Consider the following 282,047-nt stretch of genomic DNA (forward strand, 5'->3'; position numbering starts at 1 on the left):
CGGTGCGTTCCCCCGACTGAGCGCTGCGACGTCGCACAAAATTAGTAAGCGAGAGCGGTGCGGTGCGCGATGCTTGCGCGAATAATAGCGCCGCTAGCTCCAGGGACTCTCCACTCTTCTAGATTAGGACTCACAATTAATACAACACATACATGAGAGTGAGAGCGAGAGAGAGAGGCCTGCTGAACACGATCCTATAGGAACATCTCAGACACTGAATGTTTATGAATGAGGCTGCTTCTGTTGGTCTCCTTTGTGATGAGCTTAAGTTTTTTCTTCTTCTTGGAGCACATAAAATGCTCTATTTGTTTCCTGGTACTCATTGTTTTTTGCGTTCGTCGTGTAGGAAGCGGTTGGAACAAAGGCCAAACTTCATATTCATGTGTATGTCTGGGTCATACAAGATTCGGGATTGGAGAACAGGCCGCCTTTGAATTTCTGTGTGGTTTTTAATTGATTTGGCCACATAGAAAATTGGAAAATTAATTGAAACGACGGGGTATACATATTTATGGAATAATACAAACAGAAATCAGATATTTGTTTTTCAGATGTATGTAAAATGAATTAATAAATAGTACATACATACAGTTGAAGTCAGAATTATTAGCCCCCCTTTGATTTTTTTTTCTTTTTTAAATATTTAAACAGAGCAAGGAAATTTTCACGGTATGTCTGATAATATTTTTTCTTTTGGAGAAAGTTTTATTTGTTTTATTTAGGCTAGAATAAAAACCTTTTTAAGGTCAAAATTATTAGCCCCTCTTAGCTATATTTATTTTCGATAGTCTACAGAACAAACCACTGTTATACAATAACTTGCCTAATTACCCTAACCTGCCTAGTTAACCTAATTAACCTAGTTAAGCTTTTAAATGTCACTTTAAGCTGTATAGAAGTGTCTTGAAAAATATCTAGTCAAATATTATTTACTGCCATCATGGCAAAGACAAAAAAAATCAGTTATTAGAGATGAGTTATTAAAACTAGTATGTTTAGAAACGCGTTCAAAAAAATCTTCTCTCCGTTAAACAGAAATTGGGAAAAAAATAAACAGTGGGCTAATAATTTAGGGGGGCTAATAATTCTGACTTCAACTGTATCTTTTAAGGTGCAATTCACTCTATTTGCAAACGGTAAATAAGACTTTTAGCTTTTTGGCTAACTTTATAAGTGTTAATAAACAAGCAATATCCTAATAATAGCTAGAGAATAATGCTGCGGTCACACTAGAGTTTGTGCGTGTGAAATTCTGTAGTACGGCACTGCGAAAAGGGACGGAATTAAACAAGGTGATTAGACATTTAAAAAAGCAAGCGATAGGTCCATGTTTTAAATTTCTGTCCAGAGAGGTCATGTTTTGATCCTCGATTTGTCTCAAGCAGTCACATGATGTGATGAGCTTGAACTTTCCAACGTAGTGAATTGCCAAACTATTTGCACAAGCTTGCACTTACGGTCTGACGCATTCGCATGCGCATGAATTAAAGTCTATGGGGAGAAAAGTCTCGTGTGACCGCAGCTTTGGTCAGTAGTTAATAGTGGGAATTTTTACTTAAACTAAAGTGTTACCAATTTAGATTTTATAATTTCATATTTCATACACATATATTGCTTTTAATTTATATTATTTATTTATTCAATTATTCATTCATTTTCTTTTCATCTTAATCCCTTTATTAATCCGGGGTCACCACAGTGGAATTAACTTTACGCAGTGGATGCCCTTCCAGCTACAACCCATCTCTGGGAAACATCCATACACACTCATTCACGCTCACACACTACGAACAATTTAACCTATTTAATTCACCTGTACCGCATGTCTTTGGACTGTGGGGGAAACCGGAGCACCTGGAGGAAACCCACTCGAACGCGGAGAAAACATGCAAACTCCACACAGAAATGGCAACTGGCCCTGCCGAGGCTCGAACCAGCGCCCTTTTTGCTGTAAGCCGACAGCACTACATATCGCCATTATTTATTTATTTACTAATTAATTCATTTATTTATATATTTTTTTACTAAATTAAAGGGATGGGGGACATGGTGGCTCAGTAGTTAGCACTGTTGCCTCATAGCAAGGTGATTGGTTCGAGTCCCTGCTGGGTATGTTGGCATTTCTGTGTTTGCTTGTTCTCCCCATGTGTGTGAAAGAGTGTGTATGGATGTTTCCTAGTACTGGGTTGCAGCTGGAAGGGCATCAGCTGTGTAAAACATATGCTGGTTGCAACCCTGGCTCATTGTGGAAACGTAGCCCCGCGGACATTTCTGTGGACCGCAAAATACGTCCCGCGAGGTACGTATTTGAGCAGTTTTTTTTTTCTGCTGATCCGCAAGAGGTCGCTGTGCGCGCTTTTTCACATCTCGAGCGCCTCTCGGGAGCGCGCACCGATCACGCCCACGCTGTTCTCGCGCGAAAAGCCGCCGGAGGCCGCTGTGGATCGACCGTCCGTCCAACTGGCTGGCTGAACGACCGAACGATCGACCGAGCGGCCGGCCAATCGGCCGACCCGGCCGCCCTCCTCTTCCTCCTCCTCCTCCTTTCCTAAACCTAAGCGACGGTTTACAAAAGCCGTCAAAAAAAAAAAAAAAAAAAAGCAAAAGCCCTCGTCTTTGATTTCGACGGCGTTTTCGGATCCCGCCGCGTTCTCGCCCTTATTTTTCGGATTCTGTTTTTCATCTTACCTGATTTCTGGAACCGCTCTTCCCCGGACCCGATCCCGGTCGTCCCCGCGGCCGGCTCCTCCTCCTCCGGGCCTCCGCAACGCTGCGAGCTAAGCGGACAAACTGGTAGCAGCGGGAAAACCCTCCACTCGGAGGCGAGCCGTCAGCCGGCGAGCATGAAGAGGAGGAGCGGAGCGGCGCCACACCGCCCCGCAGTGTTTCCTCGAGAAAAACTAAACGCGGCCATACGTACCTCCGGCCACGTAAATCGCAGTCTCCAGAAACGTCCGCGGGGCTAAGTTTCCAGAATGAGCTTGGGTTGGCTGGATAAGTTGGCAGTTCATTCCACTGTGACGACCACAGATTAATAAAGGGAAGCCGAAAGGAAAATGAATGAATGAAATTAAATGGGGCCTATTATACAAAATGTACTTTTATATGGTGTTTGAATACTGATGTGTCCACAATGTGGGCAAAAATGATGATGATGATGATGATGATGATAATAATAGTAATAATAATAATAATAATAATAATAATAATAATAATTTGACTTCAATATCTGAGAGAGGCTGTAAAGGCTCTGCCTTCCATTGGAAAGGGGACAATAAGCATAATTTCATTCACAATTAAAATACATTAGAAAACAATGTATTATTGCTTCCTCTTGCATATGGTATAACAAATGATCTGTGTGGTTATTGGAGATGAAACTTCACACATTTTGTAATACATCTTTTAATCATGCATATGTACCCTCTGATACTTCTGTTTGGCTTTTAAAACTTTACCATAATATATTTACAGTTATATATATAATTTAATGTGACCTCACTACTTTCAAATTGCAATTCTGCACAATTTTTAAATGGAAATCTAAATATTTCATATAATTTTAAACAACAGAAATCTTTATGTATTTCTCAAATGGACCACAAACCCGATGCATATCTGTGTGTGAGAATGAGCGTGTGCGTTTGGCCTATTTAAGCAGCCCTGCAAAATAAAAAGCATGATTCATTCTCCAATCGTCCTGATGAACAAAAAATGACCTCATGTCTTCCTGTTGTCAAACAAAAGATTCTTTTTAAAAAAGGCACGAAAGGGGGGGGAGCGGACACGAAGCGAAGAATTTAAAAACAACGTAACCCAAATCTCATCAGAGGGAAATGTGAGGCGCACACATTTAAGAGAAACAGACAATGACAACTTTTACCAGCAGCCCTGGCTCGACCTTGTTAGTGGGGCACTCTGGTAATCTGCGCTTAATGATTTTTCTCTTTTCTCCCTCGCCCTCCCTTCACCTCTCCCTCATTCTTCCTCCTTTCTCTCTTTTACATTAGACCACAGCTTGAGCCTGAACCGCAGAGTGTCACAGTCATTTAAGACGCAGCCCTAACGTTTTTTTCCTCCTCACATTCCGACGCCATTATGTTACATTGTTGCAGAATAAAGAGCCGTATTATGTTCCAGCAGTAAAGGGCACAAGTGGACTGAGTTTTTATCTGCTGAACGAATCAATCAGGATTATGTCAGTTGAAAAGAATCACAGACAGCAGTCGCCAGTGACCGAGGCATGCGTGCGTGTGTGTGTGTGTGTGTGTGTGTGTGTGTGCGCGCGTTTGGAAGACATACGTAAATATACGTACGGAAAAATGCGTATTTGTTAATGACTGCTATCGGCTGTTGAGTGAAGTGTCATTTCTGCGACAAGAGCTCTGTTTTATTTTACACTGTTCTCTCACAGTCGGAGGATTGTGAGGACACTAATTATCATTTCAGCAGAAATGATTAGGAGATCAAATGGAGATCGAATGCCATTTCCTTCCATTAATGCGGGGGGTTTAGTGCGGCTGTCATGCCGTGGCCATCGCCGGGCCTGTGGGAAAAAGACAGAGGGAAGAAGGGGGAGAGGCTTAGACCAGGGCTGCGCGAATATTCATAACAACAGAAACACTGAGATGACCTCTGGAGAGATTGAAAGCTCGTCCGGAGTCCGGATGAAACATTAACATGTGCTCGAATGCAGGAGGAAAAATCTGTATCTGTTCACAAAACAGATCTTTTCATTCACGCAGTGCGCTCAACGCTTCACGTGTCAGGGTGGAGGTTGTGGCCTGAGGCTCGCCCTCTCACAACCTGCTATAGTCAATGAGAACACAAGCCAACAGGCATGAAAAGACCACGCTTGATTGTCAGTCTACAGTCGGACAAATTGCTCCACTGCGCCGCATCGAACGAGCAAAATGATTTGCACTGCAGCATAGCGGTAACATTTTAGATATTGTTTAAATACCCTCTCCTCGCTTTGCTCGGAATGGATGATGGAAAATTTCAAAGTGCTGCATAGCCATTTGTATTGTATTTATGTATTGCAAAAAAAGGTAATAGATCAAGCACATTCCATTATCCCCTTATAAGATCATTAGCAAATATAATTAGATATGAAAAGAAAGTAATTTGGGTTAGAGAGGGAGAAAAGCGCTATCAGGCACAGAAGACAGATTGCAACATCAGTGTTTGGCTTTAAATTGCTCAGTGGAGGTAGTATCAGTGCGAGAATCTCTGCCCCAGAAATAGACTGAGTCAGAGAGCAAGACACATCCACATCCACATGTTTTTTTTTTCTTCTTCTCCGCATTTCAGAGTCTGCTTTGCGGCTGGATGTTTCTCTTATTCGGCTTAATGTGTGCTAGACAAACAGTTTTTGTGTCGTTCTCTGTCATCTGAGGCAGGTTTACTTGCTGCCTAGTCATCCGGCGGAGTAACAAACACACTGTTTGTTTTACCTTCGCAGAGTTTGCCACATGCGCCAGGTCGCCTGCTTCTTTGAGCTCTGCTTATCTAAAGGCAATCTGAACCCGCACAAGCACCAAACGCACAATTCTGCCGTTTCCTCCAGAAACATTGGGTTTCTTTTACGCTTTGAGGGGAGAGGAGAGGGGGTGGTGTGCGAGGATTCTTCTAGTCTTTGTAAATCACTACAAATGGTATTCATAAACATCCTGTATTCATTAAAACCTTCTAAAAATATGATTTGGGTGCACTTCCTCGCGTTCGGCCTGTTATATGTGTGTTTGCGTATGTGTGTGTCTGTGTGTATTCGCACGCTGACTTGTATTTACATATTTATAAATACTGGGCTGTACAATGAGGTCTACCTTTGCCAAAAACAACTCTTTTCCAGCAGCACCGGATGCCTGAGAGAGAACAAAGCCACCCTCCGTGGCAGAATGTGCAGTGTGTGTTGTGCTTGCGTTCAGCAGGAGATGATGGCGAACCACATCACTTACATCTAGACTTCATTCATAAGCGAAAAACTGAGACTTTCAGACTAGCAGAAACAGCTGAACTAAAGTTTTTCCTTTAAACTGAGGATATTACTGGTGAATTAAGCACTTGGTAGCAATGTAATGTGGTAAAAGATATCAGTCGGGGGCCATGTGCAAAATAAATGTTCTCTTTTCCTTTTCCATAATACATATTTTGCCTCATCCAATTATATAAAGGCATAATTCACTCAAAAACACAAATGTATTCATCATTTACTGACCCTCAGGTCCCACATCTGTACAAGTTTTATTTTTCTGTTAACAAAAAATAAGACAATATAAAAAGATAATTTGAAGATATTTTGAAAAATGTTTGAAACATTTCACCACTGACTTAAGGAATAATAAATACTATGGAAGTAAAAGGTTACACTTTTCACATAACTTATGTTGTGTTCAACAGAAAAAAGTAAGTCAGAGAGGTTTTGAACAACTATGCAGGATATTACTGACGAACTAAGCACTTGGTAGCAATGTAATGTGATAAAAATATCAGTCAGGGGCCATGAGCAAAATAAATGTTCTCTTTTGCTTTTCCAAAATACATGTTTTGCACAATCTTATTACTTAAAAGGGATAATTCACCCCCAAACAAAAATGTAGTCACCATTTACTGACCCCTCAGGCCTTTTTAAGTTTCATTTTTATGTTGTTAAAAAAAACGAAAATTATACGAGGAGATAATTTGAAGATGTTGTTAAACATGTTTCAAACCTACTTAAGGAATGATAAACACTATAGAATGGTTACAAGTTTTCACATAGCTTATTTTGTGTTCAACAGAAACAAGAAAGTCAAAGAGGTTTTGAACAACTAAACAGAATATTACTGACAAACTAAGCACTTGGTAGCAATATTGATGTTGTAAAAATATCAGATGGAGACCAAAGCAAACTAAATGTTCTCTTGTCCTTTTCCATAATACATGTTTTGCCTCATCCAGTTATTTAAAAGGGATAATTCATCCAGAAACAAAACAAAATTGTACTCACTATTTACAGACCCCTCAGGTCTTTTTAGGTTTTATTTTTCTGTTGAAAGAAAATAATTAAGAAGTAATACAAGAAGATAATTTGAAGATATTTTGAAAAATGTTTGAAACATTTCACCACTGACTTAAGGAATAATAAACACTATAGAAGTAAATGGTTACAAGCTTTCCCGTAACTTATTTTGTGTTCAACAGAAACAAGTCAAAGAGGTTTTGAACAACTATCCAAGATATTACTGATGAACTAAGCATTTGGTAGTGATGTAAAGTGGTGGTAGTGACAAAATAAATGTTCTCATTTCCTCTTCTATAACACGTGTTTTGCCCTATCTAATTAGTTAAAAAGGATAATTCACCCCAAAACAAAAATGTACTCACCATTTACTGCCCCTTAGGTCTCAGATCTTCATAAGTTTGAAAAAAATAATGAAAATAATACAAGAAGATAATTCGAAGATATTGTTAAAAAATGTGATAAAGCTTTAACCACTGTCTTAAGAAATAGCAAATACAATTTATTACTATTCTTTATTTTTAAAGTAACTTATTTTGTGTTCAACAGAAAAAAATAATTCAAAGTGGTTTTAAACAGTTAAGCAGGATATTACTGATGAACTAAAGCACTTAAAAGCAATATTAATGTGGTAAGAACATCAGAGACCATGAGCAAAAGTTCTCTATTTTTTATAATACATGTTTTGCATCCAATTGCTTAAAGAGATTATTCACCTAAAATTAACAAAATACAAATACTCAGCATTTACTGACCCTCAGGTCCCAGATCTTTTTAGGTTTCATTTTTCTGTTGAAAAAAAATAAATAAATGCAAGAAGATAACTTGAAGATATTTTGAAAAATGTTAGAAACTTTAACTTAATGATTATTAAGTACTATGGAAGTAAATGGTTACAAGTTTTCACTATTCTTCAAAAAATTACTTACTTAAAAAAAATTAAGCCAAAGAGGTTTTGAACAACTAAGCAGGATATTACTGATGAACTAAGCACTTAATGTGATATAAAATTTCAGTCGGAGACCATGAGCAAAATAAATGTTCCCTCTTTCTTTTTTTCATTATTCATGTTTTGTATGTCTAAGTGCTTAAAGGAATAGTTCACCTAAAAACCAAAATGTACTCAGCATTAATTGACCCCTCGGGTGGTCCCACATCTTTTTGAGTTTCATTGTACTGTTAAATGCAAGATGATACAATATTTTGAAGATATTTTGAAAAATGTTAGAAACCACTGACTTCCGTAGTAAGATAAACCATTCTATAAAAGTCAAGTCGAGCTTTATTTTCATTCCGCTACATGTGTGGACATACGTACAGAGGAATGACATGTAGTGTCTCGCAGGACAGTGGTGCTACATACTGTAAATTAATCATAAACACAAACAAAACACTAGACATAAGAGCTATTTTGTAAATAAAAAAACTATGCATAACTAACATACTTTGAGATACTTAACTATACACATAAGACAGGCTGTGCAAGTACTTTTACATGAGACTGAATAATTTTGTGCAGGACATTGCGGTATTAAAGGTGAATATTGTGCAAAAGAGATATTTACGGTTTAATGTTGTGCAAAGGAGTTATGTAAGGTGACACTTTCTTCAAAAAAGTTAATGATTACAAGTTTACACTATTTTTCAAAATAACTATAGTAGTATAGTCCAAGAATTTGTTTGAACAAATGGGGGGATGCCAGAATGTTAATCTAATCATAAAACTATCCCTTTAAACATGCATTTCAAACGTTTGTAAATTCATATCCTCAACATTTTCCTCCAATTAAACAGCGCCTGTTCTCAGGAAACCTAAAACGACCGGGTCTTTGAAACACAAATATACACTAAGTAGATTTCATGGTAAAAATAGAATACCTGAGGGAGGTCGGAGTATAAAGCGGCTCAGTGTTTTAGATGGGAGCGCGCTTCGCCTTAACTCTGTGGTCCGGGAATAATAAGAAGCAGTTAGGAAATGTCAGGACTTTGACTCCACACAGCCTCGCTCTTCCCCAAGTGTGCTGGCCCTTGTTAACTGAGCTCGCTTCCAGCCTTGTGCTGTGCTATTGTTCTGTCTGCCTTTTCATTTAGCCATTCTGTTAAGCATGACACTTGTATTAACATAAGATGGATCCTGGAGCTATGTGTCCTCTTACCATATGTCTTGTATTACTTTCCAGGGCCCTCTCTTGTCTCGCACTGAGAGTGTATTATCGTGCTTGAGCAGTAGAGGGCGTCGTGTTCTCCTCTATTTATTTCGTTTTAGATGGATGGATGGATAGATGGATGAAATATAATGTTTTTATTATTGATTTTCCTTTAAATGGATAGTTTCACCCAAAAATGAACGTTCACTCACTGTTTACTCACCCTCTAGTGGTTTCAAAACTCTTCATTCTGTTAAACACTAGAGAAGATAATTTGAAGAAAGCAAAAAACATGTAACCATTGACTTCCATTGAAGAAAAACAAGTACTATGGAATGTCAATGGTTACAGGTTTTCAGCTTTCTTCAACATGTCTTCTTTTATATTTAACAGTAGAGACAGTCAAATTTTAAACAAGTGAAGGGAGAATTTTCATTTTTGAGTGAACGATCCCTTTAAGATCTAAGGTGATGTAGCCTAATTAAAATCTTGATCGTTCACAAAAAAAAAAAAAATTTAGGGCTGTGATTATGGCAAGGAAAACTGATGTTTGGTTAACAAAGACACATTATTCAAATGATGAGAAAATGCACCGATAACATAATTTGACAGGCCAGACTATGATGAAGATTTCTACGCTGGCGAAATAATTAAGCAATCGCTCCACATGTGGACCGGGAGACTTCAAAATTGATCAGAACAGGAGGAGGAAAAAGTTGTGAGGATCATAAAGTCGGCGCGCTAGTCTCCAGATCGCAGTGGCAGTTGTTTGGGGAAAAGAAATGGCGTCCTTAAATAATAACATTCCAGGTGGCTTAGTTAATGAAGAGTGAAAATCAAATATGGGGCGGAATCTGTAACTCATTACCAGAACTTTCTTTAAGAGGAAGTCACGAAGAGCACTGGCCCCTGGGAGACCAGGCGTTTTTAAAACTCGAGAACATAATTTATTATCATTATGGTTATGATTATCTTCATTTCCTCACGGACACGCACAAAAAATGCTAACAGGCTGCTGTAGAGCCGTGACCGCTGTATAGTCTTTAAAAACACTGCCAATCACTTCAGATTTGATAAATAACTACCACTTTATCTGTAGATTAATGTGAAATATCAGCAGGTTAAAGGAAAATGACATTGAGTAACAAGATCTTATTTCCAGCATGCAGTTGGTGGGATGGCTAATTCAGAGGCTTATACTGCCATCTCCTGGACAAACTGTGTACTATACGCTTAATGTTCAATGCTTATTAGAAATGTGTGGCTGTGCTTTGATTCTACTGCATGTCTATTATAATTATAAAGTTGTGCCAATATAAAGTGCTCAGCATAATTGAGTACACCCCATTTATGAAAACTAATATTTGTATCCATTTCTCAGTGAGTATAGGCAATGTATTCCTGTGCATTTAAACAAAACAGATTTATTAAATATATTTCTTTATTAAATTAATATTTTAGTCACCAAACATATTTCAAAATTGAAAGATAATACAATTAAATTGAAAAAAAATTACAAAATACAAAATTTCAACAATTTATTTATTTATTTATTTTTGCTTCTCTTGACTATTCCTCTTTTTAAATGTGTATTTAATCTTTTTTCCATAACAAAAATTTGGCTGTACTATTTTTTGGACCGTTATTGTAAGTTATTTTGTTAGATAAGCTCTAAATTTGGCTTCAGTACTGACTAATCTAATGTATAGTCGTATGTATATAGGATGACTTAAAATTATCAGCCTTCTTTTTAATTATTTTAAATATGATAGTTTCAATAGCTAATTTCTACTAACTAATTTCTGCTTCCTTTTCCACGATGACAATAAATAATGTTTTGCAATATCTTAGTATTCAGCTTAAAGTGCAACTAAAAGACTTAAACAAGTTATTTATTTAGTAAACTAAGTTACTGGAAAACAGTATTTTTTTCCCCAGTATTACTCTTTTAATTTTGTTTTATTAGAAACGCTTTTTTTATTACAAAAAGTGCATTTATTTTATGGTATTTGTAACGAACAGTACTTGGTATCAGTCTAAATATAAGATGACCAAAGCAGCAATTACAGTTGAAGTCAGAATTATTAGCCCCCCTGAATTAATTGACCCTGTGTTTATTTTTTTTTACTGATGTCTAATAACTGATTTATTTTATCTATACCATGATACCAGTAAATAATATTTTACTAAATATTTATCAAGACACTTCTAAACAGCCTAAAGTGACATTTAAAGGCTTAACTAGGTTAACTAGGCAGGTTAGGGTAATTAGGAAAATTATTGTATAACAAAATTTTTTCTTTAGACTATCAAAAAAAAAAAAATTACCTTAAAGAGGCAAATATTTTTTTTACTTAAAATGGTGTTTAAGAAATTAAAAACTGCTTTTATTCTAGCTGAAATAAAACAAATAAGACTTTTTCCAGAAGAACAAATTTTATCTGACCTTTGAAAATGTCCTTGCTCTGTAAAACATCATTTAGGAAATATTTTTAAAAAAATATAAAAAAAAATCAAAGGGGGGCGAATAATTCTGAATTCAACTGTATATACGCAAATACAACATCTACATAATGGGTAAAACACAGTATGACTAACTATTAAAAAAGTATTATATTATATATCATGAAATATTATTAAACTAGCTTAAAATGCATTGTTAATTTATTAATCAGATGTCAAATAAATGAATAAAATTAAATACATAAAGCATAATAAAAACAAACACACATACACAAATATTTAATAATATTATTTAGCGATTTCTGAATATCCGAGCAGTGCCCGTTTTGTTTATTTATGCAAGAATATTGTGTGACATGACACAAAAGAGGTCGCTTTGTTTTCTTAATCTCTATCATCAATTTGAGAGGCGTCTGACATCTGAGTGGAAAGTGTGTCTGTTAAAGAAGATCACATCTGAGTTGTGCGCATAATGCAAAGCGAGTGGGCGTCAGCGTTATTGCTCTTTGGCAAATCTAAATGACGATGTTTTATTCCATTATTAGCAGGGAACTGACTCCTCGTTTCATTTCCATAACATTTCTTGCGAGAGCACACTCAAATAAATGCATGTTTTAATTTCATTTTGTCATTTTCATAGAGGCACTTTAAAAGAACACGACTCGGAAATGCACTCTGTAGATTTTATTGCCAAATAATTTTCTTAGGGGTTGTAGAGGGAATTAAACAACATTTATATTATTTAGTTCAAACGGCGATAGCACATAAATAGGAAGAGAGAGGGGGGAAAAAAAAGCAGTAAGCATTTTCACCGGATTCAAACTTCAGCAGTAATTGCACAAGTGCAATGTTCAGAGAGTTATTGTCTTTATATTAGAAGACTTTATATATTTATATCCTCATATTAGAGCTGGAAGAAGTCTGAAAGTATTCAAATTACCCTGCTCGCATATCTAATGTTTTTTCTAATAATTCTCAAGATGTGTTTTCCTTAGTGCCATTAGAGGTTATCAGTACAGCTGAATGGAAAGAATAATAGCCAACATTTAAACGCATACAGTACACACACATATTTCCCTCCAAATGCACCCAAAAACGATATACCCCCCTCATAATAACTGCTTTGAAAATTATAATTAAGTGACCGAAAGCAAAATGTTTAATCGTAATTGTTCAAAACCCTTTGTTGTTCAAAGGCATCAAAGAATTTACATTTTGCTAATACTTAAGTGGACCTGAAGTCCTGTTTTTATGTCATCAGAATCATTATCACAGGCTAATAATGTTCTTTGAATTCAACGTCCTTGAAGTGTTAGCAAAAATCTGAGATGATAATTCAAAATAAATGACATCAGACGTAATAATATGTTTTTTTTTCTGATAATAATGGTCTGTCACAAGTTGTATGCATTTGTGTGAAAGAAAGAGAGAGAGAAAGGAAGGACACAGGCCGTGGTGTTAATCTGCGTTTGTTCTCTCAACCATAGTTCATCTGTGGGCGGAAGAAGAGGCGTCCCGAAGGTTCGGTCCTGCTCTTACCCCTGAACATAGCCTAACTGACACAGAGATGCAGGACTAATCAGAAACTAACATCACCTCCCCCTACTGGACTGAGCGGCCAAGAGCAGGCGACACCCAAAACCAGGACCAGGACTATGAAGGACAGTATCTTATCAAAAGCATTATTTAACATAAGAGACGTATAAATGGGACGGCTCCGATGGTTTCCTACACAGGCGTTCTCGCTGGATGAAGGGAAGAAGATTTGTTTAGCGAGCTGGAAACAAGGAAAGAAAAAACAAACTTTTTTTTTTGGCTTCCTGTGTTTTACGTGTCTTGAATCCTCCCTTGTGTAGCTGATAAATACTTTCTGTGTTTTTAAATGCTTTTTTTTTGACTTAGTGAGGAAACTTTGAAGTGCTTGTCCCAACACATTCCTTGAACCAAGATGGCGACCAGTTGCCAGTTTCAGAATGAGAGAGCGAGTAACTCGCGCTCTCTTTCTCTCTCTCTTTCTGTCGGTGTTTCTCACTGCCCACTGAAACTTCACCAGTGTTATTTGTCTGAGGCTTCCTAAAAAAAAATGTTCCTCTGGACTTTTGGACCAAGCACACACACATGCTCTCGTTGAAACCTCCGCACACTCTCTCAGCAGCCAGTGCCTGGACGTCAAAGCGGACGAATGACAATCCAGTACTTTCAGGAAACGTCAACACTGCGTTTAAAAAACGAAAAGAAAAAAGGGAAGCTGCGCCTTTTACACACAATTTGTTCTCCTGATGTGTCTGTGAGACGTTCCAAAAACAAACAAACAAAGAGGACGCTGTAGCATTCGAGACGGAAAACCAGCCGAGGTGACAGAAGAACTAGTTTACACCGAGCGTGTCGGATGAAACGGCACGAGCCACGGAGACTGTGAATGTGCAGGAAATCAAACAGAAACGCGGCCCTTAACCCTTACATGCTTTGATCTCAGTCTTGCTCACTTCAAGTACTCTGGTTATGAGATTGTGTTTGTAATATACTGCCACCAATCAGTGTTGCAAAAGTGTTACTGACTACTGAAATGGTTTGATGTATTCAATAATTAAAGAAAAAAAAAAAGAAAGAAAAAAAGCAAACAAGAAGCAAGTATTGTCTAGCCATAGATACAGTCATGCGTTGTTGCATTTACAAAGCTAGCTGTTTTAGAGTGTATGTATTAGATTGGAGTTTTCTTCTCTAGTACTGTATTTTTTGTTTTGTTTTGCCTTTCACCTTTGTAAAATACCAATAACATTAAAAGAAAAGGAAAAAAAGAGAGAAAGATTGACAATCTTCTTCTGTTGCTGCAAGCATATAAATCCATACGATATATATAAATATATACCTGCGCCTCATGCAAGCAAATACAAAACTGAGGTTCCCCCCCACCCCCAAGTATTTTGCACTGTGATAGTAAATGAAAAACCAGTCTATACAGTACGCAGATCGCTAATGGAAAATGAAGGTGCGTGTGTGCGTGCGTGTTTGTGCGTCCCTTGACGTTGTGAACTGATATTCTCTCTATTCTTTTTCTTCTTTTCTTTTCTTTTTGTGAACTCTGCTGATTTGGTCTGTGTAGTTCAAACTATCTCATCTTTATGATGGTCATCTTTGAGAATCAATCCTCCCCTCGTTGTGTGTAGACTCCAAAACGCTCATTTTCTTTAGTTGTCTTCCTTGCAAAAAAAAAAAAAAAAAAAGCGCAACTCTGAAAATTGAATTCATTTGAATAGTTTTCATGCAAGGATAAATCCTCTTGTAAATGCTACAATTTAAAAAGAAAAGTAAAAAAAAAAAAAAAAAAAAAAACAATGTCTCAAAGTGAAGCTGTTTTGTGAACTAGTTTGGGTGAACTAGTACAGGCTACGTTAAGGTAAAGGCCAGGGATAGGATTGATGTCTTGACTGATCCCTATATACACTGGTTCTAGATGAGCACAGCACAGCTCTGGCTCCCTCCTCTGTGTAGTATAATCTCTCTTTCAGTCGTTCTGGACTAATATATGAGCATTCCACACCTCTGAGCTGTCTTGTGGACTGTATGAGTTTCATTTGGTTGCTGTATCCTCATGGCAGATGCTTTGTTTTGTAACTACTGAACTGTACTTATAATGAGAAATAAAATGTATTCAAACTATGAATGATCGGCGTCAACAACTGAGCATTTTTTTGTGGTACTTTTTTTATCATATTTGCTATTTTTGCATTAATTTTATGAAGTTTTGTGTGGAAAGGGCGCAAGAAGTGAGAATGAAATTATTATATTATGTTTTATTATATTATATTATATTTTTAAATTGTAAATATATACAAACAGTACAAGAGTATACATCTCACAACAATTATCAACAAAATAAAATAATCAAAAAATGAGAAAAATTATCTTAGTTGTACAATCAAAGTATAAAGAGATGCCATGAGTAAAATAAATAAATATGTAAGATATTATTAATAATATAAAATATAAAATAATAATAATAATAATAAGCATTCATTAAATTAAATTAAATTTACATAATGCTTCATTAATTTTTGTATTTTTTTTTTTAGCTTTTCTGTTCCTAATGCTACATAGTAGAGCAGTGGTTCTCAAACTGTGGTACACAAGCTTCCTTCTAGTGGTACGCGGAGGAATTAAATATGTCATGTACATGCTACACACATTTAAAAATTTATCAAAAACTATGTAAATAATATGCCATATATGACATATAGCGGTATAGAGGTAGCGATATAGAGGTAATCTCCCATGTTTTTTTTTAACTGTGCAGAGATGTAGCTGCTTTACTGAGCCTTCTACGCTATTGTACTGTATTTCAATACTGCTCATTTTGGTGGTACTTGGAGAGACAATTTTTTTCTGAGGTGGTACTTGATAAAAAAAAAAGTTTGAGAACCAATGTAGCAGAGGTTTTTGGAGTCGACTTCGATTCTCGACTCCTAATTTTGAAGTCGGTACAATCGACTCCAGAATCGACTCCGGAATTTACTCTCAAGCAAGGATTAAACATGATGTATCATATCGCACTTTATACATGCAGTTCTCCTCTGGTCAGACAAAATCAGCAGTTTAAATAATCTGCAGCCAATAAATAAATAAATAAATAAATAGAAATAAAAAATATTATAAAACTGCAATCTTGGAGACAGAAAGTAAAAAAAAATCAATTTATTATCAAAATATTTAATGTCAAGATGTGCAGCAGTTAATTAACAAAGAAAAATACCCCAATTGAGTCCAAACAATGTTTAAATAAAAGTATAAATATCTTCTTAATATACATGTTTGATACTTGATCACAGAGTTTTGAGTGAACAAAATAATCTGGAGTAGCGGACAGTCTGCGGTTGTTAATTTCTGTATTTTTTTTTAAAGGCAAAAACAGATGCTCATAAATGTGATTTTTTTAAGTGCACTTTTACTGTTACCTTGTTTTTAAATATCACAGTTTGTTTTGTGCAATTTGTTCATTGTAATTAAATAAATGTGTTAATGGGACAACATTAGCCGGTAGAAAAGGAGTCACGTTCCTGTTTTTGAACAGCCTTGGCTATTTAAAAATCTTTTTTGAATCAAGTTTTGTTTGATATAAATTGCATCTTAATTTTAATGTATGTAATTTGTAGTTATCTACAAAATAAACAAGAACAATAGCCTAAAGTTGAAATTAAGTGTGTCAAAAAAACAGGATGACATGTATTGTCAGATTCTGTCAATAAATAAATCTTGGCTACTGTTGTCATTATGATTAGTGTTTTTTAATTAATTATTTATTTATTTATTTATTGTTTTTTGTAAATTAGGAACAGGGTAATTTTTTTTTTTTTTTTTTTTTTTACTAGAGCATATAGCAGCAACCAATAACATAACATTGTAATTTTAGCTGCAGTGCTAATGTACAGTAAGGCGTCAATCTGCTCCAAATTTACACACATGCTATATTTCATTTATAACACGGCAAACTTGACATCGCAGGCAGATCATCTTTAAAACCAAAATGCAAAAAGGTGTGCTTTATATGAATTTGAAAGTGAAAGCAAACTTTGTCCCGCAGCACTATAGTAGCCTAGAGTGTTCATGGTTTCAAAATGCAAAAGCATAAAACATGTGAAAGAATTCCGTGTGAGCGCCTTCAATGTTCATTGTGCTTGACAATGAGCATTATATCTGTAGCATGTATACTGCTTCATTCAGAAGGGTTTGTAAAAACAAACTCGACTCTGCGAGTCAATTCTGGTACTAGGTCCATTGAGAGTCAAGGAATCGACTTTTTTGGAGTCGACTCCACATCACTTTTACATAGTGTAGTACCATATTTTTTAATCTTCTTTATAAAATGTTAACAATTTGGCATAGCTTTGACCCATTTCTTGACATGTATATGGTATTTTTCAAGTAATATTATTTGTATAAGAAAATAAGTTTTACTTTTTGAATCCATTCCATCTTGTACTGAAGTAAACATGACATCATAAAATCTAATTTGTATTAGTGTACCAAATGTCCTTGAAATTAAGTTAGAAACATCAATCCAGAATAATCTTGAGTATACTCATTAAAAAAAAAACAACAACAACAGAAGAGTAACAGATTCTTTAACAGTACCACAAAAGTCACAAGAGTTTTCATTATCCATTTCAAACCATTCAAATAATTATGTTGCAGGATAAATTATAAGTACATTTTTTTAAAGAGACCTGTCTTACTTTATTACTTACAAAGAATGTATTTGTTAGTAACCATACTTTCTTCCACTAAAGTTACCAAATTTAGATGACCAGAAGACTGTTGAAGATGATATATGATTCTTTTAAAATACATTTCTAATATATCTATTACTTATCTTTAACAATGTCAATATCACCAATAAATATAACATCATCACTTGTCTTTGGCTGTTGGTCCACATAGAATTATGCAACAGTGGTACAACTTTGCTTGATATTGCATCAAAAAATAGCGTAGTCTTTTGGTTTTACAGGAACTTTAAATGTAAACATTAATTTGATCAAATGAGACCACTGTTCAAAAGAAATTGATTTTCCATCACTGTGCCATACATTTTAACATGTTCATAATTAATAAATTGTAATAATTATTTGATTTGTAGTCAAATAAGCAGTAAAACTTTTTTTTTGTTTTTGTTTAAGTCAGTCATGCTATTAACTACTGTTTTTTAGTTACTAAAGTTGTTCATTACAGTCCATTAACTAAAGTAAACAAGCATGAATTTGAATAATGCATTAGTAAATGCAGAACCAGTTCATCTCTCCAAACTAAATTTCTGTATCAATGAACAAGTCAGTGCCATCAGAATTACGAGTCCTTGTGTCATTGTGTATAAATAAGACAGTCAAATTACTTCATTTTACTTTTACTATCATGTTGTCAATACTACAGTGTACTCTGGAGGGGTCTTCTGGTGTAAACGATGGCAATTTTTGGTACTGTCATTTGGTGACAGATGATGTCATTGTGATACAGAAAGGAAAAGACAGCACTGCATAGCACAAAAAAGTAAATAAAATAAATAAATAGAAATGTGAACATAGGACAACCTCCTTTTTTTAGACCTTTATTAGAATATTCAATATTTACCTGGGAGAAATTTTGTTGAGAAATTTAGAAAAAAGTTCAATAGAAATGCATAGAATAATGCATTATGACAAAATATTATGACAACTTGTTCAGCCATTTATCATGTAAAGATTTACGCCATGAACAAACCATTAAATGTTGTGGTGGGTGAGACTATTCATTCATTCATTCATTATTTTCTTGTCGGCTTAGTCCCTTTATTAATCCGGGGTCGCCACAATGGGATGAACCGCCAACTTATCCATATTTTTTACGCAGCCGGTGCCCTTCCAGCCGCAACCCATCTCTGGGAAACTGAGACTATTCAACATGAGCAAAATAATACATTTAGTTAACATGACGTAAGCAATTAATAATATAGGAAACATCAGAGAATTGCACATAATCATTTGCATGGATGCATAAAAGCATCTACAACTTGTTTAAATGAATGAGAAACCTTCTTTTTTGATGCGCACAAGTGACACAATGATCTGAAGACTGAAAGGGTAATTTTGAAAATTTCAATTCTGATCCGAGAAATGGACCAAAGTAACTGAGAAAAGCTTTAATTATATTAACTAACTATATTAACCTTATTACAAAGAGTGACAGATGCTTTTAAAAAGACAATAATACATTACAGATATTTACTTATTTGGTCACATTTTAATGTACATTTCACCCTATTAACCAACCATTTAGACTTTTAGCTCATTAAAGTACCAATTAGCTTAGCTTCTTATCAATAGTTAGTAAAGTAGTAAGTAGACATTGGGTAGGATTAGGGATGTAAAAAAGGATATTACAAGTGCTAATAAACAGTTAATATCTAATAGTAGGTAGGTAATAAGCCATTAGTAGTTAGTTAGTTAGTTAGTTAGTTAGTTAGTTAGTTAGTTAGTTAGTTAGTTAGTTAGTTAGTTAGTTAGTTAGTTAGTTAGTTAGTTAGTTTTAGGTAGGCCCACACAGAATCTGCGCTCACAGAAATCCACAGATTTTTAGCCCGTCATTGAGTCTACAGTATTTATTTATTTGTGTAAATGTATGTTTAATCAGTTCAAATATTTATATTTCTAGATATTATAAATATAATAAATTAATTCCAGTAATATTATTGACTATGACAATGTTCATATTATTTATTTACAATACAGTTTGTGGAGTAATACATTCTGTTTTTCAGTGGATCTATTAAATCAAAGACTTGCTTTGTTTACCCAATAAGTTGATCTAATTGGATGTGCATTGTAAACATTAAATAAAAGTTTTACTTATAAAACATTTTTTTTCCACATATTTAGTTTTTACTTTTACAAAATGCTCAGCAGAAACAGCAAAATCTGTCAGCAGATTCTGTCTAGCCCTAGTTATTGGTTAGAGTTAGTTATAAGTTATTTTATGCTGGTTTCTCCTAAAACTACAAAAATCCAAGGGAAAATATAATCAAAGCCAGTGATGCTTTTGTAATGTTGCTTTGTGAGTAAATCTCTTTTTAAAAATATTGACATTTTGCAGGAAACAATATTTCAGGACGAATGCAGTGAATAATTACAAAGCTGAAACAGAAGCGCAAAGAGACAGACACTGGTGTGCGCTGAGGACTGCTATAGACAGCATAAATGAAAAATTTCTCTGTCCTCCTGTTTCTCTCCACCCTTGACTCCCGTGTTAAGTGTAGTACATGGTGTTGCTGCGGGGCTATAGGACTGTGTGTGTCTGCATGTGTGTGTGTGATTCGGGAGCAGTGTGGATTATGACAGCTCGTGTTACCGGCTATGTTCCTGCTAACTGTGGCTCATACCCTTGGGCAACAGCCGTGTTAATTCCCCAAACCTGTGAGAGCTGAAGACTACAGTAGTGTGCCTGTTGATGCTCATGTGTTTTTTTTTGTTTGTTTTTTTTTTTTTTTTTAATGTTCGCTCTGCCTTTTTAGAAGATGATAGATATTTTGTTGTCCATGCAAAGAACAACCATGACTTGAAAATTGAGATTTTTCTTTAATACTGCATGAAAGGTAATTTTTAAAAGCGATAAAACTGGCACTTTAATAATTTCAGTTCTTGCCAATTGCTTTACTGTATGTTATTATGACATACTTTGCCAAAAAATACTTTAAAATTCAAGACAAACAGGCCTGTCACAAAAATTGCTATATCCACTTATCATACAGCATATGCCTCTGTCATTTCTGGTGATGTAATATATACAGTATCATCCATACATAAAAAAACAATTTTAGCAGCATTTTAGCTGATTGCACAACATCTACCATCTCTATTGGAGGTGTCATTATGGTCAGTATGGCTAAAAAACACTATAGTATTTACTATGAAGTGACTGAGAACTTAAAATAGGTCTGGTATCCGATAACACAGCTTCTGTTATTTTTTACCTTGCACTTTTTTATTAACATTTATTAGGACATGACTGTAATTAAATTACATATAATTAAATAATATATGTTGTTTAAAAGAGTGTTCTTGTTAGTTGTGGTGATATTATATTGTCATTCTGGCATTGCATAATAAGTGTCATAAAGTGGTTTTCAAATGACAATAATATAATTTATTACAATTTATTTTGGTGCAATATATCGTATAACAAAAAATAGAGATTGTGACAGGCATAAAGACAATATATAATCAGATAAAATCTAGTAGATGCAAAGAACAATCATGTCTTGAAAATTATGTTTTTTATTCTTCTTACATTCCATTGGATAATTCGAGTTCTAGGAAATTAATATATATATATATATATATATATATATATATATATATATATATATATATATATATATATATATATATATATATATATATAATTTTTTATAAAATATTTTAAACAAATTAATAATTGTATGTGAATGTATGTACAATGTGTTAAAAAACCCTCATTTTACATTCAGTTTTGAATTACATGATTCATAGAAAAAAATTAATTCAGTATTCTCAATTCAAATCAGTGTAATTTTATACACTAAATACTCTAAATTAAGTAGTTCACTGTTGTAATAGCCATTTTATTGAAATTACCTCTGTGAAAAATAGATTTAAATGAAATAAAATATTTATGAAATACATTTTTTATAATAATATTGACATTAATATTAATATTAAAGTGTACTTATTACGCATTATAAAAGGTCACAGTTTGGTTTTGGTGGTCTCCAACAACAGGCTGTCACTGTATGCATGCGAGGTCAAAAACATTTTTTTCGACATAATGTGTTTATTTTTGCCTAATTATCCCAGCGACTCCCATCTGATTTGTTTAGTGATTCATTATTTCAAACCCCTCCTTTGCATGACGCTAATCTGTGTTGATTGATCCAATGACCCAGAATATTGTGATTGGTTGATTGTGTTTAGCGCGTTCTGGAAAGAAAACACGCTTAACGGCTTATCAAGAGCAACAGCAGCCTGGGTGCAGAGTTTATGTGTGAAAAATAACAAAGTTAAGAGTTTTTCAGTTTTTCAGATCTTGTCTGCAACAAGTTGGAGGGAAATTTTATTCACACTTTACAACAAAACAGCTCAAGATCTATTTGAAAGACAATTAATATTAACGACTTTAAGTTGACTTTTTCTTTTTGAGAGTCAATAACTCTAAACATGGTGCACTTTCAGGTTTAAATCTCAGCAGGAGGTTTTCATTATCTTAGAGCTGTTACACACGGCATGAAAGCTAATTTTCAAAAAGCCATAATGTGGGTACTTTAATTGTTTAGGTACTTACCACTTCTTATAGTACCTCACACTTTCATCCACCATTAAAAACTTATTTTTCCTTGGAATTCATATTTGGTATTTTGGTATTTGATTTAATTGGCCAGTTTATTTACAGTAAATATATGTTCCGGTCCTACTTTACATTAATGACCTCAACTAATGTGTACTTAAATAAATAAATAAATAAATAAATAAATAAATAAATAAATAAATAAATAAATAAAAATAAAAAAATTAAAAAATAAATAAATGAATGAATGAATGATAATAAAAATACTGTGTTACAGAACACACCCTATAGATAAAAAATATATAAACACAATGCTATATAGGTGTGAAGCGGGTAAGGTTAGGAGGTATATGCAGGTTTACAAACAGAGTAAGCTACAATGGGTCAATGTGTAATTATGAATGTATATACATCTAGCTATGTTTACATAGGTACAAGTAGTGTTAACTGTAAACACAATACAAAAGAAATGTGTGTACAATATGAGAACACAATAAGTGTACTGTACCAAATGATTTATATGCAAGTACATATACTGTAATATAAAGTGGGACCTATTTTCATTTGGCGAAAGATCTTTGCATTTTGGATGCCATTGCACACCCTGCTGTTGACAATGTGCCAGTGCACCAGGCACATCTCACATTATTGGGTTAATGATTCATCAATTGATTGATTAATAATTAAAACAAGAATAGTAGAACTCACATTCCAAGCACAAATGTAAACATGAGTGTGCCTCAATGACCCTATTTTTTTGACTTTCTACAGTCATGTGATCCAGATACAATAAGCAGATACAGTTGAAGTCAAAATGATTAAATCTCCTGAATTATTACTCACTCTGTTTATTTTTCCCCCAATTTCTGTTTAGCGGAAAGAAGATTTTTTTCAACACATTTGTAAACGTAATATTTTTATAGCTCATTTCTATCTTTGCCATAATGACAGTAAATAATATTTTACTATGTTTGTTCTGTTAATAAAAAAAGTTATCAAAAATATATAGCTGAAATATATAAGCTATATAAAAATATATCAAAAATATATAGCTTTAAGGGGCTAATAGTTTTGACCTTAAAATGGTTTATAAAAATTAAAAACTACTTTTATTCAAGCTGAAATAAAACAAATAAGACTTTCTCCAGAAGAAAAAATATTATCAGACATACTGTGAAAATTTCCTTGCCCTGTTAAACATCATTTGGGAAATATACATTTTTTAGGGGGGGTGTAATAATTCTGACTTCAACTGTACATGCAGGTTCTGTCATTATATTATTATATAATCTTAGACGAGCACATATAAGCAGAAAACAGGCTCCTCAAGGACGTTTCTCTCTTTTAGAGGGATTTGTCCCGTCACACACTCTCATCTCAGGCCAATGACAAGTGATAACTGACACCCTTTTGTGGGCCTGTTGTGTCAATACCTCAGAGAGATAAGACCACATGAAAACCACCCTCACACACACACACACATGCACAGCAGACCGAGAGAACATTTTCCCATTATAGGTCTGTATTTCATGTTTTTCTTAACCTTTTCCTGTGAGTTAGCGGGGTCTCGGCGGAGGGAAACCCGATCTGCTTTAGTCTGATGGGATCCATATTTGTGTTAACCTGCCGTCAGGACCCCAGTGAGGGGAGGTGTCTGAGGTCAATGCCTGACTAATTTTTAAACGGATCAGCTACACTAGACCAGATGGAGAAAGGCCTGGACCTAATAAAACTCACATCCTGAGAAAGTAACCGTTTCATTTTCCTGCCTCCCCCTTCTTCTTCTGTCTGCGAGCCGCAGAGGCCCGTGAAGCATTGAAGAAATTTGTTTTATTTGTGGCATATTTGTTAATTATTAGACATGTTATGGTATAACTGATATAAAAGTCAGTTTAAAGTACTGTAAGTTGAAATTACTTAATTTCATTTCAGTTAATTTGATTAAGCATTTGAAAAATTGAAAAGATACTTCCAGAATTAAAAATTGATGGTTTTGACATAATTTCTCAATCATATAATAATAATAATAATAATAATAATAATAATAATAATAATAAAAATGTACAATTTTGCAATCTGGACACAAAATATCTCCTAGAGGAAAATGCTATTGAATTGCAAAAATTATTGATATTAAGTGGAAAGCTACATTGCCCTTTAAATTTCGCCTCTTAAATAAAGTTAAAGAGGTGCATTTTAAAATACTTTACAAAATTTTCTCTTGGCTTTACCTAAATTCACGGATGTTGACAATACTTGCACATTTTGTAATATACACGAGCAAGACTTATCTCATCTTTTCTATAACTGTGAAGTCTCTCTTAAATTTTGGTATGATGTTAGTGACATGTTATTTGGGCAAAGAAATGTTAATTACAGGCAAAAAAAAACGAAAAACATTTGAGTATGTTGTTTAAGTATATTGTAATGAAAGGTAATTTTTACATCTTCATATACAGACGTTTGCGAACTATACACTCAAATATATATACTAGTTCAAACTACTTATTTAAAATAAGCTGAAACAACAAAATTCTTGAGATTTAATTGGGAAAACTTTCTTGTTATGTTCAATCCACAAAAATTTGTTAAAAGTGTTAACTTAATAACTTATTGTGTGGACTGTGGAACCCTGCATTTTTTACAGTGTATCAAAATACTATTTATTTTTATTAGAAATGGAAACATTAAAAATTCTCTAATGTAAATTAATATCAAAAGAAATGACGATGTCAGATTTCATGGAGGATTTTTGTCTGGTACTGATCCCTCACTGTAGTCAATGATTGCGTTCCATTTTTTTAATTTATTTTTTTTTAGTCCTGTTATATTTTATTTTATTTTAATTATTGTCACTTTAATTTTAATGTTATTGTTTTATTATTATGAATGGGGTTTTTGCACTTATTGTAATGGTCTTGGTTATAGTTTGTGTCTGAATTTTTATCATACTTCATGTAGTGTATAAATACTTATAATAATTAAAAAAAATGGGAAAAAATATTAAACATTTAAATCAGCAACTTCTTAAAAACCGTTTCAAACCACAAAAAAAGCCTAGCTTACGCTGTTTTATTTATTCATTTATTTATTTTAAGTAATTTCAATTGTTGTTCTATATTTTTATGTATCGACCATTTTTTCTTTGGAATATATATATATATATATATGATATATAATATGAGTATGCTAACTCCAGTCACTACACAAAAGTTTCAAGATAGATATACACTAAGAATAGGAATAAGGATATATATGATATATATAAGCAAATTTCAGTCTTACTGTAAAAAAAAGTATTCACAGTTTGCATCTCTCCGTCTCATCGTATTCCACTGGTGTTATATTGTGTAAGAGTGTGTATGAAGCTGCTGTGTTTCAGAAGGCAGTGCTGCTGGGTTACTGTGTGCCAGCACTTGTAGCCAGGCAGATGGTGACCTGCGCTTGAACCTCTCTTCTCTCTCATTTGTTCAGCTGGCTTTCATTTGTCCTGCATGCAGGCTGCACACTATAGCGCATGCAATTCTTCATTGACGCCACCAGATGGCGCTACACCCCAACTTATAACAGTGGAGGCCTTTTACTGTTCTGTGATCTCTTAACACTAGCAGATTCAAGATTACAATACCTTTAAAAAATGGATAAATCTTCACTGAAATGGTGTGCAGGCTTGTGGCGCACATTTTAATACTCAAACCTTTATATTTTTGTTCTGCCATTGAGCTAGTCACACAGACTACAGCCTTTTAGCACTAGCACATGTCGTCGTTAGGGCCAACTAAATGATTTTTTAAAGCGAAAGACGTCGTCTGCGCAGAGAATTGCACTCTATTTCCATTTTCAATCTGCAGTCAATCCGTAATCAATCTTATCAGACGTTCTTTGACAGCCTTTTCACGTTTTTACACATTTTTGCGCACTCTTCCTCTCTCATTTACACGCACGCAGACAACAGTCATCTGTCACCATTGGAGTGCTCTCTGTGCGTCTGGATACACACCGTGTCATAATGCTCATCATCGGCGAGCACATACGCTCTCATGCAACTTAACAAGAGCGTGTGTGTGTGTGTGTGTGTGTGTGTGTGTGTGTGTGTGTTTGCTCAGCTCTCAGGCAGGGTCTTATGAATCGATGATCATGTGGTATAAGAGAGATAGATGGCTCGGAGCTCCGTCTTGTCTCCTCTAATTGTAAAATATTAGTTACATTAGAGTGTGTTGGGTGATTAATGGAACTTATTTGGAGGTGGCCCTTCCTGGCCCTCAAACCCCTCACCCCCCCTGCCAAACCCTTCTCCACTGACTCCTCAGAACAGAGGGATTTCTCTTACACCAGACAAATAGGTCCTGGGGACAAAATTAAAAGGAAAGGAAGATGGAGGCGGAGAGGAGAAATTGAAGAGAACGAATTGTTTGTTCGAGTTGTAACCAGAGAGCGAGAGATTCTATTCGATTTTAAGTCTACTTCCAGGTATAGCGTGCATGCAAACAATCACATAATATGTCTGCATTGAGCTGTCCTTTATTGATATTTCTGTGTCTGCATGGGAATAGTATCAGTATCGGTTTATGTATGTAAAAGCTGACTGGAAATGTCATTGATAGCTGAGCACTTAGTCCTGTTGGAGGTCTGGTAGTGCCGTTTGGTCCTGCTCCTTATAGCCAGCCATTAAAAAGACATGGATCATGTTGTAGCCAACAGAAGAACACCTTAAGATACAGTGTTGGATGGAGATCCATATGTATATATATATATATATATATATATATATATATATATATATATATATATATATATATATATATATATATATATATATATATATAGTGCTCAGCTTAAGTACACCTCTTTTTGAAAATATGTTTATTCATTTCCCAGTGAATATGGGCCATGTATTTTAGTAAAGATAATACAATTAAATTCAAGCTAAATATTGCAAAAATAAATGACAACCTACAAAATGTCAATTAAATTTTTCCTTTTTTTTTTTTTTTTTACTTCTCTTGATTTGTCATCCTTTTTAAATTTGTATTTAATATTTTTCTATAACATATAAATTTAGGTGTTTTTGGACCATTATCGTAAGTTATTTTACTAGATAACCTCCAGATTTGGGTTCAGTATGGACTAATCTAATGTATAGGCTCAGATATAATATTGTATAGCTTCCAATTAAAAATATTAATGTAAAAGATGTAGGTGTACTCATATATGCTGAGCACTGTAAATGTATATATGACCACAAAAATAGTCAAGACTCGTGTGTTGTTGTTTTTTTATTTTTTTATTAAATTAAAAGTTATACATCACCTAAAAGCTCATCCAAATAGATCATTTTGACCCATTTTGTGTACTGTTGTTTTTATCAAAACTTTACCTGTGCAACATAGGCTTTTCTTTTTTTTTGGTCCAGGTTCACAGCCCACACAGAAACACATACACACACCCACACCACATTCTCCACCATCAACATATCCACACAACTTTTGTTGACTAATGTATTTTATATTATATATATATATAATAAATTAATCCTAACTTAAAGTTAATCATGTTATAACTTAACTTTTTAAGTTACACAAGTCAGTTTAACATAATATAAGAGTGTAATGGACAGACTTTTGCTATTTCTGCAAAGATGTTTTTAACAAAAATCTGTGGATTTATGCAGAATGATTTTGGGGTATATTTTGACAAAAAAAAATAAAAATAATAAATTTTTAACTAATATTTAATGTTTACAATGCAAATCCAATAAGATCCACTTATTTGGTATAAAAAAGCAAGTCTCTTAAATATCTACTAAAAGACAGAAAATATTACTTTACGGACTGTATTGTAAATAAAACAAATGGATATTTTTATATTTGTCAATATTATTACTGAAATTAATATAAATACTGAATAAGTATACATTTACACACATTTACAGAAGTAAATAAATAGTCTCAGTGTTGGGCTAAAAATCTGCGGGTTTCTGCCTGTGCAGATTTTGTGTGGGCCTACTCATAAGTTTAATTTGATTCAGCTTTAAAATTTAAGGCAACCAGGATTTTCTTATACAGTGCAATATCTGGAAACATTCTATTATTTATTGATTCATTTATTCATAAAGCCATGCTGGTGATGATACCATAGTACACGACGATGAAAATACCATAATCATGCAGTTGTGTTTGTGGTAGAGAAGATTAATGTGTTCACTTTAAGATATTTTAGCTGATTTTTTTAAGTTGGCCTAAAACATTGACATTTTCTAATATGTTTACCAAATAAACATTAATTTACATGAAACAGATACTATTAAATTAGAATTGCACTACATGCAGTTTCACTATAACAGTGCAGTGACGAATGGAACAAATGAAAATGCTTCACAATAATCATATTCGATGTGTTAGAAAACACATGCTCAGACACTAGCCGTGTGTGTGTGTGTGTGTGTGTGTGTGTGTTTTCTTATTTAATTATAGAATTGCCACAAATTGACTTGTAAACACAAAGCACACAAACTAATCAAACCCTAATTTATACTGTTATAAGATCATGTATGCCAAATATGTAGCGTACATTTCTGTTTTCTTCATGAGAAACAGCTATTATTTTCACAGTTAGACCATTTCTTTCTTTCTTTCTTTCTTTCTGTCTTTCTTTCTTTCTTTCTTTCTTTCTTTTTTTCTTTCTTTCTTTCTTTCTTTCTTTCTTTCTTTCTTTCTTTCTTTCTTTCTTTCTTTCTTTCTGATGCAGTCATACATTTTTCAGCTTAAATATATCAACAGCTTTCTATATATTGAGTGTTGCGATTATCCCGGCTCTCTGTTGCGTAGTAATGTGCTGATACCATCACTCAGCTGCGCTAGTACTTTTTGTAATGGCCGTTTTACTTCAATATGACCACTTTAAGATAGAAACTAGTCAGGTACGGGATGGTCTCTTTTTTCCCTTCTTCACAAAAGCACACACACACACTCTCGCACACACTCATAGACATTTATTATGTGTCTGGCGTGACAGCTCAGCACTAGAATGTGCAGCAATATGCTCTATAGGGAGAAAGGGAAGGAGAGAAGTGAGCAGTACTGCAGATGAGTACTCATGAACTCTTCCTCCCCTGGCCACACAGATACCCACACACAGACCGCCTGACACATCGCTCTCATCACATGATGTATATACTGCCTTTTACCCATGAGCCTTTCTAACTCTTGACCAATCGGCACGCTCCGTTCGGGCCCTCGCCAGCACCTCTCATGCACTGTCAGTGAAGGAAGCGGTATATTATCCCAAAAATCCTTCAGTGAAACTTTCTGCACACTGTTACTCAGACATGTCCGTGTGGAAAAACAAAACCAAACGCTCTGGAACACTTCAAAGAATTCCATTTGTTCAGAAAAGAGAGGGAGATGAAGCCAAGGAAGGAAGATTGAAAAGAGATATAGTGGCAGGCAGACTGGGATATGTATAGGCGAAAAAACAGAGCGTATTAAGAGGTACAACTGCTGCAGAAGTTTGTAATCTAGTTCAGTGTTTAACATGGGAGCTGCTTCCCCTGTGGAGCTTTTAGAGTTTGCTTTTGAAACACACACACAGAGCGCCAAATCCAAGTTTTTCCATGTTTTTATATATTTATTTTTTAAATCCCAGAGAGCCAGACTACAACATCATGCAGTTCTCCAAAATATGTCCTGATTTCCATTTAGTGCTCTTCATTTCAGTCTAGGAAATATCCGTTCGGTTGACTAGAGGCTCGTTAGCAATCCAAACAGTTGCTTTTTATTTCTGTATGCAAATCTCTTGATATTCATACGAATGCATTTAAACTTTATAATGAAAGAGCCTGACTGTGATGGATTATTATTGAGAACAGTGCAGGTGTAAAGATGTACTGCTCGCCTGGTGTCTTTGTGTTTACCATATCAGAGCGAGTGGATCTGAAGGTGTGTGATGTGGGTTTTAGTGTGGAATCTTCCTCAGCAGGGTTTTTTGGGAGCAGGTGGGGAGAGATAGTGCGTGGCGCACTAACGTTGCGGAGGGATTTGGGTGTTTGGAAGCTCTCTTTGCTGAGTAATCTCCCAGCCTTTACAACACGCAGGTTATTACTGGCCGACAGATGGTACATCACTTTTTACTGCTCACACCTTCTGTGGCTTGCGTTCTCCCCAGACACACACTCCCTCTGTTTTTCTTTATCTTTTCTTTCTCTTCCATATAGGTGACACTCAAGCAGGCAGACACCAAAAGTTTCCGCTCAGATATTAGACATGAATATGCAACAAATGCTGCACGTAAATGAAAAAAGGGGCTCAGAATCATTCACATGCATGGCTTTATGTAATCCCTATAGATACAGCTTCATTATAGATGTTCTTTGAAATATAGTGAGTCTGTATGTATGTAATATATGTAGTATTTTCTACCCAGACTTAGTTTTGCTTACAGAAACATATTACGGGCATGTTGTTCAAATAAGTTCTGAAATCAATATGGCATTCAGGCTGAATATAGAGTGTGAGTCAGACCAAGGTGAACTTTAGGCCAGTTGACTCCCCACAGTTATGCGTTTAACACTTAGAAAACTCAAATGGTTGAGTCCAGCAACACTGTGGGTCTTTTGTTGCTGATTTTAGTCAGGTAGTCATAGTAACTCCATCTGGAGGTTTTATCATTACGCCAGTAGATGGCAACAAGTGAGGGAATCATCAGGTGTGTTTGATGCAGATGCAAATTAGAAGTGAATGTTGGATGGGGGTTAGATAGTGTGTTTAAATTCTGTAGACTTTTGTCACTAAAATTAATTAATTCTCATTTCCATGATTGACCAATAATCATGTGTTTCATGTTTATGTTTCGTCTTAGCTTTATGTTTTTTTTATCAGTAAAAATCTTATCATGTAACGATAGTCAGGCTATGGTGTCATGTAGTTCTGACAATTAATTTAAGACAATTTTCATGCACATTTTGTAAATCAAATGCTACAATGCACAATATAATAGCATAATTATAAATGCATGTTTCTTCTCAATTCTACTCTACTCATCAAACTCACTTCATAATTTCAATAAGTTGCAAACAATTTATTTGTGTTGAATTTAAACAAACAAATTAAATTGAATAATGTTCAACTTAATTTGTTAGTTTAAATTCAACACAATTAAATTGTTTAAAACCACCCATATTTTTTTCAGTATATATATATATATATATATATATATATATATATATATATATATATATATATATATATATATATATATATATATATATATATATATATATATATATATATATTGGTCAACTAATATACAATACTATCTTTTTTGTTCAATTAAATTACTTTTACTAAAGATAGATTGTATTCATTTAACATTCAACTTTTTTAACATTTTAAGAGTGGCACAAGTTAAGATAATAATAATAAGGTAATTTTTTAACGGTAAATTTTATTAGACACATAATATAACATACATTTATTAATTTTCTTTTCAGCTTAGTCCCTTTATTAATCTGGGGTCACTACAGTGAAATGGACCCTCAACTTATCCAGCATTTGTTTTTTTTTATGCAGCGGATGCCCTTTCAGCTGCAACCCATCTCTGGGAAACATCCACACACTCATTCACACACATACACTTTAGACAATTTTGCTTACCCAATTCACCTGTACTGCATGTATTTGGACTTGTGGGGGAAACTGGAGCACCCCGAGAAAACCCATGCGAATGTGGGAAGAACATGCAAACTCAAGACAGAAATGCCAACTGACCCAGCCGAGGCTCGAACTAGTGACCTTCTTGCCATGAGGCGACGGCACTACCTACTGCGCCACCATAATATAACATTTATTTAATAAATGTACAAAAATAAAGTCAGTACAATTGCTATATCTGTATATAATGATAAATTGTGCTGCACTAGAAAAAAATATTGACTTACTAATGCAGTCCCTTCCATCGTTCAAGAAATTTTAACCAAAACTATAGCCACATATTTTGTGCCAACACTTGAACATAGTGTAAACCAGTTTCTTTACTCACTTTTTTCTTTTACATATTAGATGAAGCTGTGATATTTTGTGCAGATAATATTTATTTTTGTAAGTATTTAATGATTTGTTTTGTGAAGAATTTTGCTCTGAGAAAAAAATTAATAAAAAATAAAATAAAAAATAAATAAAAAAAAATGTCTCAGTGACTCTTAGTTGGCATTTCTGTGTAGAGTTTGCATATTCGGGTGGCTTTTCTCCAGATGTTCCAGTTTCCCCCACAGTCAAAAGACATGCGCTATGGGTGAACTGAATAAACTAAATTGGCCATAGTGTATGTGAATGAGTGTGTATAGATGTTTCCCAGTGCTGGGTTGCAGCTAAAAGGATATCTACTGTGTAAAACATATGCTTGATACGTAGGCGGTTGATTACGCTGTGGTGACCCCTTATGTATAAAGGAACTAAAGCGAAGAAAAATAAATGAATGAATTTAAAAGACATGGAAGTCATTTCCTCCACGTAATTAATATATTATCGGTATCTGCATTTTCTTTTACAGCGATAAGCCAATAGCTTTAAATTCATCCAATATTGGCTAATAAACATCAGAGGCTAATACACAAATCCCTAATATTTACAGTAGACACACTTTATTGATATGTAAATGGTACAGTCCAATGTTGAACTTTATTCCTGTGAACATTGCATTTATTTGTATCTGTTGCTTCATGAAAAGATCTGAAGATGCTGTGCATCTGACAAATAAAGCATCTAATCTACTGCGTCTGTGATAAAGTATGCAAACATTGTGTCACTACAGGAAGCAGAAATTGGTAGATATCATGTATCTGTTTATAACTCCTCTCCACTTGGAAGAGGGGAATCTCTCCGATCTGGTATATCAAGCCGCAGGTGAATTTTTTCAAAAACATTGAATTATTGAGAAACAAAAATACAAAAAAGGAATGACTGCAATCAAATATGCATACTTTGCTATCGGGCTGGGATCAGTCACTAGATGCATACATGCATACTGTATAAAGACAATTTGAATCGTTGACAATTTTGGTTTTGACAACTTCCAGTCAACTTATAAATGCAACTAGAACATGTTTTCAAGTTAAGAAAAATTTAGGCGACAATATCCCCTACCTTAAGCTAGGGCCAGATCAAATCTGTGGACATTTTATGCTATTTCTGTGCAGAATGTTGTAAAAAAAACATCTGCAAATTTATGCAGGATGATTTTGGGAGTATAGCATATAAAAGCTTAATATATGAAATAAAAATGTATATCTTTTTAAGTTTTATTTAATGTTTGTAATGCAAACCCACTTTGATCCATTTATTTGGTAAACAAAGTTAAACACTCATATCTACAAAAAGACAGAAAATATTACTTTGCAAACTGTATTGTAAATAAATCAAATGAGCATTAAGTCAATAATATTATTGAAATTCATTTAAAAACTGATTAAATATAAATGTACACACATTTACACAAGTAAAAATATAGACTCAATAATGGGTTTAAAATCAGCAGATTTCTGCATGCACAGATTCCGTGTGGACCTACGTATATCTTACAGTATAATGCAAATGCAAATGCAAAAAAAAAAAACCTGAAAAAAACAACAAATATAATTTAGGAACAAAAAAGGGACTTTTAGTGAGATCCAATTGTCCAAAAAGTTCCAAAACACAATTATTGTTACAGTTTTTTTTAATCTGTTTTCATTCCTGACTTAAAAACAAAAAAATATTGTATCTAAAACAAAAGTCGCTCTGTATTAGCTTCTCGTTTGTTCTGAAAACCATAACATACTCTTTCACATGTGATACTGACACCAAACGGAAGTGTTTAACTCAGGTGACCTCATTCATATTTGCAGTGCGAGTTGAAAGGATATGAGCATTTATACCCTTAATCACCCACAGAGCGGAAGTCTCTCTCTCTCTCTCTCCTTCAATACTCCAATCTTACTTGTTCTCAAGCTGGAGTTACTCACGGTGAGCATCTGAAAGTCATTAGAGTCTCTGCAGTCTGTCAGGTGCCAGCCTATACACACACACACACACACACACACACACACACACGCACACACACACACAAAAAACACACACACACAGAACAAAACACACACAGTGCACATGCAGTATTTCCCCCACACAAAGCCACACACACACACACACATGCAGAAACAGGCATTCATGACATGCTCATGAGCTATTATTTTTCAAAGACATGCCACACATACACAGGGACACATGCTTGAGTGTGTAAACACACACACAGTAAAAGTGCTGAAGCCCTGCAGGTTCTTTCTGCTGCGTGGGGCAAGGGATTCGTCATGTGCTGATGAGCTGTTATAATAATATATGAGCAAATCACAAGCATTCTGCAAATTAATCATTTTTCCTCCTCAACACCCTTCTCCCGCTCTTTCTCTGTCACACACACACACATACGCACAGTCTTTGTTGCTGAGCGTTGGAGAGGGCGACTTCTCACAGACAGACAGAGGTGAGAGGCAGCACTCTTTCACAGATGGTGGCTCTGGCATCAGATGGAATTTATATAAGACTGATTTTGATTACATGCCAAGGCACCTCCATGTCTGCATATGCGTATGTGCATGAGAGAGAGAGGATGTGTTTGCATGCTTTCCACAATCGTATACTGTTCAAACGCATCGTGTTTGATATCTTTTAGACTGTATGCGTGTGAATGGTGAGATAAGAAAAGCAGAATGAAATAGAGAATTTAAGAGGAGGCGCCACAAGAGGGAGCATTAGACATGTCTTCAGAAAGGCTAGATAAAGGAAAATGGATACAGACTAAACTGAAATAATTGTTGTTTTTTTTCAACCCAATTTTGGGTCAAATATGGACTAAAAATGGACTATTGTATTTAATATTCAATAGATTTTTTAACCCAGAAAGTGTAATTTGACTTAATATGACTGTAGTCACAAAACAAGTCACAAATGTAAATTTTTGGGAAATCGTGATTTATGAATCATCTAAATGATAAATAAATAAGCTTTCCATTGATTTGTACAATACAACATTTGAAAATCTGCAATCTGGAGGTTAGAAAAATCTAAATACTGAGAAAATAGCCAATGAAGTTGTCTAAATGAAGTATTTAGCATTGCACATTACTAATATTTATATGAGGTATGTGTTGGCTTGAGGCCACAGGCCTAATGCTTTAGTGCCCCCCACCAGTGCTGATATACAGCCATATCGCACTGCTACGAGTGTGTTTTTGCATTTATACAACAGTTTGACAGCATAATTGTGTGTATGAAAAAGAAAATCAAACATGGAGTCTCAAAAACTCTTTTGTATGCGGAACTACTTTCTTCCGCCATTCATTCACATCTGCAGCTCATGTCAGAACAGCAGAAACTGTTGCTACTTCACAAACATCATTTTAGAGCTAGTTCTTAAATAATTCTCTAGCTTAATGCCTAAAGTGATGATAAAAACAGGTGATTTTTGCTCATATTTTAAGATTATAAGACTGAACGAGATGAAATGCCAGAGATTTGCCAGTGTTTTTATGTTGCAATCAGGATATCACAATTAACCCTGAACAAGCAAAAGTAAAACAAACACTAAAGAGAGATACAGCATACTAAAAAGAGAGATCGACTTAGAATGTCACTTACCTGTTTTATTATGATTTGTTCTGCTGTAGTTTGAAACTCGCGCTGAGAAAACGCTGACTTTTTCCCTCCCCTCAGGACTTATTATTATGTCTCTGTCGCCATCTTGTGGCGGAACGTCAACCGTCACTTTCTTTGGTCTGCACAGACAGGCTGATGGCGGCTGGTGCACTGAATCTCTGGAATTATAAGTATTTTAATATAAGGACTATCTTTATATATATATATATATATATATATATATATATATATATATATATATATATATATATATATATATATATATATATATATATATATATATATATATAAACTGCATAGTTCCAAACTAAACAGCTACATTCTCGACTAAAGAAGCCTCAAAATACATTATGTTGCAGAAGCAATATGTGTAAAACTGTAGAGTGTCCTGGGCAGAGTAATACACAAGGGTGAAGGGTGAAGAGGCTGGACTTGTGCTGTTATTTGCAGAATATCACACAGCTATCAGCCAATCAGATTCAAGAATCTGACAGAACTATACAGAATTTTATACAGAAATATCGTCATGGAACATCATGCATCTTTACTTGATATTCTTGTTATTTTTGATTACATATTTTTGATGATTATTTTTTATTAGTTTTTTTTTTTTTTTTGCCATAAAATAAAAATAGATAATTTGATCCAATCTGTTTTTGGCTATTGCAAAAAAAAAAAAAAAAAAAAAAAAAAAATCCACACACAGCCTAGCATTTTTATATTGAAACTATGATGGTAAAGATAGTTTATACTGTAAGATTCAATGTACTGTATGAGTGAACAGAATAAATAAATGGGATCGTTTTGTTTTAATTATGGCATGATGGACTGTGGGAAGGACAATGATGGAGTGATATTGGGGAATTTTCAGGAAGTGGGTGTTGTCGTCTCTTCTCCCTCCTCCTCCTTCGCCCTCTGATCTTCACATATGAGGCCTTCAGGGGTTAATTAGGCAGGCGTGATAATGGCACACTGATGAAAATAATAGAACTCTTCTTGCTCTCTTTTTCTCTCTCTATTTTGAGACAATGTTAGAAAATGATGGAAAGAGCGAGAAAATGGGTGAAAATGATAAAAAAAGAACTACTTGTCAGTTCCATATGTTGTCTTGCAAAGCTTTGTACAGTACTGTATGTATAGAGCTGAAAATGTCCTCTTGTGTGGTTTTTGGCCGCAAAGCATTCCCAAGATTTATTGGCCATTGGTAACAACTACATTGGAATTTTTACTCACACAGGACTCAGTTTCAGGAAAGAGAGTGAAGAAATGTGGGAAGGATTGACACATAGCGAAGAGAAAGAGAGGGAGAATGGAGAAATAAAATTCTTCATACTAGTTGATGTCACCTCAGCTGCAGTAGATGTGAATCACCAGAGAGCTTTGAAGAGAGGAATGATTGAAAGAGGGAACAAGAAAGAAAAAGAAAGAGACGCCTGTACTGCTGAGACGCATAATGATTATGCAACACACACATATAGACTTTTATTTGAGATATTTTGTCAGATTTATCGAATATATAAAAAGAAAACGTTAAACACAAGCAGGTCAAATAGAAATGACAATGATTTTAGTGTCTGCGTAAAATTAAATTAGCAAATTTAATATATAATAAACATATTAAGGTGAAGAAAGCATTACATTGTTGCTTTGAAGTTTCAGATGAAAATAAAACATAAAAATATAGGAGAAACAATGTCCTGTTAGTCAGCCTAATAATATATGTATATATGTATATATGTATATACATATATACATATATACACACAATATAATTATTCTAACCTATACCAATTCAAATATATTAATGTTTAAGTGAACATACACTGTAAAACCCAACAATCAGTCTTATCAAAAGACTAGTTAACTCAAAATTGACTGAAAGTTAATTCTACTCATATGAAAAGAGTTTTGAACTCAGTGTTGAAGGCAATAAGTTAATTAAATACTTCATTACTTCAACTTAAATGGAGCAAATTCACAGTACTCGATTTTTTTAACTCAAATGGTTTGTTGCAATCTGTTTCCTCAGACGGTTTGAGTTGCCTTAACTTATAGGGTTTTACAGTACTCAGTTGGTTTGAGTTCTCTTCATTTATTGGGTTTTACTGTGCTCAAATTGCTTCATTTACTCAAATGGATTAAGTTTACAGTACTCATTAGGATTAGTTTTTGAACGTAAATGGTTTGTTGCAATTGGTTTACTCAAATAGTTGGAGTTTCCTTAACCTGAGTGTTAAGGAAAATGAGGTTTTACAGTGTATTAAATGTTATATTTTTATTGATTAAGAACTTAAAAATGTATTGCAGACAAATGGGTAAACCTAGAAGTTTGACAGATAACAGCAAAGTATAAGGGAATTACAATCAAACTATAAGTCTAATTTAAAGTAATAAATACAAAGTATAGTTTAAAATAATAACATAATATAAAAAATTATATAATTAATAAAAAAAGTTGTACTGTTATTACACGGTTACATTTAGTGGGTGTGTTATGTAAATACTGTTAAAAAATGTATGATTGTATTTTTTTATTTACAAAAATATTATTATTATTATAAAAAAACACAGTATTATTATAAAAAAGCTATATTGTTTTAATGTTTGAAAAATAAGCTTATATTTGCTATATTCATATATACTATATGCCGCAACCCATCTCTGGGAAACACACACACAACGGGCAATTTAGCCTACCCAATTCACCTGCACAGCATGTCTTTGGACTGTAGGGGAAACCGGAGCACCCGGAGGACACCCACACGAGCACAGAGAGAACATGCAAACTCCACACAGAAACGCCAACTAAGCCGAGGTTCGAACCAGCAACCCAACGACCTTCTTGCTGTTCTTGCATTACCTACTGCGCCACTGGGCCGTCCCATACTTACTATATATCATTAACTTAAAAAAAAAAAAAATTATATTACATTTTTTTATTTTAATGCTATTTTACACAATATTCATGATATATCCTCTATATATATATAAGGGCTGCACAGTATATCGTTTCAGCATCGTTATGGCATATATATGTATGATGATTTATAGAATATAATGAATTAGTATTTAATATTAGCTATTCAATTTACAGAAATGTTAAAATTGTGTTACATTTTAACAGATGGAATGTGACAAAACGAGAGAGCTGAATTTGAGGAACACACACCTGCTTTGACAAACCATGACACACTGTTATCTTTGTACACACAATCCCAAGCTCTGTCTCTTCTTCCCTTGTCATTTAGCAACTAGTAGCAACAAGCCAAAATTGCCCCAATTAGTTTCGAAAGTAATCGGGCATCTATTACGAGAAACATTTGGAGAGCGGGCTCAATGTGTGTGCTCTTTTTTGATATGAGAAAAATGTGCCTTGCCACAGAACACCTCTCCAAATATGATTCATTGTTGCCAATTATTTTGACCACCAAATAGGCACCCTGAAGGGGCAGTATTATCTCACTTTGAAATGGGAAACTGGAGGAAGCTTTTGGGATGAATACGTAGAGCTGTGACGGAGGTTACATGTCAATAGGCTTTCTTCTTTTGTGTTTCTCTCCGAGCCCTGTTAATCATTTACCTGCGGTCCTGTCATGGCCACAGTGAGCACGGTGTTCTCCTCTCCATATTCCTCCTCCTTTTTATCCCACGCACACGATATGTAGATTTCCTCTTTGCATGAGATTGAAAAATGCCTCATTTCCTAGCCAGTTGGACCAGTCGTTGACAACTTCCAACTCCTTCTGCGTTTGCCTGCTTCAGGAAAAGAGAGACGAGATAGAGAGAAAAATAGCGGAGAAGAAAAAGGAAAGAAAGCTGACTTACATTTGGTGACACTAGTTCATTCTAAGTATAAAGTGGCATGAGAATATGCTGCCTCTCAGACTTAGCACAATGTAAGGGAGTGTGAAATTAAAATGCGTATGAATGAAACGGCCAGGATTGCGCTTCGCCGGCTCCTTATCAGACAACTGGAACATCGAAAGCTCTAAAACTTGTAGCAATCCCCTTTGTAGCGAGGCCTCAGCAGACATTGTAGTACTGGAAAGCCGCTGAGACTCCAAAACCAAACACAAAGTGCGTATAAATCCTTCTTTTTGTGTGTGCCACACATGCATACGCAAGCAGGCGACGGTACTTTGAGGATGCGTGCATTTTTCACGTTATGTCGCGGCTACACCTTTAATGCACCCGCTTTACATTCTCCACACCAACGCGGCTGCTATTTTAAACCGCCATGTTAATTTGATTTAGTGCTTTTCAAATTGAATTGAGAAAAATGGAGAGCAAATGTACTGTTATTAATGTTCTAAAGTAGCGCGTAGCTGAAAGTGCCTGGCTTTGCTCTAAGTGGATGGGCCTGATAAGAGGGCCAGATATGATAGGCACGTAATCTGCATTCCTCAAACAGACTTGTGTGGGCTATTAAGGGCCATTGTGTACAATGCACCGATGATCAGATCCAATCTCTTAAACAGTTGTACTTGCTCTATGCTGAAAAGAGCACTTTCAAAGTTCTGTAGGATTGAGCACAAAGAAAATGTCTTCATCTGAACAGCGGAGATTGTCCACGGTCAGATGGAGCAAATGCTTTTGATTCATACTGATGAATCCCACCATTAACACTAGAATTACAGAGGTGGTCATTTTGACCGTTTATTTTTTATTTTTTGCTCTAAATGTGTGTGTGTTTCATTTTTCATTCATTCATTTTCTTTTCGGCTTAGTCCCTTTAATAATCTGGGGTTGCCACAGCGGAATGCACCGCCAACTTATCCAGCATATGTTTTACACAGTGGATGCCCTTCCAGCCACAACCTATCTCTGGGAAACATCCACACACACTTATTCACACATACATTACGGACAATTTAGCCAACCCAATTCACCTGTACCGCATGTCTTTGGACTGTGGTGGAAACGGGAGCACCCAGAGGAAACCCACTCGAACGCAGGTGGAACATGCAAACTCCACACAGAAACACCAACTGACCAAGCCTAGGCTCGAACCAGCAACCTTCTTGCTGTGAGGCGACAGCACTACCTACTGCACCACCGTGTCACCCCATGTTTAATTTTTGATTCATTAAAATTGCACAACACATATGCATGACTCTGTTGCCTAGCAACTTTCTGCTAATATAAACATTGTGGCAGAAAAAAAAAAAAAAACAACTTAAGAGGCCGATCAAACTGAGCACGCTTTTTGCGTTGAGACGCACCTTTTTTGAATGATTTACTAACAGGCGTGGACGTTTTGCACCCTGTGCACTTAGAGGTCAATCACACCAAATGCGATTTTTGTGTTGAGAAGCACCTTTTGTTGAATGTTTTACTGCTTATGCACCCTGCTCACCTCGCATTTTTACCGCCTGCTGCACCTCATGTGTTTGTCCTTGCGTGTTGTGCGTTTACAATTGAAAAAAAGTCAAATCTTGAATATCAATATATTATTAAATATTAAAATATACCAATATCCACAGCTACACTCGCGTACAATATACTGTTAATTAAGTCATTGCCTAGCAAGATAAAAAGCTTTTACCTAATTGTGGTGCGCCTCACGATTTTAGAATGGAGAAGCGCGTTCGGTGTGGTGAGCCCCTTATGCCTTGCTTTTTTGCCGTTCCACGCAGTGCGCTCGCAGTTTAAAAACTTACATCAGTCGTGTCTGTTTCATTCTCCAATCAAATAAAAGCAGATGCGGGGTTTCCGTTGAGGTGACTGCAGTGTTTGTGTTTTCAAGACAACTACGGAGATTTTTGATGAGAGGAGAGATTTGTGGTTGCTGTTTTAAGTTATCCGGTGTTGCATAACTCACAAATCTTGAATACTACAATATTATGAAATATTAAATTTATAACAATATCAACAGCAGCACTCTAATTCAGCTGATTCAGTCCTTGCCTAGTGACATAAAAAGTGAACCATGCTTTTTTCTTGTCAATTAAAAAAAAAAAGGCAGTGTGGTGCTTCTCACATTTTTGGAATGTAAAAGTGCGTTCGGTGTGATCGGCCCCTTATGTTGCATGAGAAAAATGAGAGAGCTCAGCATAAAACACACAAAGCAAATAAAACGTGAAACGTCGGTGGACACGCAGGCTTACTTCAGTCTCTTACAAACTTTTATAAACAACATCTTCTCTGCTGTGAAAAAACTTCTCTCCTACAAGCTGTACAAATTAAAGTACGCACATTTGAGGTGGTCTACTAACTTGTATATAATTATAGGATTAAATAATATGCATTCAAAGCTAAAATCTCAATTGAAGCCTTGAATGTAAATATGATGTGACAAAAATTCAATTCTGCACAGTTTTATTTGAACTATGGCTATGGCCTTTCTAGTCGTTTCTGGCAGACCCGGTGTTAAACCTCCATCTTGGGTTGACTGTAAACAAATGCAACATGCAATGTTGAATTATTTTGATAACAACAAGATTGTATTGCTGTTGGTTTAATTTCCAGGTCACGGAGGTCAGAGGCCATTCCAGTGTCGCTACTGCCCCTACAGCGCCTCTCAGAAAGGAAACCTGAAGACCCATGTGCTGTGCGTTCACCGCATGCCCTTTGACAACAGCCAGTATCCCGACCGGCGCTTCAAGCGCTCCCGCATAGACTCTGACATCTCCGGGAACTCAGAGGAAGGGAATCATCATCCCTCTGCAGGTCAGTCTAGCACAGCAGAATGTGTTTCTGGTGATACTCCTCGCTCTGTTGAGTGAAGGAAAATGTGATCCAGGGATTTTTAGGACCTTCAAGTGACCACATTGTGAAAGCCTTCCCAGTGCATCACTCTAAAAGACACATGAAGCTAGTCAAAATAATTCCTCTTTCCCCAAAAAGAATCATGCATTCCATAAGTTAGGGGTTCACAAACTCCCATAATCAAAGCCCTTCAGCTTCAGTAATGTTCTGTGAAGCACAGGATAAAGATGATGAAGTAGAGAAACCTGAACCCTATTTCTGATGAGTCTGAAACTAAATATGCAGCTCTTATAGGAGTTGCCTGGACTGAGCGTTGAAGAGACATTACTGAAGAGGAAAAATGACAACGTTTAAAAAAAAGACTGTCATTAAATTCCTCCGAGTGACTTTTGTCCCAAAAATAATGCTTTTATCAGAAAAACGATCCGCGCCAACGATTTCGCGACAGTTGGAAGGGAAAGAAAGATTGAGGGAAGCTGTTGAGCGCACCCTTCAAGAACATGACACCACCAGTGGCCATTTGCCCAGCGCCACTGACGCGCAGGGATGGAGCGAGCGGACGGAGGGATGTGGATGGTGAAGTGGGGGGGGTTGGGGCGTTTGGTGCCAGCCTGACTGGAGCTGTCATCACAGAGGAAATCAATTCAACCCCCTCCCACGCTGCTTCTATTCACCCCCACTCTTCCCATTCCACCTCTCCTCACTCTTTCAGAACACGTCAAGAGAAACCTTAGTCGCCTGTTCAGCCGGGCCGCAGAAGGGTCAGCTTCAGACCTGCCTGACGACTAGTAGCACTTCCCATCAGCCTCCCTCATTCCCTCCTGTCCTCATCTTTCTCCTGTGAAAAATAAAATATGGAAAAAAAAGGTAACATTGTATAATAATCCATGGATTTTTATTTTTATTGTTGTGCAGATTTTAGAATGTATATCACTTAAAGTGATATGGCAGACACATGAAATGTGTTTTCTTTGCATTAAGCACTTCTTAATCATAAACAAGTATGTCGTTGTCATTGAAGAAGGTCCACTTCCCTTCTAACTGGTGGACTTTGAGTAAATACTGACCACATGTAACCAAGAGGATGAATGTGTTATTTGTGAAGTGTGAATAATACAAAGGAAGCGTAGCACTTCTGTTGGGTTTATTGACCGCAGTGGGACTTCCTTTTATACGGTAGAGCTCTTGAGAAAGCCACTGTAGATATGAAGTATATAGATAATCAGTTCTATGTTTCCTGTGTTTAATCGAAACTTCAGGCTGGCATTCGTGATGTTTGTTTTGTTCGCTCATTCCCCCCCTCCTAAAAAACCAAACTGTGCAATTCTGACCGTTTTTCATTCCTTTTTTTCTACTAAGTTTGAATCACTCATCACCATGACCCATTTTTGTATGCATCTGTTGTCCTGAATGTTACTCTACTAGAAGAGATTAACAACACAGGCAGTTTGAATCCCATGAAACCAAGCCTCTTAAAGAACAAAATAAAGTGTATCAACTTTCATTGTACTTCCTTTTATTGAAGGCTAGCAGGGGTTAGAAGGTAAATAAGTATGGGTAGGGGGTTAGAGATGCATGGGTGGTGGTGGTGAGGGGGGGAGGGTGGATATTAATGTTTTGTGATAAACAGAAATGATCCAGACTTTAAGAAAGTCAATATCTTCCCGCTCAGCACAGGGAAGCTCAGCACTTAAACCCCGGGGCCTTACGGCTGCTCTATTCACGACGGGAGGAGTTTAGAGGACTCACAAATACCCGCCACACTCCTCTCTAAGCAGTAAATAAAAACATAAACCCTTATCAGAGGCCTAAGACCACAACATCTCAAGAAAAAAAAGGAGAAGAGATAAAGTGGAGTTGGAAAAAAATGATAGAAGTGGTCTAGAAGTGGCGCATGGAGATTTTACAGGTTCACAGAAAATGTAGAGGTTCCAAGCAACTGATCTTTAATTCACTATAACACTTTTTTTTGTGGTCTGTTCTTTGTTGCTGAGCTTTTTCCATATTCTTTTTATTTTGATAGTTCTCACTGCCTTAAATCGAGTTGATACAATTAAATTTAATACAACTATTTGTATTAGCTCTACTAAAATGTGTGTGTGTGTGTGTGTGTGTGTGTAGGGCAGGGGGGGCATATAAAATTAAAGACATACTTTGTGACTGCATTGAGCTTTAGAGGTTTTAACGCACTTCTGTGTTTTCTGGTGACTGTCAATCGCTTGCTATCCTTGTGTGAATGTGAATGTGCACACTCCAACTGAAATATATTAGAATAAATAAAGTTATTAAAAAATATAGATAAATAAACAAATAAAAATACAATTCATCCACTCCACTTTTTATTTAATTTTTCTAGTAAATTTGTCATGTTGGATCATATTTGAAGCTTTGAGCAGGCAATAATTCTTTTAGTGACACTGGAAGACTTGTTTTATTTTACTTCTTGAATTTTTTTCTGTATAGTGATCCACCATTCCATAATTTCAGGTGCTAATGTGTTCATGTTATCTTCCATACTATTAAAAATATAAATACATACACTATTGTGATAAAAAACAAACAAACTTTATTTCTCCATAGGAGTCTGTAACTGTCTTTTTTTTCTAGTACAGTCACTTGCAAATTTTAGATGTCTATAATATTGTGCTTTTAGGGATGTGAAAAAGACTTTTTCTTTCTTTTCTCTATAATATTCTATAGTATGTGATCATGAACATTATACTGTCCAACATTCCTGAATGAAGAATATTTCTATATCAGAGGAGGTTTGGAGAAGGGTAGAAGGTTAAATTGCTACTTATAATATGCTTTTAACAAGTAGATGACTTGTTATTGTATTTAAGGAATTTTGGTCATTATTTATTGTCATACATCTGTCTGACAAAAAAAAAAAAAGTGTTCTGATGAACTATCAAGAAGTCGTTTTTTTTTTTTCGATCTGCTTTTTAGAAGTTCTAATGTCTTTAAAGCAGTACAGTTTCACCCAATGTTTTACGCAATAAAACCTCTACCTCTTAAAACCACGACTTTGTCTCGATTATTTGTGTCTGTTTTATTTTCTTTAAAGCAGTGTTGAAAGCTGTGGTCATTAGGAATGCTTTCAGGGTGTAAGCATTCTTGTTTCTGTAAGTGTTTTATATTTAACTGATTTAATGCATGTGGTTTGAATATGTGCGTTTGTTGAATGTACACTTCCCTTTTTGAATGTTGAGAAGAATGTTCACACTTCTGAATTAATTTAGGCAAAGAACTCTGCATAAAATAAAATGCATAGCCCCCTAACACAAACAAACAAAGAAAGAAAAATAAATAAACAACATTATTTTTAAAAATAATTTTTATGTGTATTCTTATAACATACAGTGGCCGAGAGAGCTTAACATGCAGCAATTTAAAGAGCCCCTATTATGCATTAAAAAGGAACATATTTTGGTTTTGGTGGTCTCCAACAAGAGACCGATATGCATGCAAGGTCAAAAAACACTTTCATTTTCTTATAATAAGCATTTATTTTTACCTAATTATCCCAATGACGCCCACATGATTCGATTAGCACAATGCTAATCTGCACTGATTTGTCTGATGAGCCAGTCTGTTGTGCTTGGTCAACTGCATTCAGCGCAAGACAGAAATAAATGCCCACCATGGCTTATCAACAACTTTGAAGTAGTCAGAGTGCACAGAGCCCAATGCAGAAGTGCATTAAAGCAATGCAGGTTAACACCATCATGTTGCTTTATTTTTAACCATGACACACATTCAGTATTAATCCACACAATGGCAAAAGCTGAACTATTTTGAAATTTGACCACTTCACATGTAGGAACAGCTGACGGTGGCCATAGCACTGACAAACGGCAGTAGAGCGCGAGCTCAAAAACGTGTTTAAATCCGTTAACAATGAGGCTTGCGTCACGTATTTAACGTGGCTTTAGACGTGACATGAGAATATAAAGAGTTAAAAAAGATACAGTACAAGCAGTTACAAGTAACAAACCACAATTAAAATACATAATACATAATACAACCATTTTAATCACACTTACACTTGTGAAATGAAGGAAGAAACTGATCAATGAACTGTGTACTGTAAAGTTCCTGTCAACTCTGAACAAATCCCAATCATCCATAGTCTTTTCTGATCCTACTTTCAACAAACAGCCGACGAATCCCCCATTGTAATCGTGTAGATTGCTATAGCACTTGTCAGAAAAATGGACAGGAACACAGTACAAGGCTGGGGCTATAATGCTAAGGTACTTTTGCAAAAACAAACTACCACTGACTGTTCACTGCCTCATTTTTGGGTAGGGAAAATAACACTAACTTTCCCTCACACTTCAGAGCACAGCATTTTCATGACTTGATTTAACCTGGATCTGCTACAGTGTTTGTCCTCCTCTTTTTCTTTCTACCATGTTTGTGGGTAGGTCAGAGGGTTTCAATTTTCCCGGGTCTGCACGCGCAACAACTGGGCGGGGCTTGACTTCTGTATCAACGTCACGGTAACACTTCTAAAGACTTGTTACAGCAACAATTCATTCAAACCACTATGAGTCAACTCTTTTATAGATGAATCAATTGTTTTAAACATGGCACACTTTAAGATTTAAGCCTTAGCTAGATATATTTCACTTAGAGCTGTTACACACTGCGTAGGAGGTCACTTTCAAAAACACATAATAGGGGCTCTTAAAGAAAACACGTGCAACTACAAAAAATGCCAGAAAATGTAAAAAAAATTCTTCATTTGTTTGACAGCACACATGCTGCAAATCATCACACCGCAAACACATAAAAAAATAATAAAAACCACGCTGTATTTTCTCACAATGCAAATAATTTACGAAAACATGCAGAATTTTCTCACAACACTTCAAATAGCACTGAACACATTAGAAATGTTTAAAGGGGATCCTAAAACATGACGAACCTGGCTATTTAGGTTATGGTTCTTTAGGCTAATAAAATACAAAGGACAAAGGAATCACGATGTTAAAATAAACAAACAAAAATCTTACCTTTTAATGATCACCTACAACTTCACTGAGCAATAGTCATGGCACAGCAGCATCTGTCACTTTCTTTTTAATAGTTTTGTGAGAAAATGCAGCATATTTTATACATTTGTGTGCGGTGTGTGAAAATGCAGCATGTTTTTTAATGTGTATGCGAGGTAAGGATTTTCCGCACGTGTGCTGTCAAACAGATGAAGATCTTTTCTTAATTTGTTGGTGTTTTTTGTAATTGCTCGTGTTTTCTTAAATCACAGCAGATTAAGCTCTCTTTGCCACCATTATATCTTACAGACAGCGAAACTAAAAAATAATGTAGGGATAAAAAATAAACAAATAAAACGATGTGTGGCAGACAGAGAGCCATGAATAATACTAAATGAAATCAAATGGCTTTCATAAACTGTAGTGAGCACCACCTGCAACCCTAAGACGTGTAAAATCATTAACACAGGCCACATGCAAACATGCCATCATTTCATTTTAACACTGACAATACATTCAAATATTAAGATCTGCCATAGATTTACAACTTTGTGTTTGTTACGGGGACTTCATGATTATTTGCCACATTAAATGAAGAGTATTTGTACTCCTCTATTCCACCTATATGTAAATGCAAGTTAATTTGCAATATAGATAAAACGCACACAGGCACACGCACAAACACACGTCCTACATTTCCAAAAAAAAAAAAAAAAAACGTCTAATAACCCAGCATTGAAAAGGATGGAAAAACAGAAAAGACAATTCAACATGCATCCCCTGAATTTAAAACGTCCCCAATGCATGCTCATTTTACTGTTAATGGAGAAATACAGTGTGTGGCATGTTTAATAGGCTTTATTTTTATTATACAACACTGAATAATTAACTCTGAGGCAGAGTGTCACATAGATTTATCTTTTAATTAAAATTGCGTGGTTCACGCATATTTGAGTGGTAGTCCAAATAAACGCAATATCCAAATTTATGTTTTGTTTATCCTCCTGTTAATTATCGAGAGATTGTTCGCTCTATAACCCTTCATATTTTCCCTCTCCTCGCACAAAGTTGGGAGGTCTGCATCACAACTAATAAAACCTTCTAGTCATATTTTATTAATTTATAGGTCATTCTGAAAAGCAAGGAGGGGATAAGGTGAATATTATGAATCCAGCTCTTTCCAATATACCAAAATTTCACAGTGAGTAAAATCTAAATATATTTAAATAACACAGGAATTATTGGGTTTTGAATGAAATTAAAAAAGTGCATTATTAGAGTATTAGTAGACTGTTAGGTTAAGGTTTAGTATACATATTCAGTGGAGAACACTGATCAAAATTTAAGAACATTCTCATATACCTCCCATTTATTGGAGATAACATTATGAATTATTTAACAAACTTTAAAGCAGCTTACCTTTACGTTTTCACAGACTTTGCAAGATGGTGACCCATTCAAAGCCATACAATATATAGCAATTTTGTTGCTAAGTTATTAACTTACTAAAGTCCTGAAAGCCCACTCTCAATTCTGAAAGCCAGTGACTAAAACTTTTATCAACAGAAAGAGTTAAAATTTTAGACTAATCTTTGCTGAAGATCATGTTGTGCACACAGAGAACTGGTCCAAAGTGTACTATACTATGAATGCAAGTTTAAAAGCTAAACCTTGAAGTGTTATAGGAACCAAATATGCTACTATGAGATCAATCGTCATGTGATGTCTACACTGTGAATTCGGTTATCAGGAAGCCACATAAATTATATATGTATCTCTAATTGTCATAAAAGTGTACCATAACTCATGTAATGAAATTAGCACTTCTTGTGTGTATTGCCTTTTCTTTTTGAATTGCTGATTGCCTCCTCCATTGTAAGTTGCTTTGAACATAAGAGTCTGCTAAATGTAAATGTAACTCCTTTCTTTCATTTCATGTCCCTTTATTGTGCCATTTTTAGCACTGTGTATGAGAAGGATTAGGTGCCTCTATTGGTCAGTGTCACCCATGTAATGGAACTCGTGGACAAAGGGAGGAAAAAAAAAATGCTAGACTTTCTGCAATGATGTTGCGAAGCATCGCAGACAGGGCATTGCTGTCATTTACTATAGCAAACTACACAAGAATCTCACATCCCGATGCCCATTCATTGTATACAAATCCAAATGACATCCTACATAAAGCAAATCTTATCAAAATTGGGAAAACTTTTCTAAGCCAAACGAGAAACGTTTATGCATGTAAAGAAATTAATATGGTTTTAGGGATGTTTTCTGGAGCAGGATGTTGGGCTCTTATGAAGCTGAATTGTAGATTGAATGCAAATGTTATCAAAAGCAACATGCGGTTTCTTCCCTAAATTCATCACCTTATCATTCATCACCTTATATAATGCAGCGCAATGGAATAGAAAAATAGAAAAGCAGGTAAAGCAGTTTCCTAAAGCTGAAAACATTGAAATATTGAAACGGCCAGCACAGAGTCCTGAACTAAACCTTGTTAAAAATCTCTAGAAAATCCTTGGTGACAAAGTTTAACAATTAGTAATCAGTCAAAGAGACTCGAGAACAGCTGATGTAGATCAAACCATAGCAGAATGCGAATTAATGGTGCCCTGTGAGTGGCTATTGATGTCCCTTTGTTGCAGATGGTTCGAAGTCTTACCCATTATATGCACTATTCGGTGCGTTTAAATCTTAATATGACCCCATGTACCTCTATTGGACCGATCTCTGTAAGTCGAAACAGGTAACCTGTGGTGTTAGTGTTGGTGCAAGGGTAGGTCTCTCTTTGCTCTAATCCTCCACTGCTGTTCAGAGTTCAGCCCCTGCAGGCCCCTCCTGAGGCTGCAAGCTCTTAATTATGCCTGTTTTGTCAGGAGTTGGCAAAGGCCATCATTTGAGCCTGCGGTCGCCCAATTATATTCTTTTTTACGAATTGCAGGCAAAGACGGCCATTTTCCATATCCCCGCTCCCCTGTCATTATTGAAACTCCCTCAGCAGGAGAGGGTTGTGTTACCAGCCTGTTTAATTACCACTCATGTTCATTAAGGCGCCTTCGTCTTATAGGTAGACTTTCATCAGCTTGCCATAATTAGTGGCAGTAGACCCCCCCATCATTCATTTGGCAGACATCACATAATATTGTGCCGGGTGTGGTTGTAAAGATAATGTCAGAGAATCAGAGACCTAGAGGTGTTAGTACGATAGCCATCACATGATTCAGGAGTGGTTTTGTGTCTAATTATTGTACAATTCCTATAATTTCTAACAACAAGCTATTCTGTGTCCATTAACACAGATGGTTTTGAGACTAAATGCAGTGCGTATGTGCCTCTGTTTATCTTTGTAGATCTTTTTTAGCCCTGTAAAGATTTTTTTGGTGAATATGTCTTGAAAAATTTGTTTTAAAAAAGTTCCATCTGAGCATGCTCAGATTAGACGAAGAGTACTACTTTAAAGCACTCAAAAATAAAAAGAAGAATAAATCAGACGACTGTCTGAGTGTGCATCAAATCTGTCCCATGAGGCCACAGGAGGGGATTTGTGATTGGCAGTAAGGTGACATGATAATGGCAACATTGTAAATAAAGTACATGCAGATTGCATTAATACTACACACATTCATCCTATACAGAACATATTTTAAAATTTTACAATATACACTCACTTGCCAATCATACCTTTAACGCAAATATACACTCACCTGCCAATCCTATCTTTAATGAAAATTTCTAATCAGCCAATAACAAGGTAGCAACTCAATGCATTTAGGCATGTAGATATGACCAAGACGATCTGCTAATACTCAGACAGGCCAGTCTGAGTATTTCAGAAACTGCTAATCTACTGGGATTTTCATGCACAACTATCTATAAGGTTTACAGAGAATGGTCTGAAAAAGAGAAAATATTCAGAGAGAAAAGGAGCAAATGCCTTGTTGATGCCAGAGGTCAGAGGAGAATGGCCAGTCTGGTTTGAGCTGATAGAAAGGCAACAGTAACTCAAATAACTACTGGTTACAACCAAGGTATGCAGAAGAGCATCTCTGAATGCACAACACGTCCAAAACTTGAGGCAGATGGACTACAGCAGAAGACCACACCGGGGGCCACTCCTGTCAGCTAAGAACAGGAAACTGAGGCTAGAATTCGCACAGACTCACCAAAATTGGACAATAGAGGATTGGAAAAACGTTGACTGGTCTGATGAGTCTCCATTTCTCCTGCAACGTTTGAATGGTAGGGTCAGAATTTGGCATCAACAACATGAAAGCATAAATCCATCCTGTCTTGTATCAACGGTTCGTGCTGTTGGTGGTGGTGTAATAGTGTGGCCGATATTTTCTTGGTACACTCTGGGCCCAATAGTACCAACTGATCATTGTGTTAACGCTACAGCTTACCTGAGAATTGTTGCTGACCATGTCCATCCCTTTATCACCACAGTGTACCCATTCACTTTTAGCAGAATAACGCACCATGTCATAAAATGTGAATAATCTCAGACTAGTTTCATGAACATGACAATGGCCTCCACAATCACGAGATCTCAATCCAATAGAACACCATTGTGATGTGGTGGAACGGGAGATTCACATCATAGATGTGCAGCCGACAAATTTGCAGCAACTTACGTGATGCTATCATGTCACTATTTACATTTACATGGACAAAATCTCTGAGGAATATTTCCAGTTCCATGTTGAATCTATGCCATGAGGAACTAAGGCAGTTCTGAAGCCAAAAGAGGTACTAGTAAGGTGTACCTAATAAAGTGGCCGGTAAGTGTACATTTAAAAAAAAAAAAAAAAATCTTTTTGTATAAATACCTACTCAATAGAGTTGTGATTTTAGATGCAGTCCTAAAATCCTGCTAACTCACCCATACTAAGCTAATGAATAGAAAGACACAATAGACAGGCCGTTTGTCTGACACCATTTTAAAATATATATCGTCACCTTAGAAATATAAGGTTCTATCTGACATTTTTGTCAGAATTGAGTTATTGACATATTCTTACTAATTAACAACTTATTTACATTATAGGATGTTTTTTTTTATCTATTTGTCTATTTTTATTTTGAGACTTTTTATTTTTTAAAAAAATTGTTACACACATACTGTTTGCTGTAGGAATGCAAAAACTTTGAAGCTCAATGTCTCAAAATCAGAACACAGATAGAACCTTATAATTCCAAGGTGACAATATTTATTTTTAATCTATTTTGATGGATAGCTATACACCTTTTTAGTGCCTTGAAATGCAAACCTTTCTCTTTTTTTCTTTTTTTTTTAATTTAGTGAAGCAGATTTGATTTTGATCTTTAACATCGGTTTTTAAATCAGAGTGCTCATTTGTAATACTATTTTACTTAATATATTTGATTGTATAACTTCTTTTAGTACTAAAAGTTTCTATTGACCTGACATGCATACAGTAATACAACCTTTTCAGAGATCTGTATGAATGGCGATTGCACTGGCATTAAAACACTATAAGTGAAACTTTACAAAATACAGAAGAACCTTCTCTTTGTTGTGTAAATGTCCTCCAAACACATAAATTATGGTTCTGTGCACCCATATGGCTGTAGTTAGAAAATATGAAATAGTATTTTGCATGCATACTGAGTATTTCAGAATATTATATGAACGTACAATGCATAAGCAGGCAAATTAAGTTTAAGTTTAAATCCAGACATTTATCGTAACGCTTCATAAATAATTTAAAATAATGATCTGCATTTCTTGTTGTTTTCAGATCCCCAAAATGTCGCCCCCAATGGAGCATGTGCTCTGGACCCTATAAAACAAAGCCACAATTAAAGCGATCTCCTCTCATTCCCTTTCCCCAGCCTTTTCATACACAAGCGAGTAGCTAGCATGTGAAGAGTTAACTCCGCAAGATAAAACATAAGATCTGTTTGGCCTGCAGATATCCATTAAAGGACAGAATGCTCTTTTCTATCACAGCACAGACGCCAGATGTTCTCCTCCATTTCTAATCATTGCAGATGTAATGGGGTAGAATGCTGCAGTTTGTGGCTTCACTGGCATGCAGTCTGTATGCTGCACAGGGGAACAGCAGTCTGAGATTTATAATTACACCCCATTAATACGCTAGCATTCTACGCTAGCAGTAAAAAAACAACAACAAAGCTTAATAAACAGATCCGTCGAATGCTTTGCGGTTTCGGGAGAGTCTGTAACACAGGCGAGCGGAAAATGAAATGCATCGGTGTTGTTAGTGGAGTGTTACGAGAGTGTCTTTAAAGGTGCAGTTGAGTTGTGACTGTATAGATGTGTTTACTCTGCTCCTTTTTTTTCCACATCGACCAGCTTGTGTGAAATTGCGCAGGTGTCCATCATTAAGGCTCTGTTCGGGGTGTGTGGACGCTGCTGAAGGGCTCCGATCACTTAAAGAGTCAACAGACAATTCCACCTGTCATCTGTCTGATGGGTTATTGACCAGAAAGAGGAAGAGGAGCGAGAGAGCAAGAAAAGGTGTAAAGATCAATAATTCCCTTACATGTCACCGTTTTGTTTTTTGTTAAGTGTTTATTGCATGTTAAATACTCATTTGTCACACAAATAAAAGGCGACACGCTTAAGTTCACGTAAATCTGTGATTTGTGGCCATTAAAACGGAGTTGGGATTTCATACAAACTCAAGAGCATTCCTATACGACTTGTGTTCTAAGTGGTCAGGAACAATCAAAATCATAATTATGGCTACGGAATGGCTCAGGGACTTGAAAAATGTGTCCGGGGTGAGCTACGTTCATCTATTCATCCATTTTTATTGAGGTCTGAGTATGAGCAGTCACCAAAATTGATTTATACCCTGTGCTTTTAAAAGTGCAGGACCCAGACTTCTCCAAATGAGGCCCGACACTGTTACGAATTTAAAATGTGCTTTTAATACATCCTCCTTTTATTGACGATTTGGTGCAAATCTGTCGGTTTTATTTCTGCCATTTTGCTGGCGTTCACAGATGTTTGTTTGAGGGTGTCAGTGCTTGTGTACGTGTTTGGAGATTTCGAGCATTTATTTTCTCTATCGGATGTCGAGAAGCCAGTAAATGGGAGCGGTAATGGTAATCATTTTCTTTTCTTTTTTTCTATTTTTGGTGATTTGGGTCTGATGTCAGTGCGTTGAGGAGGGTTAGACTGATCTGAGCCCTGGGTAAGATATGTTAGATATCATGTTCTGCCCTCTACTCGGGTGCCTGTCTTATTATGATTAATGACCTGAACATGTGATTGCTTTGAAAATGAAGAGAAAGGAAAGGAAATGATGGCATATGTGCATGTGAATCTAGGATTCTATAATTAATGAGAAACCTAAGTTGGAAGATTATTGTAAGATAATATACATCAAATCATCTTATTTATTTGTTTAACCCTTCGCATCATTCACTACCATCCCTCTCAATCAGTTAGGGTTAGTAATACTTAGTCTATTGAATTTAAACAAGATAACAATAAGTTAAAAATGGCTGCACGGTGGTGCAGGTCGCCTCACGGTCAGAAGGCGTAAAACATATACTGGATAAGTTGGCGGTTAATTCTGCTGTGGCGACTCCAGATTAATAAAGGGACTAAGCTGAAAAGAAAATGAATGAATGAATAAAAATAAAAATGTAATTTGGGGCAGCACGGTGGCTCAGTGGTTAGCACTGTCGCCTCACAGCTAGAAGGTCGCTGGTTCAAGCGCCGGCTAGGTCAGTTAGCATTTCTGTGTGGATAGTGTCCCGTATTCACGTGGGTTTGCTTCAGGTGCTCCTTTTTCCCCACAATCCAAAGACATGTGCTATAGGTGTTTTTTCCTCATTATTACCAAATGCATGAATTACAAATACTGGATATGGCCAGCAAAACATATACAGCACATGACTCTTTCACTCGATGATGTATCTGGTGAATAAATTGTCAGTAAACAGAATATTGATTCTGAAAAAAAAAAAGATTTAAAGTTGTAGTTATTTTTTTATTTACTCACCACTCTTGTTCCAAACCATTTTTTCTTCTCTTTTTTTTCTGTTAAACACAACAATAAAACATTGATCATACTTTGAACAATTGACTTATATGATATTGTTTATTTTAAATCTACAATAGAGGTCAGTGATTACCAAGCTTCCTAAATATATCTTTTTAATGGTCCGTTTCCACTGAGTGGTAAGCTGTGTTCACACCAGATGCGGAACGGAGCGATCTACATGTTAAGTCAATAATAGACACGAATAGACATCCTGCGACACGATACGCGCAAATTGCGCAAATGGCGCGAAACATGAGAATGGCGCGGCGCAAATTAAGCGTTTCGCGTGAATCACTCTAGTTTGAAAATCTGAACTTCAGCAGACATTCGCGCCGCGTTAACCAATCAGGAGCTTGCTCTTGTGAGGGTGTAATTGTGACGTATCGCCTGTTCATCAAACTGGGCTTGGCTCAGTCAGAAGCACTGCTGAAACCCTCTGTCATCCAGGTTCAGTTTCTTGAGGAGTTTATGAGCTCACAGAGCTGGATGCTCCTCTGAAAGTATGTAGTGGACTCAGACACGACCCTAAAAATATCGACGCTGTTTTTCAACCTTCATAAAGCACATAATCACTGTTATTTTCTTCATAAAATCCATGTTAGCAATTTAGCAAGGAAACTAGAGTCATCGGGCAGACAGAAGCCCTGCCATTCACCTGAATCCACGTCTGTTCTGAAGTGAATTTGACGCACAAATGAAGCAGATTTGACGCGCGAATGAAGCGAGTAAACTCAAATGTTCATGTGACTATATACACACGAATAGCGTGATTTATCCGTGCGTTCCACGTCTGGTGTGAACGCAGCATAGTTCATAATAGTCCAAAAGGTGATGATAATAGTTAAACGGCAGTTTGTTCATGTTGTAGGTTGCTGTAAGAATAATTAGCTCCTTACATTTTCTGGCTTCTTCTCTGTTTTTTTGTGCATTAATCTCACGTTTGTCCGTTTCTGAAAGGATCTGATATCAGAGGCCTGTCAATAATCATGCACACGTTATTATTATTAGCTCAAGAAGTTTTTTTCAAATATAGATGCGCGGCGAACGTACACGAGAGTACAGTGGGGGCACTATGGGGCAAAAGATAGTTCTACTCTTTTTTCTGGCTTTGCCATCAAGATGACAGCAAGGTTTTTTTAAGCTCAGGTCGACAATGGGTTGTTATTATATGTATACAGTATGTATTATGGTGTAAAGTCATGGTTGTGTATTTAGAAATGGTGTTTACTTTGTTTTCATTCTCCTGGCTTTTGCACAAGCTCTCTGTAAACCAATAGCTTTCAGCTGCGTGTTAGCTCTGCCTATTGGTACCCTTTTGTTGTGCTAGATACCCTTTGGAAAAGGTACCCAAAAAGTGATACAGTAATTTGCTTTTTGATACCCTTTGACTTACCAAACCGTACCGTACCATACTACTCGATAGAAACGGGCCATTAGTGTCTGGTTTGTAACAAGTCAAAAATGAGTAAATGAGGATTTACTGAATATACTGGAGAAGTATGCTCTGACAAGTACAGTGGTGACAAAAATCATCTGATCAGATTTAATTCTTCAATAAAAGTGCTCATGCTTTATGTTATTATTTTGTGATATTGATATATTAAAGTATTACGAGAGTTGTATACTTTTTTAGCAAAAAGAAATCCACCCTGGTTAGATATACTGAATAGGGCAGGGTCACTAAAAAAACATAACAACAAAATAATGACTAGCAAAACATCCATGTAAGAGTTCAATTAAATTTATTTGAGAAATTGTCATTTTGTTTTGGGCCACTGTGAATGTACGTAAGTGTTTGAAATACTCTGAATATTCTCTCCCTTTCTAATATAAACAAAGAGTCTGTAAGCAGACACGAGATGGAGAATGTGTCACCTCTAAGCAGCTGTCTGAATATGAAGCGAGTGTGACTGTGTGTGTGTGGAGGGCTTGGTGTCATTCTTCTGAGCTGTGGATTTTAGGAACTGTGTGTAGGGCCAAAGTAGCATCACCTGACAGCACAGCCTGCTAATTGACATTTTCATTAACACTGAATTTATATACCTATTTCTGTCTGTGATAATGACCATTTCATGGAAAGGCAGGAAGTCTGTTGACGGGCATGAGATTGGGGAGAAACTCATATAATTACAGTGAAGCCCTTTGTTGGCCCAAGACCCGCTGCAGTATCTTGCACGACTCTTAATGGCAGAGTCTTGTAGCAGGGAGTTCTGTATGCTTCTTTAAGTAAATTAATTTGCAGTGGGATTCTAGGTGTCTCGCTAATCAGGAGAAAACTCTCAGTAGACAGGAAGAGACTCCCATTTGCATACAGTGCAAGAAAAATCTGCTATCATATGATTAGCCTAGGTAATTAAAACAGATGTAACTTAAACACGTGCTTAAGTACCGCTAATTAATATGTAATTATGCACTCATTTAGACACAAGTTAACACATTTAACAGAGGCAGACATCTCAAGCTCCACTCATTGTCATTATCAAAAAAAAAGCTGTTCAATTGAGAGATAAAAACAAAGATTGTGTCTAATGACGAACGATACAGATGCTTGATTGTTTTTGCTTGAGTGATTTTTTAATGTGTGCACATCTCAGTCCCATATATGTGATGGGCGTTTTGCTCTTTTCATGTCCCTGGAAAGGTCAAAGGTCAAACGTGTGGCATTCCATGTTTTTATCTTTAAATATTTAGATGTGCCTATAAATTGTACAAACTGAATACACTGTAAATATCCATTGTGCTGATTTTCTATTGTTATAAGTTAGTAAAGCATCTTTTTTGATTAAATCAGACCCGGATGAGTAAATGTTTCACCTTTAAACAGAAGTGGTTACATTGAAACATTTTGGAATTAGATTCAAACCTAACTGTTTTCAACTATTGTCATATGAAGTTGTCACATTAGAATGACACATTTTATCTGACATTTATGTATTGTATTTTTAGATATGTGCACTGAATGAAATATCCGTAAATTAGCAGTTTTTTATTGTGATTCATTTTTTATTTCCCCCCATTTTGTATGTTTTTGGATTGTATTATGGGACCTTGATCTTCTTTCCAACAATTTCTAAGATTGAAAAGTTTGAAAAAGTGTTTTTATTAACATTTTAAAAGTTTAAAGTGGTATATTGTCTGTATTGGTTTTATTTCGATACAAAATCCTTGTATTAAACTGCAAACTGAACATCTTTTGACTTATCTGACTTATCTGACTTCATTCATTCATTGTCTTTTCGGCTTAGTCCCTTTATTAAACTGGGGTTGCCACAGTGGGATGAACCACCAACTTATCCAGCATATGTTTTATGCAGCTGCCCTTCCGCCTGCAACCCATCAATGGGAAACAGAAACACACACACATGCTCTCATTTACACACATACACTACGGACAGGTCAGCTTACCCAATTCACCTATAGTGCATGGACTTTTGGGGGAAACTGGAGCACCTGGAGGAAACCCACACGAACACAGGAAGAACATGCAAACTCCACACACCCGGTCTAGAAGCATTTCAGGGGATCCGAGATCAGGAAGGTCTTGATCACCCCCCTTTTAGAAGGGGAAAAAAAGGAGGAGATGGGGTGGAAGCGGGGGATTCTTCCAAAAAGAAGATAGAGCAATACGGAGAAAGTGATCCATTTATATTAAGCTAGGATCATTCTGATTGGATTATTACTGATTACGGATGAGTGGCCAGCAGTGCACATCATATCACGTGCTCCTCTCGATATTAGTTTGTAAAACTTCACCTCTTATACGTTATATTATTTCAGAATACTAAAATGTCAATAAAATTATTGAAATTATTATCATTTTTTTAAGTGTAGAGATTAATTTTCAACATCAAAAGTCGACAGAGCAGAAATCAACATCTCATAATGCCATTCACAACCGTGAATAAATGGAAAACACTTGTAAATCACACAAAAAAAAAAACTGTTAATTAAAAGATTTATTTATTTTTTACAATGTACAATTTGGATTTTGATGTTCATATAATTTTTGCAGTATGGAATGCAAAAAACTTTAAAGCTCAATACATCCTACCAGGGGTGCATTTCCAAAAACCATCGTTTGCCAACTAAGGTCACAAGTTGTGTCTTTGCAAACATAGTTTGTTTGTTTGGTGTTTCCCAAATACGTCGTTCCAACGAACAATCGCAAACTGCATCGCAAACTTCTATTGTCTAGAGCTGAGTTAGAAACATAGTTCCTGGCTGTGTTTTATTCCCAGTTATCCCCCTATGCCCAATTCGTTTAGAACATTCTAACATTTAAACTTGGAATGATTTTTTAAAAATAATGCATTAAAGTCATCACTCTTAGGTGTATTTTGCTTTCAAAGAATTTTTACAGTTCAGTTTAGGGATATATATATATATATATATATATATATATATATATATATATATATATATATATATATATATATTGATTGTATTTCTTGAAAAGTAATGCTTCAGTGAATTATCTGGCAGGGCGGAAAATGACTTTTCATAATGAAAAGGTTCTATCTGCATTTACCGTGTTTTTTTTGTTTTTTTTTTTACTCTAATTTGCAAATGTAAGAGAACTTTGATAGTTTACATTTAGAGAACCCTTAGGGTCTCTGTCATGTTAATGTATAAAAGAAAACTGTTACACACATACTGTCTGCTATATGGATTGCAAAAACTTCGAAGTTCAATATCATTCAGAACTGAGATAGAACCTTATAATTCTAAAGTGATGAATTAGCTAGTATATCAAGGAGACCTGTTTGATCATAATAATCATGCTAGCAGTTCCATTTCCTACCACTAGTAGAACTAGTATGACACACTTCACCTTTACCGTCCCCTTTCTGCTTTTAGAGAGTACAGTATACCTAACCTGAATAAACTGATAATGTCTACTTCATTTCTCATCATGTACCTGTGTTATGAGACAGCGAGAGTCATTCTGTCCTCATGAAGGAGAGATAGACTTTCTCTTTTCTTAGATATGAATGGCAGTGTTAGACTGGAACCCTGTGGTGAGGTGGGGATACACAGCGGGCGTCTGTCGCTCGTAAAAGAAGAGATCACCTTGGGCAGCCGCGCCGGGCCGCTCCTCCATCGTTAACAGCAACGTGCAGCTGATCAGCAGCATTCCTGACAACTCCATTCAGCCGCCACCTGCTGGCTGTCAATCACCGGGAAGGGAGGGGGAGAGCTGGGCATCCTAGGGCTATTGACAAAGCTGTCGGCACAGAAATGAGACGTGCCTATCAAAGCGCCGACTCTACCTTTCTCTCTCACTATCTCTTCTCTCATTCTACCATCTGTGGCATCACCTCCATAGACCAACAGTGAAGATACAAATGCATTTGGACAACTTATATAGCACTCCGTGGCACCAGCACGATATTAGGATTTCCGTTCTGTCTGCCTCCACCGTCGAGTTGAGGTATTTATATTAACCCCCCTGATAACATAATAACATTGACTTTTTGACCCTGACTTGTCAATCACGATGAAAGTGCTGCTCGCGGATGCTTTTAACACTGATGACCTTGTTGGCATGGTAACACATCTGTAGCAATAGAGTTTAAGTCGGTGAAACAAATGCTGTTGCAATCCCTATGTTGTGGTGTATTGTAAACATAAATTTGGACATTTGCGAGGACTCAATCCACATGAAAGAGACACTGATGACTCAATTACATGTTAGCGCAATTGGAAGTGTTTTTCTGTCCAAATCTGTTGTATATGTTAAAATTTTTTAAAATATGCCTTGTCTTTAATTAGATTATCATTACAAATGCAGGGCCGCTGCTGGCCAAAAGGGTGCCCTATGCGAAATTTGACTGTGCTGCCCCCACAGAGGAACAAAATCACACAAACATATATTTAAACATGTATTTATTTATATACATAGATTTGCATTTAAACACTCAAATTTAAACTTAAACATTCAAATGTTTACATTACAATAGTTCACCTTAAAAACACTGACGTGTTCGGCAGAAACATTCCTAATTTCAAACATTTACAAGAGGTAAGAAATAAAACTCTCTCTGTAAGGACTGTCCTCAGTGCTGCATCTTGTGTCATGCCTGTGCAGCTCTCTGGAGCAGTGCTGGTCATGCCACCTCATCTTCTTTTGTGACCAATTTCCGCATTAAACCTCCATGTACAACACAGAAGAAACTAGTCATTTAAAGAAAAACTTGACCTACTATTAAAACAATGGGTTAGTCAAGACTAATGTGTCTAAACTACAACCCAAATGTAGATTTAACTTGCACTATAATCTATGGTGACAAAAGTTCGTTATAAAATGATTTTTTAAAATGTATTTAACAACATATTATCAATATTTGTTTTATTTACACTCAGTTTATGTTGATATTAGTAAATAAATATATATATATATATTTTTTTTTTTTGAGTAGCCGAGATGGTGCCCACCTCTGGAGTTAAGGCCCTACGCAACCTGCATACTCTGGGTATAGGGAGCGGCGGTACTGCATATAAGTGTTTTTGTGTATTCGATCACAAGTGCATAACATAATACAACTGTATATGGGACTTGGGAAATTTTAACTTCACATCTGCTTTTACATGTTTCCTTGTCAAGAATAGCCTATTTTTTGCCTAATATTTCTATTACAAGCAAAATTATATTTAAGTTATAATAAAGGAATTTTATAGGTGCCACAGAAAAAAAAAATTGGAGGTTGAATGATGAGAGTTCAGGAGCCTACATGGAAATGGCATAGACCTACTTTGATCCTCAAACACCTTATTTTAATTTCCTCATTCTGATATAAATCTACATTATACATATGCAGTTCCAGTGAAAAACAGGCAACGTGTAACAAAACACAGACTGTGACAATCCACACAGGATAGTCAATATGCATGCCCTTAGCAGCGTTTGATTAGGGACATGAATTCCCAGTGAGATTATAACAATTATCTTGTCCCCCTTTTCTAAATAAAACACAGTTTCCCTATGTACAGTATGTGGAATTCATATTATGAAAACTGGACAGACCTTAAGGAACAATAGGAAGCAGACGGCCATGCATGGCCACAAAATAAGTTATTTTTATGCTTAAGAAGAATCAAAAACATACATACAGCACCTTTAAGCTACAATTCTAACTACATTTCTGTCAGTTTATTTATTTATTTTTTTATGGAATAACTATATCCTATATTTTATTCACAACACATAACTCAGGAGGAACAGACATAGTTGCCTACAGATAGCTTACTCGCGCTTAACATGAATTCTACACTTAAGTTAAAAAAATTCTTATTTGATTCAATGTTTGTTGAAATATTATGACAACACAAGTATGATTAATTTGCATGTGTATTTCACATACCTGACAAAATTGGGATATAAAAATAAGGGGTATGCCACCATAATAAGGTCCCCAACCCCCTATTTCCACTCCTTTAAAAATATCCCCAAATTACTAAATCTCTTCTTCCGGAGCTGTTTCATTGTAAATAAGCTGTTAAACGGTCAGTAATGCATTTTATTATTATTATTATTTACAAAAAAATAATAATAATAATACTATTGTATACATTAGCAGTAAATATATTAGCATACAGTTCAGCTTATTAAAATTAACAGCTATTATAAAGAAATAGAATCAAGTTATCAAATCTTTTCTTCACTGAATAACTTACACATTTTGATTAAAGAGCAACGAGTTAATCAAATTTTTTTGGGATTTTTCCTTTGATTACATTAAATAATGCACACATGTAAAGTTACAATGAAAGCATTCGATTGCATTCCTAATTGTTTATGCTTATTTAGAACAAAATTAGTTGTGTTTCTGTGCGATCCTGGGTTCCACTGAGATCGACATCTTTAGATTTTATTATTAATAATTATGTGTATATGTCGGTTCAAACACACACCCAAAACCCAGACTTTCACTCCACTTTAAATCGCATGTACTGATTAATCCGTTTGGGAAACAGTGTCTATTTATCACTATGAAGCATGTCAGCTGACAGTCACGCACAGCTATATGACAGTTTTGAGAAGTGCATATGAGGGTTAATGGCACCTGTAATGAAAAAGAGAGGAATCCTACTCTTTTTATATTTATTTCAAAGTGTTTTCACGCCTAAATAAAATGAAAGAACAAAACAAACTTGCATTTAAGAACAAGGGTCGGCCCCTGGTGGTTCAGCGATATGGGTTGCATATAAGGAGGATCGACTCTTTAATGTTTATTGCCACCCTTCAGAGAAAGATAAAAAAATTGAAGAAATAAGGGAAAATACCTTTACGGTGACATATGGGAGAATCCCGGGAAAAAGGGGAGGGTTGACAGGTATAGTATTTCAGAGTACATCACATGGTGTGAGCATCAGAGACATAAGCTCACAACCCTTCCAAATAAGGTAAAAGCATAGCTTTTCTTTTAAGGCCTAGATCTAGGAATTTGTAAGTTTCTGTAGGTTTATTTTTTGAACATAATGTACTCCGTGACACCTTTTATAAAATGTAATATCCAATTTATTGACAAACATAAAGAATTATTGTTTTTGTCATACATGCTAATGCATGTCATTAATATTTACAGTGTATCTGAAATTGCAGGCTGTCTTAATAGGAACTGCATTTAAATTTAAACAATTAAAATGTACTTTATTTTAGAAAAAAAAATGGGTAGAATAAATTAAATTTAGAAATGCCAACACAAGTAATCAAATAAGATGTATTTGCACATCAGGGGGAAACAGTAATGTGTCTGTTGACCACTTGTGAAAACACAATGATATCATGAAGAAACTGGAAGAAATGAAAGAACAATTCCATTAAGTGAATACTGTGTGAGCAGCCAGTTTCTACTGGTCGTTTGTATATTGTCTAAATAACAGAGTCAAACAGTAATTTATTCAACATCACAGTCTTACTAACACAATCGATATTTCAAAGCTTCATACAGCGTCTCTGCTAGTCTACCAAATAGCACAGAGACAAAAGGAAAGCAACAATAAATAAGAAAGAAAAACACAACAAGCTGTCACTTTTACCACCTTTATTTGACATTAGCACGAAGATGTGAGCACCTTAATCACCCGCTGCTTTAATATGCTTTAAATAATGCACAGGCTCAAAACAGAACACCTGTTGCTCAGATGTGCTGATGCAAATATCAAGGGGATTAATTAAAAGTCAATTATATTAATTTGGCTTTTGAAGGGTGATCGTGCAAGATAAAGTGTGATTCTATGAGCACAGATACTCCAGCTCCTGATTTTTAATGCGGTTTTATCAGAGTCCATTAAAAGAGCTTGTGCACGAGTGCCATGTTGTTTAGATGCCATTCTATGTAAATTTAATGAGCATTTGAGTTTCATCTTTTAATGCGCATATATCTGTCTTATGCATAATTGAAAAAATGCTAATAACTAAAATGTTTGTTTCCCTGGCCTTGTTTTTTTGTTGTGCTGTGAATCTTGTTTGCCTGATACACAATGGTGTGGTATATGTTATATAAGTGGGTTGGGGAATAAAATAAAATAAAATAATAAAATGGGAAGCTTATGAACGAAAGAAGACCCTCAGCAGTCTGGATATACTGGATGACTGTATTTAAGTATAACTTTGCCCTTTAATACACTCTCAGTCGAGCATATTTGAAGAGAATTTTGTGTTAAACCTCACTCTGGTGTACAGGGAGGAGCAGTTTGCCAACTCAATCCTCTGTGGTCCCGGACCACATCTTATCCCTCGTCTCCATCTTCTGCTCTTTCTCCACCCACACACTGACCTATCCTTTTTCCCAGTGGAAACTCCAAAGGCTTTTTTTTTTTTTTTGCTTGAGCACAAGATCTGCATATTTAAAATCAATTACTGCCACACACATTTTGAAATTAATATACTTTAGACATATTTGAAATACATAGAAAGTTGATAAATATCTTATTTTTAAACAATTCTCATATTACGTATTGGAACTAATAAAAAACAAACAAATAAATATTGATTAAAAAATGAATTATCGTCTCCTTTAATCTCTTTGCGCAGCACAACTATTTTCAAAATTGACAATAAGTATTTTGGGCAGCAAATTGGTATAATTTCTAGTGGGTCATGTCATGTGACACTTCAATAATGGCCGCTAAACTCATTAAATTAATAATCTTTACATGTTGAAATAGATAATGGTTATTTTAAAGCCCCAAATACTGCTGTTTGCATGATTTGATAAATCATCACCTTGGATTTATAAAGTACTATCTGCGTTCTGAATGATTTTGAGATATTGAGCTTCAAAGTTTTTGCATTCCATAGCAAACAGTATGTGTGTAACATTTGTTTTTTAAATAAAGTCTTAAAAGTAAACAACTTTAAAAAATCCAATAATGCAAATAACTTGTCATTTAATAAGAATATGTCAATAACTCAATTTTGACAAAAATGTCAGATAGAACCATATAAGTCTAAAGTGACGAAACATTATTGTATCCAATTACTTAAAATAAATAATATTTCAAAACTCCTCTGTTGTTTATTGTTTTTAGAAAATATCTAAAAAATTTTTTTCATTTGTAAAATGAAGGTTCAAAATGGCCTAAAATGTGTTAATTTTATTATATTACTGTATATACCTAAATTGTTATAGTTTTTGTTTGTTTTATATGGGTTTATTTATTAAATGCATTTATTATATCCAATATTTGTAATTCGTTAGGTGATATCAATATAGCTTAGGCTATTTTATCTGACACTATTGTGTTGAGCCTACAAAAGTAGACACATAATTTGTAAAGTTTCTTTCTGTTGTATTCATATTTGAATACAAATATGTATTCATTATCTCAAAAATGTATGATGCAATTTACTTTCTATGTGCGATTTGATTGGACAGGAATCACAGGACTGATTTTTCTACTTCAGCCAATCACCATAGACAAGAAAGAAATAAAGTTGTGACTGCCGGTAGAAAGAAAACAATGGAGTAAAAGTACCAATACAGCACTAAAAATGGACTCAAGGGAAAGTAAAAGTACACATTTTTAAATCTACTTAGTGATTTACAATTACTGAGAAAAACTACTCAATCACAGTGATTTGAGTGTTTGTAATTTGTTACTTTACACCACTCCTAACCAACCTCCAATATTTGAACGACAGTGAGCAAATTTATTTATTTATTTACTTTTATACATTTTCCTATTTTACGCTTATTTTTTTGATCTTCCTTTGTTGTATTTCTTTGTTCCATGTAAATATATGCATTTATCTCCACTGTGAAGCACTTTGTAAACTCTGCTAAAAAAGTTGCAATATTAATAAACTTACAAAGCTTTCCTGCCAAAGGCCAAACCACCGCTCACCTCTTAGATAACACACTGACACAGGTTACATTTTACAAGAATCAGATTCTTTTCATCCTTCACATTGAACCGCAGTTCACGATTCCCATTTCTGCTTATATAAAACAAAATACAGCATACATGTTCTTCAAAACCAACACTCTGCATCGCACATTCAAACTCCACCTTGACCTGTTGCAAATGCACTCTTCCAAACATTAATGTTACCCACGGCTGGAGTGCTGGTCTCCCCTGCAGGCTGCTTGGCGGTACTGGTGGGTGGGATAATGGCCCGCGAGGACCGTGATTATGAGAGGGGAGGGGCCAAGAGAACACTTCCTCTCGCCGCAACATCACTTTTATTATCCGCTGCCCATCAGAGGTCCTTGAGAAACATGTACTTTCAGCCTGGGTAATCATTCATCTGGGGTCCTGCTCTGAGAGACATAGAGGCAGAGGGAGATAGAGAGAGAGAAAGAGAGAGGGGGGGGGGGTTCAGGGGAATATCGACTGATACCCTTCAGCCGTACAGAAAGAAGAGAAGAGCGGGACGCAAGACAGTGAGGGACAGAGACTAACAGACACACAGAGATAAAGAAGTGCTGACCAGCTGCGAGGGTGATTACAGAACGCCTGCCCTTCTATGTTAAACTGATATCAGCAGCCAATCATAATTAGAGCACTCTGTAGCAGCAGCCAATCACATGTCAGCTAATTGTTTCACTTTGATTAAGTAATCAAACCACACATCTCTGTCAGAAGGTTATACACAGTGTAAATGCATGTTGTGTTTCATAAATAATTAAATAAAAAATAGAAAATAAATAAACAAATAAATACAAATAGTAAATAAATTTGTAAATTAGTAAATAAATACATAAACAAATGAATAAAATTGTAAATAAATAATTAAATAAAATTAGTAAATTATTGAACAATACATAAATAAAACATAGTAAACAAATAAATGAAAACAGTGCAAATGAAAACGGTTTCCCCCACAAGTCGAAAGAAATGCGGTACAGGTGAATTTATTTAGCTAAATTGTACATAGTGTATGAGTGTGTATGGATGTTTCCCAGTGATGGGTTGCAGCTGGAAGGGCATCATTTGTGTACAACAAATGTTGGATAAGTAGGTGGTTCATTACGCTGTGCCGATCCCAGATTAATAAAGGGACTAAGCCGAAAATAAAATAAATGAATGAATAAATAAATTAATAGAGTAAATAAATAAATGAATTAATTAATTAATAAATCAAAGAAAATGATAAATTAATAAATAAATAAAATAATAAATACATAAAATAGTAAATAAAAATGAAATAAAAACAATGGTAAATACATAAATAAATGAATAAAATAAATAAATAAATAAATAAATAAAACTAATAAATAAATAAAATTAGTAAATAAATAAATAAATAAATAAATAAATAAATAAATAAATAAATAAATAAATAAATAAATACAACATTTAAAAATATCATTTCAGGAAGAAGGAATCCTACTTCTGTTTATATATATATATATATATATATATATATATATATATATATATATATATATATATATATATATATATATATATATATATATATATATATATATATATATATATATTGGATCCAACCTTTGCAATAATTTCAGACAAGAGCAATGACTTCATTTGATATCACCTTTGGTGGACATTTAGAACTTTTAAATATTAAACGTTCTCCAAGCATTTCGAATTCAATTTGACACATCATAATTGATGTGTCTGTTTACATTATGTTAGCTATAACCACATAGCGTACATTATATTAGAGCAATGTTTTGGTGCCATATGGACATTACTTTGACAGATATCTCTGGCAGATAACAGAATGCATTCTAAACTGTAAAACCAGGCTCAGACTACAGGTGTTTGAAATCCTGTGACTGGTTATGTATTTTAGTTGCATCCTACATCTGTGGAGGATCATCACATATTTCTCCCATCAAATTTCAAACTTTACCACACAACACCATATTAAAATTGTGGCACTGGTTGTTTTGAAAATATAACAGGTTTATTACAGATTACAAGTTATACTATATTAAATCTAATAAGTTGCATAGGTATTTCTACTTTTTACATTTACTACATTTCTAACAAATGTTTTCAGCTGTTATTAATTTTTTAAGCAGACATACTAGAAATGACTGGAAGTCTTTAGCACCTCTTTCCACTTTGAGATCTGGGTTACATTCATTTATTCATTCTTTTTCTTTTCGGCTTAGTCCCTTCATCCATGAGGGGTTGCCACAGCGGAATGAACCACCAACTTGTCCAGCATATATTTTATGCAGTTAATGCCCTATCAGCTACAACCCATCTCTGGGAAACACCCATACACTCTTGCATTCACACCCTCTCATACACTACGGCCAATTGAATAGCTTAATCAATTTACTTACCACATATCTTTGGTCTATGGGGAAAACCCTTGCACCCGGAGGAAACCCACATGAACAAAGGGAGAACATACAAGCTCCACACAGAAATGCCAACTGACTCAGCCGGGGCTCGAACCAGTGACCTTCTTGCTGTGTCGCCTCATTTTGGGTTATTAGAAAATTTTTTAAAGATGTTTTCATTTGCTAAATAAGGCAATAGCTGCTTGATTGAGTACTTTATTGCAGTAGTTCTCTTTGGATTTAAGATTGTGAAACAGCTTCCAAGACACGATATTAAGTTGTTGTTAAACTTCCATAAGCAGTTTTGCCCAACTTCTTTGTCCAACGGACTTGTACAGCAGCTTGTTTGCGATGAAGGATTAGCTAATGTGAAAATACTTACACAAGATTTGTCATAATCATCACAACTTAAAGGTGCAGTATATACGTTTAACACCCAGTGGTTGAACTAGGTATTGCACCTCTGGTTCAAAACACATGCAAGAACATATTGCCTGATTGACAACGCCAACAAAGGTTGATTTAAAGGCACAATAGAAGGCATATTTTCAATGTTAAAAAGGAGTTTTTATCCTAACCAACACCTAAAATTTATATTTTAGAAATGGCTTTTATTTTTTGCAGCTAAACAACAAAAAACTGACAATGATCACCTTAGGTACATCTCATGTGCTTTATTCAGTGTTAAATGCTAACATTGTGAGTTTGAATACGCTTTTACATGACATTTATTTCTATATACTAAAAAGTAACAGCAGACAGTTCACCTCAGATTTAATAAACCACTTGAAATTGAACTTTATAACTGTGACTCTGTGCCAACCAATAAATATAAGTGATTCAGCATGTACATTTAATCATTTTAAAGATGTTTATTATGTATTGATTACATTATAAACCTTAACATTTCGCTGGAGTGCAGTGAGTGCACTATTTTGTGCTTATGAATGGATGTATTTTAATTTCTATAATTTTTTGTCTGGTACAAACAGCTAAATTGCTTATCACTGTAAATCTCATCACATAGCATGTTGTTAGGACACAGGGTTACAATCTAACCTGCTCACCTAAAGTTATATTTGTAATGTTTATCTCATTTGCTAATTAATGACTAACTTATGTGCAACTCTGAATCTGCAACTCATTTCGGAGTCTGTTAACTGTCCACCAGAGGTCAAAATTTGGTCACGGATGCATACTTTAAGAGCCTTCCTGACTGAATAAATCAAATACACGATTTTCCACCAAGACAACCCAGGGTGTTGAAATATAATTGGCTTAACTGGCATAGTGCTGGTAAAATAACCAAAACACAGACAGATAATCGGGCACATAACACACATTTTCAAAGCAGATTATCTGACTTCAGCACTGTTTTACAGATAAACAAGAATGTTCAATTAGCAGGTTTCTAAAATATCTGTAAACATTTTATGGTATTTTTATGCTTTCGAAGAGTCAAAAACGTACAGCACCTTCTGGAATAGATAAACCGGGAATGAATCAGCCTAAAACTGCTGCTTTGTGAAGTTGGCTTAACAATTAAAATTTTTTGTAGATCTGCTTTTAAAGGACACATAAACTTGGATTCCAATTAATATTTATTAGAAATATGATCATCAAGGACAAAATCTGATCCCTAGAAAGGATTCTGATAGGGTTGATACATGATCTTCAGATGGGTTGTGACTACAAGACCATCTGACACAAAATCTTTAACTCTTGGTTTGAGCACTTTGCTGATTAACAGAGCTCAGGCCGTCCTCTGATCATCAGCTCGACTGCTGCTCATCACAGCGCTCTGCATATGATTGGACAGCAGCTGAGTTATGGCATTATCATGTTACCACTGATGATTAGCCAATGTGAGAGACATGTAAAAAGATGAAAGATAAAAAGTGAGTGAAAGTGAAAGGGTAAGGGTGAGAGGGACAGAATAATGGAAGTGGAACCACCATCTTCAAACTAATGGCGTGGTCACATTACACTATGGCTATAATCTGAAATTGCCCCCAATAACCTCATTTACTATCGCTCCTCTAATGTAGTTCAGTGCATGAGTGAATGAAAACTAGTGAAAAAAAATTCTGTGTGTGCTGTGTATTTCATTTTCTGGCGAAGACATGGGGATTCATTAATGTGTAAAAAATAAGGTGGCTAGCGGCTAGCCGAGGAGTGTACATTTGTTTCGGTATTAAGACTTTTCAATTATGGAATTGAATGATTTTGCTCGCTAATGTCCACTGTGGTTTCCAACACCATTACTAATGGCTGTTCCCTTGGAGAGGAGGTCACTGTTGCTTCGACATACTGTGTACATGTTCATTCATACAAATGTAAACACAGAGGAACATATTCATAGACGTCAGCAGTTGATACCAGTGCAAACAGACACATTTAAAATGACATTTTATATATCGTCACCTCAGAATTATACGATTCTATCTGACATTTTTGTCAAAATTGAGTTGTTGACATTCTTATTAAATGACAACTTAGTTAAATTATGGGATGTTTATTTCAGAAGTTTACATTTTAAGACTTTATTTAAAAAAACAAATGTTACACACATACTGTTTGCTATGGAATGCAAAAACTTTGAAGCTCAAAATCTTAAAATCATTTAGAACATAGATACAGTCTTAGAATTCCAAGGTGATTATATGTTGTTGCTTCATTTATTTGTTTGTTGTTCTGGGCCACATGCAAATCCTTTTGGAAAGTTCATATTTATGATTCAGAAAGTTGCATTTATGACATCAGGTCTGTTCGGTCTAATCAAGATGATTATATGCCCTTTCTGCATAAAGTAGAGCAAGCAGAAAAGACTATCTAGATTGGCTGTGTTTTGTTTGAGTCACGTCACAGTCTGGCATTTAGTGTTTTTAATAGTGTACATTACTATGGTTAACTTGCTCCAGCTTTCATTCCAGATAAGAGACTAAAAACCAAAACCTAACTTAGCTGTAGGCAGGGGTACATATTTATACTAAAGCTACTCTGTCAAAGAGGTTTTTATGGGCTTTTCAAGTGCACAATGTTGCTGTTTGAGTGTGAGTTCACTCTAAACACTGTTATTCTGTAGATGAATAACACTATTTCTCCCTTGAATGCCTCAATTGCAGTCCTGTGTTTACTTCCCGTACCATACATGTACAACTCGGTTTTCAGATGTGTTCCACCTTCTACAACTTGTACCCGGTTCACGGTCATTTAAAAAATGGTAGAGACTTGGCTGTTTGGAACTTCTATGACTTTTGCTGCACAAACAGTTTGAACTTGTAACATGCAATAAATAATCTATAAGAATAATTGGTGTATCAGCGAGTGGACATGTTTTCACCCATTTTCTTTGGTAAATACCCAGCAGGCACACAACATCATAAGACATTAATATTAGGTTAGATTTAGGTTATGACGTCAGGTGACCACAATTGAATGTCTAGCCAGTGTTTAAAGACAACATTACTTTGACATCCATTAACGACGTCAAATTACGTTGAAATTTGGTTGATTTTTGGTTGTGTTGGAAAGTGACCAAAATCCAACGTCTGATAGATGTCATAGTGTTAACATCCGCACAACGTCAAGGTGTATGATCAGACAATGATATCTGGTTGATTTTAGGTTGATTTTAGGTTGGACTTTGACGTCGACCTGATGTTGGGTTCTGACGGAAACCCGATTTTCATTTCGAAACAAAATCCAACATCCCCACAATGCTGGGGTACAACGTCAATATGACGTCATGTTGATATCCTGTGCCTGCAGAGTAAGTTCTAGAGCAGGGATGTGAAACTCAGTCCTGGACATTTTAGTTCCAAACCTGCTCCAACACACTTACCTGTAGGGTTCAAACAAGCCTGAATCTCTCAATTTGTTTGATCACATATATTATGGTAAAAGTTAAACCGTGCAGAACTTTGACCTTCTACTGAATTTCACACTAGTGGTCTAGAGGCAATTGTGTAATTATTGTCTACATTTTTCTACAGAAAAGTTGACTCAACTTAAAATTGTAAGGCAACTTGCAGCAGAGCTTTTTTGAGTTGACTTGGAAAGTTCAGTTACAAAACTCAAGAATGCAAGAACAAAGAACGTGTGAAAGTTCCCAGGTTTGTGTTCTTGATCTCGAGGATGCGTGGATGCAGACTTGGGAGCAAAATTCGGTCGAGAAGTCCTAGAAGTGGTTGATTCTGAATAAAAGAGTAGGGAAGCACAACATTTTATACCTGTTTATTTTTTTAAGTTCAGAGATAAAACCTATTTATCTCAGAAGCTTCCCCAAACGAGATGGTGAATGTAAACAGTAACATAAAAGTTTTAATAAAGGCATAAACACATTAAGGATGTTTATTTTTTGAAATTTGTATTAAAATCAGTTTTATTTGTATTGTGCAAAGTATATTTGTAAGGGTTTTGTGCATGGTATATATTGAAAGGGGAAAAACAATAAATCATTGCATCAATGCTATAATGTTTAAATAATTTTCTGCTTAAAACATGTGAATGTCACATGAACATCAGGAAGAACGCAGCATCTCGTTTCTCACAGGAAGCGTTCTGTGTTCTCACGGTCTCCTAAGTTAGTTTTTTCAAGGTAACTTGGCAAGTCCGTTCTTCACAAGAATGCAAGAAAGTCCACTCTCTGCACTCTTGGAATTGAGAAACGCGCAAAGCTGGTGGTCCTCCAGGAACATGGTTGAGAAACACTGCCTTAATATGAAAAAGTGAAATATGAATTGAAAATAAAGTGAATATGGAAAGCTTGGATCGAAAAACCTACAGATACCATGTAAAATTTATTCTAAAAAGAAGACATCATGTTCAGACCAACACAAAGAAAACACACTTTAAATTTTATTTGACTTAGGCCCAATTCTACCCCTTAGCCATTCCCCTTGGCGTGAACATGCAAAATGAGGGGTAGGGGTGTCCCAATTCTGTTTAGCTTGAAAGTGTAGGGCTAAGGGGAAGGGGTGAATAGCCCTTCAAACAAAGATTTTTTCAGGACCACACTCGAAACCAAGGGGTAAGAAAATGTCCTAGAATACATCAGCTACAGCGGAGAGATCCACAAATTTGTATTTTTTGTAATTTTTAAAAAAATTTTTACGGCAAACAAGCACATGTTTTAATACAATTATAACCGCGCTCGAGTTATACCATCATGCTTAAAAAAAAAAAAAAAAAAAACATAAAATTTTGTTTCCTGTATAGCAGTCCCACAACATTCAGACACTTGATGACACTGGAATACCCTGTCAGAAAAGTCTAGTTGTGGGGAATGAGCTTTTTACAGTGTCTGCTATAATGTTAATGTTGTATTTGATGTGTTTATATAAATAAATATGGCCACGGTGTAAATGCACAGTGTATTTACGATCTTATTGCCACATTAGATCATTATGATAACATAATTTATGCCTTCAGTGATTTCCTGAAGACAAATACTAAAAAATAACACAACTGGAACAACTACAGCAGTCACGATTGTCAGATCTCATATGTAGCAAAAGATTGCGATGACATATGATGACGTGTGCAAGTGCTGTAGTGCTGTCCTAATTCTTAAGGGTAAATTTTGAAGCCCTTCCCCTTAACCCTCGGTGGTAAGGGCTAAGGGGAAGGGGTAGGGCTACAAAAATAGTATTGGGATTGGGCCTTAGTAGTAGAAAAAGGACACAATGCATCTTAACATTTCATTAATTAATTTATTCATTCATTCATTCATTCATTCATTTTTTTCGGCTTAGTTCCTTATTAATCAGGGTTGCCACAGCGAAATGAACCACCATCTTAATATTTTACTAATTGCAATTTGTTAATAATGGAATCCCCATAGCATGGTTTTACATGCTGTTGCAATGTCTAAAATAATTTTGTGTTTTAAGGCCTACTATTAGCATCTCTTCTTAAACCTGAATCTCTTTCATTATTATTCTTTATATAAAAAGTTCATTAAAGCGGTGACAGAACGCGTACTGTAAATAGCAGCTGTAATTAATATGAAAACAACCCAGCGTGAAAGAGCATCTGTGTTTCTGGAGCCCGATTCAGTGCAGCGCAGGGCCATCTAATGATGTAAACTCTCAGTGTGTGGAGTTTAAATGTGTCCTGTTTCACTTGCAGCCTGGCTGGAGGTCAGTGTGATCGTTAATCTGATCCTGATCCTAGACCTGCCTGTCTCTTTCACACCAGACAGCTTATTGTCATGATGATGGCCATGACAACCCTTAACCTCCCTCCCAGTCTCTCTCTCTCTCTCTCCTTGTGCGTCTTCGCTCTCTCCCGATTGTCTCATCACTCTGAAGGGAGACTCGTCTCTCACGCAGATACCTGATGGCCGACAGGCCTCAGCTTCCTGTGGGTCTGATAATCAACGTGCTGTCAAGACTGTCAATATCCAGCAGACAGAAAGGGGACCGGGCCCGACACACATATACATACAGATGCACACACACACACACACAATATGCACATGTGCATGCGGATACCTGCTCAAGGACTCTCAATCACAAGCTAAAGAGCCCATATAGTGACATATCCTCGTATATATCTGCTGTCATTACACTATATTGCACACGTACATGTATGCGCGCACACACACCTGGCGTAAATCAGATGTGGCTGTCAGGCCGTGCTTTTAGTAAAGGATAGATTAAACTCTGTGCCTGGATCTCTCTTGATGATCGCTGCGGGCTTTATTAATTAGGCTTAATCGTGATGAATGCTGGGCCTGTCATCTCCTCACACTGACAGTAGACAGGGTTCACGTGGCCTGCTGAAGCTCGGTGACAGGGAGAGACGGTACAGTTTAAAACAGAAAGCTGACCCACGTCACCAGAGCCTTCACCCACTCACACTGGGAAATCATCAGAATATATCACTCATTATCTCATGTCACCGGCGATAAGAAGATAGATTTCAGCCCATGTGCAAGCGGAAATGGGAGGTATGGTTATTAAGTGCAACACAACATTTTAAATTCATTTGTAAAGCTGATAATCGGTGTCAAAGCTCTTATAAAATTTTCTATAAATTCACACTTGCAAAGACAATAGTGTCACTTGACTACTGCATCCGTGAAGGTATTAAGAGCTGCACAGCCATTGTATAAAGTGGTTTACAGAGATTTCAGAAGAGCGAAATCGTGTTGTGTCTAAAACCACTGTAAATCACAGTTTGAAGCAGGTTATTATGATATTTAAAGGTTTTATTTAGCATCTGAGATACAAGTATAATATTTTCAAGTCCAGGCTTCCACTTTCTTTTTAAAAAAGCATTTGGTTTATGGAACATGTGATATTTCATTTTATTTGGTTTTGTTTTTTCTTCTGTTTTTGATTTGTTGATAGAAACCAGACCTTGGTCATTAATTAGAAATTGATTGTGCTAAATAAATAAAACTGCCATTGTCACTTAACCCTCTAACTTCCATAATCACTGACCTCTATAGATTTTAACAATCTATTGTAGTTATATTATTTAACAGAGGTGATTTTTTTAGAATTTGTAAGTGCATGTCAAAGAAAACATGTGTGTTTGATATTTATATATATATATATATATATATATATATATATATATATATATATATATATATATATATATATATATATAGTCTAAAATCCTTTTAAATGAGGATCTACTTTCTTTTGTCATTCATTCACATCTGCAGCTGACGTCAAAACAGCAGAAACCATTGCTACTTCACCAACATCACTTTAGAGCTAGTAGTTGAATGATTCTCTTGCGTAATGTCTAAAGTGATGATAAAACAGGTGATTTTGAGGACATGTAAAGATTACAAGCCTGAACGGCATGAAATGTCATAAGTCTTCAGAGATTTTTTTGTATTTCTCTGTTGCAATCAGGAGATCACAATAATTAACCCCGAAAAAGCCAAAGCAACGCAAACACTACCATATTACTGTTGTGTTTGCAATACAGAACGCTAAACACATGTGGGCATTTCTTCTTTCTTTCTTTTTACTAAACTAGTCTACAGTAACAAAAATAGGAGATGCATTAAAAACAAACCGATGGCCTACCAAAAAGTAACTCAGGGTTATACAAAGAGTGGCCGATACAAAATACATACAGTACATTCCTGATATGTGAGTCATCCCACACTCAATACACTACATTTATTATGGTATAAATACAGCAGCACAACATAAAAAGAGAGATCGACTTAGAATGTTACTTACCTATTTAATAATGATTTGATCAGCTGTAGTTAGGAATTACGTTTTTCTCCTCTACAGGCTTATTATGCCGTCTCTTTTGCTATCTTGTGGCGGAACGTCAACCATCTTTGCTCTGCTCAGTATGACAGGCTGATGGATGCCGACGCACTGTATCTCAGAAATTATAATTATTTAAAATAGGCGCTATTCCTATAAATAAACTGCATAGTTTCAGTCTAAACAACTACATTCTCATCTGAAAAAGTCTCAAAAGTACATTACGTTGTCCAACAGCTGCAATGTTTGTCAAACTGTGGTGAGTTTATTGATCTGCTGTCACTATGTAAGCAGAATGAGGGAGAGGAGGCGGTACGAGTGCTGTTATTACAGGAATATCACACATTTATCAGCCAATCAGATTAAAAAATCAGACATAACTGTTGCAAAATATGCTATTTAAAATGAGTAACACTTTAATTGATAGTCCATTTAAGTATTAGTAGACTGTCTGCTTAATATCAGTTGATACTGCTCCTTCAACAGACATTTAACTTACTAAAAGAAACTTTGCAGGCACATGTCAACTTACATTAACCCTAACCCCAACCCCAACCTAACAGTCTACTTATAATCTAATGAGATTAAGTTGGCATGTAGATGCAATGTAATTTAAATTCAACTAACAAAATCATGTGTAAAAGACTAATTAGATTTAATTAGATTATAACTTAACAAAAAAGAAAACACATAATTTTGGTTTAATTTCATACAATTTAGTATTTCTAGACTCCTTTCAAAAGATCCTCTTTGAATTTTTGAAATGCCTGAAAGAGATGCAGCGATGTGAATCAGCTTCCTCTTTTCCATAACTTAAATGACTTGTTTGAGTCAAGTCCACCTGCAAAAACCATTATCTAATCCATCCTGTCTCTTTTTTTTTTTTTCCTAAAGATTATATGCACTAAATGTGTCCCATTGTGTGTGTGCGCGCGTGTTTGTTTGAAGGCCGGCTAGTTCAATCATTGACCCCTGAATCAGTTAAGGAAACAGTCTGACATCGACTGTAATGAGAATAAATGAAATGATTGTACCTCATCAAGCAACACACATACACACACACACACACATCTCTCTTAATCATCGCCCTTTGTTTTCATAACAGCAACAATGAAAAATTAGACCTAATTAGTTGCACAGTACCCTTTGTTGAGGACTTTATGTGAAACACTATCCTGCAAGAATTACATATTTATGTAAATTCCCCTACAAATAACAGCAGAACTAATGGGCTATCAGGCAGATTTTACAACGCCAGCAGGATGTCTGACACGTGACAGGTGACCTGCGCTCTCCATGATATAATGAGGGTTTTCATCACTCTTTCTCTCTCTTTTTCTGGTGTTTCGAGCGGTCGTGTTAGCAGAGAGAAAGCTCACATCAGTCGAGGACGTCCTCCCTTTAACAACTGCTTCCTGCGAGGTAAGTGCTGTGCTGGGTCACACCTCCTGATCACATCAGCACAGACAACATGTCAAACACAGGACTGACACGTCTCAGATTAACTGAGCTACATTAAACCACCAGGCCAGAATCATAGTGCATTCTAGTACATTAGACAGTAGGCTGTCCATAATTTAACATTGTAAGAATTCATGATTGGGCGACACGGTTAGCACTGCCGTCTCACAGTAAGAAGGTTGCTGGGCCCAGTCCCGGCTGGGTCAGATGGCTTTTCTGTGTGGAGTTTGTATGTTCCTCCGGTTATGCAATATAGGTGAATTAAATAATTAAAATTGGCCGTAGTGTATGTATGTGCATGTGAGAGTGTATTGGTTCCCAGAGATGGGTTGCAGCTGGAAGGGCATCCACTGTATAAAACATATGCTGGATAAGTTGTCAGTTCATTCCTCTGTGGTGACCCCTGATGAATAAAGAGACTAAGGTGAAGGAAAATGAATGAAGACTACGTGATAGAAGTTAATGGAATATAATTACTGTCAACACCGTGCCTTCTACTAATATAGGTACCATTGATAAAATTGAGCAAAGAACTAATTAAATAACTAATTAAAAATAATATATATTTTTTTCATAACATAAAATAAAAAAAAAGTTGCTTGAGTTTGTTTATTTGGATAATAGTAGTGGCATAATTATTGAAACCCTTTCCGACTATCTGAGGTGATGTCGGTGTTGCTTGAAATGGTCTGACCCCAAAACCAAACTATATTCTGCAGGTCTCCAGCTGTGATTATTGGAGTTTTTTTGAGCAAACTGTGCTCCTAACAGCATTTGAACAAGATGGACTATTGCCTTTTTCCAGGCTGATTCATTACACTTCCATAGCTTTGATGGTAAATTTTTGTAATATGTTCATATAGCTACTTACTATTTTGTTTAGTTCAACAACCCCTTGCATGCAGTCACATTCATCCTATAGTCTTACACATTGCGATAATTAAATAAGTAGGTTTGACCTACAATATGTATAAAGTCCCCATGAACTAGATGCTGCAACCTTTTTTTTTAATTTTTTTATTGTGATGCAGGTCCTAGAGAAACAAAATATTAAATGACAAAACAATGGGGGTGGCTTGTTTTTCTATTGCGAGCTGATTGTATGTAGTAAGCAGGACTTGCCATTAAAGAAACACCAAAACACACTTTTTGAGATGTTGGCAGTCATATATTTATACAATGATCACATGTCCCACGTTTCTAAAACACTATTAGGACACATATATTTCACAAAAAAGTGAAAATTGTTTGTTTTGCGGTTTGACAAGAAATTTTAAAGCTACGTCACGGCCATGCAATCACTGTGTGCATTCCAGCGTGGAGACTGGATGTCTGTACTGGCTGGTACAAAGTGATGTCTTTGTGTTTCATTATTAATTCATGGGAAAGACTTGGTTAAATTTGAACCAATCAACGTGCTTTATTGTAAAAGATGCAACTTCATTAATATGCATGATATATCTTTGCTTTTTACCTGTTGCAGAGTTCAGAGAGATGTCACGTTGTGTTGCTAGCTGTAAGGAACATTTTTTACCCAAGAGCTTTTTTAATCTGGAAATGGTGAAATCTGAATTTGCCACTTGTCTTTTTATTTTTTTTTAAAAGACACAGTTCCAGTTTATGGTGATTTTCCTGTCTACAGTTTTGGTAAGTGTGTGCTCAATGTTCTTTGTTTATGTTTATTCAAATGGCAAAGTTTGTATCATCAGCAGTACTCTTTCAGTTTTTTTTTAAAACAGTACGTTAAAATCACTGCAATATTATGGACTGAAGATCCGCTGTAAATGCTGCTCTCCAAATGTAAACATGTAAACAGCTTAATTAAACTATTATCATTGTGTAGGATTATTGCCGCATATGATTTTCGCTGCATTTTGTGACAGGATAGTCTAAACACACACAGCTGTTTGACCATATTCTCTGCATCTACAGAGTCTTCGCATCTACAACGAAATGCTGTTTTTTTTTTTTTCTCCCATACTGCGTATGATGTCAAACTCCATTAACACAACACTCTTCCAGCAGAGTCCAATATCTCGTTTGTCATGGGGGGCATACATGAAATGTTCTTGAATAAAAGTAAAAGTGCCAAATTGCAGTTAAAGTCAACAAATTAAAAATGAAACTAAAATGAAAATGAAACTAAATAATAGTACATGAAACTCCAGAGGAAATGTGGATAGCATGGTGATGCAATGACGTTAATCGAATGATGTGCTATAACATGAAAAACCCACCAAATGTGGGTAGGTTTCAGCTGTGGTGAGTTAGACAGCCACTCCCACTAGCCTCTTTGGCTGGTTGAAGGTCATTTTTAAATTGTAGTTTTCTTAAAAGCAGATTTCAACAATGAGGATTTCCCAATGAGGGGCCAGCGTAAGAGATGACAATAATAACTGTGTTTGCGTGAGCAAAAGAAAGCAGGTGAATACCGAATGAGAGGAAGATCATGGGCTCGGTGAGACAGAGGCGATGCTGACGCACTGACAGGTGATGAGATGCATGCGAGTGATTAAATTTTTTTAAAAAAGGATCCTTGCGTGAAGCATCTATGCCTGAAAATGTAACTGATGCGATTGGTTCTCTTTTAAATAGACTAGACAAAAAGCGATGCTCTTGGACCCACAGTCCTGCTGCTTTCAAGAGCTCTAGATTGCTTTTACTATTTACATGATCATCCTTTCATTATCACACATGGTATCACATATGTTTTTCACCTGCTTTTTTGTTTACAGTTATATTGGGCTAAGAATTATTTGATTATTTATTTATTTATGGTGTGGTTAGAGAAAAATCTTAATCCTTAATTTTGAGTCCTGAAAATTCAAATTGCAATGCGACACTGAAACCAAAATAGATTTGCTCTTGCTCATTGAGCAAAGTCATATTCAACACAAACTAAGTGAAATGAATGAGGAGGCATGTGGAAATAATCAAGTAATTTTAGCATGCTAAAGTCAAATTTATGCATATAAAATATATTTTTCCAACAACAAAAATGTGGCTAGTGAACATGGCGAGTGGCTAGTGATGTTGGAAAACTACAAGCCACATTGGCTGGTAATTAAAAAAAAGTGAATGTCAAGCCGTGGTAAAGTAGGCATTTCATTCAGAAAGATTGGGAAAAGGCTTTGGGGAAAGTTGTTAAAACCTAAGACACCTCCTGCTCATCATTTCTGTTTGTGGTCAAAACCGACAGTTGGAGCAGCGTGAATATATGTTAGCCATGCCTAATTCCTAAGATATACAATATATGTCATATTATCTAAAAACAAACAAGAAGTGCATTATCAGATTTCATTTAAAGATTAGAAGGGATTTTTTTTTCCCTTCTAATTGACATACACAGATGAATTGTTCACCACAAAACTAACAATGCGAGCTAACGAAATCATATGGTTAGTTTTGATTTCATGTGGACTAGGTGAACTTATGTGTACTAAAATGTAAAATATCAACGTGAATATACTTGAATTTTACTTTTAAAAAATAAATTTTAATTACTGGGAAACAAATCATGTAAAGCAATTTTCTGTTGGAAATTTCATTTTATTTTCATCAACAATCTGATAAAAGCTATGCATTGATTTTAAATGTCATAAATATATAATCCCCTATTACTTCATTCACAGAAAAAGTTTCTTAAGTTAAATCACCACATCATGTTTTAAATATAGAATTTAAGTAAGTGTTGAGGGGCAACACAGTGGCCGAGTGGTTAGCACTGTCACCTCATAGCAAAAAGGTCGTTGGTTCGAGTGCCGGCTGGGTCAGTTGACATTTTTGTGGCGAGTTTGCATACTCTCCCGTGTTGCTGTGGGTTTCCTCCGGGTGCTCCGGTTTCCCTCACAGCCCAAAGACATGCGCTATAGGTGAATTGAATAAACTAAATGGGGTGTATGCAAACAGACTTTTCAATTCAGTCAGCCAGCCCCAGGGCTTCCAGTTAATTGTCATCCCTTACAAAATTGTCGCGTTTAAGTTCTGATTTCTTTGAAAACAGCGATCTTCACTGCCTGGCTGAGATGATATAAAGTGGGTCTCAGACTGGATAAAAAGTATGCATGGAAATCGCCTGCAGCTAGTGATGGCATCTGCATTTAAACAGTCTTCCATCTTTTTTTTTTACGCTGTAACAACTAAATGAATGCTTACATCTATTTAACTGAATGTAATGTAATTACATTACAACATCCATGCTGTAAAAGGAACCTTATGAAAGTGAAAACAGTTTCATACCGGAAGTCTATCATTGGCTAAAAAACACTACCTCTGCATATAGCCTATTGGCCGTAGTGTATTTGTGAATGAGTGTGTACTGGGGTTGCAGCTGGAATCCGCTGTGTAAAACAAATGCTGGATAAGTTGGCAGTTCATTATGCTGTGGTGACCCCTGATAACTAAAGGGACTAAGCCAAAGGAAAATGAATGAATGAATGAATGAATGAATGAATGAATGAATAAGTGTTGACTGACCAAATGAGAAGACATGAGCAATAATAGTACATGCAAACAGGACACTACCAAAACAAATCAGCCAAATTAAACACACTCATACTAGCAAACTGTGCCGAAACAAAGCACACAATGGAAGATTATTTGCGCCTTTTCCTTTCTTTACTGGTCCTCTCTCTCGCACACTTTGTTGTGTGCTCTGGGCATTCTTCAAAGCACTTCCCCACTTAACAAACCCTGCTGACGGTTTGTTTTTACTTTCTCTCCCCCATATCTCGTGCTCTTTTCGTTCTCTCTTAGTGTTAATTAAAGCAGGAGCACGCGTGTGACTCCACTTCAGACTGGGCTAATTAACCTCGCCTGTCCCTCCGCGCAACTTAGCCCCACAACCACCATTATGGCTTTAATATGCCAAATTAGAAACTGATTTTGAACTGCATCTGCCCCAAAGAGAAATATTGATCCCTGTTCTCCCTCTTTTTCTCTCGCTTCTTTTTTTCCATCCTCCTGCCCACTGGCCATTTTGGTCTTGCGGTTCAGTTCTATTGCCTAAATTAGTTATCCGATTGGTCCCTTTGATTAATGGCGGGTCCGCTTGCTTCATTACACATGACAACGCTGAATAATCAGAGCACAGAACACGCACTCGCAAACTACTTCAGTTTTGTCAACCTCGCCCTGAAGTACATTTATAGAATTATTTAGCATATAGTTGGCCATAATTTATTTGTATGACACATTTCTCGATCAGGAGCCATTGTAGAGTGTCATATATGGATAGGAAAACAAGGTAAACTAGATGTGCAAATCAATGAGCGAAACCCCGGGGAATATCAGCCGCATAATCAGGATGCAGGACTTGACCCTGCCTGCATTGCAACCTGTCAATGTACGCCAGCGGAAAAGTGATATTGTGTTTTTAGCCGGAGAATTACTTCAGCGTACTCGCTCATATGCGCTCACATGCTGCCCTTTTCACTGTGGTGCTTTTCTCTTTTTCTCTCTCCCCCTCTTTTTTTTCTATCCTCAAAGTGTTTGACTGCATCACTCAGTACAGATCTCTTCTTGTTTATTCTTTTATGATATGTCTCTCTGTGTATACGGCCTTCTGGCCTTATGGGAAATGCTGCAGGACTTTGTTGTTGGAATGAATGATTAATTCACTTATTTATGTTGATTTTGTGTGTGCGTGTGTTGATAAAATGATCAATGTGATCCAAAACAAAAAACAGAGCAAAAAGTAGTGATGCAGGTTGAATGACCGTTACAGTTAATTAAGTAGAAGTTAATTTAATCTGCTCTTATTGATTATTGGGATGCCCATTACTGCACTGGGGTCGAGGAACAAATACATAGTGCTTTTGTAGAGAAAGAACTCTGAAACATAACACTCATTTATAATTAAAATGCATAGCAGCCCAGTTTCCTAAAAGCACACAGGACTATGTGCTATACATACACACTGTATTTGTGCGAATGTGTGTGTGTGATATTGATTTGAATGCACTTTACTTGCATGTAATATAAATTCAATGCATTTAAAATCCCTTTTGTACATTTAATTTACTCTGGACACTAAAATTGGACTCCTTGCCTTTGACTCATGTACAGTGGGCATACATACATACCGGCCACTTTATTAGGTACACTTGTGAACCTGGTCGTTAACGCCATTTTCTAATTAGCCAATCACATGGCAAATCTCAATGCATTTAGTCATGGTCTGAATATTTCAAAAATTGCTGATCTACTGGGGTTTTAACACACAAGTAGATCACAGGTTTATAGAGAATGGTCCGAAAGAGAGGAAATATCCAGCGAGCAGCAATTCTGTGGGCGCAAATGTCTTGTTAATGCCAGAGGTCAGAGGAGAATGGCCAGACTGGTTCCAGCTGATAGAAAGGCAACAGTAATTCAAATAACTACAGTACTTGTTACCACCGAGGCATGCAAAAGAGTATCTTTGAATGCACAACATGTCCAACCTTGAGGCGGATAGGCTACAGCAGCAGAAGACCACACCGGGGTCAGCTAAAAACAGGAAACTGAGGCTACAATTCGTACAGGCTCACCAATTATTGGACAATAGAGGATTGGAAAAAATAGAGGATTGCCTGGTCTGATGAGTCTGATTTCTGCTACGACATTAAGATGGTGGTGTCAGAATTTGCCATTAACAACATGAAAGCATGGATCCATCCTGCCTTGTATCAACGGTTCAGGCTGGTGGTCGTGGTGTAATGGTGTGGGGGATAATTTCTTGGCATACTTTGGGCCTATTAGAACCAATTGAGCATCTTGTCAACGCCACAGATACCTGAGTATTGTTGCTGAACATGTCCATCATTTTATCACCACAGTGTACCCATCTTCGGATGGCTACTTTCAGCAAGATAGCGCGCCATGTCATAGCGTGAATCATCTCAGACACTGTACTCAAATGGCCTCTACAGTCACCAGAACTCAATCCAATAGACCACCTTTGGGATGTGGTGGAAGGGGAGATTCACATCATGGATGTGCAGCCAACAAATCTGCAGCAACTGCGTGATGCTATCATGTCAATATGGACCAAAATCTCTGAGGAATATTTCCAGTATCTTGTAGAATCTAGGCCATAAAGAATTAAGGCAGTTAAGCGGTTAATCGTAAGGTGTACCTAATAAAGTAGCCGGTGAGTGTACATACACTAAAAAATGCTGGTTTGTTGTTTACTCTGCAGTTTATTGTAGTTCACAATTGTGACACTGTTGTACAGAATTATGCTTAAACAATATGAACGTTATATAATGAAATGTTGGGTCAAATATGAACAAACCCAACCGATTAAATAAAAACCATAAAATATTAAAACCATAAAATCTTTGGATTATGACAATCCAGCATTTTTAAAGTGCAGTCATATTTATATTGACACGTAACAGTTATATGCCAATATGCATATCACCCTACAATTATTATTAGCTATTTCCCATACAACAGTTACAATATATCATTTCAGCAAGATATGTACAGTTTGACATTTAAACAGTGTGAGCTTCTTCTAGAAGAAAGAAAGACATTGTAAGGAATTACAGTTATACAAAAACAGGCAGCTTTGTTCAAACACATATAATAAAATAAATATTAATAAAAATGGCATTTGCTTATCTGAGAGCCTGCATAATAAACTTTAAAGAGTTAACGAGCACTGTCTCTGATGCAACTGAGCCTCAGGAAGCATTAAGTTATTATTTTCAATAATGTTTACAAGTATATCCAGGCCTTTGGGAGGAAATGAAAAATGGCAGCCTTGGCCGTATGGAGCAGAGCTGCTGTTCACCTGTGACGCTCGGCTCATCCAGCCTCTGAAAGCTATCATTAGTTCTGCTCTTTTTTTTCTTTAAACCTCCAGTGTCCGTTCTCAGCGTGAGTATGTCTATGTGTGTTAGACAGTGTTTTTCACGGTGAAGTCTGTTTATACACTTATTACCTACTGTATAGTTTCTTAGCTCTTAATGTAACTCTGAAGGTTGTAGTGCGGTTGTATTTTATTGCATTCACTTCTGAATCACATTTACCACACACAGAATCATTTAAAGCACATTTTCTGTATTATGGCATTTCTTTTACAGCGTCAAATGCAAGAAACAAATGTGCAGTGTGTTTACCCAAGGCAATTTTTCACTAGCATTTCAGACAAGCAAATCCAATAAGACAGCATCCTACTCTCAGCCTAAATGAAACTACTTTTAGTAGAACATTGTGAAAATGATATACCAAAGCAGACATACTTTGTGATAAGGGGATTGTGGGAAATCTACAGGAGACAAGGGAATCATAAAACAAACAAGAATTTCAGGAAAGAAAGGAAAAAACAATGAAGAAGGTTAAGCGTAAATCTCAAGGCCCTGAAGGGCAGGATGCTGGAGACACGGTGTCTGCACCCTAAAGACGGGTTAATAAAGTAGAAAATGCTTAACCGATGTGAGCTCTCCCACAGAGTCCAGGTGCGGCATGTTCATGTTCTCCTTGTTATTTTCAACGTCTCCAAACATTAAAGCTTATTTATAAACCTGCTAGCTTAATAAATCTACTTCAGGAAACGTACACACACGTACCAAAAAAAGTCAAGGAATATGACAGTGAGAAAGGGAGCCAAGGAAACAGGACTAAAGATGGACAGAGTTTGGCTCGCGCTCTCTTTTCAGTGCAAGCCAGAGTTATGAGGGACCCAAATCAGACGAGGACCACCGTGGCTGCGTTCAGATGCTTCCTGAATGCTGACGTACCTGGCAGAAAAATCCGGAAAGCGTTTTTGTGCCAGGAGTCTCTAAGCACCTCTCACTCTTGCCCAGCTTTCATGTTGACAGGTGGCTTTGTTTAGCGTACAGTCTCTCAATTCACGAAGAATGTACATTCCCTTCGCAACTTATGAATTAACCCTCCACTAAAAATAGAATTGCAGTTGATATGATGTGTGTGTGTGTTTTTTCTGACAATGTAGGACACAAATGTGTATAATGACATGAGTATGACACAAGTATTACAAGAAAATGTTGAATTACAGTATGAGGACATTGCTGATGTCTCCATTTTTCAAAAGGCTTAAAAATAATATAGTTATTATTTTTTTTTTTAAGCAAACTGGCATACAGTTTCCTGTAAGATGAAAAGGTGTAGTGAGGGGGTAGGACAATGTTTGTACAGTATAAAACCTATGGAAAGTCCACAGAATTCACAAAAACAAACATGTTTGTGTGTGTGTGTATGCACATGAGTGTGTTTGACTGCTTCAAGGCATTTGGGCAACCTTCAGAACAGGAAAGAATGGCGGCCAACAAAGCATGTCTGAAAGCAATAGCAGCATATCCTGATTATCTATTCAATCATTTGTAACCTATTTCCTGGGAACACTGGAAATGTCACCATTCAGGTCTAAATCATCCGCTTCTCTAATCAACGCCAGCGTTCTAGTGCCCTTCTTCTGCTCTGCTTTCTGTCTTCACATATGTCTCGCTGTTTCTTCATCTCTGTCTCTCTGTTTCTTCCTCAAGTTTGATTGGAGAGACAGTTGATTCCATAGCTGGATGAGCCAGATGTTGTTACAAGCAGATTTATAGTCACTCTCTAACGGTTGTAATTAAAGTCAACTGCTTAACTGAAAGGAAGAGGCCAGAATACAGTAACCCCAATCCTTAGGTAAACTAATAATAAGTGAAAGCATAGATAGATAGATAGATAGATAGATAGATAGATAGATAGATAGATAGATAGATAGATAGATAGATAGATAGATAGATAGATAGATAGATAGATAGATAGATAGATAGATAGATAGATAGATAGATAGATAGATAGGTAGGGTATGGTCCTCTGTATCGATTTTCTTTGCTGATGTTTTGTTTTTTTCTGAATGCTAAAATAGGTAAATCTCCCTAATTCAGAGGCGGAAGCCAGCTGACATGCAACAACTTTAATCATAAGGTAAACACAAAACAAAAGTTTCCATTTGGAGCTCCTTCCCGGGGCTTGACACCTGTAAACACTCGCTCCATTGAGCGCTACCAACTCATTACCGCTACCAAGCCGACCAATCACAGAGCTTGCGCTACCCATCCTTGTGACATGTAGTTACATTTTTTAAGAGGTGAGTGTCAGCGTCAGCCACGCCGAACCATACAGCTCCGCTTGATGCAGAAGTATAAATCTGCCTTTGCTTATCAAAGCAGTTTTAATGTGTTTGTTAGAAACACTTTGAAAACAGAAGTATTATTTCTATTTAAAATAATTATGTTTTGCTTAACGCTTCAGGAATATTATAAACAAAAATATGCAGCTTATTTTGTAGTTAATAATAATAATAATAATAATAATAATAATAATAACAACAACAATAACTTTATAAAGAATTATAATAGCATTAAGTTTGATGGAAATATGATGGATTTACTTATTTGATACATAGTATGTTTAAAACAATGTGCAGCATTTACATTTAAATGAAAGTACCATCAACTTTGTTTATGTTAATGGATTGTTTAAATTACTTAATTGCATTGTAACACACACTGAAAATGTTATAAATAAATAAATTAATAATTCAATTATTAGTTTCAATAGAGTTGTCTTTTAGAAAGTATGTTGCATGTGCACTATTAATGTTTATAAGAAAGGAAGAAAGAAAAGAAAGAAAAATAATGTTAGTGATGTTTAATTCTCAGATATTAAACAAATATGACATCATTCACATAGTAGTCAAAATTTGCCATAAACAACATAAAAGCATAGATCCAACTCAGTCTCATTCTGAAAACGTAAACTATATACATTGCTGGAGAGCGGCAAATATATCCCAGGAGGTCTGTATTTTGCAGTCTTTGTTTTCATGAATTCACCAGAAGCCCATGTGTATGCTTTTTCAGATTTCAAATTTCTCTTTGAGTGAAGTGCCATTCACTCCTGTTGTTCTTGTGTCAATCCACAAGAGGCTGCTGTTGACAGACTGACTAACTAACCGATCAACTGACCCAACCTTCTCCTTCCCTAAACCCAACCAATAGTGTTTTTCACAGCACCGACTAACCCGCCCACCCATTATCCTAAACCCAACCTACAATTTTAAAAAGCAATCCAGAAAAATAAAACTCTTTGCCTGATTTTTACCATGTTTTCAGATTTTACCACATTCTCACACCGTTATTTACTTGTTTATTTTTTATTTTTTGGCTTCTGGCGAGCTAACTGGACAAACAGGTAACAGCAGGAAAGCCGCCCATACAGAGGTAAGCGGTCAGCTGGTAAGTCCACCCCATAGCATTTGTTTTAAAGATAAAATGCAGCCATACGTACTTCTGGCTACATAATTTAGCGATCTCCTGAAATGTATATAAGGCTACATTTTCAGAATTAGCCTATGTTGCATAGATCCTACCAGCATTTGTTCAGACTGGTGATGGTGATGCGCCCCTTACTATCAATAATAAAAGTAAACAAATAAATAAATAGCATAAATAAACACCACTAAACTGGACTTACAAAGGATTCTTCTGCCCTTACTGTAAGTTCTAGGTTGCTATTATACCTCATATATTAACTCTCCAGCGCCCTCCTACAAAATCTGTCTCCCTGACCCGTCCTCTCCGTCTGCTGGCCTCCTCCATCTTTGTCCTGCTGTAGTGTGTTATTGTGTGAGGGTGTAGTCTGGACGTCTGCTTCACTGCAGATGCTAGCGGCGGGTGAGACGCTAACACGCTAACACCTGTCTGTTGGCCCTCCTGCCAGAACACACTGACAGCTCTGTCTGCTTTGACTAATGATGTGATTGATGGACAAAATAAGAGAGCGCACATGCACACAGTCCAACACACACACACACACTGCGGCCCGCGCCTGATGCGGGATTTGGTGTCAGTGAGCCCTCATCATGTGGCAGCTGAAGGTGTATTCTTCTGCACGCCTCATTATTCAGTAATGGTAGAGCACACCCCCCACAAACACACACACACACACACACGCACAGTCTTAAATATGAAGCGGGTGGGTGAAGATGGGCCTGATTCATGATGGAACGCCACTTTATGGACTCAGAGCTGTTAGTATTGGCCTATCACTGGACAAGCTCCACTAGCTTCCTGTTCACCTCTGACCAGAAGACCAGTGGTCTCCTAGATGAAGTTAAGAAGAACACACACACACACACACACACACACACACACACACACACACACATATATATATATATATATATATATATATATATATATATATATATATATATATATATATATATATATATATATATATATATGTACTACATGTTCAACAAATAGATTTGCTTCTAATCATCTAAATTGCAGCGTCAGCACATTCAGAAATAACAGTTGGTTGGCAAAAGCTGATATATCCCGAGAACCAATCAGAAGCCGCGAATCAAATCATAGCCTATGTTTTCAATGTAACAGCGCGGTAATACAGGAGACTGTTTTATTCAGCTTCCGATTTTGGTTTTAAAAGAGTTAGATGAACTGGACGAGCCTGTCCGACTGTCAGTGATTGGCAAATGAAAATGTCCCTTACCTCAAAGCTTTGTGCAATATAAGAAAAATAAAATACACTGTACAGTCAGAAGTGTAGCCTGCATTTATAATGTTTTTGTTTTTGTTTTTTTTTGCGCAGCGACGCTACTTTGAATGAGTCAGTTTTACTATACATTAAACAGCAACTGCGTTTCGCGAAAGACAGAGTTAAGATGCCATCCTTTTATCCCACATGGATGCTATGAGGATAAACACAGGACCAAGACCTTAAGTATGGTGAGAATAAATGAATGACAGCATCTAAAATTGTCTTAGAAACATCCCCTTTTTGCCCAGTAGGCCTACATTGTGTTTTATTTGCTCATTTAAGCCATTTTCTAAAAGATAAATATAATATAAAACTATAAATATAATACAATCATATTAACTTTAGGTCTGATTAGCTTTTTATTTTAATGGATAATGCACAGATGTTGATGTTTCACAATGTTTTTCCACCGCATTATTTGAATATACCAAACTTAGCTTACAATGTTTACATTGGTTTACTTACATTACATCTAATCCTAAACATCAGAAATCACAACAGATTGTTAAAATTTATTTTATGTCAGTTTTAATGTTATCGAATAATGCTCTTACTTGACAGATTTCATTCCCTCATTTTCCTTCTGCTTTTTTCCTGGTTTATCACAGCGGAATGAACAACCGCTTACTTTACAGGTTTATATATATTTTAAATTTTAGGTGGTTTGAGGAATGTGTTTTATGTTTGTTAAAATAATTTCTAATTGCACGTTTAGTGATTTTCAACTAATTACACTGTCTTACCCCAACAGGGGGATTTAGAAGTTTTTGCAAAAAAAGCAGAGGTGGATTTAGCTGGTTTTAATGCAAAAGAAAATCTATCTTGTTAAAAATCAAAGAATTTTCTAAAGCAGGGATCACCAAACTTGTTCCTGGAGGTCCGGTGTCCAGCTGATTTTTAGCTCCAACCCTAATCGAACACACCTGAATAAGCTAATCAAGGTCTTACTAGGTATACTTGAAACACTTAGGCAGGTGTGTTAAGGCAAGTAGGAGCTAAACCCTGCAGGGCACCAGGCCTCCAGGAACGAGATTGGTGACCCCTGGTCTAAATGACATTAATGAAAAAAAAGTATTTTATTTACTAGCTATTAACCTTATCATTACATACAAAATAAAACTTCTAAACCTAATCAGAGGAGCCTGATAGAAAATGCTAATTTACAAAAAAATTAAAAAAGTGTTCCGATGGACAGAGGGTTTTGCAACTGAATTGTGCGCGAACTGCATATATGCATGAATACAACCCCAATTCACCAATAGCACATGTCTTTGGACAGTGGAGGAAACCCACACGAACACGGGTAGAACATGCAAACTCCATACATAAATGCCAACTGACCAGCCAGCGCTCAAACCAGCGACCTTCTTACTGTGAGGTGATTGTGCTACCCACTGAGCCACCATGTTGCCAATGCAAAAGCATACATATGGAAAACTACTAAATTAGAGTAATATAATTAGAAGCTTTTACAGAATAAAACACATTATGCCTATGGAGGGTCTCAATTATGTACTGTATGTGTGTGTGTGTGTGTGTGTGTGTGTGTGTGTGTGTGTGTGATGGTCAGGTTTAGGGGTAGGGTTGGGGTAAGAGAATATACAGTCTGTACAGTAGAAACATCATTACGTCTATGGGAAGTCTCATAAAGATAGCTTTACAGTATGTGTGTGTATAAGCGTGTGTGTGTGTGTGTGTGCATGCATAATGTTTATATTTCAATATAAAACATGTCAAATAAAACAGACTCATACGTGTGGCATGTGTTTGGTAGGTGATGTTGTCATCCATCCCATACATTTATCGAAAATTAAAAAAAGAAAACTTGTTACAATTTAACCATGTAGGATATTCATTAGCGTGTATTCATATTCATGCAGTGAGATCAGTGACAACGCTCAAACTTTCTTTTCAGAGGAGCGCATGAATCTCCGATGACCTCAGCCATTTTATCAGGCTGAGGCTTGCGATAGACAGACTAGTAATTATATGAAGGAAGACATAATGAGAGCTGGATCCAGAGTGTGATCCAGATGCATGCTAAATGGAGACGTGCACGGGCCGCTGATGCGAGGAGGAGAGTCCCAGTCGTCCAGTCCTCAGCGGAGCAGTGCGGGGAGACCAGTTCCCCTGTGGAGAGGGACAGAAACGAGGCTCAAATGCATCTAAAACCAAAACATTCATCCATCTGTCCAACTCTTACTTTCTCTGTTTTCCTCCACTCCACCCTTTTCCCTTTGTTCTGGTTTTTGTCTGCAGTACGCTAGCAGCTCACATTTAAAATAGCTTCTCGTGACATCTTTATAGATAGACTGTGACAGGTCTCTTTGAGGATTTTTTTTTTTTTTTTTTTTGCGATTGTGTTTTCTGATATCTCAGTCTGTTTGTTTTGTGGCAGAGGCGGGGACGTTCTCTCCTGAGAGGAATAGGAGATGGAGAGTGTTGACAGCGGTGCAGGCCGGAGGGTGGAAGGGTTGACAGTGGAGTGCGTGCCTGACCAGACTCTCCTAGACCAGACTCTGGGGGAGAAGGAGTGAGAACCAGGCCAGGCTGTCAGAGCTGGATCAGTAGGCTGGTCGGCCACGTCACAGTTAGTTTATCCCCTAAACCTCCGCTGGGGGAGAGGCGGCGCTCCTCTGGTGCTGTAGAGATTCTCACCACTGAGCTCCAGAGTATTTAAATGCAGACATAAACACACAGTATAAACCACATACACACAACGACCGCAGACAAACGCAAACAATCTGTGCGTCCTGCTCCCCTTTTGGCAGATGTAATGTATACAAATCTTGACTGCATCACACAAACTAGCACTCAAAGTCACACGAAGACAAACAATGATTCATACATTCCACACATTTTCAAGCGCTTTTTCTTTCTCTATATCCCAAATCCTGTTTCTGTTTACAAGGAGTTATTTGATTGGGTTTTAGTGATTTAATATTATATATGTATATAACATTATGTTTTATGATTTAGTATATATATATATATATATATATATATATATATATATATATACACACACACACACACACACACACACACACACACACACACACACACACACACACACACACTACCTGACAAAAGTATTGTTGTTGATCCCAGTTGTGAGAGCAACAATTAATAACGTGACATCTACAGTTGTTGATCATTTGGAAAATTGTCAGAAGGTAGATTTTTTGAACTGCATCCCAGTCATCACAAATACTGCAGAAGTCTTATTAAAACCCGCATGGACCCAAGATTCTCACAGAAATCAGTCATGTTTGGTGAGGGAAAAATTATGGTTTGGGGTTGCATTCAGTATTGGTGAGTGTGAGAGATCTGCATAGTGGATGGCAACATGAACCTGAGGTATGAAGACATTTGTGCTGCCCATATTACATAGGAGAGGGCAAATTCTTCAGTGCGCCTTCTCATACTTCAGCCTTCAAATCAAAATTCCTGAAAGCAAAGAAGGTCAAGGTGTTCCAGGGTTGGCCAGCCCAGCCACCAAAAACAAACATTATTGAGCATGTCCGGTGTAAGACGAAGGAGGAGGCACTAAAGATGAATCCAGAGAATCTTGATGAACTCTAGGAGTCCTGCAAGAACACTTCTTTTGCCATTCCAGATGACTTTATTAATGTTATTTGCAGAGACAAGCTCATGGGAGTCATACACAATATTAATTCTTTATCCACTGCACCATGACTTTATATTCTATACTCTACATTAATTCTGTTAAGTGCCAAGAGTTTTGTCTAAGCAAAGTCAGACCTTACTGTCTTAATGAAATAATTAAGATCAAGGCATGATCATATTTTATTTTGGTAAAATAAGCGTATCTTGAAGCCTTTGCCTCAGCCACTTCTGATACCAAATGATCAACTGGAAGTCAAGTTATTATTTGTTGTTTGTAAAACTTGGATAGGCGATAAGACTTTTGTCAGGTATACATTTAAAGTCAGAATTATTAGCCACCCTTTTTTCTTTTTTTTTATATTTCCCAAATGATGTTTCACAGAGCAAAGACATTTTCACAGTATGTCTGTTAATATTTTTTCTTCTGAAAGTCTTATTTGTTTTATTTCAGCTATAAAAGCAGTTTTTAATTTTTAAAATTTTAAAACATTTTAAGGTCAATATCATTAGCCCCTATAAGCTTTATTTTTTCGATAGTCTAAAGAACAAACCATCGTTATACAATAACTTGCCTAATTACTCTAACCTGCCTAGTTAACCTAATTAACTTCGTTAAGCCTTTAAATGTCACTTTAAGCTGTATAGAAGTGTCATGAAAAATATCTAGTAAAATATTATTTACTGTCATCATGGCAAAGAATGAGAAATGAGTTATTAAAACTGTTTAGAAAGACATTGAAAAAATCTTTTCCCCATTAAACAGAAATTGGGGGAAAATGAAGGCTAATAATTCTGGTTTTAAGTGAATATAATAAATTAATAAATAATTGTATTTTTTTATTTCGGAAATTGTGTTAATCAAATGAAAGCAAAAGTATACTTTTTATGTTTATACAGGGCACGAAATTGCAACCATTTTGATCGCATATGCGCCCGAAATTTTATCTATGCGACCTTGAAATATATTTAGGAGCATTTCTGCGAGTGCTTAAAATTGTAGTGTGCGACCAATTTTTACTGCAAAATGTTCAGCACATGCGCGGATTCGGGAGACATTCACGCAGAATGCATCTCTAAGCTCTTTGTCTGCACTTGAAACACGAAACGCAGCGCTCGGGAATGGTTTAAAACAGTTGTCATGTCAACTTGCTGCAGTAAACAAATCCAAGGCTGTAATGCTTGCCCCGCCTTCGCGCTCTTCTTATTGGCCCACTGCTCTAGCACTGAACGCGAATGATTGGTTAATATCAGCTGTCAATCACTCAGCGCCTTCTGGCTTCGGATGACAGAGAGAGCTACTACAGCGAAACATTGTAAAGCGCTGAAGATGAGAATGAAGATAACATAACACTTGACAGATTTTGTTTTAGAAACCATGGCATCTACAGTTACAAATAATGACACATCTTACTAGTTATACTGTTAACACGTTAATTCAAGCAGTGCGTGCAGGGCCGTGTATGCTTTGGTCACTCAGTTATGTTATAAAAATCTATTTTCTTGTGATAACGGGATTTTGTTGAGACATATTTTCCTATTGCTTGCATATAACGTTATATATGATTTTTTTTGCTTGTTAGTTTGATTAGTGTTGATTTCAAATACAACCAATATGTTTGTATAAAACTTGTAGTAACGGTGCTCATAATTGGTGGGTGCGACTAAATTTTGGCTGATGCGCCTAAATTTTTAAAGTTAGGAGCACCGGTGCTAATTTCCAGCCCTGTTATATAATTTATTTATGTACTTTTTGCTCATTTATTCTCTATAAGATACCCCAAAAATCAAAAGGTACATATTGACCTTATTTGGATCAATTATGATAATGAACTGTACTCTGAAGACTCTCAAAGAAAACTAGTTTTAACAAACAAAGTAGCCGCCTTTTTAATGGTAGAAGTTTTTATTTTATTTGGAGGGAGTACTCCAGGCATCAGAGTAACTTAAACTTTTTGTTTGTTTTTCCTGAGATTTGTTGTGGATTATGAATTTTGACAAAAGAGACTGATAGAAATGTACTGTGATGTATGTTTAAGCTATAACTACAAAGAAAACAGCCAGGAATTAAGCTTAACCTCTGCATGAACAGGTGATGTTTAATAAAGTGTATTTCTTTTAATCAAGAAAAAAAAAATGACAATTGAGCTCAGTGATATTACATGATTCTGCAGTCTACATGTGTTTGTTGAAATGTACATACAAATGCTGAGGGTGGACCCCGTAAGTCAGTCTGTTTTGTGTTCTGATTGGCCTTTTGTCCACCAAGGCTTTACACGCATGGAATTTACGTGAGATGGAGGAAACATTGGTGTCTGAGGCTTAAAGCAAGCCTATTTCAATATACTGCACATATCCCTAATTATTTAACCATGCATATGCCCATATTTCCTATATAAGGCATATTTAATTCCTTTCATAAAAATAACTAATAAATAAATAAAATAAACAATTATGAATCCAGCATATGCCAGAGAAGTTTGCGGTTCATTCCGCTGTGGCGAACCACACTAAGGCAAAAGAAAATGAATGAATTATGAATCCATTATTACAAAACAAAAAAATCAATAATGGAAATATAGACACATAATTTACTCTGGAAAAAAATATTGATATAACGGATTATCATCTGTTGTTTTTTCATAGTTCAGTAGTCAAATTTTAATTTTTGCCAAATTCCACAACCTTGTTATGCAGTGCAGACTGGATGCTTTAATTCTGTCTGTTCCCCACATCACAGGGGGGAAAATCACAAAGCGTTGCATATACAGATATACAACAGTTTGTCAATTGACAATCACATTTGCATAACATTACTTTCAAGCATGTAGTTGTAAGTTAAAGTAAAACCAAACAGCATGCATCTCTGGTTAACACACTTACAGCAAAGTGAATCCCAATTACTAAGAGATAAGAATTATGCACCACTTTCCCAACAGTAACTTACCACATTTTTGTTCTGTCACAATAAATGATGATCTTTTAGGAATATGGGGTTGTTTTGAGGAGAATGTTTCTGTTAAATCATGTATTAACACGTGGCAGACATATTCTTCATCTCACTGGAAGGAAACAGCACTGAGGCCTTTGCAAAAAAAGAGCAATTACAGCTATTAAGAAAGCTAAGCATGCCAATGTGCCATAATTCAACTTCCACTTCTACATTTTTCAAGAACATAAATCTCAAGCTTAAATGAAAAACATCTCATTTTCGCTCAGTGCCAAAGACTCTTGAGAGACAACTCCTTAATCAAAATATTGCTCTTCCTTTCTTCTTTCATTTGTGTAGCCCTCTCCTCCTCTGGGCATCTCTTCATGTTGATGCTGTTGGTCTTTACCTCTCTTTCATTCTCTGATCACTTCTCATGCTTATTTGATATTCCAAAAATCGAGAGCTCACAACATCAATCTTTTTTCATATTAATGTAAAAAAAAAAAAGAGCAGGCCTGGTTGGACACAAATGCACTTCAGAAAAGACTTGGTATAGACTGACACAGCAAAATGATTTCACACAAAGAGGGCACTGCACAAATGACCCAATCACCTCTTTCAACAGTAGTAATATTCAGTAGTGCATTCAAGACATTTCTGAAACTAAAATGCTAAACATTCAGTTTTAAAATATGTGTGTTTAAGTTAAACCAACCCAGGCTCATTCTAATTATGTACCCCTATAAACATTTCTGGAGAGAGCATAATACATCCCAGGAGGTATGTTTTTTTTAAGTTTTTGTTTTGGTGATTCCGCCAGAGGCCGCTTTGTATGCTTTTTAGGATCTCAAACTTCTCTTGCAAGTACCAATCATGCTTTTTGTTTTCGTGTAAATCCACCAGAGGCCACTGTCGACTGACTGACTGACTGAATGACCAACAGGTCGATCCCCTCACCCTCCCCCTTCCACAAACCCAACCAATAGTGTTTTAAAAAGCATCGATTGACACGCCCAGTCCCTTCTCTAAACCCAACCGATAGTTTTAAAAAGCAATCCAGCAAAAGAAAAGCCCTGACAGCAGCTTAACTTTTACCACATTTTCAGATTTTACCACATTCTTACCCTGTTTTTTGTCTTTTCCATATTCTGGAACCATTCTTCGCTTGGCTCGAACCCTGTTGGTTGGTTCCCCTCTGCATCTCAAGTCTGCTGACGTACGAGCTACCGGAAAACCTGTTAACAGCGGAAAAGAAGTGCATACAGAGGTAAGCGGTCAGCTGGTAGGCACGAAAAGGAACAGCATCATACCGCTCTGGATACATAATTTGCAATCTCCAGAAACGTATATAGGGCTACGTTTTCAGATTGAGCATATGTTGCGTAAAACAGATTCAAAATATCATTTCATTACACCACGTCATCACAATTAACCTAAAACAACGCCAAATATATCAACCCAAACAAACAAACAAAAAACACATTTGAAATGCTCACATTAAATACATATTTTATGTTTTAAATATTTTATAATACATCTGAACTGATCAAATTATTTTATTATCAATAAAATTAAATAAATTAAATTAAAATATATACAGTGTTTATTGTCAATAAACAAATAAATAAATGTATATAATTTGATTTATACATAGAAACACTTTACAAAATGTCTGTACATTTTTTAGTTTTCTATATTTCGTGATACATTTTTTTTTTCTTCATTTATTCAATCATTAAAAATATATATGCATTTTATTCGAATTGTATTTTGGGGCCTTGATCTTTGTCTAACATTTTTTTGAAAAGTTTTAATGATTTTTTTTGTTTGTTTGTTTGTTTTGAAGAAGTTTTTGTGGTACATAATTGTACAAAAATAAGCTTTTTATGTCGTTTTACAGACCTAATTTCTATTATTATTTCTTAAACAATAAACTATTAAAATATCAATAAAAATCATTTTTTTAAACTGCACAGTTGAACTTTTATCCTAAAAGTCGACAGAGCAGAATTCTGATAAAAGGTCTCATTATGCAATTCATAACTGTAAATGAAAAAATAAATCTATATATATATTCAAAAAAAAAAATCATGCATCATGAAATAAAGAACCTGTTAATAAATGGGTTTTTAAAACAGTATACAATAAATAAATTAATAAATTAACAAATAAATAAACAAACACATATATAACAATGTTTTAATAAATACATATATACATGGATAAATGCATACAACATGGATGCATGCATACATAAACATGTTTTATAATAATTTAACAAGCACACACTCATGCACACACACATACTTTTTTGACTTCATATGCTCTAATTTGCTCTCTGTACTTCTTTACGTCTCACTGATAAAGCAAGATAGCAAGTGTGCTTTCACATGTGAATCCTGCTAAATTACAGTAAAACCAGCAGACTGACTTTACCAGTAAATACAGCAATGTGTTTTCACACAAGCAACAGTTTTCCATCTTTTTTTTTTTATGACACCTTTCATATAAAGTATCAGCACGAAAATGCCAGTACGCTCTGTCATGTCAATCCATAAGGAAATTGAATTTAAAAGCTGTGCAGTTTTCTTTATCCAGTCAGAAGCACTTCGGTTTTACTTTCTGTCAAACCTGATAACATTTTTTTTGGAAAACTTCTGAGTGACAGGCATAAGGAGAAGATCACACAGGACATGTTTTCACTGTTAAAGATGCAAGTCACATAAAGCAATGGTATGCAATAGTAGTACAAAATAGAAAGTGCAAAGCTGCATCACTGGTGAATGGGAAAGAAGAAAGAGTATTTATTGTTAGAAAGAGTCAGATTTTTGTCTAGAGTAGGGGTGCCTAAACTTATATAGTAACACTTTACAATAAGCTTCATTAGGTAATGCCTTTACTAACATGAACTAATGATGAACAACACTTGTACAGCATTTAATAGTCATAATCGAACATTTACATTAGTTAATGCACTATGAGACAACATAAACTAAGAATGAACAACTGTATTATATATATATATATATATATATATATATATATATATATATATATATATATATATATATATATATATATATAGAGAGAGAGAGAGAGAGAGAGAGAGAGAGAGAGAGAGAGAGAGAGAGAGAGAGAGAGAGATGTATAAAGGGCCAAAAACCAAACTGATTAAAGGCTGTGGGTTGAAGTTAAACATACCATATCTTACTACATTAAATTTGCCATGAGTAATTTCCTAATGTACTTTTGTTTTATATAAAAATAACATTGCTTTAAAACATATTAAATAATAATGCAGAAGAATTTTTAACATTTTGTAATGAACTTATTATTGTAAAAACATAAACCATCCCACTTTTAACACAATGAAGATCAATCCTGAATACACTCGTCGAGCTGCTTTGCCTTGATTTGCTCGCTGATGTCTTGTGCATTGTCCTCTATTTGTCAAGTAACATTATTTACATTTTAAAAGTCTGATTCATGTACAACATTTGTATGAAATATTTAATGTTAGTTGGCTTTTTTTGTAGCTCAATTAAACTTAGAAACAAAAGCTAACATTAAATTTGAAATGATGATCTCTCAGGCATTTGCATCAACCAACTCCCCATCATTCTCCCTTTCTTTTCAGATGGGATGGTGGGCCAAACCAAAGGTTACCATGGTCTAACTTTGGCCCATGGGCTCTACTTTGGTAACCTCTGGTCTAGAGCATGTTTAAGAGGGAAACAAATATAATAAAATAAACAGAATATAATAAATTAAATAATAGCAGTAGATTAAACTGATTTAACAGTGCTTTTTTAAAGGTCTAGTTCAACAATGTTTTTTTTATTTATCAATAAAGACTGCATGTGTGAAACACAATGAATTGTTGGTACAGTTGTCATATCGTGTGAATATTCTCTTTAGATGACTACAAGTGGCCGATGGTAAATATAGTTGCCTTGGGAAATGTCCTAATTTATTTAATAATATTTTAAAATAACTAGAAAACATTGCTTTATATGGACTAGGACAGCATGGTTTATTTTACATTACCAATGAACTTATAAGAGTAACAACAATCTCATTTATGACACAACAGAGTTACACTAATTTTTGCCTTGATTTGCTCACCGATGTCTTCTGCATTGTCCTCTATCTGTCGAGTGTCATTATTTATATTTTTAAAAATCTGATTCATTTACAACAATAAATTGAAACATTTTATTTCAGTTCCTTTTTTTGTAGCTCAGCAATAAAACAAACAATCAAACCAAAAAGGTAACATAAAATTAGGAATGACAATCTCTTTTAAAGGCATTCGCCCCAACCCTCTCAATCCCTCTTACTCTCTTCTCAGATGGGATGGTGGGCCAAATCAAAGGTTACAATGAGCCAACTTTGGCCCGTAGGCCCTACTTTGGGCATCTCTGCCTTACTGGATTGTGTTAAGATAAATAAATACATGTATGCATGTGTAACTGAAAGAGTTTTTCCAAGTGGAGTGAATCCAAATGCAGATTCATTCAACAGAATGGTCAGGCAGGCAACGGTCAACACAGGAGCATTCGGGTTCATACAGATAATCCAGAAGTCATCGTGGATGAAGGGACAAATGGTCAAAACCGGAGAACAGTAAGATAAACAAGAAACAAGGCTAGGAATAGATTACATTAAACATGACAAGAATCGAAGAACATGGCTAGACATAAATTAAATGTAAAGTTCATTTGACAAACAAAACAAACAAATATCACTCAGCAATGTGTGTAAGCAAATGGGGTGTAATAGTCTGTGTAATGAGTCCTTAAGCAGCTTCAGCTTTGTTTGCAATCAAATGGGATCAGGAACTGGCGTGTATTTGCGGTGCATGCTGTGATTTGTAGTTCATTTGGTGTCAGAGTTGTAGAGTAGTTCTCCAGCGATATGCAGTAGCTAGAAGGCTGGTGACTGTAACAGCATTGCTGTATGATATGGTATGATATGAGCTATTATTTGATTTATGACATTATATGATATGATGTGACATGATATGATGTGACATGATGATATTACAAAAACTCCATTTGCGCCCCTCAATCTGAATGACTTCTAATTCACATGAACATTTAAATATCTTTTCTTGAGCAAACAATGATGGAAATCATCTGCCTAGACTTGATTTGTTACTGAATTGATGTTTTAGTGATGCAAGAAAAAAACTAGAGTGACATTTCCTTGTGAGAATGTTGCTTTATTAATTTCCAAAACCTTGTACTTGTACTGTGATAAACCTTTGACTTCATGTGTGTGACCTTCAAAAGTCAATGTTGCCGAATACTACCCTGTAGCCATTATCTATAATTTAAAGGCATCAAAATCCCTTAAAGCATTTTTTTATCAAAAAAAAAAAAAAAAAAAAGACAGACAGCTATCGTTCCGGGTGTTACTAAAACAAGTGTTGAGATCGCTCTTTCACAGGCCCCTCCAAGAGTGCTTTGCGTCAGCACTTAAACCGAGATGTCTTTGTGATCAGCAGTAATTCTGATAGCGAAGGAACCTTGCTGGCTGTATTTCAATATGCAAAGTCCTTGTCAAACAAGCCAGGATTGAGAGGCGACCAATTACAGCGACAGCACGAGAGAGATGTTTATCAGCTCACAGACTTAGTTCATCTCCATGGCCATGGAAGTGCTTTATTGATTGGCTATTGGGTAGCTAATAACATAGGTTATCTACATGCAGCAAGAGACAAGCACTGCTCTCTCTGAAGCAGCTGGATGAGGATTTGATATGGTCCTCTGTCCACCTTGGCGAAAAGAGGAAGGTTGCTGTGCTCAGGGGGATGGGGAAGGATTGGGTGTGCACAACCAACATAATCATTGACTGCATCTGGCTCGGAATTTTTATTCCTGTGGAAATTAGGTTTTGTTGGGCAATGCCTTCTACTGTTGTGAAAATGCTGTAACGAAAGTGCGAAGTGCATTTTGAGCAAAATTCGCTTGTGTTGTAGGCTTATTCCAGGATACGTTCCAATTGTTTTCTCTAAATCAATCAATTGGATGTTGGAGCACAGCTCAGCGGCTGTTCTGCTGCATGTATGTTAGCATGTTTATGTGGAGTGTCACTCACAGGTCATGCATGCTCACTTGGGCTGAACACGGTCATGAACATGTCAAACCCGCATGTGCCAGTTTGTGAGACTTGTCTGTGGACTGTGTGTGTGTGTATATGTGTGTGTCCACGCATTAATCACAGTGACAGAACTACCCACGTCCTCTACCGGGCTATAGTCTCTTGAGAAATTTCTGTGACCTCTAGTACACACACACATACACACACACACACACACACACTTGTCCTCTTGAAACAACACACATTTCTTTATTAACTAGCTCAATCTGCTTTTCCGTTTCTGTGTTTTCTAATGTACTATAAAAGAAGAGGAAAAATAATCAGATTAATGATCAGAATTGAGCATCACTTCCTTAGTTGGTTGCTTTTTACAGGCAAAATTGAAGTAGGTTCAAAAACGGGGGATTACTGAACCGAAGTCCAAGGTTTCTGCAATACTCTTGGGAAGAACCACGTCTCAGCACAAGATTACATTTCAGTCCAGGCTCACGTCAAACCATGCCAGGCGGGACAGGAAATTGTGTCCCTGTCACTGGGACGCTGGAGAAAAATGTAAATACCCTTCCCCGGAAAGGACACCTCATATGCACCCTGGGGTCCCATCCATAGCCCCCCACCTCAGGGTGTCCATCTTGTGTCAAAGCTGCCTTTTTAATACCACACTTATATTGTCTTCTTTTTTTTCTCTTCCACCAGCAGGCGTCCTATTCAGTTAACTGAAGGAATCTACTTTTGCTTATGTGGTTTGGAAAGGCACAGTTAAAAAAAAGAAGAGGAAAAAGCTGAAACTGAGAGAGAGAGAGAGAGAGAGAGAGAGAGAGAGAGAGAGAGAGAGAGAGAGAGAGGGAAAGATGGAGCTGTGACTGAAAGGCTGAGAGTATGAAGGCATGTGTTTAAATCCCCCGGAGAGTAAATACACATAGCAATTACCATGTAAAAACAATGAAAACGGGAGCTGCCTGTAAAAGCGGGCCTTGCGGAGGAAATGTCACTTTCTTAAAGCACACCTCTCTGTCAGTTGCATTTATATGCACAGGTGAAGCTAAAATAAACAGCTGTCCTGAAAAGAGAAAACTCCCCTTATCATGGAATTTCCTCCAAGTGCCCTGGTGCTTGCTCTAGAAGCTTTAAATGTCTCCTTACACCTCCGAGAAATAGTGTGAAAGAGAAAATAAACACCTGTACAAGAGGATCATCCAGCATCAACTTCACCTTCATTTGGCCACTGTGCAATTACTGGCATGTCTGGAGGTCTATATGCACTTTAAACTGTCCTCTACAGTGTAAAAACAGTGATTTACTTTACTGTAGGATGTGTGAATTTTATATTTTTTCCCCTATATACTAAAAAAAATGAATGCAACAAAAATACCACTTATATTCCTTTATAACGTTTTCTGCATTGATAATAAATTACTTTTCTATGATATGATATGATATGATATGATATATGATATATGACATGATAAACACCTGTACAAGAGGATCATTCTGCATCAACTTGACCTTCATTTGGCCACTGTGCAGTAACTGACTTGTCAGTGGGTCTATGTGTACTGTAAACTGTCATCTGCAGTGTAAAAACAGTGATTTACTGTACTGTAGGTCTTGTGATTCATTTGGCCATGATGGAAACTGAGAATTTTTTTTTCCTATATACTAAAACAGGAACACAATAAAAATGCTTCTTAAATTCCATTATAACATTTCCTGCGCTGCTATTACTTTTTTCTATTTCTCCTTTAAATACTGAAACTACCAGAATTTTGTTTTGTTAACTACCAGAATTACTAATGACAATTCATTTGACCATTCATAAAAGACTACCAATTTTTTTCATGTCATATTTACATGTGAAGCTTATTTTAATATTTTAGAATTAATAATTGAATGTCTGTCATCGTATTTTATAAAGTCTTTATTATAGTTCTGTAATAGGTTAATACAGTATACCACAAACAAACAGTGTTCTGTCAATTTGTCCTACCTTATCAGATTGTCTTAACTCCCATTCAAAAAGTAGGTAGCACATTTTGATGCTGAATATGGTACCCATCAGATTTTGCTACCAGTGTAAGTTTTAATGTGGAGTAGTGTGATATGAAGCTGTAATATCGACCTACCTAATCCCTAACCCAGACCTCAGAACCATTCAAATACAGTGTAGGTAGCAAAATCTGATGGGTAGGATAAAATATCAGGACACCGGCAAGAGAAGAACAATGTTGTAGTTGCTTTTTTTTTTTTTTTTATTCGAACAAAGTTTTATTATAAAATACAATTTAGTAACAGTCAAAATGACTGCCTGCTTAGTTAAAACAGTAACATTAAAACACTAATGAAACCATTAACAAAGCAAATTCATTATTAGGAAAATAATTTCCTAAATTTTCATCCATTTCCATTCTCATTTTAACAATTTTTTAGAAAATGGTCCAAGATATACTCTTTATCATGTATTGTTTTATGGTAGAATAGGTCAGGGGTTCTCAATGTCTACCTCAAAAGGTCCAAATGTGAATTTTTTTATTAAGGACAAAGGTCCGGAACAATCAATATAACTTAACTTGTTTTTAATCAACATCCATAACATCCTCCACAAGTCAACGCTATTTTTTTTCTTTAATAAAATGGCATTTACATTCAAAACACATTAAATACAATGAAAATGATATTTTCACTGATATAAGTGTTTGTTTGTACAAAACACAACAAAAGGTAGGCCAAAAAAAAAAAAAAAAAAGTTTCTGGATGCAGCCGTTATGATGCAAGCTGAGACTGCATATCTCAGAAATGCAATGTCAGACACAATGCACTCATTAAAAGTAGTGATGGCACTGTGAAGGATAGAGCTAGGAGTGGGCATTAAAAAGCATTACATGCAGCTCAGATTACAACTGCACCAGGTCTGCATCTTCTCTCCAAAAAAGGTAAAAAAAATACAAAAGGTGTCAAATGAAAACTTTAGGTGTTTTGAGTTCCCTATATCTGTATTTTGTGGATACTGGCATTCAAAATGTCTGTGTTTCCTTTCATAGTGGCGTTTCACATGTCCACTCTTTGCAATTTCAATTGTCTCATTACAAATCAAGCAGTCTATTCTCTTCCTCAAGTTTTCTTTTCTGTCAGACCATGGTATAGGTGATGGGTTTAATCTGCAGTGGGATATCAGAATTTCCAACACCACATGTAGTTTATTTGGAAGTAAACTAGTCGTCCCCAGGTAAACACTCCCCCACAGGTGTAATCGGAGCCCACTTTTGACTGAGATGCTTCCATGGCTGGACGGGGGGACCATTTATCAATGCAAACGTAATAACATCTATTTGAATCTAACTAAAAATCAATATTTCATTACCAAATTGTTAGTGAGAATGAAGAGGGATGGCGGAAGTCAGGGTAGGCGCATAAGGAGGGAGGCGTCAGAAGGTTCGATGGGAAGACGAGATGATTCATGGGACCATCATAGGAGCAGAGGAAAGGGGAGGGGTGATGGAGGACGAGTGGAGGGGGGAAAACTTTGAGAGGGCCTACTCCCCTATGACCTTGGCGGAGAGGGAAAAATATATAGAAGAAAATGAAAGCAACTGTCAACTCCCCACTGGCCAGGATCAGCCCATAAATCATAGCCAGAAAGATGAGGAGCGGGGTGGAGATGGGTGGGAGTGGGAGGGAACGGGGCAAATCTCACACCTACACAGTTCTCAATATGCATACCACCGGAAGAGCTTTTGAGGATCTGTTGGAGTACTTGTGCATGTGATATACTGTGTACTGGGTTTGTTTTGCGTAGCTGGAAGGGTGAGAATGAGCTCGGATGGTTCTGTCCGTGCGCTAGAGGCATCTTTAACCCTCTGCTCCGTTGATTGAGAGTGACAGGACTGAGGGCTGCGCATTACACAGGCAGCGAGATCTGATGCAACCGTGTACTGCTTAATCAATGGATCATTGAGGGGATTGATTCCAGCCAACAGATGTACTCAAAGTTGTATATGGACTGTGTTGCTACATCTTGCATCACATTTTTGTCCAGCCCCCTAAGAGCTGGAGATTTATCATTTGAAGTCTAAGCTGTTGTGTCCAGTCTAGTCTATTTGCATTGCGCACTACTGCATTAGCGTTTTTAGAGGAAGCTAAGGGTTGTGGTGGATTTCAGACAAGGCTAAAGTACACACATCCTTTACTACAGTAGAAGTACAGATAGTTTAAAACGACTCTGGTAAAAGTTGAAGTACTGATTACACTTTTGTACTCGAGTAAAAGTAATGAAGTATGGCCTCAAAAATGTACTTACTTTAAGTAAAAAGTATCCATTACTACTTTCTGTTTTAGTTTCATGCTGGCAACTAGATCTCACATCATATCATTGCATTTATACAAAATAACATCCATTTCTGGTTTTGATGTAAAAATTGATGCTAATTTTTAACAGGAAAGTAGCCAAGCAACATCACATTCTGCTATATTGCAAAACAACACTGCTCAAAAATCTGCGTAGTAGATCAAGAACAACAACTGCCATTAACGTCCATTCATACACTCTAAAAAAAGAGAGGCCTATATCTTTACAAATAATAAACATCTTCAGTTAACACTTAATTTTTTTTCCCCAAAACATTTTTTTAATGTAGTAATGTAATAATATATTTTCTATTTTGGCCATTTAGCTAAAACTGCTTCATTATCTTCAAAACTAAAATCGAAGTGTGCCATGATTTCAGTGTTTCTTTGTTTTTTTAGAGTACTGTGGATATTATCTTTCATGGACATAGTCATTAATGCTGTTAATACATTTATTCTATGCAAAACTAATAATAATAATAATAAACAATAATAATAATAACATAAAGAGGCGCATAACATACAGCTTCCAAAACTTTTTGCATTAACTTTTTTTTTTACGTGATAAATTCCTGAAGCTTTTCATTATATTTTATTCATTAATCACCCAGTGTGAATGATTTTGATGTTTGAATATTTGTTAAACTAATAATTCAGGGGGGCTAATAATTCTGAACTCAACTGTATATATATTTTTGTGCCTTGCACGGTGTTAGTCATCTTTGCCAATTCACAAAAGGTCTTCAGAAACTACCCTGCATACGTGCGTGATCAACATGGGTTGAAAAAGCGGCACATTTGCACACAGGAGCGCAATGAAAAAAAAAAAGATTAACTGAATCATAAGGCATTCAATTTGTGCAATGACAAAAATAATATAGATTGCGGTGCCAAACACATGAAAATTAAAATAACAAGCCACGTTTAAAAATGTAAGGAGTAGAAAGTAAAAAGTTGTCAGAAAAATAAGTAGTGGAGTAAAATACTGATACCAGAAAAATCTACTTAAGTACAGTAACGAAGTATTTGTACTTTGTTACTTCCCCTTCTCTAGTAGATTTGTGGTGTATTTAGAAGGAAAAGTTAATTTTGTATCTGTTTGCTGTGGTTGGATAAAGTTATATTATGTATGTTTATTTATATGTATACACTTAAAGTCAGAATTATTAGCCCCCCCTAAATTATTAACTCCCCTGTTTGTTTATTTTTCCCCCAATTTCTGTTTTGCAGAGAGAAGATTTTCTCAACACATTTCTAAACATAATAGTTTTAATAACTCATTTCTAAAAACTGAATCTTTTAAATCTTTTAAGTTTCTGAAACTTTATCTTTGCCATGAAAACAGTAAATAATATTTGACTAGATATTTTTCAAGACACTTCTATACAGCTTAAAGTGACATTTAAAGGCCTAACTAGGTTAATTAGATTAACTAGGCAGGTTATGGTAATTAAGCAAGTTATTTTATAATGATGGTTATTTCTGAAGACTATTGAAAAAATAAACAGTAATAATAATAAGCTAATAATTTTGTTCTGAAAATGGTGTTTAAAAAAATTTAAATTGCTTTTTTTCTAGCCGAAATAAAACAAATAAGACTTTTTCCAGAAGAAAAAATATTATCAGACATACTGTGAAAATTTCCTTGCTCTGTTAAACATCATTTGGGAAATATTTAAAAAAGAAAAAAAAAAACTGAAAGTGGTATATCTTAGGCATTCAGATTCGAAACTACTTACTATAAACATCTACACACACAACTGTAAAAATCTGTATGCTAACCAGTCTGCCTGTAGGATATTTACCTTATAAAATATCTGTTTAGACTTTTCTGTTTAATATCTGCATGGACGAAATTAGGACTGACAGTGATAAATGAATTGCGTATGCCTCTCAAAATGAAACATAATTGTCAATTTTACCATAATAGCGATGCTTATTTGTTACGCAGGACAGCAGTATGGTGATTTTTATCAAGTGTTCCACATTAAAGGATCTTGGCATGCTTAATCCTTTTGGCAAGGAAATGAAATGTGAAAAGAAGAGCGTAGAAAGGTATCTCAGGAAAACAATTTACTTGCTATTTTTACAGCAGCATTGTTTGATATTATATATGTGATACACAGAATTTATTCCAAGAAACGGGTATAGACAAAAAAAAAAATACATTGGTCATTAACAATACTTTTATCTGTGATATATTTTTTATAAAAGTAATACATAATTTCCAAAGAACATAAACATTTTGATTAATTAACTAGATTTACTGATTGTTTTAGGTGAAAGCTAGCTTTTTTATAGAACATGTAAGTCCTCGTAAGAGTTTTTTTCTACAACAGCTCTCCATACCCCTCCCTTTCACAGATGGGTGGGGTATGAGCTGTTTTTTTGACAGGGCTCCAGATTGTAAGCGCATCAGGTGACAATTAAGATGTAACAAAATAAATTGTTTGCTGTCACTTTCACTTACCCCTGCCGTCTCGCCATTCTCCCAATGCCCCACAACAAAGCAGTGGTGTCAAATCTGCCTCCCTTATGTACCCCCAAGGTACCGGAAATGCTTTGTACACACATGCTAACATGTGTGCATATGAGCACACAAACACAAACCCACATGAGCACAAACCTGAGATATGCATTTATAGGTGGGTGCCATCTGTAAAACTTGGCTTACTTGTTTTCTCTCTTTCCAAAAGAGACCATGACTTTCTTCACCCTACTTATCATTCCACATTTCAAACAATCCAAAAATGGCATCCGCACACTAAATAATTCATCAGCTGCTAACATTAAACAACTGTTAACACGCTCAAATAATTAGTTATGCTTGCTTGACATGTTTGCATCTTTAATAATTGATGCATTTGTCTTAATTACCAACAACAGTATTTTGGCCTTGTTATTCCTTTTCCGGCGAAAAAAGGAAAGAGGCAATTATTCCATAAATATTAATTAGACACCCTTATTAAAACCAAGACAAAGGGACAGGGAGAGTTACAACAGAGTATGTTCTTTGAGTTTAAACAGAGTTATAAATTTCTCTCTCTCTCTGCTTGGACAGGTATCATCACGGAGAGACATTTTTATTGAGGGCTCTGAATAAAATATCATCACGTTTTAATTCGTGCTTGGTGTGTGATCACATTCGGAGAAACATTAATGCTGTCAATGGGTCGGGATGATTAATGCAATTATTATGATAATGATATTAAGCAGAATTATAAATGCATTCACATTAATCAAAGATCTTCCTCTGCGTGCCGCTGACTGTGTTCACATTAGGACTTGAGAAGGAATTCACAGACAAAGCAAAGCAAAAGAAATCCTTCAGACAAAGCCAAAGTGGGGATCTCTGTTATCTAGTGCATTTGAGATAGATTTAAAGTCACCTCTTTGACAGTTGTGTTGTGTTAAAAAGTTAGCAACAAACTTATTGCAGCATGGCGGCCATTTTGTTCATCTGCCAGGCCTCTGTAAATGGTGAAATATTTAAAATGAGCCACAGTGACAATGTTTGGAGAAGTGCCAGTGACGCCTCGTGTCATGTTTAAACTTTCATGTGTGGCACCTCTATATGTAGTGAATGGCAAAGGCACACGCATGCTTGCTCAATCTCAGACACCCAAAATACAGCTGTCAGAGTAAAAGTGTCTGACTTTGCGAGGACTTTGACGCTCTGAAAGACTGCGAGTGAAGTTCTTTTTCTTTTTTGTTTGCTGGTAGATTAAAAAGGCAAATGAATGACACTGCTCAACACCCCAAATCAGCCCCCGCTATTAATATTTCACACTGATGGCAGCTGTTTATCACAACAGAGCGGCATTAAAGAGGTGAAGATGCAAGCGAGAGGGAGGGAAAGGAAGGGGGAGGGGAAGGAAGAAGGAAGAACCAGGATGTGACATGGCCTCAAGTCTTCATTTAAAATGCTTCACAAACAACCAAATTTTCTACTACTTAAGCTTTAATCAAAGTTTTGCTCTCACTTGGAGTGTAGCGTCAAAACGCCTGTTAGATCTGGAGACCTGAACCTGTTCCGTCCTATTTAAAAGCTGTAGTGTCCGTGTCATAAACATTTAACCAAACGCGCCTACCTCCACTTTCCGATGAATGTGATTTTCATTACTGTAAATTATGCATGTATGTGAGCACCAACAAGAATATCAGAATCATAATACAGATCAGAGGCAAATGAAAAACGATTTGGAGATGAAACGAGTGAATCTTAAGGTCAGGAATTAACCTCATCCTTCTTATCTGGGTATTGTGTGGGATAATAGCCATGAAACATGCAGGCTATCAGTGACACTCTCAATTGGAAATGTCCATATTAGGCAATATGCAAATGCAGTTGATGGGGTATAAATTCCAGGACAAGACAGTGAGCCCGCATGGGGCAATGATTAAAACGGGGATGTTAAAGATGGAGAGGGGGTGAGACGGAAAAGGAACGAATGCAGTTAAACTGATATTATAATGAGCGACTATAGAAAGCGATGACCATCGACTGAACCAAACCCAGTCAATGGGAAAAACAAGTGCATCCTTTCTCAAGACATAGTTACGGCATGGTGCAGTACTCCAGATGAGCCAACCTCATCGATAGCTGTCAGTCTAAAACGACTCCCAGCATTAGTATTTGCTCACCACAGCACATTGGGCAACTGGAACGCATTGACTTTTCAATCTCTGAATCGTCCTCATCACCGCACGTCTGGCATTATCATAATATGGTGTGATTTTTGGCCATTTCCACTTACTGGAAGGTCACGTTCTTTTCTGTGCCTACGAGATGGGCCAAACCAGATGAGCAAATAGTGATAAATAAACAAATACATAAAACATGCGAAACATTCAAGGGTGGCGAACTGTTTTTGGCGTGTCAGGTTTGCAAATGTCACAAAAGCAGATTTATGGGCTGCTTTCGAAGGACATTATTTGATCTTGACAGTCTTAATCATTCACGCTTTCCCCTCCACATCCCTTCTCTTTCTCTGCTGCCCGTCATGGATTATTGAAATAGAAAAATAACAAGTGAGAAAAGGGCCCAGGAGCTGAATCAAAATGTCAGGTTTGTACTTACAGCCGTATGCGGTGAGACAGGGTCAAGGGTTTCAATTATTTGTATACGGTGCGGCCGGGCTCTACACGAAAGGTTATGTCACCCCTTAGCTATTTACCCCCCGATTTGAATGGGGTTGATATTCAACCGCAGGCCCAGTGCCACTGATATGGAACAGATCTAGCATTTGAGTGGAATGGAGATTGTGGTCGAGATTGACAAGGAGGCTTGGGGGGGAAAGGGGGAAGTATTGCCAGACTCCATGTCATTGTACTCGTATGTGAACAAGATGATTGCCTAGTAATGTGTGGCTGATCCGTGCAAGATTGCTCCATGTTTCAGATCCTCAGGGATGCTGGCGTGACAGTGTAGCCTGAGAGGCCTGTCATTTAAGAAACAATGGAATAATGTGCCGTTAGTTATTATGATCAAGCTTACTGATTGCTTTTGCAGCTCAGCATATTTGACAAAGTTTACAGTTAAGCTATAGGTGCATGTCAGCTATAGGTGAACGTCATATTTTGTGTTTTTAGATCAAGATATAGTTCACCCAAAGGTGGGAATTCTAACACTATTTCCCCATCACATCATCAATTAAGAAACAACACGTCACCACCATTGATGAGTTGTTTTTTTTTTTAGGCAAATCAATGTTTTAGGTGTATTACAGTCAGTGTTCCCAGATTGGGTTCCCTGCCAGACTGGACGGTTTTGAATTTGAGTGTGCGGGTCAAAAATTGTATTGAAGGGTTGACAAAATTTAGGCGGTTTTAAAACTTACATTTTATATGCAACTTATTTAACAAAACATAACTGTGTGCTCCCACTCCATTCAGTTAATAGTGATCAGTGCTTAGTGCAAACCCTGAGGGCACACCCGCAAGAGGAGGTAAAGGAAAGTTGTATCAAAATCTGACTCCTGGACAAATATGACTCCCCTTTGCATACACGCGCATCATGCGGTGCCTGCAGTTAAACTCACATCGGTTTATCATAACACTTGTCGATCATTTTTTTCCCGCAATTGACAGCAAGAACAAACATAGAAGCATTGTTTGATTGACAAGCAGCACTTAATTATGTTCAAAAAAATTAAAAATGCCAAATGGGACAAATTTATACCCCATTTAGAAAGTAAAACACTCTTATATGTAGTGTAATCTACACTACAATAAGTGCAGTGTGTGAGTGAGAGGGGGCAGTGTTTCTATGTGATACGGTTATTTTGTGATTCTGTGACTGTTGGTGTTAGTTAAAACATTATGACAGTTGAAGTAACTTGGTTAATTTTAAATTGAATAAATTAATAATTAAATTTAAATACATTTAAATTAATTAAAATATTATTCTGAAATTGTGTGTGTGTGTGTGTGTGTGTGTGTGTGTGTGTGTGTGTGTGTGTGTGTGTGTGTGTGTGTGTGTGTGTGTGTGTTTGGAGCGGGTTTTGGACAGCTTTTGGGCAGGGAAAAGTCAGCTATATCTGGCAACACTGATTACAGTATGAGAAGTGCTAGCACAGGTCCTGAATGAGTTACAGGACTTATGGGTCTCCTGGGTACAAAATACAAAGACAATCAGTGTAGATCAGATTGCATATAAAAAAGAAAATCATCAGATTACATTTTAAAATGAAGAGGTTTACAGCTAAATAGACTAGAGGTGTATTTTTGATATAGCCTATCTGCATTCAAGTGGTGATAAAACAAGTAAATAAAGATATATTTATTTTTGTTAATATTTTGTTTGTTTGTTTAAAGGTAGAGGCTTGATTCTTTATTTTAATATTTAATACACTCATAATTTCTTACAGAAAATATTCTGAGGGCCATCAAATTTAAGTAAAATACACAAAAAAATGCTGGTGGTGGCTTGTAACTTAAGTTAAGCACTCTCATGTTGCCAGTAAAGCTGTATGACTTTATTCGGTGGAAAACAAAGGAAGATATTCTGAAGAATGTTACTTTGGTCCATATTAACATGTCAATGAGATCCAAACCCTTCAAGCTAAACCAGATCCATAACCAAACTACGTACATTCTAATATTTTATAATACTATCAAATATCAGCTAAATAATAAATCAGGTGCCAAAACGTGGTCCTGATGGGACAGTGCTCTGCAGAGTGTAGCTTCAGCCCCAACACACTTGAGTCAGCTAATCAAGCTCATATAGGCCTACTAGACACTACCAAGCAGGTGTGCTAAGGCAAATTTGAGCTGAAATCTGCAGGACATTAGCCCTCCAGAACTGAGTTTTAGCACCTATACTAGTCCTATTTGATGTAATGCTAAATTTTATTACATTTTGAACTGAACAAAAGTGAAAGTGTATGTGGTGGAGAGCGTGGCTGAACATCTAGAAAGTTGCGAGAGCGAGTGGAGACACCGGCGGCTGGTCAGTAGCCCAATCAGAAACAATTAATAACACCTGTTTTCTCTAGTGATTGGGCTGGGGAGACACCGGCTGTGTCAGAAACTGCATACTTCCATACTATATAGTATGCTGAAATCAGTATGTGAGCCGAGTAGTATCAAAGAGCTTAGAACGACCAAAAGGCGACACTCTGATGTAATTTAGGAAACAGCCATTAGAGGGCACGGCGGCCATTTTGGAATGAAAACTCCAATAGAACAACATGCATATTATAAGTCTGTAAAATAAACTATTAAAAGTGCTGATGTTCGTGATAATACGTGTTTTATTGTCGTCTTTCAGGCTGTATCTCAACTTTAATGCACTTTTTGAATAAATAAATAAAAAACAAAGCAGCTGCTTGCCATCGCGACAGTAATAAGATCCAATGGACAGCCGATCACTTTCACTCCAAAATGGCGGAATTCGGGGCTATTGCTGAGCGCTGCTGTTGCAATGGAACGTTCTATTGAGTGTCGCCTCTTGATCATTCTAAGCTCTTTCGTAGTATGTCCGAATTCATAGAATTTGAAAATCAGTATGCGAGAAGTACCCAGATGACTTACTACTTCCGGCGAGATTCTGGAGTGCGCATCCCATGCACGCTGCGCTATCCCACAATGCCCCGTGAGAAAATTCATGAATGGAAGTGAAGCGACACAACTGACGCAGGTAGGTAACGTGACCATAACAAAATGGCGGATGTAGTACGTCCGAATTTCATTCATACTTTTCACGTTTATACTGTATAGAACTTACTTTTCTAACGGCAGAGCAGAATGTTTAAATTCAAATGCAGTACCTACTTAGTAGTAGGCGGTTTCAGACGTAGCCAACTTCTTAAGGGAGCGAGAGAGACCATCGGGAGAGAGAGCTAAGGGACAACCTGCACTTAAAGCGCTGTTGCAGAGACACTAGTAAGAATAAATAAAATTATCACTTACCTTAACGCCGACCCGGTCTTCTTCCTACAACAAAGTACCGTTCTACAGCGTACATTTCAGTTTGTCCATTATTGTTTCAGAAGATGTGGAATACACTTTGAGTCAATAATTTATATGTTTTGAAAATAATTATTGGTAAGTATTTTGGAGCTTAAAATTGTATCAGTTACATAAAACTACACAAGCATCACTAACCAAACACAGATAAAGCACATGCTTTTGGAATATTTTAATGTGTAAAATAAAAATCGCACAATTTTTCACATGAACAATGTGTTTCATGCGTTTTACATAATTTTAGTAGGTGTTTGCACGCATAAAGCTCATGTTATTTTTTTTCTGTAAAGGGTTTTTAGAGTGAAATACATTTTTATCTGCTTTTGAATCTCACTGAAGAAAGGTTGTTTTCTGCAATTAAGCCATGAAGGCTTTTGTCTCCTGACAAGCTTCACAAGGATGGGGTTATATTGTTCCAACATCATCATATGCATCAACCTCTCACAAAATCAGTGAAAAGACCTGCTCATTTGGGAGTTAGAATCTAATAAAAACATAACTAAGGAGCCGTTTTTGGGGGCTGATACTTTCAAACCAGACCTTTTATACAGATTTTGTCAAACTTTATCACCTTTCAAAGACATTTGTCTTGCCTACAGCCCCTTGAACAGAAAGGGCTGGGCATTGATGTGATGAGGGCTATATCATCCCAAAAGACAATCATGGTGATCAATTAGATTTAATGCTGACCCAGGTCTGAAATGATTGCAGGTGGAGCGAGTGACATTAATGACTTGCCACGAACCCTATCTTACCTCATGAAAGTTGCTCCATGTAAAAGCCCAGCCCTACCCCATCCGCTTCTCCCTGTAAAAATCTCAGGGTTATTGAGAGTGATATGAAATTTCTAAATGTCATTAATTGACACCTTTTCCCCCCTGAGCTGTCAGCTGGGAGACAGAAAGGTCACAGCTCGTGGGTGAAATATTTATATATATATATATTTCCCACTCCTGTGAATTATGGCTGTCATTAACAAGAGGGAATGGATGGCGAGGCCCACTGAAAGCCTCCATCGATCGAATCTACGAACAGGGACAGCAGCCGCCTGAGATGGGACGGGGTCACCAAAGTATCCCGACTAAGGTGAAAGGTCGCTGGTGAGGGCTGGGCTGTGTGTGAGGTAAGCTTTCATTTTGTTGAACAGCTCCATTAAACACAAACTTGCAAAATCATTCTGTTAATCATCATCACAAACTAGCATCATCATCAAGTTCAATGCACTCATAAAGGGACATTTTTGTACCGTATATGATTTAACCCTAAAAGGTTCCCCTCTGTCAAATTTGTGCTTGTGTTCTAGCCCTGCAGGCATAGGACGTCAACATGATGTCATTTTGATGTTGTACCCCAACGTCGTGGGGATGTTGGATTTGTTTGTAAATGAAAATCGAGTTGACGTCAGAACCCAATGTTAGGCCGACGTCAATGTCCAACCGAAAATCAACCGAAAGTTAACCAAATATCAATGTCCAATCATTTTACACCTTGACGTTGTGTTGACGTTACTACTACTACTGTGACATCTATTAGACATTGTATTTTGGTCACTTTCCAACACAATCTAAAACCAAACAAAAATCAACGCAATATAACGTTGCTATTGGACGTCGAAATAACGTTGTCCTTAGACGCTGGCAAGACATTGAATTTTGGTCACCAGACTTCATGGCCTAAATCTAACCTAGTATTAACGTCTTATGATGTTGTGTGCCTGCTGGAAGGAAACACGGTAGTCCACTTCTGTAAAAACAGGCCAGGCATTGAGTGGTGGTTAAACATATTATGGTAGACAGTGATTTGAATAGTAACAATGGTGTCAGTTTTGCCATTTAAGTTTGAGTATGAGCCTCATCCTTTTTGAAGTGCATTCAAAGATTCGCTTACACAGCACAGAAAACAGCATCTTCTCAATGTGACAACTGAACCACACATTCAGACCTCTGCTACAGCTGCAGTGTTAGAGATCGAGTGAAAATAGATGTGTTTTTGGACAGACGAAGTAGCTCATAAGCATATTGCAAATTTGTTGCAAGCCTACGTATGTTGGATGTAAGACTGTAATTACTGACAACTCATATCAGAAGGTTCTTTCTTTTAAGAAACAAATCTTTTACATCAACAAACAGCATAAAATGAAATATAATATCTTTAAAAAGCATGATAGGAATACTTTTAGATTAGATTACACGTTCTCAGAAGAACCTGATTTTACCAAGTACAATGGTTCCCAATCAACATCTTTTAATCTAGCAAATTATAGGGACAAGTTTACAGTTTATGTTTAGAGTTATGGTTAGAAGCTACACCATTGCTATTTGCATATTATTCTCCTTAAATTTTATCCATCCAAAGTGGTGGAAAAGGGTACTGAAAAATAATACTCAAGTAAAAATATAATTATAAAAAATTATAAAAATTATAATTATAAAAAATAAAAATATAATTACTTAAATATAATTACTTGTCCAAAAATGTAGTGCAAGTAGAGTAAAAGCATCTGTTGTAATTATTACTCAAAGTATGAGTAAAAAGTAGCTCTTTTAAACGTACTCAAAAGTAGCGAGTACTGAGGATTATGCTGTGGAAGCCTGATGCGTTTGCATGCAATTTGTACAGGGATGTGCTTCTTCGACACTTTTAATACAATCAAGCAGTTTGCTGCATTTATAAAGCACCCATGAGTTGAGGTAGTTCAGCATGATTCAATTTAGTTTCAATGTGTGATTTATTTGAACCGGTAACACAGGAATGATTTTTCTAATTCTCATAGACAAGAAAAAAAAAATGAAAGGAAAATACTGGAGTAAAAGTAAAGATATTGCACTAAAAATGTACTGAAGAGAAAGTACACATTTTTACAACGACTTTGTAAATTACAATTCCTAAACTCGATTACAGTAATTTGAGTATTTGTAATTTGTTACTTTACGCCCCTGAATTTTAGGAACGCCTTATTGGTATAATTAGGTTTGGATTAAATTTGCAGGCTAACATGATATTCCAAGATCAACAAAATATCCTGAGTCTTAACTCTGCAAAACTACTACTCAAAAATATACTTTTAGTGAGGGAGAAAAAAAGATGGGTAATGTACAAAGATGTCCTTTGAATGATACTGCCCCGGGGGCAAGCTGTTTTACCTTTAACTTATTTTTTTTCTGAAGGCGATAAATAAAATATGTGTTTAAACCAGGTGTGACCATACTTTTTCTTATGAAGGGCCAAAAACCAAACTTGATTGAGGCTAGTGGACAGAATGTAAATATAGATGCCATGGGTAATTTCCAAAACTATGTAATCATTTTTAAAAAAATGACTAGAAAACATTGCTTTATATTGACTTATACAGTATTTTTTAAATTTTATAATGAACTTAGTGCAGTAAAAACAAAACAATCTAATTTATAACAGAATTATAGTGGTGTTTGCCTTGATTTGCTCGCCGATGTCTAGTGCATAGTCCTCTATCCATCGAGTGACAGTATTTATATTTTAAAAATCTGATTCATTTACAACATTTAATTAAAGCCTTTTATTTCAATCAGTTTTTTGTAGCTCAGCAATAAAACAAAAGAGGTTACGTACAAAAAAAAGTTTACGTCAAATTAGAAATGATGATTCTTGTGTTAAAGACATTCGCCCCAACCCTTTCCCTTGGATGTTTTTACTGGCTAGTAAAAATTGACGTCTTTGAGTTTTTTAGCATTAATTCATGAGAAAGATTTGGTTCGAACCAATCAGCCCATTCTATTGTGTATGAGTTGCAACTTCATTAATATGCATGATAGCTTCAAAGACTGTTTTTACCTGTTACAGTTTTCAGACGGCAGAGAGACACCATGTTGTGTTGCCAACCGTAAATAAAACAAGTGGAAGAAGAAGAATTGTTTGGAAACATGGGTCGTCAGTGTTGCGTTTAAAAATGTGCTGCAATGTAGATTTTGTTGTCAATTCCACCTCTATGAGAGCACAGCTGGACTCACATGTGAATTACAATACTCTGCTAACACGCGACAAAAATACGTTTGTAAGGAACATTTTTTTACCAGAGAGCTTTTCGCATCCGGGAATGGTAAAATCCGGATTTGCCACTTATCTTCTTGTTAAAAAAGATGTGGTTCCAGTTGGTGTTGATTGTCCTGTCTCTACAGATTTGGTAAGTGCCTGATCAATGCTCTTAGTTTATGTTTATTCAGAGGCAAAGTTAGTATCGCCAGCAGTACTCTTTCGGTTTTTAAAGACATACCATAGTCAAAATGATTAGTTACTAAGTTTACAGTATGTTAATATCACTACAATAGTATTGGCTGAAAATGCTGCTCTCCTAATGTAAACACCTTTATTAGACATTTACCATCATGAAGAATTTCCCTGCATTTTGTTACAGGATTGTATATACACACACAGCTTTCTGACACTACCTACCAAGTGCATCTAAGTTTTCAAGAAATGCAGGGTTTTTTTTTTTCTCCCATTCGGCAAGCGATATCAAACATTCCATTAAAAATGCACACTTCCAGCAGTTCCTCGCATCCAATATCTCGTTTGTCAAAGGGGGCATGCATGAAATGTTCCTGAATGAAAGTGAAAGTGCCAAACTGAAGTTAAATTTTACCAATGAATAATTTGGCAATTATTCAAATAATTGATTAATATGATTACTGATGTCCATGTAAACATAGTCACTGTCACTGTCCTTCTCTTCTGCGTCTGTGTGTTGTTTTGCCTCTGTGAAAATCAGCACGTGCTCAAACCGAAAACTCCCATTTTTATGCAAAGCCTTCCCCCTTTTACCACTCGACACTCCCACCTAAACAGAGCTGGACTCACACCAGGGGTGTGAAAACACCTTGCTGAGACAGACTTTAAACAATTGTAGAGAACATAAAAGCAGTGTCCACCACTAAAGTATGCACTGACAGCTAATTCTGGAAAAAAACTGACATAAGAGTAAAAGATTGATCAATGATCAGCTTTTATTTTTACATGATTTATGTTGGCCCTATCAATGTAAAAAGACATCACAAAGTAATAAGCAATTCTGTTAATATTTTCTGAAACCCTACTTTGCCTAGGGCACCATGATGCCTAGGGTGCTTTTAAACTTTTGGAGGCTACCGAATTAGCAAGTCTGCTACTCAAAACAAAGTCATGACATAAATGAAATAACTGAGACTTCTTAGCGGCCAAAGAATATTAAATTAGACATGAAACCAGCTGAACATGGTGATCCTGCAGCGATCATAACGCCACAGGCACGCACCCAGCTAAACACTGTGCGGGATGGAATGAGTCATAAAACGAACGTCCAGCATCTAAGCGATGTTGTGGCTACGCTGGGTGAACCCCAGCCTCTTATGGTCCCTTTGTTGTGTGACAGCTTTCAGGGCGAGAGGCGTTTAATTTCGGAGTGAATACCACACTACATAACCACATGGCATTTAACTTGAGAAATGGCTTTCTGCTTCAGCTGTCTGTGTTTTCATCATCAGGGCGGGCTGGTGGGGTGGAGGACGGGAGGGAGAGGAAATGGCTTTTTTTTCAGCTTCCTCATGCCATTAGACATCGGCGCTCAGCGGGCGCATGCGTCTTTTTTGGTATGCATGTAGTGTGGAGTGTTGCAAAGCATGTTACAACTGCAGAAACACACTGGGGGAGGGGGAGGTGGTAGCCGAGATAGCTGAGATCTTTATCTGTGGAGAGGGGGAAAAAAATGTATAAATAGGCAGCGGGGAGACGGGGAGGGGGCTCTGTTAAAGGTCTGCTTTAAGACAAACCCAGCCCTGATTCAAATTCAGTTCAAATCGAGCCCGAGAGAGGACAGTCCCGCTGAGGATGCACTCCATTATCAGTCTGAGCCGCGATCTGAGAGGCCATGTTATACATCAATGCTGAACCGCAAATACACGAGCCTGCCGTAATTTATCTGTCATAAACTGTTTAGAAAGTGCATGACAACTGATGTTCTAAAGCATGAATGCCAGTTCACATGATACAGATATATTTCAGGCATATTTCTGGAACCAAGTAATGACCCATATGCGGTTCGGAATAAACAAGATGATTTTTGTTAGTAATTTATGTTATTTCGTAAAAGTGACAATTATGATTTAAGGGCCTTGGTCTGAAACAACAGTAAAGTACGCAGAGCTCTGCTGATGTCCCGTAGGCAGATATCTAATGAGTTCATGATGTGGAGCAATAACTAATTACAGGCTTAGATTAGACATACAGAGGGGAGGTTGCCGACAGAGTCAGTCATTTCATTTTTTTTCCTTTCAAAGGCCTTGCCAAATGGAGAGAAACCAATCTAAACAACATTTTATGTAAAACCCTAAATCTCATTAGAGACATGCAGAAGGAGGGGGGAAATGTTTGACAGGGGAAAATGTTGAATCACTTCCTGTACAGTAACACAGTAACTTTCATGTGGTGCACAGACTAATTAAGGGGAACGTTTTGGAGGGGCTTACGAACCGTAAGTCACAAGACTGAACCTGAAGCGCTCCCAACAGTCTACCTAATGCTGGGTCACCGGCGGAATGCGGCCAACATCATTCTACCTTCTACATGACAGAAATACGGGCAAGGAATATGTACCCCATCAAGGAGATTTAGGGCACTTGTTCGGTGGTGGCAGCCTTTGAGCCTCTTCCAATCAAGCTCACGTCGAGTGAGTTTTCAAATATCTGTTCTGTCACAGTCAAACAACTCACTCTGTCATTTGAAGTTAAATAAAATGATTTAGAGACGCGCTAATGATGTATTGTGACACAGCTGCATGCACCGCTCCTTAGTGCTCCATCATTTTTGTTTAGATAAAAAAAGGGCATTAAAATTGCACAAAAATCTTGTCTAAATACTAGCAACCATGACCTCATCAGGGGAAATCAAGGCCAGACTGAAAGCAGATCTTCCAGCTGTCATGTAATGTTCGGGCATTCCACCGTAGAGACTTGTCTCTAACTAACCTTGTGCATATGGGAGTGCATTTGTATTTATTCATTTGGCAGATGCTTTATCCGAAGCGACTTACATTGCATTCAATATATTTTATCAGCATGTGTTCCCTGGAAATCAAACTCAAGACTTTGAAGTTGCTAGCGCCATCCGCTACCATTTGAAGACGCTGGATGAATGCTGAGACCTGCCAATTGAAGCAATGCTTAAAAAGGGGCAAAAGAAGAAGAACGTTTTACATTAGTAAAACTAGTGCACTGAAAATGCATGCAAATATGTTCATTTATTCATTTTCTTTACGGCTTAGTTCCTTTGTCACCACAGCAGAATGAACCGCCAACTTATCCAGCATATATTTTACACAGAAGATACCCTTCTAGCTGCAACATATCACTAGTAAACACTAATACATTCTTATTTACACACATACACTACAGGCAATTTAGCTTACCCAATTCACCTATAATGCATGTCTTTGAACTTGTGGGGGAAACCGAAGCACCCGGTGGAAATCCACGCCAACATGGGGAGAACATACAAAACTCTACATAGAAATGCCAACTGACCTAGTTGAAGCTCGAACCTCAAATCTGTTAAACATCATACAGCATTGACTTATTGTGTCATATAACTGAGCAGTACATCCAGCATAATTGTTTTTGTCAGAGACTAAACAATAGCAAGTACATGGAAACCGTATACACATGTGGCTTCTGGCCTGCAATTTCTTTTGTAGCTTAAACAAATGTTAGTAAACAAACAGAAGATAACACAGATTTATTTGTAGCAGTTGTTCTTGATTAATATGAGCACAAACAGAACATAACTCAACACACACAACTTGAGATAATCTTCAATGGTATTGCGCACAGCTATCCACTTCTTCCCAAAGGTGCCTACAGTCATTGTGTTTTTAATTATATGTTCCACTTCTTGTTTGGAAAACGTCCACACTGTAAAAAATTATTTTCTTACTTAGATTTTTTTTGTCTTGTTTCTAGTCTAAATATGTAAAAATTCTTGAATCAAGAAGAATATTCTAGACAAGCAAAACATACCGTCTTGTTTTCAGAAATAATATGCCAAATTGAAGTTAGTTTTCCATGAAACAAGCTGAACATAAAATAATCTTGTTTTTCCTTTTGCCATACGATTATTTTGCTTACCCCATTGGCAGATTATCTTGCTTGTTTTGCGGAAAAACTCATTTTATATTGGCAATATTAATTCTCAAAACAAGACATTATGTTTTGCCTGCCTAGAAAATGCTTCTTGATATATGAATATGTCGATATTTGGACTAGAAACAAGATAAAATAATCTAAGTAAGAAAAGCCTTTTTTGCAGAGCATCTACAAGAACCGAATCAAGTCATTTCAAAAAACAAGGTTGGGCTAAAATTTTCCATATCTAATGACACTGCATTTCCCTTTGCTTTATTTTTATCCATCTTTAAAACTATGATGAGGTTGGTATTTTAATGTGACATCAGTATTACAATGATCTATGGCAAGACACAAGCTCTTTTGGGTGAACTGTGTTCTGCTTCAACATATTAATATCTTTTTGTATTTCATATGGTAATAATTAAAAAGATAGTTTAAGTTTCTTTTTAATATCAGAATAATATTACAGTGGTTGAACTGAATCGGAAGTTCTAAAACAATCGCAAAAACAGTCGATTTTTGCAAGCAAACTAAAGATGATTTAGCAACTATGCTATAATCAATTTATAGACTTTCTATCATTGATCTTGGTGCATCTAACCTTTGATCACAGGCAAGCATGGGTCTACTCCTGATTAAAAAAAAAAAAAAAAAAAAAAGTTTTCCCAGCAAGTAACTTGCAGTTTCATCTTTCACCACATGGTGATGTACACCCCAGAATTCTCTAGTAACTCAGTACATTCTGTCAGTTACAAGCAGTCATTCACTAATACCGGTTTACAATTGCAAAATGATGAGAGGTAAAGTGGAATCAATGTCAGTGAGAAGAAATTTATTGGCACCTGTGCTGCTCAGTGATTGTGTCATGAAAATGCAGTTATGCTGATGATATGTAGCAGAGCTTGGGTAAAAGTATAAATCATGTGTTTCTGCTATATTTGGTGAGGAGCAGCATTAGTAAAAACTTCACTTCTTTCGGGCAATGCCCCAGTGACAATTTGTAGGTTTCGGTCAGGAGTCTTAAACAAATTAAAAAAACTGAAAAGTATGACATAATTTACACACCCTTTCTAATGTTTCTAAGTTTCTTTCTTCTGTTAAATACAAAGGAAGATATTTTAAAGAAAGCTGTAAACCTGTAACTAATCACCCCTTTCACAAATTTTCCGGAAAGGTCTGTATGTGTGAACAGGCCCTTTTTGAAAATACTGGTAAAGTTGCTCTGGCAGAGTTCTAACATTAGTGGTAATTTGCCGGAATGCTGGGTTGTTGCTAGATCAGATATGGTTGCAGTCGGAGGTTTAAAAAAAAGTATTTATATTATTTATTAAATTTTCTATTAATTGTATTTTATTAACGTCTACCCCCACCCTAACCCTAAACCCAACAATCACAGTGTCATAAAAACAGTAATTGTGCCGAGTATTATTTATGTCATTTATTAAATCACCCAATAAATTGTATTTTTTTAACGTCTAGCCCAGGCATGTCCAAACTCGGTCCTGGAGGGCTGGTGTCCAGCAAAGTTTAGTTCCAACCCCAATCAGACACACCTGGTTTGCTAATCAAGCTCTTCCTAGGCTTTCCAGAAACATCATTGGAGGTGTGTTGAGGCAAGTTCGAGCTACTGTAAAATCTGCAGGACACCAGCCCTCCAGGACCGAGTTTGGACACCCCTGGTCTAGCCCTACCCTAACCCTCAACCCAACCCTCACAGTACTGTAAAAATATAAATTATTTTTATAAAGTGTCATAAAAAAATGCTGCAATATTGATTAACATATTGCACCTCCAGCCGGCCAGTGTATCCTATCTAAACTTTACCCGAATGCTGCTCTGTGTGAACGTAGGAGAGAAATTACAGGAAAGAGTGCGTTTGTGCTTAGAGCGTGCTGACGTGAGACTTCTAGTCCAGCCAATCAGAACACTTCAGACGCATTCACATCCACACTGCTTATGAAAATAAAAGCCATTGAGTTTTTCCAGACACATTTAGCTGCTAGATGTTAGTAGAATAGCGTTTCTATGTTCCTTCTTAATGTCAACTGTGTAAAAAATTATCGATAAAATGCTTAAGATAAACTGCTGTTCGTTTACCTTCAAGCTCTGCTTCAGTTGATTGATGCGTGTGCACGTGAAGGAGTGCTCCGGTGAGCACCAGCACACACACACACATCTCAAAATGTGAAAGTATTCCTTCATATGTTTTCATTGAAGTTGTTCACAATACTTATCCATCCACAGAATTTGGATGTCAGCCGTTAAGAGGTCATTTACTGGTATTTTAGAATGGAATCGTTGTGTGAAATGGGCTATTGACTTCTATAGTATTTGTTTTTTCTACAATTGAAGTCAATGGTTGCAGGCTTTCAGATTTTTTATAAATCTATTTTATTTGTGTTTAACAGAAAATTAGAAATACATAAAGATTTGGATCCACTTGAGGGTAAGTAAATAATAAGTGACTTTTAATTTTTGGGTGAACTATCCCTTTAATTCAATGCCAGCTCTCACGTACAATGTTGATTGGACTTAGTGAAAAAAACCTCACAGAGAATTAGCAGAGTAATTCCTGCAGTGGGACCTGCCTATGAGTGCGCTAATCAATGCAGGTGCCCTTGTTACGCAGGAAGATTTGAGCCGCTTGACCGCTGATGAGGAAAAGGGTTTACTGAGGCTGGTGGTTGAGGTGATGTGGACGGTGCCGAGCTAGTGGAGGAAGACAGGTTTTCACCGACTGACAGTTTTAACTCTTTTCAAAGGTACAGAGTGATTAATGAGGGCTTTTTATGGTGAGCGGGAGCAGAGGTTTGGGTGAGTCACGGGCCTGAGAGTATTGACATCTCCATTATTTACTGAGTGATTGGGGCAGCCGAAGGGCCCCTGATTAGAAAACAATAAATGCTGTTATTGGTGATCTGGGCCTAAGCAGGACACTTCAAATGCATGTCTGAGGTTTTCTAATTACTGTGGCCAACTGCACGCTGGACCGTGATAAACCAAAAGCAATAGAGTGGTCCCTGGGGGGAATGGGCAGGGGCTGTGGTCTCTGAAGTGTGTGCGTGTGTGTGTGTGTTTGTAAATGTATTGAACATTAGAATGTGCATTAGAATACAATGGATGGTTCTGAAATATACTAAAATCCCCAGGCAACATATTCAGTGTATAGTTTATTTTATATGCAGCCTTTTTTGTTCAACAACTCTAAATTGTATTTTGACAGGCACTTACTATTAATTCTGTGCCTGTATCAATAAAGAACCACCAGAAGCTTGTTCACATTATATTATATTATATTATATTATATTATATTATATTATATTATATTATGTTATGTTGTATTGTATTATATTACATTATATTATATTATATTATATTATATTATATTTATTATATTATATCAACTGGCTCATGCCATATTCTGCAAATAACAGCACTGGTCCAGCCTATTAACTCTTTACCCTTGTGTATTACTCCGCCCACATACAGCGACAAGCAGAGGACACTCTACAGTTTGAAAAATATTGCTGCTGTTTGGCAACATAATGTACTTTTGAGGCTTTTTTTAGTTGAGATTGTAGTTGTTTAGATCGCAACTATACAGTTTATTTATATGGATAGTGCCTATTTTAAAATATTTAGAATTTTGGAGCATCAGATTCAGTGCATCAGCCGCCATCAGCTTATCTGAGCAGACCAAAGAAAGTAACGGTTGACGTTCTGCCACAAGATGGCACCAGAGACTGCATAATAAGTGTTTAGAAGGAGAAAAACAGCATTTTCTCAGTGTAAATAACTACAGCTGATCAGATCAGTATGAATCACATAAGTGACATTCTGAGTCGATCTCTTTTGTATTGCTGTATTTATAACACAAAACTGGTAGTGTTTGCACTGCTTTGGCTTTTTCAGGGTTAATTATTGTAAAATCCTGACTGCAACAGAGAAACATTGGGGAATCTCTGTAGATTGATGGCATTTCACGCTGTTCAAACTTATTCTTAAAATGTGAGTTTTGTCATCACTTTAGACATCAAATACTAGCTCTAAAGTGACATTTGTGAAGTAGTAACGGTTTCTGCTGTTCTGACGTCAGCTGCAGAGGTGAATGAGTGGCGGAAGAAAGTAGTTCCTTGAACAAAAGGGTTTTTGACACTCTCCGGGTTAGATTTTCTTTTTTATACACACATTTATGTCATCGAACTGTTGTGTAAATGCAATATCGCGCTTGTAGCATTGCGATGTGGCTGTATATCGTCACTGGGGGCACAAAGGTACTCAGCCACATGCCTCCCACCAGTGCTGATATACAGCTACATCGCATTGCTACTCGAGTGATATTGCTCATATATTATATTATATTATATTATATTATATTATATTATATTATATTATATTATATTATATTATATTATATTATATTATTGCATATTATTTATTTATTTATTTATTTCAAGGAGTAGTGGCGTGAATGACATGTTGCAATTCTTTGATCGCAAACTTTTTCATTCAAAAGGTAACATTGGGTAGATGGATATACTGCATAAAGGAAGCATGTCACTGAAGGCAGTGGTAATACGATTTGTTGTTTAAAAGCTTGTTTGATTAAATCAAAGCCAATTTGAGTATGTTTAATGTTATGTCATTTAAACAACTTAAAGATGAAGAGTCTCATTTTCGCACCAGAAGTGACACCAACACAAACCGCAAATAAATAATTAAATAAATAAAAATAATAATAATAATGATAATAAATTTGGTCAAGCATTTTATGATGAATGCATATTGCATTTATACAGTACATTGTATGCAACAGACATGCATTTCTGCTATTAGGAACTAATAATAATAATAATAATAAGTTCATATACATTTTAATATCTAAATCATTAAGCTAATGTGCCAAATTTATGATCGGTGGACGGCTTCTGCACAGAGGTGGAAGAATTCAGCAAACAGAAGCATCCTTCACACATTCCTTCTGATGACATTTAGGCTTTGAGAAAAAGCCCACATCTTTAATAAGAACCAACCTTCTGATGCGATGAAATATTAAAGTCTAATTTTAAACATTACGATGGCTGACTTTCCGTCTGATTACAATGAAACGTTTAAATTGTCACAAGAGGTAATTTTTTCCATATTACAGCTAAGCGGGTAACAATATTTACAAACTTTTGAAATGAAACTTTAAATAGAAGTCAGGTTTAATTTATTGTTTCTCAGAAGTCTTTTTTTTTTTTTTGCCTTGTGTTATTTTCATTCCTATGTGCTATAATTTGTGGAGGCATTTTGTATAATTCTGTCTCAGACTTAATTATTTTGCAACAATGGTTTCATTCACAACAGCTTGATTAACATCTGCATATTAACTATAAGCAACGGCTGAAGCTTTGGCTCCATTTTTGATTTGTATGAGCTAATTGAATTATTCATTTTGTGTTACATCACTGATTTTGCCTTATATTATTTTTTATTAAATGAATATGCCTTTGAGGTATATGCTAGAAGTAGCATTGGCAGAATGTTGGAAACAATACGCCACAAGTAACTATGTTACAGTTGTTTTATGGTAGGTAAGTGGTGTTTCCTTGCCATATATATCTCTATAAGCTATTTTTAGATGAACACACAAACTAAAACCTTTAACATACAGCTAAAACTTCAACACTTAGTGGTGCTGGCAAGACTGCATAGTAATTTGTATTGATTGAATTATTGATTGATTTAAAAACATATCATGAACAATCACATGCCATATTTCCATTTCATAGGCTTCATCCAGTGTATGGAGCTTATATTCCTTTTCAAAGGCAAACTCCTACAAAAGAAAATTCTTATGTCACTACATTTTAGTCTATTTTAGCAGTTGTTACTTTATGAATTGCATCTCTTATCCTTACTAGTTGAGACAGAAAGTAATGATTCAGCCAGCTGTGTTGAAGTGATGCTTGATAACACCAGAATATCACCGCATATCACAAGTGACATCACAGATGGCAAGATGCATGGCATCTCATCATCAGTTGTTGACACAGTTGCCCAAAATGACGAGGAAAGTCACAATTCTCCCAAACCCTAAATTAGCTATTTATTAATTCAAACACAAACCCCAACCAGCAAGCTTTTTTTTCCTTCTGTAAAAATAAATCTGATAAAATCCGCTGCGAAGAACATATGCTAGATAAGTTGGCGGTTCATTCTGCTGTGGCAACCCGAGATTAATAAAGGGACTAAGCCAAAAAGAAAATGAATGAATGAAAAATAGATGTCTAACTGATGTTTAAACATAGACGGTTTTGCTGAAAAAATCTATCCAAAACTAGACTAATGATTGAATACACAGTAATGAAAGACTAGTCAAGTTTTTAGCTAAGCATAGCTGTCTATTAGATTTTCATTGACAGCTCAAATTTAGCTTTGTTTTAGATAAGCCATCTAAGTTTAGATGCAGAAATGGGCAGTAAAAAATACGTTGAAATATATATTAAAATACATATCAAATACCTGAATTTTATGTGAACCAAGATAAACTACAAAAACAGCAGTCACAACAGGTATCAAAATAAAATACAGTATATTGTATTTTAAAATACTTTTATAAAGGAGCATGACCTTTCTTTGCAAATCTCAGACCTATTTGATCAATCCCTTCCCCATTAAACTGACTTAGTTAAGTAAACAATGTCTGATAGCAAATGTGGCCAGTAAAATTGCCATACACAGGTGAAAAGAAAATGTACTTAAATTGTAATTTTTTTTGTTATTATCATATTTTATTTGTACTATACTAAGTGGATATTAAATGTGTTATTTTGGAACAACTTCAAGCATATTAATTGTTAATTAATTTACATTTAATATTAACTAGCTAATTAATTAGCTATATGAAATCTAACATACTTAGTTGTGTAAAAATGGACATACTTTAACCACAATTAAAGTGTTCTTTTAAAACTGAATTTATTAAAAATACGTTTAAATGATATATTTAAAATACATTTAAAGTATATTTTTAACACAGTTGAAGTATATTTCAAGTTTAGATAAAGTATATAGCCCAGCTGCAGTGCATTTTAAAACCAATTAAAGTATATTATAGGCCCAGTTAAAGTTTAATTTATGTTTAAAAACTTGTTAAAGTATATTTTAAGCCCAGTTGAAAAATATTCTAAGTGTCACATTAATGTGTTATTACCATACTTACTATACATTTGCAGAGTACTGCAAGACCTACTTTATTTCAACAATACTTATTAAAATCATTCAGAAGAATGTATTTTAATTATAAGAAAAAAATAGTCTGTACAAGTACAATAAAAACACAAATAACTGCACGGTTTTTGAATGCTTGAAAACTGTAATTTTCAGCTTTTTCAATTGACAATTAACATTGTATAACAGTGAAGTAAAATATTTTTAAAAAACAGACTAAAGCAATTACTCATTTGCAGTATTTAAAATATGTTTCATTTTGTCTAAAACAATTACAAAAAAACATGCATATGCTTCAAAAACACTCTAATTGGCACAGCTTTACAATTTTCTTATACAAAGTACACACAAAACATATTTTAAGAAAGAACAGAATTAGTGTGTTTTCTGTAAATACATTAAAGTGCATAAATAGTATGCTTGAGTTCTAGCATATTTTTTAAAAGTGCAATTACGCATATTTTTTACCAATGCACTTGTAGTATACTTTATAATAAATACATTAAAATGCAAACGAATTCAAGTAGAATGCACTTTAAGTAAGTATGCTATTTGTGCTAATTGTGCTTTAAACATACAATCTAAATTTCGGGTACATTTGTTATATATTTAAGAGCACTTCTTTTTCACCTGGGTAATCTCTGATTATTCAACCTCTTTATATTTTAAAAGAGTGTTAAATAAAGACTTAGTTTAAGTTTTGTTCACAAAACTTGTCAGCAATTTATTTATTTATTTTTGCTATTGTTTTTATATTTTTTGCTTTAATACTCAATGTTAAAATCGTTTGAGTTTTTGATGATTAAATATATGTTTCATATGTTGTGACATCTAAAGGCTTACATCTTTCATCTCTTCATTAACTATACAGTGGACCTACTGTACTGATCAACTACTGGCATTTGAAACATGACATAGAAATCGCCACTATAGAACTTAGTTTTAACAACAAACATTTGGCATAGGCAATCCATCCAAAACTACAATTATTTGTACAGTATACTCTTTCTCCTAATATGTTTTCAATTCTTCTTGAAATAAAGAGTCAATAACATCCAAAGCACCAGTCAGATGGTGCATTTATATGATGTCAATGTAGACTCCTTTTTGATTTTCCTAGTTTTGATACAAAATATTAAGCCATTGTCATCAGCCCAATCAAACACACATTACAAAATACTATTTTGAATTTTAAAATACACATTTAGAATACATGTATCATAAAAACTAATCCCTGTTTAGATGTATGTTTAGATGTATATTAGACATCTATCAACAGGGAAATTTTCAAAAAATATTAATACAAAAAAATGCAGAGAAGAAAACAAAGGTCCTACACTTTCAAACCAATTACACACACAGCCCACTTTGATAGTTACACCTTACTAGTAGTAGGTTTGATGATCTGGCCTTCCTACATAAATTCTTTATGGCATACGTTCAACAATTTGCAGGAAACACACCTCAGAATTGTTCCATAATGACAAGCAAACATGCAATTGCCTCATATTTGTTGACAACTATGATGCAAAGCTCCTGATCCAGCATATCCCAAAGGTGCTCTTTTAGAATTAGATCTACTTTGTGACATTGCACATTATCCTGCTGGAAGTAGTCATTACAATATGAGTACACTGTGGTCATAAAGGGATAGACATGGTCAGAAACAAGGTAGTTTGTGGCTCTTAAATAAAGCTCAATTGGTATTAAGGGGCAGAATGTGTGCCAAGAATATATCGCAAACAGCTCTACAACCCCAGTCTGAACTAGTTAAACAAGGCATGATGGATCCTTGTTTCCAGTTATGTATATGCAAAAATCAGACCACACCATTCAAATGTCAAAGAAACATCATCATCCGACCTGTCAACTTGTGTAAAGTCTTCTAGTGCCCAATTTCATTTAGTTTTATGAATTGTGGTCTCAGTTTGCTGTTCTTAAAGGAGTGACACCTAGTGAGGCCGTCTGCTGCTGCAGGTAATCTGCTCAAAGTTGATATGTGCTGTGCAATCAGAAAGGCAGTTCTATGCAGTTATACTTAAGTTTCAAGTTCAAGTTATTTTATTTTGTCATTCAAAACATCAAAGAAGATGCAACACTCAGCAGTGGTAGGCATGTTACTATATTCAGTCATTCATTTTCCTTTGGCTTGGTCCCTTAAATCATCAGGGGTCGCCACAGCGGAATGAACCACCAACTTATCCAGCATATTTTTTACACAGCAGATGGCCTTCCAGCTGCAACCTAGTACTGGGAAAGATCCATACACACTCATTCACACACATACACTACGACCAATTTTGTTTATTCAATTCACCTATACTGCATACTACGCCAACATGGGGAGAACTTGCAAATTCCACACAAAAATACCAACTGACCCAGCCGGGACTGGAACTAGCAACCTTCTTGCTGTGAGGTGACAGTGCTAACCACTGAGCCACTATACCGATCTAGGTTACTTAAAAAAAAGTAATTAGTTAAAGTTACTTATCACATATAGGCTAGTAATGGAATTACTAGAGTTGGGGTCGAGTCCACCTTTGTCGAGTCCAAGTCGAGACCAAGTCCTTAACCAGTCGAGTACAAGTCCGAGTCCGAGTCTAAAAGGGGTCGAGTCGGACTTAAGTCCGAGTCCTTAACATCCGAGTCCGAGTCGAGTCCGGCCGAGTCTAGACAGTCTTAAAACTCATTTATTATTTTTTCTTTTGGCTTAGTCCCTTATTTATCAGGGGTTGCCACAGCGGAACGAACTGCCAACTAGTCCAGCATATTTTTTACGCAGCGGATGCCCTTCCAGCCACAACCCATTCACTCTCATTCACACTCACACACCCCGGCCATTTTAGTAAATTAAATTCCCCTATAGCGCATGTGTTTGGACTGTGAGGGAAACCAAAGCACCCGAAGGAAACCCACATCAACACACGGACAACATGCAAACTCCACACAGAAACACTCCTGGCCCAGTCGAGACTCGAACCAGTGACCTTCTTGCTGTGCGACAACAGTGCTAAGCATTGAGCCATGGTACCACGTATGTAAAATAACAATAATAATAAATCAAATATATTTTTCTATTAACAATTAAACTGTTAAATGAAGAATTTAAACTTTTTGTACATTTTTACAAAATAACTTGTATTTTTTGTTAGCTTGCTTCAAATTAAAATAAAAATAGGAGGATATATGTTGAATTTTTATTATTTTTTTAGATTTTTATTATTTTATTATTTTTATTATTTTTTATTATTCTAATGCCACTTTTTCACATTTCTTGTTTAAATTAAGCTTGCATTACCAAGGCAACAATGCATTTTTATTAACATTAAACATCAAATGTTCGAAAACCAAGTTCGAGTACCCCAACACTAGGAATTACTTTATTATAAAATAAATAAATTATCAGGGAAAGTAACTACTGTGTTACGTGTATGTACTAAAGCAGCATTTTATTTTCAGTAATGGTATTATTAATCGAGGAAACAGTCATTTGTTTGATTACTCGATACTGAGAAAAGTAACTCCCTTAGCAGTGACATATTTTATAATGCCATTATTCCCATCCCTGTTACTCAGTAACAAGTGGCTGTTTGAGTGAATGTTGCCCTCTTATAAGTTCAAACCTGTCAGGTCCTTCTTTTCTAACCTAAATTAAAAGTTGTTATGACTTTGGCTGATTAAATATTTAGGCTAACAAGCAGCTGGACAGTCTGACCTAATAAAATATCAGTATGTATTACATTTTAGTCTAAAGATGAAGAGGTTGCAGAAAGGTTCCAACACAAATAATGTATATTAATTAAACAACATTTGATAGACATTTATTTATGTATTTAATCGGTTCAGTTCAAAAATCTTGTATGGAAATGTCTTTGTTTTTATTAGCTTGCTTTATGTATGTTTATTTATTTTATTTTAAAGACAATGAAAATATGTTCTTTGCTATAAAAGGGAAATTGCTGAACCTATATACATGAGCATGAGAAAAATGCTCATTTAAAAAAAAAAAAAAAAAAACTTTTAAATGCCACTAAGAGGCTTTTGCATCTGAACTCTTCATTTCTTAAATCAAGGTAATCCAACCCAAGAACAAAGGAAGTGCAGTGCACAAAACCAATAATATATTCAATTCAGTTCATTTCATGTTTTTTTCTATAGCGCTTTTACAATGTAGACTGTGTCAAAGCAGCTTAACATAGAAGTTCTAGTTAATTGAACCTGTCCAGTTTTCAGAGTTTAAGCTCAGTTCAGTGTTGTTTAAATTTTACTGCTGAAAGTTCAAACCCTGTAGAGCAAATCCATTGATGCACAGCACAACAAACCAAGCAAGCCAGTGATGACAGTGGCAAGGGACAAATTTCACCAATTGTCAAAAGTAAAGGAAAAACAACCTTGAGAAATACCAGGCTCAGTAGGGCATGACCATATTTCCTCTGGCCAAACTTCCAGCTGCAGTCTAGGCGCCAGAGGCTGGAGAACTTTGAACGTCCATCGTGGAGAACGGCAGGTGTGAATAGTCACCAGTGGGTGATCAGACTGGCCTATGGGAAGACTTGAAGACAGCGAGGATTTGTCTGTTGCTGAGGTCTTTCAGGAATCTCATACTCTCCGCTTCTCCATGGCATAATTTCTTCACAGGTCTTGGATCGCATCAATGGTGTTGCATAAACTCTAGAGGCCTTGGGATGAGAACCTTTAGGTGTCCCCCGATATAGAGGGATACATGTTGAAGGAATCACTGAGGATCAAGCTACAGATGAGAGCCTTCAGAGAATATCCAGAATGATGGTGACAGCCAATGGAAGTGGGGAGGATGTAGCCATAGTGGAGCCTTGGTGGGGATGCCAAGCACAAACAGGGAATCGACCTACCTAGGTAGGGCAGGTGAAGGTGGATACAAGCGATTATAGCGAACAAGTGATCCTGGAGACAGAGCTAAATGTGGAGGGAATGAGTCTGGAAGAGGCAAAACGGTTAGTTGGATAAGCAACCATAAGTGTACAGCAAAGGTGAAGCGCCAACTGGTTAATTTAAGGCCAGAGGGATGAGGAATTCTGCTGAAATCGGAAAGATAATGGTCCATTGTGGAACTGAAGGAGACAAACCAAAGCTGGGGCTTGGATTACAGTGTCAAAGGCTTCCCAGTCAATGCTGTTCATCAGTAGCCAGTTCCAGATCCATTTCTTAGCCAGAATATTCCCCCGGAACAAATGTTAGGATGGGCTCTAACAACAAGTCAGGCTCATTGTTTTTAGCTACACCTTGCTAGTAAAAGTTAATACCCCTTTATAGCCATAATAACTGCCTTGATTCTTCATGGCATACATTCAACTAATTGCTGGAAGCCTCCCTTAGATCACTGGTGTCCAAACTCGGTCCTGGAGGGCCGGTCACCTGGAGAGTTTAGCTCCAACCCTAATCAAACACACCTGAACCAGCAAATCAAGCTCTTACTAGGTATACTAGAATTTTCCGGGCAGGTGTGTTGAAGCAAGTTCTCAGCAGGACACCGGCCTTGCAGGACCGAGCTCTCTGCCTTAGATGTTTTGGTGACATGATATGCAAACATGCGATTGCTGCAGATTTGTGGATGTACATATATGTTACAAAGCTCCAGTTCCAGAATATCCCAAAGGTGCTCTGTTAGAATTAGATCTACTTTGTGACATTTCATATTGTCCTGCTGGAACTTTTCATTACACTATGAACACAGCGTTGTCATTGAACAAGGTAGTTTGTGGTTCTTAATCAAAGCTCAATTGGTATTAAGGGGCATAATGTGTGCCAAGATTTTATATACCACATACTCACTGTTGAAAATGAGACTCTAGTTCTGGCAGTGTTTGTAGTGCAGGCTCTGGTTTCATGTTCATGAAAGGGGTGGTGAAGAGTTTTGTTCTAGAGGAAAGTTGATGTATTCTTCTGAGGTCCAGCAGGTATCCCCCTTTTGACATTGTGAAACAGATTTTATTGTACGACCTGCATCTGAATCCCTGAGCGACAAGTTTGACGCTGTCACAGGTGGCATGGTGGAACATTTCGTTGAGGAATCCAGCGGAAATATTTTCAACACTGACATTTGTATTATTACTTATTGGTGACAAATTAAAACCTTGGTAAAGATTACTTCTTTAAGAAACATGTAAAAAAAAACTATACTCCAAACTTTAAATTTTATGTATATTAGCCGTACAAATGCAAGTCTGCTGTGAAGTGCATGCATTCACAGGTTGGCCTTTTTTTTTTTTTTTTTTTGAAACAGGCATCAGAAGGGATCTGTATGTTTGACGGGTAGGAAGGCAGGAGATGGAAGCTTTTCCACACTGGATTTATGTCAAGCCCAAGCCCTCCGAAATAGCTGTTCTCCACCCTCCCAGGATTTACGTGTCACTTAATGGGCAGAGACAGGCCCGTCCTTGACAAGTACACCTGTCAGCCAGCCGTGAATGACAGGGCCAAGTCACATCGTATCCTCGAATTCCCCTTGTCAAAACAGAATAAAATAAATAAATAACATCGAAATCAAACCTGCAAGCAGGTACTAATCAACTCCCGCATGTCTCACACAGAGACAACAGTGAGTGTGTTTATATGAAGGAGAAGTGCGAGTGTGTGGGTGTGTGCCGCCCACTGCGTAATAAAAGACTGTTTTGCCAGTGTATCATGCCAATATTTGTAGGGGAGGTGCTGATAATAAAATGAAGGTGCTTTAAAATGATATTGATGCTTAACAAATAACAAAATATAAAATGTAGTACAGGTACCTAAAATAGGTTTTTGGGTGAAATTTTTTAGGTTTAAAAAAAAAAAGGATTTTCAAGAAGAATGCCGTGCAGGTGTACAGATGTAATTACTATTATTACGGGTCATACTTTACTTTGATGATCTGTTTGTTGAATTTAAGTTACACAGCATCTACAGTACCTGCCAACTAATTCTCTTTAGATTATAAGTAAGCTGTAGGGTTAAGGTTATAGTTAGAGTTAGTGTAAGTTGACATGTACTTGCAAAGTTTCATATAGTCAGTTAAATGTCTGTTGAAGGAGCAGTATCAGCAGATACTAAGCAGACAGTCTACTAATACTCAAATGGGCCATCAAAATAAAGTGTTACCTTTTCATGAAAACTAGACTTATTATATGATCATGGATTTCTTTATGCATATCATATATATATATATATATATATATATATATATATATATATATATATATATATATATATATATATATATATATATATATATATATACACATATAACATTGCATCATATACATTATAAAAAATCCCAAACCCCTCAAAAAATAAATAAATAAATAAAAATACAGTTCTTCAAGGTGTGCAATCTTTGATGATTTTAAAATTGTGCAAACCCAAATGATTCCACATCTTTAAAAACAAGCCTAACTAATTTTTCATCCAAATAATTTGCTTAAGAATGGCAAGTGGCAAGAAATGCTTAGATTTCCAAATACTCTGCTGCATCGAAAAGTCTGTAGATCTAATTAAAAGCTATTTCCTATGCCAAAGAACATTTTTAGAATTCTAAAAACAAATGTGTGCATGCATGGATTATAACTAAATTATAACTTATTGCAGGAAAGCTCTCTCTGATATCATTTTTTTTTTCTTTTTTGTTTTACACCGACTAAGAAACTTATTGACTTAGGCCCAATCCCAATTCTATTTTTGTACCCCCACCCCTTCCCTCTTGGCCCATGAAACAGAGTGTGAAGGTGAAAAACTTTCAAATGTACCCCCAAGAAATGGGACAGCACTACAATACCTGTACATGTCATCATATGTTTTGGTGATCAATTTCTTCATATGAGATTGAAGATGGTGACTGCTGTAGTTATTCCATTTGCATTATTTTTTGGTATTATTATGCTATCATAATGATATATTGTGGCAATAAGATCGTAACTGTACTGTGCATTTGCATTGTGGCCATATTCATCTGTATAAACACACAAAAACAACATTAACACTATACCAAACACTGTAAAAAGGTCATCTCCAGCCACTAAACCTTTCTGACAGAATATGTGAGTGTCATCGAATGACAGAATGTTGTGGGACTGCTTTACAGGATTTATTATTAGGGATTAGAGCGAAAATAAAATATTTAGTGTTTTTTTTTATTTTTGTGTTTTTTTTAAGGCATGATGGTAAAACATGAAAGCCGTTATGAATGTATTAAAACGTGTGCTTGTTTGTTGTAAAAATTCAAAATATGAACAAAAAAATAATAGTATGTGCCTCTCCTTACTTCTGTGTGCAGCCATTCTGTCGTTGTATATGGTGTATTCTGAGAAATACCCCTTGGTTTCAAGTGTGGTCCTCAAAAATCTTTGTTTTGAAGGCTATCTAGCCCTTCCCCTCAGCCATACTGCTTTAAGCTATAGATAATTTGGACATTTGGTACGGAGAAGGGCTAAGGGGTAGAATTGGGATTGGGCCTTACTCTGCTTACTTTTTTTCTAACCAATCAACCTTAGACTGATCATCATTAAAACGTTATGTGACTTCCAAACAATTTGAAATTGCCAACATATAATACATATAGGCCTAGAGACACTTAGTGCTGAGTGACTGAAGGCGTCCTTTCTATACAATACTAATTTCTCTTTTATGCTTTTACTCTGCACGCTTCTTCATAACGACTTCAATTTGTGAGACCATTTACACAACAGTATCTCTGAATTGTATTTTTAAAGTATTTCTGAATTTAAAGAACTGACTGCCACATCGTTGACCCTCATGATGGAGTAATTTGTAGAGGACCAGCACTCCTCTCTAAACCGAGCCAAGACTCAGTAGCAGAGAGAAGAGTAAATAGCCCAATCCTTCCTTTAAAGAGCGCCTCAGTGTCAGCCGATTTAAGAGAGCTCTGCAAAGTTATCACATCATGACAGCAACAGCCAGGAGTGTCTCCTCTCTTTCCACTCTTTAAACAAAATATTGCTGCGCAGTAAAATTGATGACGCCGTTGAGTTGTGTTCACTTTCTTCTAATATCTTCAAAGGAGCCCTGCTTCAGAGCGCGAAAGAGGAAAGAGATTTCGACTCTGTTGGCTGTTTGCGTGTGTGTGTTTATGTGAATGCATATGTACACTTGAGGGAAAAAAAAAAAACATACAGCTGGTTGCTTTCAGAAAGATGATTAACTAAAGATATAAATCATACACTGTGAAGCTGAAGAACCTGCGCGGGCCCGACTCGGACTGATTGTAAAAGGCTTGTAGACTAAAGGCTGTCAGAGAGCAGTATCTCGTATTGTCAGGATTAATGAAATTCAGGCAGAGATCAGAGGGAAGAGGAGTTACCCTCAACCTCTGATTTGGGATCAGATCCCCCCACCCCCCCTTCCTCCTCGGAAAGAGTGTCTTTAGTCGTTATCTGCTGTAAAGCCATTACGGTGACATGCTCATCGATGCTCGGCTCCTATCAGCTCCCTCCAATGTCCTAGATGTCAACAAGACGCATCTTCGTGACCTGCCCATTAGAATGATGCCTTCAATATAAAGAGAATGTGCTACTCGCAGGGCATTCGAAATACAGTTAGAGAGACAAAGCGTGAGGTAGTCTCTCTCTCTCTCTCTGTATGTGTGTGTGTGAATCTAAAGAAGTGTACGGGTGACACATCCTTGGCATCGCGCAGCTCACAACCTCCTCACAGAACGGCACACCAATTCTGCGGAGGGACAGGATTGACTGTGACACCCGGCAGCCCAGCCCTGCGCTATAAAAAGCCTGCATATGCTCTGCTCTTGGGTGGAGGAAAAAAAAACAGCAATGAAAGAGAGTGAATGAGTTAGAGAGATACAGACGCAAGTGAGTGAGAGGCCATGTATGTGCGGACCCCTCGGCTCCATATGGGAAGGCGGACCCTCGCGCCGCTGATGGACAGGCGGGCTGAGATGGCCCATCTGCGCCTTTTGCAGGTGTTTCCAATGATTATATTATTAGCTCTATCCGCTCATCTTTGAGTTTTATGGGCTTTTTAGTGTCCCCGGCCTCAGTGTGAGGGGGAGAAGAGAGGTAAAATATATCCAGCAACACCACCATCTGTCTCCGGCAAGACGCACATGCCGTCTTCAAGGAAACGGGGGGCTTTATTCCACTTTTACGAGGGCATAGCTTTTGATTTCATTTTTCATTGCTGTGATTTCGCGTGCACGTGTGGGTGGGAGTGTGCATGTCGCCATATGTTGAGCGGGGATAAGCTGGGGAAATGTTTTGACTACGCAGTGAAATCATTAGTATGTTAATGCTAAAAATAATGGCAAATTAATTAATATCGTCCTCTGTTGCTCTTTATAAAACAGGCATCAGAAGACACAATGCAAGGATCAACAAGCACACCTCAAACAGGTTTTTGAGGCTTGTGGTACTGCAAAAAACGTAGCTCCTGGGACGTATTTGATGCTCTCAGGAATGTATGTATTGGTACATTTTTGGTCTGTTTTTGCTTTTTGTTTACTCCAGTAACCAAAGAATCTAAGATATTGGTGCACTTTCTATGAATCCATCAATCGATCAGTGTAAGCTTGTTTTATGACTCAACCATAAATAAATCAAAATCAATCAAATAATTCATTAATTATAATAGAAACTGCTTACAATTAAATGACATTAAAATCACTAACATAAAAATCAATAATTATTCATTGAAAGAAAAGTTAAATATGTTATTTAATCATATTTCATGTATTACCTAATGTTAATAATATATTAGTTACATTAAATATCAAGCATTGCTAATATATTGGTACACACACAAAAAATAATAATAATAAAACTTAAAAACAAATGTATATCACTTTTACATATTAGTTTAGGTTGATAAAATAATAGTACCTTTCTTTATTTTGTAATGTAATGGTCTATTGTCAACATTATTAGTATGACTTTATTTTGATGACTCTTTTAACACATTTTGTTGAATTTAAGTTACATTGCATTTACATGGCAACTAATTCCCATTAGATTATAACTAAGTAGACTGTTAGGTCATAGGATTAGTGTAAGTTGACATGTACTTGCAAAGTGTCTAGTCACTTAAATTTCTTTTAGTAGCTGTATCAACAGATATTAAGCAGACCAGTCTACTAGTACTCAAATGAGATTTAGTTGGCATGTAGTTTCAATGGAACTTTTAGTCAACAAAATGTGCAATAGGGACAATCAAAATAAAGTCTTACATTAAATTATTATTAAATTAGATCATTAAATGTATTAAAAGTAGCTTTTTTTATTCATTGTTAGCTCAGTTAATCTATTTCAGTTGATTTAAAATTTAGAGAATTAAACCTAAAATCTAAATACAATTAATCATAATTTTTTTTTTTGTAAAATACAATTAATGCAGTTTGTTAATGTTACCATTAATTAGATATTAGATACTAGTTATTAATTATGTGAATTTCTGTTTTATTAACTTAAAGTTAACCCAAAGATGAAAATGTACTATTTACCTCAACCTAAAGTGGTTCCATACCTTTATGAGTTAATTTTTTTTCTTTTTCTTTTGTTAAACACAATAAAAGTTTTATGAAAAATGTTAGAAACCTGTAACCACTCATCTCCATTGTAGGAAACACAAATACTGTGTAAGTCAATGGTTACAGGTTTCCAAAAAATTTCTAGATAAATTGCTCTGTATTTCATGGAAATAAATAAAAAAACTCAAGCATGTTTTTGACAAATGAATGATGACAGAATATTTAAAGTGAATATTTAGTGATCACTTTTAAGCCAAATTCTGCCAATTACTGACCAGTAATAACTGTTTTTACCACTTGAATTTACCACTGAATTTACCACTTACTACTGACGTTATTCTGTGATTATTTTTTGTGATTGTTTTAGAACTTCTGATTCAGTTGCCAATGGGAGAAATTACTATCAATAATAAAGGTAAAAAAAAACGTCAACTTGCTCTGCAAACAAGTATGTTTATGACTATACATAAAAAGAATATGTATATAATAAGAAAATATCAGTTTGCAACATCAAGCATAACGAGCCGTTTAAAAGTCTATAAATCAATGTCAGTGAACGAGACAAGAAGTGTTGAGCCAAAAAGATCAACATAGGCTCATTCTGAAAAGGTACCCATATATACACTTTTGGGGATTGTGAATTATGTAGCCAGACGTACGTATGGCTGTAAAAATGTTTTTAAAATGAATGCTACTTTTTGTCTTTAAAATGAACGCTACTGGGCGGTAACTAGCTGACCACTTACCTTCGTATGGATGACTTTCCCGCTGTTACCAGTTTGCTCAGTTAGCCTGTCATGTACAGTATGTCGAAGGACTTGAGACATCTGGTGAAGAACGATTCCAGAAAGCGGGTATGACAAAAACAGAAACCAAAGAATAAGCAAGTGAATAACAGGGTGAAAATGTGGTAAAATCTAAAAACATGATAAAAATCAGGCGAGGGATTTTCTTTTTCTGGATTGCTTTTTAAAACTGTCGGTTGGGATTAGGGAAGTAGGTGGGTGGGTCAGTCTGTGTTTTAAAAAAAAAAATCGGTGGAGGAGGAGGGACGGTCAGTCAGTCGACAGGAGCCTCTGGTGGATTTACGCAAGAACAGCAGACAAGAATGGCACTCGCAAGAGAAATTTGATATCTGAAAAAGCGTACACAGCTGCCTCTAGTGCTCTGGTACTGCCAAAAACGTAGCTCCTGGGACGTATTTGATGCTCTCCGGAATGTATGTATTGGTACGTTTTCAGAATGAGCCAGGGTTGAACAAGATTTCACTGGCTGCATCCGTTTGTATCTGAAGAATAAGGTCAATAGAACAGAAACCCACAACTGGAGCAATCACCCACCACAATTTAATTACTTTTTCTTTCATGTATTGTAGTGATTATTGTCATGCAAGATTCTATGTCTCATTTATGGACTAGGATCACCCTGGCCCTACTGTATATGTAGCCTTACCGCTATCACTAAGAGAACCACAATCCACCCAGATTACTAAAAACAGTTAACAGCCTGTTTTCCAGGCTGAAAGTATCAACACAATCAGATGGCTTTCACAGTGTGCAAAACACACCTCACATTCTAAAGAGATGACAGCAGCAACAAAAAGCTCTTTATAGCAGAAAGCTAGCGACACAGTGCAGAACGCTTATAATCTGCTGCTAATCTCAGCGGATTACGGCAGAAAAGAGCGTCTCCCTCCGCAAATTAGAGCGAAAGCATGTTTTTGTTCTTTTGTTGCAGCACTTCATCGCCCTCTCTCTACCTCTTCTTTATCATATTCAGCAGCCGTTGATTTTGTATTCCTCTTTGTCACGCTTGCTGCTTCATGCTGCAGTGGCGGATGTTTGGTAATGGCCATTTAGACTAATCAATCGGTCCCTTTGAAGTCAGAAGATGAAAGAAGTGTTTGACAGCTAATGTGTGTCTGTCCCATGACGTGAACTGCATGCCAATGTCAGTGCTTTGAAGGCAAAAGGACGGGCACATCACGTTGAATTTATCCTCCTCAGAAAAGATACACCTCAGCCGAGCATTGCCGCAATAACAAGTGTCAGCCCTCTCTTTTTTCTTCTTCCTCCCTTTCTCTCTCTCTCTCTCTCTGTCTTTTTTCTACACTTCTGTGTTATATATCTGTCACCTACCTATACCTCCTATGCCGCTCGTGCCATCTTCTATTGCACGCTTTCTCTTCGAAATGTGTTCAAGTAAACATTTCACGCTTGCTTATGCTAAGGAGAAGTGGCAGCTTCAGGTAAGTGACAGGCTGAGATCTAACAGAGGTTTTAGACCGATATTGATGAAGAGAGTTCGCTTTCTTCCTCTTCCACGGTTCCTCTCAAAGCATCCAGAGCTCATCCACAATGATGATAAGCTCATTTATTTCATTTAACTTCAGTAAACAAGGGAGAAAAAAAAAAACACAAAAAGAAAACAGCTCAATGTATATGTGTGTATAATATGATAGTGTACACTAAAAAAACTTGATTTTGGGTGAAACATGAAAAAGGCCAACCATTGGGTTAACTTTTTGTTACCCCAGCTGTCGAATTTATCTATAGTTTGGACAAAATGTGTAATAATAATAATAACAAGAATGATATTAATGAGAGCATTTTTAGAGTGTAAAAAAAATAACACAATAGCTTAATTTAACTCCAACTTGCCTCAACATACCTGTCTGGGTGTTGCAAGTATACCTAGTAGGACCTTGATTAGCTTGTTCAGGTGTTTTTGATTAGGGTTGGAGCTAAAATCCGCAGTACACCAGCCCTCCAAGTTTGGTGACCCCTGGCTTATAGGGTCTCATTCAAAAAGGAATTTTGAATTGAATAATTTACAGATGGTTTATCCTAATAGTCATCTGAAAGGATTTAGGCCACTGCATCTATGAGTAAAAGTATATACATAAATGTGGTAAAAATCATCTTCATAATAAGACAACAAATATTTGTGTCAGCATTTTTGTCAACTCGATCAAACATATGCACTCCAATTTGCAGGAAACAAGTTGTGTCAGTAAAAGAAGAATTAACATAAGATTTGGTTCCAATTAATTATTATACATAATTTTATAATATGTATATTTATTATGAATTTGTTTGTGATTTCTAGGACAACACATGCAATTAATTAACATATACATTACTTGACAAAAGTCTTGTCACCTATTCAAGTTTTAGGAACAACAAATAATAATTTGACTTCTAGTTGATCACTTGGTATCGGAAGTGGCTTTTAGGATAGACAAAGGCCTCTAGATACACTTATTTTACCAAAATAAAATATGATCATGCCTTGATTTTTAATTATTGAATTAGGACAGTGGTGGTTCATTCCGATGTGGCCACCCCAGATAAATAAAGGGACTAAGCTGAAAAGAAAATGAATGAATGAATGAATATATGAATGAATGAATGAATGAATGAATGAATGAATGAATGAATAATTAGGACAGTAAGATCTGACTTTGCTTAGACAAAAGTCTTGTCACTTGACAGAAATATTGTACAGTATAAAATATAAAGTCATGGTGCAGTGGAAAAAGAATTAATATTGTGTATGACTCCCATGAGCTTGGAGGACTGCATCCATTCATCTCTGTCTACAATGACTCAAATCACTTAATAAAGGCATTGCAGGACTTCTTTAAGATTATTTGGATTCATCTCAATGTCGTCTCCTTCATCTTACCCCAGACAAGCTCAATTATGTTCATATCTGGTGACTGGGCTGGCCAATCCTGGAGCACCTTGACCTTCTTTGCTTTCAGGAACTTTGATGTGGAGGCTAAAGTATGAGAAGAAGCGCTATCCTGCTGTAGAATTTGCACTCTCCTAGGTTTGTTATGTGATGGGCAGCACAAATGTCTTGATACCTCAGGCTGTTGATGTTGCCATCCACTCTGCAGATTTCTTGCATGTCCCAAACTGAATGTAACCCCAAACCATGATTTTTCCTTCTCCAAACTTGACTGATTTCTGTGAGAATCTTTGGTCCATGCGAGTTCCAATAGTTCTTCTGCAGTATTTGTGATGATGGGGATGCAGTTCAACAGATGATTCATCTAAAAAAATCTACCTTCTGCCACTTTTCCAAATGCTCAACTAGAAGTCAAGTTATTATTTCTTGCTCTTACAACCATGACAAGGTATATATCAGGTAGTGTACACTTCGTTAAACATGTAAACATCACATTTATGCAATAAAACTGCAGGTTTACTGTTTATTTATAATAACTTATAACTTAATTTGATAGTAATGCAATAATAAGCACCTTTTGTAAAGCTGCTTTGAAAAAAATAATTATTGTAAAAAGTGCTATACAAAAATAATGTAATTGATTGATTGATTGATTGATTGATTGATTCAAATTAAATTAATGAAAACATAATAGGACAAATGCATATGTCAACAATTAACATGTAAAAAATGCCCTTGCAAAAAACAAACAAAAAAAAAAACATTTGAACATTGATTATACATTTAATGAATGTTACCCTGCCTGCCTGTCCATGCATTTATTGCTTTGTTTGTCTAATTATGTTCATTTTACTAGGTTTAAACTGAATAGCATCCAATTGTGACGTTACATTTTTACATTTTTGAATGTTTAATACACTAGCCAAATTAAAATAAGGTGAAACAGACATTTGACAGACATAAGGTGTGCACATGTGGTGTTAATATTGATAGTTTATTCATGCTAAATACATATAAGTTTTATTTAAACAAAATCAAAATCAGTCAGAAAGTCGATAACACAGTATCTGTGTGTCTAATGTAAAATGGTTGTAATAAAATGGACACTACAGTAGAGTACAGCTGTTGAGCATTACCATATGAGACAGTTAGAGGACGCAGTGCACAACACACACCCTGCTCTCTCTCAGAAACACATTATTAGCCGTAACTATGCGCAGACCGCACACACACCACGGTGGTCCCTGAACCCCGAGCAGGAATTCTGGGAAAGCGAAGGCCTCCTCCTGCAGAGAAACATGAGTGCTGAAGTATGTAAAAGGAAGTGATCTGTGGCTCTCTTACATGGTCGCTCAGCTGGGTGCCTGTAAGGTTTTTATGACTTTCTGCAGAGAGAGGCCTGGGTGCTGCTGTAGCACTACTGCTTCTACGGTTTTCCTTTTTTCAATCTCTTTTTCTCTGTCTATCTTTCATTGACTCCTTTACTGGTCCTACAGTAACGGTAATGTCTCCACACTGCAGTACAACACGCTTGCATAACCGAAAACACATGTAGATCAGAGAGAGAGAGAGAGAGAGACAGTGTGTTCATACAGTATTTGAGATAGAGAAAGGAAAGAAAGCTAGACCGAGAAAAGAAAGCAAGTACAAGGTAGACGGCGGGACGGGGATCTTAGGGTTTTCATTTCAAGTGTATTTGTTTATAGAAATGCCAGATAAACATTATGTCACTGCATCTATGCTTGTCTTGGAATGATTTCTGTGGATTTCTTTAAATATATCATTCATCCAGCAGGTTTTGCTATGTAGCGTTGGTAAAATAATCAAGGAGATGAAAAGAGTTTGCCTGTTGTTTATTATGAAGTGTGAGATCTTGATGACTGATTTACATAAAAAAAAAGTTACATAGCCCATATTCTGTAGGGATCTTAAACATCAAAATAATTAGGTTGTACTTTGATTAGTGTGCTTTGCTACTGGTATCTTGACTGAAAAAGAGATCTGTTGACTTTTTTTTAAAGTGAGCAAACAAGTTGCTTTTAAAGCAATTAGTTTTATTTAGTTAAAGTGAGAAACCTGTTGCCTTAAAAATATTAAGTAAATGAACTGTGTGCATAACTGTAAAAAAAAAGTCACCTTAACAGTTCCAAGTTTCAACATCATTATTATTATTTTTCACTTGAAGTCAACTAATTGCTTTTTACAGTGTGGTTTAGGCCTGTCTTAATTAAAGTCAGTGGCTGCATCCAAAATCCCCTACTAGTCAAGTAGGTACTACCTTTGAATTTGAATTTACTACTCAACCATTAAACAAGTACAGTATATACAGTATAAATGTGAGTAGTATGAATGGAACTCTGAGTACTATGTCCGTCATAGTCATGATCATGTGACCTACCCGAGTCAGTTGCATTGTTTCACTCCCATTCATGAATACTCTCACGTGACATCATGGGATAGTGTAGTGTCAATAACGCGCACACTTCAGAATTACGGCAGAAGTAGTAGCTCATCCGGGTACTTCTTGCCCACTGTTTTTCGAATACGATGAATTCGGACATATGGGACATTTTACCAGAAACATACATTTTCATTTATAAAAAAACGTGACAGGGCCTGACTTAGGCTTGTTGTCCGCAAAAAAATGTAAATCATACAATTCAATGATAGAACTCATCCTTGATCACTGTTAGCTCCTCCATCAAATGATGTCACTTTTGAGTCATAGCCTTAAACGTGTATTGCATGTATTTTATATTAAACTTAATGCGAATGTGACAGGACTGACAGAAATATGAGGACAATTGCAATTTTATTTGTTTTATATGTTTGTCTTATTTATTTGTAGGATGTATTTATAAATTACAACTTAAACTTTGCTATTTTTGATGTTTGTTCTTCTAAATAACAGTTTATAGCATGACAAAATTATTAAAGCTGTAAGTTCAATTGGCCTGAGGACAAGGACAATGACAGAGTTTGAAGAGTGTAAAGTGTTTTTAACAAAGAACAAAAATCAGAGAACTAAATGAATGACATATTCCTAACAGATCAACTCACAGAAATCAACCATCAGTCCATTTCAGATTTAATACTTTTAATTCACTCTATTTATGTTCTTATTTCAAGAACAGATTATGTACATTTCTGGTAGAATGTCCCATATACTGTACTACTTGAGTACCTGTCAGGGACGTTCTTAGTTTTTTTGTTACATTAGTGGTCATAGCCCTAAACGTGTATTGCATGTATTTTAATTTAAATTTAATGCAAATGTGACAGGACTACAAATGACAACATTGTGCTTTGGTATTGGGATGGTAACGAAATTACCCCCATATGGCATTGTGGTTACGTTGTCTGTTGGTAAGTGACAAAATGAGCAAAAATTACCAATATGTTTTGTGACTATTATGTCGTGTGTTAGCTGGGCAGCTTGGTATACTGTTTATAACATACTATATAGTATAGAAATATATGATTTTAGGTGCAGTCGCTGTCTTAATGAGTGATTCACTGAATAATTTATAAATCATAGACTCTTTGTTTGTAATTATTTCAGTGCTCATTAATATGCAGAGATCATCTTTACCTCTGACACTTCTTTTGAAATTTTCTGCTAAAGTTAATGTCTCTCTAGTGGTTACTCATTAAGTGTTTTTTTATTTTGAATATACCTAATAGTCTTTAACAACATAAGCTCATTCTGAAAACCTAACCCTATATACATTTCTGGAGATTGCAAATTATGTAGCCAGAAGTACGTATGGCTGCATTTTGTCTTTAAAGTAAATGATACGGCTTGGTATGACACCATTCCTTTCCTGCTGTTACCAGTTTGTCCAGTTAGCTCAATATGTACGTTGGCGGACTTGAGATACAGGAGAGGGGTTGACCATGATGACAGATCTCGAGTCTGGTGAAGAACGGTTCCAGAAAGTAAGACAAAAACAGAAGCCAAAAAAATAAAATAAACAAATAAATAACAGGGTGAGAATGTGGTAAAATCTGAAAACATGGTAAAAATCAGGCGAGGGCTTTTCTTTTTTAAGATTGCTCTGTAAACTGTCGATTGGGTTTAGAAAAGTGGGTGGGAGAATCAATCAGTGCTTTTCAAAACACTATTGACTCACCTCTGGTGGATTTACGTGAGAACAGCAGGCGTGAATGACATTCGAGAGAAATTTGAGATCTAAAAAAGCATACAAAACGGCCTTTGGTGGATTCGTGAAAACAAAAACTGCAACAAAACAAATCTCCTGGGTTGTATTTGGCGTGCTCCAGAAATATATATGGCAGTACGCTTTCAGAATGAGCCTGGGTTGGTCTTTATTTTCAGTATATAATTAAAGAACACAAAACACCCTTTCACACGTTTATCTATGAAACATGGATATGTATGATGATACTGTAAATCAATCTGTGTGCAGAAATAGACTCGTATCCCGTGGCTACTCATGTGATTGCATGAGCTCTAACTCTAATGAATGCTTTTGAACTTTTTTTTTTTACACAGTTGATCATGTCAGCTCATACATCATTAAAACAACAATTACAATATTATGAAGGAAATAGCCCACACCCCTAGCTCATGGATATAAAAACAAATTGAACATGGTTACAGATCAAGCAATATCTGGCCTTTTTGTCCTACCACAAACTTCCTTCAGTGTCATGAACGTGCAGTTTCTCATAGTTTAAAATAGTATCACAGTATGTATTAAAATTCAAAGTAAAAAACTTTTACGAGACCTAAAGAAATCTCTGATAAGTACAATACTCACCTCAAAATGTTTCCTCAAATGTTAATCCATGAAAATTGCTAATAGCCTTATAAAACAAGCTCGGCTACAGAGAAAGTGCTAACAGTATATGCTGTATTTATTTATATATATATTTTAACAATTTCTTCACAAAATCTAAGTATGTAACACAAAAGAGCTGTGAGTGGGGTGAGGACGTGATCGTCTGCTCTTTTTTTCCCTAAGCACCGACTCGTCCATGCAACATTTCATCCCTTTTCTTTTACCCTCTTCCATAAGCCCTTCTGAAAATATCCCAGCGCTAGTAACATCACAAAGGCTTACTTATCTCGGTATTACCTATTAAAGGTTTAGATTCCAGCGTCTTTGATAAACACTCTCAATAAGGGTTTATCTCCACAGCCTTATCAAGCTCTTGACGGTTCCTCTACCCTCACTAGAGTAATTTGCTTAATTAAAGTGTCATTTCAGAGAGGAAATATGGGGCTCGTCATTCAAAGAGCGATACAAAGAACTTTACACGTTTGATATTTCCACTATATTATTATTTTCTGCCTTGGATTAGAGTAAGCCCTCTTAGTTTGTTGTGGCCAGCGAGCTTTAAGGGACATTTCGGAGACTCTCTGAGGAGTCCAGAAGAGAACGAGGAGGAGGAGGAGATGAGATGAGATGCACAATAAATAAAATGGTTGCTTTCTAAACGAGGCCCGCGGAGGATTGGCTTTTAACGCCCGCAGCCTCCGTCAGCACTTTGGACGATTTGCGTGTGATTTCATTAGGGGTGAAAATAACACTACAATGAAGATGAAAATAGACTATGGAAAGTGTAGAGCGGAAAGAAAAGACAGTTGAGATAAACAAAAGTAGCAAATCTCCCAAACTGGAGCGGAACATTGTGTTTTACGTTTAGATGCGAGCATAAACAAATAAAAGTAAGCCATAGAGAAACTGCACAAACCGTGTAAAATACCAAACTGATAAGCAAAGTTAGATTTGAAGTAGATCCAGATGATACCTGTATGTTTTAAAAGACTGTCAATTATTTTAGTTTATTGCGATTAGCAGAGGTGGAAACGTATTCATCAGATCGCCTGCCAAGTCGTGTCACATCTGAATCGACTTTTAATACCTGCGGCCACCGTTCCGCACTTCTTTTTTTCTTCTTCTCCCTCTTTGTTCTTTCTCCTACCCCATTTCTTTTTTAGTTTAAACACACTAATGCGGGGTTCCTTGTGCCTTGAGCATCTTTTGGCCTGGTGACAAGGTGTGAGACGCTGAGATTTATGCACGCGGGCGCACAGATGCAGGGGGAAAAAGATACGCGAGATCAAATGGAGAGGCATGATAACACATGAAATACGACTCCGCAGCCTCGTAAATTAACAGTCTGGAGAAGGTTGTCATTATCCGGGCTGCATTTAAGACCATGGTATGGAACCCAGATGGTAGGGGAGAGATAGTTGGGCTGAAGTTTGAGTAATTGATGACTTAAAAATAAACCGGAGGGCTCATCTTGGGAGGGAAGGAAGAAGAATTACCCAACACAACAAACATGTAGCATTGGGGTCAAGAGCATAGCATGAGCTCCCTGACTCTTTCTCTCTTCAGACAAGGAGGCATTAAAGATTAAAACAGGGACAGAGAAATAACACTTTGGAAAGCGGGGGAAGTTATAAAACTTTCCTTAGGCTGATGCAACCACTTCCACAAAATACCTCATTGTTCTTGGCTTAAGCAAGCGTGGATTTATGAGACTTTGATTTTTTTTTCTTATATTAATGATGTCTTTTTTAAAACATGTATTGATGTGTTTATTATAAAGTATTATGTTAAATACATGTAAAATTATTATAGTTGATTTTGTTTTATATAGAATAACTTTTAATAAACAATTACTGCAATTAAATGTAATATTAGGATTTATACATAACAGGAAGCATGACTGGTTTTAGTTGCTAAGGAAAACTCAATAAAAAGACAAACAGTAAAGAGAAAAGGTTCATAGTTAGTGATTCTAGTGAACTGTTAAATAAAAATGCTTTTAAATTAGCTTATTTTTAAAATTTGGTGTGATGTGAATGATTAGGATGCACTGTTGTGGTTATTTTACTATATTTTCTTCATCTATGTTAAGTTGCTTTGTCACAAAGTACATTGTAAAAAAAAAAAGGACTATAGAAGAAAAAAAAGATTAATTGAACTTGTTTCAATTAATGATTTATTTATTTAATGAAAAACGACATACCTCTTGAGCCCAGACATTAAAAATGAAATGTTTTTTTTAATACTATGTTTTATTAATTGTTTATTAAATATGATTGTTTTATTAATTGTTTTAATTTATTGTTTTAATTTAATTTATTCATACAGTAAATAACATTTCAGGATTTATTCACAACAGAAAGCATGACTGGTTTGCAAGAGCTGGTCACAACAGAGACATACAGCAGAGGTTTAGAGATGGCTTATAGATGATTATTCCCTTAAATTGTGAACTATGTTCAGAGTATTTGCTAAAGGCTACAAATTCACATTTTCAAAAGTTAGTGTGATGTGAATGATTAAGATTGCCTTGTAAAATACTGTTATGGCTTTTTATGATCTTTTCTTTACTTTTGTTAAGTTGTTTTGGCACAATGCACATTGTAAAAAGTACTATAGGAGAAAAAAAAAAGATGAATTGAATTTGATTCATTTAATAAAAAATGACATACCTCTCGAGTCCTGACATTAAAAATAAAATGCTTTTTGTAATGCTATTTATTAATAATTGTTTATTAATCAGGATTGTTTTATTTATTTTATTTAATTCATTTTTTATTAATTTATGTATTACTTCAGTAAATAACATTTCAGGATTTATTCACAACAGAAAGCATGATTGGTTTGCAAAAGCTGGTCGCAACAGAGACATACAGCAGTGGCTTATAGATGAGTATTCCATTAAATTGCGAAATATGCTTATGAAATATCTGCTAAAGCCTACAAATTCACATTTTCAAAAGTGTAAAAAGTAAACAATTACGATTGAATTTTGAAATACTGTTATGGCATTTTATTACCTTTTCTTCATCTATGTTTAGTTGATTTGGCACACTGTACATTGCAAGAAGTATTATAGGGGAAAAAAGATGAATTGAACTTGTTTTGTTGAATGAAAAATGACATACCTCTCGAGTCCAGACATTAATAAATAATGTTTTTTTTTTTTTTTTTTTTTAAATATTGTTTATTATTGTTTAATAAAAATGATTGCTTAATTTAATTTAATTCAATTTCATTTCATTATTACAGTAAATAACATTTTAGGATTTATTCACAAAAGAAAACATGCCTGTTTTGCAAGGGCTGATCACAACAGAGACATACAGCAGATGTTTATGGATGTATTATAAATGATAATTCCCTTAAATTGTGAAATATGTTCATGGAGTATCTGCTAAAGCCTACAAATTCACATTTTCAAAAAGTTAGTGTGATGTGAATGATTATGATACTACTGTTATGGCTTTTCATAAGCTTTTTTTTTTTTTCAAGTTGCTTTGGCACAATGTACATTGTAAAAAGTGCTATAGGAAAAAAAAGACAAACTGAATTTGTTTTATTGAATGAAAAACGACATAGCTCTCAAGTCTAGACATTAAGAAATAATATGTTGTTTTAATAATATTTTTTATATTGATTGTAATTTAAATATTGTTTTAATTAATTTTATTTAATTTTGTTTCATTCACTACTACAGTAAATACCGTTTCAGGATTTATTCACTACTGGTTTGCAAGGGCTAGTCACAACAAAAACGTAGAGCAGAGGTTTAAAGATGTCTTATAGATGATTATTTTCTTACATTTTGAAATATGTTTATGGAGTATCTGCTAAAGTCTACAAATTTTCAAAAAGTTGTGATGTGATGTGAATATGTTTACGATCGCTATTTGTTTGTTGGATTTAATGCATAATGACATGTCTCTCCAGGCCTGACAGTCAAAGAAAGACTTGACATCTGCACAAAAACAGTGAAAGGCAAAAATAGGCAGACGTGTAAGGAGAAAGAGGCATATGCGATGCGCAGTCCCTGACGTATAGACTGTCTATCATTTCCTTTTGATTGACTCTCTGTTGGATTGGTGTTTTAGAGCCCTGACATGTTATTAATAAAACAGTCTCTAATAGAAATATCATTCCCTTATTTTTCAATCAGCCACAACATCATGCTAAATCTGCAATGCGTGACTTTAATTAAAGATTGATGGAATGACCATTCATCTGAGGCACCGTTGATCCAATAATTAAAATGACAAAAAAAAAAAAAAAAAGATTTATTTATAGAAATTATCTTTAACTCGTTTCCCTTCGCTGTCAGCAGACCTAGGTTTCTGCCTTAATGAGAGAAGTCAGCACAAGTATTTTTCCTTTCTTTTCCCTTAGTGAGAACTAGAGCATCAGCATATGTGGTTGATCATATTCTATTTGAGACGTATACATACTTATGAGTCTTTTCCAGAAGAAATATATGTATTCTCTTTCTAGCGGGATGATCATACATGCCACAGTTTCCATAACTCAATCACATTTCTCCAAGAAGTGAAACTTTTGGCTTTCATTGACCTTAGTTCAGCAGTAATCATAAAGAAGAAGGGAATACAAACAAAATAGCTTTGCATTTTTATTTTGGTTAGTAATTATGTAGTCTCTTGGAGTTTGACAAGGCCTCTAATGAGTTCTCTGAGGACCTCTTTTATTTGTTTGTTTGTTATTTTTAAGCTTGATTAAGTCCCTTGTATTTAGCTAGCACAATTAAACCGAGGGGGGATACAGTATGAGCTTAACTTGCTGTGTTTCATACACTTTTGTTTGAAACACAGGTTTAGCCCAGTAAGCTAAATCATTACTTCTGTGAGAATAGCCTACCTTGCTTTGTTTCTCTTTATAGTGTGAATTAGAAAAGTACTCGTATTGCTGCCCAATTCATTGTAAAATAAAATGAGAGAACTAATATCTGTCACTTATATTTTGAACAAATAAATTAACAAAAGTAAACAAACAATTAGTAAGTAAATAACATTTAAAAATCATGTCAATGTATATGGTATGTGTGTCGGTGTCAATTGTCAGCTTTTACACTGTTTTTTCCCCTTATATCCCTCCTCATAGGCAAATATCTTTTAAATTGTTTATTTATTGTTATTTGAGTTCATTATCTGTTAAGCACTACCTCTACATTAATAGACGTTAGTAAGCAGTTTATAAATCCAGCTATAAACGCTCTATTCTTGAGTTATAAGCACATATAAAATGTGCTTAATTATTGTATCTCATACTTTATAACTTAATAATTGTGCATTACCAAATTCAGTATCGCATTAGTTACAAACCATATTATTTAAGAGTAGTTTGTGGCTTTTAGAATCATTCAGAATGAGTTAGTAAATGATTAACAAACTTTTCAAATCAACATTTATATATTTTTTTTGAGGCATTAACTGATTAATTAAACATTAACTGTTAATTTTTATGTTAATAAAAGCTTTATTAATTCAACTTCATGCAGTTTTGTGAACTAATCTAAAGTGAGGACTATTTATGCTTTATAAATCCCTAATAAATGACAATTAAAAACCCAGTATCAAATAAACATTACATGTTCAAAATTTTACTGTGAACTTTAAACATTGCATAACAGGAGTGTCAAAATACAAGTAGAAATCAATACAATTAATCTCTTGTGTGTAGTGCAAAGCAAATGCCAAAAGTGCAGATATCAATAATGAAAATGTATTTATCAGAAAATGCTTACCAAATGTTTATTGAAATACCTTAAATGTTTAGTTTACAATACCTATAGTTTAGTTTTACCAGTTTTTCTGTATTATACGGCACTTAATAATAAACGTTTATGAGTTTTATTTAACATGCTTTTAAATAATGATTAATGTTGGAAATTATTCCTAAATTTCTTTGCCTTTCCAGTCATATTTATTTTTACAGATATTGTAATAAAGAAGTTAATACACCTAAAATACACTTATGTACCTTTTTAATGAACAATTGTATACCTTCATTTCAATTGTACCATAAAAGTTACAAAACAGTATCATAAGAGGTTTTTTCTGTGCCATATATGGTACAATTTTTACAAAGGTACAAAACTGTTACTTAAGGAACATTATTGAGAATGTGTATATATATATATATATATATATATATATATATATATATATATATATATATATATATATATATATATATATATATATATATATATATATATATATATATATATATTTTTAAGTTGCGTATTTGTTATTAACTTTTTCTTGCTTTTCATTTTTGTCTTATTTAACAATAAAATAAATAATATATTTGTCAAATTTAAAATACTAATAAGGGGATAAAAAGTAAGAGAGAAAGAAACAAACAAACAAAGAAACTGAAAGAAAGAAAGAAAGAAAAAAGAAAGAAAGAAAAAAAGAAATAAATTATTATTGTATTTAATTGTGAAAACAAAAAAAAAATTCCTTTTGCACGAATTAATTATTTTATTTATTTTTTGCAGTATACATGATGTATATAACTATATTCTGACAGTGTTACAACCACCCGCAGTCTCCCCTATCACTTATCCTTTTGAAGCTTTACATTTTAATTGTAGTAAATTTCAAAACACATTACTGCAGAGAATCTAAGGACACAGAAATGTTTAGCAAATTATTTCTGACAGGCACCATGACTTTGATGGTATCCAAACTGCCACGGCCTGATTGACAGTGCAAAGCACGCCATGGCTCTTTTGTACCCTGAATCAAAAAGTCATAAAATGCTCGGATATGCAATCCATATCAACGTGATGTATTAATACAGATTTAAGTGGACGGCCATATTCTGACTAAAGACATTTTAAAACTATGAATAAACTATCATTAACTCTCACTTGTGCCACAGACAATGAATCAGTTCAGCTGAGTTCCAGCCACAGTGAATTAATGATACAGATCCACCATCTGTAAATTCCCCACAGACTCAGTAAAACAGGCAGCCATCACTGAATCTCTTTCCTACTGTTCGGTGGCAAACTTCCCATTCCACCACTCTCCTTTTTTTAATGGATTTCTGCAACATGGGTAGATATGCATTCGGTTACGGCTTCTGAGTCAAAGCAGCAAAGTTAAAGAGCACAAAAAGATGTATTAAATGATAATAATGACTGATGATATTTCTTCTTTTTTACCTAAAAAATGACTTTAATAGCACAATGGTCAGACGGTTTGCAAGGCTGACAGAATTATTAAAAGAGAAAGACTTGAAGGATTTCCTTGCATTTATCGGCCAGTACATCATCACACCCTCTCTAGCCTTTAATATATAAAAGTAACGGATCCCGCCGATGTCTGTTTTATTATTTTCTGCTATTAAAGCCCTGGGCCCGCAGATCCTGAGTTAATTTCAAGACAGAGTTGGCAACAAAGAGTGTTGGGGGGGAAGCCTCAGCAGGATTTATAATCTTTTCCTTACACTTTTTTTTTCTCTCGTTCTCTCTCTCTTGAAATCAGGATAATAGAGGCATGCAGGATCCTACGCTGACCAGAGTGGAAATGGAATCAGTGGCTTCCCATCTCTTCCCCCCCGACTTGATAAAAACATAATACGTCTTATGATGAATGTTGTTATAAAGCACACCTGCGATAAGATTCAAGTATTCATATTTTCCATCATGTTAATGCTGGAAGATAAACCGAGCTAGTCCCGCCAGTGTCCACCTCAGTGGTTCTCTCCGGCCCGTGCGCAGTTGCTCCATTTTTCTATGTCGTCATACTTAACGAATGGTGCTGCTTCTGGGTGTAGATGTCAGGTACGTGCCTACACCCAACCAAGGTCCTAGTGAGATGATGATAATAAAAGCATGAGTGGAAAACACTGTAGCTGGGAGTGGAAGTTGGAATCTGGGTGAGGGTGAATACCAATGGTGAGTTTAGGGATGCATTAAAAAAACAAACAAAAAAAAAACACTTAAATTATTAACATCATTATTGTTAAAAGTTTTATTTTTAGGAGAAAAGGTATTATACATATATGAATGTCATGGAGTTTTATAAATATTAAAATGTGTCTATACTTAAAATAAGGTAGAGTATCAATTGAACTATTAGTGACATTACAAGCACGTTTAATTTAGTAACACAAGAAGAGTTGTCATTTCTTCTTGAATCTTCCTGAAACTTAATTGACATTTCAAAATTCCATATGTACTGTAACATTTAGTTTCATAACGCCATTTCTGCCACTGCTGTTGATGGTTTCAGTAGATAAACTATTAATTAATTAATTAATTAATTAATTAATTAACTTATTTATGTATTTAGGTCGTTGGTTGGTTGGTTTGTTCATTCATTGGTTCGTTCATTCATTACTTAGAGCAACACTAGCAATTCTTCCTCTAAAAGTAATGAATCAAAAGCAGTCTGAACAAAATCATCTGTGCAATATGCCCAGCAAAATACAATCGCTGTGTTTTGTTTCGAACTCTATGTTTTAAATTAATAAGTATTGTGAATGACTCATAAACAGTCCCTTTTTTTAATGAATCAGTATTTTATAAGAACCATTTCATGAATTGGTTTTATTAACAACTTGCCAACTACAAAAGTCACTTTCCCTGGCTTTAACTCCCTGTCCAGATTGTTGTTTTGAACAAAGCAGTGTAAATACAATTCAGTGACTCACAAATACAAACAACTGTGATAATTATTTAATCAATAAATAATTGAAATCTACTCTTAATTAACTTGCTGTTTCTGAATGAATCAGCATTTCATAAGTTCATACTTACCAAATGTTTGAAGTATAAAGCATATTTTGCGTGCTGTTCAGGGAAGGGGCTCTGAGCTAGGAAAAGACACCCTAACTCATGTTGTTCCCCTTGTTGGGAGAGGGAGAGACGTTAGGGTACGTGTCTAGCTCGGTCCCAGAACGCTTGCCCTAGGTAGATAATGTTTAGGAGGGGAGGTGTCAAGATGGTGAAGGAATGCTAAAGTCGTGAGATAATGAAGGTAAGATGCATTTGGTATTTATGGGGGTTTGGTCTAATGCTGATTGGATAATACTGTAGAATGATTGTCATTGATGTGTTGGAATTGTTGAAATATCTGCGCATGCTCCTCCCCACATTTGTTTATAAAACATCCCTTGGAACAAATTACTTAAGTAATCACGTTATAACCAAGTGATTGACCTAAAGTCAATTACTTGTTTTTATCTACTGGTATACTTTAGTAACTATCAGAAAGTCACAGAAAAAGCCATCAAATTAAAACACATAATCTATAGACTAAATAGAAAAACAAGGTGATTAAAGACAATGCAGCTTTATCACTCTATATCTTCCTATTTGAAACACTTTTAATCAGATTCGAGGGCCAGAACAAAATGGTGCACACTTTAAAAAAAAAAAAATATATATATATATATATATATATAACTTTTTCCAGTGTTGGGCGACATGGTGGAGCAGTGAGTAGCACCATCGACTCACAGCAAGAAGGTCGCTAGTTCAAGCCCTGACTGGGTCAGTTGGCATTTTTACATATTTGTGTGGAATTGGCATGCTCTCCCCCAGTTCACATGGGTTTCATCTGGGTGCTCTGGTTTACCCTACAGTCCAAAGACATGCGCTATAGGTGAATTGAGTAAGCTAAATTGGCCTTAGAGTATGTGTGTGAATGTAAGAGTGTATGGTTGTTTCCCGGTGTTGGGTTGGGGCTGCAAAGGCATCCCCTGCGTAAAAAATATGCTGGGTAATTTGGCGGTTCATTCCGCTGTGGCAACCCCTGATTAATAAAGAATCTAAGCCGAAAAGAAAATGAATAAAGGAATTTTTAGTCTTCGCAGGATTTGAATTTGAAAAGACAAAGTGAACTTCCTGTCTTCTTAGCTCATTTTCAACTGTTCTTCCTTTCTGCTTTTTACGGGTCTCGAGAAGTGACACAAGCAGCTGTGCACCATAAACAAAATTCCCTTTTACCCCCTTCAGCAAGTCTCCACGGCCTCAGCAACCCCACCCCCTATCCATTCAAACTATAGCAAACAAGCCAGCCCAAATGCTGGCAGCTGCAGATGTGAGACTCTGTCACCTGTGCCTCGTAATGCCCCCGGCCCGCTCTCATCAGCCCCCCTTGTGTGCCCCTCAGACTCGGCTGGCGTCTGGCGTAGTAAGAGGGATGACTCTCTCGGCACATGCCTTCCTCCGCTCAGCCCGTCTCCACATCAGCCCCTTCCCATAATTCCCGGCCTACTGGCATCATGGGCCCAATTAGGATGACACATCCTATCAGGGAGCTTGTTTTGCATAGTCGAATACAAATGACTGTGGAAGTGAAATGTTTTCATAAACTTGCTACAATGAAGACAAAGCCGGCTGTTAGTTTCTGCCGAGGCTGTCATGAGGAGAATGAACATGTCAAACGATATTTCAGTTCAAGCGATTTGGGCTTCTTTATTTTTACCCGTAACGTGTCGGTTTAAGGATGCAGTGTTTTGGAGTCAACTAGAGATCTTTAAGTTATAATCTGGCTTCAAATGTGTTACTTTGAAACATTTTTTTTGTTCTCGAATGACTCTCTAATGCCCGCATCAATCATAATTATAACAGAATGAATAATTTAATTAGTCCTTCCTTGCCCATGAAAAAAAAGCCAGAAAGAAAATCAATATTCCCCACCCAAACGTTTAGCAATTTTTAGCTTTTATTTGTCCTCTAAAACTGTCTTTAGCTAAATGATACTGACCCTTTGAATCTTTTAACAACGCAATCAATAAAGCATGTTTATGCAAACCTTGCAGAACCATCAGTTTGGGACTTTTGAAAAAATATGACCCTGGCTGCAGCTTGCTAAGTGCAGAGCGCTAGCACTAAATCTCGGGAGTTAAAGTTTTACTGGGGCGTTATGGGTAAAAATGCCTTGTCAGCCATCTGCCACATTCTCTCCCGACGTCCATATTTCCAGAGCCGCTCAACTCCTGTGAGGGACCTGTACCGTCACCGAGGGCCGTACTCCACCATAACAGCTCAGCTATTGCGCCGCACATCCCGAACATCAACACACTCCATTAAAGGAAGCCCTGACAGACCGAGAGACTGATTCCTCTTTTTTTCCTCTCATTTTTTTTCCTAGCTTTAATGAACAGTGATGGCGCTCCTGTCAGCATGACAACCTGGCATAAAGTATTATCAACACGGGACAAAAATATATAAATAAGTGCGCTTTCGTAAAAAGTCAAGATTCCGCAGACCTTGATGAATGCTAATCATGGCTGATTAATCAGGCTGTAATCTGCTGATCCTAAAAGGTTATCCAGTCCATTGTGCAAAATTAGCTGCCTCTCTCGCGTCCCTTTAAACTCTGAGATGGCAATCATGGACGAAAGCGCATTTATAATTCGCCCTCTTTCGCCTGGCTCTCAGGACATATGTTAGGGATGTTTTTTAAGTTCTGTTTTGGAAAATTATGACTCACATTATGTCTCTCTCCTCTCCATTTCTCTCTGTCTAACTAGTTCTTTGTTTCTCCCTCTGTCTCATCTATGGCTGCTGGAGTCCTTCCAAGTCTGCTAAAGCATGTCTTATCTACTTAAGCTCCTCGAGTGCTGATCAAAAACACTCACGATTTGTTGCACTGACGTGGGATTCATTCCTAACAGACTTGTAAGTCAATAATGCTTGACTGTGTAGATGTAAAACAAAAAAATGTTTCCAATGGGACTTTTTAATATATTCTTTTTAAGAGTGTTATTTTATGTTATTTAGTCCTTTAGTTTTAATTTGGATGAAATAGACACCATTTAAATGGCTCAGTGGTTAGCACCAAGCACCAAGAAGGTTGCTAGTTTAAGACCCGCCTTACTGTGTGGAGATTGCATGTTGTTCTCCCAGTGTTTTTTTTATTTATTTTATTTTTTTTTTTTTTAAGTTCCCAGGTTTTGCAGGTTGCAATGTCCTGAATTTTGCTTTCCAATCTTAAGCCAATTGTAATCAAGTGTTTTGGTTCAATTTGGCAAATTTCCCAAACCAGCATAGAGCCCGGGGGACCAGAGTGAGTGTTCTGACTTGCCATGTTCTGCGGATGCTCCCCCACAGTCCAAAGACATGCGGTAAAGGTGATTTCAATATACTAAACTTGAATGAGTTAAGTATGAGTGTGTGTATGTGAATTAAAGAGTGTATGGGTGTTTCCCAGCACTGGTAGATTGTGAGGTAGTGTACACTCAGTGCTGGGTTTTGGCTCTGAGAGCATCAGCTGTATGAAATATATGGCAGAGTAATTGGCGGTTCATTCTGATGTAGCAACCCTGTAGCAAGGACAAAACCGAAGGAGTAAAGAGTAAGTGAATAGATGCCATTTACCAAACTACTTGTTGCCCCCTATAGGACAAATTAAAACATGCATTTTTACCGCTTTGGTCAGCAAGAATGTTAGTGAACTAATCACTTACTGTATATGTTACTGCACCTGAATCTCTCTCTCTGTCTCAGTCACTATCTATCTATCTATCTATCTATCTATCTATCTATCTATCTATCTATCTATCTATCTATCTATCTATCTATCTATCTATCTATCTATCTATCTATCTATCTATCTATCTATCTATCTATCTATCTATCTATCCTTCTGTCTGTCTGTCTGTCTGTCTGTCTGTCATGCTTTATACAATGACAACTGTTTAACATGAGCTTTACAGAGAAAAAAAAAAAGGTAATTACTGAAAATCAGGAATGAAGTTTCATTGGTGTGAAACAAACTCAATTCATTCGGTTCCACGTAATGCCGTTTTTGTTCTTGTTAGCCAAGTGATGATTGAGTTCAGTTCAATTTGAATGTCATTGTTGAGGGATTCACTGTAGAGCACCAAAACTAAGCAACCAAATGGCAACAATGCCGATTGTAAATTGATGGAAGTGAAGAGAAAACCTTGGGAGAAACCAGTCAGGGGCCATTTCTTCTCTGGACAAATGAATGTAGAGTTCAGAAGTGACTGACTTTAGTCAAGTCAGAAGTGAATGGGTTATCACTTGGTATGTTTACATTGACACAAGTTATTTACCTTTTTTAAATAAGTTATGGTCAAGGTGTTGTGTGAGTTGCTTTTAGACTATTAATTTTATGTATGGGGAATGGTGGCGCAGTGGATAGTGCTGTCATCTCACAGCAAGAAGGTCACTGGTTCGAGCCTCAGGCTGGATCAGTGGGCATTTCTGTGTGGATTTTGCATGTTCTTCCCGTGTTCTCATAGGTTTCCTATTCCTATTCCTATTCCTATTTCATGTACATTTATAATGCATTTATATAAATACATTTTTGTACATTTATAATACATGTTTATAATACATTAATTGCATTATAATGCCATCCAACTTTCCCTCTGGTAATCCATAACAATTAGCATGCAGCAATCATATAGTACTGGTTGTTTCATGCTTTTCATTTTACATATGAAAGCTTTAAGTGCACTTAATTATTCGCCATTCAGCTTACACAAACAGAGACAATAGTGGATGAAAATCATTGCTTAAGTCATGCACATTTTTCAAATAAAGTTTCCACATGTATATACTGCATTTTGATAATGTAACTGTAATATAAATATTCTGCATCTTAATTAGATTTATGCTGATTATGACTTAAACAGATTTATAAGGTAATCAAAAACCTATGTTTGCATGATAGATTGTTAATCAGAGAATTGTCCTAGTGTAAATATCAAAATCATGCTAGTAACTTTATTCCTGTGGTTTTAAGTACATAAACAAAACAAAACAGAAGAGAACATGGAGTTCACCATGAGATGACCGGAAAGAACATCTATTCTGGAGGTGTAGGATTGAACTAATATGCCATCAGCATCTAGGGGAAATACAACAAGGTGATCCAGTGAGAGGACCTTGTGTCAACAGCAGACTGAGAATAACAGAAAACAGAGACGGTCAGATGAAAGATGTGTATTGTAGCATATTCAGGGATTCTATTAAAAACAATAGTACAGTGATACTTCAGTTGCACCTTACAATTATACATACCATCATTATTTATTACATCATAAACATAGCGTCACTATCCTCACTATCATCATTAATATTATTCCTTCTACTTTTGTTACCATTATTAGTATTACTGGTTTGGCTTGTCCTCCTTTTATTTCTTCATTATCATTATCTTAAGTATTTTTGCCATTGTCATTATTCAGGGTGCTGTCGTTGTAGTAGTGATTGTAGAAGCAGTTGTGGTTGTTGAAGTAATAGTTGCAGTAGTATCAGTAATAGTAGACGTTGTTGGTGAAGTAGTATCAGATTTAGTAGATGCTGTAGTTGTCGTTGTTCTAGTAGTATCAAAAGTAGCAGATGTTGTCCATGTAGAAGTTGTAAATGTTGTTGTAGTAGTATCAGTAGTATACGTTGTGTCAATAGTAGTAGTCGTTGTAGTTTTATCAGAATTAGTAAATGCTGTAATAGCAGTAGTTGTCGTTGATGTAGTATCAAAAGTAGCAGATGTTGTCGATGTAGATGTTGTAGTAGTTGTAAATGTTGTAGTAGTATCTATAGTAGTTGTCACTGTAATAGTATCAGTTGTAGTAGACGTGGTAGTAGTAGTAGTTGTAGTAGACATAGTAGTCGTCGATGTTGCTGTAGTAGCAGCAGCAGCAGTTGTACATTAGTAATTTTCTCTAGTAGTAGTAGTTGGCGTAGTACTTGTAATATTTTTTTTTCACCATATGTATGTACTCAGACTATCCACCTAGTTACCTTTACATGCACGCACACATTGTGTTTTCATGTTTTTGTTGTTGTTTTGTTCTCTTTGTATGTGATCCCATTGTGTGTATATTCTAATTAAAAAATATATAATAAAATAAAAAATATAAACATAGCATCATCATGTATTACTATTATATTGTTCTTGGAATGCTGGAGTGTTTTGGTACTGGAACAGAAACATTATCTGAAATTAATACTGGCAATAAAGACTAAGCTGTGACTTTTATGGACATATAATAGACATGATGATTGATGATGTGTGTGTGTGTGTGTGTGTGTGTGTGTGTGTGTGTGTGTGTGTGTGTGTGTGTGTGTGTGTGTGTGTGTGTGTGTGTGTATATGTTTATATACATATACACATGTTTAAATTATGCTATCAGACAAATAATGTTTTAAATTTATAGTTATAATGTAATTTTATATTTAATTAGGGATTAAATGTGTAAATGTATTTATTTATTTATTTATTTATTTATTTATTGCCGGGTGCAATGAATTGTAACATAATATAATATAATATAATATAATATAATATAATATAATATAATATAATATAATATAATATAATATAATATAACATAATATAATGCAATGTAATATAATGCAATATAATATAATATAATATAACATAACATAATATAATATAATATAATATAATATAATATAATATAATATAATATAATATAATATAATATAATATAATATAATATAAAATAATATAACATAATATAATGCAATATAATATAATATTATATAATATAATATATTGCAATATAATATAATATAATATAATATAATATAATATAATATAATATAATATAATATAACATAAAATAATGCAATATAATATAATATAATATAATATAACATAATATAATGCAATATAATATAATATAATATAATATAATATAATATAATATAAAATAATATAATATAATATAATATAATATAATATAATATAATATAATATAATATAATATAATATAATATAATATAATATAATATAATATAATAATTAGTTTTTTATGTTTTAAGTATAAGTCTGAGTAAGTTGTTACAGAGAGCTTTAGGGGAGTGTTCATTAAAGCTGGCAGCTCATTAGTCCAAGAGGCCTCAAACAAAGTTATTCATATGGATTTTAGTGTGAAACAGAATAAACCGCAATGATAAATGTACACCCCCCCAAAAAACGATGTCTGTGGTTTGACTGTTGCTTGATTCATTAAGTTTTAGTGGCTACATCGCAGAAGATATTAGATTGTTGTGGTGAGGACTAGACACTTACAGCACACTTAGATTAATGGACTATTGCATCAAGTTCTGTTTGAAATCTGCTCCCTGATTATGTTGTTTTTTTACAAAGACGTTTACATGAGGACACGCTTTCAATTGAGAAGACATTACTTTGACATGACATAACTACATATGCGCCACACGATAAGCTTTTCTTAAGGAGGTAATGTAAAACCCATCAAAAACACAAACACATGTGCCTCGTGACAGATACCTGGATGCGATTCAACAGCCCAATGGTTTTCCACGTTGAGGTTTTGAGCTTGCAGTGAATATACCTTATTTTCCGCAGTGTACCAGATGAAATGGCAAGCCAATGGGCTTTTACAAGAGTTATTGAATCTACACAGAGCGACTTACATAAAATTCACATTCTGCACGGTGTAGATGTTGAACCCCCCGCTTGCGGGAGCAACAAATTCTGATGTAAAGCTTGTGCAGCTGAGATCATATTTGCTGCTAGCTTACAGTCTAAAACCACATTTCCTTGGATTTAGCCAATATCATGGTTAGTAATGAAATTCCTCAGGGAAAACAAATTGCTGCTGTCACATAATCAATAGACATATGGGAATAAATGTCAAATGCATGTTCCCTCACTGGTCATGAAACAGAGTTGCTCCCCGGTGTACTCGTGTCCTGCACGAGCCCAGCATGCAGAGGTCTTCAGTTTGGTCGCATAACATTTTACTTTTACAGTTTCTTCCACTAATGCTGGCACCGTTTGTAAATATGAGCAAAGAAGGCTGTGAAAACAATACCTTAAAGCTAGATATTTTGCCTTAACTAATAAAAACAACAACAACAACAAAACTCTGCTCTGGTTGAGAACAATTGCAAACATCATAGCTGTATTAAAATACCCTTTAACAAATCCAACTTGAAATTCCTTTTTTTTTTTTTTATTGGTTTGGCAAAAATTAGTAAAAAATGTCTGTACAACTACATTTAGCACGTTTACTTAAACTAAATACAAAAAAATGTTCTTCATTAAGTTAAAAAGATTAGTTTTGTGAGCAAAATTTTGCAAGTTCACCCAAAAGGCAAAAAGCTTTTGCTTACTTGTTACTTTAAGTTGAGTTAATCTCAGACCTCCTCACTTGAAAAAATAAAGGTTGCAGTATTTCTAACCCTAAAAACAACAACGTCAAAAATAACAGTAACACCAATAATAACATTAATCATTATTATTAACAACAACAATAACAAAATACTGCAATAATGCTAAATGTGTTGCTCATTTGTCATTTACAATATGGGGGTCTGGGCCATCTGCAGAAAGACTCTCACATTTACCTAGTTTGCTTTACAAAAAGAAACACTTACTGCATATGGACTGTCAATTTGTATTTAACTGTTATGTTTGTTTATGGAAGTTTTTTTCCTAACAAAGTTAAAATGAAATTTCAAATGCCTAAAAAAAATCAAAAACAACTACCCAAAGGATAAATCAAACACTCAAACAATCAAATAATAAATCAAAATGCATTCTCAAATGAAAAAAATATAATATATTTGATATTTAATTTTTATCAACAATTTTCATAAAATGCTGTAATAATCAAATGGCAAATCAAATGCTCAAACTATAATTCAAGACTCTATGTTGACCTTACTCTAAAATGTGGAGGTGCGCCTGTTTTCACGATTGTTTTAGAACTATGATTCAGTATCGATTCAGTACTCCGATTTTAGAACCGATTCAGTCGCCTATGGGAGAAATGACCAGGAATAATATACAGCAGAAAACGTTCAAACTACTTGCTCTACAAACAAATGTTGGCATGACTATACAGACCAAGTAGAATAATATAATAAGGAAATATCAGTTTGCAACATCAAACAGCGAAACGAGCTGTTTTAAATGTCTAAAAATGAATGGAAGGGAATGAGACCGGAAGTCTCGAGCCAAAATGATTTAAATGGCTGCGCCCGCTCGTCTGCAAGGAATAAGGTGAATAGACCTTTTTCTTGGCTGCTGCATGGAGGGCATCATAGCAACCAGCGTCTTCCGGTAGATGTTTAGAACTTCCGTTTGCAGCTTTTACAACTAGTAATTTGCGCCCCAAAAAATGGGTTTTAACAGTGTTTCGAGTGGATTACGTAGTGTTTTTGTGACACAACTTTGAAAGGTGTGTGTTTAAAGCCGTTATAATCTGTCAAATTTGGTTCAAGCTCAAGAGAAAAACACACCTGCACACGCGCAATACTTCACTGCATCATAGAGCAAACCTGATTACTGGCATGAAACTTAACAGGTATGTCATGCAATTTACAAAAATGACCAATAAAAGTCTGTTACTGATACTCTGCTTGCTGATTTGCTGTTCATTCTAATCGCGAGCCGTTTATGTTTCATTTAGTGTGTTGTATTCACCACGGTTTGTGTTTTTCTGTCGATTCAAAATGTCACTTTTTCACTTTGTCACAGGTATTAAATCAGTGTGTCAGTACAGGCTACGTGTGTGTGTGTGTGTGTCAAACATTATGGTGAATAACATTTGTTTGGGCTGGTCATACTGTATGTTTGAAAGAAAGAGAAAATGTTGACTTTAGCGATGACAAGGCTTCATTTAAACAGCAGAAGATGTCACCTGACAACGAGAGAGAATGTCTCACAGCAGTTGTTTTCCCTTCATTAGATCACATTTTTTTAATGATCAGTCCAGGAGGTGGCGCTGATCAACAACAGCATTAGTTCAAAGATGATAAAAGCAGGTAAAATAGATTAAAACTGAAGCTGTTCAAATGTGACTTGTGTTTATTTGCATCAGCTGCCGACCAGAAGTTCATAGCATTCTCCTTGCGCATACATGCAAAGCATAAAGGGTAATTTTGCGATCAAAGAAAAAAAATCTATAATTTAGTTTCTGGTGCTCCTGAGTACACACACACAACTGGAAGCTAATGATGGACTGATTACTAGGACTATAGAGACAGCTCATTCACACAGACTCTTCGCTGAGTCTTGTTTTCCCCTGTGAAGCATGACAAAGCATTTTTTCTTGTTTGTACTACATGTTTTGATCCTTGTCTTTTTTACCTTTATTGTTGTTTTGCCTCCTGTTTACTTTTTTTTAATTCTGGTCTAATAGATGTTTTGTTAACAATTGTCTCTGTTTTATTTATTTATTTATTTTTTTTAATTAAACTATGTTTGTTTGTTTGTTTGTTTGTTTGTTTGTTCTGATAATGTTTTATTTTCTTTGTACCAATTTCAAAAATATTATTTTTGTTCAGTCAACTTTAGGCATTCCAGTTCTGCAGCCAAAAATGTCCAGTTGGCACAACTTAAAGTTTTGTTACAGATTAGTTCACCTCTCTAGAAAACTAATAATCTTATGTTAACCCAACTAAATGTTTTTTGTATTACTGACTAATCATTTTAGGTCAGAGCAGCTGATGTTTTCAAAAGTTGCGTGAACAAGAAAAAGCGAAAGGAAATAAGAATTATGTTTTTATGTACTGGCCTAAAAAATGTACAGTGTCTATATGTGTGACAATAGGGTATGTGCCGAGCTAGTGCTGTTCCCATGCTGATACACTTCCGGTGACCTGTTATTGTGAATTTTTTTCCATTTTATACGGTTCCTTATACAGCATCGATGTTGTAATGTCATTAAAATACATTCAGTTAAATAAACTTTAGCATTTATTTGGTTGCTCAAGCGTAGAACGAGACAAAAAGCTGTTTACTCGCACGCGCCCGTCAGAATTGGCAGGCTAACGCAGAAGCTCCATTGAATATACTGGGGTAAAATAAATACTCATATTATAAAGATATGGCGGGGAAATGTAATTTAATGCAGTGCTTCTTGTACAATCTGAGACCCACTTTAAATTGGATATCACTCAGCTAGTGGAGATCGCTCATTTTTAAAGAAAACAGACCTTAAACACACCGGATTTTGCATTGGCATTCAATTCGCCGGAAGCGCTTAACCCAGGTTACTGGCAAATTAAAAGTCCTATTAGCATGCTTCGGCATATACCCCATTATTGGGACCCCTATACATTTGATGTTTATGTTTTTACATTTAGACATATGTGACTGGGGACAGGAAAGTAATCACTTTACCTTACATTATTACTGTCTCAGAATTGATATGTGTAAACTGTATTAATTTGATTATATCATACATTTTAATATCTGTCACTCCACCTGACCTTCCATCTAATTACCATCCAATTATATTTTAGAGAAACATTGTATTGTAACTAACATTACTCAAAATGTACTGAATACAATATTACAGAAAATCTATCAGTAATGCTTTACACTACTGTGTTAAAGCAAACAGAAATCTTAATGTAATGCATTCTTTTTCCACAGTGTTACTCCTAACACTTACCATGACCTCGTGTTTCACAAGACTGCACATACGAGGAAACACGCAGGTCAGACCCACTTAATATTTAATCACAATGTATAAACTCAAACAAACAGAGCTGAGATTTGCATCAAAAGGTTGTTGATCATCACAAAATGGGAAAGCCTACAAAGATAAATAAATAAACAAACAAACAGACAGACAATTAAATGAATGAATGAATGAATAAATAAATAAATAAATGAATGAATGAATGAATGAATGAATGAATGAATGAATGAAAAAATAATTGTTTTTAAGATGATGGCAATAACTAAAGAAATCTCAGTCAACTGGAAGTGTTATAAATCAGCCTGGAAGAGGACGTGTCCATTTTGACTGTTTAAGAGGCCAAATTCTAAAAATCACAGATGGAGAACTATAGAAGTTATTTCAGACTTGCTTTAAGAAAATGTACAATAAATGTCACCTACATCCAGTTCCAAGTAATCTCATCCATAAAGACAATCTTTTAATTTTATTTTCACAGCATTCTTTGCTAATATTTTCCAAGGGTGCCAATATTAGTGCAGGACGCTGTAAGTGTTTGTCTTTAGCATGTTTCTGAGGTATTTTCACGTGTTGTCAGTCGTCTTCTCTCTGACTGTGGTTGACAGAGGGCTCTCCTGTGAACCTCCTGGATGAGTCTCTAAGGTGGGGGAAAAACACGTTGTCACTGCTCCTTGTCATGTGTCCGATAATTAAAAATCTGATTTATTGGCAGGCGTCAACAATCACAGAGGGCCTCTCTCCTCCTCTCTCAGCTTTATGATGTTCATCTTTCCTCAGGCTAAATTTACTTGACGAGGAAAAAAAAAAGGGTGAAGAAGAAAAAAAAAAAAAAAAGCGAGGCCTTTGGTTTCTTACCCTCTGTCACCTCATCTAATCCAGCCCCCCTAGGCTTGTCTGTCACTCATCTGCTGTGGCAACCGGAGCAGACGGGGAACAGAGGCCCTGACCAGCCTCGCTTTGGTGCAGTTTATTCTAATATTTATTGCCACCCAGAAAATGAGCGTAATGCATGCGAGAACAGAGGCAGCAATGCTGAGCATCGTGGGTAATGTCAATTTTAACAAAGACCCAAGGGAACGCGGCTGCAGCGAGAGAAAACGTCTTGTTTGATAATTTAACACGACGATGCCATAAAGCATTTTTGATTCCTAAATTTTGACTTTGCTGGCTCGTGAAACAGAAATCGTCGAGCATGTGTGATCTCAATGGGCTTGAACATCTGTAAACGTGACAATTTCAGTCATCAAAGCAACAAAACAACCTGGGTATTTTGCAACATGTGAAATTGTCAGTGTTGAAATGCTGTATTTTGCTTAATGGTTCTGCCAAAAACACATCATTTATTTTTAAAGAAGGATGGAGCATATTTCACAGACAGAAAAAAAAAGGTTTTAAACTGATAATTTACAACATTAACGTGTTTACATCAAATGAATTGTAGTTCTTTAAAAAGTGAGTGTAATATGTATAATAAAACATGCTAATATAATTAATTGCATGTGATATTTATTTTAATAATGTAACATCTATTAAAATGACATCGGTGCCAGTTGCTGAGCAACATTTAAAATTAATCAATCAGTCAATCAATCAAATAATCCAAGTGGGTTTTAAATGTTAGCATATTGTTTAAAATGCAAATATATAATGCAAAACGCTTTAACTTTAAAACGTGTAATATGTCCACTAAATGACAAGTTTGGCAATTTATTAAACTTTGATAGATAAAACTAATAAAAATAAAATGCATTTTCATTTAACATTATTATATTATATTATATTATATTATATTATATTATATTATATTATATTATATTATAATAAAATATTACATTATATTATTCATTCATTCATTTTCTTGTTGGCTTAGTCCTTTTATTAATCAGGGGTCACCACAGCGGAATGAACTGCCAACTTATCCAGCACATTTTTACGCAGCGGATGCCCTTCCAGCCACAACCCATCTCTGGGAAACATCCACACACACACTCATACACTACGGACAATTTTAGCTTACCCAATTCACCTGTACTGCATGTCTTTGGACTGTGGGGGAAACCTGAGCACCCGGAGGAAATCCACGCGAACGCAGGGAGAACATGCAAACTCCACACAGAAATGCCAACTAAGCCGAGGATTGAACCAGAAACCCAGCGACCTTCTTGCTATGAGGCAACAGCACTACCTACTGCGCCACTGGGTTGCCCTATATTATATTATATTATATTATATTATATTATATTATATTATATTATATTATATTATATTATATTATATTATATTATATTATATTATATTATAATCATTCCTTTTCTTTTCGACTGCCTTTTTTAATCAGGGGTTGCCCAGCAGAATGAACCGCCAACTTATCCACCGTATGTTTTACGCAGAGGATACCCTTCCAGCCGTAACCCAACACTGGAAAACATCTATACACTCTTGCATTGACACATATACTCTATGGTCAATTTAGCTTAATTAATTCACCTATACCACAAGTCTTTGTGGGGAAAACCGAAGCACCCAGAGCAAACATTCTCAATTACCACATTCTCACCCTGTTATTTGCTGGTTCATTTTACTTTTTAGCTTCTGTATTTGTCTTACCCACTTTTAGAAACCGTTTTTCAACAGACTCGAACCGCATAGTCGGGGTCAACTCCATGTATCCTATCTAGACCTTACCACACTACCGATTGTGTCCTTGTCTCAGTCACCTGGCATATTTTGGACTGTCTTTTGCATTACCGGTTGTTTGCCTCCTGCCCAACCTTCCCCTTAAGTTGTCTATTGGGTTATCGCTGTGTTACTGTTTGCTCCCGTTTCAACCCCTGTCTGTTGATCATCCTCCATAATTATAAAGTTGCGTTTGGTACTTCACCCTACTTGTTTGCATTTGTTGCATTGTTATTACAATACCAAACCTAAAAAAGGTAGGTAGTTGATGTTTGTTTGACATTCTCTGTCTGAACTGCACCTGTGAATGTGCCAGTGATGTAATCCTTTCCTGTGCAAACAGGATATATTATATTACATTATATTATATTATAATATTTTATAATATATTATGTTGTTTTATGTAATGTTATGTTATGATATATTATATTATGTTTTATTATATTCTATTCTATTATATTATATTATATTATATTATATTATATTATATTATATTATATTATATTATATTATATTATATTATATTATATTATAATGACATACTTGTAAAAAAAAAAAAATGACATTTTGAGCTTCAGGAGCTTCACAGAAGAATTCAGAAGTTAAGAGTGAGAAGAGGCAGAAGCCGAGACATTCATACACTCACACACATGCACACACACAGACACCCGGAAAACTCAAAGAGGGCCGCGGTTAGTTGTGGATGTACATTGTATCAAGTGTATCCCATAGTCAGTCAGACAGACAGGTAGATGGCTGGTTGCAGGTGCTTTCTCTCTCTCTGGGAGGCCTGAGACAGGCCTGTGCTGTGCAGGCTGTCAGCTCATCAGGGTGTTCAGGTCCGGCTGGCTGACGGGCTCCAGCTCTGAGGCCTGGGCTGATGACACCTTCCTGTTCCAGTGTGACAGGCGTCAGAAAACACTCAGCCCTTCTCAGCGTTCACAATGTCTCAAACAGACACACACACACACCTGGACACGAGCGCGCACACACACACACACATTCACAACCTCATACCTGCTTTGACATGAAAGAACACACATATTCACAAACACACACCCACACACACTCGCTGATTTACACTCATAGCCCAGCCGTCTCCTCCGTGCTGTCGAAACTTGATGAACTGAGACGGAGAATGTGATGACAAACATACAAACACAGCCAGAGAAATAAACAAAGTTGCCATAAACCTCATCAGGACATGATAGATCCAGGGAGAGTAATGGTTTGAGTTATTATGGCATAGGTGAGCACGAGGAGCTGTCTTTGCGAGTTGTCAGTAAAGAATGCCCAGAACGCGAGCTCCTCTGCCAGACCTCTGAAGGTCGGACAAGCTTATGTTTGGCTGAGGAACTTTGGCTGAGTACACACCAGCTGTCTCTTTAGCCATCACTCAGACGTACAGTGCTACACTCTGTGTATGTGTGTGTGTGTGTGTGAGAGAGAGAGAGAGAGAGTGTGCGTCTTTATTGTCGTTCAAACGCTGCCAGTGTGTGTCCTAAGCTCACGGCGCCACACACACACTCACTCACTAGCCCAATTCGGGGGGCTACCAGATGCTGACTGCTTGAGGCCTGGAGATGGAGAAAGAGCTGCAGCATCACACCCTCTTCTGTCTTCCTCTCCCATGCAGTCACCAGAAGATGAGCTTGATTTGTTTTGGGAGCCGTCCAAAATGGAATGGAGGATGAGAAATGAAGGGGGGGGGTGTGAAAAAAATAGGTGAAGTGAAATACAGAGCATGAGAATGAGAGCGTGGCACCCCACGGCGTCGGGCAGAATGGGCCTCGGCAGATATGAAGAGATTAGGCAGCCGCTGCTTTAACCCGGGCCCGTTTTTATTTTTTTTATGGCTGCTAAAGCCCCTGGCAAAAGTTAAAGCTACTCTCAGCAAACTCCAGCAGCCTCCTCCTCCTCCTCCCGCTCGCAAACACGCAAGAAAGACGAGCTCGAGAGGGAGGAAAACGGGTTAGTTACACTCGTCGTCGATGCATTAAAGTCTTCATAACAGGGTTGCTAGCATAACAGAATTCAATGGAATATGAAACCGCGTACCCAGAGAGATGACAACGAACACAATTCCCATGAAATATCAGTTGTGTTCAAAATAAGATATGGTTGATTTTGTCAAACGCCTTCAGATATGTGGAGGTGCAGTTATGGAAAGTGTTCAATGCTGCATTGATGCAAAATACACGCACAAAAATGATGATTATGAAATATTGTAATGATGTTATAAACACAGTTGTGGAATCATACAATGTATTCCCTGTAGCTTAGAGGTTTTGTTCTACCATTAGCTCTGTGCAGCACTGCATAATTGCACAAAATCACAAATGAAAAATAAATAAATTCTAATATGATCAATTATGATCAACCAATTTTTTAAAAACTTTTTTTACAAAAAAATTTTGGTGTAACAACTTGAAGTTATTTAAGTGGATATTTTTTTTATTATGCTTTGCACATATTCAATTAAAATTAGAATAAGACAATAACAGTAAAATATATACAAATTTAAAACATTATGGTCACATTTTATACACAATGTGAATAATCTATTAAGCATTAGCAAATAGTGAATTCCTTATCTGTTAAGCGGTAATTCTACATTAATAGACGTTAGTAAGCAGTTTATAACTGCAGACAGATGTGCTCTATTTTTGACATAAGCACATTTAAATGTGCTTAATAATTTTACTTTCTTACTTTGTTGCTGATTAATTTTTCATGACTAAATAAGGTATCGCATTATTTACAAAAAATTACAAAGATAATTCAGAATGCATAAGTAAATGATTAATAAACTATTCAAATCAACAATTATTATTATTATTATTATTATTATTATTATTATTATTATTATTATTATTATTACTATTATTATTATTATATGCCTGAATAATAAGATCTATAAATACTAATTTGAATAGGTTATTAATCATTTACTTACACATTCTGAATGATATTTAAAAACCAGCAACTTCTCTCAACTAGTTTGTAAATGATGCAATACTTAATTTAGGAATGAAAAAAATAATAATTAAAGTAGGAATTTTTTTAAATCATTCTATCTGATCCAAACATCCAAACACCACAATTGATTTTTACATGAATATTAAAGAAAGTGATTACTAGTGCATTTTTATGACACAAGCTTCAAATTTTATTTGATAATTTCTCGAAAGATGTACACACTAGAGTTTATATGCTTTTTTAAAAAGTAAACATATTTTTATCTTGTTGATGAAGGGCATAAAGCTGTATGTGATGGTACCTATTTTTGTATACATACAGCAGTGACAATGCTCAGTCCCATGAACAAAACATGCCATATGTGGATGAAAATCTGAAGCAACATCATGCTGCATCACTTTACAGACAGAAAAAGGAAAAGTCTGAAATGACACTACAGTAATTTTTGACACTGCATTTGCAATTTCTACATTATTGCATAAGTGCAGAAGAATCCAACAACTTTCAATCCAACCAAAACTTTTCAGTTTTGGGTAAACTAACCATTTAACACTGATAGCAACAAAAAACTTTGCCTAGAAAAAACTATAGTAACATCCTGATAACAAAAACATAACTTTCTGATAGCAAAAAAGGAAGTTTACTGGATGTTGGCATTCTCTACACTCTCAGAAATAAAGGTACATGAGCTGTCACTGGGGTGGTACCTTAACAAAAAGTACAAATGTGTAACTAAAAGGTCCATATTAATACCTCAAGGGTACATATTAGTACCTTAAAAGTAGTGTTCCTCTTCAAATTTACAGATACAAATATGTACTTTTGAGGTACAAATATGGACCCAAGTACAAATGTGTACCTTTCACATACCTTTCTGAGAGTATAATAACTGAAAAATTATTTAAACCACCCCTTAAAATATCAATAAATTTAGTTTTTATCAGATTAATTCCATCTGACATGGCTACTGTCCAATTACAAAGAGATTTGTGAGAAAGATCAATTACACTGTAATAAATTACACTTTGGCTTTTTCTTCTGTTTCAGTGAGATTATTTGTGTGTTAATTAGTGTCAGTCTTTTTGTGTTGTTTATGCAGTGGTGATTATTATTACTTTATCTGCTCCTCAAATCTGCATTCAGGATAAAAGAAAATTGCTCCCATTAAATAAAGGAGCTTCAGAGAATCTCAAGAGAAGTTTCTAATCAATTGAAATTGAGAGCATGTGTTCTTTTTAAAGGAGAAAGTAATGCAAAAGTCTCAAAAATTATCTTCTCATTTCAACCTATATTTATTTGTGTATAATAATCAAAAAAGTATATCATAAAAAATAATAATAAAATAATAGTAATAATAATGCATTTTCATTTATTCGGGAGCCCTGTTTTTATATAAATATAATAATTAGAAATAATAAATAAATTATAATAATATATAATACAAATAATTTTATATATACTGTAATTATTAAAAAGTATATAATTAACAAAATAAATAAATAATAATAACAATAATAATGCATTTTTATTTAATTAGAAGCTCTCTGTTTTTTTTTTTTTTCTTTTTTTAAGTCAACTTGACAAACTGGAAAAATATATATCTTCTTGATACAGCTCAATACAGTTGAAAAATCAGTAGAGAAAGCTATAAACACAAGTCAACTTTGGTTAAGAAAACTGAGGAAGTGCAACTGAGACGAATGCATGTGGCCATTGTCATAAATCAATATTATTACTGATTGTTGTCTATTTTGTTGACAAAGAAAGAGTTTTCCATGCTGTTACGTATTATGAAAAAATAAAACCCTTATGCAACTTACTAGAACAATCTCTTTTTTTTTTAAATGTCAAGTTTCTTTGAAAATATGTGGCTTTAAGTATACCAGAAGGATTAAGCAGAAGTCTCAGTTGATAATTGTTTTGTTTTGTCAAGAAAAGATGCCTATTTAAGTCACTAGGAAAGAGAACAATGGATTAGTGCATTGACAAAAATATAGAAAGTGTTTTCTTAAACCTTGTAAAATCCTGATTTTTTATAGATTTTTGATAATATAAATGAGGCGACACAGTGGCTTAGTGGTTAGCACTGTCGTCTCACAGTAAGAGGGTTGATGGTTCGAATCCTGGCTGGGTCAGTTGGCATTTCTGAGTGGAGTTTTTGCATTTTCTCCCTGTGTTGGTCTCCTCCGAGTGCTCCAGTTTCCCCCAGAGTCAAAGACATGCAGTATAGGTGAATTGAATTAATTAAATTGGCCGTAGTTTATGAGAGTGTATGAATGTTTCCCAGTATTGGGTTGCAGTTGGAAGGTCATGCGCTGTGTAAAACATATGCTGGAGAAGTTGGTGGTTCATTCCTCTGTGGCAACCCCTGATAAATAAAGGGACTAAGCCGAATAAAAATGAATGAATAAATAAATAAATTATATTTTTAATTTATAAATTAAATTATATTAATATTTATAAATTATATTAAATTCCCTTCATCTGCACTTACCCATCATGGTCTCCCAATTATCCCTATTCATCAAATTAGCTTCATCATTGTCTCTCCACTCCACACTGTAAAACCCAACAGCCAACTTTATCAAACTAAATGAGTGTAGTTAACTCAAAATTGACTGAAAGTTAATTCTACTCATTTAAAAAGAGTTTTGAATACAGTGTTGAAGGTAGTGAGTAAATTACATACCTCATTACTTCAACTTAAATGGAGTTAGCTCGTGTGGTGAGCGCACTGGCGCTGTTGTCCTGTGGCTGCCGTCGCATCATCCAAGTGGATGCTGCACACTGGTGGTGGTGTGGAAAGATAGTTATGAAGCGCTTTTGGTGTATGGCCATACACAATAAATGTGCTATGTAAATACACATTACTTACTTAATAAATATTGTTTTTATTATTTTTTTTTTTTCATTGAATATCATTGATAATATTTTAATTGTGATAAAGTAAATACACAATATACAATTTTACACTCAATTTTCATACTGCCACTTTGAGGAGGCTCACCATATTAATTTCAGGATTGCGTGTTTGTGTGTGTGTGTGTGCGTGTGTGTGTGTGTATATGATTGGCTAATTCAGTGCCTCTAAAGAGTGCTAGCCCTCATTCTGCTCCAGCTTGTTCTCTTTTAATCGCTTTTCTTTCTTTTTTAATTTTACACTAGAGATGCTCAAACAGTCTCCTCAGCATTTTGCCTTCCTCCTCACCCTATCATTTCTACCTGCTTAATTCCCCTCTAACGGGCCGCGCCAAAGTCGTTAGCTGATTAAGGCTCTTAATTGGGCTCAGAAGGAAAGGGTGAAGACAGGGCTGAAGTTTAGAAAAACAACAATTTTCGTTTAGTCTTTTTGATGGTTGTCCTTTTTAGATCGACAATAAACGTTATAGCAATGTGACTTCATGTATCTTTAATATTGTAACAATTTATAATAAAACTTTAAATAATAACCAAACATAAACATCTTAATATTTTGTAATGCTCAGATCACCTTCAAATAGTTCTGAACGTGCTGAAAGTTTATTAAAATTTTCATTAAACATGCAATCATGTTGAGTTTTGCGTGAACAACTTATCTCATAGGAATAACGTAATGATTGCTAACGACTTGGTAATGGAAGTTATTAGGGTGAGTTCAGCAAGTGTGGGAAATCAGGTAAAGTCTGACACATATGTTTCGTGATTGATTGCCTTATAAATGTCAGGAGACAATCAAAGGTAACAGTCATTAGTAATAATCACAAGGGTCTTTGTCATTATGAAAATGCTTTAAATTGACTGACATGGCTGATGTGCATAATAAGCCATCAAGCTTTAACGTCTAATCAGTGTCAGAGAACACCTGGAAAACCCACAGAAAATCTAACAAAAGATTCAGAGTCAAATGCTTTAGAGAATGAACGATTGAACAAACAATTGAACAAGTTGAATGATTGATGATTAATATATATGTATATATATATTTTTTTTTCACAGCAGTTATGCACTAATAAATGACAGTTTGTTAATTTACTCACTCATCAAACAATATGCCACTAAATAAACAAACTATCAGTTATTAGTGCATACTGCTTGTAGTGCATATTGTTGTGTAAACGGACCTTTAGAAATAGTGTCTGACTGACATTAATTAATTGATTTATTTATTTATTCATTTAGGGTGGCGCAGTGGTGCAGAGGGTAGCGCTGTCGCCTTACAGCAAGAAGGTTGCTGGTTTGAGCCTCGACTAGGTCATTTAGCATTTCTGTGTGGAGTTTGCATGTTCTCCCCGTGTTCGCATGAGTTTCCTTTGGGTGCTCTGGTTTCCCCCTACAAGTCCAAAAACACATGCTATAGGTGAATTGCGTAAACTAAATTGTCTGTAGTGCATGTGTGTGAATGAGAGTGTGTGGGTCTTTCTCAGAGATGGGGTGGTTCATTACGCTGAGGAGAGCCCAGATTAATAAAGAGACTAAGCCGAAAAGAAAATGAATGAATTATTTATTTATTTATTTATTTATTTTACTGGAATTATGCACTAATATCTAATATTTTTCTAATTCATTCACTTGTTTATAAATACATGAACAAACAAATGAACAAACAAACAGTTATTATAATGTTTATTATTATTATTATTATTAATTTTATTATTATTAATAGTGTTGTGTAAACGCATCATGTGACCCTGTGACTACTGTCCCAAAGTTTTTTTTTTCAGTTACTATATATATATATATACAGTTGAAGTCATAATTATTAGCCCTCTGAATTATTAGCCACCCTGTTTATTTTTTTCCCCTATTTTGTTTAACAGAGATAAGATTTTTTCAACACATTTCTAATAATAATAGTTTTAGTAACTCATTTCTAATAACTGATTTATTTAAAAAATAAAAGTGACATTTAAAGGCTTAACTAGGTTAATTAGGTTTACTGGTAATTCATTTCATAACGATGGTTTGTTCAGTAGAATAGGGGTTCTCAAATATTTCAGCCCATGACCCCTAAAATAACAACATCAGTGACTCACGACCCCTCTATGCTTGGAGGTGGTTATAAGCATACAATTATTGCACACAATGGTGTACACAAACTAATAGGAACTGTATAAAGCTTATTGACGACACAAAAAGTGCAACAGTATTTTTTATAATCATTATTTATTTGTTTAATTTAATATTAATCTCACTTAATGAGAATAGGTAGCACAATGTTTATAGCACAAGAATACTTTTGGTTTAATATTGGAGACTTGGAGCTACTTGGAGATCATCCTCCTTGTTCAGACGTGGCCTTTTTTTATGTATATGAGTGCGATGAAGGTATCAAAGTTTAACATTGTACCGTAAAATCAATCTGCTGCAACTAACGCTATTGCTGTGATGTTAATCCAGCATAATAACCCCAGGGGTCACAATCCAGTGGAAAAATAAATTAAAGGCTGATGTCTTCTTCTTTGCATGTTTTTTTTTTAAATATTAAATAGAAGTTAAAATAATTAGCTCCAGTTTTTATATTCTGCAGGTTGTGGATAAAATATGATAGTTCTAATAGTTAAAAAATATTTGAGTTTTTGGAAATCCTCAAGCGACCCCCCCTCATGGTCTTGCAACCTCCATTTTGAGAACCACTGCTGTAGACTATCGAAAAAAAATATAGCTCAAAGGGGCTAATAGTTTTGATCTTAAAATGGCTTTTAAAAAATTTTAAATTTTATTCTAGCCAAAATAAAAGAAATAAAACTTTCTCCAGAAGAAAAAAAAATATTTTCAGACATACTGTGAAATTTTCCTTGTTCTGTTAAACAATTTCGAACAAAAATTAAAAGAAAAAAAGAAAAATTCAAAGGGGTCAAATAGGGGCTAATAATTCTGACTTCAACTGTATGTCTTTTTTTCACAACAAGGGATCGTGCATAGATATATACATTAGATGTCGCCTGGCCTATTGTTGTCTACTGGACGGAATGAGTCAATAGCGCCGCCATCTTGCTACAGGGTAGCGCTCCTTTGAAATAAATGCGGGACCAAGGTAAAGTGGAGGACTGTGGCCGTCCAAACCCAGAGAAATACACATATACACATATATCTATGATCGGGAGTTTTCCTGGATGTTAATAATGTAATTTTTTTTTTTCTAATTACGAAAATTATAATTTTACATCACTTTTCTACATTGATGGATCAGCCACACGGGCATTCCTGACAAAAAGCTTGTGTTTGTGTGTACAGAAATGTACTATTCACCCTCCCTGTTAAATTTGATCTAGTCATGTCCTGAAACACACCTCCTCTCCTGCTTTCACTTCTCATACTGACGGAGGGAGCGATTCGTTTGTGAATGAATCCCCCGAACAACTCTTTCACTAACGTTAGCCGACAATAATACAAGTTTCTGGCACCGCAGCATCTCATTGTTATATTATTTTTGCATTGTTTGCTGATTTTATTCAATAAAACTAGCATAAGCCAAGTGTTTAGTGCGAGTTGGAGCTGCTTTGCCTTATGGTGAATGCAGTAGGTGGCTGTTATCATCAATAACGTTACCTGATTAGCATAAAAGTTTAGAACATACAAAAACAGAAAAAAATGTATTATTACCTAATGAAATGTTCTGCCTTTGTGCTTTTTTTTCTTTGTTTGCGCGTTTCTACACCTGTGGACAGCGCTAAAGTCCCGCATCTTCACGTAATAACACTGTCTTGACTAGTGCGGTTGAACGACATTTGTCCTGGGAGCACTGTACCAATGTGGCGGCGCTATTGACGCATGCTCAGGGTCCCTATGCGATATCTAGTGTAAATATCTATGGGGATCGTGTACATTAATCAACATTCTCCAAGAACGTAAATATACCCAAATTAGCCCAAAGGCTAGTTTTCTTTGGTGGATTCTTTGCCAGACATTAAAGGCTATACCAATAAAAATACAAATTCAAACTAAAAACTATACTCAAATAAACAACAGAAAACAACCAAAACAACAACAACAACAACGTCAGGCCTAGCATTCACAAAAATACAAAAAATTATACTTAACTTAAAAGATTCACATTCTCTAACAGATTGTGGTATCAAATTCCAATGATGTGATGCTTTAAAAGAAAAAAACAAGCTTGACCAAAAGACATTTTTCTAAGAGGAATAATACATTCAGCTCTAGCTGCACCCCAAGTCACTCTGTTTTCTACAGATTTAAACTGGAAAAAAGTCAGATAGAAGGAGAAGAGCAAAACCATGCACAATCTTGTAAACTACATAACTATTTTAAAACTTGATGATGTCTATAAATAAATGCCATATGTTGATTGTATTGTATGGTTTAGTGCTATGAGTTAATGCAGTATACACTTTATTAGGTACACCTGTACAACTGCTGGTTAACGCAAATTTCTAATCAGCCGATTACAAAGCAGCAACTTAAAGCATTTAGGAATGTAGACACGGTTAAGACGATCTGCTGCAGTTCATACCGAGCACCAGAATGGGGAAGAAAGGTGATTTAAGTGCCTTTGAACATTGCATGGTTGTTGGTGTCAAAAGGGCTGGTCTGAGTATTTCAGAAACTGCTGATCCATTGGGATTTTCACGCACAACCATCTCTAGGATTTACAGAGAATGGTCTGAAAAAGAGAAAATATCCAGTCAGCGACAGTTTTGTGGGCACAAATGCCTTGTTGATGCCAGAGTTCAGAGGAGAGGTTCCAGCTGATAGAAAGGCAACAGTAACTTATAGGAATACTCGTTGCAACCGAGATATGCAGAAGAACATCTCTGAACGCACAACACATTGAACTTTGTGGAAGTTGGGCTACAGCAGCAGAAGACCACACCAGGTGCCACTCATTTCAGCTAGAACAGGAAACTGAGGCTACAGTTTACACAGGCTCACCAAAATTGGATAATAGAAGATTGGAAAAATGTTGCCTGGTCTGATGAGTCTTGATTTCTGATTAACATTTAGATGGTAAGGTCAGAATTTGGCATCAATAACATGAAAGCATGGATTCATCCTGCCAGATCTCAATCCAATAGAGCAGCTTTGGGATGTGGTGGAACAGGAGATTCACATCATGGATGTGTAGCCGACAAATCTGCAACAACTGTGTGATACTATCATGTCAATATGGACCAAAACCAAAACAGATTATTTCCAGTACCTTCTTGAATCTATGCCACGAAAGCAAATTAAGGCTTTTCTAAAGGCAAAAGTAAGATGTACCTAATAAAGTGGCCGGTAACTTTAATCCTGGATATGTTTTAGATTTATTTATTTTTTTGTGTTTTTTTTTTTTATTCATTCTTATTTATTATTCATTTTAGTCTTTGAAGTGTTAAAGTTATGCACTTAACACGTGATAAACACATTACACATGTTAAATGACATAATATACCATATAATATGTAAAGCCTGGACATCTGCTAACAACCTGATGCTGTTCTAAAGCACAAGGTTACCGTACATATGGTTAAAGAGTAGATCGGATACGCGGCTAGCCGGAAGTGCAATATGTACATTAATTATATTAGCATTTTTAATGCACTTTATAACAATAATTAATATTTTTCCAGTACTGTGATGGTTGGGTTTAGGGCTGGGGGTAGGCGTTAAAAATACAATTTAGTGGGTAATTTAATAGCATAAATAATACTCTGTACAACTATTGTTTTTACGTTACTGTGACTGTTGGGTTTAGGGTTTGGCGTTAATAAAATCTAGCAACAACCGCATATGGTGGTAAATGTGAACTAGCCCTGAATAGCAAAGCAGCATCAAATAAAGCATGCAAGAGTGCTGTTTATGTTTATTTTTCTTTTTGTAATTATTGCATTTAGATTTAAATACACCATTGTATATTCAGCAATCCTGTTGCACTCTACAGACAAGTCCGACTGAGACCTGCTTCCGATGAAATAATTATGTTATTACCAGCTGAACCAAACAGGTCATTTGTGGTAATTAGCTGGTCCAAGCTGTTCTAGATGATTAATCTGTTGTACTGCCAGACGATGAGGCAGAAGACAAGCTGGTACACCATCTTAGATCCTACCGCCACTCTTATCAGATCAAATTATAATAGTTTTAAATATTTTGATTTAGATTTTTATTTTTTTATTATAATCCTATTTCCTGCTGGCAATGCTGAATCATATATACACTTAATGAAAACTTAATGTTGTGAAATTAATGTTGTGAAAACTTAATATTGTGATATATTTTAAAGGGTGAATGTCTATTTTTCATAATTAATATAATTCAATAGGATTTATTTTTGTAAAAAAAAAAAATCTAATCAATTCAGCATCAATTGGCAATGAAGGCAGAAGTACTGATGCTGAAAAGTTCTGCTTGAATCATAGGAAAAAATAACATTTTAAAAAGTATTCATATTGAGTAGAGCATTTTATTATTGCATTTTAATGAAATTAATGTAAATGAGCAAAATTTTTAACATAAAACTGTGTGAAAGAGGAGGGGAAAGCCAAATCTGTCTGTTCAGATATATTTAAATACAAAATATGATGTGACGGTGCACACACTCACAAAGCTGAGAATCTATGCATTGTTCACACTATTAAGTGTTACCTCATTAATTTGCCTTTATTAAGAATACATTATGCACTTGTCTAATTTCTATACATAACCTCCACATAGAGATTAATCAAATACTGAATGTAACCGAGTCATTTCTCTCTGAGCCATTTACACTGCTGGTGTTAAGGGTCATGCAAGTGCTGAAAGTGAACTGGAATGGGTTTGTCTGTGATCTCTGCCTGACCTTGTGGTTTTGGTAAAGAGCGCTCTCTGGGATGCCTGTCATTAGAAGACATGACTGCTTCTCTTTAGTGAGCGGCGCTGTGGGCTGAATGACAATAGAAAACTAATTCACTGCTTCTCCCGCTGACTGGGTGCATGTCTGGGTCATGCGGGACCGGGTGGAGACACAGTTCAGCACAGGGTCAAAGCCTTTTTAATGCGTCATTTAAATGTGAATTAGGTCATGGGGTTACACACGAGCAGCCTTTTAGGTGTGATGTAATGACTGAAACATGATACTGTGATTAGACTGCAAAAAAATGCCATTCTTGAAAAAGCTAGAAACTCTGAAATTTAGTTAAAATGAGACACTGCAGGCGGAGAAACCTTTTTTTTCTTTCATGCAGCTGTCAAACGTAGAGATTTTTGGCTTTTCATTATACTTTTCTCATTTTTCTTTTTTGCGTGTAACGTAAAACATATTTCATTTCATTCACTAAGTTGCATATTTAAACATTTTTAAGAGCTTAATAATATGTGTGTGTGTGTGTGTGTGTGTGTGTGTGTGTGTGTGTGTGTGTGATCCCTGCTTTTAAACACTTGTAGTATAAATCATCATGCCTTTTGTAATTATAAATGAATAAAATTTTTGAAAAGACTGTATTAAAACTAATGTTAAACTTTACATGGATCATGGTGGATAAATGTTTTTTTTTTTTTTTCACAATAACCTATGAATGAATGAATGAATTGACTAATTAACAAACAAAAAAACAACATATTATATTGATGACCTTAGTTAAATATAAATAAATAAATAAATAAATAAATAAATTCCTTTTTTATTGGCCCAGTATCTATTGCCACAGCGAATTGAACTGATTAAATAAATAAAATAAATAAATAAATAAATGAATAAATAACTTGTATTATATAAATAAATAAATAAATTTTTCTTTAGCTTAGTCTCTATTGCCACAACGGACTGTACTGCCTAAATAAATAAACAAACAAACAAACAAACAAACAAACAAGAAAACTAATAAATAAATTGTATTATATAAATGAATAAATTAATTTTTCCTAAGCTTAGTCTCTATTTGAGATGTTGCGACAACAGATTTAACTGCTAAATAAAATAAATTAAAAAAATTAAATAAAAAAAAAAATTAAATAAATTAATGAATACATTTTCTTTTGGCTTAGTCTCTATTCGCACAGAGGACTGAACTGTCTAAATAAATGAATAAAGCGATGCGGTGGCGCAGTGGGTAACACACTCGCCACAGTTGGCATTTTAGCGTGGAGTTTGCATCTTCTCCCTGTGTTGGCATGGGTTTCCTTCGGGTGATCCGGTTTACCCCACAAGTCCAAAGACACGTGCTATAGATGAATTGGGTAGGCTAAATTTTGTCTGTAGTGTATGTGTGTGAATGCGAGTGTATGGTTGTTTCCCAATGATGGGTTGCTGGAAGGGCATCTGATGCATGAAAAACATATGCTGGATAGGTTGGCAGTTCATTCTGCTGTGGCGACCCCAGATTAATAACGGGACTAAGCCGAAAAGAAAATGAATGAATAAATAAATAAATTAATTTAATAATCAATTTTCCTTTGGCTTAGACTCTTCAGAGGTTGCCACAGCAGATTGAACTGCCCAAATAAATAAATAAATAAATAAATAATAAAAAATTTAAAATAAAATTAATTAATTAATTAATTAATTTTCCTTTGGCTCAGTCTCTATTGCCACAGCAGACTGAACTGCCTAAATGCGTGAATGAATGAATGAATGAATGAATGAATGAATGAATAAATAAATCAATTCATTTCCTTCCCTTTGGCTTAGTTTTTATTTCAGAGGTTGCCACAGCAGATTGAACTGCCCAAATAAATAAATGGATAAATAAATAAATACATTTACCTTTGGCTTAGTTTCTATTGCCACAGTGGATTTAACTGCCTAAATAAATAAATAAATAAATAAATAAATAACTAAATAAATAAATAAATAAAATAAACTAACAAACAAATAAATTAATAAATTTTCCTTCATCTTTGTCTTTATTTTGAGGTTGCCTCAGTGGATTGAACTATCTAAAAAATAAATAAATAAATAAATAAATAAATAAATAAATAAATAAATAAATAAATAAATAAATAAATCATTGTCTTTTTGCATTCTAGGTCTGTTGTGATGATCAAGACCAATTTTGATTTATAAAAAGATTTATGATCAGTGTTACTTAGATTTCAGATTTTTTTTACAGAACATAATACATGTGCTCAGTTTATAGTATACATAATTAACCATGCTGTGTTTCTTAATTAATTCCTTCCAACATCGTCGCATATAAAGCTAATTAAATATAAATAATAAACCGAAGCCGGGCTGCTGAGAGGAGTGACAGTGAAGTAAATGTGTGTGTGTGGGAGAGAGACGGGTGAGGTGATGAGGGCGTTTGGGGGGTAAATTGTTCATTACGGGCGAAAAGACATTTGTGGATTTGGGCATTGGGCATGTGTACTATTACTGAATGATGAGGGAGAAAAAAAAGCCCTTTGTGATCAATGGAGAGAAGAAGAGTGAACTCTGCCAGCTGCTGCGATATCACACACACACACACACACACACACACACACACACACACACACACACACACACACACAAGCAAGCAGAGAGAGAGAGAGTGAACAGAGACAGAGCATGACATTTAAAAGGAAAAAGCTGACATTGACTCCATCACTGTCACAGTGGCTGCCATAAAGCAGCGGCAAATATTAAAACATTTTTCATCTGTGCTGCATTATTGGCACCAGAAATTGTTTTCCCCTCCGTCTGATATTCTCCTGAACTGCCTCAGCTTTTCCCCAGAGACCACATGCTGTTACTGAGGCCTCCAGACATATTGGCAGTTGATGTGGTGGTATTGGGGCGTCCTCGTTCCTTCTCGTCCCTCTCTCTCTCCTGTCACTGGTGACCCTCACATAGGAGGCACTGTGTAAATATGTTTATCTGTGTGTGTGTGTGTGTGTGTCATATGAGGGAATCATAGTGACTCATGTATGAATGGGAAGGCAGAGATTGGTGTTTGAGTGTTTGTAACGCAGTTGGAATATGGAGTGATGATACGCATGTAGAGCAGAATGACATATTTTGTCTAGATATATATTTATAGGACCATTTGTCTTGATCTGACTCGATGTACTAAAAGTATTCCATTCTTTATTGTCTCAATCAATTAGTATAATCAACTAACCAACCAACCAATCAACCAACTCAATCAATCAAACATTGCTGATCTCAGGTCTGGGTCTGATAGCCTGAAAAAGTTTGCAGACGCTAGCTAATCATGTTTCTGCAGCGCCAGAGAACAGCGGTATGTCAAAATGGAGGAAATCCTTGCTTTGTGATCCATTTTTATATAAATCTTTAACATACTACAACTGCATCTGTGTCTATTTGTGTCGCAGTCCAAGCTGGATGCAACTGGCTGTCATCAGTATGACAATCGTGTCTGTGTGAGCTTCGGACACAACAAGCATTGATGCAGATGTTCCATGCAAATAAGGCATTAGATTACATAAAGTACTTCTGAAATTTTTTTAGGTGAGAATGTAACTGCTTAGATGAATATGCAGTTTATTTATAAGTCTTGCGGCCTTGTGCAAATGCACAAATCCAGCAGTGCTGATATACAGCTATATTGCAATTTCGCAGTGCTACTCCTATATGAAATACAGATAGAATGTATATACTACACCCAACCCACGCTGAGCTGGGATCGAACCAGCAATTCTTTGTATGGGAGTCGGTTGCTCTAACAAGGAGGCTAAAGACCATGGCCTCTGTCACGAGAGCACCTTTAGAGGTCAGAGGAGTGAGGTTTGCATGCTTAACACTTCGCTAGCCGGCCTCCGTTACACATGTATAACCCATCAGTCCTACTGCACTCAACCAATCTGAGCTGCCATCGAATTGGCAATTCTTTGTATGGGAGACTGTTGCTCTAACAGGAAGGCTAAAGACCATGGTCCGGTTTCCCCCACAAGTCCAAAGACATGCGGTACAGGTGAATTGGGAAGGCTAAATTGCCCGTAGTGTATGAGTGTGAATGAGTGTGTATGGATGTTTCCAAGTGATGGGTTGCAGCTGGAAGGGCATCCGCTGCGTAAAACATATGCTGAATAAGTTGGTGGCTCATTCCGCTGTGGTGACCCCAGATTAATAAAGGGACTAAGCCCAAAAGAAAATGAATGAATGAATGAATGCACAGGATTTTAATGATACAAATTGGATGTTTTGTTTGTACTCTACTGTATACTGTTTTGCATCATACTGTACTTTTTGCACGATACACTGTTTTGCATATGCACTCCTTACCATGTGCCCTTAAGTTAAATTGTATTATTTACAATGTTTTATTGAAATGTTTTATGTGTAATAGTATTTATTGTAATTTCTTTTTAAAATTCTCCTTTTTTATTTAATGTTATATATCAGGCACCTAGGGTCTGACAGTAATGCGATTTTGATTATCTGCAGCTCCTGTACATGTGGTTGAATTGACAATAAAGCTGACTTTGACTAGTGTTGTCACGAGAGTGTGTTATTTGTAATATAAAAATCATAGACTGTAAAATATATGGAGGTAGTATCTGTGACATCACCCATATGTTTTCTGAACCCTGCAAAAGAAGCTACAAGTAGGCGCGGCCAACCGTAGCCATTTCGTTTGCGCGTCATTGCACCCATGGCGGGAAACCAAACAAGGGCAAAGAGGCGGAGAGTGAGCGAAGCTACAGACACCTGCTGGCATTTTGCTTGGACCTGGCTTAGACAGACTTTACTTTGGGAGAACGCTTAATACTTTATTACCTGTGACTCGTTTGTGTTCTGACCACATGTGCTTGGTTGTACACTATATCAATAAAGTGCTTAGACTTTTAAAAACACTGTTGTAACACATTGAGCCACTAAGCATTGTTCTCATGGCATTTTTCTACAGGAGAAAAAAGCAAATTACGTCCAAACACTTCAGATATAGTCTGTGTTAGTAGATGCAAGACTATTGATGAAATCCAGCATAACACTGTATGACCATGCTTCAGATGACTGTTCTAGAACCAACAGCTAATCAATCTGTCAGATTCTGAAGTGCTTTACAGGTCCAAAGAACATTATAACTGATAAATAATCTCAAATAAGACCAATGCATTTAAAGAGATGGTAGATAAGCATATAATTTCACTCACCTGGGAAACGAAAGCCATGTGAATGCTTTGCGAGCACAATTAACCTGACAATTGTAAGAAATAATTCCAAAAAGCAATTGACTGCGTCACATAGAACAATACAAAAATACAATGTATATGCCGAGTTCAGCACCTAATCTGAAAGTCAGCTGAGGTGAAGGGAAGGCAACCAGCGAGAACTAGCTGTCACTCAAGTGGCAACACCCTTAATTAAGCAGACTTAATATAACCTAATATAAACGAAACGGATGAGTTATAAAAAAAAAAATTCAGCCCCCTCACTGTCGTCATGAAGGGTAATATTAGCTATATGAACTAAAATTGTTCTTTGTACCAGGCTGTAAACCCCCTTTTTTCTGCTGTAAAGTTGGTCATTCTAACAGTGGGCTCACTTGAAATTTGCTCCATACGGAGACAGGACTAACGAAATTTCAAAGAATTGCAGTTTCAATTAATTCCGAATTGGCTTCTCGAGGGAGAGGGGGAGGTTGCCGATTGATGAAATTATGCTATTTAATTTTATTTATGCATGTTTGTTAAAATTGTTATTATTATTATTATAATTATTATTATTATTATTAGTAGTAGTAGTAGTAGTAGTAGTAGTAGTAGTAGTAGTGTTGTTAGTAGTAGAAAAGTTTCATTTACATGACTCTTTTGCTGCAAACAGCCAAAAGCGAGCAAGGCTGTGCAGGAGGACAGTTTTGCCAGAACACATCTTTCTCTCAGGTGGCCGTCTTTAGCTTAAGGGAAGAGAATCTGGCTCCTCCATCTGCTGGCGCCGATAAGTGGTGTGAGTTTGATTAAAATCATTTTCCACGCCGCATCTACTGATGCTTCTGGAAGCTGCTTCATCTTGTCACATCCCTCACGTGCCCGGATGGCCTATTTACACACCAACACAAATTCAATTCAATCCGATCGGCGCACGGCACGTGTGTAATCAAAAGACGAGTGAAGAGACGAAACAGCAAATCTCCCAGGATTTATTCAACTCTTACTTCAGAAACAGACGTCAGAGACAACATCATATGCATACGTATAGACATACACTGTAACAATCACAGAGCTTTTATTGTCTGCAGTCAGAAATTACACACCTGGCTAAAAATAAGCCTGTACAGGAGGGATGAAGGAGGAGCGGAGAGCTGTAGTGAACGGGCTGTTGTTGTTTTAGCAGATAATCGGGACTGTTCTCTTTACGTCACCTGCTCCAAATGCACATCAGGACTGCTGTTTCTCCAGGCCTCCAGGCTCTTTTAAGGGCACTGTAAGATATTTGCCTCTAATGCGCACAAATGAGGGGCCCAAATGGTCTTATTACAAGGCCTCCCTCAACAGAGACAATACATCAGGTGAAAACACACTACAAAATGGAGAGCGTGATTGTTCTGGGAGCACAGCGCTCATTACTCAACACAATCTCTCCTGCTTTTTCTCTCACATGTTCTCAGAGCTTTCTTTCTTTCTTTCTCTCTTTCTTTCTTTTTTCTTTCATTCACCTACACCTGTTTGTTCTTCTTCAGTATACTCAACATTTCTACTTTCTCTCTTTGTGTCCCTCCACCTCTTAAATGTGTAGTTGTTTATATATCGTGTTTATTAAGGGAATATGAAAGATAAGAAATTATTTATAAGTCATTATTATTTAGAATAATTCTAAAAAAAAAAACAACAACATCTGATATGATAATCAAAAAAAGTGCTCAAGCCCAGGCCAGAAAAAAAGGTCAAAACCACACCCAATTCAAATTTCCAGCCCAGGCTCCTCATGGAAACATAGTCCCGCGGACGTTTCTGGAGACCACGAATTATGTAGCCGGAGGTACGTAATTTGCATTTCATTTTTAAGCAAACGATACAGGGCAGTTTGACACCGTTCCTTTTCCCGCTTACTGGCTGACCGCTTACCTCCGTGTGGAGGCCTTTCCAGTCGCAACTAGTCTATCCAGTTAGCTCGTCGTGTACGTCAGTGGACTTGAGACGCAGAGAGGAGCTGACGACGTTGACCAGGTTCAAGTCCAGGGAAAGCAGTTCCAGAAATAAGGTATGACAAAAACAGAATCCAAAATATAAAGTGAACAAGTTCATAACAGGGTGAAAATGTGGTAAAATCCAAAAACATGGTAAAAATCAGACGAAGGCTTTTCTTTTTCTGGACGGTTTTTGAAAATTGTTGGTTGGGCTTAGGGAAGTAAGAGGGCGGGCTGGTCAATCGGTAAAATTGGTTGGGTTCAGGGAAGAAGGAGGGTGGGACAGTTGATTGGTGAAGAAGATTTTATTCTCTCTGTATGAAGTATTTTCTAAGTGTAAAGCAGTTAATTTTCTCTTCACAAAATGTATGTAGTGTTTGCAGCAAACATGCCAGCGTGTGTTAAAAATACAGTGATATGTCTGTGTAAGATGAGTATGCCTGCACAGGAGCAACACTAGGAGAAGGCTGAGTGACTGATTGTGTAGAATAACTGAATATGTAAAGCACTGATTATATATGTTAAATACTTGTATGAAGCTATATGTGTCAGAAGTTAGAATGAGTAACATATTATCAAGTTATTATCCTATCATGACAAATGTATGTAAACACTTAGTTCCTTTGCATAAGTTGCATCTATAATTTGCTGACATAGCCCTGTAACATCTCTGTTGACATGAGCTAGTGGGCTGAGAGCCAAGAATAGCAGGAGCCCTTAGACTAAAAACCTATTTGTGTGTCAAATAATCCTGTATAAAAATTGTAACAAACACAGATACTTCAGAAGGTGTCCAGGAGAGACTTCAGAATGCTCTGGGGTCTGCTCTGCTCTTTCTCGGCTTTATTATGGAGAATAAAGTCTATTTTCTGATATTCAAAACCTCCGGTCTAATAATTTGTAATTGATGAGAAGTCGAAATTCATGACATTGGCCGGTCGCCCAGTCAATCATTCAGCCAGTCGGATAGACGATCGTTCGACAATGGCCTCTAGTGGGTTTCCGCGAGAACAGCACGAACGGCACTTGCGAGAGACATTTGAGATGCGAAAAAGCACACACAGCGGCCTCGCAGATTCGTGAAAACAAAAACTGCAAAAATAAGTACCTAAAGGGACGTATTTCGCGGTCTCCAGAACCGTCCATGGGACAACGTTTTCAAAATGAGCCTGGTTGGCAAATTTCATTGACCATCAACTTGTTATTTGGCTTTTAATTTCATGTTTACTTTGAAAAAGATAAAATTAAAGAGGTGTTGTGTGGGTCAAAAAAGGTCAGGGGCAAAACCATGCTATAGTGGGCTAAAAGTATTGATTGATGGTGGCTTAAATTATGATTTAAAGTGGTTTAAACAAGTCAATATTTAAGTTAAATATATTTACTTAGGCCCAATCCCAATTCTTTTTTTTTACCCTTTCCCTTGGCCATTGAAATAGGGATACAAATTAAAGCCCTTCACACTCTAAGAGATGGGAGCACTACAACACCTGCACACATCATCATATGTCATCGTGATCTCTTGCTTATGAGATCGACAGTCATGACTGCTGTAGTTATTCCAGTTTTTTTTAGTATTTATCTTTAGGAAATCACCAAATGCAACAATATCATGCTATTATAACAATATAATGTGGTAATAAGCTACATAACTGTACTGTGCATTTACAAAGTGGCCATATTTATCAATGTAAACACCAAAAACGACATTACCATTAAAGCAGACACTGTAAAAAGTCCACTCTCAGTCACTAGACTTTTCTGACAGGGTATTCAAGTGTCGTTGTGAAACAGGTGTGAAAGTATGTTGTGCTACTACTATACAAGAGTTATATTACGGATTATAAATAGCAAAATTTAGCTGGATTATTATTATTATTATTTATTTTTTTAAAGCATGATGGTAAAACACAAATGCCGTTATGAACTTATTAAAACATGTTTGTTTGTTGTATAACTTTTTTTGAATCAAATTTTTTGTAATGATGACAAAAAAATACTAATTTGCGCAATACCTGACCTCCGTGTGTAGCCATACGGCAGTTGTAGATGGTGTATTCAGGGAATTTTTACACCCCTAGCTTTTGAGTGTGGTCCTGAAAAATCTCAGTTTCAAAGTTTATCTAGCCTTTACCCTAAGCTATTGGGACACCCCTGCCCCTCTTTTTTGCGCGTTCACATAAGGGGAAAGGACCTGTTTATATACAGCTTTTTTCAATCTTTTTTTAAGATATATATATATATATATATATATATATATATATATATATATATATATATATATATATATATATATATATATATATATATATATATATATATATCACAACCTTTGGGTGGAAAGTGAATTTTTTTAGGTATCTATACATTAATCATTCTTTCTTCTTATTAACTTTATTAACTTATCCCTTAGTTTTTTCCCTCCACTTCTTGTTCTTTTCTTTCTTTCTTTCTTTCTTTCTTTCTTTCTTTCTTTCTTTCTTTCTTTCTTTCTTTCTTTCTTTCTTTCTTTCTTTCTTTCTTTCTTTCACAAACATTCACCCTGCTTTCCCCTCCCCTCTCGCTCTCTCGTTCTCTTCTTGGGTAAAGTCTCTAGTTCCACCCCTCCATCTATCAGTCCCCCTGCTTTTGTTCTGCATCTCCATAAGAGTAACTAATGCATGTCTGGTGCCTTACTGGATTAGATTAATGTCATTATTGACTGCATTCAGTCTCCGTCAAACGTGCAATGAAGAGGAGATGAGAACAGGCCTTTTGATCAGCAGGCCAACATTTCATCATGCGTCTCAGGTTGCCGGCTGGACCTGATGTTGTTGCTGGTGTCTGAAGTGAAAGTATGAGAGTGTCGCAGTGCTGTATATGTGTTTCTGGGTTGAAGAAACTGGCGGATTGGTGTTATCTAACGCCTCGGCTCTTCCACCTCCTGAACTCACTCTGACCTAGGGCCAGTGAGGGGTCAGTTGCCTATTGGCTGGAATGGATGATGTAGTGGGTAATGGCATTACAGACATATCCCTGGAGCCCGCGGCTCTTTACAGCAATAATCACTCATTGTTACTCTATCTGTGCTTTAAGATTTAAGCCCATTCTCTGCCTGAACTCTGGCATCTCAATATAATACAACACATCAACTGGTCCAATACAAACACACAGTAGACTATCACTGTGGGCTGAATAATAATGCTGTTAATGCATTATTATTGTTATTATTATTATTATTATTGTTATTATTGGTATTATTATTGTTTTTATTATTCATTCATCCATTTTTCTTCGGCCTAGTCCCTTTATTTATCAGGGGTCGCCACAGTGGAATGAACTACCAACTTACTGCAAGGTAACTGAAAGCTACTGAGCCACCATGTCGCTATTATTATTATTATTCATTCATTAATTTTCTTTTTGGATTAGTCCCTTTATTAATCTGGGCTCGCCACAGCGGAATGAACCGCAAACTTATCCAGCATATGTTTTATGCAGTGGATGTCCTCCAACTGCAACGCATCACTGGGAAACATCCATGCACAATCTTTTACACACATTCACTATGGACAATTTTAGCCTTCCCAATTCACCTGTACCACATGTTTTTGGACTTGTGGGGGAAACCAGAGTACCCGGAGGAAACCCACACAAACACGGGGAGAACATGCAAACTCCACACAGAAAACAGCGATTGTGCTACCCACTGTGCCACCGTGCAGCCATTGTTGTTATTATTATTATTATTATTGATATTATTATTATTATTATTTATATATAAATAGAATTTATATAAAATTATTACTACTACTAATAATAATAATAATAATAATTCAAATAATAATAATATATAATAATGAGAATGATGATAAATATTAAGAAAATCAGACAACAAACATCTCAAACAAACAAATAAATAAATAAAAATAAATAAATAAAGAAAGAAACATAAATAAATAATTAAATAAATAAAAATAAATAAATATAAATGTATAAATAAATAAATAATTAAATAAATAAATATTTAATTAAATACATCATTAAATAATTGAATAAATAAATATATGAATAAATAAATAAATAAATATATGAATAAATAAATAAATAAATAAATAAATAAATAAATAAATAAATAAATAAATAAATAAATAATTTAATTATTAATTCATAAATAGTGCAACTTTGTTTGTTTAATTTAGAAGTTTAAATAAATAATTATCAGCATCATCAGAGTAATAATTATACTATGAAAATACAATTTTCTACATAATGCTATTTCTATTCAGGAGGGAAAAATTTAATTAAATAAAAATACTCTTATGATTTTCTTATCTTACACAAATTGTAATAGTACCACAGCATCAGATTAAAGAAAAATACATCATATTCTCTCTCTCTCTCTCTCTCTCTCTCTCTCTCTCTCTCCCTCTCCCTCTCCCTCTCCCTCTCCCTCTCCCTCTCCCTCTGCTTGCTGTCTTTGCTGTTGCTGTTATACTCTGTTTATGAAACATATCAAGAGAAGAAGCGTGCGGCCACACAAGCAGGGAAACTGCTCACTCATTTCTCTCCGCCATCTGCCAGGTCACATGACCCATCTGCACAGCACAGCCCTGTCAATCAATCACAGACAGGGACAATGGAGAATAATAATCATGACAAACTAGACACACACACACACACACACACACACATATACACACACACACACTGGCTCACGCTCTCCGTGCATCGAAAAATGAAGGGACAAAACTTAATCAGGAGGGGTCGTGTTAGGGAGTGGGGAACAGATTAAATTACTATGGTATTAGATACGGGAAATGATTTCTGTCAAAACCATCTTTACTGCAATTATAATATGTTAATTATGTATTTCATTAAGTAAGTGGATTAGAGGCAGCGCTGATGGAATCAATCTGAAGAAGGACTGGACCAGGAAGACCAGACACACACACGCTCGCACACACATACACACACATGTAAAGGACAGAATTCTAATGAACTCCATCAGGGGAAGAGCAGAGGTGCTGCCAAATATGCCATTCTGTCCACTTGAACCACGGCATTTGCTTCCATTTAAATTACACTGACTAAAATAATTTTACAGTTGAATTGACAGTGCTTTCATCCGTCTGCGGCCAAAGTGTTAGGATGGATTTGGCATTTGCTTTCAAAACACATTCACTTTGTCTGTTCAAGTAGTTTGGGAGGCAGTATTGACAGTTAGTCAGAAAGTGTGAACACGGTATTTAAAGTTTCATTGCAAATGTGTTTTGTAATTTGAGGTATCAGAAATGAAAAATACATAATCAAAAAAGAAAAATAAAAACTGCTGTTTCAGACACTAAATCATAAAAAATAAGGAAAAAATAAACGAAAAAAATGATCGTTCAGTAAACGGTAATTAAAACGACATGATTTTGTTTGGTAAGGTAATTTTAAAACCTTTTTTTTAAATCCATTACAAAGACAATGTATGGAAAGCTTCAGTGAAACCATAAGCCATAATCTGTCTGTCTGTCTGGCTGTCTGTCTGGCTGTCTGTCTGTCTTTTTATCTATTTAAAATCCCAAAACACTCCCCAGGCAGAAAATAATAATAATAATAATAAAAGTAATGATAATAATAATACGTAAACCCAGAAAATGCAATGATACATACATGCAAATATACACCCATACATGTATATTTAATCATGACAAAAGTCAGGAAAGTGGGTGAGTCCAGCTTTGTTTAGGTTGAAGTGTTGAGAGGCGAAAGGGAAGGGTTCGCATGAAAAGGGGAGTTTCATTACATGCACAACAGCTGATCTTTACAGTGGCGAAACAAACACAGATGCAGAAGATAGACAGTAGCTATGTTTCCATCCCAAAAATGCGAATGAACTTTATGCACAAAACTGGAATACTGCATAAAAGATGTGCAAATAAACCAGCGTTTCCATCCAATGAGTTAAAGAGAACAAAATCGTCACCTACTAATTAACTGGTGCCAAATATCAACAGTAAACAAAGAATTTGGTGTGGTAGAAGAAGCTGTGTGAATCTTTTCTTCATTTAATAAATGACTTGCATCTCAGAAGGCAATCCTGACACGCAGTGAATGGATAGTGGTGTTTGACGGTGAGACGCGTAGCACAGACGCTACTAACAGTTCTAGACTTGGTCATTAATAATATAATAACACTAATACTTAAACAGTTAAGGTGTTTTAGAATGACCAAAACAGCATTTCAGATGTTTTACAATGTGCTCACCCTGCTGATTTATCCATTCACACACATTTTTATCGTCACATGTTCCCTTATGTCAAAATTACATTACTTTTTTAAAGTAATCTATTAATTAATTATTCATAAATAATTAATCAATCTCCGCCTATGATGACGATGCCATCATCTATCACAATGTTTCACAATAGACATTGTACAATGCCAAATTGGTCGACATCGCCCAAACCTACTGTCAACATGATGTATGTACAGTATATGTGACTTCAATTTATACTTGTTATCAATATATGAAAGAAGCCTAAAAGTTCTAGCACACACCAAAGTTTTGTTAAGTCATATGAATAGGCTTCAGCGCATGCAGGGCTCGAAATTGCGACCATTTTGGTCGCATATGCGCCCGAAAATTAATCTATGCGACCTCATAATATATCTGGGAGCATTAGTGCGACTGCAGATAATGGTTGTAGTGCGACCTGTTTTGATTTTTTGTAAAAACGTGCTGAATCGCTCTTCCCTGCCGCTATATTGGTTCATATTAGCTGTCATTCACTCAAGGTTTTCCGCTGTCAGATGACAGGGAAGGAGCTTTTATGACCACAGGAAATGCAAACGGCTTAAGAGTAAAAACTTAAAGCACAAGTTTGAAAACCCCACCTAAGTTGAGGCGCAGATGAAAGCGATCATGACACGTCACGTGGTGAATAATGATCCGCCAGCTGAGATCAATCGAGTACGCGCTTCTTGGAGAAGGTGCCCGAATCTCCATGCGTCGCATTCACTGCGTGTTCAGCCCAAATGTCCGCTAAAAGTCAAATCTAATACTGCATCATCGCCAAAGAAGCTCGCCTTTACTAAGTTTACACTGAAACTGCGGTTCATAACAAAGACCGGTATTGCGCCGATGGTTAGCGCAATAATCTTGCGCTGCCTACTTATTAATTGGGTCGGCTGACTCGCCAGCTTTCCACAAACACAGAAAAATGAAGATCAGCTCAGACTGAACCTTTAAATTGACACAAACTGAAACCAAAACTTTTAAAGAAAGAGTGATAGAAGTGAGACTTTACTTACTTTCTTTTGTCTATTCTTTTTTGAGTTGTATATTATTTTTTTTATTTATTGACTGATGACTGCTTTGCAGCTTTCATCATTGAATTGAATGATTTATTATAATCTTTTGTTTGTTTTGTATCAGAAATATTATTTATTAAATTGACATGCATATAAAAACAGCAGTACAAAATAAATATTTCTTACTGCAATGCTTCATTTTTGTTTGATGCAAACTATACAATTATTTTTCATAAAGTAACTGACTTTTAATAGCAGATAACCTACATTCATGCACATTCAAGGCAGTATCATAATGAGAAATGGAATTCATTGTTACTATTATTGTCATTTTCATCATCATTAATATTCTATGGCCTAATTATTAGACATTCATTTTGGAATTATTGCACACAAATATCAATGTCTTCGCAGCTTTAGTTAGATAGTTGTTTCTGGTTTTTGTTAGTCCTATTAATATTGTTTTAAAATACAATAAATCCCTTAAAAAACAATTTGCAGCTGTGCTCATTCATTTTTGGTGGGTGCTCCTAAATTTTTTTCTGGTGCTCCTAAAAATTTTTTGGTGCTCCTAAATGTTTGAAGTTGGGAGCACCGGTGCTACCAAGTAAAAAAGTTAATTTCGAGCCCTGAGCGCATGATGAAAAAAATAAGACAAACTAAATTGTAAATTCAAACGGCTACAAAGGTCACAATTGCGGACCCTGAATGTCATGAGAAAAGTCTTGCTAAAGGACATAAAGCTCGTAGTGAATGAATGGCCAGGATAAAGCTAACAACCCTTCGTGACTGGACATTTAACAATGTGTTGCGTTCCAGTCGGAAACATTGCGTGTGTGTGTGCTCAATATGGTGCTCTTTTCAAAAGCAGAGCAAGACTCCAATTTAGATGCAAATATCCGATAAGAGCGAAGTACATCCTTCCAGTGATGGAATGCACTTTTTCTTTCCAATTTCATATCTGATGTTTATTCTTTGACAGACACCAGACAAAAGTGAATGTTGTGGATTCCACGTTCCTGGGGGAATGTAGAAAATAACAAGAATAAGAGACAGAAACTGGAAATAGACAGCCTTCCCCAATCCAATTAAGTCGCTTCAGACATTATGTGGTTTAAAAAAATAAATAAAAATGAAAGGCAGTCGCTGAAGTACTTTGGTGTCTTTTCTAGAAATGTCTAAAAATGTGTCATCATGCATAGAAATGTCAAAATATTATTGGTGGAGACAGTGTTTGTTTACAACATTAGCTTCCTGTAAATTCTCAAGGTTCCAATGTCTATCGTTTCCCATTATTTGTGGGATTGCCCCACGCATTTGTAATGATTCAGAAAATATTCAAAACCTGTTTATCGTTTATATACTGTGGGTTGGATTTTATTGGGGGTCAAACAAACAAAAACATATACTGAATCCTAAAATCACCTCATTTACAGTAGAGAGTCATGTCCAATTACTGTATTCATTTACTGAACGTGTACAGCGTTTTACCTGTCAGAACACATAGAACCCTCATGTACATGCAGCCCTGAACAAATCAAAACGTGTCAAAAATAGTGCATTACTGTATGCGTATTAATCCAAGGGTCTGCTTTATTGGACTCAAGTGCTTCATTTCCATATTAAAGCTGCAAACTTTTAATTCTGCTGATATTGAATTCTTATTCTTGTCAATGAGGGATTTCTAGCAAGCTAGTTGGACTGAAGTATATAAAAAAAAAATCTCATACATATGCTAATGCATGCGAGATAAGAGATAATAAGCATGAGTCACATACATACAACTGTCTGTTTTCTTTTTTTGGTTTATTTTTCCCCATTTCTTGTTATCATACACCAATAATGAATTTATTTACTGGGTTTAAAGTAGGTCTGCATTTGTTCCCCGCGATGTTACTTTACACCCAACTGCAAGTGTTTGATGTGCTTTTGAAATGCATTCCTAGAAAACAAAGCCATGTGTAATTAGGACTAGACTACAATTAGAGTGTGTGTGTGTTTTTTCGCTGCTATTAAATAATTATCATGAGGATTGTCTGCTTATAGATGCATTTCTGATAGCAGAACAAGAACAACAGACTGAAAAGGGAAAGAAACAAGGGAAAATGTAGAAAGGTAGAAGTATACAAAAATTGGAACATATTTGAATAGTGTTGTGAGTGAGAGGGTATGTGAGTATATATAGAGAGATTATAGCGTCTGAGAGGCTCTGGCAATATGATAAACCCCCTTTCCCCCTTCCTTCTCTCTCAGGGGACATATTACACCTCTCATTATGCTACTGATTGGCCTGATTTCATCTACAAAGCATTTTGCTGAGGGCACCATCCCTCCACATCACTACCCCAGCAAACACAGAAAGGAAGATAACAGAAACAGGTTTGCTCACAAAAAAAAAGAGTACCAATGGTCAACAATAAGCATATATATATATATATATATATATATATATATATATATATATATATATATATATATATATATATATATGTATGGTATATATGTATGTATGTATGTATGTATATATATAATATATATATGTATATATATATATATATATATATATATATATATATATATATATATATATATATATATATATATATATATATATAGATAGATATATATATAGATATATATATATATATATTTTTTTTTTTTTTTTTTTTTTTTACATGCACTCCAAACATTATACTTCAACAAGCAATAATTCAATTTTTTCGTCAGTGGTGCATTTGCTCAGATGGACAGGTGACTCTCACATATATAACGTAATAATTGAAAAAATTATATTCTGTCATCATTTACTCACTCTTGTTCAAACCAGATTAAGTCTTTTTAACACAAAATAAGATATTTTGAAACCTGTTGGAATCCAGCAACTACTGACTTTGCTAGCCTTTGTTCTACTATGGAAGTCAGTGATTACAGGTTTCCAAAAAAGAAAAAAAAAAACGGTATGGAACAAAATGGGTGAGAAAAGCATGACAGAACTTGAATTAAGAGTAAACTATCCTTTTTATTCTTCATATGTTCAGTTGCTTACTGTCAAGTACTGTAAAATGGTAGTTTGACCACCCAAAAACAGTCATCCAATCTCACACAAAAGAAAGCAAGTTACACTACCTGACAAAAGTCTTGTCGCATATCCAAGTTTTAGAATTAACAAATAATAATTTGACTTCTAATTATCTGGTATCAAAAGTGGCTTATAAGGCAAAGGCCTCTAGATTATGCTTATTTTACCAAAATAAAATATGATCATTACATGTCATGATTTATAAAAATATGATTTTTAATTATTTAATTAGGACTTTAAGGTCTGACTTTGTTTAGACAAAAGTCTTGTTTTTTAACAAAGAAAATTGTAAAGTATAGAATATAAAGTCATGGTGCAGTGGGAAAAGAATAAATGTTGTGCATGACTACTATGAGCTTAGACGACTGCATCCATACACCTCTGCAATGACTCAAACAACTTATTTGTAAAGTCATCAATTTTCATCTCTGGTGACTGAACTGGCCAATCCTGGAGCACCTTGATGTAGAACTAGAACTTTGATGTAGAGGCTGAGAGAAGGAGTGCTATCCTGCTGTCCTTTCCTGTGGTTTGTAATGTAATGGGCAGCACAAATGCCTTGATACCTCAGCCTGTTGATGTTGCCATCCACTCTGCAGATCTCTTGAACTCCCCCATACTGAATCCATGTAACCCCAAACCATGATTTTTCCTTCACCAAACTTGACTGATATCAGTGAGAATCTTGGGTGCATGCTGGTTCCAGTAGGTCCTCTGCAGTATTTGAGGTGATTGGGATGCAGTTCCACAGATTCATCATTAAAATCTACCTTCTGCCACTTTTCCAAATGATCAACTAGTTATTATTTGTTGCTCTTACAACTGGAATGGACAACAAGACTTTTGTCAGGTAGTGTAGATTTAAAATGGAAAATCCAGATTATGAATGTAATTTTTAATGTTGAGTGAACTGTCACTTTTATGTCAATCAGCAATAAATGTTCCCAATATCTGCTCGTATAACATTCGGTGTATGATGGAGGGAGCATCACTCAGAGCAAAGCCTAAAAAGGACATTCCTATACCATTCTCTTTATCACTGAACTTGGAGCAAACAGTCTAATTTACAGGGCAAACTTTCCTCTCTTCGATAGCCTGATTTGATATACTCCAATAGAGCCTTTCTTCCAGACACCATCAATTGTCTATGGATTTTTTCCTCCCTCTACCCACCACAGAAGGGAAACAAAAAGGAGGCCTGCACAGCCTCCAGCCTGAGACGCTTTATTGATATCGATGCAGTAGGAATATTGCCCATTTTCACCAGGGGATCAATCTAGGCCGTCGCAGGGTGTTTTACGAGGCGCGTCCTCTCAGTGTGGGGTGGCTCCGTAGTGCAAGAATGAGTGTGTCCATGTGGGTGACAGGCTCATAAGATCAGGGTGCCCCTGTAAATCAAGCAGCTTTTGCACGCACGCCAGTTGTATGATCACAGAAATCACCCTTGTGACCAAACACTGGAGCTGTTGGTTCTGGAGGTGAGGAGAATCTAAATTGACCAGAAAGCAACAAGCAATCGACAACAACAAAATCTGACGCGGCGGTCAATATCAGTGCACTGGAGTCTCTAGCTTGTTTTTTATGAGTTTTTGCAGGGCAGCCACACCGAAAGGAAGTCCATGACCGCAGCAGGTGTCAGGCCCTGTTGGACAGTGTTTCATCCAGTTGCACTTTTATAGACTGCAGAGTTGCTCTGATTTCACCGGTAAGTGCATTCTGCGAAGGCACGCTAGCGCCCCTTGGTACTAGTTAGCATGGTGGCTGGCAGCTGGAGCGTGCTGATGGAGGGTGATGAGTGGAGTGGAGCGTCACCAGGATGGAGGGGAGGAATGGGAAGGGAGAAGGTGGGGGTGGGGAGTACACACCTGGCATCCACCACAGATGGGCATAATCATCTCTTCCCCAGAAGCCCTCCCTTCACCGCCACCATCTCAACCGCTTGAGTGCACGCACACGTACGCACACACAATCGCACACTTGCAATCGTTTGCTAGCAAAGCAGTTTTAATCGGTGCAGTGCACGCATGCAGATGCGCGCACACACACAAACACAACCTCCCACCCTCGACATATGTGGAAACAGTCATATGGTAGTACACAAATCTCGCTGAGAGGCTTGGTCTTATTGTTGTCGAGGATTTGTAGCACGTCACTTGTTTTGCACGAGGTCCGCGGTGCGTTGTGCGGCACGACACATTACTTGACAGCTTAACATTTATTAGAACACAAGGTACAAATGAGACGCACTTATACCAGTACTCACAGAGGAACTTGAGACACACACACATAATACTCCATCTATTCTCCTTGACTGTGAATATATTACACAATCACGTCGAGCAATTAGACACATCCATGGGGACCCTACACACAGAAAACAAACAAGCAAACAAATCCTAATAGCTGGAGGAGCACCGGGGCCCTAGAGACACCTCCAGAGGTTTAGGTTCATGTCATTATCAGGGCTCTGTTTTGACACAGCAGAGACACACATCAGAATGGATTTGTTATTTTCAGGAGAGCGAGCTCTGCAAACAATAGGTGGAACACAATCTGAATGTGTGTGATGCTTTCTAAAGGATGCAGACACGGCAAGCCGTTATTCAAATCACACAGAGGCTTCCAGCAGGAGAAAAAGAAGGGTGGGAAAGGTGGTTCAAAACAGGCATTCTGATTATCTTGTGGCCTGTTGGTCGCTAAGCGGTTAACGTGTCGAGGGTCCCTTGATTTATTTATCAAAAATATTTCACCAGGAAGCGCGCCCGAGACAGACCATCTCATTTAGCGCCGACACCCCCCAGGGGAGCCCTCCATTTCCAGGCAACAAAAGGGTCCACTACGCATCCCCTCAACTCCTTTGATGTTTATTTTAGTAGCCCACCCCTGCTGCTCCAGGTCCTTTTGTGTCCAGCCAGGTACAACAATCTCAAGCTCAACCCCAGCCAGTCAGGCTGCCTTTGGGAGGGGGGAGGCACTCCATCGCTGACCTGGTCATGAGATGTTCGGCCCCCTAAACCCTTATGGTTTCCTGAATCTCTTGAGCAGCCCAGGGGCAGCTGGAGGTGGGAGGAGAGAGTGAGACGAAGATGAGGGCAAATCTCTCACTCAAGCGGTGGGAGGGGAATGATGGGATGGTGGAGAGTATATATGTGTGTGTGTGTGTGTGTGTGCATGTGTGTGTGTTTGTATAAAAAGAAAAAGGGGAGGGGGGGGCAACATTTCCTTTCACTGCCTGCCAATCCATCAAGACTCAGGCTACTGCTGTGAGGCCCATCAGCCAGCACAGAAAAGTACAAGACCCGGCAACAGAGCCCCTCACTCCACGGCCATCACTCATCCGCTTGCTCTGAACTCCCTGTGACCTTTCCCTCACGCTCCTCTCCAGAACTTACAGTCCTCGGCACCTAGTTAGAGCCTAAAGACACGGCAGATTGGTGTGGCTGGATTCGTTGGGAGCGCTCCCGCCTTGTCGTTCGGTTTATTTTCATGTCTACGTTTGATAGTGAGATTACAGTAATAGGTGGAAGAAGGAGAGTGGATGTGTTTACATGACAGTGTGTTTGTGTCAGAACTTTGCTTTTCTCAGCAGTTAGGAGAATGAGAAGGAGAGCGAATGCAAGAAGGCACACTCTGCAGAGAGAACACTAGTTGACATCATTAGGCTGGACACATTTTTGTCACGCTTCCAGATTTAACCCGTCTGCGTTTCGCTGAATGCCGAATCGGTCTCGCTTCGTTCTTTTTTCTCTGTCTTCCCTCTTTCTTTCCTTCCTTCGTTCTTTTTTTAATATCTCACATGGTCGGCATTAGAGACAGTCTGTCTCTCACGGCAGTGTGATGAAGGGCAGATATTGTGCCATTGAATTGCTACAAAATTAACACATAAAAACAGTTGTTGAGAGGTCAGAATAGCCGAAGAACACATTAGGACGCAGAGAAAAAGCGGCAAATAATTTCTCCTAAAGATATGAGTGTCCTTTCCTCGCTGCATTGATTTTTAATAAACGTGATTGCATCAGGTGAAATCGAATATGCCCTTGCTTATCGTTTTATCTTCACATAGACTTCTGTAATCCAAACTTACTTTTCCAGCACACTTTGTTGTTTATCAATGACTTAATTGCGTTTGCCTCTGTTGGCCGAGACTGGGAGGCTGTTATGAAATTGTGCAGTTCAAAAACAATCTGACATTGTTGTCTCTGCTCTATGGTGGCGAACTGCGTTATTGCTATCAAGGCCTCGGGACAATGTCTGTCTTTATGACGAGGCGCTCGGCAATATCATGTCCAGATGCCGCACCCCTGAAACAGCACCATAACCTATAAAACAAACCTGACCGCGGGCTGTTCCTAATCGCATGAAGCCTCGAATCGGGACACAATATTGTTTGAATTCTATTTGTATTGGTGCAACTGACCCTTATATGACTCACTGCCGACATTAAAGAGGGAGAGAGATGTTGGAATTGCGGGATGTTTGTGAGAGAAAAGGCGAAGGGTTATTTTTCACCTCGAGATGGATGTGCCAGCATCCAGTGTGATTAGAGAAATGGATAACTCACTAACATCTGTGCAAACTACAATAAAGAGGGATTTAGTGTTACCCTGAGGAAGGAAAGGAGAGGCTGTCTGTCCATTAAACGGTTTATTACAGAGCCAGAAGCCCTGTTCTAACTCACTTATTTCTGCGCGGGGGTTTAGACTCTGTGACTGCTTGTCATCCTCGGCAGACGACGCTCCGGGCTCCGTTTCTCTCTCTCCCTCTCTCAAACTGACTTCTGTCTTTCTTCCTCTTCCTTGCTCCCCTCCTTTCCTCTCATTCTCTCCCATTGCCTTCGAAGTCCCCTCCCTCCATATCTTCCATCCCTCCCTCCCTCTCGGTGGCTGTCTGCCTCTCTTTCTCTCCTCTCTCTGTGAGTGCACTAGGTGGATGACAATCAAATGACTCATTGAGCAGCTGGAGAGGCCGACCCCCGGCGAGGGCTTAACTACGGAAAGTGAGCATGATCATGTCACACTTCACAATGCTCGTTGGCTGTAGCCGTGGCAGCGGGAGGAACAGGGAGGGGCTAGTTTAAAGAGACAGCGCAACGGTTGAGGCTGGACAAGCCATGCATGCAGTTGTGCCCTGTTGGTCGGGTTTACACATGATTCACCATTGCGAGGTATACCGCAAGACGTTTTCTCGCTCTCTTTTGCAATTTATTACAGGTATGAATAATGTGATCGCAGCAGGTGTGTGCATTAATGTGATATATTGTGTCTGGCTGTTAAGTTTTCCTCTGAAATCTGGCTCAGGACAAGTAGAGCTGATGTATTTTACACTTGAAACAGGCGAGGATATCAGATCAGTAATGTATCGTCAAAGCATGACAAACACGAGCGCTTGTCTCATTAAATGTCCCCATGCGCCATTTCAAATCTCAGCTCAGTGTGCGCGTGTGTGCGCTCAGGAGGAGACAGCATTGGCTGGGAGGAATTGATGCCCTGTGTTTGGCTAATTAAGACAGCACTAGACATTTCCGTGCAGTGAGATGGCGGAGAGGTGCTAATTCATAATTGACGTAATGGATGGAGTCTGTCTGTTGGCTTTTTAAACGCTTGCGATTTCGCCGTGATTAGCTGACACGTACCTTTGTGTGAATAATGAAAATATGCACCATGCTCCACACTTTAATGGATACCAAGCCAATCTCAAGCCAGCCTTTTCAGACAGCCATCTTTTCCTCCCTCTCTTCCACTCTGGGCCTCCCTGGTATGGCTGTCACATGAAAAATGGACCTTATTTGAGATGGACACTTTGTTAAATATAATCTTATAATATATTCTATTAGTTCAGGTTCCCACACAGAAGCTAGAGGAGCTATGTACAAATCTCTGCTTTCAGCTCACACTGCAACGTGCATTCAGCTTCCCTGATGTTATCATATCCGGAAACCTGCAGCTTTTGTGTTTGCATTGTGTTATTTTATATAAGCTAGCATATTACTTCAAAGCATACTTTATATATGTATATATACACATCTCAGTAAGGTGTATTGTATGAGGTTTAACAATGGTTAAACCAACAGTATGAGAGGATGTGTATGTTTATATTACTATGGGACTGAAAGTACAAGGCCTGTGGAATTACAATATGCAAGCAGTGGTTATATGTGGTATCATAAAGTACAGTAATATTACCTGACTTTGCAAAATTGTATTACTATTTTAATTAATAATAATCAAAGTGCACAAACCTTGAGTAAAGGTAGAGATATACTAGGTCAGTCCCATAAAAGTGCTTAACTTTCAAATATGTACAAATACAAAAGTATTTGCTTAAGTATCCAAAGTACATAACAGCAGATTATTTCAACCATATATTGCTGTTACATACACTCACCGGCCAATTTATTAGGTACACCTGCCCAACTGCTCATTAACGCAAATATCTAATCAGACAATAATATGGCAGCAACTCAATAAATTTAGGAACGTAGACATGGTCAAGATGATCTGCTGCAGTTCAAACCGAGCATCAGGATGGAGAAGAAAGGTGATTTAAGTGACTTCGAACGTGGCATTGTTGTTGGTGCCAGACGGGCTGGTCTGAGTATTTCAGAAACAGCTGATCTACTAATATTTTCATGCACAACCATCTCTAGGGTTGACAGAGGATGGTCTGAAAAAGAGAAAAAAAAGTGAGCGGCAGTTTTGTGTGTGCAAATGCCTTGTTGATGCCAGAGGTCAGAGGAGAATGGCCAGACTAACGCCCCATTCACACGGGCGTCAGCGTCAAAGCTTCCCACTCACTTTGAATGGGTGACGTCAGGCAGTGCCGAACTGCATTATGGATCCATAGGTGTCACTTCAGTGGTGTTGCTTGCTGCAGAAGTTGGGATTTTCTGAACTTTTCAAGCAGCAATTGATGCATCAACCAATCAGATCACTTTTTGCAAATACACCAGCTCAGACAGTAACCGATTGAAGACTAATTTTATTGGCTGATGCTGCTATGACAATCGCGTCAGCCCCAACTTCAGACATGCCCTCTGTTAAGCGTTGACGTTAAAGCCCCATTTGAATGGGACGTTACTCAAATAACCACACCTTACAACCGAGGTATGCAGAATCTCTGACCGCACAACACGTCAAACCTTGAGGTGGATGGGCTACAGCAGCAGAAGGCCACACATTGTGCCACTCCTGTCAGCTAAGAACAGGAAACTGAAGCTACAATTTGCACAGGCTCACCAAAATTGGACAATAGAAGATTGGAAAAACAGTGCCTGGTCTGATAAGACTCGATTAGTGTGGGGGATATTTTCCTGGCACACTTTGGGCCCATTAGTACCAACTGAGCATTGTGCCAACACTACAACATACCCGAGTATTGTTACTGACCATGTCCATCCCTTTATGACTACAGTGTACCCATCTTCTGATAGCTTACTCCGCTTGAAGCGTGAAGCATCATCTCCGCTTGAAGTGTCATCTCAAACTGTTTTCTTGAACATGACAACGAGTTCACTGTACTCAAATGGCCTCCACAGTCACCAGATCTCAATCCAATAGAGCACCTTTAGGATGACATCATGGATGTGCAGCCAACAAGTCTGTGGCAACTGCGTGATGCTATCATGTCAATATGGACCAACATCTAAGGAATATTTCCAGTCTCGTGTTGAATTTTTACCACAAAGGATTAAGGCAGTTCTGAAGGCAAAAGGGGGTCCAACACCAGTAAAGTGTACTTGATAAAGTGGCAGGTGAGTGTATATATAGTACTTATCAAATATATTTACAATATAATGCATGTGTAAATTGTAAAAAAAGTTAATTTTATGGTAATACAGTAATTTTGTAAGTAAAGAGTATCATAGTATAATCATCATATATATGACCCTTTAAAACGGTAAATGCATATTGAAAATGTTAACGGATAGATTGCCTTTTTGTGTGTAAAACATTCAACAATACAGACAGTCAAGTAGTGCAGCCAACCCTCTCTACAGATAGCGCATCCATATCCACGTCATTCACACTGTGGCCCAAACAGACAGCTAAAATAACACTCTGGTAGCATAAACAAAGCAAGATTACACCCATGGGAGTGTGCAGTCTATTGTACACCCTTCACCCCTCTCCTCCTCCTCTCTTGCTTGACTACAGCCTCCCGACATTCAGCAGCACTTGTCAGCCCAGTTGTTTGTAAGAATTAAGTTTGTGTAGAATTTTCTATAGAGGGTCATCCTGTATGATTGTTTATTTCCCCCAATGGCTAATATAGTTTACTGTAATGTGAACAAAAAGAGAAGAAAAAATGCACCATAAAAAAACAAAAACGTTCAATTAAAAATAAAAGATTTCAAATAGATGAAAACCGCACTAGTGCATTTATGTTTGCAAGGAATAGTCCTGCGTTTTTTGCCATAATGAGATTACAGCCATTTCGCACCAAGTCATTAGCACTGCAGCAGAATAATCCAGCCAATCACAGTGCGAGGAAGTAACGGGCTCTGTCTCTGATGCCCATCAGCTGTCGAGCAGGGCCAGCTGGGTGACATCATGGGGTCTGTTTCTGTGGTGATGATTGACACCATGTCTGTCAAAGCTGGAGAGTCGCACACATGTGACTCGTCATTAGCGATGAGAGCGAGAGAAAGAGTCTCCGTTGCCACTGTCCCCATCCTGTCTAATCACCTGCCCATTGTAGCTGAAACGTGTAAACATTAGCAAAAGAAAAGTGACTGATTTCATCTAATTCCATCTCGAGGGACATGCTTTTTTTTTCCACCGACATCATTATATTTTACATTGTGTTACACTGCAAAGATGACATATTTACATGTTTGCAGGCTTTCCTAGATGCAACACATATGTTTGCATAATTACTAAGGCTGCACTTCATATGAACAGTTTGTGCTTAGTGATTTTTTGACACCAGTGTACAGATTGTAAATGTATGCAAAAGTCGAGTGGCCATGTAATAAGCCCATATGTTATAGCTAAACAGACAGACAGACAGACGGACAGACGGATAGACGGATAGACAGATAGACAGATAGAAAGATAGACGGATAGACAGATAGACAGATAGACAGATAGATAGATAGATAGATAGATAGATAGATAGATAGATAGACAGATAGATAGACAGATAGATAGATAGATAGATAGATAGATAGATAGATAGATAGATAGATAGATAGATAGATAGATAGATAGATAGATAGATAGATAGATAGATAGATAGATAGATAGATATTGCTTAGGTAAGTGTCAATAGCCTTAGGAATAGCCTTTAGAATGAAAAGTCTGTTTTTACCTTATTTGGAAGTGTCATGAATATTAATGAGCCCTGCTAAGGTCCCTTTATTTGCATCTTTATTCTGATGAGCTGTGATAAGATGAGATCTTTCAATTTTTTTTTGCATAACCTATGAAATGTGTCCCATTTTCAAAATAAAAGTCCCACATACATAATAATTATAACACAAGCTGAAATAAATTACGGTTTACTTAAAGCTAAAGTACAAATTCTGGAAATATTTGTATTGTCATTACCTAACTTAGAAATGTGGCCAATCAAATGCTATATGGACAAGCAAATTATTGATCCAGAGTGTCACATAGCAGTTGCTGTTTGGTTCTGATTTGTCAATGACAGCAAAAATGTACAAATATTCTGAAATATATGCATTAAATCAAGAATATGCAAATTAATCAATTGACAAAAGTACAAAGATTTCTAGTGCTTATATACCTTGTGAGATGATGGTTGCGTGATTTTTAAAATGAGAGTATGCGTTGCGTATTTATGGCTATTGATCTCATCTACCCGCGCCCCACCCATATTTTAACAACAAGTACCCGACATTTTGATTACCTGACCAGCGGATTAAGGACAGGACTCGTGAATATGAAAGAATCGGACATAACAGGGTTTTATGTGTCCCCAATGTGCAACGTCAAGAGACTGACTCCATAAGGTAACGTACACTGCACACACATTGTATAATGTGTAAAGTCGTGGACGCATAAGCGCAAGGATAACTAGTCCTTTAAATGTCCATGCTCAATCATAAATAGATAAAGTCTGGATTTGCAGGGTAATCAAAAGTGTGTATATTTTTTAGGCTTGGAACAGCCTTCTGTTAAAAGATTTTTGTGCTCATCCTTGCTACAAGCAACAACAACAACAAAAAACGAACAAATAAACTTAATTGAAACAATTTATGAATGGCATGGCCATTAAAAATACAGTGTTCCTTAACCAGATGGTTTTTTAAGTTACTTATAAAGAGAATGTTACTTCAGTCATGTTGTTGTAATGTTTTAAGTTGACTAGTAACACAACAAAAAAAATAATAAATAAATTAAAATCGTGAATCAGTCAAACTTTTTAAAAATGTTCTTTTTTTTTTTTTTACCTTATCGCCCTGACCTATGCATTTAATTTTTCAGTGCACATGTTCATAGCACATTATACATAATTTATAATTAATTAGTCTGTACCATTGTATTTATAAAGATGCAGTCTGCAATGTTAGAACATAGTTACTCAAGAAAAATGGTATAAATCAGTTCTGTGCAGTGATGCCACCAGGTTCTCTGGGCCAGAGAACAGATCAAAAAGAGGAACACAAAACCAGCCATAAAGGCCAATGTTTTGAAATTAAAATATTAGGATCACAGATTGGTATAGTTGATCAAGATGACGTCTTTCAAGTCAATGGTTGTTAGATCAAGTCTCTTTCTGAAAGAGTATGGCTTTTGACTGGCCTAAAGTTTCCTATAAAAAATCCACAGAATATCTAGAAAAGACAATCTGACAATGACAACCACAGGCTGTCAAACAGCTGAAGACTTGTATAATGTTAAATGATTTACTTTAACGATTAACATCCCTAATTCCCAAATACATAAATATTGCAATTTAAATATAATTTAAATATAAAAAAATTTTTTTTGCACTTTTGCCAATTGAAGAATGTTAAAAAAATAATAATAATAAATTACTTTTTTCGTATTTTATAGCATTTTTAAAAAATTTGTTTTTTGGATTGTATCTTATACATCCGGTTTCACAAACAAGTTTTAAGGCTCATCAAGATTAAATTGTATGTTTGACGGTCTCAACTCAAAATAACTTGTGGTGAGATGTCTTAAAATACGTCAGTGTCATTTTATTTTGTCTCCAGGTGCACACCAGTAATATATTTTTCTAAGGCCATTTTTATAAATGTGGCTTAAATAGCCTAATTTAACTAAGGCCGAGTCCTGGCTTAATCTAAACCCTGTTTGTGAAACTGGGCCATAATGTTATTTCCATATAAATGTAAATATATAGACCTTCTGACCAGTGACAGTGACAGTCCAGCATCTGGACTTTGCATCTAATTGTAAACTGCTGTGTTCTTCTTGGCTGCTGTACAGTTACTAAAGATGTTCAACAGTATCCGACAATTCTGATCAGTCAGAACAACATTTCAGCCTCTCAGTGGATGTTAAAGTCAAGTGTGCGTCCGTGACTAATCGCAGTGAAGGCCTTGTGTCTCCACGGGGTCAAAAGTGACATGCGGACCCCCAAACCAGCCAGCATAGCCCTCAAAGTCAGCATGTATACAGTGAACTGACATTTCGGATTCGCTCGTTTAGCGAGTGTCGTATCCGCACTTGGCTACTGACCAGTGGAAGCATCATATCACACGTGAAGCCGCTCCAGATGTTTCTGCTCTGGCTGGCCACGAACTGCACATCTGCTTAAGGAAAACCACATATCCAGGTGCAGTCTTCAAAGAATAAAAAGATTAATTAGCCAACACTTTAAATTAATGTCCATTGATGGACCTTTAATTACGGAGTAATTAATTATCATTACAACACAGACTAATTATATCATTAAGTAAAGTCATGCAAAAATAATTTCATTACACCAAGGTGGATCCAAGACACTTTGCTTATTTTCAACTCAAGCGCATGGCTATGTAAACAACATCGTTGTTATTATTCGTATGTTCTAGCACAACAACGGAGGTGGCAGCACGTCTGCCCGTGGGTGTCGAATTCAATTAATTTCCCTACAATCTATGAAGTTATTTTGAACATGTGTGTCTTAATAACATATCCTGTAAAGAAACAAAAAAAAAAGCAATGCAGTGATACAATACGGAGCTGATTAAAGGATCCTGTGTGTGATTTCCACCCTGTTTTACACTCTCCCTGTTTTGTTTAAGATTGAAATCCCCTCAAGACAGCAAGAGACTGACGGTTCTTCAGCAAAGTTCACACTGCGTGCGCCGTGAAATGCACTGAGCCCACCCAAAACTGTCAAAACGACAAACAGTACATCTCTCCAGCAAGCAGAGCCCTGATATCGCAGCCCGTGTCATTGCAAATGGACGACATCTTCTGTGTGTGCCTGATAAGGGCACTCACCTCACGGTGACCTGATTCGATGTACACAAGCGCACGAGTTCGCAAATATACGCTCGAACGTGAGTGTATACAAACACGGGCGCACATCTCATGCAGATACGCGGAGACACGCACACAACGAATCTCTCGTTCTGTCTCTCTCTCCCATCTTGTTGCTTAGACGTGCATGTCTCTGGCAGATGTACAATGTCACAGGCTGGGAAAGAGAGGGGAAAAAAAAAAAAAAAGTTGTGTTCCCATGCTAAAGCGGGCCTGCCAGTCACATTTCAGCATGTCCAACCTTGTGACAAATCCCGTCATTCAAACCTCACATCACAGACCTGTCCATATGGTTACCTGTCTCCTGTCACTCTGTCAATCCCAGCCTAGAGAGCTAAAGGCACAGGTCGGACAAGAGCGTGGACGCAAACCCCACGAGTCAGGGAAACTCTCCGGCGAGCTAAAGGCTTCCAGTCCTGCAAATGAGTTGACTGACAGCTCATGATTGTCCTTCCTAGGCAGTGACACGTTGGAGTACTCCTAAACTACCAGCGCCTCGTCTTCATCGGGCTTCGGTTTTTCTCATCTTCACTCATTCGTCTACCCCCCACTCGCTTACTCTCGTGCTTTTTTCCCCTGCATGCGTGTGTCAAAACGTCAATTTCGGCACGACAGGATGTGACAAGGCCCGTTGCCCGGGGGGACGGCTGGGAATAGAGGGCTGCGCAAATTGATTTTGATTTCATTCCAAATCATTCAAAGTGTTTAGTTCTAATGGGAGCTGATCAGAGCGCAGTTCGGAGCATGGCACCGGGTCTGGAGATTAGTTCTGTCATTCGGGCGATCAGGGCCTGTCGGGTCCACTCCCTCGCTCACAGACAGGGAAGGCCACGTCACTTGCTATGGCTCTCGTCAGCTGAGCTCCTTCTAAAGCCTACAGTTTACATAAGAGACAGAGTAGTGAGACGTGAGTGATACCCTCTACCTCACATGAGAGGTGCAGAGATCCACCCACCGGCGTCCAGAGCTGTCACCATTATATGCTAATGCAACAAGACTGAGGAAAAGAGCCACTGCTACAAGCACTGTATGCAAAAGGGCTTATGGGACTGGGGAGAAAGTCAGAAGTCTCCATGCAGATGGAAAATGAGTGGAAGATTTGAAGGTTTCATGGATGTTGACTGCAATTTGCGCTTCATGCTCTGCAGTCGTGTGATTTTTTAAATGTCATGTTTGGAACAAATCCGTCAGGCATCTTAGTATAAAGCAGACTGCCAGATTTGCTTTGTTCATACTTTTTTCGCATGTATCTCTTTCTTTTAACATCTAGCATTAAGAAAAAAATTACTAGAATAGAGACCTATGTTACATTCAGAATTGAAAATTCTGCTGTTTTTTTATCAAATTTGGAAGATGACCTGAAACTACACAAGTAATTTACTTTAAAAATTTATTGTAAGTGTTATTAGCCCTTTTCACACAGTGATACCGGTAAATATCCGGAAAATGTCCGGAACGACTTTGCCGGTAAATGCAAAAAAAGCGCTGTTCACACAGGCGAGGACATTACGGAATTTTTCCGGAAAAGAGCATTCACACATCCATCGCAAAATGCCGGTACATTCTGACATCATTATGACCTCTAAACGGCTGCGCTTGTGTTTGTAAACATTTGACTACATTACAAACTCTTTGGATGGATCAGTGTTGAGTACAACTCCAATGAAAACATATAGAGGAACACTTTTGCATGTCGAGATGTTCATGATATGTGTGTGTTGGTGCTCATGGGCTGTTTCACGGGCACACGCAAAGCTTGAAGGTAAACAAACAACGGATTATCGTAAACATTTTATCGATAATTACTTACACAGTTGGCATTAAGAAGGAACATAGAAACGTTATCTGACTAACATCTAATAGCTAAAGGTGTCTGGAAAAATATTCAAAGGCATTTATTCTCATAAACCGCGCGCACGTGAATGCGTCTGACTGTTCTGATTGGCTAAAGCAGGTGTCTCACGTCAGCACGTTCTAGATGTGGACGCGCTCTTTCCGGCAATCTTCCTTCTGCGTTCACACAGCGCAGCATTCCGGCAAATTACCGGTAATGTTACAACTTTTCTTTACGGAAAATAGCCAGAACTAATTTACCGGTATTTTCAAAAAGGGCCTGTTCACACATACAACCTTTCCAGAAAATTGACGGTAATTTTCCGGAAAGGTCTGTGTGTGTGAAAGGGGCTATTGTCTCCTAGTAAATTGCATGTGTGCATATTTAATAACAAAACACCCTTTACAAAGTCGTGTTACAGCTACAATATTGGCCTCAAAATACAACATTTTATCATTTCGAACACAGAAACGAAAACCATTTCCAGTCAACATTGGTAAGTTACATTGGTATTGTTTAAACATACCATCTATTGTAGGAATTTCATTAAATTTTAGTTCACATCATATTAATTCAACTCACATTCAGATTTGGGGAATGGGGATTCTGCATTATACTCGTTACCTCATCCAAATTCCCTTTAAAGGTGCATTAGGTGATCTGCCAAAATGCTAAGGGGTTAGCAAAATATCAGTCCAGTCCAGTGGTCCAAAGCCACCCCTCCTGAAATCACGAGCGCACACCTTAAAGATGACAGCAGACAACCCACTAGTTCATGTCATTCGCCAGTTAGAAAACTTTACAGGACTTTATAATACTACAACTCTAAATGAAAAACTGTATAATATCTAGCACATTTTCAGTTGTGTAGCAAACAAAACTTATAATGGTCTCACTCTCTCATGCGTGTTGTCCTAAAGCGACTACTGTATGCTTAGGGGTTGGCCGGTGGCCTGCTGGAATTACATTTTAAGCCATACAGACCAAATATTCAAAGTAGCATGGTAGGGAGCGCGTCACAGGTGGTCATTGTTCAAAAAAGAACCAATGTGAATATAAAACCAACTTGAGCTCAGTAAAGCAGGCTAGGTGGAATAGCGCAATTTACTTATGTTTTGATGTTAAACTAAATAACCATCAACATTATCTGTGCTGTAAATGGTCCCTTATGAAATTGAAAATAGTCACATCAATCTTTCACCAGAAGATTCCAGTGGCTGAACCACACTTCTGTGCATATAACCCATTTGTAAAACAACACAATCTACATCAGCTTTGTCTGACTAAAAGAGTTTTAAAACATAATATTACCTGTCAAACAAAAATACTTCAGCCATGGTTTGGTCCAAAAGTAATTCCAATATTAATTCAGTCTTTTAACAAGTTTTGATCCAGCATTTGCTTTTATCGCTTTGATTGTCTCGTCTGCACATGAACGCACGGCGCGCATGCTCGTCTGTACATACAAATGGCAGATCTGCGTGAACAGAGATGCGAAATTGTACTAATCGAATTATGGGAATTGTTGGCCTGACATATTTAATTGGATGAACATTTTTTTTTAGTTTTATGCCTTACCCAGAATATAAAAATGCATATAAATACATTTAGATCATTTAATCATTACTATTGGAATGTGAAGAGACTTTTCAACCTGCACAACAAAAAAAATGTTTCTGAAAACAATCACCTGCACCTTTAAGGCAAGTCATTCACTCGGCGGACATCTCTGAAAGGCCTCTTGGGCAGTGTCTAAATGAGTAAACATCAAATTCTCCAAAACTGCTGTCAAAGCTTATGACTAAATTACATATTTGGAGCCACCAATAAAATTAAACAACATCTGTCTCATAAGTTTCATTTCTAAACATTGAATCAAACAAAATCTGCCGGAGCTAATCGCATGCGCACTGGAAAGGAAAAAGATCACGACACTAACCTCATTTGTGGCCATTCCGCAGATTTTCATCCTCTGGATAAAGCTTCGTCAGATCGTGTTGCTCTTCAGAAGTAATCCACAACTTGGTCTTGGTAGTGACTCTCCTCCAGAATTGACAGCGATCTTTTGTTTAAAAGTTTGTGCACGTTTGAGCTGTCATGTGGTGTGCGTTTGACAGGATGGACTTTACCTCGCGTTCGTTTCATACAGATTACAAAACCAAAAAAGTTTTGTTTTCAAGGGTACTAGCTTAATTTAAAAGTATATATTTTAAGCTTTATTTGGATCTATTTATTATCTCTGTTAAGCAAGTATTCGCTGAGATTCCAGTGTGTTTGTTGACCAGAAAAAACTTTTAAAAGCACACACGTCTGATCTGAGTTTCTCCCACGGAGAAACGACAGCCTATGGCGATTGCTGATTGGCTCCCGGAGTAGTAGGCGGGGCTTCATTGGCCATTTTGACGTTACACTTTATTGTATTGAATGGGCTACAAGAAAAATAACATCACTGCATTGAAGAGAAAGTAACAACAAAAATTCTGAAATTCAGTGACAGAGAAAAAAAAAAACACTTTACAAAGACTCAATCATTAAGAAAATAATTTTTCATAATTATTCGTCTTATTAAAAAGCATAAGAGATTCAATATTAAATTAAATTTTAGCAAGAAAAATGTTAAATCTAGGTATAACCTTTAGGAACTTCTTTTTGAGTATAAAAATTTACAGTGTAAAACAAAACAAAAAAAACAATTCGATCGAAAGCATAATCATTATGAGAGAAATACAGAAATATATATTTTATAGACAAATTTAAATCATATTTAAACAAGGAGGATAGATAAAAAAATAATGTTATTCCAAAGAAGTTAAACATGAGTGCAGCTATAGATACGTAATTAAAGTTTCTTCATGTATATTGCAGAAAGAACACAAATTTGATATATCTAAATAATTAGCAATTTTTAATTTGTAGGAAATACTTTATGCAAACCTTAAAATGCATCCCTCTTGTTTTGTTGGATATGCTGAACTTATCAGGTTATAACGATGCTCTCTTCCACTGAATACTTTTTTACATATTGGGGAGGTATAATAATAGGGACAAAATAAGGTAACCATCGTCTGACATGTCTGTTGTCACTTTTTATATAAAAAAAGACACTCAATTCAATAAAACGTTTTGGCATAATTATTTTCCTCTCTTTAAAGTAAAGTAAACATTTTAAATAAATGCTCATAACTTGGTGACAAACCTGTAGCACAATTGAAGGATTTGGCTGGCCAAGAAAAATTATACAATGTCATACATTTTTTATATTCCAGAATATTGCTAAGTCCAAAGCAAAAATTATTTCTCTTTTAAACCACATATCAATAAAAATGGTTTTCCCACAAATAAATACATTAGAATTATTTCAAAGAATTTCATAGTGTGGAGAAAAAATGTGCACAGAACACAATTTCCAAGCAAGTAAAACTTGTTTGTTAGAGAGAAATTGGCAATTGACATTACACTTTTCACCATTCAAAACTATTTAAGTGGCATCGATACTGAGTTGTGCGCAACCTTGATCAGAGGAACATTTATTTATAGCTAAAGGGATGGTTCACCCAAAAGTTTACATTTACTCACCATTTACTCTCCCTCATGTGCTTCCAACTCTTTTTCCCCACTGCCGTTGACTTCTATAGTATTTTTTTCTTACAATAGAAGTCAATGTATCTTGTTTTCTGAAGATGTTTAGAAGAAGCGGTGGATCAGGTCAGTAAATGAAAACATCATTTTAATTTTTGGATGATCTATGTCTTTAAGAAAAAAAATGCTTATTGGAAGCTTAATTTAAACTGGAACATATTGTGTTTAATATATTTGCAATTTATCTTGGTCATCAGCTCAATTCCAGTCTAGGTAAGTGCTACAAGGTTTGAAAAGTCAAGCCTGGTATTTTTGTGGGTTTGAAACAAGATGCTGTCGGCTGCACAATTGTTACTCCCATGTACAAGGGTTTCTAATTTGCAAGCAGTTGATGGCCCAGAACTTTCTGAGCCGATCAAATGTGACAGCATCAAAGAGTGAGCTAAAGCAGACAAACTTTACAGCCTCTCCATCAAATATGAAATCCCGAGAGAGGGTGGAAAGGAAGACTAGAGAGAGAGAGAAAAGAGGAGAGCTCGAGGGTTATCGCAGGATAAATTCCTTAATTTGCACATACAGACAAGTGCATTTAGAAAATTGATACATTTAATAAAAGCGACAGGTTTATGTACAATGTGAAGAGGCATATTGAAACATTTCACATACAGATGACAACGTTGTCAAAACGATCGCTCTTCACACATATCTCCGAAAATTACTGCAAACGTTGTACTACGATTTACGACAGACTGAACATGTACTATGCATGTGCATGACAACACTGTTTTAACTAAATAATGTTTTGTAGTTTCCACAAACAAGATAAAAATATTAATTAAAAAATGTGTAAATAATTGTACAATGTATTTTATATTAAAATATTCATTCATTCATTTTCCTTCGGCTTAGTCCCTTAATATGAGGGGTTGCCACAGTGCAATGAACCGCCAACTTATCCAACACATGTTTTATGCAGCAGATGCCATTCCAGCTGCAACCCTGTACTGGGAAATACTCTCACATTCATACACTCATACACTATAAGGTCAACCAACGCAATCTCATGGCAATTCATAACTTTTTGATTTAGTGGCTAATTCGTATGAATTCGTGCGATCTAATTTGTACAATTTAGTATGATTTGCTCATCACCCAGTGACGTTTGTGGTTAGGGGTGGGGATGGGTGCCACGCCTCCTTTTTGAAATTTTACATTTTCGTCTGACTGAACTTGCATTCGTACGAATTAGCCACTGAACTGACAAAACGTAAAATACTTAAGTTTCCTTGCAAGATCAGTCTCGGTCATCTTAGTTCAATTCACCTATAGCGCATCTGTTTGGACTGTGGGGGAAACCGGAGCACCTGGAGGAAACCCACGACAACACGGCGAGAACATGCAAACTCCTATAATATAATTTAATGGTTTCATGTTAGACATCGCTCCATTACAATGATAAGCAGTTTTACAAAGGTTGTTTTGAGTTTGGGATTGTCAATAATATGCAGTTAAGGCTGTATAAACTGTCCTAGTCACTGAGAGCTTCCATCTCAAGATGTGCTTGTGGGATGAAACTCAGTCAACAGCATCTCATCAGCCCAAGACTTATTAAAAACTTTCATCAGTGTGACAGAGGGGCATCGCTCCCTGATAGCGTGTGTGAGCGTCCGTGTGGAATGACAGCAGGGCGAGATGCCAGTCTTCTTAGGGGGCATGACTGTGCCAGAGCCCTGGAGCCTGTGCCCTTAAGCCAAGGACAGGTGTGGTGGAACACTAGCTTTAGTCTTATTGGTTCATTTGGTTAAACATGCTATCTATCTATCTATCTATCTACCTATCTATCTATCTATCTATCTATCTATCTATCTATCTATCTATCTATCTATCTATCTATCTATCTATATCTTATCTATCTATCTATCTATCTATCTATCTATCTATCTATCTATCTATCTATCTATCTATCTATATCTTATCTATCTATCTATCTATCTATCTATCTATCTATCTATCTATCTATCTATCTATCTATCTATCTATCTATCTATCTATCTATCTATCTATCTATCTATCTATCTATCTATCTATCTATCTATCTATCTAGCAATCCAAATAATTGTGTATGCACAAATGCAATCATAAACTGAAATATTTTCAGTCTTATTCTTTTACTATTACTTGTTTTTAATCAAACCAGGTTCAGTAAGAAGGTCACTGGGACGCTGGTTTGAGCCTCGGCTCAGTTGGCGTTTCTGTGTGAAGTTTGCATGTTCTCCCTGCGTTCACGTGGGTTTCCTCCAGGTGCTCCGGTTTCCCTCACAGTCCAAAGACATGTGGTACAGGTGAATTGGGTAGGCTAAATTGTCAGTAGTGTGTGTGTGTGTGTGTGTGTGTGTGTGTGTGTGTGTGTGTGTGTGTGTGTGTGTGTGTGAATGACTGTGTGTGGATGTTTCCCAGAGATGGGTTGTGGCTGGAAGGGCATCCGCTGCTTAAAAACTTGCTGGATAAGTTGGCGGTTCATTCCGCTGTGGCGACCCCGGATTAATAAAGGGACTAAGCCGAAAAGAAAATGAATGAATGAATGAATGAGAGTGCCAAATAGGTCGCAGGAGCTACATTTTTTGCAGTTTTTGTTTTTGCAAATCCACCAGAGGCTGATGTGTACACTTTTTCAGGTCTCAGATTTCTCCTGCGAGTGCTATTCACGCCTGCTGGTCTCTCGTAAATCCACCAGATTTTACAGATTTTTAATTTACTGACTGACCAACCGATTGATCTCTCCACCCTCCCCCTTCCCTAGACCCAACCAATAGTGTTTTTAAAAGCACCGATTGTCCAGAAAAACAAAAGCCCTCACCTGATTTTTACCATGTTTTCAGATTTTACCACATTCTCACCCTGTTATTTATTTGTTTATTTTATTTCTTATGTTTTTGTCTCAGCTGCTTTCTGGAACCATTCTTCGCCAGACTCAGACCCCGTTGTCACGGTCAACTCCTCTATGCATCTCAAGTCCGCCAATGTACATGGCTAGCTAACTGGGCAAAATGGTAGCAGTGTAAAAGCAGTCCACACGAAGATAAGGGGTAAGCTGGTAAATGCGAAAAGGAACAGGGTCATATCACCCCGTAACGTTCGGTTTATAGACGAAATGCAGTCATACATAGCTCTAGCTACATGTTTCATGATCTTCAAAACGTTTTCAGAATGAGTCTGTGTTGTTTTTAACTTTCAGCAGCCACTACTTTAGTCTTTAGAGTGACATCATGCTTCGGATTTCACTCCAATTTGGTGAAAACATTTTTTAAAATAAATACTTGATGTTTATATAATAAACATAATAGTTTTTTAACTTTATTGTAACATTAAAAGCATCAATGTGCTTTGCGCGCACAAATTGCACTTATTTATTTTACAATTTTTTGTTATAATACTGTGTTTTTTAAATTTTTTATTTATTTTATTATTTTTTTTTTATTTTGCCCTTGAATTACCTGAAAATTTGCATGCATACACAGAGAGGATACGAATATGGGCCACTTTAGGCAGTTATGCGACACTGGTGTTATTCCTTCGGCCCCGACTAAATGAATGTGAGCCTGAAGTGGCCCACCTGTGCAATAACAAAGGGGGGCCAAAGATTCAAATTTATATATGGGCCATTTAAGGCAAAGATTTGGCACTTACAGCAAAATGTAATCTGAATGTGAGTCTAATATGGCCCATGTGGAGTCATTTAAGGGTAATCTGGGTCTGTTTTTAACTTTCAGCAGCCACTACTTAGTCTTAAGTGTGACATCATGCTTCTGATATCACTTCAATTTGATTAAAAAAAACATTTTATTAAACAAATATTTGATGTTTATATAATAAACATAATAGTTTTCTAACTTTATTGTAACATTAAAAGTATGAATGTGCTTTTTAACGCACATATAGCAATAATTAAAATGTAAATAAATCAATAAAAAAGCCATCTTCAAATTAGATTCAAATTAGAAGTTTTTTTTTCTTTAGTGATTCATTTTTACACAGTCAATTAGTGAAATTAAAATATAAAACAAAACATATAAAATACAATAACCATTGGTTTCTTAAAATTAAAATATTACAAAAAAACAAATAAGCGATATTACAAACCCCAAACCTTTAAAGGTCATTGTTATTTGAATGATCATTTTTAGTTCATTATCCTTAGACATCACATGCGCATTAGCATGAGAGCTCCATTCAGATGGAAGGTGTGAGCTCACCTGCTAGCGTATCTTGTTAAGGCTGCTTTTTATTCAGTGTGAGATCAGAGGCCAGATCCCCATGAGGTCAGCACTTTCTCTCTTCCCTCTGCGTCTCACCACTGCTTTAAGGTGCCTACTCATGCCACGAAGAGACAGGATCTAATAGATTGATACACAGGTTTTGACATGCTATTTGAGCGTGCAGCCGCCCTGTAATTGGCCACGTCATCATGCATTAAATTAACGATATATAGAGAAGTGCCCAGAGACGAGTGTCTTTGGCCGATCCATCAGCCGTCAGGACAAACTGCATCTGACGGCTCTCTCCGTGGGGCTAAGATCAGCCAAGACAGGGAGGGAGAGAGAGGATTTCAGCAGCAGCCCTTTTTATAGTAATGCTCTTGCTGAAGAGGATGTGAGATTGGGTGGGAAGGTTTTTATTTTTAAACTCTTTCAAGGTTGACTTCTCTCAGTCGTTTTTCCAGATGATCAACATGTGCCATTCATGGTTCTTTGTTCTTATCTGTAACTTGGGGGTGGGGGGTGGTGGGTGAAGTCTGGGGTAGAGCAAGAGAGCTTACAATTTCCTTAATTTCAAGGTCCTGTTTAAAGTTATCCTACCAGGAGTAGAAGAACAGTTTTTAAGCAGTATTCACGAGTTCAATATAATTCTGAAGAATGGTACAAAAATTTGATTATAAAAAAAGATATTTTAAAAAAGGACGGGTTATACAGTAGCTAGAACTGTTGCCTCACAGCAAGAAGGTCCCTGATTAAAGCCCCGGCTGGGCCAGTTGGCATTTCTGTGTGGATTTTGCATGTCTACGTGGGTTTGCTCTGAGTGCTTCGGTTTCCCCCACAGTCCAAAAACATGTGCAAAAGGTGAATAGGGTAAGCTAAACAGTCCGTAGTGTATTTGTATGTATGGCCTGGTCCTCCAGGTTGGGGGTTGAGCGTTGGGCTAATAACTCACCCCGTAAAATTTGGATGTTACGAAACACCTATGGTGCGGCTTAATGTCGACTTTGATATAAACAGCCGTGGGAGAAAGTAGAAAAGAACATTGATCAAAACACTTTCAGATTACTAGTCTTAGTATTAATCTGGCCCATGGTCTACATGTCCTTTATTATCTGACTAACCCTGTTTAACTGGTAATCTAACTTTCTTGTTTTGACTGACTTTGCAAAATGGCGAGTCATTCTGAAGTGAATGAAAACACCAACATCAGGTTGACCAAATAAAGGACAAATGAATGACACTTTCAGGCATAAAAGTTGTGGTGATTCCTCAAATACCTTTACAATGTCATGAACACATTTGTTCTTCAAAAAGGCTGGTCTCAATGAGGGATCGCTTGCATTTTTTTGCACTAAACTATGTCTACGAGAGCTTAAATGCACTGAAGACAACACATCCAAATAGAAAAAACACAACAACATATGCAAACAGAGAAATGTGCTGCAAAGATCACAATGGAAATGTGTTGGGGGACCCTAAAATTTGATGGACCCAACTGCTTCAAGTTTATATAAGCAACAAGGAAATTAAAATAATGAAAAGTCCATACTAGAGTCCTGATCTAAACCTAATTAAACATCTATGAAAAATCTTAGTAATAAACTCATGGAAACAGATTAGTCAGTGAGCTGTGAAAGAGACAGAAGAAGAGCTGATCAAGATCACAGCAGAGCAGACTAAGAGACTAGTGATGTTCTGTGAGAGACTAGTGATGTCATGAGGCCTCATGTCATTCAAGTTAATCAACACACATTCTACCCGTTTATTATTATTATTATTTTACAGTTTATCTTTTAGAATTTTAGTTATAATACTGATAGTTGTTTTGTTGAAGTGCCCTTGAATTACCTTAAAATTTGCATGTAAAGTGTTAAAATCTGAAAACTCTAGCATTACATAACTACTAAAATGGCCATAACAGTTCTGATCATTCTTATATAAGAAGTCTTATTATCATGTCTTTTACATTCAATGCTTTTACTGAGATCAAATATTAAGCTTTGAATGTCTGTTGTCATGTGTTATGAAGTTATTACACTAACAACAGGACATTTTGGTAATCCCACCTGTAAATTTGCATTAGTTACAAGACTGCATCCAGACGTCCACACTTCACTTTGTCCAGCAAGCAGAAGAGCAATACAGCATACAGTATAAACAATTTTTAAAAATTATTTTCCAAATGATGTTTAACAGAGTAATGACATTTTCACACAGTATGTCAGATAATATTTTTTCGTCTTGTTTGTTTTATTTCAGCTAGAATAAAAGCAGTTTTAATTTTTTTTTTTCAGATTTTAGGTCAAAATTATTAGCCCCTTTAAGCTAGATTTTTTTTTTTTTTTTTTAGATTAACTGTCTACAGAACAAACAATCGTTATACAATAACTTGCCTAATTACCCTAACCTGCCTTATTCTTTAAATCTATATATTGAATTATATATATATATATATATATATATATATATATATATATATATATATATATATATATATATATTTTATATATATATATATATATATATATATATATATATATATATATATATATATATATATATATATATATATATATATATTTATTTTTTTTTTTTTTTTTTTTTCCAGTGGACTAAATACACTGTTGTGAAAAACACGTCTGAAATAAAATTATCCTTTTGTTTGCAGGATGTTGCTAGGCAACAGAATCACATATATTCAAAGACAAGGGAATAAATAGCGGAAATTGAAATGCATGTGGTCAATTTGACCGCTATGGTAATTCAGGATAGAAATATTAAAAACTCTTTTGTGTTTTGTAATTTTAATACTGTTAGGAAAATACATAGACACACATTTAGGAAAGTCAGTGTGTTATAGTTCTATAGGTTTTTTTTTTAACAAAGTTATTAAATTACAATATTTTAAAAACAGTCAAAATGACCATCTCTGTAGGTCTAATACACCGACCATACAGTGATCTTTGTGTCCTGCTGTTCAACTTATAAGAAATAATGGAAAATATGACATCCATTTTTATGTAGATCTGGATCCAGCCCAGTCCGGAGAACAATTATTCAGTTGGATATATTCACGTAGTGCACAAATTATTAAAAAATATCACCTCATGCTGCTTAAGGGCCCGAGCAAGATGGAGGTGTATAATATGGAAACACTGACAGAAGCCATTTTGATCTTTAAATTCTCTTAAAAAAGAAGAGTGACCTTTACTTAGAAGTTATATAAAGGTGCAATTTAAGCAGACTCTCTGGAGTTCAGATTTATTAACATGAAATCTGAAGTGGAGCATGCTTTATTGCCCCATGCTCTGCCGCAGGACTTACGGGGGCCTTTGCCATTTCAAGCTCTCGATATTACCATATTATTATTTCATTATTTCTTTATTCCGATCCCTAAACTCAAGCGTGGCCATAAGTACAGACGACGTCAGTTTAAAAGGGAAAAGTACATGCGATATATATTGAAATGCAATCATTGCAGTGACTCATATCTACAGGTTCTCACCCAAGGGTTTTCTTTGGCGGAGGGTATCGCTTATAAATGCTCCCTCACCTCAGCCTCTCTCACCCTCCCACTTTCCCTCTCTCTCACACACACTCACACTTCCCAACCTTTATATTCGCACAACACCGGTATAGATCTCGTCAAAGGGCCCAGGTTTATTTTCCTTTGCACGGGGGATGTAAGCATTGAAAACACAAGCTGTGTTTGAGGGAGGAAGTTGGCGAGACAACAGAGGATGCTTTATGCCGCCGACACAATGGGGAGAGGATCACAATGGCATCCTGCCGAGCCAGTGGCACACAACGTGGGATTACAGCAAGTGGGACTTAAAGCACTGCAGATGGGGCGGGGGGATCCACTGCAATCAGAGGCATCACAAGAGAGCTGCTTCACTCCTAGTGGTGACCCAAATGTTTAAGCTGAGTAAAGCTTTGAGGGAAGTGTGTCGTGTTGTATAAATACCGAACGTGGCTCTTGTTCTTTCCTCCCACCTCTTGATTGAACCAAAGTGTGCACAGGAGATCAGTAAGACACTTCCATATCTCATAGTCGGCGGTGAAGTGGTTGCCGCGTTCAATTACGGGGCATCAAAACAGTCAGTCTTGCGCTTTCTTTTCCTTACCCCCGTTTCCTCTTGATACCTGTGCAGACTCTAGTTGTTAGCATGTTCTTTCTGGCAGCACTTCCCGAGCGTGACTTATCTCCATCCCCCTTGTTGACTTTCACGTCCACATTTTAGCCCGTTGCGTGCGTCACTGTCCTACATAATGTTCCTCCAGGTGTCCTTACAGAGGGCTATCTGCAGCCATCTCAGCAGGGGCACTGAGGGGCTCTGTCACAGGCCCCGCTGTCAGGCCTGGCCCCTGTGACAGGGAGCAGCGCGCCTGCTAATAAGGGTATTCATCACGACGGCCAGGAGCCGTGACAAGAGTGCCTGCACCACTCGATTGTCCCTCAAATATGAACTTATCATTTAATTACTCTCCCGTGCCTCTTGATTGCCTTGTCAAGATGCAGGTTAGTTAAGAGAAGAGATCTCTTCTCGCTGCCCGGGCCCCGGCCCTTACCTTGACAACTGCTCGTCTCATCAAAACATCAGCTGCCCGGGAGATCCTCGAAAATGAGATTCAATTTCATCTACACTGATGCCGACAGCTTTTTTCTTCCCTCTTGCTCGGGGTCGGAGTCATGAAGTGGGACGATCTGTAAGTGGGAGAACATTTGATTGCTACACGGTTAGCAGAATAAACAGGGGAGAGGGAATGTAGAGGATGGTGGGAGCTCTGACTACGAAAATGAAGAAACTTTCTTAGTTTTTATATCTTGCAGAGATGAAAGAAATAGTTCACCCAGACATTGATTTTACTCAATCATTGACACACTCTTGCATTGATCTTCTTTTTCTTCTTCTTCTTTACTGGAAAATGCAAATAGTTACAGGCACTAGTAAAGACAACAGGAAAGCAATCTATATCATTCACAAACTTTAGTTCATTACTTTTTATAATTAATGTTTTATAATTAACTTACCCATTCTAATCAATACCTGGATGGGTATGGCCAGATTTGTATGCATGCATGAGTCAATCAATCAATCAATCAATCAATCAATCAATCAATCAATCAATCAATCAATCAATCAAGAAAAATGCATGGATGCAATTGAGTTGTACAAATATTTGTATACTTATTATAATAAAAGGTATGGGCGACGCAGTTGCGCAGTAAGTAGTGCTGTCACCTCACAGCAACAAGGTCACTGGTTTGAGCCTCTGCTTGGTCAGTTGGCATTTCTGTGTGGAGTTTGTATGTTCTCACCGTGTTTGCGTGGGTTTCCTCCAGGTGCTCTGGTTTACCCTACAAGTCCAAAGACATGGTACAGGTGAATTAGGTAAGCTAAATTGTCCGTAGTGTAAGTGTGTGAATGAGTGTATATGAGTGTTTCCCAGTAATAAGTTGCAGCTGGAAGGGCATCTGCTGCGTAAAAAGCATGTGCTAGATAAGTTGGAGGTTCACTCCGTTGTGGCGACCCCAGATTAATAAAAGGTTATGCATCAATTATAATTGAAATGCAATTCAAAAAGTGAGATTTTGCCTCTAACTTGACTAATCAGCATAAAATAAATACAAAATCTAAATATAAATTTGAGACAAAGTCTATCATAGAAAATGATTTTGTATAATTAGCTCCCAGAAAGTGATTATTTTCCCAAAGACCATGCACCTGCCTCTAAATTCAGAATAACATGACAGAAAAGAAACTAATTTAGAAGAAAACGTAATAGTGGTTTCTCCGCTTGCAGAACTTTTTTATGGATTGATTGATTCATTAATATATCACACTCATTTCCCAGAAATTTACAATTATTCTCTTTGACACATTGAATGGAACTATGCTTTATTTCCTAATATTGTGCATACACTAAATTTACAACTTTGAATGAAAACATATAAACTGAACAGTTGAACTTTACACCACCTGACAAAAGTCTTGTCGCCTATCTATGTTTTAGGTTCAACAAATAATAATTTGACTTCTAGTTAAACATTTGGTGTCAGAAGTGGCTTAAAGCAAAGGCTTCTAGATTATGCTTATTTTACCTAAATAAATTGTCTTGATTGTTAATTATTTAATTAGGACAGTAAAGTCCGACTTTGCTTAGACACAAGTCTCGTCACTCAACAGAAATAATGTGCAGTATAGAATATAAAGTCATGGTGCAAAGGCTGACTCCCATGAGCTTGGAGGACTGCATCCATACATCTCTGCAATGACTTAAATAACTTATTAATAAAGTCATCTGAAATGGCAAAGAAAGCATTCTTGCAGTACTCCCAGAGTTCATCAAGACTATTTGGATTCATCTTTAATGCCTCCTCCTTCATGTTACCCCAGACATGCTCAATAATGTTCATGTCTGGTGACTAGGCTGACCAATCCCAGAGCACCTTGACCTTCTTTGCTTTCAGGAACTTTGAAGTGAAGACTAAAGTACAAGAAGGAGTATTATCCTGCTGAAAATATACCCTCTCCTGTGGTTTGTGATGTAGTGGGCAGCACAAATGTCTTGATACCTCAGGCTGTTGATGTTGCCATCCACTCTGCAGATCTCTCACACAACCCTATACTGAATATAACCTCAAACTATGACTTTTCCTTCACCAAAGTTGATTTCAGTGAGATTATTGGGTCCAACAAGTATTTGTGATGATTGGGATGCAGTTCAACAGATGATTCATCAGAAAAAAATCCACCTTCTGCCACTTTTGCAAATGATCAACTAGAATTCAAGTTTTTATTTGTTGCTCTTACAGCTGGGATAGACAACAAGACTTTGTCAGGTAGTGTACGTTTACTTAATTTTACTTAACTTACCTGACATAATCAAGGTGATCTTTGAAAGAATAAAGGCTATAGTTGCAACCCCTTAAAACCTATATTATGCCTTATATAATCCTGCGGTATTACCATGAGTCATGGGTCGGCATTATAATATTTTGATGATGTGTTGCTGCTTTTAGTTTCCTTTACTTTCATTACTTTAAAAAGATTAGCCAGGTTATTCTTCAAAAGTTCACTTTTTTGCATTACTTGGAAGAAAAGTTAGAACAGAAATAAAATGAAAAGGAATAAAAGATAGCGAAGTATAAAAGAAATACACAACAATGAACTATATTTTTTAATGCAACGCATGCTATGAGCCTTGTCTGTAAACATGCAAAAAGAATTCAAACATTTTAGCTGGAATTTTTGTTGTGAACAGCGTATTTTAGAGCACGTTTAATGAGTGTTTATACTGAAATAAACTGAAAATAACAACGTGTTATACACATAAGTGTGCTAAATGCAGAAAAAAATGCATTGTGAAGTCATGAAAGTCAAGAGACACTTACGCTTCTGACAGACTCTTTTCTAACTGTGCCATTTTTGGCTGGCAAGTCGTGCAATTCCACAACTCCAATTCTGTTCAACACTCATGTAATAAAATCACTCTCAGTATTAAGAGGGATCTTGGCATTTCTTTTTTTATTTCTGTGCAACAGTTTACAGCCCTCCAGGGGAAACAGAGCCCAACCTATAAAAGTTGCAGCCTGGCATGAACCGAAGCCTTTCAAATGAAGACGTATGTCATGGAGTCAGAATGAGAGAGAGCTAGAGATCCAGAGATGGAGAAAAGCCGAAGTGAGAGAGAGAGGAACAACTTTTTAGTGTGCGCGGTAGATACCCTTTTAAACAAAGAAGACTAATAAATTCCCCCTTTCTGATGTGATACAAATTAAATTGTGAGCATGAAATTTTGGCCATTTCTTTCCCAGATGATTGGAATGAATACGGGCTAGTTAAAGTTTAATATCCTATTATGGGTGTCTGTTTTACTCTCGCTGTCTGTCAGAAAGGTTACTTCTAGCTGACTGTGGATCTTAAAGAAGCTCACTATAACAGAGATAAAAAACTTTTTCTTAAACTAAAACATTGGTATGACGTGTCTAACTCCTATTTCTATGCTTGTATGAACAGTTTTTAAGTAGAACATAGCATATTGATGCTTATTAATACATATAAATATTGTTTACAATAGACATGTTCTTAGGCTGAGCATGAACAAACAATCTAATCATCCGCAACACAAATGGATTACATATAGTGAAGGGTCACTTACTTTCTTTGACAACTCTGTTGGCACAGTTCCAGCTTAGAGTGGAGTTTTAAATCCCAATGATACATTTGCAATATACATATGGCTATAATATGGCTATATAATCCCCCCAATAGAATATATATATTAGAAAAGTGTCTAAATCATATGAACTCATATGCTTTCATCTAGTGTATCTTGTTAATTTTATCCGTATTGTCAAAATGCTTACACTACATTGACCTTTTTGCAGTGTTGGGGAAAGTTACTTTTGACAGTAGTGCATTACAATATTGAGCTACTTCCACAAAAAAGTAACTAATTGCCTTACTTTTGAGTTTCTTTAGCATTACTTTTAATTATCTGGCTGAGGCTTTATCTCTTTCAGAACTTGCGGGTATTATTATTTTTTTAACCTTTTTTATAGCTCTGCATTATACAGTCACCTATATAATCTACATCTTCATTTTCCTTTAAAATAATATAGGATAAAATTTAATTTTAAGAACTTTCCGAGCCCAGAGCTATACATGCTCTATATGAAGATTAATGAAAGCATGTAAAGTAATGCGTTTGGTACTTTTGTGTTTTGTGTTACTAGTTAAGTGAATTCATTCATAAATCATTGTCATAAAGCTTTATACATTGAATAAATTGCTTCACGTGGCCTTACAAATGTGTAAATTGTTTTCCAAAACTCCCTTACTACATTAAAAAACATTGTCTCATACATAGTAAAAACATAGTAGACAGTGGCTGCATCTCTTCAACTATAAAAGCAATAAAAATTTGACAATTTATTTATTTCGTCAAATGAATTGTTTTTCCTGGAGAACATGAACTGATGTCAGTCATTTGTTGTTTAGCTAGAGGTGGGTGTGGGTGTAGTGCTTTGCATCCAGTTTTGTGTTTTGTTTTTTCGATGTCGTGTTTCTTGCATTTGTCAAGAGTTTTACTTAGACTTAATCAAAATTTACCAACAATCCTCTTCTTCAATCAGTTCAAAATAACAAGAATCTATTGCAAAAATGTTCTCAAGCCTGCCATTGTTTCTGTCTCTGACTGTCTGTAGTGATGATGTCGGATTCACGAATCGGTCAAACCAGTTCTTTGAATTGAGTTGTTGTGAAACGGTTTGTGTCTTCAGTACTAACATACCGGATACCCTCTCTGACTCAAAATAAACCAATATCCTGAGTTAATCAGTTACTAGAACAGTACAATGACTCATCTGCTGTGAAAAAAAAAAATACTTTTTTTTTTTTGCCTCGCAACACGCTCTTGAGTGTGATTCAACCTGACTAAGGTTATATTTATTCCACAATATATTATGTAAATGGCAATTAAGCAAGGTAAAAACCCTGCAGACATAGGACGCCAACATGACATCATATTGACATTGTAACCCAATGTCATGGGGACGTTGGATTTTGTTTAGAAATGAAAAGTGTTTGTTGCTCTTAGACACTGACTAGACATTGAATTTTGGTCACCTGACGTCATGACCTAAATCTAACCTAATTTTAACCCCATATGATGTTGTGTGCCTGCTGGGAAGTAACTCACGTTACATTGTTTTCTAAAAGTAAGTCAAATAATATGATTTATTTTTAAAAGTAATGCGTTACATTACTCGTTACTTTGGAAAAGTAATATTATTATGTAACGTGTGTTACTTGTAACGTGTTACCCCCAACAATGCCTATTTGTACCACAACGATCATAAAAGTTTAGTTTATTTCTGCATATTTTTGATCACTGGTCTTGAATTTCATGTTCTAAGCCCCCTATTCATTTCTTAAAGTGTTCAAATACTTATTCTACTCTCTCATGCCAACATTATTTCAGATAACCTAACATAGCTGATATTTCTTGCATATCATTCTTCTACATGATTAAATTTGTTGCTAAGTGACGTGAATCTTTCAGCCACGAATGGACAGCTGACCTTGCTTTGTAGGGTATTGATGTTCTTGATATAAGAATGCAACATTTACAGTTATGCTTTCAGCAGATGATTTTATCCGAAGCCTGTGTCTTCAGGTTACATTTGTTCAGCGCGTTCCCTTGGAATCAAACTCATGTCAAGCTACTGAAACACTGATATAATAAAGGCTACACAGCACTTGGCTCAGTGTTATACGGCTCTCAATTTTGTCCTTGGTGTACCATGAACAAATTATCAAAGCAAAGCGATCAAATTGCAAAAGGAGAATCAAGCATGGAAACCATCTCACACCACAATGAGGTCACTGTGTTCAATGTGGGTAACACTTTATTATGATGGTCCATTTGAGTGTTAGTAGACTGTCTGCTTAATATCTGTTGATTATCTGCTTTCAACAGACATTTAACTGACTATAAGAAACTTTGCAAGTACACATCAACTTACACTAACCCCAACCTAACAGTCTACTTATAATCTAATGAGAATTAGTTGGCATGTAGATGCAATGTAACTTAAAATCAACTAAAGGACCATCAAAATAAAGTGCGACCTTAATGTGTGTTCAACCTCTTCACGAGATCAAAGATGGCCAGCAAGCTTTGTTGATTCTGCTAAAATAAGATGATAATGATTCAAATGCGCCCACCCCCCATCAAACAACCATTTGAGTATTTTAAAGGCCTCATGGCTCTGTGTAGGGCATTTTGACGCACTTTCCTTTAAAAGTGCTCTCCGTAACGATGCTGAAACCCATCTTCTCCCAGCTCACTATTTTATCGCTCACTATAAATCCCAGCAATGGCAGAAAGGTGCTGCTTAAAGTGAGGTGCGTGGAACTTTCAGATGAATTGTGGCAGTCAGAATGCTGACTTTGACAAGCATATCAGCAGGTCTCACCGGATCCCGCATCAGAGGCGCAGTTGAAAAACATAGCGAGATCTACCTGGCCCGTCTCCTCCGCCGGGACGGAGATAGCGGCGACGATGGGCTGAAATCACACCGCACTTCCCCCATCTGTGCCGAATCCTGCAGTGACAAGCATGAAAACCTGCGTAATCAAAGTGTAATTGATTATACTAATTGCCAGGGCATAATTGGATCCGACTCAATTAAAAAGCCTGAGTAATTGAAATGAATTACAAATGACGCATTTATTACCATCGGAATAAAAAAGCAAGCAAGCGGATGAGAGAGAGAGAGAGTGAGAGGGAGAGAGAGAGAGCGAAAAGCTTGCAGGGTTGGGCTTTGTCTGCAGAGCTTGGGGTCCTGATGCACCTGCAATGCTAAATCATCAGCGCCTCACTAGATAGCGCCGGGCCGGGAATGCTTTGTGCTGTTTTTGCAATTCCTCAATGCGGATTTATATCTTTTGCTTCAGGAAAGGTTGTAATATTTCACGGCGCACGGCACAGAGTGCGACTCAGTACTGTGCGGGCGTTCAGAATGAGTGCTGGAGGGGGACGAGGGGGAGGGTTGAAATACAGTATCAGCATATATTGTAATTTTATTTTGATAAGGCCACGCTTAAAAGCCGAGGAGGCTCCCATGCGCGCAGAGGGCGAGCGGGTTTATTTATTTTACATATACACAAAGCCTGCGGACGCTTCCTCAGCCGTCATTAGCGATTTCTCTACGACAGGGGATATCGGCAAATGAGAACAGGTGCACCCCTCCCCCGCACACACACTATTCAACAGTAGTCTTGATAACGTAAACCACTTTGCAGCCACTTCCTGAGATGCAGCATATGTGTAGTTGGTGTCTCTGAGTGTGTATGTGCACATGAGTGCGCATTTTTTATTCTCCAGCCCTGTCAGAATTTCCTTTCAAACTCGTCTGATCGGGTCGAGTCTCATCACGCTGTCACCCCAGCTCGCTTTTCATTAGTCTGCCTCCTTCTCTCTCTCTCTTTCTTAGCCTCCCTCCCGTTCTCTATCTGTCTCTATTCGCCTAGCCAAGCAGAAGAACTCAAACACATGCGCAAATTAAATCGACATCCAAACTCACTCTCATATACAAAGCAATTTAAATGATATTCATTAGAGCGATGACAAGTCCTGATGAGGCTTCCAGGAGGAGAGCACTCCTTCAGCGCTTTCGCCGACTCCGTTTCATGCTCACCGATGCGTGATGCCCGTCGCCATACCATCACTTAAAATACAGAGAGAAGAGAAAGAGAGAAACCAAAGGAAGCACATATCCCACTTGTCTCAAAACAAGCACAAATACACTTCCCTAGACCCGTTTCTGTGCGACGGCTGGCTGTTTGCCTTTTGCGCTCTGTCCAAACACCTGACCTTTCTGGTGACAGATTAAGCTCCAGCCTTATTTTACAGAAATAAAAAATAATGTTTATATTTTCCCTATCTCTCTTCCTTTATATATATATATATATATATATATATATATATATATATATATATATATATATATATATATATATATATATATATATATAAAGATGATTTTTGATACCACTTCCTGCCTATTTTTGCGTCCCCTTTTTTTTGCCATTCCTCTATTTATGTCCATGGCAATTAATTGCTGTCAGCTGCTTTTAATGTATTAAAAAGCCTGGCTCTTTCTCTCTCCCTCTTTTTTTTTTTATATTTTACCCTTCATCCGGACGAGAGCCAATTAATTTGGGCTTTTCTCTCGGCCCCTAATTAACCCCTTCAGGACTGAGATGATGGCTAATGCCACTGATTGAGGCCAAGCCTGAAATTACCCAGAATTACCCGACTGCTGTGAGCGAGAAAGGAGATTACCGTACGTTCATTGTTCGACGGAGCCGCCATTCATTAGCTCGCTTACCCATAATTCATTAGGAGAAATGGAACAAAATGGAGTCGATAACACGGCCAATGTGCTACGTATATTTCTCTTACCCGCTCCTGGCCTCCTTTCCTGTTCCTCTCTCTTTGTCTGAGTTAAAGCTTTGGCAGACATGAGAGTTGTCTGCCAACCTGATGTTGTAATCAATATATGTGAGCTGACGTGAGTCTGGACACGCGTGTTAATTAAGCAGCTTGTGGGTGGAAATAATTTGAGTGTGATAATGAGTTTTGAGAGAGGACTCGAACAAGATAACTGTCTTTTGGAGTACAGCCACTGACACGCGGGGCTGTCTAACAAGCCACGCCCACTTTTGTCAGCCCAGAGGTAGCAATCACCCAATCACTAGCGAGATTCATGTTAATTAGTTCTCAGCTTTTCTTGTGGGGGGATATAGGTGTGCACCTAGTAATCAGCCTCGAATATGTGCTTATGTATTATCAAGACAAATGTCATCTTCTGTTAGAGTCAGCACCTGCCCAGTGTAAGTATCATTTAAAATCCATATAAATATGATAATGTTCATTAATAAACTTGTTTAAATGTTTAATAAATAAAGGGGTAAAAACAATAGTCAAGACAATAAAAAAAGCAATACAATTTTATTTTTTAATGCATTAAAATGGATATTTATATTTTTATTTTATAATCTGTTTATTATTTTAAAATAAATAAATAATGATTAACATATTTTAACTACGATTTAAAGAATGCATATATGACTCTCAAAACAAGTTATGTGGGTATACAGTTGAAGTCTGAATTATTAGCCCCTGTGTATTTTTTCCCCAATTTCTGTTTAAAGGAGAGCAGATTTTTCAACATATTTCTTAACATAATCGTTTTAATAACTCATTTCTAATAACGGATTTATTTTATCTTTGCCATGACGACAGTATATAACATTTTACTATATATATATATATATATATATATATATATATATATATATAGATAGATAGATAGATAGATAGATAGATAGATAGATAGATAGATAGATAGATAGATAGATAGATAGATAGATACTAGACACTTCTACACAGCTTAAAGTGACATTTAAAGGCTTAACTAGGTTAATTAGGTTAACCAGGTAGGTTAGGGTGATTTTAGCTATATTATAAATATATAGCTTGAAGGGGCTAATAATTTGGACCTTAAAATGTTTTTTAGAAAAAAAAAATTTAAATGGTTTTATTCTTGCCAAAATAAAACAAGTAAGACTTTCTCCAGAAAAAAAAAACTATATATATATATATATATATATATATATATATATATATATATATATATATATATATATATATATATATATATATGTATATATATATATATTATCAGACATACTCTGAAATCATGTGTGAAATATTTAAAATAAAATAAAATAAGATAATTCAAAGGGGGGCAAATAATTTTGACTTCAACTGTATATGGTAAATGGGTTAAAATTGAAATTGAGGTTCATTGAAATTGAAAATCACATTTTTATTTTTAACAATGCCTATTACTAATCGAAAATTATGTTTTGGTATATTTACAACTAACAAATTTCTTTTTAGACTTTTTAGATTTTAGACATGAATAAAAAAAAAAAAAAAAAAAAATATATATATATATATATATATATATATATATATATATATATATATATATATATATATATATATATATATATATATATATATATATATTATTTTGACTTCTACAGTGTATTTTTGTATTTCCAAAAAAAAAAAAAAAAAACAGAGTTGTTTTGTAGAGCTGGTTCACATATTTGAATAATAGTTATTTGATGGCATATTAAAATAATCTATTTAAGATTGCAGTCCAGCCAAAAACAAAAAGAATCATTATAACTTACTAAAATTATATTTACAACTTATAACTTAATATTAATTATTATAATTATTTTAAATCTTCAAACATTTTTATTATTCCCTAAACCACTTGCTTTTATCAATTTGTCAGCAAGGAGATTTTTAATAATTAAAAAAAAAAAAAAAAAAAGAATCATCATTTAAAATAATAAAAATATGCTGATTCTACATACATTAATAAGTATGAATCATAATAAGTATGGTATCTCACAAGTTATTAAGCAAAAATATTAAGTAAAAAACTATTAGTTCATATTTATTTACAATTGATCTGTAAATTACAATTTACAAATTCACAAGCTTTAATGTATTTTCCAAGTATCTCCCAGAAGAGAATGATGAGTGAAACAACAGCCCAAGGCTGATCGCTGCCCCTGCCATTTCACAAAATAGACACTCGCTATGCTTTGGTTGTGTTGACCTCTTAATTCTGTTATTCTATTAAAGGTGGGGGTAAAATTAAATTTGTGTGTGTGTGTATGTGTGTGTTTAAGGGGTGTTCAGGTTAAACGGTGCTAAGCACTTTCCCTTATCACCCCCCGCTTTAGAAGATTCACCTCTGACCTCTCTGAGAGGTCTTCTTCAGTCTGAGCCCCAGGGCAACAAACTCCAAACATCAGACAATCAGCTCACATCACTTCTCTGACTGCCCTCCAGCGACACTCACATAGCCATTCCATTCCTTTCCTTTCCTTTCCTTTCCTTTCCTTTCCTTTCCTTTCCTTTCCTTTCCTTTCCTTTCCTTTCCTTTCCTTTCCTTTCTTTTCCTTTCCTTTCCTTTCGCCATTCCTAACAATAGGCTACATTGTTACTAGGAAAGAACTGATAGCACTTTATTTTACAGCCCTCTTTTGTACATACATATCCTATGCACTTATCATAGTCATAACATAAAATGGTAGAAAAACTACTAACCCTAAACCAACCTCTGAACATAACCTCGACTCATGTAGTTCCACAAATTTCTTTCTCAGGAATGAACATTTAATTTGTTTTGGAACTGCTGAGGAGCCACTTTTGAAGCGTCTCTTTCTGAACTGAACCAAAACAAACTACAGGTGTTGAATTTTATCTGTAAATGTGCATCTATTTAAAGATAAACAAATGAATAATTATTAAGATGTTAAATACAATATCGGATAAGTAGAAGAAACATGAATGCAATGGGGTTGAGAGACCTAAATGAAACTAATGCGAATACACAAATATGGTGGTTATGTTGAGCTTGACATCTAGGTGGCACTAATGGGAACTGTGCAGTCAAATTGTGCGTAAAACAATTTTGACAAATTACAGCGTTTGCGGTAAAACAAAGTAAGATGAACCTAACTGGGATGCAAAGAATATGTGCAAGCGTAATTTGTCATAGAATATTTCATACATTAATATTAAAGGTTGTTTATTGACATTTAACATTTTGCATCGAACTTTTAGAACTTTTATTTTAAATTCTGAAATAGGTCACACGTAAAAAAAAAAAAAAAAACAAACAAAAAAAAAAACAAACATACACAAAAAATGTTTCTTTAAATTTTCCATCACTGATAGATTAGTGTTAGTCTAATTAAATCTCTTTTTGGTTCTTTGTGGCACTTTTATTTTTCAGAGAGCACTGTTTGTTGTTAAATCTGAATCTGAGCTGAATTATTGAATTATATAATTAATCTCCGAATCAGGCAATACCAGGGAAGCAATAAGCTGATCAAATTGTTCATTTTTTTTAAAACAGATTTCTGGCCATGCGAATCTTTAAACTTGTTCTAGATTATTTCTGCTCTTGAAAAAGCTGAGCAGCAGAGACTGTGGATGAATTGAACTTCTGTAGCCTGGCTTTCACCCCATGCAGCGGTCAGAGGTCAGGGGTGAGTGACAGGACAAGGAGGCCATGACAGGGCCATGTTTATTTAACTCTTCACCCAATGAAAGGCTAAAAAAAGATGCAACCACATTAGTGGTAATGATCAAGACCAGAGATGTCCAAATGTTTTCTTAAAACTAGCCAAAGACCAACCTTGATTGAGGGCTGCAGGTCGAATATATACCATATATACAGTTGAAATCAGAATTATTAGCCCCCCTTTTAATTTATTTTCTTTTTTAAATATTTCCCAAATGATGTTTAACAGAGCAAGGAAATGTTCACAGTATGTCTGATAATATTTTTTCCTCCTGGAGAAAGTCTAATTTGTTTTATTTCAGCTAAAATAAAAGTAGTTTTTTTTTTTTAAAACCAATTTAAGGTCAAAATTATTAGTCTCTTTAGGCTATATGTATATATATATATATATATATATATATATATATATATATATATATATATATATATATATATATATATATATATATATATATTTTAACTGTCTACAGAACAAATCATTTTTATACAATAACTTGCCTAATTACCCTAACCTGCCTAGTTAACCTAACAAATCTTGTTAAGCCTTTAAATGTCACTTTAAGCTGTATAGAAGTGTCTTGAAAAATATCTAGTCAAATATTATTTACTGTCATCATGACAAAGGCAAAATAAATCAGTTATTAGAGATGAGTTATTAAAATGATTATGTTTAGAAATGTGTTGAAAAAAAATCTTCTCTCCATTAAACAGAAATTAGGGAAAAAAACAAACGGGTCAAATAATTCAGGGGGGCTAATAATTCTGACCTCAACTGTATATAATATATATACAGTGTATGTATGTATGTTTGTATGTATGTATATATATATATATATATATATATATATATATATATATATATATATATATATATATATATATATATATATATATATATATATATATATATATATATAAACATATTACATTAAAATTACCATGGGTAATTTCCTAATTTATTTTTTATTTTTTGCTAATATTCAAATAACAATAACTAGAAAACATAGAAAACTAGAATCCCATTTATAACACAATAGAGTTTATTGCTGAATACACTAGTTGAGCCTTTGCCTTGATTTGCTGTCAATGACTTGTGCATTGTCCTCTATCTCTCAAGTGACAGTAACATTTAAATTCTGTTGGATTTTTTTGTAACTCAACAATAAAACCAAGAACCAAAAGCTTTAACGATCTCTGTTAAAGGTATTCGCTACAACCACCTTCCCATCATTCTTCCTTTCTTTTCAGATAGGACGGTGGGCCAAATCTAAGTTTACAGTGGGCCAGCTTTGGCACACAGGCCCCACTTTGGGCATCTCTGATCAAGACACAGACACAAATAAGATAGAATTACTGAATAATTAGACTTTTTATTATTATACCAAAACATATTGTTAGTTTTAGCATTTTACAATACTAATGTAATCGTTTACGGACTCCCTATGTAGTTTAGAGAATAAACTGACAATTTTTACCCTTAGGAAATTTGTGTGTGCGTGTCCACCGTACCAAACTGTGTCTTCAAAACAGAAAAATGTAGTGAGCCATTTGTGTACTGTTACAAACCAAATTACAGACAATTTTAGATCAAACTTGCTGGTACATCTTTTGGTCACGTTATTTTGATGGTCTGTTTGTTGAATTTAGGTTACATTGCATCTACATGCCAACTAACTCTCATTAGATTATAAGTAGACTGTTGGGTTGAGGTTAGTGTAAGTTGCAAAGTTTCTTATAGTCAGTTAAATGTCTGTTTAGCAGCAGTATCAACAGATATCAAGCAGACAGTCTACTAATACTCAAATAGACCATCAAAATAAGAAGTGTTACCCATTTTTTTTTATCATTAAGATAATTGCTATTATTGTTCAGTAAGCGACAGTTTAATAAGATAAAAATACATATCTGAGGTATAAGACCATTTCAGACTCACATTTAGCCAACATTTAGCTTATTAACGGCTCAGACATTCAACATTCGCAATTTCAGTTTGTCTTGAGGTCATGGGCTCGCTGCAAAGAGAAGTAATGCTGTTTAGAAAGGCAAATTAAAATGAATTAGTATATAAATGCAGGCATCAGCAACTCCCAACCATCTCAGACAGATTTTATTGTGCTACCCGCACTAAAAGATTCACCCTCGGTGTCCTTTATTTGCGTTTTTATGCTGCCTTTTTTTCATTCATCTGCGTTGGTGGGCTTTACCGTCCGCCGTTTGTGATGAATACCGAGGCGTATGTGTGCATCTGTATTGTAGCAACTAACTGCTTTTGCGCTGTAGATAATTCTTCCCCCCGGTATGTTTGTCTCATAGACACGCAGGCCCACGTGGGAATGTGAGCGGGTTAGAAGGGAGTGAGTGTGCGCTCACTGAGACCTTATTACCTCTTCCTGCGTGGAGTGTGTTGTGTCTCGAGTGATTGGTGATCACATTTGTAATGGCACACTGCTGCACAACGCCATTATGCCCTTTGTCATCTTACTGAGCCACTGACAGCCAACCGGCTCTCGGAGACAAGAGGTATAAATGACAAACACACACACACACACGTACGCACACAAGCATGTATGTGAGATGATTTGGAGACTACAGGTGTGCGTTTAGTGCTTTTAAGTAGGCATTAAACTCAGTCTAACTCCTAAGATGTGTGGCGTATTGATTTCTTGTTGTGCAAAGAAGCGTTCAAGCCCCATTTAAGATTTTCTCCTGCACGTAGCCGGGAGCACACCGAGGCCTTGTGAATTAGAGAAATCGCACATTTATCACACGCATTATTTTAAGATACTTGGAAAAGGCGACAGCTTGAAGATCTATGGTGGTGCATTACAAAACGCTACGGCGCCTCCTGTTCGTTCCCTCCATTCCTTATTGGGGTAATGTTGGGGTCACTGGGACACACCCATGAGTGTTTTTTTTTTGTTTTTGGTGTGCTAATATCTACTCTATCTCTCTCAGAGTGTGTGTAGATTGTCCACACACAAGCTTGTGATTGAGAGAATTTATAAGGTGCTCTAAATTAGCATTTGTAATGGGAGTGCTTCCAAGGTGAGACTGCAGATGGTGAGTGAATTACAGTGCATGTAAATTACACAGGTTAAGAGAGACAGCTCGCCTCAAAGGCGTCCGCAGACAAAGTGAAGCCTTGGGTCAGCGCAGTAGTGAATCAATCAGGCCCAATTGTTGAGGAGTGGATGCGCATTGCCTGCATCACTATAATTTGCTATGTAGGTACCCGCTTATTGCAAAGGCCTAGTGAAAACGGCCTGCGTGTGTGTTTGTTAGCGATAGCGCAAACGCAGATACATTTCCTCCGCCGCCGCACATAATCCGCAATTTTGTTTATCTGAAAAGTCCAGCGATACATAAAGTCCCTTAGTAGCTCAATAGCATTACAACACCGCATTCATTTGTGTTGGAGAGGGCTGGTTCGAGAGTTTCACTGAGCTGCTCTTTTGTAGCAGCGCAACGGAGATAAAGCCTCCAATGTGTGGTTCGCTCCCGCACACGTAAACCTCTCATTCTGAGCAGATTATGTGTACAGACCAATTACGTTCCTCACATCCTGGGAAATATACTCATTGTTGAGGTATTTAGGCGCTAAGCAATTATGTAGGCCTTTTTCCTGCACAAACATACCTTTGGCTGTGCATGTTTACAATTGGTTTACTCCCCGTCGTGAACTGGGTCAAATTCATAGCTCAATGCAACCTTGATAAATATGTACGCAGATTTCATACAAAGCCCAAGCAACTTTAAAAATGCACCGTTAGCATCAGGATATTTGCGCATGTAGGAGTGTGTAGGCATTGTTAAATGTATGTGCATAGTTGTTCTTAACCTTATGACCCATTTCCACTGAGTGATATGGTACGGTATGGTTTGGTGTGCATTTATGGCCGTTTCAACTGTCAAAAGGTACCTAAAAGCGAACTGTACCATACAACTTTTTGGGTACCCTTCGCAAAGGGTACCTAGCACGACAAAAGGGTACCAAAAGGCAATGCAAGACGTGTAGCTGAAAGCTATTGGTTTACAGAGAAATGACACTAGCGCATAGCCAGGACAAAGGCACCGGCATTTTTAAATACACAACCAACACATTACACCGTAATAGTATATACATATAATAACAAGCAATGGTCGACCCAAGCTCAAACAAACCTTGTCGTTGTCTTGATGAACAGCCATAGTCAAGATGGACCAAATCTGGCTTGTCCTGTTTTCATTTTGCGAGGCCATCTAAAAGTGCGAGCGGATTCACTTTCTTTAAAGAGCTCGTGATCACATCTATATTTAAAATCGCAAATTTCTTGAGCTGATGATAATAACGTGGCCATGATTATTGAAGGGATTCTGACCTCCGATCCATGCAGAGTGAAGGAGGGAAGCGCAAAAAAACAAAGGAGGAGCCGGAAAAAACAAAGGAGCAAATGATTCTTTCAGCAAACTAAACAATGAACAAACTGCCATGTTTAACCATTATCATCACCTTTTGGACTATTATGAACTCGGAATGATAGAATTACTTTCTAAACAAGAGGATACATGCGCTGGTGAAGATTAAATATACAGATGAGAGGTTTGCACTGACTGTGGGCTATATGTTGTGTGTAGTTTTTGAAGCCAATAAGGCCTAAATGTATGCTTTGTGTAGTTTTTCTGAAATTGGTAACATATCAGGGACTATAAGGAGCTGTATGTGTTCATATATGTTTTATTCACTTATTTATTTTATATAATTGCAGATGTTACAGTAGAATGTAAAGCCTTATCATAGATCTGCAGTTATAATTATGTTGATAGAAAGGTTAGTAATGAACATTTTTATTCACAAGTATTGATGTGCATAAAGCATCTGTTTTGTGAGAAGTGCTTCTTATATGATATGTGAACGACCCGTACAGCTTTACTGTAGTCATTTCCTCAAGCGAGAATGACGTCGACTGAAACTTTGTCATACACCACGCCCTACCCATTGATACCCTTTTGGCAGTGGCAGCGCAAGCCTGACAAAGGTGACCCGTACCGACCTGTACCATACAGTACTGTACCCCTCAGTGGAAACAGGCCATTAATAACCCCAAGTTCGGTGGCTCATCAGGCTGGGAGATAGAAGAGAAAATGGCTTTCTTACACTTCAATTTCACGCACATTTTCTTTGCGACTAATGAGCACCTTAAATATGGCGCCAGACTTCAGGAATGCCTGTGAAGGCTGACATTTTCACACACAGCAGCACCTTGTCACCACACATGATGTCCCCTCTACCTGGCTCCTGACGTCTTTGAGTGTGTGCGTGCGCATGCTGAATGCTCTCTGACAGATCTGACGAGGAACATATTCAGTAACTAAACAGGGTAAACCATTTTTTTTTTTTTTTTGGAAAGTGTCCCACCTATTATGAGATATTTCTTATATGTGGCCCTCACAAACGTTGTTTCTTTCTCTCTCTCTCTATTGCATATACACAAGCAAGGAATCAGCACATACAGTATGTCATTTTCATTTTGTTTGAGTGCAGTCTATGTATGCTAAAGCATAATTTTGCAGTCACAAACTCTAAATGCGATTCTGTTGTCATCCTGGATGAGTCCCAAGCAAATTTGTCCCTGCAAAATAGGAACCTGAGCTAATTACAACAGTGAAAACTGTGAAAAAGAGACAGTTAATGCCAGAGCAATTATCTGCTACATTCCTTTGTAGAGAGGGAAAGGCGCACCGCTCTTCACACCGCCTGATGCTTCCCTAGTTAAACCATATTAGGAGACGTTGTGAGTTGATGTGTCACCAGGCAGGGAATTAGATGAGAGGAGTGATGGGATAGATCTGCCAAAAACATATGACACCACTAAAGTCTGCCGCATCAGAGATAAACACTTAATGTTTGTGAGACCAGCAGCAGAGGTCTATGCTAATGTATAAACACACACGCACGCATGCACCCAAGCCACCTGGCTGATTTTAATTTGCCTGTCAGAGGTCCGGTGGTCTACCCCGATCGTCACACAAATGTCTTTTTACACACTTGTCGACTGCTATTTAACTGACAGCAGTTCTCTTTAATCTGCTCATTTCTTATCCCCCGGCGCCCGACAGACTTGTGAGCCACGACACATCAAGTTATTGCAAAAAACCAAAACAATTTCAATTTAATGCTGCAGTAGAAAAAAGGTTATATGAAGTCATATAATGAGTGCTTCATTGTCAACAACAACAGAAAAAAAAGGTAACACGGCACAGAATGCATAACAGTGCCTGTGCTGTTAACATGCCAATATTTTACACATAAGATTTCCATTCACTGGCAGCTGTCAGTTACTTCAGTAAATTAACTGCCAAAACGTAGCAGAACTGTCAATTGGAGGTAAGGTAACCATGGTTACCTTTCATATCCCCTAAAATGATGAAGCTGCAGTGTGGCTTTATGGAGGAATAATTAGACAGAACAACAAAATAAAAGATACCGATCAAAAAGGCATTCTACAATATGAAACAACAACCAAGAGTGTTTATAAATAAAAAGGTTACATCGTGGAATTCCTCCTTACATTATAAAGTTTCATCTTTTTATACAACCATTTAAGTCAAATGATGGAACAAGTCTTGTACAAGTTTAACCCTTTGAGCACGAGGTGGAAATAAAACTTTAGGGTGATCTTTTTTCTTAGCATTTTCATATCTTCTGATTAAATAACATATTTATAAAACTATTGTGCAAAACACTTTCATTAATGTCTTCATATATTGTGCACCAGTAGATAGTCATACCCATCTTAAATTAAAAAATATAAAATGATGCATAATTTAGACAGAAATTAGTTTATGTTTTTTTTATGTACACATTTTTACACTGACCTGAATTCATAAAAGGCCCCTGATTTGAGCAAACTAAAAAAAAAAAAGAAAACAAAAAATAACATACTATTTTGGATTCACGTATACTTCTGCACCGCAAGCTGAAAAAGAAGTGATGTATCAGACGTATGTAGTGTTTAGTGGGTTTAAAAAATAAATAAATAAAACAAAAAACTGAATATGCCCACTCAAATACATATCAAATGTGTTATTTCCAATCTTTTGTATTTATTTCTTTATGTATTTACGTTTGGGGGTTGTAAATATAAAAGTATTTAGGCGTACTCAGAGGGTTAAATTTTTTTAGGTCAATAAAAATGGAAATAAAAAAAGAGAAAAGAGAGATAAAGAAAAGCCCAGATTTAGTTTTCAAATATTGAACTAAACCATTCATTAATGCATGCAGCTTACTGCATCTCAAGGATGCCAAAAAAATTCAATTTACACAACTTTCAAATACATACAACTTCATTTTATGCCTTTTTTATTTACCTTCATATTTTACCAGTGACCTCTTCACTGCACAGTTAGAAAATTATCATTTGCCATCATTTTCTCTGTTTTCCATTGTAAACTGAAAATGCAGAAAATGAACGTCTCTAGAGCCAAATGAATGTTCCCCAGAGGAAAATAAAACTCCAAATTATGTGCCAAAACTAAACAGTAGTTTTCTGGCATCTATGTGCAGTTAGTTCTTTGTTAATTACTTTCAGTTCTTTTTTTTTCCTTAAGAAATGTTAGTCAGAAGGCTTGAAAAAGGACAGGAGATAAAGAGATAAGAGAGTTTTTGTCCTTGGCCATCGCTAAGGTTTCTCAAGTTCACTAACATACATAAGATGGTCCTCTGGAGATTTACCATGGGTCTTACTCAGATGGAGCTTGACGGCGTGTTTGCTGGCAAAAGTCCGATTACACAGTTTACACTGATATGAGGTGCCATTTGCCTCCTCATCTGGGGAAGGGGAGGGGGAAAGTGAGTGAGGACTTGGGTTCGCGATCGTATGAGCCAAAGAATGCGCTTGGGCTGAAAGCAGTTTCTCAGATAGTCCCTTGGTGTGGCGAGAGATCTGGCTAACAAGATGTTCTCCAGACAACTTAGCCAGGTCCCTGAGCCGAAAGCCCAAATGTGACTCAAGATGGCTGACGTAGGTAGAGGGGGAACGAATCTGTGATGCACAGTCACTGCAGAAGAAGACAGGGTGGCCAGAGTCTAGATTTTTCAAGAATTTTGTGCCACCTGTCCGCCTCAGCTGGTATTTGACATTTGCTAGCCAGTGGCTAATGGTCGTCATTGAGAGTCCAGTAAAGCGCGAAATATGCATGCGCTCCTGTGGACTGAGGTCTGACATAATGTACTTGCCGTCCCCTGTTTGCCGCAAACTGGAGGCAAATTGTGCCTGCAGAATGAGCAAATGCTGAGGATTCCAATTGGACTGTCTGCCTTTTCGTTTCTGAGCAGGAGAGATCTCCTCTGATTCCTCAGGTGTAGATCCATCTATGTCTGATCGCTCTGACAGACTTGTTGGAGTGGAGGACTTAGATGCATGGTTTTCTGTGAGGTTACGTAGCATGTCGGAGATGTCAGACAGGGCATTTTCACGCAAAGGTGAGTTAGACATGAAGGAAGCCACAGCGGATGAGGCTTTGGCCATGGTGATGGTTGATGACGGTGAAATTGAAGTGGGTGTGGAGGTGGAGGAGGACAGGGCAGCAGATCCTAAAGAGTTGCTCTTATCGCTCTTGCCTTTGGTCAGATCAATAGGCTGGTCATTGTTGATGTGGTAGAAGTAGCGGTCTAGATGGTCATTCGTCTTTTTGGTCTGAGATGGAGTGGAGGCAGCCACTGCTGCCTTCTCTGCCAGGCTGTTGCTCATCTTAAAAAGCATGCTCATGGGGTCAAGGGATGGCAGGGCAGGCTTGGCAGCTTTGCCAAGGTGAACATTCATGACAGACTGAAGCGCACTTAAAGGGTTGACAAATGGCTGCTCTGGAGGATGATCGGTTATAATAGCAGTGCTGCTACATAAGGTGGACACTGGGGTTTTGACAACATGGTCAGTACCATTCTCCAGAGACTCTTTTGTAAGAGCATCCCCATTTGATTCTTTGTGAGTGATTCCGCCCCCATTAGTCTCAGGGGTTTTGGCTCCTCTTCTTTCCTTAGGGGACTCCCCTCTGGCAGATTCCCCTGCATCACTACTGCACGGAGAGGGTGTGGTCCGTCTCAGAGGGGAAGACCTTGCTCCAGGATCCCTCATTTTCTCCTCTACTTTGGCCACTTTTTCTGTGACTTTTTTGACCAGCTCCTCCATGGCATGAAAGTTGTTTTTGGGAAAAGGGGATGTTTGGCAACTAGGTGGTGAAATTAGAGGTTGGCTTTTGGTAGGAGACAGGAGCTCTTCTCCAGAAAACATATACTTCAGAGGAGAACTTTTCCCTGAGTTGCGCAGGGAGAGTTTCATAATGTTTGGAAGCTGGTAGGCAGCGTGGATACTGGGATAGCCTCCCCAGCTGGGTGTGCCATTCTGTGCTTTGTTGATGGCAGATGTTACTGTATTCTCAAGAGACTTCAAAATGTCAAACCCCCCCTTAGGGCTTTCTTCAAGATCTTCCTCTGTCAAATATGGATACTTGGATGAAACTTCAAACTTCTCATCAGTTTCGCTTTCTGCTGCTTTCTTGTCTTTGTTATTATTTGTTTCTCTTGTACACTCCACTTCCTTCTCCTCCTTTTTAATCTCCATGGGCATGATGGCAGGAGAGATACTAGGGGGAGGAGGTGCAGGAGGTGGTGGGGAAAATGCAGTGGCAGCAAGTGGCACTGACTGTACCTTGTCTTCATTAGTAAGTATGGGGTTAGGAGCTGTTGTGGACATTGACTCCATGATTGGTTTGCCTTTCTTGATGGCAGAGTTAGTGACTTTGATGAAGTGTCCTGTGACCATCATATGGGCGGTCAATTCCTGTAATGTGTCATGTGAGCTTCCACACTCCATGCACTTCAGGATCTGGGATTTTCGCGACTCAAACTGCCATGCATAACTAGCACCGTTCTGGTGTCCATACCGATTATTGGGTGTGATGTAAGGATTAGGGGTCTTTTGCAGAAGGTCATTGGGGTCAGATAAAGAAGGCTTGGGGGTGCCACCGTTAGAATCTGGTGAGCTGGGGAGTTCTAGCTCAATAGGGGCTCTTTTACGAGCTGAGGAGATAATCTTGGCTGCCACAGGAGTTACAGGTTCCTTAAGAGGCACTTTCTGGTAGTGTTTCGTTTTGATCATGTGAACACTGAGATCCTGTAGTGACTCAAAGGAATGTCCACAGTACATGCATTTGAGAACTTTCTGGGCATCCTCCTTTCCTTCCATCTCAAGGAGGGAACGTTTGCGAGGCTTTGACCAGCGCTTGGTACCTTCACTGTCTGTCTCATGGTTGTCATCTCTGTAGTGGCCCGTCTCATTCATGTGCACAGTGAGCTCAACTAGAGTGTCATAGGCAGCACTGCAATCTTTGCAGCGAAATTTGCTTGCCCCAGTGAAAATGGAGCCATAGAGTTTGGTGCTCTGCCGATAAAGCTGCACAGTACTGAAGAGGTTAGGCTCGGATGCTGGGTGCAGTAGTCTACTCTGGTTCTGTGAAACATTCTGCAAGGTCTTAGCCACTGCTGTCTGGTGCCAGTCGTATCCACCACTACCACAGCTACTGCTGCTGCTACTACTGCTGCTGCTACTACTGTGGCTACGTGGGGGCTTTTCTGGTGGTTGCTGAGATAAATTCAAGTTCAGCGATGACCAGTATGAGTTGGTCAAGAAGCTAGTGTAGATAGCTTTCATCTGTTCCAGGCTGTCTGGGCCTAATGGTGTGGCTTCCTCGCTGCTTGGTGTGGCTGTTGTCGTCATCATCATTGACGAAGTCGAAGAAAGAGAGGTGAGGGGCTCCTTGGCCGAGCTGTCTTCTTCATTCTTCACTGAGGCACTCTCAAAGTCTGACATGCGGTCACTGGATTCACTCAGGTGGGACTCGCTGTCCATCTCATGGCTGGAGAAATCAGCTGGTGGAGAGTCGTGGAAGCCTGGCCTGTCTTTAAGGAGTAAGTCCTTGTCCTGGCACACATATTTCATGGCAGGTTCCTCCTCCAAAGCAGAATCCTCTCCCTCAACATCCTCGTCTAGCAAGGCAGCCTCCTTTAGCTCCTCTGGCACGTATGCTGCAGGTAGAAGAGAGATAAAAGAAAAAGCAGAAGTGTTATCACATTGTCCAATGATGAGGAATTGACACATCACATTCCTACAATGCCTAGCATTGAGGATAGACAGCTGATAGAAACGTCAGACATCAATGTGTTTTCTTCAGCAGTGAAAAACAAAACAATCAGTCTGTTTTTTTTTTACATTATAAAGTGTTGCAGTAATTTCTTCTCTGCTTTCCAATTGCATTACATTGCCACATGGAATCAAGTTCTGACTCTACCCCCTTTGTTTTGAAAAGAGAGTGTAGCAGAAAAAAAAGAAGAAGAAGAAGAAGAAAAGAAGAAGGGGTGGGGGTTGTAAAATAACGGGAAAAATCACTCTTCAAACCGAAGTTGCCACCTTATTCTTCTCAAGGGGCAACAGCTTGAAATTAAAACTAAATTTGAAATTAATGAAGCACATTCTGGAGGTGGCATTCGTTTCTGAAGTAATAAATTACTTGTATCAACCTCAGAGACAGCAGTTCCTGTCTGTCAATTAATATGTCTTACGCTTCTTCAGCAGCCCCTAATGCATTCCCAAACAGACACACTCGCCATTTAAATTAAGAAAGCATTCTCACTCATTAACCAGCAAAGGGCTGCTTTCTTGTAAATAAAAAATGATTATATGTACAATTCTGACATTAAATCCCTGCACCAAACACATTTGTGTCAATTACAAAAGATTAGAAAGTTGAAAATTACGATTCACAATTTAGCCTTGAGAGCGCAAAAGCTTATAAGAAAACACTGTAATGTCTGAAAAATAAGAAATCAAAACATATTCCTTTTAACTTCCAGTGCAAGTGATGCAGAAAGAGAAAGGCAGAAAGAGAGAAACAGAAATTCCACGCATTCCTAACTCTGTCAGTTAATCACACTTTTGACCAGGTATGTAAACAATGGAGAGAAAGGACACTCCATTGGACACACAGATTTTCTGTGAACACATTCTATCATGTCTAAATACCACAAATGTCAGACTAGTCATGCTATAACTTCAACACACAGTATATACATTTAATCCTAAATAGAATATGTCAATTTGTATACAAGGAACATTCCAGGGTATCCTCAACAAAGACTAGATAGAATTAAAATAGTATAAACTAGGCATGGGACTATAACCGTTTTTAAGGTATGGCGCGGTTTGGAATAGTCAAGGTTTCAAATTTTCTGCTATACCATTATATGGTATATGTAAGATTTTTTATTTATTTTTTTGTTTGATTTTATGACAACAGTATCTCCAGCAGAAAAGATACCCGCAGATGCCATTGTAAAAAAAAATTAAAATAAAAAATAAAAAAAGTGTTTTTGATACCAATGAATACAGCAGAAGTCAATGATTCATTTTCATTATTCAGCCTGACTGTTCCAAAACATTTGAAATGTTTCTCAAAATAAAATGTTTTGTGTTTAAAGCGGAATTATTATTATTATTATTATATTTTTTTTTACCCAGACAATAAAAAAAGAACATATTTTAGGGCAGTAACCACAATTACCGTATAATCACAATACCCTGAAACCATGATATTTTATCCAAGGTTATTATACCGTCAGAATCTTATACCAGCCCATGCCTAATATGAATTGATATCCGCCCAGTTTTAGCGAAGATAATTAATTTAGGCATTTGAGAAAATAATATGTTATAGATTAATTATGATAGCCATATTACACGAAAGCACTAAGTACTAAAACTAAACTATACAAAATTTAGTAATTACAATAATAATACAATTATTAATATGATTTTCAATCAACAAAATAAATCTATTTTGACACATCAAAAATAAACAGGACCCTTCCAGCTTAAACATAAAAATAGCTAAGCATCTAATTTTCTAAATCATGTGTATGTATGTAAACGTTAGTATAAACTGCAATTAAAAAAACAAAGTACACAAGTCTCAGAACAAAGGAAAAGACCATTCAATGGCGATGTTTTTTTTTACAGCATTATTATTAGGATCCATCTTCTCACACACATCACAGCCAGTCTGTGAAATCGAATCGCCCCCTACACAAATCACAACCAACTGTGATCGTGCAGCACACACAAACTCACATGCACACGCTCACACACAGCCATCTGTTCTGAATCAGCCAAAACGACAGCTGTTTAAGAGAACAATGCCTTCGTTCAGGAAGCAGGAGAAGCCGAGCTTTACATCAAGGCCAAATAGCAATGTAAAAACCCGGTTCCTTCGAATACATTCACTTTAAATCTGCTCTCAATGATTACAACACACACATACACACCTAGGTAAAAAGGTAGAGGTTTTAGCATGAAATTTTTAGCTCCCGCATAACCGCTGCATGTAAAATGTAAGGTCAACCTTGAACATAATTACACAAAATGATTAGCTGGTAATTAAAGTTAAAAAGGAGGGTGAGGGTGCCAATGGGCAAAAAACAAGAGCGAGAGCGAGAGAAGGAGAGTGAGAGCGTTTGCTCATCACTTCAAACCTGTCTCGCTATAACCTTGACCTGAACTTGACTGTATGTAGAGCACAGAGTGAGTATTGCCAGTGAGTAGGCGTACGCCCTACAGCAAATCTGAGGGAGAAGTGTGTACATGTTTTTCTATATACGTGTGTTTCCTTCAAAATTCAATTTCTGACAGCAAACACAGAATTAGCACTGCTTAACAACCAACAATCGGCCTTAAGCCCCAAGGTAACCTAAGAGAGGTGGAGAAAGATGAGAAGAAAACAGCGACAGGGGCTAACGAGAGAGAGACCCGGCAATCTGCCCCACACACACACACACACACACACACACACATACATCCAGTGTTGGTGCATGTTCTGGCTGTGTTCCAGGATCACTAGCCCCCAGAGTACCTAGAGCCTGTGTGTTCTGGCTGGGAACAATATTGAGATTTCATCCCTGGACCTTCAGAAGCCAGTGCTCTGGTCCAGGCCTACCCCCACCACACAGGTGCTGTTTTAATTAGAAAACAGGATGCTTGGATCCAAACGTGGTAGGGTGGGGGTAAAATGAGAATGACCTCCCAATGATTTGGCATCAGATTGGAAGAAGAGCTTGATCTAATTTACACTCGGACATCCAGGGAGACGACCAGCAGAGAAAGCGCTTTTCTAAGGCAGTGGAGAGCGTAACCTTGCAAAGTTTAGTGTACTGTCTGGGTTATTACTATAGGAGAACACCTTCCTCAAAAAATACAAAAACAATATCCTAGATTAGTGCTACACCGTAAAAAAGTGAAAACTAAATCTAATTGCTTAATTAATTAGTTTCAACTTATTATATTACGGTTTTCAACAATAAATAAGTTGGGAAAAATGATTTTTTTTTAGGTTGAAGTAATTAATTTAAGTTGATCCAATGAGGCTTTTTTAAGTGTAGGTGAAACGAATTTACATTAAATGCTAAACTAAATTTAAATTACTTATTTTAACATGCAACTGTTGACTTTGTCCATATTAGAACATGTATTGAGTTAATACAACCCAGCAGTGACTTTAAACAGTGCCGATATTTTCAACAGCTACTGATTTGGAAAATCACCAGAATCACTGAGCCACATACATCCAATTAGAAGCTTTCCAATCCACAAACCATGCACATTTACCATGGATTAACAGTATCACTAACTTTAGCCATTGTATTCTGCCAGACATGTTGATATTGACTTTGTATTATATTATGAATGCAAACATTGATTATATTCCATTATCCTTTTCATAAATCAACAGCATTTTTATATGAACTATGGTGCTTTTGTGGATTTATATTACACTGAATCATGTTAAACTAAAAAAAATACATTGCTAGGCTACTGTACTTCATGAAAAATACTAAGTCAAGCTACAGTCAAATGAGAGAGATCAATTTGTGTTCACCTATTTGGTCAATGCTTGTCATGTTTAGGATTGTCAGGACACTGGAATTTGGTACCAATCGATACTGAAAACGTCCATTTCCCGTGAACATTTGAGCGCTGTTCAGAACGTTCTTAAACATTTGCCATTGGTTCTTAACTGATTTGCCATTGTGTTCACATCCTCAACAGAAATGACTGTGATTGGCCATGAAGATCATCAATTGCCTGGACCACACCCCATTTCAATTGTCCCCCCTTTCCACCTTCTTGGCCAGTTTGTGTTTAGTTACCAAAGCCAAAATATAGGGAGCTACTTGCGTCTATCTGCTGCAATAAAAACATCATGCGATGTCTGCAGAAGTCGTTTTTGGTGGAGACAAGGAGACATTATCACTGTGTTTACACAGTGTCAGTCCCATGCAGCCATACACACGTGTTTGTTGTAGAGTTGGCGGTTCACTTCCATTACTTGATACGATTGCATACATATCAGACGTTAACAGTACCTGAGTTTGCAAGAACCCCTCTTTCAGCGAACTCAGGTAGTTCACAGATGCGCACATGAGTTTAAAATACGTTCACACTAGCTAACCATATCGAACTCTGACGTCAAACGAACACATGTGTGGACCAAAAGTGCTAGTGTGAAAGCACCCTTAAAGTCATGTCAATCAGCTGGTTTGTCAATAAGCTGATATACGAGCGATCCGCAGATGAATCGCGGCTTTAAAATGCTTCAGTGTCCCTGTATTTGTGGTTACACTCAGTAAACAGTGGTGAGTTCGATAAACTGATGACCTCCATAACCATTTTGGTTGAGCAAGTGAACACAATGGCAAATCAGCGCTGTTAATGAACGTGCGCAACAGTGCTCAAACGCACAAATTCCAGTATTGTGGCAACCCTGGTCATGTTACAATCATAGCTACAGTCACAAGTTTTCTCTAACTTTTGCTCCTGAGAAAACGATCTATAAATGAATCAAGCAAGTCAACAGTAAAAACAGAAACATTTATCAACCTTTCAGATGTACTGTCTTCTTTAGTGTGTGTTTCTTCCAATACATAGAGCGATATACAAGTAGACTAAGTTAACACCCCTCGAGCTCTTGCCATTTGTTCTTGTTTGCAGTCAGCCTCACTTCAACAGACAGCAGTAGAAGTGGGGAGCCCAGTCCAATACTTCTGGGTGTGCGGATGAGCTGGAAAGAGTGAAAGAGTAAGTAGTTGGTAATTAAAGCTGCTATATATAGCCCCTAAAGCCCACATTTATAATGGGAGGTATCTCTCTCTAATATGCCACTATCTGCAATGTGATATCATTAGGAGGAAAATGGTTTGTAGCCTTAAGCAGACAGGCTGTCTGTGTGCGGCTGGAGAATATGAGATAGCACCAATCCACTTCTCTTCTCCTCTTTCCTCTCATCCTCCGCCCTCACTCCTTTCCTCACCTCCCCTCCATCTCTCCTCGGCTATCATGACCCGCGTTAATGAAGTTAATTGAATCTGAGATCAATAATGCTTAATTATTGCAATTTGACATGCACAGACAAATTGGTGGGGAGGCCAGACGTGAACGCGTGCATGCATGTGTATGTTGGAGGATAAGTGTGTGTGTGTCCAGCACCGGGGTGGGCGAGAGGGCACGGCTTGGACAGCGGAGGCAGAGAGAGAAGGATGGACGAAGCAGACAGGCGTGCCATCGATTCCAGAGAGACGCCCCATCGACCAGGCCTACTGACTGATGGAGGCCCTTCTCCAAGGCTAGCTGGAGAGATAGAGAGAGCTCACTGAGACCATTTTCACCAGCCCAGCCCACCTTGCCCGCAAACGGCACATTGAGATGGATTTGAAGGACGGAGGAGTGTAACGGAGAGAAAACAGAAAAGATACACTTCTAATAAGAAGCCTTTACTTATGGAATCATCAGTGTTTTGTTTAGAGAGTGCATGACCGTTACTAAGTGATGGTTACCATGGCTGTAACTCCAACAAGGTTTGTTTCTCCGCATTGTCTCCGCAACCAGATGAACACCAGAGGTATTTTCATTTACAAAGACATTAAAGGCATATCCTGGGTTATTTACAACTCAAATGTTTATGGACAGCATCTGCGGAATCTGCGACTTTAATGGCGATGCTGATAGCTGCATATTTTAAATGTTTATTTGCGATGCTGAACACTTGCCTGCTAGGCTTCCGCTGCCAATGCATTACTGCGAGCACGTTCTGCGTTCATCCAAATTAATGTCTGTAGCAACTGACAGCATGCCACAGATGCAGTACGAGGACGTTAAATAATAATATTCCTAAAATATTAATCTAACGTCAATGTAAATCGTTATTAGCAAACACTTTTACTTCCATGCCTCAAAGTATATTAAGGCTCCGTTGGTTGAAGATGGTTAATGCATTAATTAACATTGCATGTAAGGCTGGGCAATATGGCAAAAATGTCATCTCAATAAATATTGAACGATAACAATATAAAGTATATTTCTAAATAAGTTGTTAGTGCTTCCAGATTTAAAAAGTGTACCCCAACAATGACTGAAGCCACAAAAATTAGAGGGTCTATTAAATGGCATAACATATTTTCAGCCGTCAAATTTTCAGTGGCCGAAAATTCGGTACATCTCTAATAGCAACACACTTTTAGATTCCCATTTGTTGCACATTTCTGCTGTGTGATTGATTCTTAGATCAATATAGAGTAAAAAATATCCAAAGCTTGTCATTGTTATTGACACAAATTTTATTGCGAATCGATATTATATCATTTATCGGCCCTAATTGCATAAGCAATTTATTTGTTGGATCTTTGTTAACATTAGAGACAAAAATACAGATGTCCCTTATTAGTTCATGCTAGGTCAGTTTCATTAATTAATATTAGTATACATTAGAGGTGTCACAAATAATAGCTTCGTCAATGCACTGTGATGCAGACACGGACAATTCGATATCAGTTTAGTATTAATCATAACCGGTTATTACATACTGATGTCATTTGTGATAGAATACCAAGTCGAAGGAGGCAAGGGTGAGTAAATAAATTACTTAAAAACTACTTAAAAGCAGATAATTCACTGCTTGTGAGCTTGTGGAGAATCTTTTAGAACACTGAAAAAGGTACAGCACACAAGTCGCTATTTCACAATCTGTAATATATTGTTTACACTCATAGATGTTTATTTATTTACATTTCATAGTTATACTCCCATCACTTCTGTGTATATACGTGTATGTATGTGTATGTTGTGTATGTTATGTTTAAGACTTCACTGTGGACGGCAAAGTAAGAATTTTATTGTACTGGGAAACATGTTTCCTTACTGTGCACATGACAATAAACAAATTGAATTGAATTTCACTACTAGGGAGAAAAAAAAAAAAAAAAAAACTGTCAAGTTCCACCTCTCTCTCTCTCTCTCTCTCTTTGTCTCACTTTGGACATTTGACCTGCTGGCATGTTTGTAAGGTAACTTTTCCTTTCCTCTCGGCTGTTAAAGCGATACTTGTGGATCCAGACATGAGCGAGTCATGAGACATCTGTAGTGTGAGTTTTCTCTACTGTGTTTATTACGGATTACCATTATGCGCATATAGACTGTAACCACGGCTGTTCTTCCTGCGTCACTCATCAGTGAACAGTGCTGACAGTTTTAGAGCCAATCGCAGCCCTTTCTGTTGGGCATGGGACAATGACCACTCATAGGAGTGTAAGAACTCGCTCGACAGCACTCAAAAAACAAGCAGGATAAAATTTACATTAGCTTATTTGCTATAAATGCTCATGTTGTCTTCTGTGATTGTATTTGCATTTTGTTTAAAATGTTTAAAAAGTGTTTCCTTACAATTAAAGGTACAGTTTATATATCTGACTGCTTGTATTAAAGGACAAAATTGTATTACAAATAATATATAAATATATTTAGAGTTTTTAAACTTTTTTCTTGTGTTGTGAAGAAAAAAAAATCTGGATGGAAAGCATCGTCAATGCACAGAGATATCGAATTTAACCGTATTAATGGCATGATAATCGTAACCAAACCAACTCATGAAATCAGTGTAGGTTCACACACCTGGCATACTTAAAGTTTTAATTATATTTTAGTAAATAATGACACTAGAATTAAACTAAGATTAATATTCATTATATAATGTCAATGTATTTTTATTGAATTGAAAGAAAGAAAGAAAGAAAGAAAGAAATGAAAATAAGAGAAAAAAATTGCTTTATAAAGCGTAACAAGACTCTTTTTGAAATAACTCGTACCATGAATCATTCTCAATAAGACCAGGAATATGCATTAAGAAATTAAATTCTAGTCCATTTTGATTATTTCATGTTCTCCTTCAGAATGAATCACACACACCGTCATATCAAAAACCTTGTAAAAAATATGTTAGGAATGAATCACAGGTACTTAAAACCTTTAAAAATACTCTCATCTTTTGTTATAATAATGTGGAAATGTGAGGTGGTGAAAGAGTGTGCGAGGGAGCGAGAGAAAGAGCAAGCTGGTGTGGATTAAAGAAAAGAAACAGGGCTGGAGGTGCATCGGCGCTGGCAGAACTGAGAGAGAGAGCTGGTAAACACAGACGCTAGCACGGCTAATCGCCCGCTCATGCCACTCAGCGGGAGAGCCCCTGACAGTGTGTGTATGTGTGTGTGTGTATGTTTACACACCCCCGCTCGCCCCCCTCCTGCATGTGCACAGCAACCGGTAACTACGCTGGAGAACAGAACTTCCCCCTGCTGCCATTGCACCTCCACTGGAGTTAACACTCCTACACGGCATCAAGATTCGACAGCCGCGAACACACACGTGAGCGCTCAGTCATACAAATGATCCTGCGTGCAACACAATAACGTACAAACAAAAAGTTGATTTATATTCAAAAGCAGGCTCGGTGCTGATGCTGCCATTTAGAAACCCCTTGCTAAGGAACCGTAGAGGGGGTCTTTAACCACTGATGAGAGCATTTAAATGCTGATTATCACTACACCCTTATAACTGTTTATTTAGTGATGTATTACTCCGACCAAATATAGTTCTGTTGAGTAAAAAAAAAAAAAAAAAAAATAGACACCTCCAATAAAAACCTTACATGTGCTTTTTGGAAGTTTTCCTTCAGATATTTGAACTATGAGGTTAAAACAGCACAGCATGGATGTTCTCTACAGTAAAAACACGCTCCACCTCTTCCAAAATGCTATTAGTCACTAATGAACACTAACGTCCACCCTGAATGTCCCCTCGAAATATGGCCAATGCTTTTATGCTGAAATTTGCCCATTTAAAGGAATAGTTCTGGGTAACACTTTAGTTAAAGTAACAATATCACTGGCTTATTAACTGCATATTATTAAACATGTTATCTTTAAATAAGCTATTAAAATCTATCAATAATTGTAAAATATGATCTTATTCTACGCGACCCCAAATCCGACCCCTAAACCGCCTTACTATTAATCTGCAGCTAATTATTAGTTTACTGAGCTTATAGTCTTAGTTAATGGTTTGTTAATAGCATGAATTGTACATTAAATGAAGTGTGACCAAATTCTGTTATTATTTATTAACCGTTTAATTATCACAAACCTGTATGAGTTTTTTTTTTTTTTTTTTTACTGTTTTATGGTTTACCGTTGAACACAAAATAAGGTATTTTGAAAAAAAAAAATGTTGGCAACTTGTACCAAGTAATTTTCACAGAACTAGTTTTGACTACTATGGAAGTAGTAGTCAAAGATTTGACTACTAGCTTTCTAACATTATTCATTTTTTTATTTTGTGTTAAACAGAAAAATCATTTGAGGGTGAGCAAGTTTTGGGGTGAACTATCCCTTTAAGAGGGTTACAAGACCCTTCAGAAATGATTATAATTATCTGATTTGCAACCAATTTAAGTTCCATTGTTGTGCATTAAAGTCGTTACTTTTTTATTGCCTGCATCAGTTAAAATGTTTTAGGGTACAAGCAAATCACCTCAATGTTCCAAGTAAAAGTTCCATCATCATTTAATCTATCAAAAGATGTTTTTAATGTACATGAAGATTAAACAACATTCTTATTCTGACCTGTACCCATAAATGTCTATAATATAAAAAGTGATCACCACTGAATATGTTGCTGGCAAATGGCTAAACCTATTATTATCTTATAAAGGCTTAAATTATATGAAATTATGTGTTTGGTATTTAAACTGCATCTACCTTAAATTGAATTTAAGTGGTATCTTATATATATATATATAATAAATATGCAATTGATTCCTGAAACATTTAGTACTCAGTTTTACTGCTACTACTATTGCTACTGATAATACTAATACTAATAATAATAATAATAATAACAATAATAATAATAATAATAATAATAATAATAATAATAATAATAACAATAATAATAATAATAATAACAATAATAATAATAAAATTGATAATAATAATAATAATAATAATAATTATTATTATTATTATTATTATTGTTATTATTATTTAAAAACGTACACACAGCATTTTATGTAGAACAGATCTGTTGTATGTCCTGCAAAAAATATTAACAAATAAAATAAAACAAAATAAAACAAAACAAAATACATTTAATTTAATTCAATTAAACCAAACATACATAGCAAGTCAAGCCAAGCTGTAACTATACCGTATCAGTTCTATTTGTGTTTTAGGATATCACACTAGAAATCAGCAATGACTGAGGGGGTTTTCTGAACGATGAGTGACTGTTCTCAAAGACAGCAGGTGTTTCCCGCACTGACAAAACATTGGATGAACTTACGGCTCACCTGTGCAAAGATCAGATAACAATGAGCTAGAGAAATAAAAAAAAAAAGAATACGTATAGTTTATTTGTCAATATGTATATAGATGTGCATTAAAATAAATCCCAATAAAATCGTCTAAAAACAAACTCAGATACGAACTCTAGTTAGTCTAGTGTGTGTTTATGTGTGTGTGGCTCTGAAGCAGCCCTCAAACAGACACCACAAACAATTATAAAGCAGGAGAAAGACAATCTCCAGCAAATGATCCACCCGCCTGCCTTTGTTATTCAGATGCGCTCCACTTGGAGAAGTCACATTCCTAAAGCACGGGGCAACCAGAGGTCAGACACATCTACACAAACACTGGGAACTCCCAAGAGGCCAAAAGAGAGCGGGAGAGAAGGAGGGGCGATTGTCTTTCAATGAGTTTACATGTGTGTCTTATTGAGAATCTCTCGCTTTTTCTCCCTGACTTGTGTTGTTTCTCTTCCTCTTTCAGTAATCCCTCCCATAACGTGTCTTTCCCTCCTTCTCTCTCTCTCTCTTACTCTCTCTCTATGTGTCCCACTCAGAATCACAGGAGTGTGTCAGTCTCCCATTAGAGAGGGTTGCTGGGTAATGGGAGAGAACAGATCTGCCTTGCTGTGATCCCCAGGGCCTCACTCGGCTTGGCTACCACATAGACACAAAACACATATTAACACCACAATATAAACATTGTAAAGGCTTTGCATAAAGACAAAATATGTATGTCTATGTGTATAGAAGAGCAACTTGTGACAAAAAAAAAAAAAGTTATAAAAATGAAAGAAACAAAATTACTTAAGCTGCACTCTAAAAATGCTTGGTCAAACTACTTATTTAAAAGGAGCTGAAACAAGACAATTCTAGAGATTTTTTGAAGACAACTTAATTGTTTTATGTTCAATCCACTTAAATTTGTTAACATAAAAATAATTGCATGGAATCCTTTTTTACAGTTGTTCTCTAAATGAGTTGGCAAATCAGATAAAAAAACAACAACATTACAGACTTTTAAAAATGTAATATTTTCAGTTTGTTATTTATTCATTTGAACGTAGTTTAGTTTAAAAAAAACAGAATTCAGAGGTAACAAAAATAGGCTTCACTGTTTAACTATTTATTTATAAAACTATTTGTTTATTAACAAAGTCTGTGAACACGATGTGAATTCACAGAGTTGTAATGCAACTAGGGCTGGACGACATGGCAAAAATGCAATCTCCATAAATATTTTCCATATTGAACGATAACGATTTATATTTCAATAAAAGTTTTGAATTCTTTCAGATTTAAAAAGAGTACCCCAACAATGTCTGAAGCCACAAAAAGTAGAGGTTCCATTAAATTGCATAACATTTTTGGTGGCCGAAAGTTCGGTTTATCTCTAATATCGACGCACTTTTAGACTCCCATTCTTGCACATTTCTGCTGTGTGATTTTACTACAGTTCGATATTATATTGTTTATCGGCCCAGCCCTACAAGGAACTCATGATTAAAGTGTTGTGTGTGTGTGTGTGTGTGTTTCAAGGCTGTTCGGTTACCAGTAAATGATACACATAAACTCCATTTCTGCAATGCTAATAGCTTGAGTTGCTTATAACCTTAATGTAGGGCGATTCAGCATCAATATCGCAATGTGTGAATCTGCAATATTCACATCTCAAGATCTGCAGTGTCAAATTGGGATTATTATAACCAGCCACCACAGTTCAGAGCATGTGATTGTAGAGTCTGCGCAAGTTTAACCCTAACATAGTCATTTTCATTTGGATGTGTTTCTGAAGATCAGTGAATGTGTGACATTTCAAGTGAATTTAAATCTAAAAGTTATACGTTTGAAGCTGTAACACAGATTAATTGTATTTGTTTATGGAATGAAGAATACACAGTGTTATTTTCAATATGACTGAATTTCTGTGATTTAATACACTGAACAAAATGATTTCTGCTTGTTGTAAACAATTTATTTGGGTTGAATTTAAACAAATTAAATTTAATAATGTTTAACTTATTTTGTTTGTTTAATTTCAGCCCAAATAAATGGTTTACAACCATTAAACAAATTTAAACACCAACTTAAACAAATTTATTACATTCAGTGAATCATCTTTGAATAATTTTTTTAGTGTATTATTAGATTCCACACAAAACCATAAAACATGACTTATTTCATTTGCATCTTTGTTGTAATTTGCTTAATTTGTCTTATTGTATGCTTATAATTTGTTTATTATATTTTATGCAGATACTGCCCTACAAAATAATCTGACCATCTAAAATTATGATTTTCAAAGAGTGTTACAAGTGTTATATATATATATATAGCACACAAAAGAATAAATAAATATTGCAATGTCAGTTTTTTCCCCGCAATATCGTTCAGCCCTATTTTAATGTGCATCTGAAAATGAAACATTGAACTTCTAGGTTTGTAATGAGATGTTATGAATCAAAAAATGAAACCAATAGCCAAGGGCCTAAGAGTGCTAACATATAGCACCATGGTGACCTGAGTTCAATTCCTGGTTCGAGGTCCTTTGCTGGCCCCTCTCTTTGCTCCCAATACTTTCCTGTCTGTAACCTTCACTGTCTTTTCCAGTTAAAGGTGAAAAAACCCAAAAACATAATAATAAAAAAAGTGAAAAGAACAATATATATATATATATATATATATATATATATATATATATATATATATATATATATATATATATATAGTAGGGTTTTATATGTTAGATAACAAGCTTTTAGAAGTTGGAGGCTAAATATTAGTTACATTTTAAAGTAAAATATTAGCTCTGACGTGAAGCTCAGCACAGTGTTATTGTGCCATGTCCCTATCATGCTAATTAAAGCACCTATGCTAAACCTTTACACCAAATCTCTAAGAAAAAAAAAAAGAAATGTCAACCTCACTTACGGACAAGTCATCCAACAAGCACCAATCGCGACCCATCACTCTCGCAAACACACAAAGACAGAAAATAGACAAGATCTCTGATTTGAAACGAAAAAAGTCACTGTGTCTCTCCCACGTACACAAGCCCTGAACTTGGCAGATACGTTAGGCAGCAAAATAATAGGCATTTTCCAACCCATAATGCAGAGTGTTAGCCGGTGGCAGTCCACTGATTTAGGTACTACGTCGAGACGTCAATCTAAAGGCCTTGGAAAGAAGAGAGAGGAGGGGGAGATGTAGATACACAGAGAGTGGGCCTGCAAAGCAAAGACGAGCTAGAGAGATAGAGGGAGCGAGAGATGCTCCTAATGGGAGACATGCAGTCATCTAGTCGCTGGCTCTCTCCATTCAGCGTGTCACTGGGTATCCATTACCTGCCACTCTCCTCTGATCTCTTTGGACAGCTCTGATCAAAAGATGTCATTTGACCTACTCGCCTGCTCGTGCCGGCCCGCCGGGGTACATAGCCTGCGAGCGCGGGGCGGAGAGGGGGGCTGCCTCGCCCGTAAATAAAACGACATCATCGCTTCAGCGTCCCGTCATGTTCTCTGGCCGATTATGATAATAGTGGATCTGTCAGCACATAAACGGACAGGGCAGCCGTGGCGCTAATGCGCAGGATATAGCCTCTCTGCCTCCGCCGCCTTAGTTCCTGCTCGGCTCTTTATTGGGTCGACTTTTTTTTCCTCATTGGATGGCACCTGAGAAGCAAGGCCTGCTTGTTGAGGATGTCAGGGTTAATCTGTTAGCATCGAGCCGGGCCGCGGAAGCAAACAGAAAGAGATTTGCCTTATTCTGATTTGGAGGCAGACGGGGCAGAGGGTGTAGATGAGCCGGGAGGGGACTGATTGGCTATGATATTGCTCGTGCTGCGTTCGAGAGGTCCACGCTTGGGCTTCGGGGCAGACGTGAAAACAGACACATAATCTAAACAAAACCAGACGTAGAAACAACACGGCGGCGCACAGACACATCATAGATGATGAAGAAAATTACACAACGACACATGAGGAGAAGCGCACGCACACACATACCCGCACGCACATTCACTCAGGCTCGGTGGAGGCAAGACGGTAAAAGGCAGGCGAACGTGCAGGGTTTTAGAGGCGAGAAAAACGGCGCACAATAAAGCGAGAAAACAACACTGCTCGGAGGCAATTTAGACTGCAAAACACAAACCATTAAGTTTGTGCATTATCTTTTAATTTAATCTGGAATGATTTATAATCCATCACGCAAGGCTTCAACCATATCCAATTATTCTCTGTGCCTTGATTGACAACAAAGGTGATTTATTAAGCTAATAAAAAGTGATGTGCACCCAGCACCCCCTCCCCGTTCCCCCCTCGACACTAAACCCGCCCACCCCTCTGTGAAAATAGCCAGTGAGAGACACTCTGCTTACAACCCTGTAGCCACTCACTGCCGCCCTTGGCCAAGGGGCTGGGGTCATGCTTGGCATTCTGGAGGTGTAGTTAGAAAGCAGATCTGAGAGCAGAACTTCAAAATCAAACAAAGCATGAATGTAAAATTAGACACTATAATTAGTATTATTATTGTTAGTGGTGATAATTTTGCTGATGTTGTTATTAGTAGTAGTAGTACACACTGAAGGCCAAACGTTTAGAATAGCCTTTTTTGTGTTCTCCATTTTTGAAAAAGGTTTCTTATGATCATCAAGACAACATTAAAATGTTGTGTACAGTTTTAAATAACTGTTGTCTGAGTATTTATTTTATTTATTTACTTTTATTCCTGTTATGCTAAAATTGCAATTAAAAGCAGACATTATTTCAGTCTTCAGAATCACATAATCCCTCAGAAATCATAAAAAAAAAATGATGAATGGACACATATTTTTGGAGTAAAATTATGTTAGCTCAATTATTAATAATGACTTCTATTATCATTTTTGAAAACTATTTTTATTGCTTGATAATCTTGTGCAATTGGTCATTATTGTTTATAACCCTTAACCTCCACTTCGACAAAAAAAAAAACAAAAAAACAAAAAAAAAAACTTCATATATATATATATATATGGATATATATTGCTATATATACTCCAAGGAAATACATTTTTTTTGTTGTTGTTTTGTTTTAATAACCTAACCTTGAAGAGATGATCCAACTCTAACAAGAAATGAAGAGATGATGCCAACCCTGGAAGGACTCCGAAGCAATACACAATTGATTAATTGTTGTAATGGTCAGATCACTTCATCAAAAATAATTGGGGACACATAGACACCACCTTTTTTTGAAATGTAGACTATATAGTGTATAACTGCAGGTTAACTATGTCAATTCACACCACAGGTATCAAACTCTGAGCCACAGCTCTGTACAGTTTAGCTTTAACCTAAATTAAACATACCAGATCAAATTAAAGTCCTTCAGGCTTGTTTGAAACCAGGACATAAGTGTATTGAAGCAAATATGGAACTACACTGTGTAGGGCTGTGGCCCACCTTTAACTGAGTTTGACACCCCTGATATATACCGTCCCCCCAGTCAACACCTTAACTCTTTCTGATTTTGAGTGTTATGTATAAACGTACACCTTTTCTAAAGCTGCTTTGGAATGAAAATTATTGTGAAACGGGATATACAAATAAACTTGAATTGAATTGAACTGAGCATATGGACAAAAGGTCAACCAAGTGGTTACAAAGCCAGTTAAGTATAAAAGACATAAAGTATACATTTTATTTGTATTATTTTTTGAAACATAAATATTTTGTAACAGTACAAACATGTTTACTGACACCTTCAACTTCAATTAAATGCACCAAATCACCAGTAAAAAAGGCTAAACAAATCTATCTATCTATCTATCTATCTATCTATCTATCTATCTATCTATCTATCTATCTGTCTGTCTGTCTGTCTGTCTGTCTGTCTGTCTGTCTGTCTGTCTGTCTGTCTGTCTGTCTGTCTGTCTGTCTGTCTGTATATATATATATATATATATATATATATATATATATATATATATATATATATATATATATATATATATATATACACACGCACACACACACACACACATATACATACATACATCCCAACAATCGATGCATGACTGGAATTTACCAGTAGCCTGATTCTTTTCAAGTTTGCAAACTATTTGTTTGTCCCAGCTGACCAGAAAAATGCATATTCAGAGGGAGAGAGAGATGCTCTCTGGGTTTTGGCAGAGAAAAATGACATTATGTCTCGGATCCGTTCATTTTGGGTATGCATGTGTCATCTTGTCGCAGCTGCTAAGGGCTAATGTTCTGCTCGGGATATTATTTCTGATTATTAATGAAAAGCAGAGGACAGGGATGATGCTTTTCTTCAGGACGCTCGTAAATAATACTAAAACTGTGCCAACAACGGGCCCGGCCACCTAATGAGCCTTTAACCCTGTGAGTCACAATCGCCTTGTGTTAATTTTAGGCCCGTAGCTGCTTTGAGGCCGCATTCATTCACACAGCTGTGCCTGGAAGTAGAGCAAAAAAAAATATCCATGCAACACATTTCACCTCTTTTACTGAAAATAAAAGATGTGGCTTTCAGAGTGTGTTGGAGTGCAGATTCCTTCGACTGTACAGTATATTGTCACGTGAACTGTCGATCGCACATGTGTGTGTGTGCGTGCACGTGTTCTGAATGGCTCATAAACCACAGGAGGACACATTAATGTCCACAATGTTCAGCCTGCCCTGGTAAACACACAACCCCCTCAACTAATGATGCAATAAGAAAACAAGCCATCACAGCCCCTCCGCAGAGAGAGAGACACACACACACACACACACACTGTAGCCGACAACAGATTTAAGATCTTAATATCACATACTTAATAAGGGTGGGGAAAAATGTTGGTGGTCTACCAGAGAAGTATTTACTTTTTTGCGCAAAATTCTCAGGGAATATCCAGAGGACAGCAGCAGAAGAATTAAGATAAGATACCAAAAGGTAAAGAGTCACTGAATGGACGACTTATAAAGGTTGTAAATAGCACAATTTCCATGAGCGTGTGTTAAAGTGAGGCATGAAACTGGCTTCTTTTTGTCCAGATAAGCAGACGCGGCTCTGGCAGTACATTCTCTCAGCTCATAAAACTGGGGCCCAGGGCAGAGGACCCTGTTCGCTCTCTTTACAGGCTTCCACTGTTAACGAGAGAACGGCTCTCGTTATAGCTGTCCCGGCACAGCCGTGGACCTTTGCTTGGAGACGTTTAAAAATGTCGCCCGGCTACGCCAGGTCACTGTGATGCTACAGAGCCATTATTTCACTATCTTTATCTCCAGCCTTTCTGTCTCTTATATTTGAGTCAGTTCTATATATGTACAGAACTAGAGAAGATCTATATTATTATATGCGTATAGATGAAAGTGGAGGGTGGTGGAAACTTGCTTGTGTGCTACGTGCCGAAATGAAACACAATAGGATGTAAACAGGATGTGCAATTAAGACACCACCAGTCCAGACAGTGGAGTTACAGCATAATACACACACACGCACAGATAAAAATGCTAAATTAAATATAGAAACATGTAATATAAAAAAATATTAACAATTAATAAAATATAACTAATAATAATATTGTTTTTTCCCTTTACTTTTGTCATTTGGTGAAATTGTTTTTAATTTGTCTCCACTGGCTTGCTTGGTTTGGGACTTGTGGAGCTACGCATCGATGGATTCGCTCGTCAGTTTTTGGATTTTCAGCAGAGAAAATTAAACCACACTGAACTGAACTAAACTGAACTTCAACACTAAAGACTGGACTGACACTGTTTACATGTACTAGAACTTCTATGTTACTATCTATTGTTCATTGTAAAAGCGTTTTAGAAATAAACATGAATTGAATTGAATAGTAATATCTAATATGGCTAAATAAGCAAGCTTTAGAGGAAATAAAATGAAGTATGTTATAAAATGTATTTATTTTTCCACAGTACAGAAAAGCGTTAAAAGAATCTGCATTTAAATCAGCTGATTATTGCTTTTCATTAATAATTAATAATTATTTCGTAGTTCATAATTTCTCTCTGTGGAGTTCACTTTTAAATCAACAGGAGTAAATAACAAGTATATATATATGTAGTTGCATTATATAAAATGGCAAGCTGATTTCAATCAGTAAAGTATAATTTCCTACTGAAATTATGCTGTACAATTTTGGAAACATATTGGTTCATTTATTAATGATAATATACAACAAGATGTATCTGTTACTTTTAAATAAATTATTTATGGTTATTATGAATCTTCTCCTACTAAAAGAAACTCTTGTTTTGTAATACATTTTGTTTATTTTCTTTGTAATTTCCATATCCACAAATGCAAATTTACTAATACCAATCCAAATTTTCCTGTTTTTTTTTTTTTTTTGCAAGAATTTGGTCATTATTTAAATTGAATTTCATTATCTGAAAATAAGAAAGCAAACAGAACTATTTAATATTTGTAATTACTTTAATTTGTATACTGTAATTGGTTCTTAAATGTCTTACCCTCAAATTTATATAATGTTACTTATTATTAGTATTTTTCTTTCTCTCTCTTGTATCTTTTTTTTTTTTTTTTTGATAATGTAATTCATATTCTGCATTGTACACAAGTTATGATACAAACTTGTCAACTGTTTTGGGATATCGCAAATGGTCAAGCTGTGTGGTCTGCAACGGCCTATAGGTTTAGCTTCTGGTTTAATTGGAGAGCAAGGTACTGACACTTTATATTTAATGTGTTTGTTGTATTGAGTTTGTTTTGTATTATGAATTTAAGTGATGTATGTTTATTTATATATGGCTTTCATGTTTGTTTCATGGTTTACTTACAATGTTTTTGTTTTTGTTTGTATACAAAGCTCTTACGGTAGAGGTCAATTTTCTGGAGACTTGTGTGAATGTTGCACTCAAATAAATCATAGGAAAACACCCATGAAATAGTCAATCTTTTATTGAGCTAGGTAGCTACATAATATTTAGGCATATTTATTTAGATTAGATGTCGCCTACGCTGTTGTTGTCTATTGGAAGCAATGCCTTAATAAAGCCACCATTTTAGTACAGGGTAGCGCTTATTTGAAACGAATGTAGGACCAAAGTGCAGTGGCCATCTGGAGCTAGATAAATATACATATTTATACACATATATCTATGATCGGGAGTTTTCCCGGTGGTCAGTATGCAATTTTATTTATTTTATTTTTTTTATTACATAAATTCTGATTTACATCACTTTTCTATATCGATGGAACGTATGGAAATGTATTATCTCTCTCCCTGTTAAATTTGACCTAATCCATGTCCTGAAACACACCCCTCTTACACTTTTACTTTCATTTACATTGTTTGCTGGTTTTATTCAACAAAACTAGCATAAGCATAGTATTTAGAGTGAGTTTGGTGCTGCTTTGCCTAATGGTCAGTGCAGTAAGACTGTATTATCATTAATATTTGTTGAGCACAAAAGTTTGTAACATACAAAATTATAAATAATCGAAATCTTACCCATGAAATGTTCTGCCTTTATGCTTTGTTTTCTTTGTTTGCTCGTTACTACACCGGTACACAGTGCTGAAGTCCAGCACCTTTACAGTGGCTTTAGTCTTGACTACTGCGGTTGAATGCCATTTGTCCTAGGAGCACTGTACAAATGTAATGACGCTGTTGACGCATGCTCAGGGTCTGTATGCGATATTTAGTGTACATTATATATCTATGATATGGTCACACTTTATTTTATTTTGGTCCATTTGTTGAATTAAGTTACATTGCATCTACGTCTAATTCTCATTAGATTATAAGTAGACTTTTAGGTTGCGGTTAGGGTAAGTTGACATGTACTTGCAAAGTTTCTAATAGTCAGTTAAATGTCTGTTGAAGTAGCAGTATCAGCAGATAATAAGCAGACAGTCTACTCAAATAGGCAATCAAATTTAAGTGTTACCTATGATATTTATGTATTTAAATAATGATGCTAAAAAGAAGAATGTCACTGTTTCCATCAACTTATATTGATGCTTTCCATCATTTAAAACTGCTATAAATTCAGCGTTTCATTTCAGAGAAACTACAGTGCTGCATATCAATCAATTTCCAGAAGTCCTCAATGAGTTTTGTTTCCCTCGGTGTCAGATTGCATCCTGCATATTTTCTGCTTAATTTGATATTTCAAAACCTGAGCTCTTATTTGGAATAAAACTTTTGATTATTCTGTTTGTCTTTGGTATGATTTATTGCGCGACTGAAATTAAAATGCAACTCTAGATCTTTTAAAATGCCATTCGTTCTAAAAGGGCATTCGTTTGCTTTGATATTGCATTACAGACAAGTTATTCCTAAAATCACAGTGAATGATGGATAGCTAGTGCTCTGTAGCCATCAACACCTCTTAGTGGGGGCCGTGCTCTGATTGGTCGGATGCCGCGGGGCTCTGTTCTCCCCTCTTTCCCCATTGAGTCCTAGGGGCCGCAGGGCCACTGATCTGGGCTGGGAACTGATAGAGTATCCATTTCAAAGGCCTGGCCTGTTCCACGACTCCAAAAGGAGAGGGGGGGGGGAGAGAATGAAATATAGCAGGAAGAGGGACGCCACATTTAATTATCTCATTATCACACAACGACAAACGAACACAACTAAAACAGGCCAAAGAGTGATCTGTAAAACTCAGCGTGTTAAAAACCACCTCTCTCTAGTGTGTGTGTGTGTGTGTATTTGAGAAAGTGCGTCAACACTCAAAGAACTAAAGACTTGTATTTAGATGTTTAGATGTACAAGCTCTTTTAAACTGCCATTTAAACACACACACATACACACACCCTCAGGGCTTATGCTCGGGAAGATCATTAACCTCTCCATACCCAATTAAAGTGGGAGTCTGTGCGAGTGTGTGTGTGTGTGTGAGTAAATGTTTGCTTCCATATATGTGTGTGTGAAACATTGCATCTTTCCCTCTGTGTGTTCTTGATGTGAATGTTTTGTAAATTAATCACACTGTGGATAAAATGTGCACAAACGCACACACAAGCACACAAAAGCTAATCAGTGTGTCTGTTATGAATGCAGTAAGGATGAGGAAGAGTTACCACCTAGCATTGTGTTTGCAGGATGGAACTCCACAGGGGAGCTCAGAGAACCGCGCCACGGCCATGAACCTCACAATAACACTACAATACAATCAATACCACACACACACACTCAGTACACAACTCACGGCTACAAACAAAAAGCACGGTTCCTGCAATAACCTGCAGCAAAGACACTACTGCACGCTACAAACCTCAATGAAAAACAAAAATGCTGTCTTATATAAGTAAATATAAAAATAAAAAAATCTGTAAATACTGCACATCTATGTATAGTTGTGGTTTCCACAATAATCCAAGGCACCGACAGCACACACACACAACATTTCCCTTGCTTACCGAGTGGATGAGAAACTCTAAATGCCACAGATGTTCCCAAACACCTGCTTCAGATGCCAAACTTACTCTAAAACAATAATAAAACAATAAAAATCAAGATTGTTAAGCTCATGGCCGTTTTTTTTTTTTTTATTATTATTAATAAGGCTTTAGTAATTGTTATTCATTTTAATTTAGCCTGGGCCTAGAAGATATGACAAATTATCTCTTATCACAATATGTCATATCATAGACTTATACTGATATATCACAATACAGTATCATCAATTCTGAATGAATTACGGTATATAATTGTATGTACTCTTTTCAGAGTTTCAGCATCGATATCGCAATGTGATCATTTGCAATATTCACATCGCAGGATATGCAAGGTTGAGTTTGTATTATAATATATAATTTGCATGTGTTTCTGATGCCTGTTATTGTATAATGCTTTTTAAAACATTCAGGTATAAGAAATTGTACCATTTGTGACTTTTACAACAATTAATTTTATTAAATTATTTGAATTATAATACTGTTAGACTCTTAAAACTTCGACTTTGAATCTTTGTCTTGATTGTCAAATTGCAGAGACCTTATATATACATATACATATAACACAATCTCACGGCAATTCATAACTTTTTGATTTAGTGGCTAATTCGTATGAATTCGAACAATCTAATTCTAACAATTTAGTACGATTTGCTCATCCCCCAATGGCGGTTGGGTTTAGGGGTGGGGTTAGGTGCTACGCCTCCTTTTTTAAATTATCTAATTTCATATGACTGAACTCGTATGAATTCATACGAATTAGCCACTAATCTAGCAAAACGTAAAATACTTACGTTTTCTCGTAAGATCAGGCTGGTTAATTTATATTAACATTATAAATTATTTCCAAACAGAGATATTAAGTCATCTGGTGAAACTGTATTTGCAATACATATTGCAAAATAAAAAAAATATTGCAATACTAGATTTTTCCAATAGCGTGCAGGCCTAAATTGTATACATAATCGTCTATACGTATATTAGTACAGTATATCTAGTATTGTATATAAGTATATACTTAGGATGTACTCATTCGTATGTAATAATATTTCTCACTTCAGTGCAAATTATTGATTAAAAGGTAGAATATAAAATAAATATTTATAAAACACTTTTCATTAATATGAATGATTACACATTCGATATATAAAGTAAAATGCAAAATGAAAACATTGATTTCAAGATTGCAACTTTCTCACCATTCTGTTTTTCATGTTTCTGTCTGCATTGCTGTAATGTAGTTTTCATATACAGTTGAAGTCAGAATTATTAGACCCCCTGAATTATAAGCCCCCCTGTTTATTTTTTTATTTTTTTGGAGAGCAGATTTTTCCAACACATTTCTAAACATATAAGTTTTAATAACTCATTTCTAATAACTGATTTATTTTATCTTTGCCATGATGACAGCAAATAATATTTTGCTAGATATTTTTCAAGACACTTCTATACAGCATTGAAAGGCTTAACTAGATTAATTATGTTAGGCAGGTTAGGGAAATTAGGCAAGTTATTGTATAACGATGGTTTGTTCTGTAGACTATTCAAATCAAATATAGCTTAAAGGGGCTAATAATTTTGACCTTAAAATGGTTATTAAAAAAAGTTATAAACTGCTTTTATTCTAGCCAAAATAAAACGAATTAAACTTTCTCCAGAAGAAAAAAATATAATCAGACATACTGTGAAAATTTCCTTGCTCTGTTAAACACTTGGGAAATATTTAAAAAAGTAAAAAAAGGGGCTAATAATTCTGGCTTTAACTGTATATCATGAAAAAGTACAATTGCAAACAATGTATTTTGTGACACCACAAATTAAACAACAGAGCATAATACAAACTGATAGTTCTATTAATTTTCCCCATATGATTTATGTCACCTTATTGCAAAGCCCTAATTTAGCAATATTATTTTTATGTACAACAGGAAGTGGAGAATCAGGATATGAATCCAGTCCAAACCTGCACATGAACACTTGAAATGTGTGCTAAAAGCTTCTTCTGTGATATTTATTCTATTTATTTGATTTATTTAATTATTATTTATATGTATTATTTATTTATAATTATTATTTATATTTGTTATTTATTAATTGTTTTATTTTCCAAATTAAACGATAACTATATATATTTTGATATAAGATGTTAATGCTTCCATATTTAAAAGAGTACCCCAACAATGACTGACGCCACAAAAATTAGTGGGTCTGTTAAACTGTGGTCAAAAATGCTGGTCGGTACATCTCTAATATCAGCACATTTGTTGCACATTTCTGCTGTGTGATTGGCTCTTAGATCAATATGGAGTAAAAAAATTCATAGCTTGTCATTGTTATTGACATACATTTGATTGCGATTCGATATAATATCGTTTATCAGCGCAGGCCTAATTCAATGTTTTCCAGTATTAATCCAGCAGCCAAGATCACAGAATGTATTGTTATCATGATAACTTTGGAAACACGTCACCACCTTTCACTCCGGTGGAATAAAAAACCTGCAAGACAAAGACAGACAGCATGAACACTCCCTTCTTCCTGAACAAATCTTTGTGCGTGTGTGTGTGTGTGTGTGTGTGTGTGTGTATCAGGGAAGATAAAAAAAAGACTCTAAGTTTGCCAATTTTTGCTTGATACCATCTTCTCCCTGGTCTCATGTTTTTTTTTTCCACTACCACTTCTACACACTCTCCTTTCTAGCAGCACCTCCAAACAATAAATAAAGCATGTGTGTGTGTGTGTGTGTGTGTGTGTGTGTGTGTGTGAGTGCGTTTTCTGTTGATAATCCTCCAGAGCTGAAGCTTATCTGCATTGTAGAGAGGTGCGAGGCAGACAGTCCCTATCGCAGGTATTAATGTAGCGCAGTTCCCTGTGTCACGATGGAGAGATAAGCAAACACACAGCCACAGCAGTCCCCAACACTCCAAACACACTCACAAACACGCACACACACACAAACACAAAACATAGCCAGAGGTATAACAGATTGTTTTCCCCCTCAGCCTACAATAGAAACACTACTAGCAGAGGAATAGTGAAACATTGAGAGCAGCTTTAATCCTGAATCCAAAATCTGTTTTATGTGTTCTATAAAACAGAACATGCATGCAATGATATGAGTGCAAATGTTGATTTGTATCTGTATCATTTTTTATATGCATAAAATCAACTAAATGTCATATTGTTTATATGTGTGTGTTACTTTTAGTGTTTTACATTTTACTGTCATTTATATGATAGAGATAGGAAGCATTATGAGATAATGCTAAACTGGATGTCCCCCACTCAAAAAACAACATTACTGTTAGAAATACTGTTGTTTTGAACACAAGTGTCTCAATATATATAGTTTATATATATATAATATATATAAAGTATATATATATGACAAAAAGACATGATTTTATGTTATTTTAACTTATTATAAGTCAATAATTTGAACTTATTTTTTGTTTAGTTTTTGTTGAGATAACAAGAAATGTTCGTTTGATTTAACTAAACAATTTAAAGCACACACACACATAAATATATATATATATGGGATGTCCATATATATATATATATATATATATATATATATATATCCTATGTCCTAATATATATATTAGGGATGTCCAGATCCCATCACGTTTGAAATCGGGCCCGATCACGCAGTTTCAGACTCGATCGGAATCGGGTGTTACCTCCCAATCAGGACTCGAATATATATGTATATATATGTATATACAATTCTTATTATTTTTAACACATCTATAGTTATGTGGTGGCACCGAGATAGACTTCACACAGAAACAGTATTGCATGCGGCATGACATCACTTTGTTGCAGAGACGCTATTGGTTAAATGCCGG

At 36.3% G+C, this 282,047-nt stretch overlaps 2 protein-coding genes and 2 long non-coding RNA genes across 28 annotated transcripts in view; 1 reads left to right on the forward strand and 3 right to left on the reverse strand.

Annotated features, from left to right (window-relative positions):
- Positions 1 to 45,872, forward strand: part of znf536 (zinc finger protein 536) — a 496,275-nt gene extending 450,403 nt beyond the window's left edge. For 16 of the 22 annotated variants that reach the window (XM_073907219.1, XM_073907221.1, XM_073907218.1 and 13 more), the window contains one exon: positions 13,101 to 15,277. In XM_073907219.1, the coding sequence (XP_073763320.1) occupies positions 13,101 to 13,192 (92 nt within the window). In that variant the 3' untranslated portion in view covers positions 13,193 to 15,277. Of the gene's footprint in view, positions 1 to 13,100; positions 15,278 to 42,608 lie in introns of those variants that run through there. The other 6 variants (XM_073907215.1, XM_073907216.1, XM_009303408.5 and 3 more) reach the window with 1 other exon arrangement.
- On the reverse strand, positions 33,081 to 39,896 carry LOC141375119 (uncharacterized). Its single transcript, XR_012382633.1, has 3 exons — positions 39,721 to 39,896; positions 36,123 to 36,298; positions 33,081 to 34,503 (listed from the first exon to the last, which is right to left on the reverse strand). It is a non-coding gene; the product is annotated as an uncharacterized lncRNA (long non-coding RNA).
- Positions 45,873 to 92,443: 46,571 nt separating the features above from the next.
- On the reverse strand, positions 92,444 to 222,811 carry LOC141375118 (uncharacterized). Of its 2 annotated transcripts, none has more exons than XR_012382631.1 (3): positions 222,421 to 222,811; positions 99,620 to 99,730; positions 92,444 to 94,066 (listed from the first exon to the last, which is right to left on the reverse strand). It is a non-coding gene; the product is annotated as an uncharacterized lncRNA (long non-coding RNA). The 2 variants fall into 2 exon arrangements; XR_012382632.1 differs by lacking the exon at positions 92,444 to 94,066 and adding an exon at positions 97,633 to 98,972.
- A 28,321-nt stretch (positions 222,812 to 251,132) lies between these two features.
- The window catches only part of tshz3b (teashirt zinc finger homeobox 3b), a 55,558-nt gene continuing 24,643 nt past the window's right edge, over positions 251,133 to 282,047 (reverse strand). For 2 of the 3 annotated variants that reach the window (XM_005166456.6, XM_021477568.3), the window contains exon 3: positions 251,133 to 256,074. In XM_005166456.6, coding sequence (XP_005166513.2) covers positions 252,671 to 256,074 — 3,404 coding nt within the window. In that variant the 3' untranslated portion in view covers positions 251,133 to 252,670. 3 annotated transcript variants of the gene reach the window in all.

This window comes from Danio rerio, chromosome 7 (assembly GCF_049306965.1).
Source record: "Danio rerio strain Tuebingen ecotype United States chromosome 7, GRCz12tu, whole genome shotgun sequence".
Taxonomy (NCBI): domain Eukaryota; kingdom Metazoa; phylum Chordata; class Actinopteri; order Cypriniformes; family Danionidae; genus Danio; species Danio rerio.